Here is a 284,572-nt window from a genome sequence, read left to right on the forward strand (position 1 = left end):
AAAAAAAATGGCAGAGGCAGTTATTGGAAATCACAAGAGAGGGACCCTGTCTGGGAGCTCACTCATGAATATGCTTTCAAGTCATGAATCGTTCAAAGCTGTTGCTATGCCAAGCAGTGCTATTGCTCTTCTTCCTCTGACTGAGTGCAGTACTACAGTTTATCACGAGGCTGGCTGCAGACAAGGACACTTGCAGCATGCCTCCAAGCCCAGCTACCTGCTTCCACTACTCAGTGAGTTGTTCCGCACCATTCTGTCCTCACCACACTCCTAACTGACACTTCCCAGAGCTGTGATGATTATTCACACCTTTGATTAATTGTTCTACTCCTTCATGACAACTGGAAACTTCCAGTGAGACAGTGTGCCGAGCAGGAGCTGCCACTCTCCCTAGTGTCCAGTCGGAATTTCCCCTGCTGCAGCTTGTGTCTGCACAAGCTTTCTTGCCCGTTCACTGTGCATATCTGAGAAGAGTCTGGCTGCTTCTCCATCAACTAGCTGAAGACTGCAGCTAGATCCCCCTTTCCCTTACCTCTGCCAAGATGAACAAGCCCAGGTCCTTCAGCCTCTCCTCAAACAACGTGCTCCAGTGCCCCAACAGTCTTAGTGCCCTCCAGTGGGTTGTCCCCAGCCCTGATGCCAGGTCCATATACTCTGTCCAGGAAAATAATCCACTAAATCAGTGGAAGAACTGTGCTGATAGAAACTTCCTCTCCCCTGAGGAAGGAAAGTACTGTTTACCTGGAACAGAATTATTTTATTTATGTGCAAATAAGGGCTGTGACCTCATGGAGCTTCAGTGAGTAACACAGCTTCTCGGAGGCTGTCTGCCTTCCTCAGCCAGCTTTTGAATTTATCAGGAAATTCAAACAGGTTCAAGTAACTCTTTGGTGAAGGCGGCTGCGAAGCAGTTCCAGGTTCTGGGACAAGTTACCCTAGCAATTATAACACAGGTTTTGTATTTTGATACTGCACCAATTTCTGAGCATGTCTCTGCCTGATACAGAGAGAGGAAAGTGAGAGGGAGGGCAGGAAGCATAGACTGGGCTCTGGGCTATAGTCCTTTGCAAGTCTGAGGATAAAGCCTTGTAAAGCCAAAATACACCTTCTGTAGAGCAGCATGCCTGAAGGACTCTCCATATGCCAGCATCTAACTGTGAGGTTTGGAATGTGACAAAAACGTGGAATTCAGAGGAAAATGACTCATGTAGGAAAAGTAAGTACAGTGAGTTTCCTCTTTTTTTAAAATGTCCGTGTCTTTTATTCAGTTTTCAGTGTTAGAAGTAAGGTGACATCAAACACCAAAGAGCAGAGATAATTCCCAAACCAAAAGGAGGAACCTCACTGGGTGCATCTGCCTTCTTAGCCAAAGTAAATTTATTTGATGAGAACCCAGTGCATTTTTTTGACTCAGAGAAGAGTTGGTTGGTTAATCACAAGGATAGACCTCAGGGAGGGACACCACTGGATGCAAAACAAATAGTTGAAAACAAGTAATGGTCAAAATTAGGCTGAAAATTAGGAGGATCTAGGAGTGTTCTGACCACAGTTTAACAATGAGCAAAAGCACTTTTGAGGTACTTATTGTAGTTCTCAGGATGACATCAGCCCCTGCTGTTCTCTAGTGCGGGTTTGGCAAGGTTTACAGCAAGAAAAAGTGTTATCTCTGTTCACATGAGCAATGCATCTGACTGTGATGCATCCACAGGGAGCCACGACGCTGATGAGGAAGGAGGTATTTTTACTTGGACACCATCCAAGTAGCCTTTTTAATGTCATTTCCCTTCTCCTGAGGAGGACGAATTCAGGTGGCGGTTTCCATGCTGTCCAGAATTCACATGAACTGCTCTGTCCACTGACCTTCCCATCCACTGGGCGACACAACTTTGCCAGCAGAGACAGGTCTGTGACAGTTTCCAGCTCTTGGAGAGCTTCAACCAGGGCAGCAAAGTAATTCCAGTCTCAGAGTTTTTGTCTGGACTTGTGTGAGTAGTGCTGGAGTTCAGCATAACACAGAGGTCTTTAAGTCAACCAGAAAGAGACCAGCTTGTGCATATGCACAGTGCTGCAGAGCTCTTTATTACCGACCGCCACCCCTCCAGTCAGCTCAAACAAGTAAAAACACTCCCTAGTGTGTCTGAAAAAGTTAAATAATTAATCATCTCTCCATTCCCTGGGGAGTCACGGTAGTCTGGTAGCAGGGGAAGCAACAGCACTCTTGATCTTGAGCTAGCTCAGGCCAGAGTGGGGCTCAGAACCAAAGGTCCTAGGCTCGCTCCTAGGACTGGACAGCCAATACTCTCCTGCCCCTGCGAAGGAAAGCATCTGTTTTGTCTTTGATTGCCTTCCAGCTACACCAAGGAAGGAGACTGTTTCCCACACTGTGAAAATCTCATTTTCAGCCTCTCTTCTGCAGCAGGGGAATAAAAACCTGAGCCTTTTGAAGCTGAACACCCACGAGATGCATTTCACCACCTTAGAGCAATCAACACTCTAGCCAGTGCTGGCGAGGCATTCACTGAGATTCTGAAGAATGAGGATTAATTCTTCTTGTAACACGTCCGTGGCCTTCACCTCCACCTGGTGGTCCAGGGACCCAGGGCTCAGCTGCATCATAACCTTGGCTCAGGCTGCTGAGGAAATCATTAAGCTGTGAGAAACAGTGGTGAGAAATTCCTAGTGTCATGCGTGATAGGAAACAAAATTAGAGCGGTAGGACTGCTGAGATGGGCTCAATTTGGAAAGGAAAAATGGAGTCAGCCACGTGAAAGTCAAATAAATGGATGCAAGGAAGAAACACAGTAACAGCTGCGTTTGTGTCCCACAGCCCATGGAAAGCCCAGATCTCCCCCGAAGGATCTGCCTCAGACAGCACCAAGCAGTTGCAAATGTTATAATTTATTTAGCCTTAAACGGAATTTCAATTAAGGTTTATAATTTATTGAATAGAGACAAGCAAGCAGTGCTGGATACACGGGGGATCCTTCCACCTAACGTGCATCCCGTCATACAATACTACAGGGTTTATATTAAGTTTCTAAGTTTACACTCACTGGTCAGTGATAAGCATCCCACTTGCCGTTGGGCAGCCGTAGTTAAATTAGCCACACTTGCCACGTAGATTAGCCCGCGTGCTCTTTACGGGGGGTGGGGGGGGGCAAGTCTTTTTGGTCCTGACTTGGGTCGGTGGTCGCACTCTCCCCCTGCCGGAATTACCCTTCCCCCAGTTTCCATGCCTCAGCGCCTTCTGAGCCAAGAAGGTCCCTGCCATCACCACTGGCCGACCTGTGCCCCCCCCACCTTGGCACCCCCCTTTGTAGCAGGGTGCTTCCCCTGTTAGCAGCAAACCGCCAACCCACATTCCAACCCTCCCGACCGTTAGCGAGTCAATTGACCGGCCCTGGTTACACAAGCACCAACAGTTCCCTATTGACACGAATCAGATGAACACATTTTACACAAACATACCTGAGCTACAGTAATATACAGCTCCAGCCACTCCGGCACAGGAGTCTATAGACGGAGCATCACCACACACTTCTTGTGACTCTGTCAACTATGCCAGCACAGCTATGTTTTTTTTTCCTAGTGTTAAACTGAAAAGTAGAGCTGTTTCAAAGGCTCCTTTATCTGCAGATCTGCCTGCCTTGCTGGTGCACATTCACACTGTCCCTGGGCATGTGCACAAATTCTGCCTGTGCACTCACCATGCCAAAAAAAAAAAAAAGATAACATATCTCAAAAAAGAATAGTTGCATTATTTTTCTAAGCAGGACATTGAACACAGGATATTAAACACAACAATTATTTTGACCTTATATAGCATGAGTGAAATGAGCTACAGCTGCTGTTAGGCAAGAGAGTGTCTGGATGACCAAAGTCAGAGGGAGAAGAAAAATGGTTTTTTTTGTTTTTTTTTTTTTTTTTTTTTTTTTTTAACTATCTGAAGACCAGTTTGCACCCCAAATTATCTCTGGTTTTCCCAGTCAGCCTACGGAAAGCCACCAGACACTTCCTTTTTCTGCATGGAATTAATGTTTGTGGAAAATATCTAACATCTGTGAAGCCCTGGCATGGGAGGACAACAACTTTACAGCAAATGTTTTCCCTGTGCTACGAGGAATCTGGCTCTGCTTGTGGCACACGAGTTCCCCACTCCTGTGGAGCGACAGCAGCGTGGCAGTAGCTGCCTCGGGGGGCTGCAGACCTGGCGCCAGCTTGCACTCTCTGCTGCAAAGCTCTGTGTGGCTCCCTGAAGCTTCTCTCGCCCCAAGAGTGGAGTTTATTCCTCAGCTGGAGATACAAAAGAGCCAGCCTCGTTCCTTGCACATTGTATCACACCAAACACGTTTCCCATGACAGAAGACCCACATTGTTTGGAAGGAAAACAGACCAGGAGGCAACTTTGCTAGACTTTGGAAGACTATCTATTGTATCTACATGTCTCAGCCTCTCTCTAGAAAATTCTGGAGGCTCAAAAGATTCACCCTGAAAAGTCCCTGTTTTCCTCTCATCAAGTGAGGCTGTAGCTTTATGACTTACACAACACCCAGCCTCTTCCGGTTTAAAAACAAGTTCTAAGTCCTAAATTGCAATGGAGAATAGACAAAATGCTGCTGTTCCTGGGAGCAGCCATCTATCTGAGGTGTTGAAGTTGGGACAAAACCCTCTAATATATTTGGAGAGAGCGTGACATTTCTGCCTAGGCTGAGCTCAGGGCAGCTACAGCAGAGTTGGGCTCAGCCACAAACCTTTGGAGCGTGATGAGTCTCACCCTGTCGCACTGAGACAACCGGGGGCAGATGGCAAAGCCTGGCTATCAGCAGTAGTAAGTGTTCAAAAATCATGACATTATCTGTTTTTTGAAAATAATCCAATATGCAGATTAGCTGCCAGAGGGAAACGGAGACAGCTGGTTGGCAATGGCTAATTCAAAATCTATTTAAGGCCAAATGATACTGCAAAAGGGCTGTGACTTGAGCGTTGCTCTTTCAAGACCTTGGCTCATGTGAACTGCTTTGATAGAAATGTTTCATCTAGCGTGGACAAAGTTGCTGCTTCTCCGAAAAAAACCAGCTTTTATTTACCAGCAGCGACCAAAACCAGTTAAAAGCCAATAACTGCATCTCTCCAAGGAGCTGGAATCAACACCCTGCGTCTCTTAGCTTTGTTTGCAGCAGGTCTGCACTGCGAGAGGAGCTCCGAGCCCAGAGGAGGGCTGTCCCCGGCAGCGGTGTGGCCGAGCCCGACCAGGCTATGCTTGGCCACGGGCGCTGCCTCTGCCGCCTTCCAGGGCGTCGTCGTTGTCGCGTTATTCGTCACCAAACCACCCGACGCAGCGCGGGGCTCCGGGGCACCGCAGCCCGCCAGGGCGATGTGTCGCGGCACCGGCACAAGGCCCCGGCTGGCGGAGCGGGCTCCAGTGCGAGAACCGCCCGGGAGGAGGGGTGCAAACCGCGCTGCCCCCCGCGGCGGCGCAGCCCCCGGGCGGGCGTGTGGCGGGGGCTGCGGCCGGGGGCGCCGGCGGCAGGGGGTCCTGAGACAGCGCCGAGCCGCGCCGGGCCGAGCCGAGCCGAGCCGAGCCGAGCCGGGCCGAGCCGAGCCGAGCCGAGCCGAGCCGAGCCGGGCCGAGCCGAGCCGGGCCGAGCCGAGCCGAGCCGAGCCGAGCCGAGCCGAGCCGAGCCGAGCCGGGCCGAGCCGAGCCGGGCCGAGCCGAGCCGAGCCGGGCCGAGCCGAGCCGGGCCGAGCCGAGCCGAGCCGAGCCGAGCCGAGCCGAGCCGGGCCGAGCCGAGCCGGGCCGAGCCGAGCCGGGCCGAGCCGAGCCGAGCCGGGCCGGGCCGAGCCGAGCCGGGCCGAGCCGAGCCGAGCCGAGCCGGGCCGAGCCGAGCCGGGCCGAGCCGAGCCGGGCCGAGCCGAGCCGGGCCGAGCCGAGCCGAGCCGAGCCGGGCCGAGCCGAGCCGGGCCGAGCCGAGCCGGGCCGAGCCGAGCCGGGCCGAGCCGAGCCGAGCCGAGCCGGGCCGGGCCGGGCCGAGCCGAGCCGAGCCGAGCCGGGCCGAGCCGAGCCGAGCCGAGCCGGGCCGGGCCGAGCCGAGCCGAGCCGGGCCGAGCCGAGCCGGGCCGAGCCGAGCCGGGCCGAGCCGAGCCGAGCCGGGCCGAGCCGAGCCGAGCCGAGCCGGGCCGAGCCGGGCCGCGCCGAGCCGAGCCGAGCCGAGCCGAGCCGAGCCGAGCCGAGCCGAGCCGGGCCGCGCCGAGCCGAGCCGAGCCGAGCCGAGCCGAGCCGAGCCGGGCCGAGCCGAGCCGAGCCGAGCCGAGCCGAGCCGAGCCGGGCCGGGCCGAGCCGAGCCGAGCCGAGCCGAGCCGAGCCGGGCCGAGCCGGGCCGGGCCGAGCCGAGCCGAGCCGAGCCGAGCCGAGCCGAGCCGAGCCGAGCCGGGCCGAGCCGAGCCGGGCCGAGCCGAGCCGGGCCGGGCCGAGCCGAGCCGGGCCGGGCCGAGCCGAGCCGAGCCGAGCCGAGCCGAGCCGAGCCGACCGGGACGCGGGGCGGTGGCGCCGGCGAGCGGAGCCGGGGCCGCCGGTATTTAGGGAGGGCGCTGCCGGAGCCGGGCGAGAGCGGGATGGCGGAGCGCAGGTGAGTGCGGGGCGCTGCCGGAGCCGGGCGAGAGCGGGATGGCGGAGCGCAGGTGAGTGCGGGGCGCTGCCGGAGCCGGGATGGCGCGGAGCGCAGGTGAGTGCGGGGCGCTGCCGGAGCCGGGCGAGAGCGGGATGGCGGAGCGCAGGTGAGTGCGGGGCGCTGCCGGAGCCGGGCGAGAGCCGGGATGGCGGAGCGCAGGTGAGTGCGGGGCGCTGCCGGAGCCGGGCGAGAGCGGGATGGCGCGGAGCGCAGGTGAGTGCGGGGCGCTGCCGGAGCCGGGATGGCGCGGAGCGCAGGTGAGTGCGGGGCGCTGCCGGAGCCGGGCGAGAGCGCGATGGCGGAGCGCAGGTGAGTGCGGGGCGCTGCCGGAGCCGGGCGAGAGCGCGATGGCGGAGCGCAGGTGAGTGCGGGGCGCTGCCGGAGCCGGGCGAGAGCGGGATGGCGCGGAGCGCAGGTGAGTGCGGGGCGCTGCCGGAGCCGGGTGAGAGCGGGATGGCGCGGAGCGCAGGTGAGTGCGGGGCGCTGCCGGAGCCGGGCGAGAGCGGGATGGCGCGGAGCGCAGGTGAGTGCGGGGCGCTGCCGGAGCCGGGATGGCGCGGAGCGCAGGTGAGTGCGGGGCGCTGCCGGAGCCGGGTGAGAGCGGGATGGCGCGGAGCGCAGGTGAGTGCGGGGCGCTGCCGGAGCCGGGCGAGAGCCGGGATGGCGGAGCGCAGGTGAGTGCGGGGCGCTGCCGGAGCCGGGCGAGAGCGGGATGGCGGAGCGCAGGTGAGTGCGGGGCGCTGCCGGGCGCTGCTTCCCGCCGACGCCTGGCCCGGCCGGGCGGGGAGCGCCCGCGGGGCCCCGGGTGATGTTGGTTACCGGGGCGGGATCCCTCCGGGCCGTGCCGCGGTGCCGGTGCCGCGGCCCCGCCGGAGGGGAAGGGGCGCTGGGGGCCCCCCCGGCACTGCGGGGACAGGCCGGCGGGGCGGGAGCGGGGCGGGGGGCAGGGGATGGCGGCCGGGCCCGGCGGCGGCGGAGGACGGGACGAGCAAAGCTCCCTCGTCGGTATCGCCCCGCCGAGCGGGGCTCCGAGTGGCGTTTGTCCCGCAAGCTCATCTCGAAGGGAAGCTCTGCTCCCACAGGCGATTCGGAGTTTGAAATGGATGTCGCAGGTTCCTTCCCCCAGTTATAGGCTGATATTGGATAAATGAAGGGACCCCTTTAAACGTGTTAATTTATGTGGATTGCTCTGGGGAAAGCTTCAGGTGACCGTGGCTCTGAGATGTGTCTTGTTACGGTTGTCCCAGCATCATCCCACACCATCCTGGTTTGTGCTCCACGAGTGACCCACCTGCCTGGCTTCCTCCTCTCTTCTCCTTCAGGTGTGATGGTGACCTAATGTCACCACCATTTAGGTACTAGCACAAAGCTGGGAGCATCTGCCATAACGCTGTGCTCCTGGAGTCCTCACCCTTCCGTGCCCGTGTACCTGCCTGGATGCAAGCCGGGATTGCCAAGGCAAAGCCCACTGTTTTCTCACCGGCAGCCACTGGACTGCCACCAAGTAACGTGTTGCAGCTAATGGTGGATGTGAACCACTTTTGGGATAGGCTTTGGTGCTACAGCAAAGAGCAGGAGCCAGCCAAGCACAAGGACTGCTGGCATTGCCCTGCAATCGCGAGATGGTCCTGGTTTTTCCAGGATGCTGTGGGAAGCAATGCATGAGACTTGAACAAGGACTTTGAGGAGAATAACATTTCCCCCAAGAAACAAAGACAGTCCCTTTCTAAGTTGTGAGCCTGACATAAACCCCAACGAAGAAACTTCCTTTGCAAAACTAAGTGGCCAACTGACTTCAGAGCAGTGGGAGCAGGCTGGAGGGGCCCAGAGAAGGGCCACCAAGATGATCAAAGGACTGGGAAGCTGCCATATGAGGATAGGCTGGGAGAACTGGGTTTGTTCAGCCTTGAGAAAAGGAGGCTTAGAGGGGATCTCATCACCATGTACCAGTACTTAAGGGGTAGCTACAAAGAAGATGGAGACTCCCTTTTTACACGGAGTCCCATGGAGAGGACGAGGGGGGATGGACAGAGGTTGCTCTTGGAGAGATTCCGATTGGACACGAGAGGGAAATTTTTCACACTGAGGACAGTCACCACTGGAATAATCTCCCCTGGGAAGGGGTTGACTCGACCATGTTGGACACCTTCAAGAGTCGGATGGACAGGGTGCTGGGCCATCTTGTCTAGACTGTGCTCTGCCTAGAAAGGTTGGACTAGATGATCCCTGAGGTCCCTTCCAACCTGGGATTATGTGAATTACTTTGCCAGTAGCTGTAACTCCGTCATCGCAGGAACTGTTGTCAATGGATTGTTAAACAGATTATTCCAGGAAGCAATGGCTGGGATCTGTGAGGTTTCTCAAGACTGATTTGCTTTTGTTTTTCATGTTCTTCCCAAAGTTAAGGTGGCATCATAACAAAGGGTTTAGGCTGTACATCATGCATGCTTCTCAAAGAAGAGGTAGAATTTGAGCATGTGTGACGCAGGAACGTGTGAGTAAATGGCAGAGAATAAGGAATTTAAAAAAAAAAACAACAGACCCTCTCTGTGGTGTGAACAGTGCTGATTTGCAGTTTTCTTAGAAATCTGGGAAGTATATTCCTTAAATTGAGACATGTCAAAATCCAGGAAGATGTGAGGGGCCTGGCTACTTCCAGTGTCTAACACAGAGTAAGCACGATGGCAGTGTGTTGTCCTCACCTAAATGGGGAACAAAAAACAATGGCAAAGATAACAGCCTTCTAGCAGGGACACAGGAAGGCAATGCTGTCATTTTGGAGCCATTTGCCTGGCTAGAATTGCCCTACATACAGCTCTGAGTGGAACCATCACGGTATAAAAAGTTAGCATAAAAAATTGGTGTTTCCTGTGCCTTTTGAGTAAAGATCCACTCCCACCCCATTGGCGATGCACTCAGAGCGCACACAAGTTATGATCCATCCCCCGTGATGCCCAGAGTTGCAGTGCAGGACTTGTCGGAGATGTTCCTTCTGTCTGTCCTGTCAGCTCCCAACCTGCCCAGTACTGACCCTGTATGTGCAGAGACATTGTGCAGAGGAGAACTGACAATAGTGCGGTCTCTGAGCTCACTGAAATCGTGGTGGTTAGGGGAGTTTATTCTAAACCAGGTGAAAAATAAGAATAATCATTACTGTAAATACTGTAGTCAGAGCAGTAACTGCTGCTTCTTATTTGCCTAGGTTTCTATACCCAGAGAGCTCTTAACAGGTCATGGATGGGATGCTGCTTCATAGCGCCTTACCAATGGTCAGGAATAAAAGGAACAAGCAGTGATTGTCGGGGGACCTTGTGTGTGTATCCTACAAAGTGAGTGACAAGGCAGAGGAGTATAACAAACTTCAGAGTGCAGTGAGAGATGAGGGTACAGAATTAGTAGGGAACAACAGCCAGGGACATGTGAAAAATGCTGCTGGGTTTGGTGCAGTCATCTGTCCTGACAGCATTTTGGTAGAGTGCTCCCACCTGCCGCAATTGTGGTGAATGCCTTCCTCCTGTTCATGCTCCGAAATGGTGGGGGCTGGGGGCTCTGGTGCCCCAGTGACACCCCGTGACAGTTGCTGTAAGCAGCTGTATCATTCCTTAGCAGTCTGTGCTTGAAGGCAATACAAATTATCTTAATTCCTCTGCCCATGTGGAACACCACAATGCTCAACACAGATCTGAACTGTGATGTTCTGCAAAGCTTGCACTGTCTTGGGGTTTTGTTCATTTTGAATTGACTACGTTCACGCTGTATTGCAGCTGAAAAAAATTCTTACCTTTTGCACCATTTTACATAGGGTAGGCTTGTAGACATTTTGCTTCCCCAGAGCTGAATTGCTTATTGGAAATCACATTCCAGAAGGATTGTTTGACCTGTCCTTAAAGACTTTCTGTGACAGAGATGTCACAGTGTCCTCCGAGCAATACTTTAAGAGTTTCACTAGCCTTATCTGCAAGGTTTTCCTAATGGCTCAGTGTTCTTTGCTGCAGTTAAATCCCTCTCCTTTCAGTGATATTAGTCACAGCCATGGGGAATGGACTATTCCTTCCTGTTCTGCAGCAGGCTTTCATGCATATACAGGCTCTTGAACATCTCCTTCAGCTGTGTTCTTTCTAGCCCACACATCCCCGTTTATTCAGTTTATTCCCATATATTTGCTTTTCTGATGATTCTCACTGCTTTCCTCTTGTCTGTGTCTTCTTGGGAGCAGTGGCCAAAGCTGAACACAGGGTTCCCATGCGGCCTTGTCCAAGGTGAACAGAACAAGATCTATTTGAGGTCCCGTTCCTAGTTACACACCTGCCAAGGTCTTTGCCATTTTGCCAGGGTACGTTATCACTGACGCTGCTGACAGTGCATGTTGGTCCTGCATTATGCGGAGCTTTTACCTAGCTGGATACTCTTCATCACACAGTAGGGCAGCTGCTAATTTTTACCTGAACTAAAAAGCTTGCATTTGTTCTTAAACATGAGTTTAACCTTCTCAGTCCTGTTCCCCTGTGTGCTGGAACCCCTCCAGTGTCATTTCACTGGATGAAACTTCACTTCATACCCTGAACCATCACTGAAAGTACCGGCTACTGCGCCTCCTTGTTCCCACCACGGTACAAGTGCTGCGTGTTTCATTCGGCACGTGTGTAGGCAAATCCCTGTGTGCTCCGATACATCTCGCTGCCAGCCCAAGGTCATTCAAGCAAAAGTTGTTCCCAGTTTCTTCCTGCATTGCCTCCAGGACAGAGAGTGGGGGGAACCGGGGTGGATGACTGCTTCTTCCGAGAAGTGTAAGGCCATGTTTCTGCAAATATGGATTATGAATTTATTTACCAGGTGAGTAAGTGCTGCGTGACAGGTCAGTGTGCTGCTGTCTGAAGCTACCTCATTCTCTGTGTTGGCAATAGGGGGTATGCTCTGATTAGATGTCTGTAGTTAGGCAGATCGATCCTACCATAACAGCTTGTCTTTTTAAGGCTTGATTGTTGTTTTTTTTTTAAGTGCAAGTATTAGCACATCAACCAATGCTTTTCAAATCCCTCCATAGGCAAAGCTGTCAGATACTTTCTGGAAAAAATGCAATTCTTATTGACTTCTGGAGTGGAGAAAAGGTCAGGCAAGCAAAAATGGCTAAAGTGTGAAAGTGAAACTTGGTACGTATGGTTGACCCTGAGAAATCCTAGTGGATTGCTGTGCTCAGAGACAAAGACTCATAGGAATAGCTGAGCGCACTGAAACCAAGTTAAATAAAGCATCAGCGGGTGATCCAGAGAGCACAGTGCAGTGCTGAACTGAGCAAGGATAGTTTGGATGAGACCTGCAGAACTTTTCCAGCTTTTATCATTATAGATTCCAGCTGATTTTAAAAGTGCCAAGATTGAGCACTGAGGGCTTCTTTGAATGCACTGGGCTTTCCCAGAGCACTCAGTATGAGCCCAATTCCTATTGCTCCATTGAATGAATGCTAACATTTTGTTGACTTAAAAATAAAGGAATTAGAACATTGTTAAACACTTGGAAAAGTCCCTAAGTCTGGAAAAGGTCTAGAGGCACTCTGTAGGAAGCTGTAACAGTGTTTGCCTCTCCCTTTCAAACCGGCTCCAGTATGTCGGGATAGGTACTTGGGAGACCCTGGACTGATCTCCTGATGTCCCCCACTGCCCCCACACTCCAGGCAAGGCTGATAGGTTCCAGTTGGGCTTTTAAGTGCCATTGTCACTCCAGGCTTCCTTTGCAGGCACTGGAAAGAAAAGGGCACCACCTAAAACAGGTCTCTAAGACAGGAGGGAAAAGAAATCTCCATAGAGGGAGCCTGAGATGATTAGTCACTCTTCAGATGTCAGATGTGCCAGGTCAGGCCTTTGGCATCGGTTAGACCATCCACATCAGAGTCAACGTCAGTCTGCTCATCCCAGATCCCACCTTGCCACAGTCTGCATTGCAATCTTACGCCCCACGGTATTTCATTGGCCCTTACAATTCCACTTATTATATGACATCAAATAATAACGGGAGAGGAAACGTGAGAAAGAAAAGGTTTACTGGAGACTTTGCATTGTGCATGTTTGTCATTAGAGACTTTGTGGCTGAGGGAGCCTAGGTAACACCAGAAGGACATGCTCCAGCCCCTGCTCCCTCCAAAGAAATTATTGGTAACATGCTGTAGAGTGTGTTTTTGTAGTGTAGTATTTGCCAGCATCACTGCCCACTAAATCCCAACCTTCCTCTTTGATAAGTAATATTTAGTTATAAGGTGTAACAGCAGTTGTAGCTTGGTAGTTAGCAGCGGGTTGGATAGCTAATACATGTTGTCTGTGTATAAAGGCAAGAGAGAAAAAATATCAACACTTTCTCCCCACCTTCTACTTTTTCTTGCAAGAGGGGAGGGAAGGCATTAAACATCACCAATATTCCCTTGCCAATTATCATAGTTGCTTATTTAAAATGGCAAATGTTTTGTATAGAATTTATCATATAGTGAACTGTTCTCTATATCAAAGAAACAAAACAGGCATACCTGATTTGCTTTGAAACAGTCACAATAATCCTATTATTAGATTTAGTTGTGCTGCATGAATCATGCTGGAGTAAACATATGCAGTGTCATGTATACGTCTCTAGAAGCATGAACTCTTTTGTACCAGCTCCCCTTATAGTCAACCAAGAGAGACGCTCAGCCCTAACGGGCTCCGCTGCCTGCCAGGGCTGTCTGTCCTCTCAGCTCTGACTGAGTTTTAGAGTCTAAGTGGACTGCGATGAATCCCACCCTAACATTGTTATTTTGTGATGCACCACTGAAGTAGGGGGCAAGGACAGGTATGTTGAAAACAGTGATCATATTGCTGATTTTATAACCAGTGGAAAATCCGTAACAAACAGAACTGATACATCAGTATAGACCTAATATAAAAAAAGCAAATAGTTTTTTCTAATAAAGATTTTAGAAAATGTATGGTTCATTGTATTATGAGTAACACAATACAGTGTTATCAATCAACGGTCAATCTATACTTGCAGTATTTGAAGTCTGTCATTTCCCCATGTTGGTTGGACAACTCATTAAGTGCAACAGCACACTGAGTTCAGAAAGCCTGATGAAGGCATCTCAGGGCAAAGAAAGGTCGGGAGGGTATAATCTAGCTATGACTGGAGTGTTAGAGCTCTTTTTCATGAGAGATGTTCCAGTATTAAAAAGTTGTTTGGTGTTGATGGGAAGTACACCTGAGATCTCAAAAGCATCTTGAATAATCAGAATAACCAGTCTAGCCAGTACCACAGTGGCCGGCTACTCCCTCAACGCATGAGACATTCAGTTGCAAACTCATGCTCCTGTTGATTCAGCTCAGAGCCTGAAGAATTTTTAATCATTTATTCTACCAACACAGGTGGCTGCAAAAATCAGGAATCAGGGTCCTGTGTAAAATGTCAGGGTGGAATCAGTAAGTGAAAACTCCTCCCCAGATGCAGGGAGGTGTGAGCAGGGCTGGGCATGGGCCTAGATGTGCATGCCTACGCTGGCTGGTGCCTACAAGTGTGTGCACTACCTGCAGGCACAGAGGCAGGAGGAATTCACCCTCCACATTGCCCTGAGTAGTGGCCAAACGAGAGCCTGCACTGGGTGCAGGACCCACGCTGCCAGCCCAAAGCACACAGCCCTGGTTAGAGGCTGTGGGAGAGGGAGAGGGGGCTGAGACTGTGAGCAATACCTGTTTCCTCCTGCCAGCAAAGCTGATCCTGTGCTCTGCAAAGCTGGACCGTGCTCAGTCCTCCCTGGCTGGAGCATGAGGCAGTGGAGGGGCCGGAGCCAGAGGTGTAGGAAACGCCTCTGCCATGCACATCAGTGGGTGAGCGTAGAGGAGCAAAGAAAGACATTGCCGTAAGCACTTGCACGGCTTTACTGTGGCCTGGAGGGCTGCTGCTTCCTGCACGTGCTCCTGGCTTCTCCAAATACTGTGACATCCTTCCAGCTTGTACTTGCTTGAGTGGAAAACAAACGAGCAATTGCAGTTGCGCTCATCCCTCTCTCCCTGGGACACGGCAGCTTGTCTCAGGGCGACAGGGACACTTTTGTAGATTCCCCTTGTTTTGCTGTGAGTGTAACTTGTGTAGCCAATGTTGAAATCATGTCCTCATCATAGGAGGACGCTTCTAGATTACTCTGCTTTTGTTTTAAGCTGCTAGCTGTAAGTTCAAATGGCTCATTAGCTTGTGCATAATGGACAGCCAGTAACCAAGCTCCCATTACAGTTCTTAAACTAATCCCCTGATAACTTTTCTTCTTTGTGATGGCAATGGGCAGTCCTTTCAGTACATAGTGCAGACTAATCCGATTTTATTGTGCGAGGCGCATATGTATTTTATTTCCTGTCACGTTTATTCTTTGTGTATTTCAGGCAGCTTAATCCAACACTAGGAAGCTGGTTAGGACTATGGTTGCTTTTGCAGCATATCCAGTGCTTTATACTGATGCATGGAAACCTGCTCACATTACATTTTACAGATTCTACCGGTTTTTACTTCTACACAGACTCTACCTTTTCTATGGATCTCATTTTTCAGGGCAATTCACTATGGCATTGCCTTGTTTTTTCTCCCAGAAGCTGCATCCTCATTTGATTATGATCTATGGACTGGCAGATTTCTACAGCTTCTTCTAACTGTATTTCATGGTGTTTGAACACGGTTCTCTCCAAGCTGGACTCCACAAACATTCTTATGCTGCATGCTTGAATCAGTTGTCCCGAATATGCAAGAACTTATTCAAAAATTTGTCCCTTTTTTGAGTTCTCCTGTGAGATGTACCGTTTGAAGGTGTGATTCCTGCTAGGAGTGCCACCTGGTGTTTGCCAGCTCACACAGGGAGTAGCTTTATTACTGGTCAAGGCTTCAGCATGACAGAATATACCCATTTTATTTAGGCAAGACAGTGGATCCTACATTTAAACAAAAAATTAGAATCGGTTACAAAAAGGTGGGAGAGCAAATGGATTTTCAGTAGTTTGCTGAAATTTACCTCTGTTCTCAGCCATCCCTTTGCAATTCCCCTGGTTGTAACCCTCTAACTTCCGTGCGAACTTAAAGGAAATGTTCAACTTACTGAAAGACATTTCATCTTATTCTCTTTTTTCCTGTTCTATTCAGTGAAAGAGCAAATTCTGTATTTTCATTTCGACATACTTATTTTTGTATACCCCGTTTACCTCACTCCAATGCAGACCTGCAGGGGGGTACCACAGCATTCTCTCCGCAGCCGGGCGTTGTCAGAATCTGTTGTCAGCTGCACCATAAAATTGCTGTTTGCAAGAATCACCCTGTTCTCCAGAAATGGTAGCTGTGCTACAGAACAGACAGAAATGTGTCATGACCTTGCTTACACTCTGGCCTGAATATCTTCGGCAACCCTTGGCAGCCTCTCGCCTGGCAGGGCTGTGGCTCTGTGTCGGCAGGGCCCATGCGATGGCTCTCTGTCGTGAGGAGCTGCCAGTGCCACCAGCCCCCTGCGTGCAAGTTGACCTGCCTCGGCGCAGTTTGGCGCTTGGTTTCTCCTCCGACTTACCCAGGCTGGAGACCCTCCAGCCCTTGCTGTGTTAGTTTAACTGCAGAGATGGAATGCAAAGCACCTTCTCAAAAGAAGTAGCTGGTTTTAAGGCAGGACCCTGAACTGTGAAGCCGTCACAGTGGTTATCACCTGCATGATGATGTAGGCTTTTCACATGGAATATGTGCCTCACTTCACCTTCCAGGACCCCAAACTGAGCTTTCTCTTTGTCTGCTAAGTTAAATAGCACTGCACTGTCTAAAATTCTTTCTTCATTTAAATATTATTTCCTGTGATGAAGTTATCTTTTCTTCCTTTTGATGAACAAAAAAGAATCTCTCCAGGATATCAAGACATGATTACACACCTCCTCAACTTTCCCAGGAACCACTGAATGTGTGGACACAGGAACTAACCAACAGGTCTCTCCCTCACGCAGCCTTCAGTACTCTTGGAGGTGTATAAATGAGGGACATGGTTAGCCCAGATCACATCTAGGGTGAAGGAGGGAGGCAGTTGCAGAGGGAAGTCCTGCAGTTAGGAGGTGCCATTCTCTCTGCACTGGCTATAGAAGAGGGTCTTGCTGTGGTTGTACCATCGCTGTCCAACATTTTCACCCCAGGGTCACTCTGTGCCTCGGTTTCTCATCATCCTCACTGCATGAGTCTAAGTTTGCCCCATCCTCCCTTGACTGCTGAACCTGCGTACCACCCTGGGATGGTAGCGTGGATAAACTAAGGACTGGTTTGGCCTCCTTTGCCCCTGACTGGTCTTGTTGGAAGCCTTGCCTGCAAGCATCCAGCAGAACCCTGCAGTTTGCCCCAAAGTATGCACTGTATGTCACATGTGCTGCGCTGTGCAAGCCTCACTCTGGTAAGCTGTGACATCACCTTCAATTTATTTCAGGCACTTTGAACTGAAAAAGCACCCTCAGCCCATGGCCAAGGGCACCAGGTGAAGCGCAAGAAGAAATGGACCAGGGACAGCGCCGACGCAGCCAACTCACCTGAGAGGATCTCCATCTGGAGAAATGTGGGTGAAAAACCCACCTCGTCCTGCCTGGTGGGGGGGCCAGAGGGATGACGTGGGCTAATGCCTTCAGCACTGTAAAGATAACTACCGGCACCACAACTAATGGCCTGCGATTACCCAGGCTGTAAATTGCACACACTGAAGACAATAATCCTGTCTAGAGGTGCTAACATCGTTAGGTTCTACTCAGTACGCCTCGTGCGCTGGAGATCATGTAAACCCTGCTTAGGCAACACGTCCCACTGGGAGATTGTTCTCAGTGGAACATACTGGATGGCCTCTTCCTCCTTAGATGACTCTTTAGATGTCAGATGTGCTGGGTCAGGCCTTCTGCATCAGTTAGACCATCCAGATCTTCCTCCTTCAGGGCTCCCAGTGTTTCAGAATGTGTATGTCTATGCATTTGTGTTCTGTTTTCCTTAATATGCAGCTATATGTATGATCTTTTACTTGACTTTATTTAATGACTGCTTGAGATTTAATGTTATTTTTCTTCAGTGTGTGTAGTTTAAGAAAATGAATTTTGTTTTCTTTTCTGGTTTTTTCAACAGGAAAATAATTTACTTAACTGAAAAATTATTGGGAAAACATTAATTTTATCTAGATGGTAACTAAAATTTATTACGTCCTAATATACTAATTCTAATTGGAGTCCCATCACTAATTTTTTTTTTTTTTATATCAATGGTAGTGATCACCAACTCACAAAAATTAAGTAACAAGTCTCTAAAACAGGCATCACAGGGAAGTACATTCAAACAAACTTTAAAAAATAGATTCAGAGTCCCTGATTCCTAAGCACATATGTAAGCACGTAACTTTGTGTTCTCAGTAGTCCGTTGAATTTAGTGGTTGTTCATAGCATATGAAGTCGTATCACTAAGGAGATGCATAAGTCATTGCAATAGAGGGGCTCTAGATTTTAAGAAACTTTTATGACCATCCTGCCTGACCTTGTGCGCATCCCCAAGCAGAGCACTGCCTGCCAGTTTTGTCCACTGAGCCCGAGAGCTTCCAGCCAGATGAAGTGGATCACAGTTCTGCATAGATACTACACTGTGTTTGTCTGGAGTTTTTTAATTTTGCATATTTACAGTTCCATACATTTTACTGCAGAATGGGACATTACTGCTTGTAAGGGAAGGATTATTTTGATTAATTATTCTGCATAAGTCTATATGCCCTGGTGATAATTTAGCATACGGGGAATAAATTTTAATGTCAGCACAGTGAACACCCAGGATAAAGCTCTAAAGTAGGGAACGAAAATTCTGTCGGGTCCACATGCTTTCATCATCTGTTTTAATCTGAAACCAATTAATAACATTGACTAGCTGCCTTGCATGATTACTGACATGTCTGATAGATGCCCCCCGCCAATCAGAGTGGATAAGAGCTGCTCAATGTGCTATATGCATTTTTTGGTGAAAGAATCACAATCAAAATACTTTTTCTGTATGCACAAATGCATGATTTTATTAAATTTAAGAATATATGCTACTTAAGGTTTTGAGGACCCCAGCAGAAATCCTATAAGATGTGTCTGTTGTGGAGTTGGAAACCTGACCTGGAGTTAGTTTTGAAAACTACTTTCAGTTATGATAGCCTATTCATGGGGCAGGAAACGGCCAATGCACTCTTTCTGAGTACATGATAAATACCTGATTTGGAGCATTTTTGAAAAAAAATGGTTCTTTTCCATTGGTGATCACATCACAGGAAAACATAATTTATTTATAAAAATTAATTCAGTAACTTGGTATCTCTTGAGGCATTGTTTGGTTTCAGTAAAACTCTCTTCCAGTGTCAGGCTGTCCAGTTTACTGTTATGCCGAAGATTAATGATTTATTTGAACTCTAGACTAGTTCATTCAACTGAAAATACCATGTTTCATATCAGATTCCACCCCCCCCCCCAGTGATTGACAGCTGCTGAAAGCACTAGGACTACTAATAGGCTTGTGCATGTATAGGTGGGTGGGCGATATGCACTTTGTTTTATTTCACATTGCTGGAATTGTTCTAACGCTGAACAATGGCTGATACTTGCAAGGTATCAGAAAGGCTCAATATCACTTTTCTCAGTAACTGAAATCAATATTGGACTTGGCTTTAGTTTTTGAGTAATAACAGTCATTGTCTTTAATATTGCTTGTCAGTCTGTCTGGTGTTTTTGGTTTAGATTTTCTCCTGCGTGGGACGTGCGATCAGCTCAGTGTTCAGGTAAAGAGATTTCTTAGACTCTCAAAGTGACAGCTCTGAAGTGAGCTATTACTGAGTCAGAGAGTTAAAAGGGATGGTAAAAGTATAGGAAAAAAATCCAGAGAAGATAAAGGAAATTTCTCACAGAGAAACTAGATTAGCATCCGCGTTCACTAAAGGAATTTGGAGGGTGTTTACAAGAGGAACATTTATTTCTGGCCAAAGTAAACAACAACAAATTGGCATTATCAGACAGCACTTGGCTAAAGAGTTTGATGCATCTCAAGATCCAAAATGCAGTGGCATCAGCCTCTACTTAATACTCCCTTTGCACCTGCCAGCTGCAAGGCAGCTGCTGTGATACCAGTTTCCAAAGAGACCTGGGCAGCTGCTTATCCAAAAGCCTGATGTCTGTACCTAGCCAGTTTGCAGAAATTATAATAAACAATAGTATTACTATACACATAGTAAATATGGCGTTTTAGGGAACAGTTAAAATGCCTTTTGTAAAGGTAAGTTATGCCTCACAAATTTGTTGAAGCAATTAAGAAAAGCTGATGAGTATATGGATTGAGTGAAGACCAGCTTACACAATTACTTGGACTCTCAAGAGACTTCAAGTGATCAGGAAAGTACATGAATAGTGGGGCGATGACATCTGCTGATGAAACAAAGCTCTTCAGGGTAACGAACACACGGACCGACTGTGCAGAGTTGCAAAGAACCTTAGTTAAAAAGTGAGAGGAGGAATACTATACAGATAGATGCAAAAAGTGAGCAAACAGGAAAAAATGCAATGTTACCACTCATGGCTTTGGAATTATATTAATTGGGACTCTTCTCTGGAAATGTCAGATCAGTGCTATGTAATGATTAAAAAAGCAAAGTCCCAGGAATTATTAGGAAAGAAATCGAGAAGAGAACAGAAAACAGCATTATGCTGCAGTATAAATCTGTGGTGTGTCCACATCTTCAGCACTGTGGTTCTGGTCCCTCTGCCTCAAAAAAAGAGGTATGAGAGTTGGGAAAGTGTCAGAAAAAGGCAACAGGGTTGAGCTGCACATATGGGCCATTTTTGGAGACAGGTGACTGGATTTGATGGACTTTGGTCACTATGGTCATTCTTACGTTCAAAAGTTCTTATAAGTTGAACCTTTGCTCAGTGTCACAAAAAATGGTCATTAGGAAGAGGGTTAGCCTTCCTGCAAAAAAAAAAAGAATCCAGAAAGCAATAGTCTAGTGTGAAATATGAGACTCTTCTAGGTCCCCTTGTTGGAAAAATACACCTTAAAAGTACCTCTAAAAATAAGTTTAACTCACAGAAGGTCGATGTTTACAAAAAAATCAAACATGCAAACACAAAAAGTGTTGTTTCTTCTGTTAGGATTCAGGAACTCAAGAGAGGCTGTTTGACACCGAAGTGTTAGTGTTTCACGTAGAACATGTGATGCTCTTGCTCCACAGATTCCTAACCGAGTGACTCTCAGCTCTGCGTCTCAGATGGCATGAAACTGTACCAGTTATGACTGACAGAGGCGTTTCTCCTCGACGGCTGCGAAGAGGCTGGCCTGGCGATTATCTTCTCGGGGAGGTTCGGCATCTCTCTTTTTAGCCTTCACAGCGTGCTTCAAGGCTGTTCATGACCCATATTCAGCATCTCTTTCAAGAAAGCTTGGGCTGGCATAATGTAAGTGATATTCTGGTACTTGAGGGTGAATCTGAATGAAAGGTCTTAAGGAAGCCTGTCTTAGTGTGTTTCCTTCAGGCTTGTAAAGATTTCAGGTTACACTAAGTGAATCTAAAGAAAAGTATGGAAAGCCTGTAGACTGTATACTGTGATACCTTGACTTCCACAACTCATGTGTCGCTATTCCGGACGAAACTATTCGCTTTCTTTTTCCAGATCCCCTTAACCAGTCTATTCTTCCTCTTCTGAGGAAACCACCACTCCACAAGTCATTACAATCATTCACCATGTGCATGATCAGAAACATCTCCGTACTTGGAACATGCTGTGGAGTTTCAGCACCAATGCAATGAATTCTGGTACCCAACACCTGACTTCAGCATTTGAAGACTGAATGTTGAAGAGAAAACCTGAATGGTCTGGAGGAATAAATGAAAACAAAGCTCTGCACTTTTCAGAAAAAGGTCTTGGTTTACAAATCTGGCAGAAATCATGTTTACAGAAGGAATGCAGACAGCATTGTTTTGTACCTTGGGTATTCTACTAATAAAGTGTCCCTTATAAATATAAAAAACATGGCGTTCAGCTATTAGAGAGGATAGCTTTGTCCCAACCATAGGGACATCAATTACATGCCCAAATGTTTCTTTTTTAGCCTCTTACGCTTCAGTATTGATTTATGTAGCTTTGCAGAAGATCAGTTCAGAAAGGAGGTGTGAATAAAAGATAATGAAGAATGATTTAGTCATCTGCAAGATGAAAAGGAAAACCACCTGAATTCCCACCACTTACTGTACCCGCTTGTGTTGTCGTACACCAGAATCATGTCTGGATGATTATGTTAACATTTTGCTTTAACAATGATGCCATTGATGTGATGTGATGGAAAATCTAGCTTAGGAGAGTACCTAATCTATGGTGTAAGCTGAAGTTGTCAACAGGTTAATATTTCTTCACTGTTGGACTCCAGTATGAAAAGTTCTGTTTCAGCAAAATAGTAAGCATTTTTCTTTATCATTGCAGAAAAATTACACTGGAAAGTGAAAAGTGAAATCAGAGCAGATGACTCAGTACAACCATTCAGCAGAGCTCTCTCTCCAGAGCTCAGCAAATAGATCATTAACTTTCACTGAAACGCCACTGGCTTTGGATGAAAGGACACTATTAGGGCTGAAGATTTCACTGTCAGTCCTTCTGTCTGTTATAACTTTGGCAACGATCCTTGCAAACCTTTTTGTTGTTATTACAATTTTTCTGACTAGAAAGCTACACACACCTGCAAATTACCTCATTGGCTCCTTGGCAGTGACCGATCTTTTAGTGTCTGTCCTAGTAATGCCCATCAGTATCGCTTACACTGTCACCCACACATGGGCCTTTGGCCAAGTATTGTGTGATATCTGGTTATCATCAGACATCACATGCTGCACAGCCTCAATTCTGCACCTCTGTGTTATTGCACTGGACAGATACTGGGCTATCACAGATGCTCTGGAATATGCCAAACGCCGGACCGCTGGCCGAGCAGCGCTCATGATTGCCGTGGTCTGGATGATATCTATTAGTATTTCTGTGCCACCATTTTTCTGGAGGCAAGTGAAAGCTCATGAAGAAATTGCAAAGTGCACTGTGAACACAGATCAAATTTCCTATACAATTTATTCCACTTGTGGAGCTTTCTACATCCCGACTGTGCTCCTCCTGATATTGTACGGTAGAATTTACATAGCAGCTCGATCCAGGATTCTGAAGCCAACCTCATTATATGGGAAACGTTTTACTACTGCACACCTGATTACCGGCTCTGCTGGGTCCTCCCTCTGCTCCATTAATGCTAGCCTGCACGAAGGGCACTCCCATTCAGGTGGATCGCCAATATTTATCAATCATGTTAAAATAAAACTTGCAGACAGTGTCCTGGAAAGAAAAAGAATTTCTGCTGCAAGAGAACGGAAAGCCACCAAAACTTTAGGCATTATTCTGGGAGCTTTCATTTTCTGCTGGCTGCCTTTTTTTGTCATGTCCCTTGTCCTACCAATCTGCCAAGATGCTTGTTGGTTTCATCCCATCCTGCTGGACTTTTTTACATGGTTAGGTTACTTAAACTCATTGATCAATCCAGTAATTTATACAGCTTTTAATGAAGAATTTAAACAGGCTTTCAAAAAACTAATAAATTTCAAAAAGTGTTCATCTTGAGCCTCTCCTGTTGTGTTACTGACCCCTGTGCAATCTTGCAGCCTACCTGGAAACTGTCTGTGCTTTTATTCCTAAGGTACAGAGTGGTAGTTGCCATCTCTGCTGCTACCCTGTGCTGTGCATGTACATGGGAACTTCTTGCCAGTTTGGTACTTTCTGTCTGGAATTTTGTATCCTGTAACAGAACTTGTCCGGTCTCTGCAGTGATCATTTGTGTATATAAGATCAACACACAAAGCAAGCTTTGTAACAAGTGAAGGACTGCGAACCAGAGAGCTGGGTTTGTATGGTGAGGCGACACATATTATCCAACTCTGCCATGCCTTTGTAACCAGATGGGAGGAAAATGTGCATATTTGCAGGACATCAATATTTCTGCTGTATGTTATTAACAATTTATGTAGGCTGAGAAAGTTTCTGGAGAACAGGATCTGATGTCTACATTTTCTATGGCATGTATCCTAGCCATATGAAACGGATAAAACCTGTAACTTTTTCAGTTGTTGTGTGACACAGCCTGACTATAAGCAGCAGGGCATGGAAGGCACAGCATGTATGTAAGTTCTATGGATATTTCACGAATATGTCATCTGAAGCTATGCTTTTGGTGAACCGTAGAAAGAAGACAATTTATTTGAAATAATTTTTACACATTTTATCATGAACAGAATAGCCAGTGCAGAAATCCTACAAAATAAATAGCATGAAAATTATCGAAAAGTACCTTGACCTTATATTTCTGTTATTTAAATTTTGCATGCGCAAACTGAAACAGGAAAATACAGTTAGTGCCCGTGTGGATGACTGGGACCTCAGAAAAGAGCTGCCACTCCTTGGTGACAAGAAATGGGGAGCTAGGGAGGAGAGAATGAAGTGACGTATCAAGGAAAACTTTCTTAGTGATTAAGGTTGCTGGGGTGGATGTGACATCACCGTCTCTGGAAGTCGTTAAGAACTGGTCAGACAAACACCTGTCAGAGGTCACAACGTCAGGATGCTCCGCTGGGGCTGTGGGGAGCGGAGCAGCTCCCTTCTAACCTGCACTTCTGTCTCTGGGATTATTTCCCCCATTTGGCAGGTGAGAAGCTGTCACATGGAGCTCTTGGTTGAAGTCTTGGACAGGCCAGCACACCAAGTGGTGCATCCCAAAGTTCATTTAACTGTGTCTCTGGGCATTTTACAGCAGAAGCGTCACATCCATACTGTATATCAGCAGCATTGCATTGCTTTGAAAGAGTTATGCCATCATTCTTCTCACTGCCCTTCCATCTCTAGGCCTGCCCAAATTCATCTCCACCATCCACTGCTGTGGCCATCCCAACACACTCCACCACAGCCCAGGTCCACAACAGCTCTTCAGCCTCTCCTTTGCGTTCGCTCTCCGGTCTTGCAGCTTCTTCCTGGTGCTGGTGCCTCTGCTCAGGACTGAACCATAAAGTTATGTCCCAGACCACCCACATGCTGCAGAATCAGGCAGAGCAGCTGTGTAGGTCACAGATTTGTAGTCCTCTCTCTCACAGTACACACCAAGGGCAATTAAGGCTGCCCTGTGTGGGACACAGCTCCTCTCCCCTTCCAAGAGTGAGCTGATCTAGCTCGGTCCAGCTCAAGAGATTTTGATGGTGGCACTACCTGGCGATGTCCACAGACAGCTTCCAGAGTGTGTCCAGAGTGCCCACTGGCAGTGGTGGTTCTCCCGCCTGTGCTCACTCCTGAACTGTGCTAGCGCATTGCCTGGGGACATGCGAGCTAGCACAGGCCACAGACATATTGGGGAAGGAATGAACCATTAACTACTGTAGACAACTGAGTTCTCTACACCTGAGGCCAGGCCCTGGTACTATTTAATTTGCTGTTTTGGCATAACCTGTGTGAAGACATAGTGTATAACTTGTAGCTCCAGGCTCCCTTCTGGGCTGCCATCCCTGTGTCCTGGCCACTCCCAGCTTCTACCATTGTGGGACAGATGGGACGGCACCGCCAGTCCAGTGTCAGTCTGGTGGTAGCTGAGGCATGCAGGCATCACAAAAGGTTGGTGTAACCATCTCTGCTGGAATAATGGGATATACAGTCTCATATCAGGCCTGCAGCAGGGGACCTGTGTGACTACATGAAGTCAAAAGGATACAACTCCAGGATCCTGCACGGTCTTGTAACTCAAAGAACCATTTGTGGAGACTGGGGGAAGGTCTCCTAGCTTAACATAGGACATTGCATATTCCAGAATACTGGCATCTTCTAAAGGAAACAGAAAAACAGAAGATCCTCTGTCTGAGGAGGACATGACATTCTCACTGTAATGCCACAGCACATGCTTTTTGACCAAGAGAAAGACAGCAGCAGTATGAACTGAATAAGACATCGACCTGCTTCTGATGTTGCTGCTTGCTTCCCAGTGCCTTTGTTACTGAACCTTGATACAGCTGCAGGCTCCTAGGGGAGGTAATGGTGGTATCTTGCTGATCCTAGGAACAAGATATAGTTACACACACACAAGAAAACCCAAACCAAACAAGACTTATGTTGTTTGCTGTGTAAAGTGTTGATAATGATGTAAGACTAGCAGCTATGCAGCACTGCTGCCCACACAAGCATGCATCTCTTTCTTTTTCCTGCTTACTGTGTTTAATAATATTCCTAAACTCGGTGTGGCACCTAGCACAGCCAAGGCTCCAGCTCTGTCAGGAGCTTTTAGAAACTAATTCAGTAACTATCAGGATGCTACCATGACTCTGATGTTATAAATACTTAAAGCCTGACTACCTGGAATCAGGTAATAACAGGAGAATCTCCACTTCCACTTAAAAAAATCTAGTCTGCAGAATGAAGCAAGAAATTTTGATTTGATGGATACCACTGGCTGAGAAAACAGTGGGCTGATTTAACTCACTAAACTGGCAGAAAAGTATTCACTCTGCATTGATTTTCTGCCAGTTTAATGAACCGAACAAATGCCAGAACTGGAACAACAAAAGCAGCACAGACACAGAAGTAGGGAGGGAAGGAGACTGCATGTATCATCAGCAGCAAGCTGTAAGATCAACTTAGACACCTCATTTAAATTTACCATAGAAACAGAGCAAGTACAGAATAGCAAGAATATCTGAAGAATCAGTTCAGGGAGTTCATGAACTGGAAGATGACTCAGACAGACACTTTTAATAGCCACTGAGAAATCTGTTCTCTGAGCTTGTCTAATCCCTTTTCAACCTCATGCCTCTGGTGTTCGTGGCATCCTGGAGCCATCCACTTCTTATGTTATCAAGCTGTGCATAAACTGCATGAGCTACTTCTGTTTGTTTAGACCTACTACACCCATATGGGTCCTCTGTTGTCAGACATGCTGACAGCTGCTGTTGCTTCCCCATATTATTCATGATTTGATGAGTGTTTGTCATTTCCCCTGCCCCCATCATCTCTGGACACATCTTCCCATATTACTTACACGCTGCACCCTTGGAACTAAACAACCTGTCTATCAAGTACCATAAGAAGAGGAGGCCGCCACTTCAGTGATAGTCTTCCAGCCAAGAAAGCTTCCTTACTCCTCCTCTTTTCCTCATGTATCACATTTCCTTTCCCGGGACAGAAACTTCTAATTCTCTAATCCCACAATACTAAGCTTATTTCTCTGAGATACCTGCCCAGGCAGCTGCAGCCCTGTTGCCACAGCCACTCTATCGCCAGCTGCAGCCATGCCACTTCCACACCACCCACAGCAGGCCGGGTGTCTCCCACGCAGACCCAGAGGTCTGACATTTGTCATTCCGTTTTTCCACTCACTGTCCCTTCCTCACTCTGCAGTCCCCACAGCCTTCTACACGTGGTACACGTGATGGTGGTGCTGAGCCTGGTGGCAGAGACGGGCCCTTTGCCTAGCCCCTGCCCTAGCCCGGATCCCCCAGGTGCCCTGCCACCAGCAAAGAGCCAACACGCGGCGTGTTGTCAGGGAGCAGCAGGCACACAGCTTTCACAATGCCTTCCTTGCCCTTGCAGCCACTTCCACCAAAATCTCCGAGATGAAGCGGAGAACATGTTTTCCTCATACCTAGTGACAAAGGTGTGCCGTTATTTACATACCTACACCTCAATGCTGGGCCCAGGGTATATGTGCGTCAGCAGGTCTCCACCTTCCACAGACATTTGGATCCACGTGGAACGGGCACAGGGGTGTTATCATGGTGAGTCAACTGGACTGCACTGGGAGAGAAATGCTCGGCCACTGCATGCTCAGGATCTCTCATGGGTGACTGCTCTCTGGGGCTCGTTGGCCTAACCAGACTTGAACACCTGTATTTGGATGGAAACACATTGATTTTCTCCCAGCTGGAATACACTTATATTTAAGTTTAAACATCTTGCAAGGGTGGCTTATCCCATGGGCCCCACCTGGTGCCCACAATGGCTGCTGGAACTTCAGGCCAGGCAGATGCTATCTCTTGGCACTTAAAGCCACTGAAGATTGTGGGGCTTGCATGGTGCTCTTTCTATCCAGAAAGACAATGCTGGAATTTTCTGACCAGTGTCATCAACATTGGATACTTCCTGAACTACAGTCAGCAAGATCAAGTAGATCCCATTATGCTGACTTTGCATATGGGGTGGTCCCCCCACAGCATCTCTCAACTACTTGATCCAGACAATGAGTGTGTTCCACATCCCCTGTCTCGCTCCTGCTGTGAGCAGGTTCTGCAGGACCAATGCCACCCGAGCCACCTTCACCTCTGGCCTCATAACCAGAGGTTTTGGCCTCCAAACATCTCGATGCTCTAAACTCCTACATATTCTCCATGATATGGAGTTGGATCTTCTCTATTTGGCTGCACCCATCCATATCCAGGAGGGAATTTAGGCTTTTGATACACTTTCAGATGTTTTCACTGTGGAAACCAATGAGGACAACAGCAAGTAGCTTAAGCCTGAAGAAGGGTATAAGAATAAGCCAAACATATAACAACACTTTCCCAACATTTCTTCAGGTTCGTCTTTAGTCAGAGGAGGCATCGTTGTGATCCCCTGGCAGTCCCTCACAGAATTTTCATTCCCTTATTTGTTTCATGCTTTTCTGAAACACTTATGAACATCTGGTGCCAATATCATGCTGCAGCAATGAGTTTCACCATAAACTCTCTACAAAAAAGTAGCCACGCACAGCCCCATTCCTCTTCCAACACAGCAAGTCCAAAAAGCACATGGAAAGCACCCTAGGCTCTAATGTACGCAACTCCTGGCAAGCTTGGAGCATGTGCGTTTAGTACATGCTGAATAAAAAATTACCTTTTTCTTCCATTTCATCTTACAGTTATACCCAGCTATGCCACTGCTAGATGTATTTCAAAAGCTGGCATTACTTTAGCAAACCTCCCTCATACCAGTTTGGAAATTAGAAGTAGAATCTGTAATGCATAGAACTAAAAAACTGCTACTGCGGAGCACATGTGACATGTGCCTCCACTGCTGAACGCTGGTGCACAGGTGGAGTTTCAGAAAAGCAAAGACTTTCCCCAGTTAGAATGACTGTACACAAGACCTCCTCAGTTTGCCTAAAAGTAAGGTCTTGTTCATTCTTTATCTTTGTGTGAGCTTGGATGTTAGCCGTAAACCTAGAAAATTCACTCTGAAGTGTTGACGCTTCTTTCAGAACAAGTATATTTCAGACTGTGCTATGGGAACAGAACCAAAGAGTAATACTTTAACTCAGTATGACAGCATGTACAACACCAGAGCATCACAAGCCAAATCACCTAGCGCTTGAAGCACCTTGCTTTGGCACTGTCTGAAATAAAACAGTATTGGAAATATAATTTTAGCTAACATACCTACTGGCAAAAGGGGACAATGCATTGTGAGACTGCCACATCCAGCTGCATTTGCCGGGAGGCTGGAAGCACCCACCAGCTGCTGGCTGGATCCTGCGTTGACTCAGCTGGGCAGCTGCAGCCCCGTGCTGCACGAACGCACTGAGCCATCGCTCCTCGGTGTCTGCCGCCGTACCGCCCTCCAGGTCGGCGCCCAGGAGCCCTGGGGCTTTGCTCACAGCGAGTAACACTTTGAGCAGCTTTTCCCTGTTAGTGCTGAAAGGTGTCTTGCCTCTGATCCCACCTAAATGTCTCTGCGCTGCACGTACCAGCGGCGGAAACAACCACAGCTGGGTCCCCGCTTGATTCCAAGCCAAGCCGCAGACTCCAAGACATGACGCAGCAGGGGGCAGGCAGGGAAGGTCCTGGAAGGCAAACGCCTCAGCAGGCTCTGCCCCATTCCTCGGGAGACTCTTGCGAACGCCCCGTGTATCGGGCCGGGAGGAAGCGCCCGCGCCGGCGCCGGCCGTGCCCACCCCAGAGCCCCGGGGCGGCGGCAGCCCCCGGAGGAACCGCGGGAAGGACTCGGCGTGGAGGGCTCCCGTGCACAGACCCACCGTGAAACCAGCGGGCCTCTCCCGCACCCTGCGCCCCGTCCCGCAGCCGCCCCACGGCGCTCAGCGCCGGCGAGTGACTCGCCCCATCCCCGGTCCCCCCGTCTCCCTCCTGGGGCCCTCCACAAGGTAGCGGCCGCTCGGCGGTGCCACAAGGCTCCCCCCGCCCCTCCCGCCGAGCGCGGCCCGGCCCGATCCCCCCCAAAATGGCCGACGCTCCCTCACCGCCCTCTCCAGGGCCTAGGGAGGGCGCCGCGGCGCCGCACCGCGTCCGGGCCGGGCCCAGCAGCCCCCGCCCCGCGCCCGTTGACGTCAAGCACCGCCCGGTACCGCGTCCCTCCCCTCATTGTCAGCGCCCGCACCCGCCGTCCGAGCCCGGAGCCGCCCGCGGGCTGCGGCTGCCCAAGCCCGGGCTGCCCCGCCGGCCAGAGCGCGCCGCGGGCGGGAGGGAGGCCCGGCCGCTCCCGCTGCCCAGGTAGGCGGAGGTGGGCGATGAGGGTGCGGGCGGGGGGTGCCGCGGCCCCGCCACACCGGCGGGGCGGGGAGGAATTCGAGGCATCCGCTTTGTCTCCGCGGCCGGCAGACCGCCTTCCCTGCCCGGCCCTGCGGCGCCCGCCGGGGCCTCGGCTCCCGCTCGGAAATGGAGCCGCCGTCGGGCTCCTTCCGACGTGACCGGAACAGCCGCTTTCCTGAGCGGAGAGCGGCCCCGCTAGCGCCCGGTGCCCGCCCGGGTAGGGCTCCGTCCCTCCGGGGCTGCTGCGAGCTGCCCTGGGCAAGGTCTTAGCTGAGACTTTGGAGGCTTCCGGGCGCTCAAAGCATGGGATTTCTGGAATAATAATTTTTTTTTTTTTAATGGCTGCAGCCATATCCTCCCTTTCCTGTTGCTTAGTTTTTCTGAATTCCCCCTTCTTTCCCCAGCCTACCCACACTTATCATATAATTAATAATGTTCTCCCTTTTATATGTGAGCTCTTCTGATGTTCTGCCTTTGTTAGTCACTTTAGCTTTCCTTGGCTCCCCCGTCGTGAGGGAGTTCATTGATGGGGTGTTGCAAAACCTTTCTTTTTCTCTTCATAAAATTTCTTAGAAGTACCACATTCAGCTTTGCCAGGTGTTCCACGTGCTGGCATGCGAAGCAATTGGAATGGCAGACCTTTGGTGGTTGTCCTTGGTGACCACGCTTTCATTGCAAATCTGCATTTTTTTCTTCTTCTAATGCTACATCTGAAGCCTTTAAACCAATTAAACACAAGTTAAAGTGACCATCCCAACTAATCAGCGCATTTGAGTTAAGCGCAGTGGGATTAGATTTTAATTGGTACATAAATTCTGTTAAAATCTTCCACAAAAATCACGGGAAAGAGTGCTAGTCATCACAGTGTGCGTTGAGTTGCTTCTCATCAAGTCTCTGAGAGCCGCCAGGGCGGGTGAGCGCCTCTCTGAGCAGTACCACACAGCGATGACAGTGAAAGGGGGAAGTATTTTTACAACCCTGGAGTAGTCTCAGGCATTTAGAGTTTAGGGAAAAAATGCAGTTACCACAGTCTCTTGGCAGAGGTACACATCTCCCGGCCTGCTGGATAGTGAGGAGGGACAGAGTTCCTCAGTGTTTCTGCTCCCTCTGTGAGTACAAAACCAACAGCTATGTGCGCTGGTCAGTTAATGAAGCCCATGGCCAGCCAGCATGTTTCAGCAGGGGCAGTGTGCTCCGTGGCTGTTCCGTGTCCACGGCACTTGTAGAAGCATAATTCCTCCATTGTGTTGGCTCTGCAGCGGTAAGGATGGCAGAAAACGGTTGGCACTGCCTGCTGGGCTGAACCCCCACCCTGGGGCTCTGAGAGGCCCGAGGGAGCAGTGGTTGTGCGGGGGGCTGGGGTGCAGGACGCCTTCCGGGCTTGGGACACCCTTGCTGGGATTACACCCCGGCAGCGGGGGCTGGTCGGGGCTGCCTGTACCAGGCCAGGCACTGTGGGGAGGAGGAGGATGTGGAGGGCTGGTTGCTGTGTGTGTTTTGGATGTCTGGCTGAAAGTTCCTGCAGGCAGGAGTAAAGCTGGGGTAAGGGGGTGTGGGAGAATGGAGCAATTCAAGAGTAGGCAGGTGCCCATTAACTAACCCCTATGCCTCTGTTCTGGTTGGAGCCGCTCTTCAGCCTCAGCTTCCCCATAATCCTATAAATGCTAAAGTTTCTTCACTCCGGTGCAGGGTAATCTGACTGATTTCTACTTTCTAGGAAGTCAAAATAAGTTTTGGCAGTGCGGGCTCTTTGCTAGCCCTTTGGCATTCTCTGTGGTCTGAAAATTTGGCCCAACTGAGAATAAGTTTCTGAATTCATTTATTTAACGTGACTTAGGAAGTGTAGACAAAAATAGCTCTTGTTAAAAAACAATGCTTTCAAATGTGGCTATTACCAGAACGAGTAATGTTTGAAAGCCCGGTGTGCCTTACAATCTAGACCACATTATTTTGTTTGTTAAAAGGGGTTGGTGATTGCATCTTCGAGCATGACCTTACCATAGTATTGCACACAGGCACTGCGAGGTTATGCTTGTCCTCTGCAAAACCTTTCCTTCCCACCGAGGGCTGCGGTCGGTGAGGAACCAAATGATATGTGCCTCCTTCCTCGTGGAAGCTTTTCAGAAGTGTGGCTGGTATGACTGATCCAAGTGACAAAACAGGACAATTTTGATATAATTGTTACACTAAAATGAAGCAAATAATTCTTTTAGGAGGCCATTTGGATTGGAAGAGTCACATAATGGTGATGATTAGTAGCAGCAATATGTGTTGCACTAGCTAGTGCAAGGCAGGTCATAGGAACCCTTAAAATGTATTGGAAGGGAGAACTTTAGTTGTGGTGGTTATGACTTTGTTAGTTACGTCTTTGCTAGTCTGTTGTACAGTCTTTTTGCCTTGGGTATTGTCTGGATCTGCACATGTGAAGTAGAAAGCCTGAGTGTTCTCAAACACTTGGTGACAGCTGATGGGCAGTGTTGCTCGCCATCACTTCCTGCATCCCTGGTGCTGGTGATCTGCTTCATCCTTCCCTCTGCTTTGGGTGGGCTGCATCTTTGGAGGGCTTTGAATCATTTAATTTGATCTCCTCTCCGTAGTCACCAAGGGTGGCATTCACTTCCCTGTCCAAGCTCAGCTGTTTGCCAGGGTAACAGGGGAAGGCAGTCTTCTGTGGTGGTGACTGCAGCCACCCGCTGCACACGCTGTGGACAGTCACATCTCTCTGGATTTGAGGGTTAAAAGCTGGTGACAGAATCAGTTTGGTGGAAAACCCACAAAAAAATTGCCTTTAATTGCCCAGATTTAGGAGCCTTCAGAACCATCCTGACTCCAGAAAGGTGCTGCGATCATGCCATTGCTGTGGAGTCGGCGGGGTTGGTTCAGCAACCTGAAATTCAGAGCACTTTTTGAGATGATCAAATATACCATGTGGCATTGGATGTCAGCCACCAAAATGTGGCAGTTCAGGCCTTAATCTTTTTGTGTCTCTGGCAAAGAGAAATCTTTGTAGGTTTTGGCAGTGATGCTCCCCTGTGGAGGCCCTAATCTTGGCAGATAAGGGGTTGTAACACAGTTCAGCCCTGTGTTCTTTAACCCTCGCCCGGGTGGAGTAAGATACGCAGGTGCAACAAGCAGCCTTACCTAAGCGCACTGTCAGTATGCGCAGGAGCATAAACACCACGCACAGGCAGTTTCTGTTTCCTTCTCTGTAAAACAGAGCCAAGACTATTTCGGTGCATCAAATTTTATGTTTGCATTCCTGAACATTTGAGATTCTCACAGAAACACAATCTGGAAAGGTGAATGCACTGTTACAGTAAAGGGCTGAAAGGAAAGAGGGCATTTAGAAAACATGAGTTTTAATGTTATACTTAGCAATCAGCCTGCTACGTAGCCTTTTGCCATGAGAGCTGGATAAGCTTTGCCAATGGTGGAACCTGTTAGGATCCACACCAACACCCCAGGAATGAAATGGATCATTTATTCGCTTAGGGACAGAGTTGCCAAAATCCACAGCTGTGAAGTGGAAGGAAACATCAGCTGCTAAGTTTGTTTCTGTGTGACAGTGGGCAGATGGGAGCTGCTGCTTGCTGTTGCAGCTTGGAGGGCAAACAGGGATTTTCACATCCTCTGCAGTCACGATTTTGGGAAGCACTATGTCAGTGTAGGTAGGCACCGTAGCTGGAGGAGATGGGTTTGCCTTTCCCTTCATCCCAGCCGCTTTCTCCTCCGGGTGCCCTTTCCAGCCCTACCAGGCCGATACAAACTCCGTGCAGCTGTGGGAGCTGGTCTGGGTGAAAATTAACCATTGGCCTCCCCCCACCTGCTTTAACCCTGTCTAATTCCCAGCCTGGCTGCAGGGTTGCTTTTGTCTGGCTAGGAGAGGGGAGCGCAGGGCTAGAAGAGGTCAGGCGTGGTGCAGGGCCACCTAAAAATTACAGTAGAACTTCAGTGTGAGGATCTGGTCCAAAGTCTGTGAGGTCACTTGTGCAGTGATAGCATCCCCTGAGCCCGTTAAGCATCACTGCATGTGTGCCTGCATTTGTATCTCTGCCCACCACCTTGCTTTCGTGATGACTTTGGACGTGCTGCCTTTGCAGAGTTCCTGCTCGCACAAACATACACCGTGTTTAGAGGACTTCAGTGGAAAAGTTCCCGTATTTATTAAGTCCTAACAATTTTGGCCATGTTCGTCAGAGCTTCACTGGATTGGGCAAACATCAAATATCTTCTTCTCAAAGTAACTTCTGAGTCATATCGTCTGGGTTCTGATCAGCTATATTGAATTTGAGCCAGCAAAATGCACTGGTCTCACATGTGTAAATACTTTGTGTGAGCTGGAAACTTCTGTATTGCTGCTCCTTGGCCATCCTGAGCTGCCTCATCCCCTGTGCTGCCCTGGCCCTCGTGGAACTGGCTGTGCACAGCCCAGCATGAGTGGGCTGGCCCAGCTCTGTGGGCAGATCCCACTTTTTACAGGTGGGCTTCTGCGCGCTTCAGGGTGAAGCAGGGTGGAACTTGTGCTGCCAAGCACGGGCACTTCTTTGCCACCCCCTCGCCATCTGCCCTGGTTTGGGAGGAATGTGGTGCTTTTGCCCCTTCCAGTCACCAAGGGGAAAGTGTTAGGCTTTAACGATTTTAATCAGTGCTGCATGCACAAGCCCCTGCATGCAAACATTTATAGTTCTGAATTTACTTAGCTAATTGGTTTTTAAGTCATAGATTAAGTCATAGTTTGACCTTCTGTACAGCCCATGCCATGGTATCAAACCTCACTTAGTATCAAGTTAACTCATTAACTTAGACATTTTTGAGGCTTGCGATTTCAAATTGCAGACTTGATGGTTGGGGGGTGTGTTGGTGAATATGAATAAGATTTTTTGTCATGAAAATCCATTTTCCTTGGTTGGATTTGTGATTGCTTGGCTCAGAAGTAGCAGGACAGATTTCATTCGAACACCCTGCAAATGGCGTTGTAGCCAAGACCAGACACACCCCCCCAAGTGTGCGCCGCATGCCTCTGAAGAAGCAGAGCAGCAGGAGGATATGAGAACTGAGGCTTTCTTAGTCCTGGTAGGAATCGGCTTTGGTGGTTATATTACAAAACCCCTGAAGCTTGGGGGTCATGTGTCAGGCTGCACAGCAGGAGAGAAGAGCATCTGCTTCTGTAGGCAGGTGATGTGAGAGGGCTCCCTGACCTGTGTCACGGCAGAGCAGTCCTGCCAGGCAGCTGAGGAACGTGCCTCCTGGGCACATGCCACCTCTGCTGCAGGACAGCACCGCTCCCACTCTGGGAGCCAGCGGGCAACGTGTAGCGGGTCGTCCCATCAGCTACTGGCATCCACTCCAAGGGCACAGGAGCAGGCAACAGCTGGCACGCTGTGCTGGAAATGCAAGTGCCACCGTAGGAAAAGGTGGAGTAGGGGCGAAAGAGCGAGGACGTTGTTATGTGACGTGGTAAGACCTGTGTCCATACTTGTAATATATGTGTTGCAGGGTTCTAATAGACCTCTAAAGTGGTAGCTTCATCCTAAGCTGAAGATACGCCTTTCTACATGACTGATTACAATGAACGTAAGCCCAAGCATCTCATTAATTAGGTCAAGCACGTTTCTCTTTACCTGGAATGTTTACTTTTCATGTTTTCCTCTGTTGTTGCATGCGGTCCAGACACTTGCAGAAAGGTGAAACAGCTTAAGGCTGTGCAGCGCAGGCTTCTGGCAGCGTAGCTCTCTGCTTCCTGGTGTTGTCAGCTCTGCCACACCGTGCTGCATGCAGCACGGCGTCCTGCAGCTGGGAACGACACATTTTGCTGCAGTGCTGCACCCTTGTTACGTGTTGCAGCAGAATCTGTCAGACTTTGTTTTCACGTTCCTTCTCAAAATTGCTTTTATACGCATTATCTGGGTTTTAAGCTACAGCGCTGGCTTGTGGCTTCCCTGTTGGGTTGGTTTGAAAATCGCAGGGTATGTTTCCAAAGCCAAAAGGAGGCTGCGGAGGCTCCAAGCTTGTGCTGATCATCTGATTCCACTGCAGCACTTTCAGCTGCTTGTGCCTTTGAGGTGCCTGTGCCTCACGTGGGAGTGCAGTGGGTTACCTTAAAGGGAAAATCTGATGAAACTGCTTCAAGAACTTGTTGTTACATGTGATATCTTAGTGGAATTTACCAGAATAGAAAGGAGATTCCTGACCTGGGATCTGGAACAGAGCTGAAAAAACACTAATTCCTCAGGTAGTGTGAATCATTTGGAAATATGTCTGTTTTTACTGGAGAACAATAATTCCTGTGTGATAATAAATAACTGTTAGTATTGCGTTGTGGTGAGAATTTGAACTTGCAGCAGTCGAGAAATCCTAATGAAACTTCTCACTCCACTGTCTGTATACCATTCTGTATAGCTACTGTTTGGGATTGGTTTTAGTATTGTGGAGTGTGATTAATGTCTTAGCATAAAGCTGTCCTGTGTAACATGTGAGTGTTGATGTTTCTCTGTGAGATTTGGCTCAGATTTGATAGTATATTTGGTGAGATTTGATAGTATATTATAAACTGCCTGCATATGCTCTTAAATTCTCTGGATGTTGCTTTCAGGTAGCTTTTTGCACTGGGCAGAGCGCGGCAACAAGAAGCACGGTTTGGAATAGGGCATTTCTTTTTCTCTGAAAAGAACCGTCACAGAGGTACTATGAAGGGGAGAGTGAGTATCATCAGTGTTTTGGGAAAGCTATGAAACTGTGTTTGAAGGTGAATGCAGGCAATGCTACAGCCTGCTGTGGAGGTGGGGGACCATTTTCCTGTGGTGATTGGAAGATGAGGGTGGCTCTTTGAGTGCTTAGTCTCTGCAGAGCATAGACAGTAAACGAGCTCCTAGTAGCTGAGTGTTAAATAGCTACGGATGCAAGGCTGGCTTTAGGCACAGGCAGAGTAAAACAGCAGCTGCTGTGTGCAGAGAAACAGTTGTGCCCTGTTGACTGCCTTGATTGCCGTGTGGCACCTTGATTGCTGTGCAACACTCCTTGAGCCTGGGTCACCTTCCCTGCATCTGCCCCTAGCAGCAGTAGTGGCAAGCCTCATGCTCTAGCTTTCTTTCCCTGTCTTACAACAAAAATATGCTCCCAAGCCCTTACCCACAGATTATGTCCGTTCACTTTTTCCTCTGCTGCCTGCATTTTGAGCCTATTTGGACATCAAGGCTGTTGTTGTTCGGTGTTTTTTTTTTTTCTTTTCCCTCCTCCTTTCTTTCTTAATTTCTTCTTTAGAGATCTCTGCCGTGTGTGCCTCCAGTGACCGCTGTGACTGCCAGCACACGTGGCTGGGAGCGCTCAGCACGGTCCTTGCCTCGGAGCCTGGCTGTGCTGTGTGTGAGCTGCTGGGGCACACAGAGCACTTCTCTGCAAAAGCAGGTCTGGTGGCAATGGTCTGGACAGGGTCAGCAAAGCGCCGGTGGCATGGCGGTGACACTGTGTGGGGCTGCATGAGTAACAGCACAGGTCAAGGGAGACGGTTGTTCTCTTCTGCTCAGTGTGGGTGAGGTGGTGTCTGAAGTGTTGAGAGTTGGGTGGATCTTCCACTGGACCGGGTTGCTCAGAGCCCCGTCCAGCCTGACCTTGAACACTTTTCAGTGATGGGGCATCCACAAGTTCTCTGGGCAACCTGTTCCAGTGCCTCACCACCTTCACTGTAAAAAGTATATTCCTTATGTCCAATCTACACCTACCCTCTTTCGGTTTGAACCCGTTTCCCCTTGTCCCGTTGCTACTGGCTGTGGTAAAAAGTCTCTGTCTTTCTTATAAACCCCCTTTATATATTGAAAGGCTGCAATAAGGTCTCCCAGAGCCTTCTCCAGGCTGAACAACCCCAACTCTCTCAGCCTTTCTTCACAGGAGAGGTGTGCTAGCCCTCAGATCGTTTTTGTGGCCTCCTGTGGACCTGGGGACTCCAGAGCTGGACGCAGCACTGCAGGTAGGATCTCACCAGAGCAGAGTGGGCAGATGCCCTCCCTCCACCCACCAGCCATGCTTCTTGTGATGCAGCCCAGGATACAGTTGGCTTTCTGGGCTGCAAGTATATGTTTCTGGCTCCTGTTCAATTTTTCATCCACCAGCATCCCGAAGTCGTCCTCCGCAGGGCTTCTCTCAAGCCATTCATTCCCCAGCCTGTACTGGGGATACTGGGGATTGCCCCAATCCAGGTGCAGGAAGTTGCAACATGGTAAATTCTCACTGGATGTAAAAGAAAATGTTTTTTACCGCAAGGTTGATCTGACAGAGGAACAGGGTCCCAGGGGCCTCTTGCCGATTTTTCACAACTTGGTGCAGTCCTGAGCAACCTGCTTCGGATTTAGACACTAACCCTGCTTGTAGTGGGACCTGGATTAGGTTCTGTGACACTTGGGGTTAACTTTGTCCCCTTACTGGCAACCAAGATGAGACAGAATATGTGGATTTCCCACTCCTTCCCTCCTCTGTAGAAAGGAATAGCCTGGTGGGGGAAGTGGTGTGGTCCCATCTCAGTACAGCCAAGCCAGTCCTTCCTTCCTGTGAAACATCCTTCCTTCAGTCCAGGGAGTACAAGGGGAAAAAGAACACATAAATAACAACATGAGGGAGCAAGGTTAGCCAGCCATGCCCTAGAAGAGTGCTGGAGGGAGACCCTTTGCTGCCATTTGTGGCTTATACTCAAATTTTCACTCTCTACTTCTTAAACGTGCTGTAAGAACAGCATATGCCCTCTTGGCTCTGATCTTCCTTTAGGATGGGTGGGATTCAGATAAATTAATGCTTGGCATTGAACCTGCAGATTTCCTCATTAGTATCTTGTGAAATGCTTGCAGGAATACATGTGCTTTGAGAGCAATAGAATTTTCTGTCTTCTGTCCAGAGTACCTGTTGTCCATGGTCCATTACATACCAGTGGACTTAAAAGCAAATGCAAGCTGCCCAGTAGAACTGCCTCTTTATTAATGTAGGGTATTTAAAGATTGCTGCTTTTCTAGCAGCATGAAACTGAGAATTTGGAACAAAGTTTTCCCATGATAGTCATGAGTTGGTTGGCATCTTTAACCCTTTTGTGCCCTATGGATGTGGGCTGGTAGGAGCTGGACAAACTTTGAAGTTGGTGTATTCAGGGTATCCAGCCCTGTCTGTGGGAGAAGTACTGCTCAGCACCTTCCTGATGGAAATCTTGTCCCACGCTTCTGACCCCAGACAGCTTGTTAGCTGTGTACTGAAGGAAGCAGCCGGATGCTCTGGATGATCTTCTTCCTGGGAGGTTGTGGCTATTCTGCTGTGTCAGTGCCCACACTATTCACTTTATGCAAGCGAGTGGGGAATAACTCCAGCCCGTTTCTGGGAAGAGGGATCAGAGGCCAGACATCCCTCTGCTGTCTCTTTCTGCATTAAGGCTCAACAGTGGCCAGTCACCAGACCTTGGACATCTTAACTCATGGAGAGCATCGAGTGTTCCCTCACAGCTCTTAGCCCAGAGCAGGGCCTGTAGCGCAGTGCGCGTGGCTGGTCTCTGCCTGCCAGGGCAGTGAGACACGCTCACCTTTTTGGGCCACTTGCCCAGCTTCTGGCGCAACGCTCTATGTCCTGTTTGTGAAATGCCCATTGTCCTTTTGACATGCTCAGACTGCAGGTGAAAATATTCGGTCCATAAATTCACCAGGGGGTTTGAGTGGGCTGTTTTCAATGGCGTAACTTCCCAGTGTCATAGCACTGTCCTGTGTTTAAGTTCCCACAGCTAAAACTGTGCTCTCCAAAGGCAGCATATTCCTTAAGAGATCCAGGCTGTTACCTGTTTGTAAAAGTAATTTTATTTACTTTTTTGTTACCTGAGGGTATTTTCAGCAATATATTGAACACAAAAGACTCCTGTTAGAGTCTTCCAATCCACCCAGCTGTCTTCACTGAATAAATCACATTTAAGAGAATGACACAAGCTCCTGAATACCTCCTTTCATTTACGTTTGCACTTGCTGGTGAGCAAAAACCATATATTCTGAAGGTGCAGGGTGGGAGCTCACACAGGAAAAAAAATGCCTGTCATTATAAGGGAGTCCAAGATCACAATTAATATTTGTGGAACAGCCAGGGGACAGAGTTCCCGAGCGTTTGTGTTGGGAGGCCATGGAGGATTTGGAGATTACTTGCAGTGAGTTAGTTAGCCAGCCAGCCTTCATTTGCCTGCGCAAGTCGTCGTGAAACGCTGTACCTGAGGTCCCCTTACTTCAGATGACTTCGGGGAGAAATTGCGCAGGCTTTGGCTGCGTTGCTGCCTGTCTGTGAGTCAGTGTGTGCTGTGGGTGGGGTATCCGCCGCTCCTGTGCCGCTAATGGCAGGGCTTCCTGCTGGTGTGTCATGCCTTGTCTTGCCTGCCTGCTGTCCTGCTGGCTCCCAGCCCGTGAGGGGCTCACTTGGCTCAGCTGGCTGCTTCCCACAGAGCACCCCAAGCACCTCTGGAAGAGACTCCAAGCAGGTGATGGAGCCTTGGTTTAGTAACGGCACGCAAAGTATTGCTTTAGGGCAGAATGTGGATTTCATGGATTGCAGAAGGAGCAGATAGGAGACAGTCTCCTCCCTGCACTGAAAGGTTTGCTTTGAGCCTGCAACGATGCTGCCAGTGTTGGGGAGTCCTGTAGGCGGGCTGCATGGTGTAACCCAAGCTGGCTACCCTTCGTGCCAGAGGCATTTCAAATGGCTGTCCTCAGGAGGAATCCTGGGCTCTTCGTGCCAGCATCGTCAAGCACTGCTGTTTCCCAGCCAGCTGAGCTGAGGGATGCTGCTAGTCTCTCCCCTCTCTAACAAATGCTTGTCCAAAAGCTGCAGGGTCGCTCAGCATTTCTGGTGCTTCTGGACTCCAGCACATGTGTGAGCTGCTGCAGTCCTGCCACTGCCAGCATGCACGCACACAGTGCACTGCAGGCTCCTGTACAGACACAGCCCTGCCACTAGACATTTACAGTTCAGGTCTAAACCCTGGTTTGCTCCAGGAGCAGCAGCAGCACCTCTAATCTATTCATCTTCCCTGGCTTCCTCGGGGGCCCTTCCACAAGTCTGAATTGCTGCTAATTGCAGCCTTCGCTCAACCCCATGCATTTTGACTGCAAGCACAGGGCAGGGCAGGCTGCTGAGCATTCCTGCAGAAGCACTGCTGTCCGTATGTCCCAGTGTAGTGTCCTAAAATGGTGCCAGCAGTTTCATCTTTTGCGCCTGCACTAAGCAGGGCAAGCGTTGAATTTGCATCGGGGAAGCTGTGTCAGATGTCAGCTAGGCCAGAGCAAGGGAGAGCAGATGAGCCAAGGGAAACAGCAGCGTACCCTGAAGAGGAATCCCCCCACAGCAAGAGCAACTTTCCATAGACTTAGGGTAACACCTTTACTGATTTCGGGGATTTTGGTGATCATGTTTTTCCTCTAGCGGTGGGGCCGTTCTGTTCAGTGGGTAGATAGCAGTGCTAATGGTTTATAAAGAGGCCCTACAAGAGAGCAGTTAAAACTGGCCTTATGCTTGAATATTGAATTTTATCGAGTAATTTGTCCTAGATGTCTGCTGAGGGTTATTGAGTTAAAGGGCTATCAGTAAAGATTAATGAAAAATTAAAGTTTAGACATTTATTTAAATCTGAGTGATCATTTTTAATTCAGTTCTCATTTTACTTCCTCGTGCTGCCATGCCATCAGCCTGAGGGTCTGTGCGGTGCCTGCTGGGCCTGCTCAGAGTGAGTTCTGGGTGCAGGCCATGGGAGGAGGTGCAGTGCAGAGAGGACAGGGTGCCTTTCCCAAAACATAGCTAAAAGTTGGCCATTCGTCTAAGCTGTTCCCAAAAGGTTTTCCCTACTAGTACTAAGGAGTGCTAGAGGACACTCCTGAGCCATGGATCACTGTCATTGGTGCTGGTTTATGGTGCTATGGTTCTTGGCATGGTGTGGCCTGGACCCTCCCAGATGGCTCCCAGGGATGGCTCAGGAGTTAGCACAGGCGAGGACAGTCCCGTTTGGAGACAAAGCGGGTTTAGTAGTGCAGGGAGGTTCGTTCCATACTAGTTGGCCCTGGGGCAGAGGACAGACCTAAGGAGGGCTCATGTATTGATATAGGTATACCTTTAAGTGCTCTCTCTGGTCAGCAGGATGACAGTGCAGTCTCCAAGGGGCCATTCATCTGCCTGGCCTTAGTCAGCAAACAAGGATCAGCTGAACAATTATCTGACAGTGCTGCCCACTTTCTTTTTTACTTTTTTTATCTGTGGAGGGTGTTTGAACTGTTTTGTATCAAATGCTTTAGAAGGCTAAATTTTGGGGACACAGGTTCTGTCTAAGGAGATGGACCGTTCAAGCAGAGAGCTAAGCCAGGTTCTTTCCTCAGACCGTAGGGCTGGGTAGAATCATAGGATGGTTTGGGTTGGAAGGGACCTTTAGAAGTCCAACCCCACTGCAGTGAGCAGGGACATGTTCAACTAGATCAGGTTGCTCAGAGCCCCGTCCAGCCTGACCTTGAATATTTCCAGGGATGGGGCATCGACCACCTCTCTGGGCAACCTGGGCCAGGGTTTCATCACCCTCAATGTAAACAATTTCTTCCTTATATCTAGTCTGAATCTCCCCTCCTTTAGTTTAAAACCATCTCCCTTTGTCCTGTCACAACAGGCCTTGCTAAAGAGGTCATCCCCATCCTTCCTACAGCCCCCCTTTAAGCGCTGAGAGGCCACAATAAGGTCTCCCCGCAGCCTCCCCTTCCCCAGCTGAACACCCCCAGCTCTCCCAGCCCGGCCTCGCAGCAGAGGGGCTCCAGCCCTCGGAGCATTTCTGTGCCCCCTCTGGCCCCGCTCCAACAGCCCCGTGTCTGTCCCGTGCTGAGGAGCCCCGAGCTGGAGGCGGCGCTGCAGGGGGGTCTCACAGAGCGGGGCAGGGGGGCAGGACCCCCTCCCTCGCCCTGCTGCCCGCGCTCTGGGGATGCAGCCCCGGGCACGGCTGGGGGTCTGGGCTGCGAGTGCACGTTGCCGGCTCATGTCCAGCCTTTCGTCCACCGGTACCTCTGAGTCCTTCTCCACAGGGCTGCTCTCCATCCCCCAGCCTATACCAGGGGCTGCCCCGACCCATGTGCAGGACCTTGCACTTGGCTTTGTTGCACCTCATGAGGTTCTCCCAGGCCCCCTTCTCCAGCTTGTCCAGGTCTCTTTGGGTGACATCCCATCCTTCTGGCGTGTCAACAGCACCGCTCAGCTTGGTATCATCAGCAAACTTTCTGGGGGTGCACTCGATCCCACTGATCCCATTGATGAAGATATTAAATAGTACTGGTCCCAGTACAGACCCTGTAGGGTAGGACCTTGATGTTAGGCAGTCAGATTTTCTAGTGTAGAAGAGCTGGGTGGGATGCCAAAGGGCTGACCTGCTCACCTTGGGTTTTCAGCAGCCACTTGGCTACCTGTGATGGTGTGGCACTGTGGCTGAGCTGGGCGCTCGGTGCTGAGGTTGTGTTCCCTGCTGTGGGTGGCTGAGCCCTGCATACAGGGGGCTGTGAGAGGGACATGGGACTGAGCCAGTGAGGAGCAGCACATGTGGCTTGTGAGGAGAGCTTTGCCTCTCGGCACCGTGCAACACTGCAGTTGCATCTTCAGTGCAGCACGGAGCTGCCTGCTGTTTCTGGCCAATTCCTGGTAACATGGCGATGCCTCAGTGATCCCTTTGTGTGGGCATGTGCTCCAGAGTGCGGCCCTGTAGCCAAGCCCTGAAGACCATATTGTGTCATCAGGCCCCAAAGTCCTCACAAAAATTACTTCATCAGCTGTGTGCACAGCTGTTCTCTTAATGTGTCCAGAGCATGACTTGCCTTTTTCACAAAAGATGACCTTGTAGGTAGGTGGAAGCTCACTCTTACTGCTGTATTTGCTTTCTGCTGTGAGTCCACCCGTTCTCTGTTTAGCTGGTTCACTTGCCTGTGGTGCAGCACTTGGCCTGGGGTGAATTTTGGTTTGGGTTCTGAATTATTTTTCCCATGTGTCAGGATTATTCTGTTCTGGGCTCACTGTTGCTCTCAGCTTGGTAGCATCTCTACATTGTCTCAATCTCCTTTCCACCCCGTTACCCATGCTGCTAATGAGACTGCTCAACAGACCCAGTGGAGGGGTTGTGCTAGGAGAACATAAGAGGGGAAAGATCACTGTTTATCATGTTTCTTAAATTCTTCCCCTGACAGACATTGCTGGTGACGTTCAGAGAGATTTTGGGCTACACAGACCATTTTCTGATGTCCCATACAAGTTCTTACCATCTCTCTTTTTGATTATTGAAAAGGTTTCTCATTTTCACACTGAATTGGGACAGTTTCAGAGAGTCCTGGGCTTTCTGGCTCATTGTGGTTTCATCTAGGCATGTGTTTCCCTACTCAGTTTGTGGGAATCCACATGCGAGACAGTGTCAAAGCCTTAATAAAGTCAAGATACCTTATGTCTCCTGCTTCTTCAACTTTTCAGTGTGTACTCTTACCCAGTTTAACAAGGGTTAAAGTAGTTACCAGCACAGCTATGAATTCGGATGTCCCAGTTCTCTCTTCATTTTCACAAGCTTATGTGCTTCATGTATCAGACTCTGCCTTCAGCTTGGTTTTAGAGGTGAGAACCTTCCTAACCTGGGATCAGTGTCCTTTATCAGAGTTTAGGCTAGTTAGCAAGATTATATTTTGCTCTTGATGATGAGCAGAATCTTGTTCATTGAGGCTGGCACAAAACTACTTTAAAAAAATATGCAAATTCATTTGTTAAATAATCTGTTGACAGCTCTGTCTTGGGTTGTGACACAAGACCAGAACATTCCCTCTGTGAAATAACATATTGTTGCCTCCTTGCAGGGCTTCCACCTCTGGGCAAGTGTGGATTCAAAGCCCTCTGAAACAGCAGACACTGAACAACACAGAAGCAAGCACGGAGCTACCTGTGTCCAGCCGCAGACTGCACATTTATGGAAACATGGAATGGTTTGGGTTGGAAGGCACCTTAAAGATCATCTAGTCCAACCACCCCTCCCATGGGCAGGGACACCCTCCACTAGACCACGTTGCTCAAATCTCCATCCAGCCTGGCCTCGAACACTTCCAGGGATGGGGCACCCGCAACTTCTCTGGCCAACCTGTGCCAGTGCCTCACCACCCTCAGAGTGAAGAATTTCTTCCTTATATCTAATCTAAATCTCTTTCAGTTTAAAGTCCCTTGTCCTATCCCTACATGCCCCTGTAAAAAGTCCCTCTCCGGCTTTCTTGTAGGCCCCCTTCAGGTACTGGAAGGCCACAATAAGGTCTCCCTGTAGCCTTCTCTTCTCCAGGCTGAACAACCCCAACTCTCTCAGCATGTCTTCATAGGAGAGGTTCTCTAGCCCTCGGATCATCTTCATGGCCCTCCTCTGGATTCACTCCACCAGGTCTATGTCCTCCTTCTGTTGGGGACCCCAGAGCTGAACACAGCACTGCAGGTGGGGTCTCACCAGAGCAGAGCTGGGTCATGTTGAGCTTCTCATCAACCAGCACCCCCAAGTCCTTTTCCTCAGGGCTGGTCTCAATCCATTCTCTGTTTAGTCTGTATTTGTGCTTGGGATTGCTGTGATCCATGTGCAGGACCTTGTACTTGGCCTTGTTGAACTTCTTGAGGTTCACATGGGCCCACCTCTCCAGCCTGTCAAGGTCCTTCTGGATGGCATTGCGCATGTCAACTGCACCAGACAGCTTGGTTTCATCTGCAAACTAGCTAAGGGTACAGTCAATCCCACTCTCCATGTTGCTGACAAAGTTGTTAAACAGTGCCAGTCCCAATCCCGACCCCTGAGGAATGCCTCTCGTCACTGGTCTCCACTTGGACATCAAGCTGTTGACCGCAAGTCTTTGAGTGTGACCATCCGGCCACTTCCTTATCTAATGTGTGCTCCATCCGTCAAATCCATGTCTCTCCAATTTAGAGACAAGGATGTCGTGCGGGACACTGTGAAATGCTTTGCACAAGGTAGAGGGTGTCAGTTGCTCTTCCCTTGTCCATCAATGCTGTAACCCTGTCATAGGAGGCCACCAGATTTGTCAGGCACAATTTGTCCTTAGTGAAGCCATGCTGGCTGTCACCAATCACCTTATTTTCCATGTGCCTTAGCAGAGTTTCCAGGAGGATCTGCTCCATGATCTTGCCAGGCACAGAGGTGAGACTGACTGGCCTGTAGTTCCCTGGGTCTTCCTTTTTTCCCTTTTGAAAACAGGGGTTATGATTCCCCTTTTCCAGTCAGTGGGAACTTCACTGGACTGCCATGAGTTCTCAGATCTGATGGATAGCGGCTTAGCAACTCCATCTGCCAGTTCCCTCAGGACCCGTAGATGCATCTCATCAGGTCCCATGGACTTGTGTACCTTCAGGCTCCTTAGATGGTCTTGAACCTGATCTTCTCCTACAGTGCGTGTTCTTCATTCTCCCAGTGCCTGCCTTTGCCTTCTGTGGCGTGATCACTTGCGGCTTGAGCACTTGCCGGTGAAGACTTGAGGCAAAAAAGTCAATGAGGACCTCAGTCTTGTCCGTAGCCTGGGTAACCAGTCTTCCGTTTCCTTCTGGAGAGGGCGTGCATTTTCCCTAGTCTTCCTTTTGTCACCGATGTACATACAGAAGGTGTTCTTGATGCCGCTGGCCAGGTTTAGTTTTAAGGCTTTAGCTTTCCTAACCTATCTCTGGCTGCTCAGACAATTTCTCTGTATTCCTCCCAGGCTACTGTCCTTGCTTCTACCCTTTGTAGCCTTCCTTTTTGTGTTTGAGTTTGTCCAGGAGCTCCTTGTTCACTCATGCAGGCCTCTTGGCGTTTCTGCCTGACTTCCTTTTTGTTGGGATGCATCACTCCTGAGCGTGGAGGAGGTGATCGTTGAATATTAATCGGCTTTCTTGGGCCCCTCTTCCCTCCAGGGGTTTATCCCATGGTACTCTACCAGGCATATCCCTGAAGAGGCCGAAGTTGTCTAGCCTTGCACAGTCCTCTTGCGATAAAGCACCAAGCAGGTCACCTGTGTCACCTTGGGTATCAGCTTCAGGATCAGAGGATTTACCAGCAGACCTGGATGCTGTGTTTGCTTTGGCTTTACTTTGTAGCTCTGCCTGCCTCCAGGAGTGTGCTGAAGCCTGATGTGTAGATGAGGTGAACTCATTCTTTACCCTTACTATTAAGCCATGCTGTCGTGCAATGTGGGATTCAAGGTTTTTACATCTGGTCCAAGTCATGAAGCAGAGTAGAGGTGCTGCTTTGCCTGACCTGTCAAAGAGGGCAGAGATCTGTCAATGAAGAGCCTCTATCTGTGGTTTCCATCTCTGCCATAATCCTTGTTTCAGCCAGCTCCTGATGCAAATCTAGCAGGACAGATCTTTTCTTTCTTTTGTGATTTTAAGCTGGGCTTGACCTTCCTACCCAAGACCATTACATTTATCCTGGACCAGACCACAAGTGTATCTAGCCCCATATTTTTACAGTGGCCGAGAACAGGCCCTAGGGAAGAGAGTAGAAACAGGGAAAACATGCGGTAAGTAGCTCCTGCATGCTCTCCCAGCCTCTGGCCCCTTGTAGCACTGGCACTTACAGAGCAGGATGTGGCTTCTGTGGATTTACTAACCCTCAAAAGACATCTATGGTGTTACTTTATCTGATTGCCCCAAACCCATGGAAACTTCTGGCATCCACAGTGTCCTGTGGTGGAGTCTGACAGCTTATCTGCGTGTCACGAGGAGCAGCATCTCTCCTTGTTTGTCGTGACTGCAGAGACGGTGAACATTTGACCATATCCCTCTTCTCCAAACTATCCATAATTTTACAGATCTGTAATATTCCTCCTGAGTTATTTAATTTTCCAGGTTAAATAGTTCTCGTTTGTCAGTGTTTTTCTCTGCAGAAATCATACTTTTGAGCATCTTTGTGGCATATCTTTTCTAGCTGGCAGCAGAATAGGGCCAGAATTACAAACAGCTTAGGAGATGTAGACCTTCAGAGTTAGCCTTTGCCTCTATACCCTGAGCTCAGAGTGTCTTCAGCTGCTTTTAGTAATGCGGTGGAGGAATGCGTTGATGTCGGGTGGCAGCGAGGGCAGGTCTTGCATTGCTAGCGTCACGTGGGGGCACTAGCTTCTCCACAAAGGTGTGAGTTCAAAGTTGAAGTGCAGATCCAGGAAGCTGTCTGTAGGTAAACCCAGTTCCGCTGAAGTGCTTGTGTAGGTGGGACCTAGTAAGAGCTCTGTCACTGCTTTCCTGAAGAAATGGTCCCGGCAGCTGTGGGCAGTCGGCAGTCTCACTGATTGAGAAATGGTGCCTTCCTCTGCCTCTGCCTTCCTTGCTCCTGTGCTGCTCACTTTCACCCTTGCTCATACCTTGTACTCTTCTGTGCTGGGACGTACATTTTTCTGTCCACTATTTTTTACCTTAATGAGATTAGTTTTAGCCCAGATGAGTCCTGCATGAATGTGTGGGACAGGAGTGTGCGACTGTGTATAGGAGGGGGGAATATGCAGCTGGGAGTGAGAAGGCACCAGATCCAACTCAGCCAGCAGGCACCGCTCCCGCAGCTGCAGTGTTAGGACAGTTTGGGAATCCCTGAGCAAGCTGCAATAGACCCAGTGCTTGTTTAAATGGCTGAAGCAGAGCAAAGCGTAGGAATCTGAATTGCAGCACAAGCAAGAAAGCTTGTGTTTTCATCAGAGCACGGACCTCAGGAAAGACAACTTGTAAACCTTGTGAAAAATGGGCAGCAGAAGAAAGAGGACCTGGGGGAATCCTTGAACAAATACTATCAAAGAGTACCTCCTTGGCTAGATGAAATCAAAAAACCTGGAAAGTGCCATCTTGCTTCTTGAGTGTTATCGTGTGGTCTGAGGGCCAGAGAGCCATTGCTGTGGCCACAGATTTGTCAAATGCTGCATTATTTTGGTGGGATGTCCAAAACAATGTTGAAAATAGGCCATGGGACTAGCTGGGCAGCGGTGCATCAAAAGACCAGTCAGGGCTGCTGGGGAAGCCCAGTAGCAGTGGGTTGGGGTTCAGTGTGATGCCCTACAGCCTCTTTTGGGTGAATGGAAAACGCTACTGTGGATTTTGGAGTTGCTTCCTGGCAGAAGCAGCCAGCCTGAGACCCTGCACTTTGGGATGATTAGCAGAGCTGCTGCCTTCTTCTGAAACACAACTCAAACTGTGAGGACAGCAGCCCTGCTGGTCCCAGAGAAAAAAACTGGGGACACGCGTTAGAAAGCTAGGAGCCTGCACTGTCACGCTGAACACCGGGGATAGCTGGGACTGCGTGGGTGGAGATGAGAGGTGCATCCCATTGTTCTCTGATTGTACTGTTGAACAGCACGCTGGGAGCTGTTAGGTGGTGGTTTTCTGCTTAGTGTCCCCACATGGCTTTGCCCTGCAGACACGTTGCTGCCTTGGCCTCCAGACACTGGTGCTGGTGTGAAGTGTATCTTCCTTTTTCCAAAACTCTGCTCTGTCCCAGCTTTTGCGATCTGCTGGGAGTTTGCTGAATTGCATTTCTGTGCCACTCACACCCAGGCTGGTTGCCTGCCTGTCCTTTCATTTCTGTCCAAGGCAGAAAAGATGGTTCAGTAGCTGCAGTAGTTCAGGGCAGTCAGTAGCTATGGCAACTCCCTAAGCTGTTCTTGTGGCTATAAGAGAGCTAAAAAGCTTTCATTTTAGCACTTAGGAACTAGTTTCAGTGCTACTGGGTCCATAAGTTCGTTTTTTTGGGGAGAGCTTTTGGAGCAATCCCCATTTTCTGCAGGGTTTATAGGGATCCATGTGGAAACATCTGACTGGCAGAGCCAGGCTGTTGTCCAGGAAAGCTCACAGCAACAAAGGAGCGTTCCTGCGAAGGAGCTGGCTCAGGTGTCCTTCCGCCACTCTGTTCAGAGAGTGTCATATACCCTGTATCAGACGGGGTGCAGAGAAACATATAATGCTCCAGTTTTCATGCCAACAGGGATATATCAGTGCCCGTGTGGCTCTTGGGTATAATGCTAGGAAGAATGTGAAGGTTAAAGCTGTCTATGCCTAATGAGCAAATGATTCAGAGATGGCTATGAGTACTTAAAGCTGATCTTATCGTGTATCCTACCAGGAATGCCTTTCCCAGCTCTGTAGATGTTGCTGGATGATATATTGTGCAGTTTTATGCTTTTGGGCACGTAGCCCATTTGTAGTGTGGCACTTGTCAGATGTGCAGTGTTAGTCCTGTCTGACCTGGATAGGTGTTTGGGATGGGACAAGAGCTGAAGATGATAAGAGCTCTACTGGATAAGAGCAAAGGTTCTCCCATCTCCAGCAATGTCTAGAAATGGACTTCCAGGAAGGAGGATAGGGACAGGGGAGGCGTGCAACGATGCAGGCCAGAGGATTCTCCCAACCTCCAAGTTCTGGCTCAGAGACTTGCTGAGCTAGGGGTGGGTCCCAGTCCCTGTGTGTATGACCTTGAGGGATTTTTTTCCATGAATTTGTCTAGTTGCTGCTTTATGAACCCCCGAAGAACTTCTAGCTTCCACAGCGTCCTGCAGCAAGGAGTTCCCCAGTGTAAAACCACGTAGAGGGAGAAGCAGAGCGCTGAAGAGCGTGAGCCTAACCAGAGATGAGTGTAAGGCAACAGGACGGGAAGAGGGATTGAAAACAGCAGCAGGAATTGGAGCCATTATTACATCCCAGCCTTCAGCACAAGCATGACAGAAGGGGGTGGAGGGAATAGAGCCATGCCTGAAGGGTAAGGTTTGTGGTGGCCAGATGAAGAGGTCAGAAGAGCAAGTGTAGGAGGCAAGCTTGTTAAAAGTGATGATATGGAAGATAGGTCTGAGAAGGGCTTTTACTGTATGTTCAATATCTGGGGAAAATGGAAGTTTGAGAAGCAGAGAGAGATAGACTGATGTGATGGGGGAGAGAAGAAAAGGAACAGAGGAGAGGACACCGTAGATCAGACCAAGGTGCCCATCCTCTCGGCATCCTAGCTGCACGTGGCCAACAGCAGATGTTGGGGAGGAGCATGAGAATAGCTAATATACAGTATGATTTCCCCCCGCCCACTTCCAGGGACTTCCTAAGTCATAGGACTTTGTGTTCTTTACATTGAATAATCTTAGAAATTTTCTTCCACTAATTTTTCTAATAATTTTCTGGATCTCTATAAACTTTTGGCATGTATAATATCCTGAAAGTGGTGATTTCCATGGTTTTGCTGTTGCTCTGAACCTCCCTGTAGTCATTCCAGCTGATGCCCATCAGTTTGTGTTTTATGGACGGCAGCAAACTTCAACTTCCTCTGCTCCTCTCCTGATTTTTGTGGCTCTGCATTAGTACCTCCTCCCCACATCGGGTCTCTCTGCTTCAGGCTGGAGGGGCTGATCCTGGGCAGTCTCCTTACGTGCAGCCTTTCTGAGATGGACAAGCCAGAAGCACGCAGCACTCCAGACTGAGCAGCAGTTTTCACTCTTGGTTTACAGACCTCCTCTAATACTCTGTTTGGTTTTTGTACTGCTATTAACATTGAACCAGTGTCTTCATAAGTACTGCAGTATCCCTGAGGAGTCCAAGGCCCCTGTCCTCAAAAGGGGTAGTGCTGCAGAATTACAGAGAAAAACCAATGACAACTGGGTACAAAGTAGACAACAGTAACAGACAAAATGCTGGCCTTGTGGCAGGACAGTTGGGAAACTTCAGTTAGTTTGAGGCTCTCCTAAAGTTTGGATCCTGTGGCTTTCAGCCAGCCCGTGGGTAGTCCAGCTCCAGGCAGCACCTTGCTGCTAGCACGTGTTACAGGGGTGGGGAGAAGTGATGGTGACAGCCATGGTCCCTGGAGCCCTTGCAATGTCTTGACAGAGGTGGGAGGAAGAGGCAGAGGGGTGAAGGAGATGGAAGACCTCCATATAAATATTATAAAGGCACCATTGAGCTGGGGCTGCTTTTCCCATGCCATCTGCAGGAGGCTGCCAAGTTTGTGACTCGCTTGAGAGATGTCCGCATAGTGCTTGTGAAATCAAATGTGACGGTAAAATCTGTTTCTGAGCACAGTACAAGTAGTAGCATGGGACACTGAGTCAGAGAAGAAAAACATCTTCCTCAGCTTTTACGCCAGTGCAGAATGGGACCTTTTTCCTGTGACAGTGTGAAGAAGGTAGGAGGGTAATTCTTGAGGTCTATGATGTGATGTAGTCCCTAGCTGTCCCACCAACTCTTCTGCTTGCCTACAATACATAAAAACATGTTGCTGAATTCAAATATAAGGCAAATGTAGAGCTTGTCAAAATAGGTAACTTGTCTGCTGCATGTACAAGGCATTCTTTGATACCTGACAGATAGGAGCAGCATGCTGAGGGGCTTTGAAAGTATCGATCCATTTCTGACCAAGAGCTCCAGGGTACAGGTAACATCCCCTTGCCATGGGGTTCCCAGGGCAAGGATGCCACCAGCCTCAGGGCTGTTTGGTGCTTGTGCAGGGTAACACCATCGGGTGTTGCTGGAAGGAAGACGCTGCACAGTCACCAAACGCTCGGACCTGCTCTCAGTGAGCCTTTACTTGTGAGTCTTTCCAGTGCAAGGCAAGCAGTGATTTTGAAGGGGAGCCAGAGGAGAGCGGAGGCAGCTTTGTAGAGAAAGCAAAATCTCTGCTGTGCACAGTAAAGCATCAGTGACTGTGTCTGCTCAAACCCCAGTGCTGCTGTCGTGAACTGGGGGTGGCTTTACGCTCTGCTTTTTTCACACTGGCCCTGCCAGCTCCATGTAGAGAAATTCCTTTTTTACTGCCAGGAGCAGAGCAGCGCTGAGGAGTTTGGTGGGTGATCGGAGTGTTGGCATAGGGTCGGTGCGACTCAGTGACATGCCAGATCATCTCCAGCATCTGCAGACCCTGCTGCAGTCTCCCACGCTTGCTGTAGATGCTATTTGGTGTCTTTGTTTTAGTATCCTTGAATATTGTGGTTGCTGTGGTTATTTTTGGCTGCCGTCTCATTATTTCAGGTCTGTAGTCTAGCATTGTATTAGTCAATATTCAAACCACTTCCAGCTTGTTGAGCTTGTTCTGACTTTGAGAATTTCCTCTCTCACTAGATGCAGACATTTCTGAGACAGTTCATCCCCCAAAATACAGACATCCCTAAAAGTCACTTGGCATTTTGCCTCCATGTTCGGTGGGGCCAGGGTGGCCCTTTCCCCACCCTACGCAAGTGAAGGCAGCATCTGCATCTCTTCAGCTGCCCCAGGTGATTGTTAGGTGGCATGCAGGGCTGATGACACATAGTGGACTCCGGCTCTTATTTAGTCTGAATGTCTTGTTTTATACCCTTTTTCTTCTGGAGTATTTTTCTCCTGTTCCCACGACTGGGTATCATTGTGTGGGGTCAAGAACCAGGTGCTAGGAGGAGCTCATAAAAGGCAAAATCAAATTAAGAACTTCCCTTCCTTCGCTCTTTCATTGACTGAAGGCTCTGCCGACAGTATCCTCGTCTGCTGCAATCTGTGACACCCATGTCCTTTTTCTATATAAATGGCAGGGAAGTTTTGCTTTACAAATGAAGAATAACATGCTGGACTCCTCCCAGCCCATTCCACCCAGGGGCAGGGAAGAAAAATCCTGCTGATGCTCTCACCACATTGAGCTGTGATACAAGCATGAATCGTCAGTAGCATTACTGCATTTGAGCATGACATGTTCATGCTCCCTTGCGTACGTAAGCAACACCAGAAACCTTTAAATTAAAACTGTAGGTGTATATGCACACGGGGCAGAATCCAACAAACACACCTAACCTCTACTTCAGGTGGATGAGTGTGCATTAGAACCGGACCATGGTCGAATTGACTGCCCCCTGATCTGCCTGGCCTTCTGGGACTGCTAAAAGGAACCCCCTTGCTACCCCAGGTTTTGCTGATGTACGTCTCCAGAGCTGTCCTTACGCCTGAAGTGACTGTCAGCCTCCTAATGCAATTTGAATACGGAGTATGGAGGCGTGCGTTGCCTAAGGCTCCCTTTCCCCAGGTGTGGGCAAACACTCCCGGCATTGTGCTCAGTGCAAAAATGCAGTTCCCACGGGTATTCTGAGCAATAATTTAGCAGAAAACAGAACAGGGAGGACCTAATCTCACCCCAGCATTTGGGGAGGTGGAGGCAGTAGTACCAGGTGTTTGCCCCATCCATGAGAGCATGGACAATAGCCCCACTCTGCTCCTCCCCTGAAACTAGACCATGTGTCAGCTGAGGAATGCAAACCTCTCCGCCTATGTGGATTTGACAGTGTGGAGGACCCCAAGAGCTCCAACTACAATGGGGCAAATTTCTATTCTCTGATTAAAGCTGTGTTTGAATCTCTTGATTTTCTATTACCTGTGATGAGGGCTGTTCTCCAAGGTCTACTGGAAGCCCCTACAGCTTCAAGAGCAAAAGAAGAAATTAATAACAAGTGGCTGTAGGCCAAGGCATTAATAACTCCCATTCATCTTTAGGAATGGGTACGGCTGAAACCTAACATATATGATGTAATATTATCCTTTTGATGGCAGGTGCTGTGGAAGACCAGCAGTGCCGTCACTGGGGGCCCAGGCTTCCCCACCACAGCGAAGGATGCTGCATTATCAGTATAAAAGCACAAGCAAAAAGATAAAACCCCAAAGATTAAGTGCAAAATGTGCTCATAAGAGATAGCAGAGTCTTCTAGCACTCGACAGTCATGCATGGCAGCTGGCAGCATTTTTATCTTGGTGTAGCAGAGAGCACAGTAGGAGTGGGTGCCAACAGTTATTCCCACATGGGCACTGGGGACATCCTGAAACCCAGAGCAGTGGGTGCTTGTGGGACTCTTGCCAGCAGCCAAATCAGAGCAAGGAACATGACATGTGGTGTAAGATGCTTCTGTGCATCTGGAGAAGAACAGCATCAGGGTCCTAAGGACTTCTGGCAGAGATTATCTGTGTAGGTCTTAAGTAGTAGTCACTTAATTGCTGTTCCTGAAAGAAAATATTATTATCTCCCACTTCATAGATTGTTTCAGCTAGCACAAATGTTTCTAGCTGGAGGTTTTTTGCCTCCATGCACAGCTGTGAACTGACTGTGTTTTGTGCAGACAAGATAGCGTAGTCCCAGTGGAAGGTTATATCCAATGATGGTCCTAAAGAAATGTCTCCATAAAACTGTAGGTAATGATGACCAAAACTGAGTATGCAGAAAAAATTGAATTTAAGAACGTGAAGGGTAACTGAGTGTTATGAAAGTACTTTAGTAAATGTCCTGAATACTGAATTCTCACAGATGTTTAACAAGATGCCATGGCCAAAACCGCAGAGTCAGAAGAGCTCTGGAAGATAATTGTACTAACAGGGGAGGATGCAACTGATAATGATAAATACAAAAAAAAGTTAGAGATATACACACTTGTTGAGGAATACCAGAAAACCCAATGACAAATACATGGGGAAAAGTAGAGTCAGACTGAGTCAGTTAAACAGTGAATCCCGGTAAATTCACTGCAGTGTTTGTTAACAAGTTAATACTGTGAATTGGTTAAATTTTGCGTCACATTTCTTTTGTGAAATTGGGGTTTGACTTAATGTGCTATAATAAAGAACCTTTTAGATCGGACAAAATCTTTTCTCGTTGTAGGTATTTACTAGCCACACATTTTGCCTTGATATTTGCTTTGAATAACAAATAGTTTGTGGTTCTCCAGGCTTCCTATGTGTCTCATCAGAAAGGCATTTTTTCAAGAACTCAAATCCAAACAGATGTTATTGTAGCTCTTTGCTTAATGCAGGATTCCCCTTGTTGTTCAGGTGAAGTCAGTGATTTCTTAGAGTTTATCAGGGTAAAAAAGCACTCATGACTACTTGCCAAAAACTTTCCTCAGCTTCCTCAGCTTTTCCCAATCTTTCAGCTTCTGTTTTTGATGCATGGCGCCTGGAGAGAGGGGGGCGTCATTCCCAGGGCAGAGGACTGCCATCCAGATATCTGTGCCTGAGCCCAGATCTAGCTTCCCTTTGTCATCAGTGGGCAGAATACGATCCCTCAAAGGGTGATCCCTCTCCTCCTGTGGAAAGTCCTGCCTCCCTGGGAAGGTCAGATGAAGACACTTGAGTGTCTTTTCTAGAAGACTCAAGAGCAATGTGTAGGTGTGTCTCTTGCTCTGTGTCACTCCTTAAGCAAGGTGAGATGCGTCAGACTTGGCTGTGTAAACACACAGTCCAGTACTGCATACACTGTAATGTCATTTCTACTGTCATACTTCTACTCAGTATCTCCTGCTGATTCAGCCAAAAAGGTCTGCCTCTGAGCTGCAGCAGTACATTAGCTGCTTCTGTAGATAAGGTTTCTGTTGTGACCATTTAAGCCTTTTCAGTGTTTCCAGGATACAGTCCTTCAGAGTCTGTTCTCACTTGATCAGTGACTCAGATGGCTCTGCTTAACTGAACTGTCCTTATTATACCTGAATGGATTGAGACCAGCCCTGAGGAGAAGGACTTGGGGGTGCTGGTTGATGAGAAGCTCAACATGACCCAGCAATGTACCTCCATGGAGGGAGGTCCCACAGCCTCTCTGGGACGCTGTGCTAGTGTTTGACCACCCTCATGCTGGGGAGGGGGGTTAGTCCTAATGTCTGCTTAGAATTTTTCTTCTTGCAGCTTCTATCTTTTGCTTCTTTCACTGTGTGCCTCAGACGAGAGCCTGACTAGCTTCTCTGTTTCCTCCCATTTGGTAGCTACAGGCAGCAAAAGGACTTTGCCTTCTCTTCTTCAGGCTGAGTAAACCCAGTTCTTTCAGGGTCTCCTTGTATGCCCAGTGCTCCAGCCCATGGCCATCTTGGTGGCCTCTGCTGGACTCAGCCCAGTACATCTGTGTCTCTCTTGTACCAGACAGTCCCAGACAAAACACTGCACTCTAGATGTGGCCTCACAAGAGCCAAACAGAGGGGAAGGATCACCTTCCTCAACCTGCTGCCTGCACACTTCTGACATAGCCCAGCCTGAGGTTGGCCTTCTTAGCCAGAAGGATACTCTGCTGTTCAACTTCTCATCCTCCAGGATTCTCCAGATCCTTTTCTGTGAAGTTGCTTTCTAGCCATCATCCTTAGCCTATCCTGGTGCCACAGGAGAAGGACCTAGGCTTGTTTTTGCTGAGGCTGCTGTCCACCCCTTTCTCCAGCCTGTCAAGGTCCCTCTGAGTAGCAGCCCTGCCCTCCAGTGTATCAGCCATGCTTCCCCCCACCTCCCAGTCTAGCATCATCCTTGAACTGGCTGAGAGTGTGCTCCATCCCGTGTCATTTCTGTCATTAATAAAGATATTAAACATCATCAGCACCTGAGGGACACCACTAGTAATTCATTCATGCAATTAATTGCTGAGTTCCATTTTCTGCTTCATTTGAAGATTTGAGTGTTTCCTCCTAAATCAGGTTTTCCTCTGGGCCTCTGAGCAACCTCTGACATCCACAGAGTGAGATCAGTGACTCAGTCCCAATATCCCTCTCCTGCTCTTTATCACCCATGGGCTGTGACAGTGTAGCTGGAGGGTCTAAATCCTGACTCATGGCCCGCACTGAGCTCTTCACCCAGTATTATCCTGTGCAGACACAAAGGTATGTTATTCAGCCATGGTCCAGACACTGTAGGAAACAGCTTTAGGAGCGTGGTTTGGTGGAGCACCAAGATGGGTGGTTCACCAGCAATACTGGGTCCTTTCCTAGGAGTCTGTGCCCACAGCCCCCTTCCTTCCTGGTGAAGACTGCATTAGACCATGCCAGGTCACCTCCTAGGGCGATTGTTTCTTCTGCTGCAGAAGCCCATTGTCTTCAGGGCAAGGCCACCTCTGTGCACCCAGTTGCTCACTGAGCTTGAGCCTCTACTGGCCTCCATGGTGTGGCTTCCCCAGGGGGCTGAATGTGTGTGTATGTGTGTGGGGTGTCCTGCTCCAATCCCGGCAGCAGCTGAAGCTGCAGGAATATTTGGGATGTAGAGGAAGAGGGAGGAAAGGGAAGAGTGGCCCCTCTGCCCACCCACCTGTGGAGGTAGCATTCCATTTCCCACACCTTCCCATGAAGGGGGCATTGGGACTGGTCCCCCTACAGAGCTTGTTGGGCCACCACGGTCTCTCTGTGGTGAGGAGCCTGTCGCTTGGGAGCCAGAGCCGCCCACCCTGGCTGGCACGATGCTCACGGGCCACATAGAGCCCTCACCCCTGGGCTCTGCAGAAACAACCTGCGGGAGCTGCAGCCTGAAAAGCAGTGCTGCACACCAGCCCTGCTGCCTGCCTGTGCCATGCTCTGCCTGGTGCCAGTTTAACTATTAACTTCCTGCTCTGAGGCCTACTGGCGACAGGGCTTTGTTTCCAGAGCCCGGCCAGGTTGCTTGCTTTGGCCCTTCCTGCAACGCTCCGGTGATGTTTCCTGACGGGATCCTGCCTGGGCTCTGAACAGCCTTTCCTGTCAGCAGACAGCCGTGCAGCACAGCCGTGTCCCGCCTGGCCTTTACGGTCTGTGGGCAGAGCAAGGGAGAGTGGCCCCGGAGCAGGATGTGGTCGTGGCGGTGGGGGAGGGCAGCGGCGTGGGGCCAAGGCCAGGCATACCCCTGCGCACGGGGTGAGGTTCTTCTCCAGGTGCCTGAGACCACACAGATCAGCTGGTGATGCCCCAGAGCGAGGGAGGTGCCTCAGGAGAGGGGTCGCAGGGTGCGGGGTGTGCAGCACGAGCGCCCGCTGTGCGTGCGGGTGCCTCAGCAGTGCGGGCCCCCCTGCCTCGCAGGGAAGGAATCGCCTTCAGGCACAGGCTTTGCGTCGTGGTGCTGCAGCCTCCCTTACTGGCACTGTCTCCTCCCCATATCCTGCTCCTCGCTGCTTGGTGTTGTGAAATAGGAAACTCCTGAGTGTGTCCTCTGCAGGGAGCTCCGCAAAAATGGAGGCCAAGTCCTGCTTTAAGGCAGACAGCCTGAGCAAGGGCGTGGGTCAGAGCTGCAGTCACCCCCTTCCCTCAGGTTTGTGGTAGCCCTCGCACATGTTGGGGACATGCTTTAGGCCCAGGAGAGGATGATGCCAATGCTGAGCACCAAAGAGGGACTCCAGATTCCCCCAGCAGGCATTCTGGCCCACTCAGGTCCCTCTCACTGCCATGCACAGATAGGATATTTAAAAAACGCCCTGCCTCTGAGCGGAGCTGGGAAGAGATCTACATTTAGTGTGTCAGAGCATGCCTGTGTGTTACAATCACTGCTCATTGTCAGTGGCAGCAAGGAGAGGCATTGGCGTTCGCAACTGCTTATCTCCTGGGTGGGCAAGTGGGTGGCAGCCGAGGGCAATGACAGCTTTTGAAACACCACTGGCACCGTGTCCTTAGCATGTGACTACAGCCCAGGTGAAGATTTCTGCCCGAGCAGCCTGGGCTGCAGGAGAAATACTAGCAGCGGTGCACAGTGCTGACTGGCAGCAGCTCTCACACCCTCTGTCTGCAGGCTGGATGTGTGGGGGCTTGCCCCCTCCTCAGGGGCCACCAAATGGCTGGGGGCTGCATTTTCTAGTTTTCAGGTCTTTTATATGATTCCTGAATATCCATCTCTAAGGCATCTTCAGGAGACTGGTGCAGTGCTGAAGAGAAGTGTCTGCTGTGTGGGCATGTTGTGTACAGGGACCCGAGTCCTGCATGTGCCTGAACCTCTGCAGCCCAAGAGCTTGCACATGGGCAACTTGTACTGACTGAACACGGGGGGTGGGGGTCTGCTGGTTCTGCACGCGCTGTCTGTGCAGACCCGCAGAGGAGGGCACTTCCTTCCCCCAGCTACTGGGAACAGGCTATTTTTGGAAACCCTGTATAATCAAAATAAATGGACTGTGGCTTTTCTCTGCAGTTTCATTTCTCCTAATTTAGCACTCAGAAATGTGTTTAATTAAAAAGTTACTTATATAAATAATTATAGTCTAACTTATACAGGGAGAATATTTATATTCTGCGCTCTCACATTAATTTTAAGCATTTTTTTGTTTCAGGGTGAGATTGCCTCTGTTCAAAGAAGCGGTGACATACCAGGAATACACAAGGTGTTAAAGACCACACCGTTCACCCAGACTAAGCAAAGCTTTCACCTAGAAGGAACAAAAAATAAACATGGCAGAATTTACAGGTTACAAGGAAACCTCAAATCGGCACCTACGATTCAAATTGCAGAGTCTCAGTCGTCGCCTTGATGAACTGGAGGAAGCAACCAAAAACCTGCAGAAAGCAGAGGATGAGCTGCTCGACCTCCAGGACAAAGTTATCCAGGCAGAAGGCAGCAACTCCAGCATGCTGGCTGACATAGAAGCCCTGCGGAAAAGAGTGCTGAAGATCGAAGGCAAGGATGAAGAAATTAGGAAGGCTGAAGAGCTTTGCCGGTTAATGAAAGAAAAACTTGAAGAGGAAGAGAGCCTCACCCGAGCACTGAAATCAGAAATTGAACACCTTCAGAGGAGAATGGTGGAGCTGGAGAAGCTGGAGGAGGCCTTCGGCAGGAGCAAGAACGACTGTACACAGCTGTGTCTTAGCCTCAATGAAGAAAAGAACTTGACCAAAAAGATATCTACAGAATTAGAAATACTTAGAGTGAAAGTGAAAGAACTGGAAGTTTCTGAGGACAGGCTGGATAAAACTGAGCAGAGCTTAACGGGTGAATTAGAAAAACTGAAATCCTTAGCACTGAGCTTTATCACTGAAAGAAAACATTTTAATGAAAGAGAAAAGCAGAACGAAAAAATAATCCAGGAGCTAACACAGAAACTAGAGCAAAACAATAAACTAAACAGGGCAGATCAAACTAGAAATGCATCCAACTTGCTAGAAAGATCATCAAATAATCTCCTGGACAGAAATGATTTGAGAATTGAAGATGACTTGAGTTCTGCGTTGCCCTCTAAGGAGACCAGGAGGAAGGGAAGTGTGGATTACCTGAAACATGTGGAAAATGAAACCAGGAATAAATCAGAAAACCAAAAGAATAAAAATCAGGAAGACAATAAGGTGAAAGATCTTACCCAAGAAATTGAGAAACTTAAAACCCAGATCAAACGTTTTGAATCTTTAGAAGAAGAACTTAAAAAAATGAGAGCCAAAAACAATGACCTGCAAGACAGTTACTTGAGTGAACAGAATAAAAACAAACTCTTAACGGGTCAACTAGAAGAAATAAAAATGCAAATAAAGAAACAGAAAGATCTGGAGAATGGAGAGGTTGAAAATGAAGATACAAGCTTTTCTAGCACAGGAAAACATGACAGACCTAAATACAGAGGTATCGCAGCTGATTTGACAGCTGCCAAGCACAAGCCAAGGGAACTCTCACCACAGCAGCGCCGGGAAAGAGTAAGGAACAGAGACTTCTCTGTCAGTAACGACAGCCACGGTGGGAAACAGGTGCCCAGTCCAAGCTTAATGAACAGAAAAGCAGGAAAAGCATCTGGTGCATCTGCCCTTTCAGACACTGCTGTGACAGATACAAAAAGACTGGAAGAGAAACCTTTAGTTTCCACTTTTATTTCTGGTCAGAAGGAAGGCTGTGTCACACAGAATGAGGGGAAGAGATCAAAAGAGCAGCCCTCTGTCCTCAGCCGATACCCTCCTGCTGCCCAGGAGCAGAAATCTTGGAAAGCACCTTCCAAAACTGTTGGTGACACAGGCCTGAGATCCAAGGCTGAAAAGCCGTCTCAGGTGCTCCGTGGCAACTGCCAAAGCGGTGCTGACACACGGGATGAAAAGTCAAGCAAAGGAGAATCAGTGGCTTCTTTGTCTGAGAAGCTGAAAACGAGTCAGGCAGAAGTCAGTGACTGCTCAGGGGACACGCTGCTCACCAGGGATAATCACACCTCTTCCAACGGCACAGCTTCCATGTACAAGTATCACCTCTCCTCCTATGTGTCGGCATTGGACTCCACTGGCTCTAAAGCAGAAGCAGTGAACACTTCTGCTGCATCACACAGACAGCCCTCAGAGGGGAGGGCTAAAAGAGCAATAATCTCCCAAGAAAAAGAATTCCCAGACACATCACTCGAAAATGTGAAGCCTTCAACACTAAAAAAGCGTTCCCATTGCTCCAGGAGTCAGGAAGACATTCTGCAGATTCTGGCAGGTCTTGATAAGGAAGACATGGAGCAGTCTTCAACTTCAGCAATGGATCAGGTAAACGCTGGCTCAAAAATGGACTCCAAAACCATCCAGAGTAACCAGGAAAAAGTTAATTCAGATGAAGAATCAGGAAGAAGCAAAAAAACAACCACTCAATCAGACTTTGAGACAAGAAAGAAGGTCAGTTCCAAGCAGTTCTCTAATTCCAGGGGAATTTTTAGAGCATCACTATTTGAAAATGACAAAAACACTGTAAACGATGAAGACTCCACCAAGTGTACAAAATTGTCAGATGCCAGCACCGGAGGATTTAAATCCAGAAGGTCGTTCAGCCCGAGAGAAGCTCTGAGATCAAAAGCTGTCATTAAACCTGCAATTGTTGAAAAGGATATGAAGGCAGTCATGGGAGGGACTGTTTCTGAGGCAGAGTCAGAAAAACAAAAGTCTGTTTTTAAAATGGTAACAAATAAAATGACAAGCAGCATCACAATCTTCCCTTCTGAGCCAACAGCTCCAAGGACCAGTGCAGATACAACAGCAAAGGAAAGGCATGTTACCACCAGTAACATCAGAGTTGCTCCAAATGAGTCTTCACCAATAACAAACAATCTCCCCACACCCTTCGAGATATCAATTAATAAAAGTGCTCTGAAATTGTCTGAGACAGACAGAACTGGAGAGGCAGCACCTAGAAGTAAAGCAGAAACAATGGTCTCCAGAAGCAGCATTGTGATAAAGACTTCTGAACTCACGGAGAGGAACAGTGAGCCACCTTCGGAGACAATCAGCTGGAAGAGCCATGGCTCTTCAGAGGCAGCTTCAGCCGAAACAAAACACGTCACTGTGAGAAGTTCCTGGAGAACAAGACAAGGCTTACATTCCCTGGAGGACTCTCAAACCAAAGTGGAGAAGAGTGCAGCTTCCAGTACTGCAAATGTGTGCAGGTCCTCAGTGGACCTCTCTGAAATGGAGGGGAACAGTGGAAGAGCAAACTCCCTGGAGCAAACCTCAGCGAGGACCAGTGCCATGGCTAATTCCTGGAGTGCCCCTGAACTGGGGTCCCAAAGGACCAAAAGTAACTTAAGTGCGTCTGAACTGCTAACACGCAGAAGCCATGCAAGTGATCCTACAGTGGCTTCTGCTTGGCACCGGCCCACGCTACCTGTAAGTATCCTGTGTTAAACACTCTTGTCTCTCAGTGGATGAGGTTTTCCAGGTTGGCTGTTAGTTGTCTTACACCTTATTTCCTGAAGTGCTGCCCTCTCCCAGCTCCTGCTGTCTTCAGTGGAGCATCTCGTACGTGAAGTACCCGATTTAGACTTCTTGAAAATAGGTCCATCTGCTTGGGTCTTGTAATGCCATATGAATAACCGTATAGTAGCATTTGGTCTTGCCAAGACCAGCGAAGACGTAGACACAGCTTATGTAGGATGTGGTATGCTTCTGAGAGTGGCTTTGTGTGGCACTGTCAACCTGGAGCAGTGATGAAAAAATGATGGAAATGAGAAGATTTTAATAGGGTTGTGCCTCAGGCAGAGCTGTAGCTCTAACGGCAGCCCTAGAGATGTAGCTCCTTTTGGTAAGAGCTGCGCAGTTTCCCCATGTGAAACCAGACTCTGGTCTGGAAATGCTTCCCGGGCATCTGCTAAACAGATGAGTGGTGGCCAGTTACACAGGGCTGCTCCCTTCTTGGTCTGTGTCAATACACCTCCTGAAAAGGAGCGAGAGCCACGGGGATGGGAGCTCTTTTCCTGTTCCTTGGCTGGTACCAGTGAGGGGAGTCCCTCAAAGCAGGGCTGACACAAGCACACAGTGGGCCTGGTGAGCTATACTTGCCACCGGAGCTGCAGGCTCCAGCATATTTCAGGCAAGCTCACTGGCACCAAATGCCCCTCCAGTCTGTTCCACCACATGCTGGTTCCTGCTGCAGCTCCTGCTTCTGCTCCTAGAGCTGCTCCAGCAGCTGCTGCCACAGCCAGTCTCCAGGAGGAGCCCAGCTGAGTAATCTGCAGGGCTGGTAGCAGCGGGGACAGATTCATAACCAAATGACTCTGGCATGACAAGGATGAGTGGTGAAGATGTGAAAGGAGTTCTACATTTGCAGAACTTCTCTTCCACTTCTCTGGCAATGAGAAGCACAGTAGAATTTGCATCATTGCTTTGCTTTGCAGAGCATCTATTGCCTGATGGTACGAAGTGCAGGTTGGCCTTCCAGCTACATTTGGACACTCAGAGTACATCGTCTCCCTGGCCAGGTCACTTGTGGGTCACAGGCAGCCTGTACTTCTCTTTCATGAATCCAGGCAGAACTGACCTGACTGAGGTTGTCCTTTTGCATAATGGCAGCTTACATGCTTGGAAAATGGGAGATGCACCCCCAGGCCTCCCTTTATTCCAGGAGTTTGAACTCATAGTACCCACAACCTCAAGTCTCAGAGCTGAAGAGGTCTCCACTTGCAGCTGGGCTCGCATGTGGTCAGTCCTGGAGCCCTAAAAAGTGGACACTCACATACTTCTTCCCCATCTTCCCCCTCGCAGCCTGCCCAGCTCTGAGCGTAGCTCTGCAGCATGTTCTGCAGGTGGTCTCAAGGTCACAGTCAGATGAAATTTGCGAGCTGTGCAGCAGTGTGCCTACCACAGCGGCTGAAGCGTACCCGAGAGCAACCTGACCCCTGCATGATCATCCTGGGTACTCCTGATGAATTAGCTGGCTTCCAGCCTTGCCTGTGTCTGCAGTCACAAGCAGTCAGGCAAGCAACCGCATGGTTAGTTCACACAGGGCTGTGTGTTAGGTATCACTCTGCATCATACTTTGAAATAAAATCAACCTGACACCACATAGTCACAAGTCTGTATTCCTGATCGTAAATTAAGTGTATTTTTGGCTTGTAAATGAGGACCATGAAGTTACCCTGAAAGACTGCAGCTACATAGAGATACCAAATTTTATGTATATGGGCAGCTCAAATTATTGCATATGCCCTTTGAAAAAAAAAAAACCACAAAACCCAAATTATCTGCCTTTGAAGGATATCTCCAGGCTTATAATATGCTTCATATTACAAGGAGTCTGTTTCTGCTGGGATTTGTGTTTCAGTTAAAGATGTAGCTGTTTCTCTGGGAGAAAGCTTGGCACAGATCTAGGCTAACTTTGCACATTCAGCTTTCCTGCAAAGACATCACTGTCACCTCTTCCCAGCTCCACTGTCCAAAGTCTGAGATTGCCTTAAGAATCCTATTTGGGAAGCACGGGGTGTGTGCTGGTTTTGCCCAAATGCATCTTCCTCTCCTCTGTGAAATACGGTGTCTGACCATTTGATGCAGCACAGCAGGAGTCTCGGCCCCTGCCTCAGCCTGTCCTTCAGGACAGACCCAAATGGAACACTTGGAAATAACTCTTGCAAGGCGATGCCAAGGCACAAGGTGTAATTTCAGCCTTCTGCTTTTGTACCACTGATGTAGGCAAATGTCTCTAATGAAGCTACAGGAGGTACCAGCAGCTATCAGCAATGCTTGTGCTACACAAGCAGCAGCTCTTCGTGCTCATGGATGGATGCTGCAGCCTGAGGACCAGCTCCCTCTAGTGCTTGCAGCCAGCCTTCCTCAGCCTCCTGTAAAAGACCTGAGGAGGTGCAAGACCTCAAGCAGTCATTCTGTTGGGCCTCATGGTTCAGATAATGAAGTCGGTATTTCTCTGGTGTGATGTTTGACTGCAGAAAATTTGCAAAGCCCGACTTAGTCCAAAGGCACTGGCACGCCTGATGAATGCACTTAATTAATTTTTCTTGTGGCTGTGACATTAATACAACTGGAGCTGGGTTGTGTGCTGCATAAGTTAGGTGAAAACCTAAACGTAGGCATTTCTTCAAGTGAAGCTATGTGTACCTTCTTATGGTGGGCAGGCCTTGTGGAAAAAGTCCCCCGACAGTGTCCAGGGATGTGCTGCCTCTTGCCCCTCCTGTCCTCTGCTTTAGGGACTAATATAAAGCGCAGCCATCACCATTTCACCCTTGCTGACTCCACAGAAGCACCTGCTTAAGCAGCCAGCCACGCCACATCAGTGTTTTCATCTTTCTTTGGACCCGAGTAACTTTTTCTGAGGGTTCCAGTCTGTTCTGTGTGAATCCTGGGGCTCACAGTCTGCTCAGAGCAGCTTTCCAGGTGCTTGGCAGTGACCAGCTGTTTGTCCTATGGCGGGCCGTGGAGCGTGTCGAGCTCCGCACTGACTTGGCTCTGGTGCAGTACCAGGAGGTATTGGTCTGCATCGCCAACACGTGGGGGTGTTCAGCCTGATGGCCCTGGCTCAGCTCTTTACCTACAAAACTCTTTGAGACCAGTGTGTCTGGAGTGATAGTCATCAATTCATGCTGCTGGACAGCAGAGACAGACTGACACTGTCAGATGCTGAAGGGGATGGTGCTCCTACATGCTTGCCCAGTGGCCTCACCTCTAAAGGCAGCTACTGTATCAGAAATACAGCGGTGCCTAGCCCTTGCTAAACTGTCCAGGTCCATCGAGACGACTGCCATTCATTAAATTAAAATTATCACCTTGCTTTTATGAGCAGCCTGGCCTATCAGGGTTACCTCTGGCCCATGGTTGGTTTGAGGGTCCTGTGGCACTTGTCCCTGAGTTATGCCTGTTCACCAAGGTGCTGCTGCTGCTGCTAATGTCTCACTTCTGTGGTAGGGCTTGGATCACAAGGGTCAGGGCCAGTGTTTGCTGAATGTCACCCACAGCGGGGCCAGCTCAGGGCAGGTGTTTGCCCATCCAGATCCATCAGATGTCACCTTCTTTCTGAGAGTCTGTCAATGCCTGGTGTCCGTCTCAGAGATGCTTTTCTGCCAGGCACAGGGGCTGCTGCCTCTCCCCTCCCTGCTATCCCTTTTGCCTCAGGGCAGGGGCCAAATCTGTTCCACCAGTGCCCACAGCCCCTTCACAGGGCTGTGCCCTGCATGTTTCAGCAAACACAATGCAATCCCCAAAAACGAGCAGAACTGATAAAGCCTTCAGTAGCGCAGTGCAGCCGTTGCATTTTGCCCAGTAGTTGATTACGTTCCTGCAACTGTAAGTTCACCATTGTGATGATCTATTTTGTTTCTGGTGTTGACATGATGGCGCCTTACGGTGTGCTGGAACTTGTGGGTAAGTTGGTTTTCCAGCCAACGACAACAGCAGCAAAAGGACTGCCATATTCCCGGGGAGCTGGAGGGTGACGGGGACTCCTCACCCCCATGACTCGCAGTGGGGTGCAGCCTCAGTAAAGATACAGGTGCCCAAACCAGCCCTAAGGCAGACCGTAGGCATCTGAATCCCAGGGTATGAGCCCATGATCTCTGCAGACAGTCAAGAAAACATCAGTGAGTTTAAAAGTGCCATTTAGATGCCTGTAGCAGGAAAACAGCCTCATTGCCAAGAAAACGGGAGATTCAGGTTGCTTCCCCACCCCGATAGTTAAAACTCAGAGTTCACACTTTCAGGAAAGCACTTCAGACACTAAACTGTGGGATCATTTGCTGATAGTGCCTCATGGATGCAAGCACTCTGGGCCCAGTGAGCCACACGGGCTAAGCACAGACTTGTGCACAGTTTGCCCAGCTGAACAGAAGACTCCACACCCATAACTGGAGTTAAAATTACTGGATGGTTTTAGGAAAAAAAAAAGTGCGAAATAGTGAGTAAGTGAGGACATGCCAGAGCTGGCCTGCTGGCCCAAGTCCCTCCTTACCAAAGGGACTCAAGCCAGCACCTTGCACCACAAACCCCAAGACCAGGAACCCAGTGCTATTCCAGATCCCTTCACACTACCCAAGTCCCAACCATTTTTATTTTCCTTCGCACAGGATGAAGGCAAAGATTTTGCGCCCAGTTCCAGAAGAAAACAGTATGGCTCTTCTGAGTACCTCTCACAGGTTGACGCCCCAGGGAAAAGGCCAGCCACCAAGACGGAGCTGCAGGACCCCGGGTCCAACCCCCACGCACCACTGGGTCTCCAAATGGAGGAGCAGGTATGTGAGTTCAAGGCAAGAAGCCAGTATCTGAACTGACCTCCCAGTAACATAACTCGGAGAGCTTGTCCAAAATGAATGTAAACCTTTTAGGAGCAAGCCAGTCTTAAATCAGCACTGCCCAGAGGTGGAGTATCTACTGGGTTGCCTCGGTAAATTACTCAACTCATTTCCTATACCAGTAAAAAAGTACTACCTTATTTTTCTGTTATAAAGTTGTTTCACATCGCTTTATGGCTAAGAACATACTCTAGGGAATAAGAGGCACTGCATCTAGTCATCATCTGGCACACGTTGGACAATCAGGGATGGAAAAAAGAGACAAAATCACAGCCCCAGCTTACCTGCTTCAGCTGGCAGCTGTGCTGCTAGGGTGCTTGTCTGCTGCTCTGCCACCTAAAACCCTTCCTTTGGGACACAAAAAGTAGTGGAAAATGGCCCACGTTACAGTGACTATGACTTATTGCCTGAAATGTGAAAAAAAAATCTATTCCAGCTTCTTCAGAGGGGGCTCCCTTCAGAGGAGCTAGGGGTCCGGGCAGACCTTAATGCCTAGGTGCATAGCCATGCTTATGTCTGTACAAAAGACTTTCTGTTTCTCCTGGCATTCCCTCTTTGCCTGTGCAGCTGCCCAGAGCAAAGTGCATCTGTCCATTTGTGGACCACCCGCAGCAGGAAATAAGGTATTTCCTCAACCTCAAACCTGTCACCAGTGTATTGTACTGGACATGCACAGGAGTTGCTGAGTCTCGATGTGAGAGTAGCAGGACCGCAGTGAGGCAGAGAGCCCAACATAGTCATACCGCTTGGTGAAGTTGCACAAGAGTAAGAGCCCAGAGGGACATGGTCCCAGCTGAGCTTTGCAGGCTGGCAGTTCGAGATAGGTAATGTTCGCAGTAGAGAGTAGTGATCTGACACTGTCCCTGTTGCTGGCTGAGGAAAGGGCCAGTGCGGCAATGCTCTGTGTGGTCACTGAGAGGTGGTACCCACAGTGGCATTCATCCAGATGCAGAACCTGGTACCTGAGGTTCTGCTGTGCTTTCTTTGTCTTCACCAACTTGTCAACAGCAAATAAGAACTTGGGTAAAGTCAGGCCCCCACAACATACACACCATCATTTGGATCTTCTGTCTTGCCCAGACCTCCACAGACTGCAACAGTAGCCTGACTACCTTGCACATGGAGATGTACTCTCACGTTAGATCAGCTCCATCTCCTCTGTGTTGTCAGGTGTTGTGCATCTCGCTTGCAAGATCCCTGTGCCAGGAGTGGAAGTGGGTGCAGGGTACGCTACAGCATAAAAAAAGATAATAGGCCCTGCCTGTGTGGGGCAGGGCTGGGCCATTCGGCTTCGGGCTTACTGCACTTTAAATGCTGGCAGAGCCTCTATCTTCCAGTATGATCTTGCTGCTGCCCTCCCCTGCTCCACCATTGGGCTAGGATCCTGGTGGGCTTTGGATGGCTGCCTAAGGGCAATCACGATACTCTTCCCCAGAGCAAAAATGCTGCCAGAGGCAACTGTTGGTCCTAGCCAGTCTGTGATGCCGTGGGGTTGTCTCTTACAGGGTGCTTCCCGTGCCTGCCGGACAACATCACGGAGATGAGCTGTATTCCCTTCCACTCAGTGAACACACTGCACAGTGAAGCAAGAGGCAGGATAGTACCAAGCTCACGGGCAATTACACCTGTTTGTAACCTCTCCAGAGGCTTCAGCTAGCCTGAAACCAGTTTTTCAAATGCGATTTGCAAGGTACAGGAGCTTTACCAGTGAATTCTTTTTCTTCATTGCTGAAGAGGCAGCTGCAGAGACTTTGCTCAGGGGACTCCCGCTTCTCATCTCTGTACCTGCAATCTTAGTCTCCTCCACAGGATGATAGGTGTCTCCATATGGAAACCCTGACTGCATAGCCGCTCTGATGATGGTACTCCCTGGACGAGAGAGAACTTCTTGTTAATCACTTGCATTTAGACAAGATCCCAGAACTATCCCTGTGATTACGGTCCCCCAGCCCATGATAGCTGTCCTACACGGTTCCACAACTGAAAGCTTTCAGTTCCTAGTGAGAGTTTGCGTTCTCCTAATACACCCTTGTCAGCTTGGATAGTGGTCACCTCAGTACTTGTGTTCCCAGCACCCTCTGTCTCTAGGCAGGAAGAAGCCATTCCCCACTGGCTGCTTTACATATTAAGAAGGAAGGAGAGCAGAAAATGTTGTTTAGAAGCAGTTTCTTCCCTATTGCTGTCAGTCTCTTCAACAATCTTTGCATGACCTACTCATCACCAGCCGAGATCTTGCACGAAGAAGTCATCATCTGAGCCAAACCAACAGCAGTTCACGCAGCAGTGAACCTTCCTCCTGACTTGGACTGGGCTGATTTTTTACCTGAAACTTTATGTCCATCATGCTCTGCAAGCAACAACTCTGCTGCTCATTCTCAGCAGTTGAGCGCTAAGGGAAAAAGAAACAAGTGCTCTTCCTCACAGACAAGCAGAATGTCCTTGTCCCTTCCAAAAACAGGGTGGAGAGAGCAGGATTGCACCCTAAGCAGGCTCTGGTATGGCTGCCTTGGCAGCCTGGGGCTGTGTTCCTTTTCAGGACCGCCCCATCCACCATGTCTGGGACCCACCTATTGTCAGCGTTTGCTTCAAACACAGCGGTACGTTACCCTGTCAGTACCCACAGGCTGCCGAGTGCAGATGGCGTCGCTGAGATGGCCTTTCTGGCGGGGGAGATGCCGCCCTTGCAGCTCCAACAAGTGCTCAGGTGCTGGAGCAGCATCTGCCCTGAGCAAGGTGATCGCCTCTGGCTCGCACAGCAAGAGTTCGGCCAGCCCTTCCTTTACACCCCACCGCCCAGCTGCAGGGCTGGCCCTTGGCTTTCCTGCCCTGTACACAAACACCACTGATCTCCCCCAGTGCTTTCTTCTGCCTGTTGGAAACAGATGCTCCGCTCTGCGGAAGGACGAGGACAATGCTGCAGAAGGGAAAAGGTCCCATACCTGTTTTGGAGGTGTTGCGGGAACAGCTGCAACGCAGCAGCTGCCATGTCCGCGTTGCACCACACACTTGTTCCCACATCCCACCTGCCAGATGAGCGCGTGTGGCTACCCACACCTGCACATCCATGTGCCGTATATCCCTGGCCCTCGGAATTATATGCCTCAATTCTGAGAGGCAAATGAATCAAAAAAGCCAGAGCTGGTTGGAAAATATATAGGAAAACATTTATAGAAAAAGGATAGTGTTTCAATGACATGATTTTTTTAAAAATAATGTTTGTTTGGAGGAAGGGAAAAATTATTTTTGAAGAAAAGTGTTCCTTTTGCAATTTTTTAGATGGTGTCCCAAATTTATATTTTAACCCTTCATTTTATTCTTTTATATTCCATTACATGCCTAAGTGTCAACTTGCATAAAAAAAGAGAAAAAGATAATGCTTTTAAATTAGTACTAAGCAACAGCTCTAATAATCTTTACACTGTATTAAAATAAATTATATCAGCTGCTATCTCTTACCATTTCATGACATGGCAGTGCTAGTAGAGCATGGGTAAATTTGTCCTCAAGTATAACGGGAAAATATTTTAAAACTCAAAATCCAAACTAAAAGTGAAACGAACTGAAAGTGAACCTCCCTGTGCCCCGTGCTCATCAGGAAGCACTGAAAATGGGTGTGTTTTTTTTCCAATCTGAAACCACAATGGTTTTTTGTTTTTTTTTTTTTAACGAGCCTGTGGAATTGTAATATCCACCCTGAGCACCCTGCTTTGCTCAGAGGTTAACTGTATGGCAGGGTCACCGCCACCATGCAAAAGAAGACATTACTGAGATCGACTGCTAGAACAACATCAGCTTCCCGTGCCTCACTGTGCCGCCTTGCAAGCTTTCAGCAGCCGATACACAGAATTGCTGCCTGACCAGGAGTGCCACAGCTAAGCAGTGCTCTTGCAGGGCTGGCCTGCTTGCTAGCCTCTGCTGGCCTTGGGACGCTACAGTCTGACTCTTTGCCCCTTATTTTCTTATCAAAGAAAATATTTCCCATCAAAACTAAACATGCTGCCTCAGGTCGTCTTCCATCTGTTGCATGGGAGATGCTGCTGCAAAAACCCTGCCAAGCCAGTGCAGCTGCTCTGCAGCGAGCAGCCCAAATGCCTCCTGCAGTACCTGCTTGCTCAGCCTGGGAGTTTGCATCATGGAGGCATCTTGGCACGTACCACCCTCTTCAGACACCACAGTAGTTATTTATCTCCATTTAACATTCCCAAACCTGCTGCCAAGCAGCTCTCCAGCTGTATAACTTACACCCAGTTACAATCACACGGATGACCCGCTGCTGACCACCTCCTTGTCAGCTGCAGTTCAGCCTCCCAGAGAAGCGGCGTACCTCAAAGGGCCTCCCCCGCCCCTTGTCGCTGCTGCCCAGGACTTGCAGCTTAGTTTTACAAACAGCCGGATGGCGCATACGTGCTGAAGAGGACGAGGATCACTTTAAGCAGCAACTGTATGGCTTTCCTTCCGGTGATGAGCCCCGTCCTGCTGCAGGACAGTGGTCCATGTCCCGCAGGACACTTGGGCACCTATACACATCCACCAGCCCTCTCCTTCTCACATTCTTGGCATGGATCCAGCTTAGCATGGTGCTTCCAGAGCTCCTTCCAAGGGAACTGGTTTCAGTCCTGGCCACAAAAGCTCAGCATCTCTACGACACGACGTGCTGGGTTAACACAGGCCTCCCTGTACCTACCCCCAAAACTCTGGCTTACCCATCGGCTTTTCAACCCCACAGCTCACCCCAATAACGCAGCCCCCTGTCTGAAGTGCAAGGGAAGAACCACCCCCAGCAATAGCTCTTGCTTTTCCCCTTCTGTCAGGCAGGACCAAGTTTTTCCCTACCATAGGCAACCAGAGGGCTTCACCCTGCTGCTCGGGTGGCTCCCAGCACGCAGCAGGAGCCCCAGCTACTGGCCCACCAATGCAGCTCTTCTGGCACTGTCTGCTCTCCTCAGGTGCTTCTCACAGGTGACATCTCTCCTTTCTCCAGCTGCCTCAGTCTTCTGGTCAATATTTTACAGCACATACTTTGAACTCTTGCTCTAGACTGAGTCTTACTGCTTGTAAATAATAACACAGATGTCACTGAGTAACTGGACACTGGGTTGTTTTTACCACAACCAAGATTAAATCTGAGAACGAAAACCCTCCTTAAAATTGAAAGGGGCCATGCCCTCTAATCGTGAGTGCAATAGGAGCTGATTGTATTATTAAACTTATAGCAATGACTTAAGGAAACACAATGTGTTTTACTCAAATTGCACACTTTTTTGAACAGCTGTAAAATAGAGTATATGTGTAAATATTGCCATCACTGAAGAAGTATTTGTAATTTTAGCATATAACTGTAACAGGCTTTTCAGTGGGCTTGACGATGCCACGAGGCTGCGCATCAAGCACTTGGGTAATTCCAAAGTTGTAAATTTATTTGCTGTACAGAGGAAGTGTGTCAGTGCTCGCATCTCTCAAGGAAACGGAGATGCTGGTCCCTTCTGGAGAGCCAGCAGCCTTTCCCAGAAGGGCTGGCACCAGCCTGAGGGCCCAGCAGCTTGCTGTTTCACATAGTGGCTCCCTTTGTGTCCAGGAACACCGCTGCGGCGCACGGTGCGATGCCTCTCCAGCTGCTCAGGGAGCACGGAGGGGCGACAGCTTCGCGGCACCGCCACCAGCGCATGCATTGTCGCACTGCAGCTCACTGGACACAGATGAGGGGAGCTCCACAGTCCTCCTGCAGATGGTACCTCCAGGAAAGGAAAAGGGCAGGAAGCACAGGGCAGGGTGGCGCACCTTGGTGCTTCAAGAGACACTTGACATGAGCAATTTCCTAGCTACAGATTGAAGCAATAGTCACATTGGTGTCATCTCTAATATAGTAGACCTCATCTCTGCTGCCCTTGCACATTACTGGAGCGGTCGAAGCACTGCTCCAAGGCCAGCCTCCAGTGGACTGCTCGCTGTGTGATGGAGTATGAAGCCATTGTTTGCAGGTGCCGCTGATGGTCAGTAACCTAAGGATCCAAAGGATCGTCTTCCTAGGCTGCCCAGCATCCAGTGCAGGCTCCTGCCTTGGGGAAGCAGCACTCCAGGCTGCATGGAATGTATTTTTAAGAGAATAAATCTATTTTTTTGTATTTGCAGACATATATTTGGGCTGGGGCAGCTTAGAAGGCAAATAATGCAAGAAATCTTTTCATAATCACAGACTCATCCAAGTTAAGCAAATTTTCCAGGGTTACAGTATTGTCCATTTCCCTAAACCAAACATTGTGTCCAATAGAGCTATCAGCACTGTTTCACCCCTCAAACCCCTCCTTGTCTCAGCATGCTCAACAGAGGGAAGCCAGCTCTTTCCTCCCCAGGCTGCCCATGCAGTGGATACAGATGGTGCTCACCTCCTTTCAGTTACACAGTGCTCTTAGTCTGCATGCCAAATGTAAACACACACTTTATCTGCATGTCTCTCCTGACTCAAACACTGTCAGCTCTACAGTATATAACTAATAAAAACTCTTTTTACATATTTGTGATGTGGTATTTGTAGCTCTGGCTGAATCCCTGCACAGGATCTGTTACTCAGGTTCCGATGCCCCTCAGTGAAGTGCCGAGGCAGCTCCAGGCTGCAGCACTTAGCGCTGAGGCCAATTGCCTTATTCTTAGACTTTCGCCTGTACCCAGGCAGGTCCCATACACCCCAGGCTGCGTTTAAGGCACAGACAGGGCATACACACATGGCAGACCAAGCTGAACACAGCCACTCTCCACCTAGACTGGATGACCTGGACTTGGCATTGCTGAGCGTGGGTTGGAGGAAGGGCATTTTTACAGAGGGAAGCGAGCCACCACTTCATTAAATTTCCTTCTCTCAGCCAGTACAGACTGTACTGGAACCAAGATCCGTTGGTGTCTCCTGGGAGAAGCTGGAGGCTACAGAGGTCAGAGCAAGTGGCAAAGTCTCCTTCACAGTTCCTAACTTTTTGCAATATACAGGTACGATTAGCACCTATCATACACAGGACCAGCCCCAGCGACTACAACCACGTCATTTGGAGAGAAGCACATTGATTTGTAAGGGACCCCGGGCACTACACTTTATCTTAGACAAAGCTCTTTTCCTAGAGCTTTGAGAAGGCCCTGGGGGTGCTGGGGGGCAGCGAGGTGACCCTGAGCCAGCACCGGGCCCTTGGGGCCAAGGGGGCCAGCGGTGTCCTGGGGTGCATGGAAAGGAGTGTGGGCAGCAGGGCGAGGGAGGTTCTCCCCCTCTGCTCTGCCCAGTGAGGCCACATCTGGGGTGCTGCGTCCAGTTCTGGGCCTCCCAGTTCAAGAAAGACCGGGAACTGCTGGAGAGAATCCAGCGGAGAGCTACGCAGGTGATCAGGGGCTGGAGCATCTCCCTTGGGAGGAAAGGCTGAGAGACCTGGGCTTGTTCAGCCTGGAGAAGAGAAGGCTGAGGGGGGGTCTCATCGATGCTTATCAATATCTGAAGGGTGGGTGTCAGGGGGATGGGGCCGGGCTCTTTTCAGCGGTGCCCAACGCCAGGCCAAGGGGCCACGGGCACAAGCTGGAACACGGGAAGCTCCCCCTGAACATGAGGACAAACCCCTTCCCTGTGCGGGTGCCAGAGCAGGGGCACGGGCTGCCCAGAGAGGCTGTGGGGTCCCTTCCCTGGAGACATTCACCCCCCGCCTGGACGCGGCCCTGTGCCCCTGCTCTGGGGGTGCCTGCTCACGCAGGGGGTGGGACGGGGTGAGCTCCAGAGGGCCCTTCCAGCCCCCAAAGTCTGTGATTCCTTTCATCTGGTTTATTCTATTTGACTGCAAAACTGGGTGTATTTCCAGCTCTATTAAATAGGTTATTAGTATTGACTGACATTTTAGGAGCCATCCATAGCTGTCACTTCAGCTGCTACTCCCTGGGTAGAGCTCATTAACTAGAGGTGAAATCCTGTGAATATTCCCTCTGTAAAATATTTGTCTAAGAAAACTGGGTTTTGGCTTGCCGAGTCCCCTTTCTACCCCAGTTCACACAGGCAGCTACTGATCATTAAAGAGGTGGTCCTTCACCTCTTTAACGGTTACTGTAGCTACAACACAAATGCCACCGTGTCTGGCTACTGTCCGTAGCTTCCAAGGCTGCTTGAAGTCTCTCCCCCCCCACCACCACAAGCACATACCACAGGGTGGTTCTTTTGGTTTGTGATTCAAGGCCAGGCTCACCACTCCTACGTGGGGACACTGCAGTACGTGTAGCGGGCTAACGGCCCACCTACAGCATCGCTGCTTAGCCACTACACTTCGCTCTTTCTGAAGTCTTTTTTTACTCTTTTTTATCAGTCATATCTACTTGCTTTGGTGGGTTTAAGTAGTCCTTATGTTGCCTACAAACAAGCGTACGCTGTTGTTACTCCAGCTGCGAACCTTTCTACTTTAGTTGTTAGAGGAGCAGCATCTGGTGGCGGTATGCAGAGGGAATGTTCCAGAAGCTGTGTGGAAGGATGGACACGCTGAGCACCACTATCGGGGATTACAGCGCAGTGCCATGAGGTGCTTACAGCCAGGGACTACACTCGGGTAACTGCAATCTAAAACAAGTGGTATCCAAATAGATGGTCTCTGCAGACAGACATGTACCTAGGGCCTCTCCATGAACCCAGTAAATGCATTCAGGAGCTTCTGAAAGGCATGAACCCATAGATGGAAGAGATACTTCACCATCCAGGCTGGGTTGGCAGGCCAAGATCTCTCTGTCTTTTAAGTGTGAAGTCTAAAATCAGACAATCTACCCTTGTTCTAGTGAAATAGCCTTGAAGTTATTGGAGTGCAATGATAGTGTCTAGAAAAGAAACAGTTACAGTGAGCAGAGGTCCCTTCATGGAGAGGTGTAATTAACACTTCAATGATGGGGACCAACAATTTAATAAAACAGAGATCCCAACTTTCGGCCCAGTGAGGCAGCAGATCCCCAAGCGCAGGTTATAGCCAAAGCAGTTTCTGCAGGAGTGGAAAGCTGTGAGCTGGGTCTGGAACGTGGAAGCAGTAAATGGAAACCACCTCCACAGGTCCCTGCGGTGACTGTGTGGAACCCACACAACCAACACCTGAGGTCTGCCAGTGTGGCACATTTGGCCACATAGTAGTACAAAAGACTTGGAAGTAGGTCCTGCATTACCAGAACGCAAAGCCCTAATTAACAGAAGCAAAGGTCCTGAAATTATTTGGACACAGGGACATAATGAGTTTCTCTAGAGAAGTGTGGCTAGAGGGAGTCCAGACCACCAGTGCAGAGGAAATGCATATGGTTAGGTGAGATAAACCCCACCCTAAGTACGTATTTCAAACATTATCGTAATTTTTTTTCTGCAAAATCTTCCATGAAATGTCTTCACACACCTTTTATGTGGCAGTGCCCTGAAGCCTGCACTTACTTGTGTAACTGAGTTCACCTCCAATACGTGGAAGCAGCACAAACATGATCAGTGATTTCTGCAGCTCAACAGCACTTCTGGAAGCTTGTGAGCAAGTCACCCTGCTGCTGGTTTTTTTTCTTATTTTACAAAGCATGTACTAAACCAGACAATATTTGCATGAGAAACTACAAAAATTATTCTGAGGGTATCAGTGCAATAACAGGCGCATTAACAATATTGCTGAAGCAAGGCCAGTTGAGCTGTCAGCCCTCCTTACCGATTTACCTGGCAGGACACAGAAAGGTTGAACCTACAGTGAAAATATGTCTGCGCTATGTTTCTTTGAAGCCCGGTCACACTTCATATAACCGAAAGGCTCCAGCAGCACATCACCAGAGTGTTCAGTTGGCTGGAAATGGGGAAGAACCATGTGTGATGGAGAATCTGGCCAGCCACGCTGCTCCATATCTATGTGCACATGTAAGAACGTGACGAAGCTGCGTTCCTTTGTGTTGGATATTTTATTGCATTTCTCAGCCTTTGTGACTGATGTTTTCCAGGGACTTTCTAAACACCACATTGACTTGATGCCTATTAGCACCTGGAAGTAATGGACAGACGCCACAAGCCCTGCAGGAGCTTTCCAAACAGAAGCCAACGGACTCTGTAGAGAAGCAACATCTTTTAGCAGACAAATTGGCAAACCTGCAAAAAACTAATTTTAAGACAATATGTTCTTTACATAAGACACGTTCCATGACTGATACCACATGTAATTAAAGGGATGCTTTCACTCTCCACTGACCTTCTAGAGGTGACTTCTTGTGGGTTTTTTGGGTATTTATCCAGCCAATTCTGGTAACACCCAGAGCGTAAGGTCTGGCAGCATGCCAGTAGTTCTGTAATACCTGTGTGCTTTGGAGAAGAATGTCAGTGTAGGCATTTTCTGTAAGTTTCAATATTCCTTCCAAATAAACAAAAAATTGCACCTTCAGAAATCAGACACATTGGAAATTGCAAAACAATCATTGGTAAAAGCAGCAAACTGGAAAACAAACATGAAAACATGGCATCTAATTCTCTTTTGGTAAACATTTTTGGGACAAGCAACTCATGGAATTAGCACCACCTTTAAAAAGCACCTGAAGCACACAAAAAAATGAATTTTAGTCACGTCGCTTTATGGAGCCACTTCATGGTTTAAAGTGGCTCCAGCGTTCATTACCACAGGACCGACTCTGAGCACTGTGTTGACCATAGTACTCTCAGTGGAACTTTTTTAGAAATATAGCAGGAGACCTAGTCAGGTGAGAATATTCATAATAAAAGCAGAAATTGAAGCACCCCAGTGAAGTTGGTCCTCTATGTTTATGATCCAGTCAATTACTAAGGTAACAGAACAGGGAGAACCCATGCTTTGCTATTAATTTCCACTACAGGCAAGACCATAGCAAGTATTCTCAATTCCTTACAGAGATTGAACACAAAGACCCTGAGCTACCAGCAGTTTATTGCAGAGTAGATGCTAGCACCTGACAAAACCACAGGCATGTGGAGAACCGAGAAATACCAACCTTCCTGCAGATTCACCCCATCCAAAATCACAGTCTGACTCAGCGAATGCATCCATGGCAGGTTACTGCAGTCCTTCATTCAGAACAGGAGGACCGACTAGGGAAGAATGTTTTTCTTTCCAAAACGAGCACCAGTTTTGTTGTCACAAATGCAATTCACCTACCCATGGAGTAGAGTGAGAAATGGCAAGTCCCTGAGAACAGGTGGAAAGGTGTGCTACAGCGGGTGCAACCAGACTTGACTGCAAGGTTTTGCGACTGCACCCGGCAGCCTCAAACCTGAGATGAAGGTCATCCATGATCTGCTGAAACCTATGGGCAATCCCCACAGTAAGTCAGGGCAAGCTAACAGCAGCAAGGACAGAACAGCTGCACTGCGAGGAAGGATGGTGAGATGAAGAGGGCCTGGTGACCCATTTAGTTGCAATGCCATCTCCTCCTCCATAGGTTGCAGTGGTAGGAAGGCTACACAGGCAGCACTTAAATAGGACCAGCCATTATGGGTCAAGACCAAAGGTCCATCTAACAGACCCTGACAGGGAGCAGAGAACACTATGCTCTAAATCACATACATTGATAGTCTGGACTCGGAGTCACGATTCTGTGATTCTGTGACTTCAGGCACAGCAGGAGGCACCCCTGGGACCACAGAAGCAGCGGAGAAAGAGCTGCTAACTGCTGGGAGAGTACCTGCTCGAGGAATATCACACACTGATGGTACTGCAAAGAGCATGAGACCGCCCTGCTCCTGGACAAACAATGGAAGTTTCATGATGTGGCCTGGCAGAGCTGAGCCCCAACACTACACTGGCTCATCACCATGTGCTCAGGCCATCTTTTCCAGGTCTGCATGCTCCAGCTGCCCTTGGGGTGATAGTGCTTTCCCCCAAGCTCCCCCCTCCATCCCAGCAACTCCACAGGATACAACCAGAACAAGGGACCTTCACCCAACCACTGCTCCCCACTGCTCAGGGTGCAGCCAATGCCACAGACCACAAAAAACTGGGCCATGGAGGGCAGGAACTGCAGCACAGCAGCTCTGGGGTGTCCAGCACTTGCTGCACAGCCTTATCTGTGTCTTTGCTGAGCCTCAGACACCCCCAAGAGCTGAAAGTACTCTGAGCTGTTCACTCTCTAATACCCACTAAGGTTTATTAGCAGGGACTGGCTGAGGAATAGGTCCGGAGCCCCCAGAGATAATGGAGAGGGGAGGGTGCAGCAGGCCACAGATCATGGTCTTCATCTTCCAATGAAGACTCTGAAAGCTACGAACAGGCTACATCAAGTCACAGGGCCTTGTCCTCTCCTCCTGGCATTCCAGCTCCATTGCCCATGCCCATCACCACCATCAGCTAACACCCACCAATTCCTTGCATGCCTTCAAAATGGGTGGGAACCATCACCTCCACCTTCTTATTTCAGTCAGTCACCATAGTTTTCAGATGCCTTTTTGAAAACAGAAAACAGGACAGACTGGGCATCAGGTGAAAGATTAGCCCCACTCAGTCAAATTGATGGCAAAGTGCAAGAGGAAGTTTGGTTATATTTGAATGGCTTAAACAAATTACTGTGTGCTGTTTGGCAGAATTAGCCTGCTGAATAATCTGCTAAGTAACAAACAAAGCAGAACAAGGCAGCAGAAAATAACATTAATAGGCTGATGCAGAAGCGGCTTGTTACTTGTCTGGAAAAGACACCACTTGGCCACGTTAAGTTGAGGGCTATTTTATTTCCCAGTGGGCCAGAAGTGCTTTTCTGACTTTTTGACACTTCGCTAGAACAAGTGGGATGACAGTCCTCATGGCAAGAGACAGCACCATCACTAATCCCAACAACAATCCACCCCACAAATACAGAGACCCACAGAGGCTGGAAGCCTTGTTTCAGAACATAGCACCCCAATTCTTGGATCCTCTTCCCATCTTCAGCCAGACTAGCCAAGAGACTAGGTCAGCTGTTGGCCTGTCACACGTCTCATCCTGGAACAGGATTTCTCCAGGTAGTGGTGCTGATAGGCTTCACTGAACATAAGGCTGGAAATCCTGAGTCTCAAATTACTCTCAGTCACCCCCTGGACACCCCTCCTCCATGTCCTGCTGGACTTCCAATTCCTGCCCCACTGCAATGGCAGTTTTCTGACCAACCATCATAAAGTCTGTCTTGTCCCCTGGAAGGGACGAGGATGAGTAGCGTTGCTGAGGAGTACCCCTTTCAATAAAGAGCTCAAGTAGCAAAGTTAGAGATACAGGAAAGGTAGCACTAATTTAGACTGAAGCTTGGGAAAGAGGGTCCCCCACGGCACCAAGTCCAGCCACTTCAGATGGCCTTAGTCCTTGACGCCTCAAGGCTGTGCCGCCTCAGAGTGCTACCCCACCATGTCAAGAGTCCTCTCCTTTCCCACAGCTTCTCAGAAGGTCTGCCTATGGAGATACGCCCTCAGAGACTTCACCATCTAGTGAGAAAGCAACCAGAAAGTAACAGACATAGTCAGGAGGAAGAACAATCTCCAGCTACTAAGGAGACACAATAGTAGAAGCAACGATGCTAGAAGATGGAGAGTCTGTGGCCAAAGACAATACAGCTGTGTAAACAAGCAGGGGCTGCAAGCGTGTTTGCTATGTATTTTCTTCAGGAAGAAGTGTGGGCAATGTAATTGTGGAGAGATGAGCATGGAAGAAGAGGAGGTACCGGTCCTCTAGTGAAACAGAAGGTGCAAGGACAGAAGGCAGTTGGGACGGACTGCACACGTACAGACACTGGGTCAGAGAAAGTGAGAATAGAAAAACTAAAAACAAAACAAAACCAAAAAAACCCACACCAAACACCAAAACCAAACAGTGTGAAGAGAGACCATGGCTAGATGAGATAGAAATAAGCTGTAGAAAGAGGAGGATGAGGGAAGTTGGAAGAAATAAAAGTCTAATGCTAAATGGGGAAAGGGGGACAGGGAAAGAGGACCTAAATGTTTAAATAAGACTGCTCTGTGCAACAAAAGGAAGGCTCTATGTGCTGGATTAGTAAGAATGAAAATATTTCGAAAGGCAGCCAAATCGAAGTGGTTTTCAGAAGCAGAACAATGGCAGCTGCAACATGACCTCATCACACTAGCAGAAATCAACAGGTATACAGAGTGTCTACCTGCAGCATGCAGAACTCAAGAGATTAGGTCCCTCAGCTAACTTACTGCCTAGGCAACTCTGCTTCTACATAAACAAATAGGAATGATTTTTCTAGTTTTTAACTTAAAAATATCCAGTTTTTTCTTTTGTTGAAAGTATTTAATAGAATAGTATGCTTAGCGCACACTCAGTAATACCAGCTTTCTTTCTAAAGCGGGATGCATATGGTGTAGCAGCCAACGGACCATTTTGTCAGGGTGTGATTTGCTGTTACTGGCAGGGAAACAGTTGCACCACATTTGAGAATGCCAGATAAGAATAGAATTAGTCAAAAAATACTATTCTTCAAAACAATACAATAAAAAGCCCCAACAAAGAAGTTTACATAAATTCTACACTAAGCTACTACTCGTAGCAACCAGCTTCTAGAGGGCCTTGTGCGATTACCAAGTTGTAAATACACATACAGGTAGAAAAAAAAAACCATAAAAAACCTCCAGCTATAAGCTTGACTTTCAAAAAGTATCTGCAGAGTCAGAGAAGTCCCTGACCAGCCTGGTAGTAAAGGATTCTGTGTACACCAACGCTTCAGACTGCTGTAAGAGATTTTGTAAAAGGGCCAAGCCAAAGGTTAGGTAGGTTTTGGTAAGGGCGTTCAAACAGAAGTGTGATACAGTAACTCATGGCTGGGTCCTTCCAGCACATGCCGTTACAGACTACGTGAGTATCTTTGTCCCAGGGAGTTGACAACGGTAGCACTGTGGTCTTGCCACTCCTCTTCTGGTTCCTTCTACTTTTCTTACATGCTGGTAGCCTGTTGTGGAGGGACCCCAGGCGTAGGCTGGCGAGGCAAAGTATACATGGCCCCAAGAAATTGGTCTGCAATGCGACCGGCTTCTCTCAGTCCACTCAGTAAAGCACCATGAACAGTTGCAGGGTAGTTGCGAATTGTATGTTCTCCCGCAAAGAACAGGCGAGGAATAGGCTGGGGGTAACAGAGAACACGGTTACGGCTTGTTAACGTTCTGTCAGAATCAGCAGCAAACAAATACTTTCAGAAGAATAATCAGAAGTCCTCTAATCACACCACAGTCCCCATGAAGGTGGTGAATATGAAATAGTCTATATTAGAAACATTTTAGCCTGTCCTACAAATTACCAAGAAAATCTTTATACACAGCTTGCATTTCTCAGGAGGGTTTCATGTTTGTAATGACTGCAGTATGAGGAAGTATTTTGCAATTATTTTCCAGTATCTTTGCTTTGATACAAATAAAGCTCTACTTGAAAACCAATACTTTCAGAACCCCATAAGCAGGGGAGATTAACATCCCCAGCTGTATACTGGAAAAGCATTGAAATGTATCTACAAATCTAGAGCTGAACTGTTAAATGTGTTTAAGAATGATGGTTTCTAATCCTGGGACATGAACTCTAGCACAATACGCGAACAAAAACTTCAGCAATCCACTTCAAGTAGCAGTTTCTCTATAAGCTGAGACCTAAAACAACTACTGAGAGTGTAAAGTAGGAGAAAAATAGACTTTCGTGTATTATACTCTGCAGAGAATAATTCTATCCATAGCTACGTTTGTTAATGACTTGTATCACTAGAAAATCCTCTCTGCTAGTGCTTTCAGAATGGCTACTGCTTTCAAAGCTCCATCTTCTCAGAGTGGACTGGAAATGACGTGGGCCTTCGTTGTGTTCGCTCCCAATTTGGGAGAGACCTTTGGATTCCTGTTCCTCTCACTCTGGCCTTCACCCTCTTTTCATATCCCTACAACTCACTTAAATGGTGATGGACAACATAAATACGGAGTATGAAACTCATGTATAATGTTTAAACACAATGTATAATATAATACTCTGTTCGGACATTACAAAATTGACTTTGTGAATAAAAAAAGCTCTTATTCTAGTAAAAAAATGACAACAAACCTGGGAAGGCAGAATTCATGGATGGATTTTACAGGTTCTAATAATTCACCAGAAAACGCAAATCATCTAAACTTGTGTTTAGATATGTATGCAAATTACTTAGAAAAATCATCCTTGTTTTGAGGTTTTTCTAAAAGGAATTGAAATATCTCTCACCTGAGGAGCACCTGGAATGGCTGGCCCTGGAGTGATGGGCTGAGCCATCAAATCATAGTCATTTCCAGAAGATCCAGCTGCTACATAGGAGTACGATCCCCGGGCCCACGGGTCAGCACGCCAGCGCGACACCACCGTCTCTTTAGGCTGAGACAAGACAGGAACTTCAGTTGTTGACATAGTACAAGTTCTACAGTTAGTGCAAAATACGAAAGATGTAAATTGCAAGAATAAAAGACACAAAGCCCTTAGGCCAATGTTAATGGCGGGACTCCAAGTTCATATTCCATGACAACACATACCAAGGTACAAAACTTGTCTTTGGTGGCAATACCTTAATGCTTTCCAGTATTACCAGAACCCACTGCACATAGCTTTTGCACTAGAACTCAGACTTTGTAGTCAGCTGTACAGGCACACTGTGTACTGTTTGCTCTTTTCCTTCCCCCATTATCAACATAACAACAGTGCACACTTCCTACTCCTTTACCTTCTTTCAAGCCACAGCTTATCTGAACAGATCTTCTGATTTGACTGTGATATAGACCTATATAAGGTCTGTAACTTATCTGGGAAAATGACTGCATGAAGGGCACCTGCACCAACACCTACAGGGAAAGGCTGTGCATGTTATCTACCTGGGCTTTAGTAAAGCCTCTGACGCTGTCTCTCACAGCACCCTCCTAGAGAAGCTGGCAGCCAGTGGCTTGGACAGGTGTACTCTTCACTGGGTAAAAAACTGGCTGGATGCTGAGCCCAGAGAGCTGTGGTGATCAGAGCTAAATCCATCTGGTGGCCGGTCACAAGCCAGGTTCCCCAGGGCTCAGTGTTGGGGCTGGTTCTGTTTAGTATATTTATCGATATATACGACAAGGGGATTGAAGGCACCCTCAGTAAGTTTGCAGACGACATCAGGTTGGGCAGGAGTGTCAACATGCTTGAGGGCAGGAAGGCTCTGCAGAGGGACCTGGACAGGCTGGACCAATAGGCCAAGGTCAGTTGTGTGAGGTTTAACAAGGCCAAGTGCCGGGTCCTGCCCTTGGGTCACACCAACCCAGGCCTGGGGCAGAGGGGCTGGGAAGTGCCCGGCGGAGAAGGCCCTGGGGGTGCGGGCTGACAGCCGGCTGGGCATGAGCCAGCAGTGCCCGGGTGGCCAAGGAGGCCACCAGCCCCCGGGCTTGTGTCAGCACTGGTGTGGCCAGCAGGAGCCGGGCAGGGATGGGGCCCCTGTGCTCGGCCCTGGGGAGGCCCCACCTCGAATGCTGGGCTCAGGTTTGGGCCCCTCGGGACAAGAAGGGCCTGGAGGGGCTGGAGCGTGTCCAGAGAAGGGCAGCGGGGCTGGGGCAGGGTCTGGAGCACAAGTGTGCTGGGGGGCGGCTGAGGGGGCTGGGGGGGTTTAGCCAGGAGAAGAGGAGGCTGAGGGGAGCCCTTCTCGCTCTCTGCAGCTGCCTGAGAGGGGCTGGAGTGTGCGTGGGGTGTCAGTCTCTTCTCCAAGTAACAAGTGACAGGATGAGAGGAAACGGCCTCAAGTTGTGTCAGGGGAGGTTTAGTTTGGATATTAGGGAAAATTTCTTTCCTGAAAGAGTGGTCAGGCCCTGGCACAGGCTGCCCAGAGAGGTGAGGGAGTCACCATCCCTGGGGGTGTTAAAAACCACATAGACGTGGCATGTCAGGACATGGTTTAGGACACCTGGGAGTGTTGGGTTGACAGTTGGACTTGATGATCCTAGAGGTCTTTTCCAACCTAAATGATTCTATGATTCTATATTTTTCCAGTCCATCTGGTTTGCCAAGGTAGTGGTCATGATGAAGGATAATCCACTGAAAGATGCAACAGTGAGAGCATGACCAGGACTCAAACCAGTATCACTCTAAGACGTAACAGCAGCCAAGAGAAAATGGGATGTATTCATAACCTTGCAGACAGAACATTGAAAAGTGATGGGTGTCAAGCTTAAAATCGCCTGGACTCCATTGAAATGTGTTACTGAGTTTTAACAGGAATCATAACTTGTAAAAGTGCAACCATCAAGACAGGAGCCTCATCTTCTTGGGCCTAAAGATGTTTCATGGAATTGTTTATGCTTGAACAGACATTCCCATAAAGGAAGAGAAAGGGCCTCTATCTAGCGAGGGTGTTATCCAGAAACCATCCAGCAGGCACCATACCACATCACGGCAAGGGAAGTCTCCTGGACTCCAACACCAACAGATCTGAGACGACCTCTCTGAGGCTGGCCTCAGCTGCAGTACGTTTGATGCCTTCTGCTGAGTCTGCGGAAAGGCCAGAGGACTGGGGCCATGTGCCAAGGTATAAGGCACCACTGGGGGTTGCAGACCACACCCCCCGATGGAGCAGAGCTATTTATTTACAACCAATGCCATTTGCAAGAACTGCTTCCACATTGCCTGTTGGGAGAACAGGCCAAGTATTCAGCTAAGTCACACACACTGTCAGTTGAACAGCTATAAGACTTCTCAAATCGATGCCCTAAGTACATAAGCTTTTATTTTGAGTAATATTTAAGTATTTTCTAAACTCCCCCTTCACTAACCATTCCTTTTACACTTAGCATGCCTCAATACCCTTTGACTAGCTGCACAGGGAACTGATCCAGATGAAATATTGCCTTCAATCCCTTCCTCCCCCTTCAGTTATTTTCCAGCCAAACCAGTTTCTTTGTGGAGTTCATTGGTCAAGAGCTTTACTGTACTTTAGAGAAGGTGCAGAACATGGCAGGGAGTACCTATGCACTGCTCTCAGTAGCCATGGACAGCTCTGCTGTAACCCCAGAAATGTAAAAGATAGAATATTAACTAAAGCTCTGGAAAAGCTCAAGTCTTACTCAGACTTAGAAAATCTTTTCTCCACGCCACCCCCAACCAAACCAACCACCAAAAAAACCAAACCCCCAAAGAACCCCCCAAAAACCCCAAACAGCCCTTCCTCCCAAAAACCCCTGAACAACCAAAAGGTGGTACATACACCAAACAGCTCAATACTGCAGCCAAGCTACTGCTGTGGTACACTCTGAAATGCAGAGAAGTTACCCCAATACACTGTCTGGACTAACCTGTGGCACAGCACTGCTACCAAATATGCCTTTGAGGATGGCAAGGCACCGTCCAACGATGACATCATCACTGATATTTTCCATGATCCCTGCTGCTTCGCCTGCTACCAAGGCCAACAAAATCGGTGCTGGGGGTGGGAGGGAGGAGAGAGAAAACACAATTTAGTTATTGAAATTGAACATTTTCATCAGACAATTTGGACTCGAATAGGCATGGATCTGCAGCTAAGTTTTGAGGTTAAAAACTAAACAAACCCAACAAAAATAGTCCTGAATCTTCCACCATCATATCAAATTACCAAAAGGAAAATTAATTAATATATGCTATGGTTAGAATTATCAAAAGATCTGATGCATTAAAAATTAAATACACACATTAGGAAGTACAGCATGCAGAAGAGAAGAAAGGTTTTCTTTAGTGAAGACACCACTTGTTTGACGTCAGATTTAAGTCATCTGTGCTACATTTAAGGGACTTAATACCTTCTGAGCAATCTCATTTAGGTACAATTAACATCAGCATAGCAGTTAAGTTACCTGCATAAGTACTTTACTCATACAAAGTATTTAGATTTCTTCATTACCAGTGCACATTCACTTTAACTCATCTCAATGGGGTGGAAACTATGAACAGTAGAACGATATCCAGGAAAGCAGCAATTCTGAGAAGAATTCAGAATTCAAATGGACAGATATCACATAACTCAGCTGCCCATTTGATGCTGTGGTGAAGATTGTTCATGTGACTACAGGATTTAAAAGCAAATACATGAGGTCATTTTACCTCTGACCAGCTATGGTAGGACTAAGCATACATTTTTGGTAGTCACAAATTCAAGGAAAAGCATAGGTAAGTACTGAAGACCTACCAGAATAACCCAATGGCAAGAAACATGCATTTACAAGAAGTGACTCAGACCCAAGCACTGTTATTTAATGAAAACTCCTTCAGTTGATCTTCTTCCTCCCGGAGATATTAATAAACTCCTAAATTTAGCAAAGGAAATACTACAGCTAGAAATAGATGTCAAGCACATTGAAATGGGAAATAAAGTCCTTGTTAAAAACTTAGCTTTAACTTTTGTACAGGTTTCCAAAGTGATGAGTGACTTCCTTATATCCTGGAATATATGTGGATGATCTGATACACTTTCCCGTCAAGTTACTGCTCCGTAAAGCAAACTGGCTAAAGTTCCGTTGTGATATACAGGCTGGAAGACCCAATATATTCTGGTTAAAACCAAAAGTCTTTGAAATTCTGAAGAAGTTAGACCAGTAAGGCTGTTGTTAGTACGAAGATAATTACACTACTCAAGCTACAATTCCAACACTTCAATACACGGGACCTCTGGGACTAGAAGCAGTTTATTAAAGAAAAAAGATACAGGATTGCTCCTCTAGCTAAACTCCATTTTCTGAAAGATCAAGCCTAGTCTTTTAAACAATTGAAGGAAGAGCAAAAAAGTGGCTTCCTGTCATCCACAGGCATTGGGATTTTTTTTTTTTTTTTTTTGTAATTTCAGCAGCAAAGTTTTTCCTAGTTTGCCATCCTTGACACAGTGAGTTCCCTGAACTTATTCAGTCAACATACTACTTCTTGATGGAACAGCTACATACTCAAAATGCAGCTTCCAGTGAGTTTGTTCACGGAAACTTGTATTCAGGCAACCCCAAAATATTTTATGGAAATCCTGCCTTTCCAGGCACAAGACCCTGTTTTGTAAGCATTTATCCAGGCCTGAAAATGTTTCTATTCAGTCAGCTGGATTAGTTCAGAACAGTAACAGAAAGCCAAAACGTTGTAGCAGAACAGTGACTATTTCGCTACACAAACACCGAAGTGCCACTCAGAAAAGTTTCTTGCATGATGAGCATGTGTCACTGCTCCACAAAAAATTCTCTCCTTGAGGCAGTGATGTTTCCCAGACCTTGCTACCAAACAACAAGCAGAGGACGTGGTTTAGCCAGAGATCAGCGAGTACGCACAGAACTGTGACAAAGGGCCTCACCTTTTTCATCACATGTCTCTAGGAAAAACAGAAGAGCCAGGCAAGAAAACAGAGACTGAAATGTCACTGCACTTCCAGAAAACAGCGTTTCTGCCCTGTGCTGATGCAGTTTCTCCATCTTGAAGGATGTCCCCACAGCTACAACAGTAATCCAACAGCACAGCAGAGCACGAGGCACAGGTTTACTCAGCAGTCATCACCTGAACTAGACTTAAACCACTGGGAGGATTCATGTCTGAGCTACGACAGCTCACCAGTAGCAGTACAGACGTGTGCAGTCTTTCCATCCAAGTTTCACTCCACTCTCCTGTCTTTAAACACTTCTCAGAGACCAGCTGGCTCTGCCAACAGAAGACCTTTAAAGAACTTCCACAGAACTGATACAGCATGTGCTGTGATAATTTCAGTTTATCTGTTTCTGGATTAATAACTGTTCTCCAATCTGTTCATTTTAAATAGCGTCTGCCCAAAATGCTCTGGCTACAGAAATACAGAATATGACAGAAATAAATAACAGCTTCACAAGTTCAGTCAGGTCTGCTTCAATATTTCACAGCATAATCATGTTAACTGCTACCTAACTATCCATGAGAAATAGTAATTAGTTTTTTCAATTTCACCTGACTTTAGCATAGGAATTTATTGCATTTCTATTTTATTTCTATGTGCTCTGCCAATTTTCATGAGAAGGAAGGTTTTGCATCTAGCAGCAAAACCCTGTATATGAGAGTCTTTCCATCTAAACCAAAACCCCGACACTACTTAAGCATGCAGTAGAGCCATCTTAAAGCCACAAAAGCAGACACGAACAGCCTTGTTATCCGAGGCTCATTACTTGTATTTCTCCATTAAAGTCTTATCAACCATTTTAACAATTCACACCCTAGAAAGACATGTTCCTTGCACAGCAATTTTCTCCAGTTAAAAGAAAAACCTGGTCTGCCCACGGTAGAGTGGAAGAAAACCCACTGGCACTTTAAATAGTCATCTGCAAGAAAAGTAACTCATTTAATAGTGCTCACCTTTGCTTTTAGCATGATAAATGGCAATGAACAAAACCAGTATGCTTACTGAAAATAGCTTCTGACAACCTCTTGTGGCAGACACCAGCTGCAGATAAAACAAAACTAACGGCGAAGTCCAGCTGTAGAAAAAGGCAGAGCAATACCTTTTGCCTACTTAAGCATTTTTTAAAGAGTTCTAAATTTATCTGTCAGTCCGAGACCTGTGGTCTACAGTCATAGCCACTTTGCTGCTCAAAACAGGAAACGAGGTCATCCATTCAACAAACTGGAGACACCACAGCTTGCTTTCCTCCAGGGCACGCTGCATCTTAACCATACGGATGGGCCAGCAGCTCATCAAGCTGGAATGGTAATGCTCAGCAAGAGGAACAGAGCGATCACCAAGCCGCTAGTCTGCTCCACTGAAATCTGTGCCCCGTACTCTGTAAAAGTTCTGAAGTGCCCCCCTGAGAAATCGAAGCAGGATAACCTATGAGCACCGAGTTCTGAAAATCAGCCACGTAAGAGAACACACAAGTCAACAGCACCCCTTATACCTGAAAAAAATGTAATTTATCTTGGTTAGTTCCTAGACACTTAAGTTTGAAATTCTGGGCAGCAAAGTCACCTGTCCCTGAAAGGACTTGAGGTTGCAGATGAAAGGGGCCCATCTACAGTTATCAAATCAACGCAGATTAGGCAGACAGCCCCATGAAACAGGTCTGGCTTCAAACTGTCAGTTCAACTTGAAAAATATCCGGGAAGATGAGGTTTTCAAAACTCAGACTAGTGGATGCTAGTCCCAGTTGAATGAGAGGCTTAGTTGAAGAGGGGAAGAGCTCAAATAACGGTCTAAGTGGCCAGATAGAAACTTAATTTCAAAGAGACTTTATGAACTAGGAAATGGCTTTTAATTCAGAAATGCTGCAGAGACAAGCCACCCTTTTCTTGGAGAACCCAATACATCCTCCTGAAAAAGCAGATACTTGACTAACACTAATCTTAGGCAAACAGAACACATTATTTGTTGTATTTCTGAAGCACTATATGAATGTGTTAGATTAGTTCTTTGGGTTTTTTCTTAATGCGGCACAGTAATAATCAAAAAAGTTAAGTCTTTCAGAACACCAGTGGCAACTAAATAGATGCTTAATAGAAGCAACCAAGATAACACTCAGTAAGTCACAGGACAACTTCACCAAGATGCAAGACAATAAAGTAGTCTATAAAAATGCGTTACTACTGTAACAACAGGTAGCAATGCAATTTAACCGACGTAGCCTGGAATTCAGCATTAGTGAACCCATACTCATCCATGTTCTGCCCTAATTTTACTACAGAATTGTTTGCAATTCAGTGGTGCTCTCTGCTTCCATTTGTCTTCCTACAAATACTACCTTCTTGTATCCATATGCGAACACATAACATTTTAAAAAGCACTCTTTTCTAGATCTGAAACTACACAAATAAGACACCAGCAGAAGTGGACATGCACCACAGCTACCTTTGTACAGGTTCCAAAAGAGAAAGAGTTCTCCTCTGCTTGCAGTAGTGCTACCAACATGACCAAACAAATTGACACTTGGATCCCAGAAGACACGATCAAAACACAAAACAACCTAGAAACAAAAAGAATCAAGAGTTGGGAAGAGCACACAGGAAAAATAAAAGACGATTACACTCATTGGTGTTTATCACTGGAAAAGTCAACAAAGGAAAATCTGGCGAATATATACTGCATGTACATAATACATTAAGTGTATACCTATACTGCCTTCCATCGGTTAGTACGCTCTCTAGTTTACAAATTTACTGGTTAACAAGCTACATATTAATTCAACCTCCTTCTGAAATTTAGTTCTGAAGTTTAGTTTAAAAGTGGGAAGTAGAGAAGAGGTCCTTACAGTTCTTCAGATAATTTTCAGCATCAAAATCAAGCAAAACAGCAGTGAAAAACACACTCTTCCTCTCGTCCACCACACACATCCCATACACATTTCAGATGTATTGAACCCAGCGCAACCCCTGCTAGTTCACTGTCTGTTCACCGTTCGACTGTCTGCTGCAGTTCCCCCAACGACCAAGTCACCTTGTTAAGGTTGCCGAAACCCATACGCTGCACTGCAGAAGTTTTCCACTCGGGCAGAGGGGGCACGAACTGTACTGCTGGAGGCTGCTGTTTCAACACTCCCAAGGGAAGAGTACACAGCACAGCATCACACTTGTAAATGAAAGTCTGGCTAGTAGATCGGGTATTTACAGCTATCACTTCACAGCCTGGAAAGGGCAGAGAAAAACAATCATTTAATAGGCCAGGATGCAACAGACTGGATTAAAAATTAAAGGAACTACCATAAAAACATATCCACGGCAGAAAACATTTTGTTTCATTAAAGCTATGGAGCCAGCTTTACACTAACTGTTACTTAACTTGTAGGCAAGTCAACTTACCAGCCACATAGCTCAAGTCCAGAAAGTGTAATTTACACAACATATGAAAATGGCCTAAAGGTTCATCTAGGCCAGGGAATTATATTTAAATATATGCAAAAATAAATAGCAAGTAGAGACTGAGCCTCTTATTGTGTTGCTCTCCCAGCTGACAGTTTCCCAAGCCCAATGTTTTGAAGCACAACAAAAAGATATATTCCTTCCATTTGTTTGAGTCCATACTACATTCGTTTATACTTGTAATACCAGATCCTGCGGCACCAAGCCTTAAGCATCCCAGACTTCTTACTCCAAAACACTTCAATCAATGAAGAAACGGGAGAATGAATGTGATCTTGTGAATCAGTAAATGCAACTGCAAAGGATGATGTCAAACCAGCCACAGAAATAAGCAAAGAACATCAAAGATTAATAAATCTCTAACAGCTTCCTACGCAATTAATCACAATAAGAAATGTGTCTGTTTATCTAACCCAGAACATATAACGGGAGGGTTTTTACAAGATCAGTCTTCACATCTGCTTCTAGAAACACTGAAATATTATTTCTATGGTCATATTCCCTCAGAGCAGTTTTCCAGAGGAGGCAGTTTCATTTACCTGATGCTGTATAGCGAACCTGTCGAACTGCTGTGTTTAATTTAATATCCAACCCTTCTGCCAAAGCTACAGGCACACAGGAATATCCATTCCTCACAGTCAAGTGACTGCCTGTGAATTCAAAGTCATCATCCTAAAACGAAGATGCATAAAAAGCAGGCATTTATAATGAAATCACATAATTCAACAGAAAATACTCAGCAACTCTACACAATGGCAAAACTTTTTCAAAAACTTTTTCTCAAAGAGTGAGTTGAATAGATTTGAACCCCTTTCTGTGTATTAGTCAAGTAGTAAGCGTAGGAACTTCCAGTAGACAGTATTATCACAGATTGTTTTGGCACTACTAACAAAACACCGTCTGAAATTTCATCAGCAAATAACAATCATGTAAGAGCTCAATATGTGCATAAAAAGCAGGCAGCACTTAGGAGTTTAGAAACTGTTAACATAGAGAAGCTTCCATGAGAATGAACTTAAGCTTAAGTTTCTAGTGTATTACTCCATGAATATATTAATTAGCTACCTGGTCCCAGTGCTTCAACGAAAGTGTAGACAGGGGTGTAGCATTAGCAAATTCTAGGTTTGCAAAATGCCAGTCGAGTATCTGCCTGTCTCTTGATGACAGATAAACATCGCTAGAAAAAAAAGGAAAAAAAAGGTAATAAATTTAGTTTGCTGGAGTAGGATGTCACAAATGCATTACTTTTGAAAATGTATTCACCATCTTTTTTGTTTGAGACCCTCCTTTGTGGAGAAATAAAGAAGTTAAAAAGAACACAAGCAGATTCTGTTTCAAAGATTTGGACCTCCTTCATGAGAGCCGAGTATCAAAAAATGGCAAATTCACGTTTTCAAAGTAGAGTTCATGTAAAATATTCTAAGTGAAGCTAGAAACTTAACTTTAGAAATAAAAAACAGTTAAGGAAATAATAGCTTATGTAGCATATATAAAGACGACGACTAAAAGCCTAGTCTAATGACACAGAGCACAAAATAATAATACTTTACCAAAATAAGCAGGATCGGTATGCTACCATTATCGACTGGGATTGTAAATCTCAAAGTACCTGAGATGTGGCACTGGTTACAGTAAGGAGTTCTACTGCAATGCATCCCAGCTAAGAACCATTTTTTTAATCCGAGTCACCTCTAAACATGAGGAAGATTGGTTCTAAAAGAGAGGGAGCTTAAACTTCCTGTTTGTACCTTCCCAACGCCTTGAGTTACCAGAACTAAAAGAAAGCTTACCATAGCGTTTACAAACTCAGTGAGAAGTAGTAAAAAACCTGCCTTCCTGAGCGTTTATTTTTATAGTTTGTATCTTTACCTTGGTGGATTGGCTTCAAGTTCTTGTAACTTCTCTTCCAGCTTTCCTTGTGTTTCTGCCAATTCATCATACTCCTAATAAGATTAAAAGCTAACATTAAAATCAGCTGACATGTAAAAGGACTTGAAGGCTTCATATAGCATCACATGACCTGATCTCAAGAGAAATCAGTGGAAGATGCAGGGTTTTAGTGGAACCTAAATCAAGCTCTTTAAACGTTTAATCCAGCATTTTGCCCTCCTGCTGTTCAAATATACGGAAGTCTATGCCACACTGCAAGAAAGATTAGCATGCCAGTATTTCAAGAATGTAAGCACTTAGATCTGAAGAGCATGAAGTTCTAGTCTTCCATTCTATTACAGTCCCACTCTATTACAGTCCTGGTATTTTAAGGGTCCCTGTGGTACTAAGACCTTTTTCCATATTGCACAAAATGTTATTTCTATTCTTCTTTCTCTCTTAAGAGGCTGTAGTTAATATTGAACACAGGGTTTTCCAAAGCAGTAGCAGTCATGCAAAAGGCAAAAACATGATCTAATTCAAGCTGCTTTCAGAATTTTTTTTAAATTATTGAACATCAGTAGAACTAGGTATAAAGGCAACAACCATTTTCCTTCAAGGCAGAATAATTTGCAGTGCCCAGTAATACTGACAAGAGCACAAAGCTGTTCACTGTTGACAAAATAGAAGACCTACTACTTATGTATACACAAACACATTGAGCATCCAAATAAAGGTACATATCTTCTTTTGAACAAGTAGCTGAAAAACAGTCCTTGATTCTGTCTGACCTGGGTTAGGCAAGGTGTCTGTCACTATCATAGAAAGAAGTTTTTAAGGCTTCCATTTTAAGGCATACTTCTACATCAAGATACACACAGAGGAGGGGAGACTAACTCTGCCTGTCAAGATAGAGCTCCGTAAATGGTAATCTTTGGATAGAAAGAAGTCTCTTACCCAGGAAACCATGTTTTTTTATCTTAGAGAAAGAGCATATCTCTTCAAATACAGATTTTTTTTTTCCAGACTATGGTGAGACCCAGCAGTACTGAAGACCAAGTCTGACCTAAAATTTAGCCTTCAAAACATTAAATGCTGTCTGACATGAGCCAGCACAGATTGTTACCTAAAATTAAGCCTTCAACATGTCAACATAGTCTCCATCAGGACCCATGAAAGACAGATACCTAAAGGTACCTAATGCAGCCCTGTTATTGGTATTACAACCCAGAGTTACCATCAATCACATCCTCGAGAGTGCTGGATCGGAGTGAGGGATGTGGAAACATTTATATTGGCTAATTTTATCTGGCTGCTGAAATCCTCAGAAACCACTGACTTAGGTGCTGCATGGATGTCATCCTTCACCTTGCAAAGCGCAGTCAGATCTCTGTGTTTGCTTTTCACAAGAAACTCCGCTGTAATATCCCGAGGTGGCTTCACTTCTGATGCTTCCTTATACTGTTGATGAAGTTCTTTAATCTTCTCTTTTAAATTCACCATCTTTTTCAGGTGGAGTAGGAAAAGGGAGAAAGGAGAAAAAAAAACCAAATCAAGATGAGGGAAGGTAGATTTCATGCAAGTTACTATGTAAAATGGATATTCATCTCAAGCTATTCCATTCAGATTTCCTGGTTTTGGCAGATACTACTTATATGCAATTCTACCTCCAAGAAACCACAATAAATGCCAACAACCCCAAACCAACATGGCTTAAACCCAACATCATTGATTTCTTACAAATATGTTGCAAGGAACTTTGGATATGAGAGCTGTCCTCAGACGTTTTCAATTTGAGAAAACTTACACAGAGAAGTAAACATGTCATCTACCACAACCAAAAACATTTTAAGAAGGCCTAAAACACTGTTTCCTACACTACAAATCAGATTTTTGATAAAGACAATAAACATTTAAAAATAACTCCCCAAAGCTTCAGTCATTATCAACACCTCTAAAGGCAGCTATGACACAACACTGCTTATCAGGTCTGTCCTCTCCCTTTCTTTTCACATATTTATGTTTTACAGTCTTCCGCCTACCACTTATGTGCTCCTCCTCAAAAACAGAGATTCCTTTGACTTAACAGTGCTTCTAGGCAGATCTTAAATGAACAGATATGTTTAAGAACAGCATTAATGGCAACGTTCTGATATTTTTCCATGGAAGTTTTTGTGCATTTTGCCACTTTCTGAGGAACACAATGCTATCGTCTTTTTCTAAATGTCATCAGCTGACCTTGTTAAGAAGATCTTTCAACTCCTCCTGTGTTTTCACAATTTTTTTCCAGTGCTCGATCTGCTCATCCTTCACATGCTTCTCCTGCAATCTGGAAAAGGTAAGAAGTGAGAGTCAGTTCAGTGAAAATCCTAGTGGTACTGAGAAAGCTCATTATCACAATCTAATTAGTGTAACACAGTAAAAGCACGTCATGGGGTATTTTAGTAAATCCTCACATAGCAATTGGAAAATTAATACAAGTTTCTATAAAAAAGGGATACTTGACTAGCTAAAAAGTGAGTACCTACTATTATTAAAAGGATTATTACAGATGCCATTAGCTTTCAAGTAGCATAAGCGGGCTGTATGCATACCAATTCATACTTAGTCAATATTCCACTACCAGTTACTGCAGTAGTGATTTTCAGGAAGCTTTCAAGAAAAGATGTCTGCTCCTTTAACCATCTTTGGCATATTTTGCTTCAATAAACAAGAGACACACAAACAAGACCTCAGCAGAGACCAAACAGCTGGATCAAGTGGGAAATGCTTACCCTAGGAGCATCACAATTGTTTTAGGTGTCTTTTGGAAAATCCTCCACAAAACAGGAAAGTCTACCACGAAGAGAGAAGTCACTTACTGTATGACAACCTCCAGAGCCTGACCTAGGGAGACAGGCTTGTTATTGAGAACATTAAAATCCAGCTGATGACTGAGATAGGAGGTGGCTTCCAGCAGACGGTTAAATTCTTGCTCCACCATTTCATCTTTCTCTTTTGGAACCTAGGAGTCAAAATAACAAACTTTCTTCTTAATAACCTATTCATAAATAAAAAAGACAAATATAGATCACCAAAGTTCAAAGCCACAGAGACAAGACACTCAAGTAGTAGAGAGAAAATTTTAAAAGAAACCAGAGCAATGACATAGATTACCTCCTCTAGTGCAGTCTGAATTCACAACACCTTATAACAAACTCAAAATGCTACCATTCCCCAAATCAGATGAATAAGAAAGGCAGGGTGCAGATAAATTCTTAGAGCAGCGCTCAAAACAACAGGTATCACATGCCCTAAACTATAGCGACACTTTAAGAGTACAACAAAAAAGTAGCAGAGAATAGCCCTTGTACAAAGAAATTTAGTACCCTTAGCTCTCTCAAATGGTCAGACACCAAGGTCTGTACAACATAGTCACTTTACCAGGATGTCCGGCCAAAGAGCTACAAGAAGACCAGGCAAATCACGATGACAACTGACTTTCTTGCATGGGGAAAGCAAACCAATTTATGGGCACATGAAGATTTCCTTACTGGAAGGTACGTTCATCAAAGCTCCAGAAGCTTGCCAATGAGACGAAAGACCACTCTGAAGGTAGGATGGCTCTATGCAATCATGAAGCTTCAGAAGGCTCGGCATAGCTCAGTGAAGTAACAAGGAGACAGTAACTTATCTTTTGGAGTGGTCAGCATGACTAGAATATAGACTAGACTATTTCAGTTGGAAGGGACCTACAACAATCATCTAGTCCCACGGCCCGACCACTTCAGGGCTGGCCACAAACCTCCCCTGGCGCAGCTTTGAACCATTCCCACGCATCCCATCACTGGATCCCAGGGAGAAAAGATCAGCTCCTCCCTCTCCACTTCTCAGGAGTGATGGTATCTGACCGTCCTGAAGATATTAATTTAGATAGTGTGTGCTGCTGCCAGTGTGGAAATAGCAGTTAGGTGATGACAGCTGCATGTGCTGGAAAGAGCAAACATCACATGGTATTAACATCCGTTAATCTGTTCATCTACATTAAACAAAGGATAGAGAGAAAACACGGATGGGTGTAAAAGAAAGATCAGCATGAGGAGGAGAAAAAAGTATACACTTCAGAAAGACTGGGAAAGCTCTTGGATGATTGCTAACCAGAACAAGAGCTTGAGAGGTACTGTTAACAGTGCTAAACCTATCCCTGTGATTCTATCACATGGCTCTTCTCCAATTGTTGTTCACCCCTAACTCAAAGCACACCCTGTGTCGACAGGGAAGTTATATCAGCATCTCATTGCTCTAATTAGGATTCCTCTTCCGCTTTGCAGCTGGCTACTCTAAGCATTCATTCTTGTGTCAATGGTTATCTTCTAGCTCTGTAGATCTTTCTTGTCTGGCATTTTCCCAGACTGAAACACTGAGGTTCACAATTAATAGCCATACTTCATCTCTGAGTACACATCACAAGTATAACAAGGCAACTCTTCCAACTGCCTACACTAAGATGTTGATTCTTCCACCATCCTTGCAGTAAAATGTCTTAGAATCCTAAACTGTTCTGCAGGTAGTCTCTCCCTGGAGACTTTCTGCGTCATGAAATGGATTTTCCTTTTTCTGATGGATCTACCTTTTTGAGAGAATCTTTAAGAATGAAGATATCTCCCCCTGCCCCACAGCTGCCAAAGATTAGTGACTCACCTACTCTGCAATCAGTGCAGAGTTCTCCTTTTTTCTTATTACTGAAATTCTCCTCTCACTCAAGGTTATTATGTCTCTAAAATTACCTCATTTTTGACACTACTATATTCGATCCTATATCCACTATTTAGTTCTCAAGATCATGCATGTTTAAAACATGGTGAAAGTTTTGTGATAGTGTCAGCTCAAAGACTGGAATGTTATATGCAACAGCACTATAAAAGACACAGATTATACGATGACCAGAACATTCTAAAGATTATTCTTTTTAACTATATAGGAGGATATTTCAAACTTTCCCTATACTTACCTCCGATCTTGTCCAATGGGCTGTTTCAAGATGTAGAAGCATGCTTACATTTCTGCTCATTCATTTGTGTAAAAATCTAAAATCTACCCAAGACCTGTATCACCTTCCCTGATGGATACCGCTCGCCTTCAGAAGTACATGCTGAAACCACCTCTTTAGCCAGATCTGTACTTACGATTCTTCTATGCCACCCTCTCTAGTTAGCTGCTGCCAGTCACACTTGATAACAATTACATTACTCTGTAGCTATGTAACAATGTAACTTGTACCTATTATATTTAAAAAGATTTGGGGTTTATACTACCTAGAACATGTATTTCAGAGTTAGGAAACTCTTCTCCTGTACCAGAAAGCTTCAGCAACGCTACTGAGCACAGCAAAGCTATAAGGAAAGCTTCAAATGGCAGCTCCCCAGTGCAAACTTTTTTGTCACGTTCCAGCGATACATCCACACTGACTTAGCCTTTGCATTCCTGTACCACAAGTGAATGCTAGGATCTGCTTTAACAGCGTGGGTAGGTACTACTGTGCCCTTTCAATTTTTTTAATCATTAAAAAGGAACAGCTGGAAATGAAAAGGCATGACCTAAATGAGTTGGTTTCTAGGTCACCTCCTTACAGTCAATCCATGGAGAAGTGATTCTGTCACTGAAGAGAGGGCCCTGGGGATGAACAGGATGCTGCTGCAGCTTCTGGCTTAAGTAAAACACCTGTCTCTGTAGGCCAGACCCTGGTACACATCCTCAGTAGAAGTCTCAGTGGAAAACAGAGGACCTGCTACTACTAAGCACTGCCTTAGGACTGAACAGAGGCTCTCCAGAGCCTCAGGGCAGACTCCACTAAATGATTAGATTTCTAAGATCTTTTCTGAATGAAGAGGTATAGGATAGCTCTCCTGAAGGTTGAAAAATTAAAATTAGAGCCCCAGTTTCAAGAAACTGATGGTAATCACTTTTATCATTTAAGCTTTGTCTTCCAAGTTCCAGCTTAAGCATCTATTATTACACCACAAGTCATCTGTGAGGAATGAAGAAGCATTGCCTAAGCATGCGGAGATGGCGTTAGGAAAACCAGAAGTCAGCCAGAGTTGAAACTGAGATGCTGGACATAAAGATGGCAACATACACAGCAGTAGCAAAAAAGTAAGGATAGTGCAGGCTGCAGAGCTGCTGCTGAACCTAGAGGCAATGGATATGGAAAAAGCTAAAGCACCGAATTCCTCTTTGCCTCCCCAGTCTCTTCTCCTCTCACTGTAATCTCAACACGTTGGGGTAACTGGCTCACACACACCTCAGGAAATTCAAAGGCAAAGCCTTGAAACTGTGATGGAATACCCCCATTCATCAGGACCGGCTGAGGCCTGACTGTTGGGTGTCAGCTCTGAAGAGAAGGATGTGAGGATCCTGGTGGACAACAAATTGAAGATGGCATAACAAAATGCACAATTCCCCAGCAACGTGGAGTTAGGATGAAGAAAGGGAAGAGAAATGACATTTTGACGTCATGCTGCCTACCTTTTCACGGCTGGCATCAACACCTCGTTCAGAAGCTTGGGCAGCTGTGCAGGCAGGGAAACTTCCCAAAGACTATTCAGACCTCCTGAATCAGTAAATTTTTTGGAGGAAACCAACTCACCACAAAGAAAGGATTTGAAACTTGTAACCGATATGCAAAGGGCTTGCATCCTATATGCAAATATATCCTATATTTGGTTCCATCTTCACTTCTTCAGAGACAAGTCTTTCTTAATTATGTAACACCATGGCAAAGACTAAAATAATAACCACTTTAGAGGAGTGCTAATTGGAGGTATAAAACTGCTCAGTCTTGGGTCATCATACAGTTGTGAGCAGCAAGAGAGATTTATGCCTTCAGTGCAGAGCTTAACAATGAGGATGTAAACTCAGCATGTAACTCTTATGTACTTTGCTCTTCAGTAAAATGCAGATAGTGGAGAAAAAAAAGCATAGATAGACCAGCAGGAACAGTTAATCACTGAAAAGATACTTGTGTAGATGTGGGAAACCGTCAACACAGCAGCCAAGGCATGAAGGATATCTGAAGTAGCACCTTGACAGTGTTGTTTCAACAATCACAGTAGAAACAAGTATAACATAAGTAGCCTGACAGCTGTTTCAGGATAAGCTTTATACAGTGGGGTGAAAATCAAAGTAGTAAGATGTGAGAACATTGCAGAAATAGATAATGAGCATTTAATTTTTAGCAGTGCTAATAATCAAAGGAAAAAGTATGGCAACATTAAAAAAGGAAAAGAAAGGATTAATAAAGTAACTGCCTTGGTGGAAGTACCACCATGGAGTATATTTAGGAAAAACAAGACAGACAAAATGAGCAGTACATGTCAAAACCCACTGCTTTCAAGGTACAACCGCACCACATCTGAGCAAGCAAATTCAAATTTTCTTCCTAGAGCTTCCATGTTCATTTACTTGCTCTTTATCATATGAAGTAACACCCTTTAATGTTTAGATGGTCATGAGCTACAGGCAATAGAGAGAGATGATCACAGATAGACGCACAGATACTGAATGTCACTTAATCAAGATTATATTGGCATTTGTGGTATCTGGGTGATAGAAGACTAAAATATTGGTCATTACTCACACCACAAATTCTCTTCCTAATTATCTGTCATTATTAACTATCTAATTTGAAGCCATTTATAGCCAAACGTTCCAGAAGCTATACACGACAGACATGCTAGGAAACAAGCAGCACACAGAGAATTTAGTTATTTTCAAACCAAGGAAGAGCACTCTGGTTCATTACGGAGTTACCAACACAACACTCAACACAAGGAAGTGATAAAATTCAGTCTGGAAAACATATCCAGTTACACATATCAAGCTTTATTTGCAACAGTAAGGTGACAAATTTTGTGATGTGCCTTTTTAAAATATGACTAGTGTTATAACCTTCCTGTCGTTACACTAACAAATGCACAGATCTAAACAGGTGCTATTCCTTGCTGCAGCAACCATCTTCAAGCACAGGGAGGTGATGTTACCTGTCGTGCAAGGTTAGCCAAAGGTGCAGTAAGAACCTTTTCTGTGCTCAGGGATTCTTCCCTACCCCAGTCCTTGGCAGCATGCCGCCACACGGCCGGTGTCCATCCTGACTGGGTCTCCCAGGATAAATGGCATTTGAATGCAGTACAGGAAAGGCTACAGAGTAATCGTAAGGAATATTCCCTTTCAAACAAACAACCCATTTGCACTGGCTTCTTCTGTAAGAGCCTATCTAATGAGCAAGGGGAATTCCTGGACCACAGGATGCTGGAGCTGCATGTGCCTGAGCGGCTTAGCTGCATGTAAATGACCTAGTGTACCGTGAACAGAAAGGAGTGGGCTACAGAAAGGAAAGCTGCGTGGCCAAGTTGCAGGCATCATGGTGCTTACAGAGACAATAACAGCATGGTCTAACACTCAAAGTAGCTGAACTGTGTGTTTTATTGGGTGGTGTTAACAGAGGGAGTCTGCTCAAATTGCACAGGGATACATCCACCCCACTGTGAGATACTGAAGCATGACTCGGGCAGATACTGAAAACAGCTGGGAGAGGGGGAACATGCAGTGCAGAGGCAAGCATGTTACATACAGGACTGGCTACACAACACGGGAGCAGACTGACTGCAAGAACTCTCTACAATGCCTTGGTAGTTTTCCCTGAGTTCACTGAAATACCATATTCACTCATGTGCAGTAGGAAAAGCTGCAGGTGCCAGGTTACACCAGGTTTATGCCAAAGGTCACTCTTTCAGGCCTCTAGCAAGAGGCCCAGTGTCCTCATCTGTCTTCTTTCTGAAGTTACTCCCAGTATCACGTTTTAAGATTCAGGAGGTAGGAACACTTCCAGTCAATACATGTGTAAAATTCAGCAGTAACACAGGACCCATCATTTCTACCTCTAACAGCACTCCTTGACACTACAGCGGAAAGAAATAAAGCTAAATATGTTTGTGAATCTCAGCTCTAGAATATTATTGCTGAACTGTTGCACACATCCAACCAGCTGGCATCGGTCAGTCAATTCTTTAAAAAGCAACAGATAAGTACAACAGCCAGAATGAGCTTATTCCAGGGAAAAGGAGTAGCAGCAGCAGTAACAACAAAAGCTAGAGTGCCAGCACAGCAAACAATTGTTTCAAAGAGTGAGACTGCTCAAGAAAAACAGTAATGAATTTGGGAGAGCAAACAGGAACTTAGCTTCCACAAAACCTCTGAAATTTCAAGTCATATGGAAAGAACCAATTTTAGAAGAACAGGCACAGATATGCTGGATTATTACTGTACTGCCTAAAAATGGACACTCACTGTCATCAATCCTCTCCCTCTTCCAGGAAGCTATCTCCTGCTAGACCAACAGCCTGGTAGCATATACACTTGAGATACTATTTCTTTTTAAAAGGTTCATGAAAACAGTATCAGACTTACAGCTTGTCCGTTTGCTTCATAAAGCGGGCATTTTTGTTTGATCTTAGCCAATTCCATATTCACTTGTTTGCTGACCACAGCCATTGGATTTCCTCCTGAAAAACATTTTGTATATTTAACAGAGTACTCCTGCAGAGTTTGTCTGTAATGAAATAAAAATTCCACAGTTAAAGCTATTTCAGAGACTAAACACACTAACTCCAGTGCAAAATGCATTCCAGTGGAGCAGTGTAACACTGCCAAAGGTCTACTCTTCACAGCAACTCTTGCAACAAGGTCATGAAAAAAAACCCCAAAAAACAAAAAAAACCCCCATGCAACCTCCCCACTAACATCTTAAGGATGTTATGTAAAAAGGGCTCATTACAAAAGCAGAGTCCTAGGGTGGCAGCAGCCTTAGTATGATTGAGAGTTTATAGCTTTAAACATATCTTCAAAATGTTTGCAAACAGAGCGTTTGAAAAGCCAAGGAAAGCTCCCACAGCTGCACACCAACATCAGGAGCTTTTCAAAGTGTGGTGACATGGAGATGGAACCCAATTAGTTCAGTCCCTAAAAACCTAGTGGAACTCCAACAAGTGACACTAGTGAGTACAATCTATGAAGACGAACCATGCACACCAACTGTGCCTGGGAGATGCGTAACTGAACAGGTTAGAAAACAACCTCGGAGATTCCTTGTAGAAACAGGAGACAGGCAGAAAGCATCGACTTTAAGCATACAGAGTGACTGAACATCAAAGCCTCTCTGTAAGTAGAGCAGAGGAAAAGAACGTGCACAACAGAAAATGGCACAGAGGAGAGGCAACATGGAATTAATCCAGAAAATTAACTTTGGAAAAGTATATCATATCTAGCTTCCTAATGTTCTCTGATTCTGTGATCCAATCAAACCCAGAGCCTTAGTTCAAAATAGAGGGGGGAGTTCAGCCACCCTAATACCTTCCTGTCTTTAGAGAGGTGACTGAACCAGCAGAGCAGAGCTTTGAAGTAGGTCTATGTAAGTTCATGTTTGAAGTTCAACAGTGGACTAAAAATTTTAGTTCTTCCATGGTTTACTTCTTAACAGAGTAGCCCGTATCAACAACCGATGCCACCCCATAAACCAGCATTAAATAGGAAGAAATATGGCATGTTTGCCATTATTTTTACAACTGTTTTTGAAATCACTTAGAGAAAGGACTTTTGGGGTTTAAATCCTGACTTGAAGAAGGGCTTTCTCTTTAGAATGGCTCTGCCCTTCACTCCCTGTCCTGCCCTTTTTCTCCTGTGTAAATAAAAAAACACATAGTCCATCTCTTCGGGATCTCTCCCATCTTTTAACTTTGCTACTTATTTACTCTTATTTACTTTGCTCTTACCTACTCCACTAATCACCTCACTACATTCCTACTTCTCCATGTTCAACTTCAGCTTATACTTTGGAAGATCCAAGGGAACAAGTAAGAGAGTTACCAAGAAAATCAGTCCGTGGACCTGAGCTCAGAGGCCACTGGCACCTGGGTAAAGCAGCTTCAGAAAGACTTGCTCAGCAAATGCAGTGACCCCAGTGCAAATACCGCCTTAAAGGAACTGGGCAAAGGAACAGACACACAAAAGGGCAGCATGCCAAAGAAAAAGCAAAAAATTCCACTAAGCACAGGCAAACTGTAAAAGAGCAGAGCTACAACAGTTTGATGATGTGACAAGAACCTGTTTGACTTCAGTGACCAAGGAGAGCTATGGCACCAACAAAACCCCCAGCTTTTAGCATGGGCTGCCATCTGTTCTGCAGATTCACTGATGAAAAATCCTAACTGCCAAAGAGGCTGAATTAGAACATCTACTTTTTAACAGTTAAAAATACCCAATTATTTTGGCCACAAAAGGAACTAGCATAAGGTTTCAGATTTTTAACATCTTGTCCCACAATCTTCCTCCCTGCTCCTTTTTATTTTGAAAAACTCACCAAGTCCTGTTACCACCATTGCTCCTAGATCAGCAACATAGTTCCCTTTGCGAAAGGTAGCAACTCTTCCTCCTACTCGGTCCTTTTAAAAGCACAATATATTAAACCTCGTAACATTCGGCAATACATCTCGCAAATATAATCATGGAAACTTCTACAGAACATGGTATAAGTATTCTCTTATCCAAAGGTTCAATAAATAGAACGTACATTTGTCCAAGAACCTCTGCAAATGAACACTTGACGTCAATTAATTTGCCTAAGTTAAGGAATAAAATGTTATGTTGCATTTAAAAGAAAAAAAGATGTCTAACCTGATTTGACTAGATTTAACTATATCTACAGTAAGATCTACTGTGACTCTAAAATCAATCTTTCACTGTCCATGGGTAGCTTAAGTTATGTACTAGACTCCCTCCTCCCACTTCCTACCCCAAAATCTAATAGCTATATAGGAAATGATTCAGCTGTGCTTAAGAAAACTAAATTTAGGGTTAGAAAAACCATCAGCCAATTATTCTTATCTGTTCTCCGCAGAAGAGCCAGCTGTCGGTCAAGAAGATAACCACAAATCAACAGCCCATTTTAGAGGCAGAAAAAAAAGTTTTGATTCTTGACACATAATACTGACTTGAGGATGACACTTATTCTCCTACCACTTTAAACTTAACACAGGAAAAATAAGCCACCTGTCCTTATTCTCAGTCCAGCTAGCAGGATGATATCAGAGAGAAATACCAACTACAATTGGGCAAAGATCCCAAACAGCTACCATTCCATATAAAAATGTTTGATTTTTAGTAATTAAATCAGCAATTCAGAAGCATGTAAACTAATAGTCTAAAAGTTACAGAAAATGAGTGGAAATCACTGAATCACTGAAAACATAATGCAAGAGAACACCAGACAGCCTTAAAAAAATACAGACTACTCAAGAGAGATGCAGCTGTCTAAAGAAAAATGACTGAAAAATATCGTGCATTATTTTTAAACAGCCTCTTGCCAGGTCTACATACTGCTGTAACACAGATGCATAGAACAAAAGCCAGACTACAGCACGGATGTCTCTCTTCCAGCTTCAAAAAAAGCCCCATAAAACCAACATCAAACCAAAACAAACCAAACAAACCCCACAATACATTCAGGTGAGCAAGAGACCCCTGAACAATTTGATTGTTGTGCTCTCCTTTGCTCTAGTGGTATGGAAGCCGTGAAGCGCAGAGCCAGCAGCTCTTGCTCCCTAGCAACAAGAGCGGTAGCTGGCAAAATTCAAAGCCTGAAATATTGCTCAAATAAAAAACTTAAGCAGATTATTTTAATCTGTGCTAGAAAAGTGTCAGAAGTAAATATAGAAACAAAATGAAGTCGGGAAGTAAAACATAAGATAAATTCCAATTTAATTGGTCAATGGATTTATTATTTTAAATGACTATCAAGCTGTTCCCAATTGATTAGATAATATGAAAAAAAAACCACTTAAAAAAAGGGGGATTCCACTTAGGGCTGGACATAATGGAATAACTTATACCTGGAAGAACAATCAGCTAGTTTACACACCACAAATCGTACTCTGTATAACATTAAGGCCTCTGTTAAGCACACAGTAATAAACAAGAATTAATGTAAACTGTAAAGGTGCAAGAAAAATATCCTGCCTGACATTGTATGGCATCCAAAGAATGATTCTGTTTAGTGGGTAAGCTCTTGAAATACAGACTTGCATTCTGCTGTCTAGTGAAAAATTAGTTCCTCCTCATAAAAGGAGGGAGATTCCGCCTGTTGCTGGTCTAAGCATATGACACGAGCACCTGACTGAACAGCCCTCTCCTGAGAAAGCATCAGCCAACTCCAGTGAGAACAGGCACACTTGTTCCCTAGTGAGACACGTTTAGTACTCAGCAATACACCCTGGCTGACTGTGCCCACACACAAGCTTACCCGTCTTGGGCATGTTGCTGGGATACTCACGCAGTACTGAATGGCGTTACTGGTTAAGTTTCCATATAGAAGTAGAATAGCACAGAAATTCATACCCTGGCTTCCAGAACTGTAACATCCATTCCAAAACTCTGCAATTGGCGAGCTGCTGCCAATCCAGAGACTCCGGAACCAATAATGATCACCTTTCCGGTCTTCTTGGCTAAAGAAAGGGAAGAATAAGCTACAGGCTCTATACGTGCATTACTACATTGTAATCGGTCACGTTAAAGTTGCAATTAAGGGATACCAAGAACAAAAAGCAGCTTCCCTCTCATCGGTAGTTCTGACAGATCAAACCCTTTAACAAAACAAATAGCCACAAAAAGACAACCGATGTAATTATGTACGTAATATGGTAACAGTAAAACACTTCAAAATTTTTCTTAGCGAGAGAGTTACAAGAAACATACACCAGTAGTGCAATCTGTGACAAGGAAGGAAACAGGAGGAAAAATACTTCTGAAGGACAATTGTTTGAAGAAACTGATTCTTATTAATTACTGTGGGACAAAGCAACATAGTTTTCTTTCTTTCTGCCCCAGAAAAATAAAACCTAGACAGGACAGACAAGTTCAGCACTTGTAAAATCCAAGCATCACATAAGCACATAACAGATGTAAGTACAATATTGTGTTTGTCTTTTGTTATTCGCATGAGGAACAAGGATAACTCATTAAACAGTGTCACCCACCGAATTATCTACAGAAGATTCACATTTTCCCTCTCAGAGGGATTTACTTAAACACATGGCTTCTCCATGACAGAGTAAAAACCATTAACATCTGCGGCCAGATGGCTTTTCAGCCTTTTTTTATTTTCTCAGCACCACAACCCTAAAAAAAGGCACTCAAAAATTTGTCCTAACGAAATCACAGAACAATAGAACAAAACTCCAATTAGAAACAATTTTCAAGTTTCTTACTTGGAAGGGGCTTCACTCTCTTGTAGATACCAAAGTTGATTAGACCGTGCCGCTCCAGATAGCTGTGTACCCTGTGAACGAGCACCGTATCACCTAAAAAATGTAACGTTTTTAAATTATTCTGTATGTTCGGCAGCACGTATGTACTGCAAACGTAGTCATAAGCAAACCCATCACAGCAGCAACCCAGCAAAGTCACACTGAACATGTCCCTTTCTGCACCTGCCCTGCTGAAGAATCCATCCTGTTGAAGAAGGCTGAGGTTAAAGTCTTCTGGAAACCACTAGCTGTTTCCCATGCTGCACTGCAGCTTTGAATGCTGCCTGAAAAGCTGCACAGGACATTAAATGCTTCTATTTACTAGAGTGGAAGGACACCTTTTCTGAAACCGACTGCTGAAATCCAGATATCTTTACACAGAACCGTAATGTGGTTTACCAGTATTAAGCCAACCCATTACCGGAGCACTGAATTCTCATTTCTCTTTTCACAAACACAATAATTCACTGTTTTGCAATACTTGACAGTGTATCTGCATTCACATCAGCATTATTTTCTTTGATTACTTTATGTCTCCCCTCCACCCCTTGCCAGTTTATTGGGATCTTTCTTTTGGGATGGGTGGAATGGCATACATTTGCAAGCAGTAACTCCTTGCTCTTTTACTGCCTTCTTTCATCACGGCCAGTCTGTTCAAGTCATATGAAACTTTTTAATACCTCCCAGAAACCTTATGGTTAAGAAAATCTCACAGCTGCAAACCACCATGAAGTTATGGCAAACCTTAAAAGCTGCCTGTGAATTCACTCGTAGGAACCTTCTGTAACAACCCATATTTTACCAGCTTTTCTGAATTCTGCTAGGGATGTATTTCTTTACCAGACAAATGAACACTAACAAACCTGAAATATGAGCATACTGCAATATCCTGTGCACGAACGCTCACAGAGCTCCACTAAGAAAAGGACCCATCTGAAGTCCTCTCTTCAATCTGAGCAGCTTTTCCCCAACCAAAACTGGAAAAGAACAGCAATGGTAGGTACAGCATGGTGTTGGCAGTAAAAGACTTGACTTACTATTATAAGGTGCTTCCAATTGTTGGATAGTTGCTTCAAATGTCAACTGAATCTTTGGATTATCCAACCAGAGCTGCAGCTGTATTTAAACAAAAAAAAGACACATTATGTTAAGCAATACAAAAGAGGTGTTTCCATGTGCATGTTTGTTACCAAATACTGTTAGGAGATGGAACCCTTGAACAAGTCGAACTTTGGCAGTGCTATCCATGCTGCAGCAAACCCCACCTTCCAGTGTTCTTTAAGGTGCAATACAGTCCATTTTAAATTCCTACGCCACTTCCGATAAGGGTGCACGTGGTCCTGTGCCCCCTGCTCTGGGTGTGCCTGCTCAAGCAGGGGGTCGGATGAGATGATCTCCAGAGGTCCCTTCCACCCCCCACCAGTCTGGGATTCTGTGAAATGCATCAAGTCAGCAATCTCCTAATCACACATACAAGAAAACATACACTGAAAGAACAAAAGCTACAAAATGGAAGCACCAGAATGCTTATATGCACAGCCTTCCTTCCACCTGCATGGCAAGTGTAACGTGTGTGATGTTTTAATTGGGCGTGCAACGTCAGCCAGCACCTGACTTTTCAGCATCAAATTTCACATTATTTTTGTAAAAGCTACAAAAGTACTTGTCATCTGATGAAGTTTATCTCAGACCTTTAATCAGCCTAATCCATCTCCACTGATGTAAGACACTACCATGGACTACATTGGCCATGTTTACACAAGAAGGAACAAGAGGACAGTTACAGTTCAAAAACCAAGCAGGAAGAGCTGTCTGTGAAATATTAATTATGTCACTTCATGCTAGGAGAAAAGCATGGAATAATAGAGTCACAACTCGTTTCCCAGCAGAACTCCTACTTCATGGCATGGATGGCAAGAGTTAATAAATAACATTTTACTGTTCAGTACCTAGATCTAGGTCATACACAGCATCTCCACACCACTCTGCATTCCAGAATTAGACATTTATTTGGGTGTTTCCCTGCAATTGCACCACTGAATTTCACAGCTCCGTACAGATACAAATTCAAGTGGAAGTCATACAAGTATAATGAACAGGAAAGATTAAGAAAGACTCTCCATATCATTTGGGAGGCCATTTTGAGGCAAATTTCATCTTTAGCATAGTACTTTCTTCTATTCGTTTCCCAAGTAGTTTTTAACAATGTTCTTTCTGATCATTTCTGAGTGTGGAGCTAACCATTTCATAGTACTACATGCCATAATGGTAAGATTCCTTCTCAGCTGAAGAGTGCAAAGCCCATTGTCTGTATTTTTATAAATAATCTCTATGTATGTATATATACAATTGCTTCCATTATTCACATTAGTTTACTTTTATTTAAAATTTATTTAATCTGCTATGTTATCACCCAGTTACTCGTAAGAGTCTTCATCTTTTGTAGTCCTAATTTTACTATCAAGTAACAGTATGTGCAGCAAATGCCCATTTCTTTACAAATCCTGATTTTTAGACCCTCTACGAATACACAGAACAGTGTGGCCTTAAAAGATTTTAAAGGCTTCAAACCACAGCTGCCCTGTACTGACACAATACCTCATTTATCCTACATTCCTCCCTAGCAAATGGCGACCGAAGACCAACAATGCAGCTTTTCTAGCGCAGCCCTGCAAATACCCTTGCCAAGCATGCCTTTAAATCCCAGTCATTTATTAGTTTCAGTGGAAGGCTCTCCTGTGTTTGTAAAAGGATTACTCACTCTACATTTGGAGCAAACTGGTTTTCAAACTCTTTGGCTTGCCTTGGTCTGTTTTTGCGCATCTCGTGACTTCCCAAAAGTTACAACTTAGGTTAATTAGAGGGAGATTTCACAGGAATAGCAGAAATCTCACTCTTAGCATAAAGATATCCACTATGCATAGATTTCAAACAATTTCTTTAAGTTAAGCACTGGGTGCCACCATGGTTAATACACTGTGATGCCCCTTGATCATCTTAAGTCTGAAAAAAACCCCAAATGGTGCATACGGCTTTTTCTCTCTTAACTAGGGTAACAAAACAATTTTCAAAATATTTCTTGCTTTCCTACGTTAATCTTGCTAACACTACTTAAGTTTTCTAAAATGCTCTTTTCAAAGTAGAGGAGAATGCCCTGAACCCTGTTTGTGTGCTGAGGAACTTAAAAGCATTGTCACAATTTAAAAGCTTCATCTGCAGAACACAATGCTGCTGTGTAAGTTTTATCAAGGTTTAAACTTCAGGCACGCTTGCCTGAACTCAAATGAATGAGCTCTCCAATGGCTTATTCGAACATTGCCCCTTCTTTCTACACAAGTTGCATGGAAGTTTTGAATTGGGCAGAAATGCTACAAACATTCAGAAGCAGAGTTTCACTTCTTTTACACTTTGTTTTTATGAAAACAAAGCTGGCAAAGTAACTATTCTGATCTGAAAATAAGCCACATGACCGGCTTGATGTCTCAGTGTTACAGCAACTGAACACTAAGCAAAGTGAAAAAAAAATAAAAGGCAAGAGGTTTGCCATGTTCTAAGCAACAATTTATTTTATTGAATATTACTGAAACATTCTAGAGAGACTTCTTTAAGCTGAAATCAAGTAATAGAACATTTGCACCAGCTTTCTGTTTGTTTACTTTTTAAAAGCTGTATTAGCTGAATCATGTACTTTTGATGGTTGTTATGACCATGTTTTGGACGTTGTAAATATACTACAGATTCTTTACACTGCCTCACAGTATTGCCTCAATCAAGAACTGCTTAACACCTTCCTTAGTAGCTGAGAGCATGGCAAGATGCCAGAAACAAAACTCCACCACCCCCCCCAAAAAAATAAATAATCTACCAACAGTTAGACGTGGTAACTGACAAAAGGTCTTTGCAAGGTACAACAATGTCCTACCCTTTTTTCATCAATACTTTTACAATAAACTTACGGTGCGGTTCCTGATGTACAGAAACACCTTCTGAGTCTGCTGTGGCCCACTGATTATATCAGGGAAGCAGGCAGCTTCTTGAGATGTCATACGGTCATGTGGAAGTCTACTCTGGAAAGCTGCACCCTCCACACCTACAACAGAAAGACAAGTTGTCTACAGGCACTGCAAAAGGAACTGCTAAATAGGTATTTTGACACTACCCTTCCTAGCCAATGCATTTATCCTTGAGGCGATATGGTGGCCAATTTCATGTCATGCCTTCATTTAGTCCTTTTATTTATTTCTGCAAGACATGCAGGTTCCCCAAGTCAACAGTTCTTTGAATTACAGGTATCTTCTAGGGTTAATGAAAAAGCTGTACTACAGGGGAAAAAAAACAAACAAACAAAAAAAACCCCAAACCTGAAAAATATGGGGGGCATGGCATATATCAATATAATATATAGTGTAACATATATATAAAATATAATATCAATAAAACATAACTGCTTTAGATGCCATCTTTCATTTGTGTGGTTTCCAGTTTCTACCAGAGCATGAGTAACATTTTGGAACCCATTCAAAGCCAGACTGTCTCTAAGATACAAGCACAAGGCCTACAGTCCCCTCTCACCTGCTTTCAAGGTTTCATTTGCACTGAAATACTCAAGCTAGAGGAACCCAGCTAAACCTCTCCTTATGCATGTTTTACATTTTCACAACAGGCAGTGCAATGAAATACAAGCCTACTTGTGCTTTTCCTGTGTCCCCTCCCCAAGCCCTGCCTATTATCAACAACTACAGACTTCTGACTTTTCCTTTTAAATGCTCCACATGTAAAAGACTAACATTGAACACACACAGGAGACATCTTCTCTTGGAAAGACTTCATTCATAAAGACACCTGTAATTCTACCATTTCAAACGCTGTCAATGAAATAATCACTCTCATCTGAATGTTAAACTTTTTATGTAAAGTAATAAACTAAGCTGCATAAAGTGCTACAGCATGAGTACAAAAAGCGAATCTTGCAGGCACAGTGAGCAAAATGAAATACTCAGACGTGAAATACAGCAAGAACAATATCAATCTTGTATGTCCTAGGAAGTGACTTAAGATCAGGACAGAGGTGAGGACGTTCAATCTGGAAAGATACAAGCCAATACATCCCAAGGGGAAAAAACCCCACATGTGATGCAGTAAGATTAGGATCATTTGCTGAAACTGGAATTGTTCACAAGATTATAATAAATATCAAAGAAAATACAAGTTTGCAGCGTGTTACTCTAACCAAGACAACAGTTCGAAAGTTTGAAGTTCATGTGCAGAGGTACACACGTCACTGCACTGGGGAGAGGAATTATCTTCTTTCAGTTCTGGTGCAATCACACACCCCTTCGATTTCCAAGCATTTTCACATCCCAAAGGTGAAGAAAAAAATGTAAGCAAGGAAATGGTCATGAAGCTAACGAAATTCACTCACAAGCAAGATTAGAAGATCTAACTGTGTGATGACTCAAGGTAAAGAAAACTGCCTGTATTCATTTACAGGAATTTTGCAACAAGAGGAAATTAGTAACAGAGGCTACAGAACACTGCAAGAAAGTAAAATGAAATTAACAGGTAAAGCTGACACACCGCAATGGTTCTTGGCACTAACATTCAGCTACGGAATAGAAACCCGCAGCTCTGTTCAAACTTCAGCTTCTCCAGGAATGAACATCCCCCAGCCCTTCTGCTTAACATCGAACCAACTGTGCAAACATCTACCTATGAATGCATATGCTAAACTCTGTACAACTGTGCGTGTAAACCAAACCAAAGCCACCAATTCTCTGATACTTTATTAATGTTAACAAATCTTAATTAAGGTTCTGGATCACCAAATGTTAGCAAAAAGCTGAGCAACACAATTTTCAGGGAATGGCCAGTTAAAGATTCAAAGTGCTGAACCAGACCCCATCTTACAGGCTTATGCTAAAACAAGTGTGCCTTCTCCAGATATTCGCAAAAAAGCATTGACTTTCATGCAGCAATCAACTACCAGTAAACTCTCGAACATGTGGATTTAAGGCAACTTGCCAGTTTCTTGAAAAAGCTTTGATTTATTTCTTCAAATTGAGAAGCCAGAGAAACTGGCATTCCTAATAGCCCCGGAAAGAACTCTAAGGTGGGGGGTTTGTGTTGCTGGGTTTTTTAAGGCCACATGTCTTTTATGGCAATACTCAAACTTTAAAACTAAAATGTCAGAACAACTCGGGATGATCACTGGTATTTGGGGGAGGGAAAAAGCTACAACAGGGTTTGACACCAGAATTCAGAAATAGCCTAGCTATTATTAGCAAAGATACCATTTTATTTGGGCCAACCACGAGAAGATCTTATAAGAACTAAATGCCCTTGAATTTACTTTTGCAACTACACAGCTCAAAGTTAAATCAATTTCAGGCTGATTAATTCCCCCCCATCCCACACATTTACTGCCTGTATTTCACGAAAGCAACATGTTAAAGGGAGCACCAGTTCAGAACCACACACGCTTTCCTTGGGGCAGGCAACTCTTTAATGGCTGTAGGAACGGCTCTGCCTAGACTGGATTCTCATCCCCTCTTCACATACATTCATGCACTCACTTGCCACTTCCTGACATTCAGCATCAGCAACTAATGTGCTGAAGTTCTGGTTATCTTCTTCCCCACAGAAGAAATCTTGAGGGACGCTGCTCATTTAAAGACTTACTGAAACATATGTAGATGGAAAACACTCTGAAGGGAATTTATTTGGCTGCTGAATCAGACAATTGCTAAAACATACCCTCAGCATATATATATGTAACATGCAACATATGCAGAATTTCCAAACAGCCAATGCCTGCCTAAAAGTGAAACAGGCAGTGCGTCCTTAAGCCCACAATCTATAATAGCCAGAAATTCTGTGCAAGTGTTAAGATCCAAAACATAACTAGGCTCCTTTACTTAGAACAGCAAGGATGCACTCTCAGATTAATATCTTGAAGTTATATTTGCTTGAAAAAGAGCAACTTGGAGGTACAGAATAGATTCTGGAGCCTTCAACTCCTTTGCTTAAAACCCAAAGCCTCAATCCTCAAGTGAAAGCAAAAGCAGCAAAGTCGGAGGAAGATTTTCAGTAGCACTCCATGTACTTCAGAGTAAAGACAACAGTTCTGTGAATTAAGCAGTCAGTGCATAGTGCTAGCATCAGTGCTTAGGTCAAATGGCGAATGCAATTCACAATCTGGTCCACTGAGAAGCAGACTATGAATCTCCCCAACAGGTAAATCTCCTGGGCTAACCGCTGGCACACAGCTCAAATGCAAACCCTTTCAAAGGAAAAACAAAAACGAAGGAGCAAAAAGGTACTCCACGCTATGTTTCTTCAGTAAATTAGAAAAAAAGGTCTATTGTGCTGACGCCCAGGGCTTTCTGTGTTGTTCTAGGTGGTAGGAACCGGCTAGGCAAGAAGTATCTTTTTGCGTGATTAGACTCCTCCTCTAAACATGGAGAGGAGTGGAGGGATGAGAGATCGGCCTGAGGCATTTCAACATAGGTTAGCATCCTTTTCCACAGGTGATACAGACCTCAACTGAAATTTCAAAATACCCCTCACTTTTTTAACAGGTGGGTAAACAACTCCTGCATCTCTTACTAAGTTCTGGACAACCACACCCATGCGCACTTGCAAGCATCAATCCCTAACTTGGCGGCTCTTGCTACTAAGTGGCAAGCATCAAACGCCACCCTCACCTGATGCTTGGCCGTCTCCATACCCTCCAGAACTGTCGTCTTGAAGTCCTCCTGCTTGCCCTGTGGAAGGAAAGAGGAGAACTCAGGGACCTTACTCCATAAGTTATACCATACTGGACATAAAGGCCTGGCAGTTGGCGTTTTAGGTATTAAATTTCACCAACTAACTAAACCCATTTTCTGAGAATCCCATCTTCTGGAACCTAGGTTCAGGGCACCAAACTCTGTGGTCTTCTAAAGTGTCGTCCGTGTTACTGGAACGCTTTACATCAGACTTTATGGGAAATAAAGTAGTACACAATATGTAGCATTCCTGGTGGCTAAATACTTATGATCAACTTCATTAATGGCTAGGATTTGAATTATAAGATTACATTTCTTACTCCCAAGATCTGGTGAGTAGATACCATCAGATTCTATGGATCTCAAACTGTAATAATTCGATAATCTTGCCCTTGGTACTGCCGAGTCTCCCCATACGCAAGGGGACAGTCTGAACCATTCTGAAAAGCCTCTTACTTTCTACTCTTTTTTTTTTTTTTTTTTTGCCATAAACCCTTCCTTGAACCTTGATGATGGAACTTTTCTTGAAAGGCTCAGACCACTCTGGCTTCAGCACCCTTGATACACCAACAATGCTCTAATGCACTACGACCACCTTTGAAGTCAAGTACATGTTGATACCACTGATCCATTGATCAGCAATATGATCAATACCCAGCACTGAAAGACACCGGTCTTTCAATGTATCCAGGGCTGGAAACATGAAGAAAGGGAAAGCACTCATCTGAAGATCTGAAGAAGTCTCAAAATTACCTTAGCCTGCATTTAAGTGCTGAATAGCAGCCTTGACGGGACTACAACACAGCCAGGAACAGAGCCCCTCTAGAACAGAGACAAGGACAGCTGTGATGTCTGCAGGACAAAGCTAACAGAGGTCACCCCACGTGCTGCTAATCTTCACAGGAGATGCCAGCTCTAAATTTAGTTCGTAAGTGATGTTCTTCCACAGCCAGATGTTTGCCTGAAGTCACCTCCAGACAGCAGGAAGCCGTGGAACACTCCAGAGACAGTCGAGCGCTGTTGGGCTAGCTGCTCCTGTACCAGGGCTCCTTCAAACCAAGTGCTCCAACAGTCAGCAGCAAACTGGGTGTCCTCAAGTCCAAACAAACCCTCACTGAAACAAACGGCTGAAATCAAGGTAGTAAATGGAACATTCACTTCCTAGAGCACAACTGCTCAATATGTCATCTCCAAACAGGTAAGAGTAAGGTCTAACCTGAGGCTGAACACATGATTATTAAGATAATTTGTTACAGTTTAGGACTGGGTGGACAATTTTGCCAGAAAATAATTTGAGGCTCCTTGGGGATACATTAACTTGAAAGAATTTCACCTGAACTGCAAATTTAACCCCTAAAGCAAGACTCAGAATGTGAACCAAACATTTTCATACTTTGATAATCCGGACTAACATCTGGAATGATGCAACATTACATGTCCACAGATAAAACAGGAACTGAAACAAGAAAGACATTTTCACTCAGCTGCAGTAAGGGAGAAATAGTCAGTACTTCTGTATAATCAGTCTACCAGCAGGGAAGTTCAGAAACTCAGAAGAGACACACTGACAAATAATTGTATTTTGACAGGTCTCAGAAGTCCCAAAATCGGGATGCTATGAACTACTGCATTTGCAATAGCAAGAGAAAACTCCTCACTTCACCTACACTGTAAGTCCTGTATTTTGCTGGGAACATTACAAGACCTGCTTCCATTCTGGGTGAGACTAACACAACTCAAACAATATTTACACTCCAGCATAGGCCATTAATTTGCAGGAAAGTTACACTTGTGCCTTCATTAAGAAATTGAAAAGATGACATCAGCCTGTAGCATTCATTATCCCTGAGTTAGTATTGACAATGACTAGAGGAGACAAAATTGCTCTTGGTTTACTCACAAAAAGCAATCAATATTTTCCTCTTCTGTTATTAACAGCTAAACCATTTTCAATGGTAGGTCAAAAAAAAAAAAAGCGTTACTGCTTGCTCAGACAAAATTCTAAACGCTGCCTAGTCTGAGTACAGAAGTGTGGAGACAAGGCCTGCTGGTACAAACTACCTCTCGCTCCCATAAGAAAGTCTCGTTCCAGCTGCAAAGGAACAAAGCAGCAAGCAAACTGCTGATCCATGTGAACATCAAATTACTGCAACTGAACACAACATGTGCAGGAGCAGAATCTGCTGAAAGGCTCACGGCAACAGAATAATGGAAGATGAGCTGAACAGCAATCAGGAAGAAGGTCTACAAAGGAGTCCAATTCATACAATCATCCACTGTCTTAAAATAAAGAATAGCGGCACATGATTACCACCGAGTACTGAATTTAATTAGGAAACGGACAAATCAGATGAAAGACAGAGCACCACTGTTTGACTATTCACTTGATGCCGATCTGGATCATATTCAGTCTCACACTTCCTTGGAAAACAGCAGCTAGAATCCTAAGATTACCACAAAATAAGAATACTGACAGAACTAAAAGGACAGGGACTGATAAAGAAAAACTTCAGGAAGCTGTAAAAATGAAAATCCAATTTGGTGAGGGCAAACAAAAAAGATCCTTAGAGGAAAAAACCGAAAGAAGCAGGCTCCTTAATTTCAACAGGGGTATTGGCAAACAGGAACACAAATGTCACTCAGCACTGAAAGTGAGTTTGGAAGCTTTTTGCTATCAGACAATATTTCTCAAGTAAAATAGAGGAGAGATACTTTAAGGAAATTATCTTAATCATGAAATACTGTTATGCCTTTTAAAACTGCTCTGCAATAACGTGCAGTAAGTCTTGCAAATCCAGACTATAACAATGTGCACAGGCAGAACACCTGGAATTCCCCACAGCTGAACACATTAATGGAACCCACCCCAAGTACGTCCAGCATCTCGCTGCCACCTCAAGTGTCATACTTAACAACCCCCTTCTGCTGTAAACTGTGAGGACAGACTCAACGAAACACCAGCTACTGTCACTAGTACATTTTAAAGTTTACACAATTAGGCTTTTCAACACAAAAGGCCATAGCCTATACCATGACAGCTCTACACCTGTACTGCATTATCTATGGTTTTGCAGGCTTTAAACATACAAGGAAATTAAGGTCTGCGGTGAGAATAAATGGACAGTAATACATAAGCGAAATTTTGTATTTTGTTAAATTTTCAATATGCAATCCGCCTCTAGTATTACTGTCCTGTTTAATATTTCTTATTGAACACTTATATTTTAGCTTCAAAGAAGTGACAGAGAGAGAACACCTCTATTATAAACACTGGTTCTATATACAGCAGACTCCAGGCCTCTTCCTGCTAATGGCTGTTTGAATTATAAGTTTCAATGCACTTTAACAGCCAGCATAAGATGACCTGATGCTCTTGACACCTGTATTAATGATGACAAAGATAGAGAGATCCACCAATGTATATAGTTTCAGAAGCCTTTAAAAATGCAGCAAGACTAGCTACGGAATGACAACTGAAAATGTGTTGTCTTCCTACATCATTGCTTCATGCATATCACAGGATTTCTAGGAATGGAGAAAGGATATGGTGACCTGAAATCTACTTATTTCTAGGCAGCTAGACATAGCCTGTTTTATTTAGTCATCTAAATAAAACTAATTTTATAGTGCTTGCAGAATAACTGTTTAACAGACTACTGTATGTATCTTATCATTGCCTATCTTCCATGTTTCTTCCTTCACTGTACTTCACTGATTATGCCTCAAACTGATTTCAGTAATCATTCTTAGAGGCAGAAAATGGCATCCAAGAAATATCACAAGTGTATTAATAGTGGGTCTCAAGGATAAAACCCAAAGCCTAAGCTAAATTAAATAGTAAACTTAAGATACTTACTTAATTACACCAATTAAAATTCCATTTTTTATAGATCAGCTACAGCTAAGAGCGGGGAGGATTTTTATCACTTCAGATATTCCAGTGAAGCGTAATGAGCTACAGTATATTCCTGTATCAAGCCAGGAGCCAACAGCCGCAACTGAGGGGAGATTACAGGGGCAGGTCCTAAGAGATAAAACACAATTGTGGCTTTTAATAAATATTCTGAAACTGAAGGTAAGTATCCTCAAACTGACGTCAGTCCTATTGTCTACATTCTCAAACCTCCCAGCCAAAAATAAGCCAAGTAAGAGCAGTAGAACTGAAGACTAACAATTATTCACATCAGTGATGAACCAGTGAAAGTTCAGCTACTAGATTTCAGCTATTGCCTAAAACCAACTAGCGCACACATCATATCACATCTAAACTTTGCAAAAGCATGACTTTGTACATAGCAGAGTGATACACCATCACCAGACCTAACTAAGGGTGGTAGCTCTAAACAAAACAGAGGTAAAGAATGGATCCGGTACTGCTAATACCATAAATTTCAAGAACTGCTTCCTGAACAAGACTGACCAGAAAACTTTCCAATGTAAAGTGAAGCTTTACAACTCTGTCACAGGGAAGGAGGAAAGCACTGAAGTTTAAGCAAACAGTATTGAACCAGAACTTAAGATTAGAGTCACACTTTAAAGCCACATAAATCACTGTAGTTTAAATATGTCCTCTGGCATAGCAACCCTCCTCTGTAAGTCCAACCTCTCTTCTCTCAGAGGAGCAAGTGAACGTTGGTACGCAAGCAGGTGTGGCAGCTGAGTGCCAAAAACACTACTCTGGTCAATAAGCTTCCACAGACAAGTCAGTCAGGATCACGAGAATCTAGTATGAGAGGTTCAGCTGAGTTTGGAATTAGATCACGTATATCTATATGTCAGGCTGCTCTTCCACATTTTTTGCCTCCTTTCACATACGGGGCCAGCAAAGAAAACACTGTAGAATAGTCATTCAAAACCAGACACAGGATTCATGATGCTGCAACCTGATCCTGCTTAACTTCTGGCAATAAAACAGGTAGGTAGTGTCAGAGAAGAAGGTCTCTCTCTACTCACCAGATGGCTCCTCTGGCTCGCTTTCATTCTCTTCTTCTGCAGGAGCTGGTGGAGGTGGTGGTGGTAGTTTTTTCTCTTTCTCAGCTTTAGCATTTCTCTCTTCTTCAGAGTAATACTCATCTTCTGACAGGTTTGCAAGACTCTCATCCATCTCTCTATACTCCACCTGTAAAAAGCAGAGCAGAGGATGAACACACTGAAGATGTCTGCAAGTCTCACTACTAAAATGAACATTGCAAGCAACAAAATTGCTTACAGCTCTAAGAAAAGGCCTGAGTTACCTTGTCCAGAGTCTTATTACAGCTACCATGTTATAAACTTCAACAGCTTAGTAAGTTCCACATGTTTTTACCTCTACTAAAAAAAATCTTCAGCACCCAAGTGTCCAATAGGAACTGCCTATTCATATCAAGCCTGGTTTATGTGTATTTCTTATATCACCATTTAACCTCTCTAGTTTTCTTACCTTCCTTCATGTACCTGTCAAACTCAGGGATAACAAATTGCCGGTGTCCAGTCTATATGTCCCAACTTAAATTCATCTGTCAACATGGGTGACCAGAACTATACACAGGATTTCATCTTGCCCTGGCACAAGGGATAACATCTGCCTCCTCTCCAGGAAGGGTCACACCAGTGGCTCAACACAGACCAAAAAAACAAAACCAAAAAAATCTTTATTGCCATATATGTTTTGCTCTGTTCTCCAGTAAAAATAAATAATATTACCAGCTAAAAAGACTTGCTCCAACTTAAAGGAACATGGAAGCCCCGAGAAATCACCTAGGAGGGATATATCTCATTCTATTTAATAAAACAAGCTTTTTTCCAAAGTGAGGAAGCTTTGTGTATTCCTATTGAGTTTCCCCACCTATTGGAAAGGAAAAAAGCACTTCTCACAATATGCAGTCATGGGAAAAATCAAAAGAAAGCAGCGAGTGTATTCCAACATCCTATAGATCGGCTTCTACCTTGAGATGACAAAAGCAACTCTGCATTTCTCATCAAAAGAATGATACATCTCTCACAGTCAAAGTTCAGTCATTAAGAAAGGGCACAATTTAAAGTAGCATTGGGAAGCCCATGTATAGGAAACACTAAATTCAGTAAAACAGTAACACAACACTGTTGTCTTTCAAATATTTACATTCCACCCCGTCCAGCACATTCAGTTTTTCACGCTATTGAGCGCATGTTGCACCACCAGGATCTTTCGTGAACCTCCACCAAGTTACAAAGACCCTGTGGCACCACAAGTATAGCATCACAGGTACTCGTATCATATCACCAACACAAGCTAGTCTGCCCCAAGGCTCTCCCATCCTTGAGCTCCACAGCTTTTAGAGAACAATAAGGTCCAATAAAAAACTAAGCTTTTCCCTGGATAACCTCCTCAACCAGGTTCACACCACAAACATTCACAGAATGGCAACCCTGTGCTACCCTGAAGTGATCGTGGGGATATACCACGTGAAAAGAGATTACTGCCTTTGGCAAGCAGGTGCTGGGAACGCAAGAAAAACATCACCAAAATACAACCCGCAGATTGTGCACTCATTCCTAGTTGTTAACAGACCACTAATAAAGCAAGCAAAGCCCAGGTATTCTGCCTCTGAAGATGACAGAATCACAGAATGGTTTGGGTGGGCAGGAACCTTTCACGGCCATCTGGCCCAACCCCCTTGCCATGGGCAGGGACATCTTTCGCTTGACCAGGGTGCTCAAAGCCCCATCCAGCCTGACCTTCAACACTTCCAGTGATGGGGCATCCACAACTTCTCTGGGCAACCTGTTCCAGTGCCTCACCACCCCCATCATAAAAAATTTCTTCCTTACATCCAATCTACACCTACCCTTTTTCAGTTTAAAAGATGCACCAGACTGACCTACCCAACAGTTTCTATGTGCAAAGGACCAGCCCAGCCATCACACCCAAAGAGCAAGACGTTCAATGCCACAGCTACAGTACAACAGACAGAGCTCATAAATGTAATTTCAGCTCCATATGAAACACACTCAGCTTTGACAGGGCCAAGACCTTCTACAACAAGGTTTCCAAGAAAAACTTTCACACAAAAAAGCGCCACGTTCTCAGATGTTCAGAATCATACATGAGAATTACATACCACAGGCCCAAATTAATGGAAGCTGTTTATGGCCTTTAGATTTCATTGCTAAATCTCTCCCTTAACACAGCATTGGCTCAGCTCTCTAATGCCAACTGAGGGAAGCTGAAGAACAGTGGACTGAATGGGGCCATCACCTTTATAATCTTGCAACACCAGCTTCATTCCATGCACACTAGCCTCAGAAAAAGCTGCACCCACATACCCCCAGCAACAAAATGAACGCACTCATGAAAATGTAAGATCATGAGAACTCAGGTGCAACGCCAGGGTGTTTGGGGGTTTATTTCACTGCTCAGTATCTGACCAGGAAGGCCTACAAAGTTCATAGAATCATTAAGGTTGGAAAAGACTTCTCGGATCATCAAGTTCAACCTCCAACCCAACACCCCTGGGCATCCTAAACCCTATCTTGAAGTGCCACAGCTACACATTTTTTGAGGCCCACCAGGGACGGTAACTCCCCCACCTCCCTGGGCAGCCTGTGCCAATCCCTGACCACTCTTGCAGTACAGATATTTTCCCTCATATCCAACCCTGGCGCAGCTTTAGGCCGTTTCCTCTCGTTCCATCATTAGTGACCTGGGAGAAGACACCGACCCCTGCCTCGCGACACCCCGCGGTCAGGCAGCTGTAGAAAGGCTGTTCAAGGGCTGCTGCAGACGGCTCCCCCCAGACCCTACGAAGGCGAGCTGTGACAATGCGATGCCTTAATCAGCCCGGCGAGGTCCTCACCTCCCCGGGGCAGCGCCCGCGCACCAGCCCCGCAGGGCCGGCCAGGCTGCTCAGCCCAGCGGCCCCCAGGCGGCGGCCGCTCCCGGGAGCCTCCCCGAGCAGGGCGGACCCGGCAGTCCCGAGCGCGGCCCGCCCGAGGCCGCGGCGCCCGCCACACGCCCGCCCCGGCCGCGGCTCGGTCCGGCGGGGCCGGGCCCACCACCCGAGCCCCCCACACCTACTTTGGCCCGCTTGCGGCGGCTGGTCCTGCGACCCTCAGGGGTCTCGGCGATGCCCGTGGTCTCGACGCCGGGCGTAGGGGCGGCGCCGGGGCCCGGCGGCTCGGACAGGCCGCCCGGGGGCGAGGCCCGCGGCGGCTCTTTCTTTCGGGGAGTGCGCTCCGCGGACCCGCTGCCCTCGGCGGAGGAGCCCAGGGCTCCCGCGGCGGCGGGCGGCGGCACCGGCGCCTCAGGCCCGCCCTCGCCGCCCGCCGCCGCCTCCGCGGCCTTCTTCCCCCCCGACAGCATCGTCCCGGCCGCCCCGCACAAAGGAGGCCGCGAGCGGGCCGCCAGAACCGCCCCCTTACGTCACCTCCGGGCCGCGGGGCGCGCGCGCAGGCGGCCCGGGCCTCCCCCCCCCCCCGCGGCGGTGGGCCGCCAGCCCGGCCGGCCCCGCCTCCCGCCCCGGGGTGCGGCCCCGCCCCGCGCCCCAGCGCTCGGCGCCCACCGGCACCGCGCCGCTGCCGCCCTCGCCCTTCCCGCAGCCGCAGCGCTCCCCCCCCCGAGTTCACAAATGATAGTTTCTGTCTGGGGTGCGTTGCCGGGGGGCCCCGGGTTGCAGGCCTGGCCTTGCCGAGCTCAGGGCCAGGCGCCAAAGCCGCGTCACTTCAAGGTGAAACGGCGCCCATCAGTTCCCCTCCCCGCCGTCGAGGGTGGCTGTGCACGCATCCCTTCCCCTCTGCCTGCGCGCAGCCCTGTGGCCGTAGCCGTCCTATGCGGACATGAGGATGTCCACTTGCAGAGCCCCTTGAAATAGGCCAAGACTGGTGGCAGACATTTGTGCCCGCTTCCAAAAAGGATTCCAATTTTAGCCTTCTTCCTGTCTCCTTCCAGGGCTTGGGCTGGACTTCTCACCGTGTCCTCTCTCAAGCTTCTGCTTACACCACCAGAAACAGCTGGTGAGGCAGGGAAGGGAAAGCCAGAGCTATCAGCCTTCGGCAGGACGCTGCTGAGCTGCACCCACCAGGCCCGATGCCTGTGTGGAATGCACTGCCAGAGGGGCGTCCTCGGGATTCCCTTGCCTCAAGCAGTTAAACATTATTAGCTAAAGGTAACAAAGGCCCACTCCTGCCAATTTTCTTGCCTCTCTCCTCAAAACCAGAAGGGACGTGTGGCTGATCCCAGCAGACATACCTGTCATGGGGCTGGCTAGTGTCTGTGGCCCTGCAGACACTGTAGGAGGGTTTAGGTACCTGGGAAGGCAGCAGCTGCACAAAAAGGTTTAGGTGTGGTTTCACCCATTCTCAGGAACGCGGGAAACAACTAGAGGCTGTAGAAGGTCCGCAACACGTAGCTGACGCATTCCAGATGTCTGCAGAGTGGTGTTTGGACAGGCGGAAGGTCAACAGCACACTGACAAACGATGCAAGTGCTGAGAGGCAATGGGAGCAGACTGGAACTGGCTCTGAACCCTTGTTCCACGGTGTTGGACGATGGAATCCAGCTGGGGGAACTGCAGAGACCAACTCCAGACAGTGACAGGCAAGGAAAGGAAGCAACAGGCAACTGCCACAGCCGCGCTATCTTCGCCTATAAGCCTACGTATTTCAAGTATTTCATATTTCCATAGAAACCGGCATTTCCTTCATTATCCCACTTTACTCTCCTTTTGTTTGTGTTTAGCCAAATTTCTGAAATGTAATAAAAAATGCATTTTGTGGGTAAGTTTTACCTAATGGGTGAAACAAAAGGTTTTCTTGGAGCACATTTAACATGTTTTCCATAGATTTATACCAACCAACATCTCAAACTCAAAACCTGATGCATTTACTCTTCTGAATTGACAGATTCAAGTTAATCTTTTTATTTAAGGGCCATTTATTAAATGCAATTAACATGACAAACATAGGCTCCCCCTATTTGTAAAACTGTCTCCTAAGTCCATATCTATAGTTCGGCTTCTTATTCGCTAGGGTATAAACACACTTAGAAATAAGGCATACGAAGGGCTTCCAGCAACATCTTGTGTCTTGTTGCACCTGAGACATCATCATGCTCATCAGCTTTGTAAGTCATTTTCCCTACCATCAGAAAAGCAGATTTAAGCTAACAGTAAAGTCTCTGAGAACACTCTGACGTCTGAAACACTGAGAATTTGCTTCGACGTCTCTCTTTGTACAGAGCTGAGCAGAACTTTAATTTACTGCAAATATAAAATCTGAATTTTACATGAAGAATGTCCATTCAGTCTGGTCCAAACATCTGTATGGCACATACAAACTTATATTTAACTGTTATCTTTATTTCAACAGAAGTAACTTTGATTCCACCTTTCATCAGAAAGGTCTGAGAGAATCAGTGCAGAAGCCATTTCCACAACTATTCACCTTCTCCTTCGCTAACCTATATGAACAAACTGTCTCTTGGGTTATTTATATCAGAACAACGACAAGACGTATTTTCTAAGTGTTCCAATACTGCTCTTTCAGCTGGATTCATATCAATGGAAAACCCTTCAGAGAGTGGAGAACAAACCCCCTCAGAATGAAAGTTCAGCTCTGATACACCGTCTGAGCAACCAGACACTTCCATATATGCAAAAAACTTAGGCAAAGGACAACAGAAAGGGAGGAACTGAGGTGTGGAAAAGCTGTTATCCATTCTGCTCACAGGCAAAAGGGAAAAGAACAGAGAATTAGCAACTGCCTCTAACATGTGTGTCCTATTCTGGTTCTCCGTAACATCCTCCCACATCCCCAGCAGCACAGCGGAGAGGAGAAGGACCCTAATCCACTATACTGCTACTAAATACCAACTAGCACTCATTTTCAGGGAAGCCGTGGTACATTTCCTCAGCTGTAATGCATCCTTCTTCCCACACTTCAGAGAAAGGAGGTTTTACTAAGTAGCGTTTTCAGCTATGACAGACATGAATCAAGGAGAAAGGCCTGTACTTGCATTCAGCTTTTTAAAACACAGAATAGTGACCAGCAAGTACAAGCATTATTATACAAGAAATCAAGTCACTCAAACCTTCTTCATTATGAAGAGGGTTGAGACTGGGAAGGTTCACAGAACACTGAGAATGGGAAAATGACCAAAAGCAATGTTCAAGGCATACACAAACTGAAGAAACAGGTGCTCTGAAGTCTATCCTTTTGTTTTCCTCCCTTTACAAGGCTATACTATGATATGGATATAAAAGCCAGCGTGTGTGGGGGAAGGTCTTCACCCAGTACTTTTCCTACATTAACTTCCACAGTTTTGTTTCTGTTAAAAAAAGTCATTTATAATTTAATACCTGTTTCAGGATTCTCAGATCTGTGGTGCTGTTACCATTGCACTTAATTGGCATTATCCATTTTTAAAAAGAAATTAAAAAGCAGCTCTGAACTTTGCTTCCGAGATGGAAGTGCTGTCTCTGAACCAAGGATTCCTGTCACTCTTGCTTTGCATCTTTCAAGGCCTGAAGTCTTTCTAAAAGGGGCGGATGGGAGTAATGCCACATTGAAAAGATCCAGTCAGAAACAGGGAATCCTAAATTATCTTTGTTTAGCTTGATCAAAGCAGAGTATAGGTCTTTAGCCTTCCCAAGTTCCTTGGCAAATGCATCTGCTTGAAACTCAAACTGTCGGCTTAATACAGTCAAACAAAATGAGAGAACCTGTGGAGAGAAATATATTAAGGATTATTTTAAAATTCAGCTATCTGCAAGTTCCTTACAGTAGCAGTAAGTACTACTGCACCTCCTTCCCACAACCCACACACCACTGTGGCTGCCGAATGATCTGGCTGAGGTTTACTCGGGCCACACCTGAAACTGGGAGTCTTGCCCAGCACTACGCTTACTTACTAAAATGAGATACCAGATAGAGCCCCTAGAAACTTCAAACTTCCCCCCCCAGTCACAGTAATTATTTAAATAGGATGATACTTCAGCATCTATGTCTTAAAAACAATTTACCTCATTGTAAGGTGAAAAAATGAACTGGAAAATAATCATCAAGCCTATCAGGGTAGGCTGGGTGTCATAGAAACCAAATGCAGCGAAGAGTTCTTTTCGACCAATTAACACAGCAAACAAGAAGAAGCAGAGGAAGGAATTAATCTGGAGAAAGGAAACAACATTCTCGATTAAGACGAGTTTTTCATCCAAGTCTAAAACATGGCCTACTCATATTACAGACTTGCATAGAAATACCACTGAAAAAAACCCAAATAGATTGCTTTAGAACTAACATAGAGGGACAAACAGCTGGCATTTACCTGCTTTCTGTAGATGCATGCAGTAAAGAAACACCGTTTTCTGTCAGTGAACTAAAAACAGAAAGTCTGAGTAGTGAAGGAAGATGACAAGGCAAGACGACAAGGTAAGTGAGGAGGGAGTACAGGGTAGAATCCATCTCTTTGGATTTAAGCATAGGTTCCAAAAAGTTTAAAGCCAACACCATGTGCCATATCTCTATTTCTGGACACAACCTGTGCTTCCATCTCAGCCAGGCATCACTGTGTACAAGCACTTGTTCTTGCCTGGCTTTTCAGAGGCAAGAGGCAGGTCCGTGCCTTACCGAGTTTTCTAGAGAAGGCGATTAGGACCTTTTTGATCCATTCCAGTGGCTGTTTGGTCTTTTTAGAGTAATGTGGAAGGAGCCAGAATACTGTTTTTTATTGAAACACATGGAACAGAAAAAAGAGGGATGGCTGTGACAGAAAAAGAATCAACAGAAAAAGTAGAAGACATTGCAGAAGGATTTGTGAATTTCTGGAAGTGAAGTTAATCTACATATTACAGCAAAAATACTATCTAGAAAGTGGATCCAAAGACAAAAGTTACATGAGTTAGCAGAGTGTCAAAAGCATCGTAATAGTTGCTAGTTAATAGGGATCAACACTGACGTCAGAAGCTGGAAGGTAATTGCCTTAACGCAGAAAGTGAGGAGGACCTCACTGAAGTGTTCAGTTGCATGGATAAGAAAAATCCAATATGGAAATGGAAAAACACATGTTTTCTTAAACAAGAGCTTGATGGTGATATTTACAGCCAGAAAAGCATGTGAATAGACTTCGAAAAAGAACAGAACAGCATTCCTGGAAGGATGCACACATCTTAGAACAGACATGATCAAGTTACAGAAGGTCATAGGATGGCAGGCAAGAGAAACAAAAAAAAAGTAAAGGCTGGGAACTCAGAGAAAAGAAGGGTGAGTGACACCTAGAACAAGACAGATCTACACCAAAGCATACAGCAGACTGTTGATAGTAATTTAACAGAAGGTACATAGCTGTGCCTTGAAAATAAAGATTTGAAGTAGGTGGTTTGGGGGAGGAATTCACTTGTATGAATATGTATATTAATATACTTTGTAAAACATACATATACAATGTGTATACATTGTATTCACTTGTATGAATATGAATATACCAGAGGCATATGTATGTGTAACAGACCATCGGGCTCCTTTTCTTCAACTGCAGGTTGGGCAATTTCTAGAGGTTGCTTCAGTGTTCACCCCCATTTGGGCATGCACCAAGAATGCACAACAAAGGTATTTACCGATAATCAATGCACAAGGTATGAGAATACAGTATAAATAAGAATGCCCTCCTGTGTCAGATTTCATAATCCTCAGTCAGATCTCGCTTCTCAGCCCTCCAAGGAACAAGACTGATAGAAACTCTCAGACACAGCTTTCTCAGAGACAATGCCAAACAGCTGAAAAAATGTAGCCTGGGTGACAGGATACATCCGATCCTATCCCTGGCACAGGGGTGGAAAGAGACCTTCAGAGGGGAGATTCAAACAGACAAGGAACAAGTGTTACAGAGCAAGAAAAATGAATCCCAGCTTCAGAAGGCTGCTGAGATGGATTAAAATGGCAGCAGACACGAGTTCTTACATGCTTTCTACCAACCAGATTAAGCAAGGAGGGGACTAAAAGGCTACTGCATGTTCACTGTAGATACAGCAAAGGAAAAAAACAAACCAACTTTCTGTCGTAGAGAAGGAGGATATTGCATGAACGCACACTGACAAATCTGGAAGCAGGCATTTGGAAACAGCAATAATTACAGAATGCTCTAGGAAAACCACCAGTTTATCATAACTCACCTGGCTGATGATAATATTTTTGACAGTGTGACCTAGTTTCCAGTGACCCAGTTCATGACCAAGGACAGCCAGAACTTCTTCATTTTTACATCCTTGTTTCTTATTCTGAGGGAATAACAAAGCAGAAGTAATATCAGGTATGACTGAAAACAACTGAATAAATTTATTACTTAGTTTGGTTTTTCCTAAGTCACTTAAGTGTTCCTAGATCAGGCCATTCCCTTCCAGCTGCAGATACACACATATAATTTCTTACTGATCATTTTCAAGAAGGTACTCACAAACCCCCCATATTTCAAGTTCAAAAAGATTTCTACCATGAGGTGGTGTTCTCTTATTTCTATGCATGCAGACATGCCTATGGAAACCTGGAAGAACGCTGGAAGATTTGCCAAACTTTCTCCTACCATCTCATCATCCTGTTTCTTTACTCAAGAAAACCCATTACAATGGAAACAGACATTCAGAGCCACAGACTTTTAATGGAGAATTGAGAGCAAAGTATCTTCCTTCAACACTCAACATGTAGCCTCCCTCCCAAGGCACTACTGTTCCTTTAAAAACAAATGACAACATCCCTGTCCTCCACAACAAATGCTATGACACGCCTTAAAGCCATTATCAGGAAAGAGGGACATCTGTACCTTCAAAGGTACATTAGCAAGTCAGAAGCAAGCATGTGGGCTTCTGCTCTGAGAACATAGCTGAAGAACGTGTTGAAATAGAACAAATTATTCTCCATTATGCTTAGAGAAGGCGCTCTGAAGTTTTCAGTGCAGGCGGGCTCAAAATCCCCTCCTCTGATTCTATTGATTCCTCTCATCACCCGCTTCTGCAGTACGCCATACCAACCGTGGATTAAAAGAATTCTACCACTGACACGATTACAAGAAACAGAAGTGGAACTGAACTGTTGTCCAGTTGTACTTTGGCCTAACCAAAGGCTGTGCAAGGTCTTCTCAGGCCTTCTCAGAATTACTCCTTCAGGCTCTTCAGAAAGTATGCCATCAGTTTTAACCACCCCTACACTCTCCTGAAGCCACAAACGCTGTTCCAGCAGACTCATCACATGCAGCTGCTCATAATGCAAAGGACAATGCTTTTGACCAGGGCAGGGGAGGATGCACATGTGGAATATGTACGTGTGTGTCCCTCTTGCACCAAAATTCTTGTGTGCAGTAAGAGGCACACAAATGACACATTGATAGTGTCATGGTTTCAGCTGGGATAGAGTTAATTTTCTTCACTCTAGCTGGTATAGTGCTGTGCTTTGAAATTAGCATGGAAAAAAAAAACCTGTTGAGATAACACACAGATGTTTGGGCTGTTGCTGGGTAGCGCTGATACTAGTCAAGGACATGTCTAGCCTCCCATGCTCTGCTGGGTGCACAAGAAGCTGGGAGGGGAGGGGGCACAGCTAAGGGAGCGGATTCAAACTGACCAAAGGGATATTCCATATCATGTAACGTCATGCCCAGTATGCTACCTGGGAGGGGCTGGCCAGGGGCGGGAGGGAGGAATCGCGCTCGGGGACAGGCAGTGTCGGTTGGCGGGTGGTGAGCGGTTGTATCGTTCGTGTTTCTGCGTTTTTTTTCCTGTTTTCCCTTTCCTTCCTTTTCCCTTTTATTATATTAACATTATTGTCGTTATTATCATAATCATTTATCATCATCATTTTATTGTAATCATTAAACTGTGCTTATCTCAACCCACAAGTTCTTTTGCTCGTCCGATTCTCTTCCCCATCCCACAGGGGTGGGGGGGTGTGAGCGAGCGGCTGCATGGTGTTCAGTTGCCAGCTGAGGCTGAACCACGACAGATAGTCAAAAGCACTTCCTTCAAAGGGGAGCTGCGGTGTGGCAGTCCCAGAGAAGGAACATGAGCTAAAAACCTGGACAGGTCCCTTATTCAAACAGCTACAAGGAAGGCCTGTTTTTCACTTGCAGGGAACCAATGTTTCACTAAAGCCCCTGTGGATTTCTGCGGTCTCTTTGCTGCCCTCCGCACTACTCACACGGCCCCAGAAATTCCAATCAGCAGCTCAGGGATACTTTGGTATTGAAATCATTAGGTTTTGGGTTTTAGCATCTCATTCAGGGACTTTAAAATACGTTCAGAAAACACATGGGAATCTCTCACCGAGAAGTTAATGTAAATAACATGATGAAAAACAGAGATGAACTCACTTTGGTTTTAGACTTTGTCTCTTCATTCTCTCCACCTTCTCCTTCTGCTGCCTCTTTGTTCAATGCCGAATAATCTTCCAGTAGGGTGTCGAAGAGTACTATCCGCTTATTCTTGAAGAATCCATAGAAATAAGCATTGCTATGAGAAGAACGCTTAGAACCTGATGGAGAAAATTTACATTACAGACCACGATCTGAATAATCCCATTCACTTAAGACACAGAACAGATTCTTCCAAAGGAATTCTAAGTCCCCAAATGAATGGTAGACGAATTCAAGCAACTGAGTTTGCAGGCTAATAATTTTAAAATTATCTAAGTAATGATGACCTCATTTACTGACTCCAACAGAGAAATCATTTTTTCATCTGTAACATGGAATCACTAGGATGACTGAAAACATAAGAGCAGTCATGTGAAGATCCAATATCCAGAAGGAAAGCAATTTCTATTGCAATTACAGGTTCAGAGTAGAAAGAGCATTCTGTGCAGAACACGTGCTGCCTGGCACAGGACCTGTGACAAGTATGCTTACAATTCCTTCAGTGTGCCAGCAAAGATGATTCAAAACAGGTAAGGAGAAGACAAAGAGATAAACTACAGTTTTCTGGCAGTCCCTCAAAATTATTTTGTTTTAAATAGGTGATTTTTTACAGCTACTTTTAACTACATCAGGTGAACCATGGACTGTTTCTGGTATCAATATACTTGGAGCCAAGAAACTCACCTCTTTCCATGGAACATGGACTGTTTCAGTTGGTTAAAAAGCTGTCTAGGTCAAAGCAGATGTTAAACTTTGCCTGGTTTTTCCTATGGATAGGAGCTGTTGCAACATCAGGACTTAAGGAGGTTTCTGTGAGAGAAGAGGTGGATTGCTCTGGTTTTTGCAGCAAAATGTAAGACACCAAGTCAAAGACGTTTGCCTTCAACTCTCACTATAAACGTATGAGCTGCATCAACTCCTTAGGGCACAAAATATCCACTGTTCCATTGCAACTCAGCCCATGGTATCATCGTGGTAACCTTCAGCACCAAACCAAGACAGATCAACAGAGGAAGATGCTGGTCAGAGTACAAAGGCTCAGCATCCAGTCCCTTCTCAGTGAAGAAATCTGAGCAGGCACAGTGTAGCAATGTTCCCTTTCACCTGTGTACCATAAAAAACTTCATCCTCCACTAAGTGTTGGTAGAGAGGGAGCCTTTGTAATCTGCCTGTTACAGAATGAACCCTGAAATTAAATGACTTGGTTGCACATGTTACTAAGAAGTCAGCTCTGGAGTGGAAACAGCCAAAACAAAGTGCAGAAAAACACTGGCAAAAAGATGTTCACACATCCAGTCCCCCATGTCAGAAGGGAATGGTGCTGGCTCAACACTTTCAGGGTTATCAGGAAAGAAAATGGTACAGAAGAGTAGTACTACACTACACAGGTGCCAGAGTACCAACAGTTGGCTCACAGGACTTTCACCATGCTTAAAAGCTAGGATACAGCCAGCAATCAATATGGGAAAAACTTACCTATTCGGCAAGCCCCTGTACTAACTCTCAAGCTTGAAAAGCTTCACCTTTGCTAGGGAAGAGGGGAGTTTCTTGGCCCCAGTTATATCAGTAGTAGTAGAATCATAAAAACATAGAACGTCCTAAGCTGGAAGAGACCCACAATGACCAGCAAGTCCAACTCCTGTCCCTGCACAGGACAGTCCCAAATTCACACCGTGTCTCTGAGGGCCTTGGCCAAGCGCTTCTGGAACATCGCCAGGCTGGTGCCGTGATGCCTCCCTGGGGAGCCTGTTCCAGGGCTCCACCACCCTCAGGGGGAAGAAGCTTTTCCTAATACCCAACTTGGCTGCACTGAGGCAGAGCCATGGCTGGATTTGGCCAGCCCCAAGTTTTGAAAGCAACAGCTTCCTGGCTAGATAAAGCCTTTATTGTCCTCTTTTACAGCAAAATTCTACCATTTCAGCCTTTTATGCCACCTCATACTGCTTTCACCAAGGCAATAAAACCACCTCCGATCTTCAGAGGTGGGGAACAAAGCCAGAATAAAATTTGGGAAAGGAGCAAAATGAGTAACAGTGGAAATGTCAAACAGTAAAGTGCTCCATGAACACGGAAGTGGAGAGGCAGTGACATGGCAGCTGGCATGCTCCATATTATATTCCATGACCTAAGAAAAGAGGGTGAGAAATTACTAGAAAGTTAAAAAATTACAGTCTCAAGTAGAAGGTACGAGTCCATCCAGCCATACCATAAGAAACCATCCATGTGAACACTCTAAGAAGGAATAGGTGTTGTTAACGTACGTAACTTTTTCAACTGTTTCACTACGGACTTTGAGACAATTAATGCTAAACTGAGACTAGAAACGATAAAAAAGAAAAACAAACCAAAAAACCCCTTTTCCCTCTGGCTTAAAGTTCTAAAATTAGAATCCTGATTGCTGCTTCCATTTCTGACTCTGTTATGCATTTCCATTCCACAGAGCAAAGGCAATGCTTCCAACGAGTTGCTGAGCTGAGGCTGTACATCCAGCTTCACTTTTCTGACCCCAAAGCATAAAAAGGAAAATGTTACAGACATTGACAAGAATTACAATGGCTGATGAATATAAGCAACTGCCCTACTACAGCATCCACAATCAATTACAAAGTCTTTTTATTAAAAAAGAAATCTCACCTTCGACAACATACACCTTAGTCAATGGGAAGTCGATGCTCTTTGCCATTGTTTCAATTTGTTGCTTGAGCTCTCCCTCAGGAAGTGGAATGAATTTATCGAACAAAGGCGCAATATAGTCTGCATAGATCGTAACAAGCACCTGCAAACACATACAGATATTAAAAACAAGACATACAAATGTGTGTTCAGTACTAAAGCTGGAGCATGAATAAGTGCAAAGAGAGGGCACAATTTCAGAAAAACACACTGGATAAAGCAGAGTCCTGTACAAAGCGCGCTGTGTAGTGAGGCGCCCTATGGGTCATCCCAGCTCTGAAGACAACCACTAGGCTGCTGACAGCTCAATGGGGGTGGGGGCAGGTTAATCTACAATCTACAGTCCTCAGCAGAATTGGCGTAAGCAGTTCTTTTGCTCCGACAGTTTCCAAAGACGGCAAAGCCACTACAGCAGCTGGAAGCAGTGGTCCTGTCAGTGACAGGCTGTCACACCCACCCATCTCACCAATGCTGGAAAGCTCTGAAGTGTTTCATGATGAGCAGCAGAGCCGGCTGAACAGAAAATAGTCCCACTTTTTCAAATTCCTGCAAACTTGCAGCGCCACGGTCCAGGAGAGGCAAGAAATTCCACATCCCCTATTTTATTGCCCTTCTCCCAGTTGTATGCAGGGCTAAGGAACTGCCTGAGGCCTCTGGTCCACAATGACTAACAGCCAGTTCCCAATGCACCCGCACCTCTTCAAACTGGCAGCAGATGAGAAAGCCAGGACAGGAATAACACTGTGATGGGAAGGAAAGCTGAACTCCCCTCAAACACTGGACGTTCAAAGTTATTTTTATTTATTAATTTTAAATAAAAGGGCTGCAGAAAAGTTTAAACTCTGGTTAGCGAAAAAGGATCAGGACACAAGAGGCAAATGGGCATCAATGTTACCTTCAAAGTAATCTTGACAGTTTTTTTTACACTGAAACCAAGTACCCTGACTTTTGAAAGCATCTGCACTGTTGAAGAAGTCCAATGAAATGTAAAACCAGGGAAAGTGACTTTTCCAAAGTGACAGCAAGTGAGGGCACCAATATGAAACACCACTAGAGAATGTTATTTTCGTTACTGTAACTATTAGGACGAGGTTTTAAATCTCTGCAGATATTTTGCAGCACTTGTAGGAGGGTATTTTATAGAGCAGGAATCAGCTGCCTGTTTCAGACCACATAGTGTGTGTGGACTGATTTTAAGTTTTTATCTCTGATCTTTGTGTAATCCCTTGCTATCAGCAGGCGTAACACACTGGTAGAAGGATACAACCCTAACTATGATTAGAGAGTTATAGAATGTGATTACAACTGGAATTTTTCCCTAAACCGCACTCTAAAGGGTAAATCTAACACATCTTAAGGTTATTTGGCATGTCAAAGACTGTTCAAACCCACACTTTAAGGACTCAAACCCTGATCAACACCCTGTGAAGTGGCGGTGACATTGCAAGACACCTGAAAAGCACCAATTGTCTGGGAATGCACTTAATCCTCAGGGTGGGGGGGTGGGGAACAGAAGAGGGGGGAAAGAAAAAGAAAAGGTAAAAACCGTGAGCCACTCTCTCTTACTACATAATTTTTCAGCACAGAAGCCTGTAGCTCTAACACAACACATTTTATTTTCTAGCTTTTGTTGCGTAAGAGGTAGGCCAACCCCTGCTTTATCAGTTTCTAAAGTACTTGTAAAATCTCAGGGAAAAAATCTACATGGACAGCTCAATTGGAAGGGGCAGGCAAAGCAAAAATAAAACACTAGTTCGTTATATTGACAGAGAAAGAAATGTGGTATCAGCTGAGTATTTCAGGGTGACATTTAGTGTTAGGTATTACTCACCTGCATCTCTTCTTTCTGCTAAACTTGCTTGATAAAGACTATACAATAGACATTCAGAAAGTTATGAGATCATACAACCTTTTTTTTTTACAATATATGTTTTAAAGAAAAGATGGCAAGAATAAAAGCAGTCAGTGAAGGAAGCTAAGGAAAAAAACCTTTCACTTTTGGTGTACAAATGAAGGCAGGCCATTTCAGAAAATCCTGTACCTTCTTTTCAATCCTGAAACTATCAAATCTTTTAAAAGTTTAGCTTAATCCTTCTATGAAAAAGCAAGTCTTTAAAGGCTTTAAGACTAAAGACAAACTGTTGCAAAAAATCACCAGATTTGATTATAGTAGAAATGTTAGAATATTGTGTATTTTGAAACTTGTAACCATAGAAACCTCACCAGGTAGTTACAGTTTTGTATTAACAAACTAATAGAAACTGGATGAAACAATGAAGAATTGAATGGAGGGGTTCTGTTTGAACCCTGTAACTTTAGGAACTGTATTTATTAGTTATTATGTTTGTTAAGTCTTGTGAAACCAAGGAAACTTGCTGTAGAAACCTGTTATGCACCAGTGATGCTGCTTGGAAATCCCCTTACCCTTCCCATCTTGACTTGAATATCAAGAATTCCAATTAGTGGACATTAGTAGAGGTGACGAATGGTTATTTTGGGATATGAATATTGATGAGGTTATATGATCAAAGAAACCAATCAATGTGAAGGTTAAATTTAATAGTGAACATAGTTAAACAATTTATGTAATAGTGACTTGACAGAAAAAGTGTATAAAAACTGGTGAATTTTAATGCAAAGGTGGACCTGTGTTTGGCAGAGCTATCCCCCGTGTCCCCAGCACTGGAACAGAGAAGTGCCTGCTCAGCTACGATGTGTAGGTGAGTTTTTCCTCTTACAGATTTGAAGCAAAACTGTGAATTGGGTATCAGATAAGGAACTAGTATCTCCCGAATTTTGCAAATAATAAAGCTACACTAGAATAATCTCTAAGTATGGACTGCTTCACTCGGGTTGACAGAGCAGTAGCTCAAATGCCAAATTACGATTTAAGAGAATGATGCTGATCAAAGCTTGAAGATAAAGAACAATTCTTTGAGAAGTACCAATCAGAGTCTGCACAAAACTTTCCATAACATTCATTTCAATACACATGAACTGACGTTTGAGACCTAACCTAACGCTATGATTTTTCAGAACACGTTCAGAGACATAAAAAGGGAAGATGTCAGAGCATTCGGACGCCTGGACAACAGAAAGCAGGAGCCAGCACAACAAAACAACAGAAAACACTGTATAATTAAGCCAACAATCAACAAAAGGCTTGAAAGAACTCAAAGTAGTAATTGTAAGCTAGACCTACTACCTAAGTGGGGCACTTCTGCATCTCTACCATTGTCACAGAGTTCCTCTGAAACACATCACTGGTAACTGCGCTACGCCAGAATTAGTGGCCACACAGAAATCCACTCATCCACCCAGGCTTTACTTCAGTTACATGTTAGACATCAGTGAAGCAAAAACACAAGTAAGCAACAAGTACAATTCAGATCACAAGATCTGTATCCCATAAAAACAGGATTATGAAAAGACTTTGCAGTCTTGATTTAAACTGAGCCACAGTTCCTTCCACGTTGCCAAGTCTGAGAAAGTCAATGCAGCTGCTGGATTTTTAAGTGGGAAATCGGATTTTCCTGCATTATTGCAACGGCCTCACACACAGCGCTACAATCACATTTTTGTACAAATGTGGTCAGCCACGCCTGTGCTTTATAAAGGGAACTGACAAATTGAAAGTCCAGAAAAAGCTATAAAAGTGATCTGAATCGAGAAGCAGTGGGGAGAAGAAAGAAAAAAAAGCAAGCAACACTTAAGTCATGCAAGAGAAGCTTAAGAAAGAAAACAATTATGATTTCCCACCGAGGTATTCCTAAAAATTTTCTTGATGGTGCACTCCAGCCCAACCAGAAAGTCTGACCTTGACACACCAATTAGGGATTGATTGACCCAAATTTATTGTTAGGCTAGCGCGGCAGGCTTTATTACATTACTGTAATGTAATAATTCTTTTACTTGCTAAGGTGTTCTTTTAATCCAAAAATGAATGAATATATACCACAGTACTTCTTTAATTTCTTCCTTGGGTGAGCAATGGTTAGTATATTGAGCAAAGAGATAGTAGAGCACTATGTTGAACTAGCAAAAAAACAAATACGGACCTCAGAGCTTAGAGTAACAATAGACAATATCAAATCTTTAAGATGTACACAAAAAGATCCTTTTTAATACAAGCCCTAAAAACATCAGTTACCAACTCAGTGTAGAAAAGCAGCTATATAAGCAGAACCAGAAATGGAAGATTGCTACTCATCTCAATACAAAGCAATGCAATGGAGAATTGGTGTTCGACAGCCTGTAAGAAAAGCCCAGTGGAAACATTCTGCCTTGTCTGGCCAAGCTGCTGGCTGTTGCCCTTGTGCCCTTTCTATAAGAGAAAGGAAAACCTGTCAGCACACAGTGCTGTATTTCCAGTGTCTATTCCAAAGCTTTTTGAATGTTTATTTTTCTACTGATGAAGACAGTCCGGTATCAAATAGATAACTCATGAGATACCACATCAATGAGGACAATTATTCCTGAACAACTACACTGAGGGTGAGACACGCTGTTAAAGTTTGTAGACACTAAAATTCCCAGGAGATTTAGATTTTTCTCCATTTCCCTTCAGTTGTTTTTAAACCTCAGCACACTGAGCCATGCAAGTAAGCTAACATTTAGAAAAAACACAAACATGTTCTCATACTCACCAAGGAAACAACTAATGTGAAGAGCCAAGCATAGATGAAGAAGTAGTCTCCCCCTATTTTAATAATGTAAAGCAGAAGGGATGTCACTGGCAACAGAATACACTGAGTCACGATAAACTTCTTGATAGCATCCTTAAAAAAAAATCCCAATGTCTGTAAAGAAAGGATATCAGTGATATTTTCAGTGTAAATATGGATGTGTCACAGCAGTTAATGAACTAATCCGTTCAGTGGATGCACAGAAACAAAAAAAGACAAATCACAAAACAGCAATACCAATGTGATAAAGAAATGAATGTCAGTTAAGAGAAGGTGGAAGAATCTTTTCGCCTCCTCTCCTGGTGGCTGCAGCTCTTTACATCCACACGGACTCCAAGCCCGTGCAGATGCACTCTTCCTTAGTAAGATCTGACCCAAACCCTTATTTAGTGTTGCATATATATCCTTCTTTAAAGAAGGAAATTAAAATTTAAGCTTATCTGTCCCTTAATTCCTTTACCAATCTATATCCTAGACATTATGAGATTTTTAAAGAATAGGAAACTCTTAAAGAAATACAACTACTGTAAAATATTTTGCCTTTGAACAGTTGCCTCTGTTCGTCTTAACTCTCAGTTACCACTAAGCTGATTGTCTTAACTGGAAATATACAGAAGTCCTATTAAAGATTTTTAGATATATATATGCTATTTTACTCCAAGCTTCCACTGATGTGCAGTTACCAGTCATATAGCCATCTCAGGTTTTAAAATTAGCATAACTTTAATAGAAGCAATAGAGAATTCAAAGACCTCTGCCTGAATGAATCTGATCTAGTGACTCTGTAACATGATTAGACACCCAACTAGCTCTTTCAGGAATTGTTACTTCAGTACTTACAGCTACCTGCAAGGCACAGAAGTGAGAGGGTTATTATGTAAAGATCCTTCCCAACAAGGTCGTATTAAAAACCCCTTACTACATTAAAGATACAGAACTCCTCTGAAAAGAAAAACTTACCAGTGAAACAGATTTAAATAGAAACTTAAGGATATGGTGCAAGAATTTGGGTAGATGCCTCAGAGTTCCATGACTGTCAGAAGCACAAATCAGACAAAACTCCACAATTTTTGACTATTCTCTATGTGGACACACTCTGGTCACACTGCGACCACTCTGCTGATATATTCTTACTAAGCGACCACTACTATCAGCAGTAACACAATTGTATAAAACATGCCGACACAAAAGGAGCACTCCAGAAGATACTGTTCCTTGCCTGACTTTAATATTCCCAGGTAGCGCGGTCTACCTTCTCCAGCTAAACAGCTGTGTAACTAGAAAAGCAACACTTGTGGCTCTCATTCACACTCAGCAGTGCTCCTTTCCTGAAAACGGTACAGAGGAGCTTGAAAGAAACTCTGTGCGTCATCCTGGACAAAGGAAAAACTGCTTCTGTGTGGTCGAGACTCAAACTGGTACAAGCCAGGAGAGAGAAAACAAAGTACACAACAGCGTGTCCCTCCTTTATTACTTCCTCAACTCAGCCAGAAAAAAGGCCTGTTATACAGGTTTTTCATTTTTTAGCTTAGTAAACAGCTGAAGAAACAAGTCAGCGTAACCTAGAAGAACTCCTAACAGAAGTGTGCTGCAAGCACTGTTTCCACCAGGCTTTCACATCAACTACAATCCATTTAGCTCAGGTTTTCATTTTGTCTCTTTACTTCCAGCTCCACAGTCTAGGAGGAGTAGAGCTATAAAATCACAGAGCATCTTTCATCTTTGCCCTGCCTGTTTCCTGCTGTCTAAGGCAGATGTGACTTCAAGAGAGATCCTCATTTTCAGGAGGAGTCTATCTGAGATCATTTGAGAATCATTGCTAGAAATTCCAAAGTCTGAGCTGGTGTGAATTTGGCTCATTCACTAAAGGACCTAGCCCATCAGTCCGGAATGAAAGATGGAGATTTGTCTGTGTAAGACATTTGGTGCCTCAGACTGGATTGGAGCTGGACTCAGCCTTTAGTTCTTGGCACGAGGACCACTGAGGTGAAAAATACTTGTAAAAGACATCCTGCAGGTAGCTCAGTCAAGTGCTTAAGAATGCTCACAGGTGTCAGTGCCAAGTGTTCCTTGTCTCACGTGATTAGACAATGCTTGCACTGACAACAGCAGAGCATCCAGAGAGCACAACTCCAAGGAGAAAACATTCAGGATATAGCCAGAACCCTCCTTACCCTCCCTAAAGCATACAAAGAAACCACACAGATTCTGCAAGCTCTCAGGACAGTTTTTTAAAGAAGCCCGAGCTGCTAAGTTCAGTATTTGACCCTCTGCTTCTTCTGCACAAAGGTGGGGCCTGATCAAGTCAAGCTCTCCATCAATCAGCCACTCTGCCAGTTTGCTCTAATTTAGTGTTTTACAAATCCTGATACTGACAATCTTTGGACCTTTGTGTCCTGGACAAAAGGGCTTACAGATCTGGCCCCAGGATGGAACTTAGTCCAGGCTAAGGCAGGAGAGACAATCAATATGTAGGCCTGATACAACTCCTTGGGATTGGCATGAGTCAGCAGTGAAAGATGGCTTTTCATGCATTTTTAAGGATTCTGAATGTCAAAAGGGATGTTTAGGCTAGACCAGGGCATAAGCACATTGCAAGAATTAGGACTTGGCCAGCCCTTACAATTTTTCAGGACTACAGACCAGAAGTGATAGCCAGAGAACGAATTAAATACATCAAATACATATTTCCCCAAAGAAAAGATTGCTTGACTCATGCTCTGGAAACAGGGGGACATTCCTTCCTCCCTTGACAGATGCAGGATGTTAGCCTGCCAGAGTGCTCACTGTAAAGTCTGCAAAAGGGAAGGGGATCTCGAGGACTATGGCTTAGCATCAACCTGGGATATGAATGGCTAGGTGTGCCACCATTCTAACAAGTACTTACTTGCTGGCAAGAGAAAAAAAGTGATCCTTAGAAGTTACACATATGTTTTTAGAAGCACAAGTGTTTTTTATAAGACTAGAGAGCTAAATGGAGTATAAAAACAGTTCTGAGCTGGTCACAAGCTCAAGGCCTATGACTAACTAGAACAATCTTCAGATCTGCATCCCAGAGATTGGAGCAGGAGCCAGCCTTTGGCACAGTATCCAACTACTGGGAGCAGGTCAGGAGGCGGGGAGGGGGGAAGGAACCAAACAAGCCTTGCAAGTTTCAAGGAAAAACTGTACAGTGATAATTTTCACAGCTGGGCTTCCCTGGAAAGAAAATAGTATGCTACTAAACTGACATGAATCAAAGTTATACAGGATGTGTCAGGATCTACGCACTTCTGTTCTACAGATGATTGAGAGAGGGTGCAAACAGGATCACTGCATGTAAAGCTTTTTTTCTCACTTTCTTTCTTACCTGTTTTATAAAAAGGAATAAGAAACATCAATTTATCAATTTACCAGGAATATGAGTTTAGAAACAAACTGATTCCACTTCTTTAGGTATTTCTGCCTCTATAGAAATTGGAAGATGAAACTGGCAAATACCAGAGCATCTCTACCCTTACTAAAATGAGCCAAACAGTTTTATCCCACATCTGCTACCCATCCAAATTTCATTCTACTGTAGAAAAAAAAAGAAAAAAACCAAACTTCCTAGCAGACTTGGAACAGAAAGTACTGTAGCAACACTAGCTGGGTCCAAAAGCAGAAAACAAGTCTCATGCTCTGGCATGAAGTGACTAACGAGGTGTACCAGACTGAGGGTCCTCTCCCAAAAGGAAAATCTGGCCCCGTAAAAAACTGGTATTAAAACAGGTTAAACTAAGTTGGTGAGAGAAACTAAGAAAGCCAGGGCTGATACTGAGTACCTTACAGAAATACAAACGAAGAGCTGAATTCTGATTTAGTAAAGGCTGATACAAGAAATTAGTAAACAAAACAAAATGAGGAAAGTAATTTCTTGGTTTTGTTCCACCTGTTCAGCGTCCAGGAATCAGAGCTGCCCCTGTCAAGCCTCCAGACTTCTCAGGAAGGGCATATGAAGGGCAAAGAACAGTCCATCCAAACACAAAGAGCTGAGGTATGAAATGTTCTTTGCTCCACACTTCTCTATGCTCAGAGGCACAGGCTCACGCAGAGACATTCTGGTACGGCATGGCTACTTCTGTAACAGTCAAACTGTCACTGCACTTATTTTTATACAGTGTTAGTAGAAATGTTCCTAAAACTAATGATCTTTGGCACAGATATGGACATACCAGTCCATCTAATCAACCGCACCCACTGAATACACCTACAGTATAAGTGCTACCTACAATACCTGTTGATTGAAGCCGTGTTTCTCTTCTATGACAAACGTGTTATATAAGCTCCACGGGAGGCCAGTCACTGCACTGAAGAGTGTTGCAAGCAACAGAAATAGCAAAGACTGAACAATCTAAAAAAAAAAAAAAAAAAGAAAAAAATCTGATATTTACTGACCTGTACTAGCATTAATATTCCAGGTGTTAAAAACGCATTTTATGTCAGTGGTTTAACTGAAACTGGTTAGAAGATGAAGCTAGATAAATTCATAGAAATAACACATTTGTGATGATTAAATTACTGATCACTGGAATAGCCTACTAGGCTCAAGAAAGAACAAAATATACTGATGAAACAGATTTAAATAAAAACTAAGGATCTGGGACAAGAATTTGGATAGATGTCTCATCCACCACACAAAGACAACATGAGCAGTAGCCTCAGATTTCTTACCCTTTTTCAGTGCAGGAAGATCACATCTGGGATTAGTAAAAAAACAGCATCCAAACAAAAATCCCCCAAAAACCCAACACACTGTCTCATTTGACTCAAGTAGCTTTGAGATTTGTATATTTTTAACATACACGGCTATTTTAATTAGTAAGCTAATTTAAAAGTTACATACTGTTATCAGTTTTCAGACTCATCGAGTTCACCAGAAAACATGTAACTTTTACTATATTGTACCTGTAGCTAAATCACACTTTATATAAAAGCAAGCTTAAAAATAAAAATTATTATTACAGTATAGTTCATGGACCAAACGTTTTCACTAAAATTTGAAGACTGCTTACCTCATATTCTGGTCCAAACCCCGCACGACCAGAGATCTGACCAGACAGATTCCAAAGAAAAGGAATTCCTCCACAGAGGAGAATCATCTTGAAAACACAAACACATACCACAGAGGCAATATGAAACAGATTTTCACCTTATTCTACTGAAATGTCAGCATGGTAAGGATCCGCTAAGGGTGAGTGAGGAAAGTTTTATGATTAGGCTTTTTGTCCCCTTCTGATCACAGCAATGCATAAAGAAAGCCTGGAATATTTGGCAATGGTTCATTTTTACTTTACAGAAGTAGAGATCAGGTCAAGCTTTTTTTTATTCCGCCCCCCCCCCCCCCCCCCCCCGGGAAATACCAGCATGTTTCCAAGCCTGTACTGTTACTGTAGACTTTGCTGCTATATTGGCTTAGACATAAGGTGTATTTTTCAGATGACCTTAAAACTCATTTGCCCTATGGTTGTATAGCCTACCATCTCTAGGAAGGCCACGCAAGATTCAGCAACTTCCCTGCAACAGGACAGTCTTGCCTGCATCCCCCACCAAGAGAAATGCGTTTAGAATAAGGCTGTAATTTCACTTTCAGTATTAGTGCTGCTTCAACGATTTTAAGAAAGCTTCCTGCCCTCTTCCTTGTGCCTGCCTTGCAATGCCTCCTGCCACACAGGTTGCAAGGAGCAGGGAACGGACTACTCAGGACACACCATCATCAAAGAAATGCTTGAGACAGAGGTATTGAAGCAAGTGCTAACTGCACCTCAAGGCAGGGGCTGGTAGTGTTTGTTAAACAGCTTGACTTCCAAGTGTTTATATATAAAAATCAGTTTTCAAGCAGGCAGCCTTCAGTATGGACAGTACCTAGTTTTTCTTTGCTTATTTTTAAAAGGCTTACTCATTATAATCTAAGTGATTATATATAACCTAGGGTGTGTTTTGAGGGTCAGCAGGAGATGGCAAGGACTAAAGCAAGCTTGTTGCTCCTTTGCAGGCTACCTGTAAGTTTCAGAGCTGGAAATGCCTGAAGTACCAGTCCCTGAACAAAGATAGTGTGGGGTCCTGACCCTGGGACTGGACTAACATCAAGGGTCTGATGAAGAGGGGAATGCCAAGATGAGGCCAAGGTGAGGGGTGGAACTAGGTGAAGACTTGGTACTTAGGCCTTGCTTAGCCCCAGCTGTGCAGATTCTGGTAACAGGCCTCTGCCACACCCCACATTGCTTATCAGCTGCCAGAAAACTGCACCTAAACTTATGTCAAGAGCTGGGGCAGTTTCTAACAAAACACCCTAAGGCAAGTATTTAAACCAAATCAAGAAGCTGTCACCCACTCGCAGCTAAACACTAATCACAAGCACAACTCACGTTTGAGGGTTGTGTTGCTCTTTTAATTAGAGAAGTGTGAACATTTTTGCTGAACCATGAGGCCTGCCTTCTTCTTTCCCCTCATTTATCCACCCAAACAGCCTCTGTTCAGCTCCAAAAGTTGTAGCAGGGTGTGCTGCAGCGATTAAGACTCTGGGTACAAAGATATGTAGGGACTAGGGCTTCACACCAGATATAAAATGAGAGAGTGGGAGCAACTCATGGGAGCTCCCTCTCAGCTGGCCTGAGACCCCATTCACCTCTGACCTTGCTGGGGACTGCTGGACCACCGAATAGGTTGGATCCCCCTTCCCCCGATTTCATGTCTTTTGCTCTACCAATTTTTGCCTTATTATGTATTGAGCTTACTATATGGATTAAAGCGACTTGCTTAAGAACAGTGTAAAACTTAATAAACTGTGGTATATGGTAACCACCTGGCATCTCGTCAGTGAAGCGCATTAAAAAACAATCTGTCACGCTGCGGGTAGTATTGTGGGAACTGTGTATGACAGATAGTTATTAGCATGATGTTGATACTACTTATTAGTTAAAAAGAAACCCACATAATTAATGGCTGAAATAAATCAAAGCATGCTAGTAATTCTAACACAGCATCTCCCCTTCAATTAACTTGCTAGGTTAATGAATCGTACTCCTACCTACTAAAAGCAAAATGTTGCAAAACTCATCCAATTTCACCAACTTTGGCCGCGACAGCCTCTCACAAGTTCAGGCAGTTCCCGAGCCAATAAAGGATGCAGCTTACACTCTAAAGAAACAGCAAACCCAGACAGTAGGGGTCACCTCAGGCAGCTGCAGAGAGCGAGAAGGGCTCCCCTCAGCCTCCTCTTCTCCTGGCTAAACCCCCCCAGCCCCCTCAGCCGCCCCCCAGCACACTTGTGCTCCAGACCCTGCCCCAGCCCCGCTGCCCTTCTCTGGACACGCTCCAGCCCCTCAAGGCCCTTCTTGTCCCGAGGGGCCCAAACCTGAGCCCAGCATTCGAGGTGGGGCCTCCCCAGGGCCGAGCACAGGGGCCCCATCCCTGCCCGGCTCCTGCTGGCCACACCAGGGCTGACACAAGCCCAGGGGCTGGTGGCCTCCTTGGCCACCCGGGCACTGCTGGCTCATGCCCAGCCGGCTGCCAGCCAGCACCCCCAGGGCCTTCTCCGCCGGGCACTTCCCAGCCCCTCTGCCCCAGGCCTGGGGCGTTGCCTGGGGTTGGTGTGACCCAAGGGCAGGACCCAGCACTTAGCCTTGTTGAATCTCATACCGTTCCCCATAGGAATGAAGAATGTATAAAGAAGCTGTCTGAAATCTAACGAGCAATAATGGCCTTAATTACAACCATGCCATTACTGCAGCCTTCAGACCAGAGGTATTTTCCCTATTAGGAAATACGCTGCAGCCACGACAGCAGGAGGGTATGAAGGAAAAGGTTTGTACGTTATGTCTTTTTCTCATTAGGTTGATCACAGTCAGTGGAACAAGCAAGCAGGTTTTTTTGGAAACACAAGCTCTTCTTCAAGTCTGAAGTGAAGCCAGCAGACTTCAGTACAGCTGAAAACAAGTTCTCAAAATCCAAGAAGATGCTTATCAAGTCTAGAGGTGTGAGCAGCAGCAGATGGAAGATTAGTGAGCTGGACACTCAGTGTCTCTGCTAAGTCCATGGTACACAGCTGGAAGTTCTCAATATTTCACAAGCTATTATCTCAAAAAAATAATCACCCTAGTTCTCTATACCTATGACTTGGACTACTCCAAAGGTAACAACTACTTTACCACTCAAAATGCCCCAGCTGCTAAGTCCACTCTGAACTTTATTCCAAGCTTGTCTTATCTTCTCAGCGTATTACTGACCAGAAGCAGCTTTATATGCCTCCAGGATCATCTATTTTTTACATCAGTAACTGCAGTTGCAAAAGTGCTATTACCTAGGGTTTTCTTCTGATCTTTAAAACATACCAAAAAAGGTACCATAAGGATGTTTTCCAACTCTCAATTTTCAAAAAAAACCTCCTGTCCTGGCATGACAATGGATTGGGGGAGGGGCATGGAATTCACATTCAAGTGTAATTTTCCCTCTGCAGGAACAAAATAGAGAAACCTGAGGGTGTGCTTTCCCAGGGAGACAGGAAGATAAGCTTTAACAAGGAAAACAATTTTAAAGGACAGGAATTCTTAGCACGAGGGCAGTAGAGAAACTAGCTGTGAAGACCTTCCAAAGCTCACAGCTGGCTACGATACACTTCCCTTACATCACCCCAAGTGTGACCTCAGTGTCCAACCACAAACATAAAGTCTGCAACTTTAATATAAGATTAAGGAAACTCTACAGTCCATGGCAACACTGCATAGAAGGAAGTACCCAGCCAATGCCCAGCACCAGGAGAACTAATGTAACACAATCTACAGAACTCAGTGAAGAAACCCTGCTGCCGAGGTGACTGCGTATCAGGGATACTATATGGTTGCAGATTATTTAGCTCTAGCTAAGCAAAACTTACATTAACGGAACCATAATGAAGAAGTGAGATGTAGGAGCTACTGGACTTGCAGTACTTTGCTTCCACAAAGCTCTGCAACCTCTGCAGCAAATCTGTGAATGTGGGCAAAGCTTGGACATCTAATATCGTGCAGGCCCATTAGCCTACAACCCTCCAGGACAGCTCACTCCCAATCCCAAACTCACAAAGTTCTGGGATCCAGACTCCCAACACCACAACCCATCAAGCCCAAGTAGGAACACCAATTTCTTGTTCAGAAGATGAAAATGACTGACAATACTAGTAGAATATGGACATACAGTATCTCAGCTGACTGCTTCAAGACCTGTTTATTCAGGCCAGTGCTCAACTAATTAGCCAGGAGCTTTAACTCACATATTCCATGTTTTTTTCCTTGGCTTTTGTTCATCAGTGTCACTGCAACACAAAAAGCAGAGCACTGCAATGAATTTGCTAACAGCAGCAGCAGTCTGAGACACAACTGTTTTCCAGCTGTTTATCACCATCACAGCTGAAACAGTGGAACAACGGATAAGTTAAGATGCTTGATTTAGTAACAGGTTTTGATTGCTGTTTTGGAAGCTCCAGCATAGTCTAGGTTTTGTTGCTCGGTTGTGGAAAATAGCTGGATGCAGTAATATCTTTAACAGACCCATCAGCTGCTAAAATCACTGTGGACCTGTTACTACAGTATCAGGGACAGAACAGAAAGAAAAGGTCATGAGAGAAAGCAAAGGCTGTGCTTTTCCTACACAGGCACAATCACAAAATCCTAGAATGGTTTGGGTTGAAAGGGCCCTTTAAAGATTGTCTGGTCCAACCCCCCTCCCATGGGCAGGGGCATCTTTCATTAGATCAGGTTGCTCAGAGCCCCGTCCAGCCTGACCTTCAACACTTCCAACAATGGGGCATCCACAGCTTCTCCAGGCAAACTGTTCCAGTGCCTCACCACCCTCACCACAAAAAATTTCTTCCTTATGTCCAATCTAAACCTATCCTCTTTCAGTTTGAAACTTGTCCTGTCACTACAGGCCTTGGTAAATAGTCTCTCTCCACCTTTTTTGTAAGCCTCCTTTAAGTACAGAAAGGCCATAAGGTCTCCCCACAGCCTTTTCTTCTCCAGGCTGAACAAGCCCAACTCTCTCAGCCTGTCCTCACAGCAGAGGTGCTCCAGCCCTCTGATCATTTTTGTGGCCTCATCTGGACCTGCTCCAACAGGTCCATGTCCTTCTTGCACTGATGACACCAGAGCTGGATGCAGCACTGCAGGTGGAGTCTCACCAGAGTAGAGTAGAGGGACAGAACTACCTCCCTCACCCTGCTGGCCACTCTTCTTGTGATGCAGCCCAGGATAATGTTGGCTTTCTGGGCTGCGAGCGTACATTGCTGGCTCATCTCCAAGTTTTTGTCCACCAGTGCCCCCAACTCCTCCTCCACGGGGCTGCTCTCCATCCCTTCATCCCCCAGTACTGATACTGGGGATTGTCCTGACCCAGGTGCAACCTTGTGCTTGGCCTTGTTGAGCTTCACGATGTTTGCGTGGGCCCACTCCTCAAGCCTGCCAAGGTTGCCCTGTACAGCATCCCCTCCCCCTTGTGTATCAACTGCACCGCTGAGCTTGGTGCCATCTTGGTGAGGGTGCACTCAGTCCCACTGTGTGTGTTGTTGATGAAGGTACTGACAAGTACAGACCCTTGAGGGACACCACTGGTCTCCACTTGGACATTGAGACATTGACTCTTTGGACGCAGCCATCGAGCCAGTTCTTCATCCATCTAACAGTCCATCTGTCAAACCCAGATCTCTTCAATTTAGTGGCTAGGATGCTGTGGAGGACCATAACAATAGTAGGCCTGGGTGAAGATAAGCACAGACTGCTGATACAGGTCTTTGTTTAGCAGGACACTAAAGTCAGTGGCAAGAGATGCTCATTCCAATCATGCATATTTTCCTTAAAAAAAAAAACCAACACGGGAAGCTGCTTTGGCTAACGCTCTTGAAATCAAGATGAAGCTTCAGAACCTTTTGACTTGTACTTGCTAGGTACTACCATCTCACCCTGTCCACTAATCCACTCTGGGAGGACAGTTTCATTTTTCAAATGAAATACTGCCTCTGCAGTTGGTCAAAAACATAGAAGCTTTTCAAATTCACACAATAATCGTCTTGAGTTCTACTCAGCATACCAAAAAGCTCAACAGGAACAATCTAACAGCTGTACTGACACACATGTAGCAACATTTTTAGATGTTCATACAGAGTGAAACAATGTACAGGGTAGGTTCCATAAGAGAAATCAGGAAATGCAAAAGTTAAGAGGGGTCACAATTCCTTAGTGCTGGTTTGGCATCACAGTTACACAGCCACATGACTCACACTATTCTACAATACTATTTTAATGATCTTTTATAATTGACCTTTTTGCTTCCTTAAGTTCACCAAGTAGACGATCATAGTCTAACTATACTTTTCAATGTATACTTTGCAAGGCATTTCAGGATTCCTGTTTGACCCAGTTTTGCTACTAATGAGCAGTGCTTTTCAGCAGTAAGTCAGAAAAGGTTTCTTTTAAGACTGTTTGTATATCACACGTGTAAATACTTTGTTCCAAGTCAATGGCCCTGTTTTTTCATAGATGTGAACATGACTTGCCCAGTGTAATTGTTTAGACTTTAGAAGTATCTACTGGCACTCTTCCCGTTCTCATGGGATTTTCTTTCTACTTTCTGCTTAAATTTTACCTAAAAATAGAAGTAGTTGCATCCCTCCAAACACAGGAAAAGGTCTGTATTTATAACAATTTAAAATAATTCTAATGTTGCTTAATTATTTGGTAGTGGACACCATAACAGGTCAGCTGTGCCACTACAACATAATAATGCAATACACACTGTAGTTGTACCGGATGAGTCAGCACTGCATAGAGAAATTATGTGCTGTCTGAATAATTCCTTCTTTTTCTATGGCGAATACAGCCACAAACAAGAAACACAGAATCCCAGGCCTTCCAAATTTCAGTTTTTGACATAAGGTGCCAGAATGTCAACAGTGCAGCTGCACAGGATCACTAGGAATCTAAGTATTTCACAGTTTAAATATATGACAAGTATTGTATGAATGCTAGAGCAGCTCAGGTACTTACGGTGCCCTCGACCTCTGAGTACAGGCCTGACCAGAAGCTGAAAGTACTTTTGTCCAGCTGATACAGACGAGATTTTTCAAATGTTTCTGAATCCATGATCTGCCCTAATTCCTGTGGTACATGTGTTGTTGTTCTATACACCCGTCTCTGAAAAATTGAAAAAGAAACTTAAAGTCTACATCCAATATTTTTAAGGAGATGAATAAGATTTAAAAGTAATATGATCCCATAAGCCACCATAGAAAGCTGGAAAAAAAAACCCAAACCAACCCACAAATAACAAATATTCCTAAATTCCTGTTGCCTATCAAGTCCCAAATATAAAACTGAAGCATAATTATTATGTTACAACTGAGCTGCCTACTTATTAATTTATTTCCCATACAGTTACCATATAAAGATCACACAAACTCATTTTTCCACAGGATATGACTTACTGCACCACAATAACAACTAAGCGGAGTTTGAAACTAAACACCGGATTCTTGCATGCAAACCATGCAACTTCACCAGAAAACCTATCTATGATGTGGCTGTGTGAGGGGCTACTTCATTTTCAGTAGAGAACTCACCAGGTAGGAATTTTTAAAGACTATAAGTCCTTATTCCATCCACAGTCTAATCATGTTTCGACATATTTATCCCTTCTCAAAGGAAAAGCTCCTACCCGTTGCCACTTCGGGCTGCAGCCTCAGAGGCTGAGCTGACCTAATGGCTCACAAGAGCCTGCAGCGTTGCTTCCCACCCTCCTGGCTGCATCCTCCCCAGCTTGCTGGGTGTGCCTGGGTTGGAGTTATGTTTTTTCATAGCAGCGTGTATGGTGGTATGCGTTGCGTTTGTGGGCCAAGCGGCGTTGGCTGAACAGTGCCGAGGTTTTGCTGCTCTCTTGCCCAGCGAGCGGGCTGCGGTGGGCAAGAGGGCAGCACCACCAGGACGGCTGACCTGAGCTGACCAAAGGGATATTCCATGCTGTGTAACATTATACTCGGCAATAAAAACTGAAGTACAGGAAGAAGAAAGGGGGGGAAAGGGTTTGATTTCCAAGGTGGCTGTTGCGGGGCAGGCATTGGCCTGCTTGTTGGAGGTGGCAAGCAATTGTCTTTGCGGCACTTGTGGGGTGTCCCCCCACTTCTCTTCATTTATTAGACTGTTTTTACTTTGACTCATGAGTTTTCTCATTCTTGCTCTCTCACCTGCCCTGGGGGTGGAGGATCGAGCTGTGGGCTGACGTTACCCCACCGTGCCAGCATTTTCCAGATGCTTCTGTGAGCTCACGTCCCTCACTGATGTGACGGCAAGCGTCCCCACCACCCGCTAAAACAAACGGGGTACAGGGCCTCGGGTCATCTGGGGGGCGAGGCCGGGGCGAGACCAGCCTTGCTCCACACCGGGGCGAGCGTGAGCAGGCCCCGGAGCGGGGATGGGCCCACCGGGCAGAGCCGCCGAGAGCTCCGCCGCCGGCTCCGAGCCCCCGCACGGGGCGTACCGACAGCAAGCCCTTCTCCCTCAGACGGCCTCCAAGCCCGCCAGCGGCGGCCGAGCAAGGCCGACCCCGCGCCCCAGCCCCGCTGCCGCGGCCTGGACGGGACCAAGCCAGCCCCGGACGAGGCCGGCCCCGCGCTGCTCAGCCCCGGCCCCGCCGCCCCCCCGCGTGAGGCCGGGCCGGACCCGCACAGCCCTCGGCCCGGTGGCACCCGTCCCCGCCGGAGTCCCCGCCGACCTGCCGGTGCGCCAGGAAGGCCTCCCAGAGGTAGACGGCCCAGGAGAAGAGCAACACGGAGCAGAAGATGCGCTTCTCGACCGGCAACTCTGCCCAGAGATCGCCGGACAGCGCCATGGCCGCGCGCCGCTCCCGCGCTTCCTTCCGCCGCTGGCGCCGCCTGGCGCCCGGAGGAGCCGCGGGAGGGGCGGGGCCGGGCCATGAGGGAGGGGGCGGGGCGGGGCGGGGCCGGGCCATGAGGGAGGGGGCGGGGCGGGGCGGGGCGGGGCCATGAGGGAGGGGGCGGGGCGGGGCGGGGCGGGGCGGGGCCGGGCCATGAGGGAGGGGGCGGGGCGGGGCGGGGCCGGGCCATGAGGGAGGGGGCGGGGCGGGGCGGGGCCGGGCCATGAGGGAGGGGGCGGGGCGGGGCGGGGCCGGGCCATGAGGGAGGGGGCGGGGCGGGGCGGGGCGGGGCTGCTCCGCCGCCCCGGGGGACTCCGCCCGGAGAGGGCGGGGCGGGCAGCAGCGGGAGCGCGGGAGGCGGCCGCCCGGCTGGAGCCCCGGTGAGAGCCCCGTAGGACCCGGCCCAGGCTGGGAAGGCGGCGCGCGAGGGGGCCTGGCCCGGAGAGTCCCCGAGGTAGCCCCGGCGCCCCCTCGGCGCCCCCTCGGCGCCCCCCCGGCGCCCCCTCGGCGCCCCCTCGGCGCCCCCCCGGCGCCCCCCCGGCGCCCCCTCGGCGCCCCCTCGGCGCCCCCCCGGCGCCCCCTCGGCGCCCCCCCGGCGCCCCCCCGGCGCCCCCCCGGCGCCCCCCCGGCGCCCCCTCGGCGCCCCCTCGGCGCCCCCCCGGCGCCCCCTCGGCGCCCCGACGAGCTGGAGGCGGCGGCAGGCGAGGGGGAGGCTGCTTCTCCTTGCATAGACCCCTCTCCATGCTCAGGTGCAGGGACGGATGTCATGCAAATTCCCTCCCCTAACTATTACATCGCTCAGTCTCTGGAGCATGAAAGCGTATTAACTTTGTTAATATATACATTAGTTCACTGCAACGTGGTGAGGTAATGGGATTTTACTGGAAGCTTTGGTATTGTTCATGCTTAAGCAAAACAGACTAAAGGACAGCCCAGCCCTTGAAATAAGGGCTTTGCTTCTTGGAGTCTTAAGAGCTGTCCATGAAGGATAAAGGTTACCCCTGGACGACCCCTGAAACCCTCCCAGCATCATCTGGAGATAAGTAACTCCAGCACAACTGACTCCAGGGATGTCTGGGCCAACAGACGAGCAGCAAGAGTGCTGCAGAAATACAGTTGCTTTGTGACGTTCTACTATGATTAGTAATTGGTGCTGTGGGTGTTAGTGACTAGTCAAATCATGTTGTACTAGAACATTTGAGGGGTGTAAAAAGCCTGTGTAAAACTGCATTTGGGGTGCCCTGACTGGGCTGGGTCACCTCACGAGCATGGATAAGTATTTACCCCTGTAATTCTCTACTTTCCGTCCTGATCCCTCCTCAGGTGGCACAGGCTGGTTGCAAATTTTCACTGCACTGAGCTGTGGTGCAGAGCAAGGCACAGTTCCCGGCTCTCCAGAAACCCAACTGTAGCTGTGGTCACAACAGATTTAACTACTTCTCTGGAGGCTGGCCAGGGCTGCAAGGCTGGGGCAAAGGCTGTTGAGGGGCAGAGCATAAGCAAGGCTAGATGAACAGCAATCCTTCCCAATGGAAAGACCCTTCAGGAGTTCTGTCCTACCCGTGCAGCCATTCTGGCACTCCACCTTCCAGTCTGACTCAGCAAAAGGGGGTTGCACAGGTACCCAGAGGCAGCGGGAGACCAGGGCCTCCTCAGTGATGTGCAGTACAGGCAGGAAGGAGTTTGTCTCCACCTGACTCTAACCATGAGGACACAGCTTGACCAAGGTGGAGGGGGACACCGAGAAGATGTTTTGTAGGCCTCCCAGTACAAGAGACACATCGAGCTACTTGAGTGAGTCCAGTGAAAGGCCGTGAAGATGATGAAGGGACAGGAGCATCTTTCATATGAGGAAAGGCTGAGAGAGCTGCGACTCTTCAGCCTGCAGAAGAGAAGGCTCAGGGGAACCTTATCAATGTGTGAGAGAATGGAGCAAGGGAGCCAGACTTCTCAGCAGTGCCTGCTGGCAGGACCAGAGGCCATGGGCACAAATTAAGAAACATGAAATTCCATCTGAACACAAGAGAACGTTTTTTTTACTGTGAGAGTGGTCAAACACTGGGACAGGTTGTCCAGAGAGGTTGTGGAGATATTCCATCTGTGGAGATACTCAAAAGCCAGCTGGATGTGGTTCTAGGCAACCTGCTCTTGCAGATTCTCCCTGAGCAGCAGGTTGGGGCGAGGGAGATGGTCTCAAGAGGGCTCTGCCAGCCTATACAATATTGTGACCACATGTGAGAACGTGCGCCCGTTCTCATGGGTCTGGCAAATGAACTCCAGAGGGAAGGGCTGCCTTACTCCCTTCTGCATCAACTAAATCCATCACCACAGGGCTAACCAGATGTCCCGGTTTCAGCTGGGACAGAGTTAATTTTCTTCATCGTAACCAGTATGGGGCTGTGTTTTGGATTTGTGCTGGAAACAGTGGTGATAATGTGAAGATGTTTTAGTTGTTGCTAAGTAGTGCTCATACTAGTCAAGGAGTTTCTCAGCTTCCCGTGCTCTGCCAGGCGCACAAGGAGCTGGGAGGGGACACGGCCGGGACAGTGACCCCAACCGACCCTAGGCTGTCCCACAGCACACGGCCTCATGCCCAGCAAATGGAGCTGGGGGAGGAGGAGGAAGGGGGGACGTTGGCAGGGATGGTGTTTCCCTTCCCCAGTCACTGTTAGGCGAGATGGAGCCCTGCTGCCCTGGGGATGGCTGAGCCCCGCCTGCCCTTGGGGCTTATGTGTGCAGCTTTTGCTCTACCTGTTGAACTGTCTTTATCTCAGCCCACGAGTTTTCTCACTTTTACTCTTCTGATTCTCTCCCCCATCCCACTGGTGGGGAGTGAGCGAGTGGCTGCTTGGGGCTTGGTTGCTGGCTGGGGCTAAACCACGACACCAGATCATCGAGAAAAGCATAGCTGGAATTGTACTTCTGGGCCTGGCATCAGGGCACAGGCACTAATCAGGTTAATTAATCAGGTTTTCTCACAGTCCCAAAGATCCAGCAGGTGAACTGGTATAACCTTGGCAACCCAAAGGAGAGAGGCAGGGGAAAGGCAGAGCCATTGTACCCCTGGAGACAGCAGAGTTGGGTGACTGGAGCGCGGTGTGTGTTGCACAGCGCCCTCCACTCTGAGGCAGGTGTGCTCAAGGCTCTGGAGAAAACTCACCCCGCTGTCTGTGCTGCCTAGCAGCGCTTACCCCGTGGTGCTCCTGAGGACTGCTGGGCAGTACTGCCACCACGGAGCAACTTGTGCTAATCACAGACAAGAGGTGCACAGCAGCTCAGCTTTTCCATCTTTGCCTAGTTTTGTCTAGTTTTGCTCCTATAACTATAAACCTGGAATCCCTAATTCCACTCAGTGTTTTCTTGGGCATTATTCTGACACAAGCACATCTTGTGCTGAAATTGGTACGAAGCCTTATCCATTTCATTGGTGTGTCCAATTTCAGATCCTGTGGAATCAATATCTTTCTCATGCTGTGTTGTTTACCCCGTGCGGATCTGAAATCCTGCCCTATCTCCAACTCCACCTCCCAAATACTTTTCAGCCGGCTCCATCTGGTCATGTTAGGGAATTTTCCACCAGTCTTTGCTATTTGACAGTTTCTGCTGGTTCCTGCTGCTGCTACTCAGCAATCCTTGTCTGCATCCATTTACATCTGCCACTCTTCCCAGCACTGCACAACATGAACTCACATGCAAGAGCTGAATTACCTTTCCCAGTGTTGCTGCTTCTCTGTTCACGCTCCCTGCTGCCCTCCCTGCTCCCCGGTAAAACCAAGAGTTTCAGCAGAAGGCCTGCCTGGGTAAGCAAGGAGTTTCTTAGTGACCTAAAATGCAAACGAGTGCACTCCTGCCTGCCGCACAGCTCCTTGCTGTTGCTTCAGCATGCAGCTTGACACGTGTTCCTTTATTATGGGATGGATGCAATTCTGTGTACTGAGGCCAGTCGTCCCTGTTCTGTCCTTTCACAAGCTCACAGAGATCCCTTTCCTCACTGCTTCTAAGGGAAGATCTTCCAGAACTGCTGTAATAATTTGCAACTTTTTTTCCTGATTTCCAGTAGACTGTTCCTGTTGATTTGTTCTCTGTAAGCTCACACAGCTTCTCGGTGTTATGTGAGGGGAAGGAAGGAAAGGCACCACTCCTCACCACCCCAAGGGCCATTAGTTTTTCTTTATCCACTAGACCTTTCACCGCGGGTACTGCCGTCTGCACACAAGATTTTTCTTCAGCACAAGCTACCCAAACTGCACACAACGATGCATATAAAGCCACACTAGTACTTGTCCAGAACCTTTCTCAGCCACACTAAGACAAGGGAGGTGCAAAAATCAATACTGACTAAACTAGTATTTGACAGTTTTCCCCCTGGGATATGCTGCCATCCCTTGACTGTCTCCTAACAGCTGTTTTTTTCTCTCCTTGCAACAGTGTCATCAACTAATTCTACTAGAGTAAGCTCTGTTAAGTCCTTTTTAAAATAAAGCAGGCTTGCACAACACATGTTCCATAAAGTCATTGGTTTGGCTGCTTGCTCTGGGAATCCCCAGTGCAGAGGGACAGATACCGCTGCAGGGGAATTCCAGCAATGTGGGTTCTTTCCTTTTTAAAACCAGGGAAGAATTGAAGGTAATGGGCCCCTCCCAGCCAAGGCACCCGAGGTCGGCCCCAGAGCTGCACAGCTGTTACAGACCATCCCTGGAGATGAGCTGCCGCAGCAGTAACTTGGTGCACGACAGTGATTCGCTCCTGTGAAGGGCTGTGACAGCTTGTAGTGGAAGGAACTGGGGGAGGAGGGGGCTGGTGCAGGGCACGACCAGGCAAGTTGACGCCAGGAAGGCTGCGATTCCAGAGGCTGAGCAGTTGTTTTTTGGCAATTCCCTTCTCACTGAGTAGGCAAAGGGACTTGCACTTCTGGGTAAGGAGACGGAGCCCAAGTTTACTCTTGTTAATGAAGACAAGATGGATCATAGTGCAGGCAGAGAACAGGAGTACAGAGACCAGAGTATGGGCAAGGGGAAAGATGCTTAGCAGGCTGGGAGAGGGCGTTTGGGAAATCGGGGTAATGAGAGATGCCACCACACTTCAAGCGAACAGCAGGCCTGAGCAAGGGCATCCAGAGGGGACACAAATCTCTCACATTAACTGTAGCCCTGACAGCATTAAGAACTTGTGGCTTTGGGGTGCAGCCCTATTCCCTTGCACTGTAACGGTGGAAAGGTACTTAACTGGGTGCTGCTGGTGCTGGGCTTGTTTCCTGACATTTCAAGACATTAAATTCACAAAAGTGCTGGAGCTGGCACAAAGGAAACAGCAGGAGATCACAGCTGGGGACAGAGGAGAAGCAAGGGCTTCTCTTGGTAGCAGTGAGACATCTACTGCCACAGTCATCTCTGAGCATTCGAAGCTGACTTGTATCAGCACTTCCATCAAAAGTGGAGCACCAACCCCCTCCTCTCCCTCTCTCGCTTCCGTGCTCATGTTTACATGGTTTTGTAGTAAGGACCGAAGAATTCATCAGTTAGAATACTTTAAGCCTTTCTTGTCGTGGTTTTTGCCTAACCCAGTTCATCTGAAGGTAAGCAGGTCCCCTCCTTTCTGAACCAGAATAAACCAAAAATGTTTTGGTTTGGAAATATGAATTTACAGAGCCCTACAAGGAATTAAATATTTATTTAGAGTCAAAACACTCTTCATATATGTTGTCTGTAAAGTGAGACAGCAGAGGTGCTGCTGGAATCCACAGAGCTTGCCACAGCAGTTCTGGGGACACACGTCCCATGCAGAGCACAACAAACGTGCAACTCGAGAGGTGCAGTGAGGGGTGTTTGTGAATCCTCCTTTTTAGCCAGTTGAGATAGCACTTCAGTATCAGTCAATCATCTCCTCTCTACCAGTCTGAAGTAGAACAGAACATGTCTGTGGAATTTTTAATCACCAACTTCTAATAAAATAACGCCAACTTAGTTTTCTCATTTTCTATCAGTTACCATTTGTAGCTCTTTAGTAGAATGACCTGTCAAATAAATTAAAAACCAGCCTTATCTTTTCTGCAAGCTGTTATTTCCTCCCCAAAGAAATACTATCCGTGCCAACCACCACGGAAGACAAGGCAGTGCTCCCCTTCGTGAGCTGTGCTACGGGCAGTCACTTTTCTCCTTTCCTAGAGGAAGCTGTAGCAATCCATCGAAGCCAGCCAAGCCAGATCCCTCCCCAGCACCGCACTGCATCCTGGCAAACGCCTCACCTACTTCCTTCCCTGTAACCGTAACTCTTAAGACATTTTCAAGGAAGAGCAACAGCTCTCCTATCCCTCCCCCACCCCTCCAAACTCATGCGGGCACAGGGAACACCTCTGGGGGAGAACTGCTGAGCGGGCCAGGAGAGCAGAGGGGCTCAAAGGCACCTGCCGCAAACTTCAGGGGAGCGGGAGACCAGGTCCAGCACATGACAGGGTCAGCAAAAGGCAAGGTGGTTTCACTTAAGCCTCCCCTCCTCTCTGCCAAACCCATGCCCAGATTCTTGACAAGACATGCTTCGACTTAACTGGAAATCGAACTTCCCTCAAATAATTCACTCCAGCCAAGATGCAGAATTTGTGAAATACAGCATCACAAGGCTTTATCAGCATCAGAAAATTCAAAGATCTTGCATGAACAAAGACAGCCAGAAAACATCAGACAAGTAAAACCACAGCACTAACCTGCTGGCCCTGCCGAGAGTCCTGCCAGCAGTACAGAAGTCGGCCTAGAATGCCTCTCTGTAATGGTATTTACAGTTTTGTACTACCCCTGGGAACACAGCAGGGCAGCCCACCACCTTGGGGAAATTAGGCACGCACAACTGACAAACATGTTGGTTTCCTAGAAAAGCCACACACCTGAAGACAACAATTTAAAAGAATAGAAACAACACACTATGATCACGAAGCACCTACATTTTCTCAGGTATCTGCTGTTTACAGCAAGAGTCCTTTTTTAGGAAGTCAACACGATGGTGTTCCTTTACTGTGGAACAACATGTTTCTCCTCTACATCTGAAAGCAAGAAGCTGGAAATGTTACATCTTCACTATAAGACAAGTTCTGGTAGCAAATGGAAGGAAAAATGATGGCCTACGCGATGACATGAAAACAGAAATAGTAGAAACTCTTAACTTCAGCCTTTACCCTTTTGTGGCTTCCTGCCCCGATACCCACCCGTGGTAGGCGATTAGAAACACCAGTTAAACAAGCCCAAGAAGAAATCAGCATCAGGCTGTGGATTCAAGTGGGATAGGTTTGATGGTGTCACATCTATTACCTTGCTGAGGCGGCAGTGCATTTTACAGATGACAAAGAAGCGGGGTTCAAAGACTAAAACGCGCTGTCAGCATCTGACACGGGTAAGACGTTATTTCTACAGTGAGGCAGTAGCTGATGGACCAGCACGACATTGGCATCTTTCAACAGAAACACAAATACCACTTGAAGCTGCGATATTAAAGGCCCCAGTAGTGCACAGGGTGCGCGTCACCAGAGGCAAACGCCTCTGTGATGCTCATGTACGGCCACTGAGGAAACCACTCACCACTTTCTAAATACAAGTCTTGGACTGAATAATATCGCAGGACCTGTCTCCACACAACAGACAGCAGCGATGTCTGTATCTCAGGCTTGTCCTCCATTATATTCAGGCCTACAGAAATAGCAGTGATTTAAGTTACCAGCAGTATGAAATACTTCAGGGAAGCAATTTGTAAAAGCTTGCCCTGTGTATAGTGGCGGCAGTTTACATGCACACAGTAACTCGTATTTGGTAAGAGCAGAATACGTCTGAGGAATTAAAAGTTTCACACACAGCTGTTCTGTGGGATTACGGAACCACAATTCATGCTTTGCAGAATATGCAAACTTGTTTATATAACAAGTAGCAGGATTAATTTTTTTAAAAGGAAGGCTGAACATGGAAGAACATTAATACACAGCTTAAACGCAGTAGGATTGTATAAAGGTAATTTTGTATTGTTTTGTAGAGCTCTTTGGTGGCAAGTTCACAGCAGAGCTTGTATGGACAGTACACAAGAAGTGCAAACTCATTCAAAGTCTCGTTTTAAAAACCCCGTAATTTGGGAGCTTGACAGGAGGAGGCAGGCTGCGCTCCAAAGGGAGAGGCAAGGCTGCACTACTGTGTATTTTAATTTGTTCGTCACGCTAAAGGACACATGGTACCTCCAAAGGACCTGCATTTTGCATCGCTGGTTTTGACTGAATTATAAGTGAACCTGCTCCTACGTTCATGCCAGAACAGGCAGAGTTTTTATCTTTTACACAGAGAAATTTCACCCATGCCAGGCAGAAACTCTTTTGCTCCTTATTTCTGGACAACTTCTGTGGTCCCAGAATCTTTTAAATTCTAAAAAAAAATTAATTCATGAACTCTGCGGTGTTGTTCACTGGGATCTGTGACCATGGCTTCCTACAGAGCAGGACGTTACCAGTGCTGACTCCAACAGGCAACAAGAGAAAACAAAGAAAACTTGAAGAAAGTTTAAGTACAATCAAACTTGATTATCGGTCAGGTGTAAAAAGAAAGAAGGAAACTGTGACTGGGGCATTGAAGTGAAATCTTATCCAGCTTTGGGTTCTAATATGTGCAAAATACAGCTCGGGCACTGTGGGGAGCGCGGGGTCGGGGAAGCTCAGAGCTGCAATTGGAGCAGTACCATTTGTGGCATTTCTAAAAACAGTAATACCCCTGTTCTCCAAGAACCTCAAGTATTCATCAGAGGAAGGTCTGGTGAATGACATGTGAATGAAGTCTGAAAGAATAAATGCAAACCTCTCTGAAGTGCTTGTGTGTATCGGTACAAAGACCAAACTGAACTGTTACGCCAGTTAGACAGATTTCCGTCTGCCAGCAACTGTCAACTTACCCGATAAAGATGAAAAGCAAAAAGTCTGTGTTCAAATGCCGTCAGGTTTGCAAAGACACTGTAACTATTCCAAAACTACTGTAAAACCCCCCCTCAACTGTAAAATTACATTATTTGCAACATACTACCTTAAATACCCCATTTACCTAAAGCTGCACCTACATCATAAAGGAGCACATTGGAAATAAACCCCATTTTTAATTTTTTCATTTTCTTCTGGTTTCTGACTTGTGTAAACATGTGGGAGCGTTACCTTTCAAATGTCTTATAAAAACTGAGCTGTCCCCAGGTCACTCAAGCCACCTTCAGGCCCCTGCACCAAGCAGATTTCCATCAGCGGCTGCTCATGGCTGGAGGTGGCAGTCGGCATCCGACACGGTGCAACTGCCCCAGGAACACACAGTTTTGTTACCTTCGCAGAGGACTCAGCTGGCCTAAGGAGTCATCACAAAACTGCCTCCTACCTTTTCAGTTTCTTTTCCTATTTTGAGATCCTGAAGATTCAAGTATGTTTGAATGTGACACAAACTTGACATTAAAAGGTAGATTTTTTTTTTTTTTTTTTTAAGAGAGACAGAAATCACTCTGGAACACATTTTGGCTACTTCAGGTGTCTGACCCTGTTGCAGTATTTAACCTTTTGACCCTAACCTACCTCCATGTTTAAAAGCTAGTGAGAAGATTCATGCACCATATTCCTTTCATTACAAGAAGCTTACAGTCTAGAGAAAGGAAATGACAGGAAAAGATATGCAATAAACTACACTACTGCTTGGTGTACGACTGTTAATCTAACTTTTATTTTACGGATGCCCAAGTAACTTTTGTAAGTGTGGTACAGAGATGCCATTTCTGCCTAGTTTTGGTCATTACACAGTTCTCCAGATAGTGTTTTAGACAGCCTTCTTCATTCCTGCACCCAGCATGATCTATTTTAAACACATGGTCTATTTTAAACAACATTTCCCCAAGTTTTCTCCATTTCCTTTCCACTGCTACCTTTCAGATCCCAGTATAAAACCCAAGCCCTCAGTCAGCAAGAAGCTGTGATTGCTGCTTGCTCATTAGCAGCCTCGCAGAGACTGGGAAACACCACTCCCAGGGGAAACAGATTCTGGGCCTCACGAAGCATCCAGAAGTACGGCAAAAAACAAGACATGGAAGAACAAGAAACAGATCTTAAAATGTTAGATTGCTCTTCTGGTGAGTCTTCCAGTGAGGTTTTATTCATTATCGAGAAAGCTAACCAGGCAACCCAAAACGTGCACCGGTACTTTCATGTGACAAAACTCTCTTGGAAGTCTGGCAACGCTCTTCACACGCTTTTGTACCACACGCTCTCAGAAGCACCTTCTTCCTTTAAAGGGAAAGGTAACTAGGACTTTCTCATCCCTAAGTGGCAAGTGCTTTCTGCCTGTACTGATTATAATTCTTTCAAGTCTGAAAAAAGCACAGAGAATATTATAAAATAAAATGTAATACTTTACTTTTTTGCATCTATACTGCTTCTTCAGTCCGATAAATTATCTACAAATGCATAAAACTTAAGCAACATTGTCCAATGCACTCACAATAGTCCCAAATTCAATTACAAGTAAACCACATTAAAGATTTACTGTACCGTAAACAAATGGGTGAAAAACTGTAATTTATTGAAACTCATAACTCAAAAAATATAAGATGCTGTAGTGTACAATATGTTACACAAAGCACCCTAGGGTGCACATTCAAGTCAAGTAATAACTCCATCGCCCCCCAAACCCTGGTACCCTAGTACTTGTTCCATATACAATCATGCACATTTAACTCTTCAAGAGGAAGCCCCCAGTATTCTGATGTGTTAAATAGCACCAAAATCAGCGTAGTCCATTGAAAAAAATGGGGAGCTAAATTAACTTGGCCAATACTTTTGACAGATATTATACATTCATGGAATTAAACAGTCTAAACTAACCTAAACAGTGTGTACTGTAACAATTACTGTTCTAACTTGAAGTTCTCCCCATATAGCAGTAGCAGAGGCAATCTGCTCTAAGCAAAACTACTTACGTACTTCCTACACAAAGCTCATCTCCCTTTTTCGTTGGAAATAAGTCAATGAGGGGTGTGGAAAACTTGGATCTTTCAAGAACAACTACTGGTCTTAAGTAATGAAGCTGTTTTAAGGCAAGGTCTCCACAGTCCGTTAGTGCCTTGTCCAAGATCGCCCTCAAATTTTCTAAGGAAGGGGCAGATGACGATTCTGACAACAAGGGCTGGATTTCTGATAGCTGCTCATGATTATTTTGGGTTATGATTACATTTTTGTCATTTACGAAGTTGTTTACTGGTGTATCACCTTGACTGTCTCCCTCCTTTTGCAAGGTTTTATCTACTGGCAACTGCTCAGGAGACTCCCATTCTACTACCTCATCAAAATCATCATCATCATCATCGTCTTTTCCCTCACTCTCCTGAATAAATTTTAAAAATGAAGACTCAAATCCCATTGGTTTATATGTCTTTAAATCAAATGGTTTGGACACTGGAGGCTTCTGAAATTTGTCTTTTGTAGCACAAAGTACATTTCTTTTTGTGTTTTGATTAACTGTGCTATGTTGACATCCTTCTAGGTCTTTCTCTCTTGGCAACTCTAACTGTAAACTGGGGAAATAAGAGCTATTCTCTCTTTCACTATTTTCAGAAAAATCTTCGGTTTTACACGTAACTGCCTGCCTGATGTTACGCTCTTCACAACAGGTGTTCTTTGAACCGTGGTTATATTTTAAAGTGCCTGAATACATGAAGGCACTCGCATCGAAACTCACACTACTCGGTGGACATTGTTTTTGGTCTTCATTGCTTATGTCTTGAGGATCACAGTCAGTATTTGGAACAAGAGGTTTTTCACTTTCTTGCACATGCTCAGGGTTAGTGGACTTCTCCTCTTTAACTTCTACAGCTTTTTTATCCAAGTCCAAAGCTGTTTCGGAGCAGGACTGTTTTTCAATCATTATGCCACATTTAACACAAACAACAAGTTTCTGAATCCGCTGCTCTATGTACATATTGGTCATCTGATGTGTGCGCTTATAGTGCCTCACTATACTGCTTTCCAGTTTGACAACAGACAAACATCCCTGAACCATGCAGGGGTACTGCGTCTGGTTAGACTTCTCTTCGCACATTTGTAGGGCTTCCTCCTTTGTTTTGAAATTCATCAAATGCTTTTCTCTACTTTTGCTAATCCTTTTAGATTTTTCTTTTACCTGCTTCCCATTCTGCTTGCTTATGTCAAAGCTGCCTTTCAAATAACTTTGTTCATTTTTATCTTTATCTTGATTATCTTCCTCCTCTTTCTGATTTCCAAAGAGACTATCATAATATTCACTATGCCGGAAATAGACGTGTTGAGAGTAGTGACTGTAATTTGTGAAAATTCGATCACAGCCATTAAGGTCACAATGGATTTCAAAATCTTTGTTTACTTTTTCTTCATTGGCATGTTCCTCTATTAGGTGCTGTTTAAGCTTATTAAAGGTATAAAATACAGCAGGGCAGTGGGCTTGGTTACATGCAAATCTTGCAGATTCAGCTTCAGAGAGCAGTTTTTGATCCTCTAAGTGTTCATTGTGGAAGTCACTACAATGCTTAGCAAGAGCTTTAGAACATAGAAAACGCTTACCACACTCTTTGTATTTGCATGCAAATATTTTTTTACATTTGACAAGTTCTCTTTTTGTTCTTGCTTTGTCTTTTTCTAAGCAGAGCTGTTCCTTATTGTACTGGTGAACAGTTCTATAATGGCGAATCAAACCTTTCTGGTTGGTAAACGCCGAGTTGCAACTTTTATGTATACAATGAAATGGTTTGTGGTACTTATGCAATATATAACATAAATTCCCTTTAGCAACTGTTCTTTTGCTTCCTCTTCCCTGTCTTGCTTCCAATTCTTCCCTATGACTGTCCAGAGAAGCTATGTTAGACGTTTTTCTTGTTACATTGTTGTCTGCCTCTTCACTGGACTCCAAATCTGTCTCAGAACTGCACTCCTCCTTTTTAGGATGACACAGCTGTTCGGACTGGGCTGAATGTTCAATGAATTCAACATTGGTTGCACAGACAGGTGTTGGAACAGTGCTATTTTTATGCATGTCATCTGTACATAAACCTGCATGATCAAATTTGTCATTAGAACATACCTTGTGAGCCACCCTCTCACAGCCGATTTGATGTTTGTTTCTATAGTGAATTCGAAGGTGTGTTTTTCTTGTAAATGATCTTTGGCAAATATGACACTTAAACGGCGAGTAGCGATGCTGGAACATATTTAACTGAAGAACCATTTCCTTTGAATAGTTATGCTTTTTAACATAATGCATCAAGAGAGCTTCTCTGGTCACAAACTCACATGTACATCCTTGACATTCACAGAAAAATGGTTTAGCTGCCAGCTGAGTAAGGTACTGGCTGGGTAAATTATCTTGTTGCTCTTGAAGCTGAAATTTTGAGGTAGTTTCATCTACTGACTCAGGGCACTTGGCATCCCTAGATGAATAGGACTGTAAGGAGCCCAAAAAAGGCTTGTGTCTTGAAGAATTCTGAATGTTAGAATTTTTTAAGCTGAGATGTTTCAAGCCTAGCATTAGTTCCAGCATGTTATCTTCAATATTTGATTCTTTAGAACTGTCATAAAAAGATGTTTCTGGAGAAGAAGGGCAAGTTTCTTCCTTCAGGCCATTGTTTCCTTTAGTATCTACAGTACCATACAAGCTTTCTGGAGAGTCAGCATTTGTATCTGAATTATGACCTAACTCTGTACTAATGTCTGTGGGGGATTTACTGTCCTGAGCATCACTCAACAGGTCGAGAAAGTCTTTAGTTTTCATCTCCATATTTTTTTTACCTTTAAAGTTATATGGATGGGCCCTACGAAGGTGTTTTTGCATACTTCTGGAATTTTTGTGTGTGGAACAGCAGCCTTCAAAACCACAGGAAAGTTTTTTTTCATCAAAGCAAACAGCCACACTGGAACACTGTTGTTTCACATCTGCTGGGTGGAAGACTTCTTCCTGGGACATGAGAAAACCTGGAACTGACTGACTGTGAGCCATTGTTTCAATCAGTAGAGGAGACACCTGGCCTTGGTTTACTGCAGCATGTGTGCTGTGGTCCCCACAATGAAGACTGCAGTTACTTTCACTGTCTAGATCCTCACTGTCAGAGAGCGCTTCTTCCTTAATTTGTGGAATTTCCTGAGAGCCTGAGGGATCCAAGGTGTCATTCAGACTGGAACTTTCAGATTGTTCAAGCAGCTGAGACTCTGGAAGGTAACTGCATTTGTCTTTTGAAAGCGACTCTTCAAGTTTTAGTGTTTGCTTCACTTCCCCATTTGACACTTCAATATTATGCACTGCAAGGTGATTCTGAAATTCAGTTTTTGAATAATAAAACTTTTTGCAACCAAAGAAGTTGCAGGTGTATGATGCATCTCTGAAGTGCTGTGCCTCATGATGGTAAAGTTGCCCTAAGTCACTGAAAACAATATTACAGCCATTTAGCTCACATTTATAACGCAGATCATCATGTGTTTGTTTGTGATTGAGAAGCTCATTAACTGACCCAAATCTAGCATAACAATCCATCGACACACACATGTACGGCTGAGGCCCACAGTGCACGCGTTCATGCTCCCGCAAATGAAAGGACGTCATGAAGTGCCGGCGACAGAAAGCACACTTCTCTCTCCTGTTTTTCATATCCAGGTAGTGTTTTGCGTTCTCATCGTTGTTCTGATGTTCAGCTTTCAGATGTACGCTTAAATATTTAAACTGTTTAAATACTCTAGAACAATCCGTTCCGGGACATGGATAGATGTCTCTGTCTTGTAGCTGGCAGTTTTCCAGTTGGCTGAACGTGACATACTCGTGTGTGTCATTTTCAAAGCTTTCGGGCAGCTGTGGCTGATGTGACTTTTCCTGAAGCGCTGGGGGTGGGCTGCTGGAAGCTGTTGTTTTTTGCGGTGATCTCTCTTTTTTCAGTATTATTTTCTTTTTAGGTCTGTGTGTTCTACTAGGCGGCATTTTAACATGTTCCATTACATGTGGTACAAAAAATTCCTTTCTCTTGAACTTTTTTGTACACACCGGACATGTATAAACACCATCTTCCATATGCATCTTAGAATGATGCAGTATTCTAGCCTCTATGCACTCCCTTTTGCAGAGCACACAAAAAAATTTGTACTGAAGCCATCTCTGGTATCTTTCTGAAGAACCAATTGGTTTTTTCACCCTTGATTTTTCTTTAGGGTGGTTCATTGTGTCTTTTCCATCACAATATTTGTGTTCTTTTGTCTCATCATAGTCACTAAAGAAAGTTTCTAACATGTCAGTTTCATTGATTGACATATTACAACTTGCATCATCCTCGGAATCAGAAGCTACTTTCCCTAACAGTTTAAGGCAATGTCGCTTTAGAGTCTTCCAGTCCCAAAATTCAGGATCAAATGGCCAATATGCTTTTAAAGCTAACAGCAGCTCGCAACGGAGCGAATTTGGAACCAGTGCATTTTCTTCATCAAATTTTTGATCTGGTTGCATATAGAGCTCTTCCAACACATTAAATCCACTCAGAGTCGGCTCAAGTAAAAATTCCGTGAGCTGACAAGCTCTTCTAACTTCAAGGTCTTCTGGTAAAAGGCATGCAATTGTTTTACATACTGAAGTCTTCATTTCATCGCTTCCATTTGACCTGATCTGAAGGGCTCTCACACATAACAAAACAGACACAGCAAGTCCTGCCTCTTCTGCCTGTTTAAAACAAACAAAACAAAGAACAAAGAGCCACAAAACAAATGTTACTTTTCTTTGATAAGTACATTCTCTCCAGAACTGTTCTGTGAAAAGAACCGTGCAATGAGCGCATCCAATAGACTACAGCCCATTCAGAACGTATTCAGGCGTCTGAGTATTAAGTGTCCGAGTCACTGAGCATACTCTAAAAATTTGTATCTTATTTTAGGTGAGAAACATCTACTTTCCAAGCAAGGGGAGCTGTTTCACATTTAGTGCACTCTGTGGAGGGGTCACAGAGTTTAAGCATTAGATGTTGCAAAACATCTTTCTAACTCCTCTCTCTCTTCATTGTGTGACTCTCGATCATAACTAAGTCAGATGTCTAAAAGAGAATGGTGCAAGCCTTCCATATACATTCCCCCCGCATCATCCACAGAGGATATTAATTCAGAACATGCAATACTGTGTAATAAGCAAATTAATGTAAATTCACACCCTGAAACAAAATAACCTTCAACAGCACAAGCTGTACAGTAGCAGAAATGATTCCTGATGAAGGTAACGGGCATTTCACTTCCAAACATTTTCTGAGGCATCTATGCAACTTTGAGGTGCTGCTCAACAGTATCGGGAAGATACCTGCAAATATTATTCATGTTCTGATTTAAAAAAATAATATATTCCAAATTCTACATGGAGAAAATGGAAAGTTACCTTCTTCCAAAAGCACACTTTTCAGTGTAAAGAATCTGAATGCATGAAGTACCTATTTAGTCATTATTAATAAAGATAAGTAACAGTCGAGATATTTATGAATAGTGTAGAGAGATGACATGTGGCTAACACAACCATGTCCAGACCAGCTCAGACGGTAAAGATCCAAGAGAACTAAGAACAAGTTCAAAGAATTAGCAAGCTCTCATACCTACCATGCACTGCCTATTGGAAGTCACGTAGTACTTCTTTAATTCAATAACAGTGTTAATTTGCTACATAGCAATAAAAAAATAGCTACTTCCCCAGGAGAAAAAATGTTAATATGGGTTAGCAGGAACAACAGGAAGAACCAGTACATAGTCAACAATGTATTATGCTTTATATAAAGTGCACATTCATGCACGCTTTAAAAGTAGAAATAGGCTAACTTTAGAGAAACTAGGAGCAAACATCTGTCTGGGCAATCACTACCGGAATTCACCAGTGCCAAATCAGAGTTCCGGACTCTCCTCTATGATCTGTCAAAAGGAGAACCATGTAACGTTTCTGATCTCTACTTTGACTCTAAAACAGGGCTCTGATACTTGCTCTTCTCTTATGAACTCACACTTGATAACTCATTTGGTTCACAGGATTAACTCTAGTCAGTGAAAGAGACTGCCAGGCAAACAAACCTGAAGCTGGAGAGAGATTTAACTGAAAAAAGCAACCTTGTCTGTTTTATCCATAATCCATTTGATGCCTTAACTCATGTCCATATAAGAATGCAGAAACATGAGCAAATTTGGAAGGGTACTGTTAATTGAAACATTAATAAAACTGAAGTTCATGAGGCAAATTCTACTCTACATGTGCAAAACTATGCTGTTTTTCAGGAAAAAAATATATTAAGTCTTTTGGAAATGGTGCCATTCTTAGGGGAAAATCCCATCTGTTTAAGGTCCATGATCCATGTAACACTGTTACTAAAACAGTTAAAATCGTGTTATTATCAGCTAGCTTATTTTTCCCCCATTAAAGTGTGCCTGGTTCACTTTCATTCATTAATTGCCCTTCAAAAACCTACTCATACAGTGACGACACACAGGAAATTTCAGTCTAACCAATTCCTAGAGTCTGAGTAACGGCCAAAGGAAGACAGAAACATCCTATTAGAGCAACTACCCAGATTAACCATAGCTATTCCTTCTGCTCTGCTTATGAAGACCATGCTCTGTTTGCCTCCTGGGTACATGGATCAGTTAAAGTCTTTCCGTTACTCCTCAAACATAGATTATGAGTTTATAAGAATTGCTGTTAAGCATCTCCTGAACATTTTTGGAAATTTCTGAAGACAGACATCAGAATAAAAGGTAGAAGTCCAGGTGTGATTGTATCACATGTTTTGAGGAAAAGGTGTTTTCTTAGAACACAAAAATATGAGACATTTCAGCCAAGTCTCCATCTCTTAGAGATGAAGCGCAGAAAATTGTTGCTGTGCCTCACTTCTAAACAGGCATCAGATCAAAACACAGCTATGCTTTGTTTGCAAAATGCTGTAATATGTATTTTCAGAGTAACAAAATAAACATTCCACACTGACTGAAGGTCACTTCAATGTGTCAAGCTGACACAAAACTACAGTTGCAGGCATTTTTCAGAGATTTTATTAGTAAGTTATTAGGCACTTAATCAGAAAGTATGAATAATGAAATAAGCTATATTTCATATCAGTTTAGTAGCGTTATTAGGAAAACAATAAATTCACGTAAACAGTTCTGGCTGTGTCCGAAGACTCTGGACTGCAGCTTACTTACTTCAGATTGTATGACTCTTATCAAGAAAAATAAATGCTGTAGTGTCTTGGCAATGATGCCAAACTGACGACATCTCTCCAAAAAGGAATCTAAAGAAGGATCTATTCTTCTCTGTAATTTGCTCCAGAAAAGTGTCAGTTCCCTACAAAGAGGGGAAAGCAGAATGTAAGAGCATTGCACATGTACACAGTTCGTCCACAGTCTACACACTTTAGTTCAGCGTTGACACTGCAACAATTTAAGTGTTACTAAAAAAGAGCACACACTTCAATTGGGTCTCCATCTCTGAGAGGTGCTGATAAGAACTGTCAACTGTGCCTTACTCCTAAACAAGCATCAGAGCAAAACACGGTATATCCCGTTATTTAGTGGGGAAAGACACTGGCAGTGGGATTCATCTCCCTTAATGCAGGTGTCTATAGCTGCACAGACTTCCTTTCTAGTCAAGAAACGCACACCCCCCCCCTTACAGAGCCTTAACTTCTCACGCAGAAACGTAAAATAGGTAAGATGAACCCTAATGTAAAGCAGCCACTTCTCTCCCACTAGGCAAGTAGCTTAGATGTTGACACCTGCACTCAAATTATGTCACTGCCACTCAGTGCCTTAAAAGATTCCTCTGACAGAACTCACTTTGTACAGTGTTACACAAGGGATATGTAAGCTGAGGGCTTTGCTTGCTGGCTTTGAGCAGCTATCTGCTTTGCTGCTGGAACCATGTGAGCACAGAGCTGGTCTGTTAAGCAATTTATTATAACCAAGGCAAAACAGCCACTGAATGATGCAATCTGTCACTCTGTGTTGCTTTGCCATCACAATGAGTGCCACTGAAACCGAAACGCAGAAGAGGTAGGATGTGTATCTTTTACACCACTTGAAAAAAAGTTTTTCTTCTATTCCTTTTGTAGAACACACTTCACCTTTGCTAACCTGCCACTCTGTGCATCAAATTATATCCACAGGTTTCTAGAAGCAAGGTCAGTCATAGCCTCAAGAACCAAAACTCGAGAAAACACACCTAGGCAAACTTTACACTGATTATTGGCAAGGTTCTTCCTTTGAATTACTACAATCCTACTGTTGCACAAAAAAGGACAATACTTACTGGTAACAGATTGGGGGGTGTGTGTGTGTTTCTTTGGTGGTTTTTGTTTGTTTTGTTTAAAGGCCTAGAAATGCAGTTAGCTGCCTTTCATAGTCAGGAAGAGACAGCTGAGAAGCCAGACAGGCCTACAAGAAACTAATGTACAGGCAGTAAAATTTAAGCTGTTTTAATATCAGCAACTTCTTCTACTGCTTTGGCCCCAAGAAGCTGACAAAATGTAAAATGTAATTGAACATCAGGATGACTAACATGGAAGAACTGTATGAAGGGAAGCTTACACAAGGAAGGCACAGAGTATTTATATATTCATATATATTCATATATACATATATCTGTACACATAGTATTACAAAAAAATGTTAACTCAGCATTGCCACAACAAAAACAAAATAAACTTCAGAAACAGTTTATCAAGACACCAGCCATTTTGTATATCTATTCAGTACGTTTACATAGTTGGAAGAATAGTGAGAGAAGAGCTTCACTCTGGATAATTCCTTATTCTTAAAGAGTTTTTGGCAGAGCAAAAAGCTTTCAGTGTTTGCTCTGTCCTCTTCCTCATCCCACCCCTTCTTTCTGCAAAGCTAAAGTATGCTGTTGAAAGGAGTCCTCAAGGACGGTGACGCAAAAGTGTTCTTCAGCTAATCTTCTCACACATGGCAAGGCAAGAAAGGACAACTATCAGTATTCGGGCAATTTTCCATTTCAAAACTGATGTAATGCAGTGCAGAGAACAGAAAGAACTCCAGACAGACAGATATCTAGTAATACTTAGAAGTACAAAAAACTTATTAGCATATCAGACCAAAGAGAAGTTGTTTGAAGCTGTGCTTAGCTACAGTTCATACTTAATGCCACTTGTGTTAATGCTAAAGATTGCATTATTTTATGGATTGATGAAATGCCTGACTCCCTGGAGACTAAGGGAATCAGCTAGCTCAGAACTACTGCCCGGACCAGCACTACTTCTTAGATAAAGTTCCAAGCAGATGCCTCCAGTCTTAAAAATAGCATTATACATTGTTTTATTATCAGCAACAATCATTGCAAAATCTTCCAATTTTGGTGAGGAATTACATATACAAACTGAAGTTTGCTTTCATCTTCAGCTGTGAAATGAAACTTCACACTAACAGCACTAATTCACATACATACATGGTTTACTTATCTTCTGTTAGAGGTACAGACTTGAGGGTACAGGATGAACTGAGCTAATGAAATAGCTTAACCTCTCCAAATATGCAATAATAATAAGAGTTTTTTGCTGGGTTGGAAAGCTAGCCCTGTGCCATCAGGGAGATGCTAGAGCAGTGTAGACGGGAGAGAAGGGAGGTAGATTTTCACTTTCTAGAATGAGAGTGATGTTACAGTTGATCAGATTTAACAGCTACAACTTCCAGAAGCACCAGTGTAGCACTCCTTCACTGGTACTTGTCTGATCACATGGTGAACTAATTAAGCATTAAACTGTAGAAAGCTATACACAGTTTTGCCTGGGTAGATGAATGTGCTCACTACAGGTCAGGTGGGCCCTGAGCCAGAACAGCAGGCAAGGCAGACTTATGCAGCTAGGATGACAATATGGCAAGAATTTATCTTCTGCTTTTTGGCAGCAGCAAATTATTAGGACTGGCTTAACCGTGAGTATGGCACCAAAGCTCCATCTTTGTCCCCTGTGTTAAGACACTCACAAAATCACAGAATGGCGGGGACTGGAAGGACCCCCCGGAGCTCACCCCGTCCCACCCCTGCGTGAGCAGGCACCCCCAGAGCAGGGGCACAGGGCCGCGGCCAGGCGGGGGGTGAATGTCTCCAGGGAAGGGACCCCACAGCCTCTCTGGGCAGCCTGTGCCCCTGCTCTGGCACCCGCACAGGGAAGGGGTTTGTCCTCATGTTCAGGGGGAGCTTCCCGTGTCCCAGCTTGTGCCCGTGGCCCCTTGGCCTGGCGTTGGGCACCACGGAAAAGAGTCTGGCCCCATCCTCCTGCTCTGGCACCCGCCCTTCAGATATTGATAAGCATCGATGAGATCCCCCCTCAGCCTTCTCTTCTCCAGGCTGAACAAGCCCAGGTCTCTCAGCCTTTCCTCACAAGGGAGATGCTCCAGCCCCGATCACCTCCGTAGCTCTCCGCTGGACTCTCTCCAGCAGTTCCCTGCCCTTCTTGAACTGGGGGGCCCAGAACTGGACGCAGTACCCCAGATGTGGCCTCACTGGGGCAGAGCAGAGGGGGAGGAGAACCTCCCTCGCCCTGCTGCCCACACTCCTTTCCGTGCCCCCCAGGACACCGCTGGCCCCCTTGGCCCCAAGGGCCCGGTGCTGGCTCAGGGTCACCTCGCTGCCCCCCAGCACCCCCAGGGCCTCTCAGCAGAGCCGCTCTCCAGCAGGTCCCCCCCAGCCTGTGCTGGTGCGGGGGGCTGTTCCTCCCCAGGGGCAGGACCCTGCACTGGCTCCTGTTGAATTCCCTGAGGCTCCCCTGGGCCCAGCTCTCCAGCCTGCCCAGCCCTCGCTGGGTGCCAGCACAGCCCTCCGGCACATCAGCCGCTCCTCCTGGCTTGGGATCACCAGCAAACTTGCTGAGGGGACGCTCTGCCCCTTCGCCCAGGGCGTTGATGAATATGTTGACCAGGACTGGACCCAGCACAGACCCCTGGGGAACACCACTAGTTACGGGCCTCCAGCCAGACCCTGTGTCCTTGATCATGACCCTCTGAGCTCTGCTGTTCAGCCAGTTCTCTGTCCACCTCACTGTCCACTCATCTAATGCACATCTCCTAAGCTTGCCTGTGAAGATGTGATGGGAGACAGTGTCAAATGCCTTAGTGAAGTCAAGATAGACAACATCCACTGCTCTCCCTTCATTGGTCCAGCCAGTCACAGAAGGCTATCAGGTTGGTCAAGTACGGTCTCCCCTTGGTGAACCCATTTTGACTATTTCTGATAACCTTCTTGTCCTCTACATGCCTGGCCATGACCTCCAGGATGAATTGCTTCATCACCTTTCACTGCCCTATAGTTTCCCAGGTCCTCCTTCTTGCCCTTTTTGGAGACTGGAGTGACATTTGCTTTCCTCCAGACCTTGGGCACCTCTCCTGTCCTTCACGACCTTTCAAAGATTATGGAGAGTGGCTCAGCAAGAACATCCGCCATCCACACTAATCAAGTCTCAAAAGCATCCTCACTTTGACCTGCCGTTCACAGCTGTCAACAGGTCTTTTCCTTTGTCTAAACCTGAATACCTTCAATGTGGATCACTTATTCTGGTTCACTCTGACACTGCATAAAGCACAATATGGAGCAGAATAATGGGAGTGGGTGGGTGGCTGGCAGCAAGCAGGACTGCACTGGGCAACATTGCTTGCTTACAGTGTCTGTTAAAGGCCAGCCAGGGGCTAGCAGAAAGTGTTTCATCAATGTACCACTACTCTAAAAATCAAGAAGAACATGATCCAGAAAATTCTGCAGGAGACAATTTTATTTAGGGGTACTACAGATGAGTGGAGCGTTTCCAAGTATGTATGCTGGGGCTTGTCTGTTGAAGCAAATCCGTAACAGCACAAAGGGAAGCCCACCTGCAAACACCACTGTACCAGAGGGTCTCTGCTGTTCTTGCTCCCTGCTCTCCTCTCAAGACCTTTAGTAAGTGTTTTAGTCACCACTCAGTTCTGGTCTATCAAATTACATAATGCGCTAGAAGTACACTATGAAAATTGATTAAAGCTTAAATTGTTTATTGACTTGAAACACCATTATGCAGGCTTATGACTAAATAAATACAATAAAAACTTACATTTTATGATTAACAATCAAAATCCAAAAGGTGCTAATGACACTGCTAGAAAAATTTTGAGTCCAAGTCATCGGTAGATCATTACAGCAAAAAATAACCTTTCAACTATAATCCTGTCTTTTTGAACCAGACAGGACCTTCTTTGAAGTGAATTAAGCAATTGCTGCTCCTTAAAACCAGCAGTTGGTCAGAGAGGAGTATGTGTCAGTTTAGGTATTCAATTTAACAAAGTATTTTAAGTGCACGTTTATGTCTATACAACAGCTAGCAAGCAAATTCTAGCATGCGATTCCTCCACATTAGTTTTAGTTGTAGGATTAGGCTAAACATGCACATTGCAGCGAGTCCATCTTAATATTTCCTGTCCTTCCAGCCAACTCTGACATTTGTCATGCTTTCATGCTTTTGACTGAGCTCAATTTACTAATGTACAGAATGCAGTGTTACCATATCTCTTTTCCAGGGTACTGATTCAAATCAGCTCTGCAATGACTTCACTGATCACTACAGTTTGGATGGAGCAGAGGCCTCCTCATTTTTGTGAGCCATAATATCCACTACATCTGTAATGTGCAGTCTCACGCCTCATCAATCAAGCTGGCTGATCTGGCAAAAGTAATCCCCCAAATTAAAAGCTTTATATGGTACCACCCACTTGAATTCATATACCTTGTAGCTAAATAATCACTAGATCTGCATCTGCCACAACAAAAGTAGGTGGAGGTCAATAAATAAAGGCCACTCCAAACAGCAGTTCACCATTAGACCAGCAAGGGGGACTTAGATGTACAGCCTCAATGTAAGAAAGTAATCTGATGGTCAAGGAGTATTACACCGGTTTCACAAAACAGGAGTCCATCAGGTGGTGAACTTGTTCCAGCATCCTGGAAGCTTTGCTCTTCAGTGGGTACAGACTGCATCAGTTTTGTGCAGTTCTGCTCTAAGGGAGTGCTATGCACAGTACTAGAATTTGAATTTATACACCTATACAATTTCAGTGTTAGACAGAAGACTTCATTTTCCTGTCTCGTCCCTGGGGAAGGCAGCTGGAACTTGAGGAGTTTGTCCAGGCGGTAGCAGAGGGGACAACTGTGGCATGCATGGACACAGCAGCACAGTTTAAGCCAGCACCTTTCATTTGAATAACCACTAACAACAGGGTAGACAAAGTGACATGACTTCAGCATGAGTGACACAAACCTGCGAATACCTTCTATAAGTAGGAACGTATTTGTGCTAACGTTTGCTTCTTCAAGCCTTCGCTGCTTGTCACCTAGGCTAGCCAATTTTAAAGCTGATGTGGAAGCACCTACTCATGTTACAGCCACACCATGTTTTGTGTAGACTTAGCCTTAGGCAGGCCCCAACATGGGCCACACTGGCATGGAGGTAAGAAATCGGCAGCTCTAACTGATCTCCTCTGACTCATTAGTCAGGACAAAATGTAGGTTAGAGTTACAGGACCTGAAAGTTTCATTCAATTTCTAACTAGTTCCATTTCAGACTTCAATGGTGGGTAGGTTTTTTTGCTTGCAGTACATTGTCACAAAAAAGATGTTATTCTGTAACAGTAAATGCTGTATTACTGAAGTCTGTTCTCCAGGCCCAAGAGTTTAAAAGTCTCAGCTACACATGAAGCCCAACTCTCTTCATCTGCACCCTAGGGATACAACTCTCAGATAGAACTGCTTAGCAAGTCTTCTTGGACAACAGCAAATCATTTAGTGTTCCCTGAAAGAATGTTAGTAATGGGGGTTTTTTGTTTGTTTGGTTGGTTTTTCTTTAAAAAGATATCATGGGATGAACTTCAGCCTCATACCTCTTTGGACATGGCTCTAATCTAATCTCTAATGACATATTTCAGTAGTGGAAAAACAGTCAATCTCTAGAACTTAAGTGTGGTGGACTATCCCCTCCTGAGTCTTCAACAAGTTCATTTCTCTCTGCAAGGTACACTTTTGTTCAAAAAGACGTTTCTGGCCTGAAACAGAAGCAGTATGTAAATACTTCTGGCCTTTTTGTACAGATGATTGGACCAGGCTAAACTATCAATCATCCTGCTGGCACAAGTACTATGAAAACTTTTCTAAATGGCTTTAAAAAGTGGAGTGAGTAAATAAATGCCACAGCTCACTGAATCCAAATTCTCAAGATATACTTGAGATGTCTGGTAATGTAAAGTTTTATCCAGATCTGCATTTAAACAGGAGAAAACTAGACATTTAGCCATGCCTTGAAAGCTAAAACTACAAATCCACCTTGTAAGGGGCAGAAAACAGCTCCCCTGCTTTGGCTCTACCAGTTTGCCACTGCTGAAGCAGAGATGCAAAGAGTTTTGTATCTCCAGCCCGTTAAGAGGGCAGAGACGTTTTATAGTCACAATTTGGCCAAGATCTAATACTAAAATTCTCAATAGACATTACAAAAATATAAAAAGGCTCTCTGGGGGGTGGGGGGAAGTTAAAGGGTGCTGCCTCTGCACATTCCTACTGCTTGGATCTCTGTGGAATACGTGAAAATAGGCAATAAACTCTCATGGGTCTATGTATTCAAGAGGGAAGAACTGAATTACAACATACTTTGTGGAACCACAAAGCTTAGGGGTTTAATATCAACCCAGACAGCACTGATCCAGCACCACTTACAGAGCTACTGCATTGTTGAAGCATTATTGCTAATGCCAACAATACAAGTGCTGTTTCATTTTTAAATGACTTAAACATTACTTTTGTCTAAGTGCTCTACTACTATAGCAAGGTAAGTCCTTCTTTATTTTGTCACAAGTTATCTAGAAAGTACTTCAGTCTGACATACTTCTTAAGTTAAAGATATATCCACTTTCTCTACATATTTTTGTACTATATTATCTCAATTCTCTTGCATTGAAGCCAGTGAGGAACAGTTAGGAGTAGCAGCAATACTTATTACTTACCAAGAGCAATACACATTTGCTGTTTGAAGCTGATGAGTAAGGTATGTTGTACAAAGAATAAATGCAGTGTTTTCTTGTCCCTCAGATTCCAGATTACATATAATGTCCAGTACTTCTTTGCAATCTACCTTTGCAATCTTAAAGAAAAAAAAGAAAATTAAAAGAAATGGCACTTTATTCTCAGCACATTTACAAAAGAAGTGCATGTTTACTGTCTCAAATGAAATGGTCTCAAAAACAGATGAACAAAACTTTATGTCTCCTTTTAATACCCCAGGTTCATATCACACCTTTCAGCTAAGAGTGCCATAAGAAGTTCACATAACTTAATTCTGATCCCTTCTCAATATTAGTTTTTCTCTGGGAACATCTTCCACTTTGGGCAGCCCAGCAAAATACTTACATACAGGCAATGGTCTGTTTAAAACTTCCCATTCCTTCTCTGCGCTTGGGGGCACCACTGTTTTCCTTCTGAAAATTAAACCCCAGGTCCAAAAGGTCAAGAGATGTGAAAAAGCCAGTCTCTTGTCCTCTTTGTCCACGAGTGCTGCTTCTGAACAACCATGCTCCAAAGCATGATGTTAAAACCAGAAGTGTTTAGAGGAGAGACAAATCCCATGGAAGTTCTGGATAGCCTACTTAAAGGTAGTACCCATCTGTGTATCAAAACCGGGCATGAGCTCAGTTATAAGCCAAGTATTTTAGACTGCAAACAGCAATTATGAAGTGCCTTTTCTATTAAGACAACATTACTTTTAATACATTTTTTCCACAGGATATATTCCACTTCACAGGATAGGCTCTACTCAAGCAACGTCTACTTTAATCAGCTGTTGCTAGTATAAACAATTCAAACCTCTTGTTAATCATGAAAAATAATGATATAGAAAAAACAAAGGGAAGTTAAAATATTGCAAACTAATTTTCACAGACATCTCATTCAGCAGGAGGAGCAGAAGCAGGTATACTACCCCAGTTTTCCATACAGCCTTGACACTGGAGCTCACTGAGCAATGTCAACACTTTCTAGGGTCCACTGACTTTTGGTGTTCACGTTGAGACCCATGACTGACCTTTTACAGAAGTCATTTTCAGAGCAATTCACAAGCTCCAAGTGCTTGCAGATGTGTCCATTTTGCATTTGAAAAAGGGGAAAGCGTAGCAGATTATTTTGGTCAGGGGTTTTGTCACTGACATTTCTGGCAAGAGAGAAACCTCGAGAACTGATTTAAGTGACAATGCTTTCTAACTAAGGGGACAGACATCGTTGCTTTTTGCATGCCAAAGATAATAAGCACTTTACAACATCTGCATATCAAGTGCCACCTGCATCAGGCTGTCAAATACGGAAAAGCAACCCCATACCAATGGCCACATGAAAGAATTTCTAAGGTGTTCATCACTGCACAGGAGCAAACACAGCTGTTCTAGCTTACAGATTAAAAAAAAAGGATACTGCTGCATACCATGTCCCTCCAACATCCTTTGCCAGCAGTACCTTCCTTATCTTCTATTGTACCTTCAGTACTTACAGGCTTTCAGCTCCTGTGCAAAGTCTAGCTGAATACATGTCTGATACCTAGGCAACTCCAGTCTCCTCACAGTGTTCTACCACCTCTCTCCACCCAGTTATTCCTTTTCTTTACACATTACACCTTCCACCAGCATATTGTATAAAGCCAATTAGGAAAACAAAGCCAAGTGACCTAAACTTTTGTCTTTGATAATTTCCACAATTACACACTGCCATCTCCTCAGTACTGCAGCAAACATTCTTAACTAACGTGAGGCTGCCTGCAGTGGTTTGATACAAGCCTCATCATCCAGGTCTTGGTTTTTAGAAAACCAAGAGTTGTCAGTGCATGTAAATATGGGATACGCTTCCTCTACAAATCTGAAGACGACATGGCAGCCTATCTATGATCTACTTGGCCAGGCAACACTTGACAGAGACCATGCTCAGCTTCCGAGTTCCATTAAAGGAACAGTCACTGAACAACACTACCACTGTTTTAAAAACTACTAACTTAAAACCTACTTACTGGTGTTTCTTAGGCTACAGAATGATATAACCCACATCTTTAATAGCCATCACTGAGACGCACACTGTAACAAGACCTGGAACTTCTGTGGTGTGCTGGAGCAGCAGGAACACCAGCGCTAGCAACAGGCGTGTCTGTGGTGCCTGGAGCAGCTGCAGTCACACAGCTCACTGGACTTGCTCCTTCTCACACAGTAACTGGATTCTTTTGGGCCAAGCTCAATCATATTCAGGACATTAACTCCTGAGTAAGCAAAAAAGGTAATTTATTTTAAATTCCTGTTTATTTCAAACTTTGTCAATGATCCATCTCATTTCAGACCTTGGGTCTGTTTTTTTTTTTTTAGGTGGTGGGGTGGTGGTTTTTTTGCGTTTGGTTTGGTTTTGTGGGGTTTTGTTGGGAGGTTGTGGTTTGGTTTCTTTAATAACATGTAAGACAAAAAGTCCAAATGCACAGCTTGAAACCATCCAACATTATCCAGTCAGTCACTTAAGTGACAAACCAGACACTCACTAAATGAAAGTGCCTTTATTGAACCTGGAGTACTGACCAGTGCTTCTGTTATTCTGTTAGAAACGCAACAAGACCAACACCTGAGAAAGTTCAGAGACTACACAGTGAACAGTACTAGGATATTTTAAATTAGAATTGTTGAAAAATGCCGACATCCTCCCCACGTCCTGTTAACAGGAGGGATACCAGTTTACTCCTCAAAGTTATTCCATGAAACATACAACCGTGTAAGATTTATCTTGTCTTTGTCTTCCATGTCATTTTAGTTTGAAGAAAAAGGTTTAACATTACAAAGATATTTCACTTCTTGTGTCATCAAAAAAGTTTCCTACTACTAACCTAAGCCTTCTACAAGTTTTTTAGTAAGACATCACGTTAATACTTCTTAAAAAGGGGTAACCAACCTGCTTATCTAGGGAGACTTACCCTCCTTTCAGGAACTAGAGATACACCATGAACCAACTCAAAGCAATTTAGTTTCAGCTCAGAAACTGTAAAATCCCCCTAGCTGAATTGGGACAACATTCTCTTGAGTCTGTAAATGCCAGCTACTCTTTTGCAGCACATTACCTTACTTATATTAAATAATGCTGCTACAGCTGCAAGAATTTGGGAGCTGCTGCCTCAAAATTTAATAAAAGAACATACTTTATATCAAAAGTATTTCATTAAGCATAGACAGTGCGCAGGGCAAGGAATACTTATGTTAAGTTCTAGTAATCTCTCAATCAAACTGGAAATTACAGAGGGAAGAGAACATTAGGTTTAACTTGACAATGGAAACAACACAGTAACTAAGAATATTTTTGCAAGCAAACTCGTGATAAGCAACTATACTTGCCTAGTATTTTAACAAGCTTCATTGTCTTTCCCTCTTGCTCTTTTAAGCATACAGTCCAAGAACAATTTCTTGTTCTGTAGCCAGTGTCTGGAGAGGTTCTCCAAAAGATCACTGTTCTTAAGCTTCTGGGTTGAATTTTTTATGAATGGGATAATGGGCATTTCTTTAAATTCAGATTTCCTCAAGTGCTTTACTCTCAGATTTTTGAGTGGTCTTTCCCAAAGAAAGTCCACACTAAAGGGAAAAAAAACCCTCAATCAACTTTGATAAGAGATGGCTGGCTATATGGAGCTTAAATGCAACCTAGCAAACAATCACACTGACATTCTACGGAGATGACCAGTTACGACTAAAACAATCAATCTGTCTTTAATTTGAACTGGTTGTTTCATCTGAAAACCCTGTTATATTGCTACATGTGTCTGGCACTTGCCTTGCAGAGAAAGCCATCTTAGATGATGGAACATTTGGGGGTTCATGCTTTTGCAATAGTGAAGAGTATCATTAACTACTTGTTTTCTACTGTGTAGGCCAACCTCTTTAATTAGCTTTTTAATTGGTTTGATAAATTGGCAAATTCAAGCCAAACATTGGAATCCATGAGCCAGACAGTAATTCCTAGTTCTGTTACTTTCTATGTTTTTCAGAGCAGCCTGAAGTTCTTCTGAACAAATAATCACAGCCATATTTGTTACATGTGTGCCTTAGGGTCGATTCAAGGTACCAGATATGCAAGGGACAACTTGATATATAGTGTATATATACACACACACACACGAGTTATAACCATATATACACACATATATATGTATGTACGTATTCGTACGTACGCATACACACACAGTGTCACTGCCTACAGATGTAGACAGAAGTTGTTTACCAGCCTTAACTTTTAGGAGCTCAGCAATTTAACTTCCACGTCTGACCTAGCCATTCCAATCACTTCCAGTTCCTGGAAAGGAATGACCATACATTGCCTAGTCTTCCAAGACAAATGCTTTCTCTCCAATCCTCCCCAAGCTATCTTCACTCATATTCACCCTTTTTTTCTTAGCTAAGCCCTGTTGCTCCATCTACCCCATCCCACTCTAAACTTCAAATCTCACTTAATCCTTGTTTCTCATATTATAGTTAATTTCCTCTTTCCCTCACTGGCTTTTCAGTCGTTGACACCTCTCATTCTCCAACAGCTGCCATTCTTTCAGCTCTTCATCTTTCATCTTGCTTACATCTCTTTTCCCCACTTGTCATTAGACCTGATAACTTTCTACCTGGGAAAGACGATAGGTAACATGAAGATACAACACAATTCTTGCCTTCTGAAAATAATGGTAGAAATAAAAGTGTTTTAGAAGTCTCAGATTTCAGCAATTCCGTAAAGAGTGCCAACTACACAGTACCTGTGACCAAGCATGCAAAGAAACATTACATGCAAATTCTCATATTGCCAATTATTTACATCAACTTTCTGGCATTGTAACACCACTGACTTTACACTTTATAGTGTTGGCTACAAGTCCAGTTAAGTCAACAAACGACACTGTTTTGAGATACTGCTTTGATGCCTAGTGGCTTCATTTTCCCAAAAAAGGTTTAATTAAGCGATTACCATAATTTGATTCAATTAATCAATCCGTGTTCTAGCTTTTATACTTGACTGGCAAGTAAAGACCTTTCTGAGTATCTAAGTAAAATAGATACAGCTACACTTCGCAACTCTTAAATGGAACTAAAAACTGAACACAATTTAATGTAATTCTATGCCATTCATCATTAGTAGTCAATCCAATCAAAGAGCATGTTGCAAGTTACCCATATATCCCCAATGCCTCCAGTATGCAGATTGTGTCTGCAGTGCACTGTTGAATGCATTCATTGCTCCTACAGTACAGAAAACTGAGGGGAATCTGGCTCAGACTGAAGAGCCTGTCTGGTAGTACACCTATCCAAATATTTATTTTTTTTGAAAGAAGTATTTTTAAAGGAATACTTTTAAAATAGTTTACATGTACAACACGAACACTCCAAACAAGCCTGCCACTCACTCAGAAAGTACAGACATCAGAGCTGCTTTTTTTTAATATGTGATGCTTCCCCCAGTTTCACAGAGATTTACTCAAAAATCTTGAAGTATCACATTTAAAACTTCACTAAACTTATACAATTCTAGCCCAAACAGTGAGATTGATAAAATAACGTGTGAGATCAAGAGGCAACAGAGGCAAGAGTTGCTTGACTGCTGTAACGACTGCAATGCGTAAACGCAAATCATTACTGTTACTGTGAGAGGAAGACTGCTAAAAAAAAGAGTAGAGTTCAGGAGCAACAACTCTAAAGGGATTTTTGGTTGGTTGGTTTCCCCTCCCCCGCCGTTGTTGTAAACTTTTCTTTCCTAGGTCAGAACCACTAGAAGAGAAGTAACTGCTCTAATGCTAGTATTTGAGTCAGAAAAGACAGTTTTCCTATTATATTTTGCTTACAAGGGGAAGTGAAGTTATGAGCTTTATTTTAAGCTTTCAAACACATCTAACCTCTAATGCAAGCATATAGTGCTTACTTATCTACACCAGCAGTTAATACAAATGTTCTTCCCTACTGCAGTCTGCAATAGATCATTTCTCTTTTGGAACTCCACTGCAACACTTTCACTCTTCAGCTTCAGTTCTTAGCATCGCAGAAATAAATTCTAAAATATTTGATAAATATACATTAAAAAGGGACTATGAATTACTAACCTCCTTAATGGAGTCTTCATTAGGCAGCATAGAACACACACATGCGATGTAGGCTTGGCGAAAAGATGAAACATTTGCAATTTCTGGAGAATCTGCGCACAATTTTGACAAGAAAGTAGCTTGTGGGATGCAGTTTGACTTCATCAAATGTTTTATTCGCATCTGCAGAAAGGAAGGCCCTTCTCGTGTAATCAATTTATTAGCTAGGAAAAGAAAAAAGCCTTTGAGAATACACCAATTTACAGCTGACACTTAACTGAAATTGTCTCACTGCATTCACACTTCATTTTATTACAAACTTGTATAAGTATGGTCAGCCTTCTTAGGAAACTCTAGGTGTGATAAAAAGTGACAGCAATAAATGGAATATTTTCTCCCAGACAAATTCTTCAGACCAACTGTGTAGCAAGAGAATGCTGACTATAGGAAACAGACTCCACACCCCTCCCCCCCAGGATAGCATCCATTAGCACAATAAGGAAATGTGCCACAGCAGTGGCTAAAGGACACTGATCAGACCATACAGTGTTTTGAACAAGATACCAGTAGTTTAGCTGAGATTCAAAGTCTTCAACTTTTAATTATAGCTTCATATTCCAAGGAACCAAAAACTTTTCAAACAAAGCATTACATGCTTTTGAACTGGAGATTTTTCCACCCAGGTTGTTAAACCCCCACATAATGCCAAAATATATAAAACGAAGTTAAAGGTGAAAATGTTATCTTTCTGGTACTTTGGAAGAACTGTGTTTAAGACATGCTAGGCTTATGCTCTAGATCAACCAAATACAACTAATCATTATGAGACTTGATGAACTAATGCCTTGGTAAAAATATAACTTCAGATTATTTTTGTAAGTAGTTAGCAAAATTTACTTAATATGATCAAAAACCTCACAGACGTAGTTTGATTTTCTTCCCAGTTATTCTTCACTGAATCACAGAATACCTCAAGTTGGAAGGGACCCATAGGATCGTTGAGTCCAACGCCCTGCTCCTCGTACCTAAAACTAAACATATGACTAAGTGCATCGTCCAGATGCTCCCTGAACTCTGGCAGGCTTCATGCCCTGGGGAGCCTGTTCCAGGACCAATCACCCTCTCAATGAAGAACCTTTTCCTAATGCCCAACCTGAACTTCCTCTGATGCAGCTTCATTCCATTTCCTCACACCCTATCGCTGGTCACCAGAGAGGATATCAGCACCCCTCTCTCGAGGAAGGCGTAGACTGCGATGAGGGCACCCCTCAGCCTGCTCTTCTCCAGGCAGAATGAACCAAGTGACCTCAGCTGCTCCTCCTAAGTCCTGCCCTAGAGAGCCTTCACCATCTTGGTCACCTTCCTATGGAGACACTCTGATAGCCTGATGTCCTTCATACATTGAGGCGCCCAACACTGCCCACAGCACTTCAGGAGAGGCCCCACCAGGGCAGTGCAGCGCGGGACAATCCCCTCCCTCGACCAGCTAGCGAAGCTGTGCTTGATGCACCCCAGGACATGGTTGGCCCCTTTGGCTGCCACGGCACACTGTTGACTCAGTCAACTTGCCATCAACTGAAACCCCCTACCTCTTTCCACAGGGCTGCTCTCCAGTCTCCTGTCCCCCAGTCTGTACGTTTAACCACGACTATCCCCTTTCCAGGTGGAGAATCTGGCACTTATTCTTGTTAATATTCATACGGTTGGCAATTGCCCAGCTCTCCAGTCTGTCCAGATCTTTCTGTAAGGCCTCTCTACCCTCGAGGGAGTCCACAGTTCCTCCTGACATAGTGTAATGTACATCAATTCCTGCACCCAGATCATTTATAATAAACATTAAAGAACACTGGCCCTAAAATTGAGCCCTGGGGAACCCCACTGGTGACGGGCCGCCAGCCTGATGTAACCTCATTTACTGTAACTCTTTGAGCCCAACCCATCGGCTAATGACTCACCCAATGTAATAGGACTTGTCTACCTGTATGCTGGACATTTTATCCAGACAGATACTGTACGAACATTAAAAGCTTTGCTAAAATACGTGTACTTTGCCGTAGCTGACAAAATAGTATGCTTCAAGACAGCTATGGTGCTATTTCCAGCTTAACATAAACATCTACAACAGAAAGGCTTGCTACTAGTCCCCAGATTTGTACATATTTCAAAAGACCCTTGAAAATTAAGAAAGAGGAGTCAATACATTCTTATACTGCATGCAATAATACACAAAAACCAAGGAACAAACTTCGATGATATGTAGAAGAGATTATGGAAATGCCTGAGACATTCTGATCAAACACATATTAGAACCAGTGTTCTGCAGCAGCTGTAGTCAACCAGCTACCTGTAAAGCCTGCAACAGACTCTGGATTAGCCAAAAAAAGTTTGCTTCAGAATAACAAGTTATTGGAAGAGACACTGCATAAAAATATTTTCACTGTCTTAGTATCTTATTATTACTATATGAGGTGGGTAGCTAAGAAACCAATAGTATATACATTTCTGAAAGAGAGGATTGTACAGAATACAAAACAAGAGAATTCCCATGCTCTCTGCACTTAAATTATTGTCCAAACAGAATAAGAATATGTTCTAACAGACACTATGCTAGTTGGAAGAAGGCTCACAATGTGTACCGAAACAAAAAAAATCATTTCAGGGGCCAAGTACATACTACATGCTTGAGTGAGGCTTACTAGTATTCTGCAGAAGTTTCCTTAGTGGCCCATTAGAGGTCATTTTAAGACTCAAGTCTATGGTGCTGGTTTCCATTTTTCACAGGAAAAGCCTCTGAGCAGTAAACTCTTGACATAGCTGACGCTGACACTTCCCATTAAAGTAACTTCAACAGAGAAGGTAAAAAAGCTGACTGACCAAGAGATAGTCTGCAAGATCTCCAGTTGCTAGGAAACAAATCTCCTCTCTTAAAAATTGCATCTGTATATGACACTGTGCTTGAAAATTTAGCAAGGAAGACTAACAGTGCTTCAATATTCATCCTGTTTGATGTAAGAGACTGCTACCACAACAAGGTGGCCGAGAGATCACTGTTAAGGAAGAACTCCAAGAAGGCTTACTTCCTCAATATCAGAACAAAGTCATCAATCCAGGTGAAGCACACTATTCATGGGCATGTCAGTAACAGTTTTTAGTGCCCACAAGCACTCGAAGTGGCTCTGCAGCTCTTGGCTCAGAGAATAATTAATATTTTTTTCAGGTCCATGAGAAGACTAAAAGAAATACTAGGAAAAAATAAGATACTTTATTTATCTGCTCGAAGAATAACTTAGATTCCTCCTGTTCATTACACAACTAGAAACACACTTCGCAATTGCCCAAATTAAGTTTTTACTGACATGTCAGAGCCAGCTAGTCACAACATAGGAAGTGTTTTAAGAGTACCTGCAGTCAGCCAGACAAATTCAGTGTTTTCAGGTTAACAGCCACACTGTTATCTTTAAGCATGGATGAGAGAACCTTGCTAATGAAATACAGGAGATGGCCTCACTGCTGGTATGGACAAGATGCAATCTTTGGGAGCATCCAGTAAGCATGTGCACCCCCTCCTCCCCCAAGGGTGGAAGGTCTGTGCCCCTTGATCGACTCCTCCACACCTAAGTGAGTGTGTACTGAACCCTGCAAAGGAGGCAAATGTCAAATTGAGGTCCTGTGGCATGCAGATGTAAGCGATGAAGGCAGGAGCAAAAGTCAGGTATCTGACCAGTGATTTATTTCTATCTTAGCACTTAGTTTTCCTCTGAAGTGTCTATTCTTTCCCAGCAACCTGCTGGCAACAGCCTCATTCTCCCGGAAAAGGGAACAAAAACTCATTTTGCTGCCTATTCCTCAGAAGAGCTGTTTTCCCCTTAGATAACCTAAGTTTGTACTCAGTCCTGAATCTGTTTCCAAACATGTCCATGAACATATTTTCTGATTCTTTCTCTTCCTAGATCTCCTGCTGTCGTCTGTTCTGTCCCAGTGTTCTACCAAGCATCTCAAGACCAAACCAGCTTGCTATAAAAAGAAAACAACAAAAAAAATCAATGCAAAGACACTCTGCAACCCTTCAGAGTAGTAAAGGGTCAGTGCAGTTTCAAACTCAGCACATACCTGAAGTGCTCTCTTATTTGAGGACCAAAATGTAAGGCTAAGATAGTCCCCTCTTACCCAAAACACTTGCAGCATAAGATGAATTTAAGTTATACAAGACTGTGAATACAGCCTTTATAAAGCATGGATGGCACTAAGGCATGAAAAGACTCTGCAGTCACTATGAGAAACATTCAAAAGAAATAGCATCTTGGGTGAGCATTTCCACTATAAGTACCTCTGGAAGAGGACACAATGTGCTAAAGTGCAGGAAAGCACGTTGAGTATGGACAAACGACACTGATGTCCATATTTTACAATAGCAGTGAGGTCGAGAGTTCTCCCAGCTTTCCTAAAAATCAGCTCATGTCATTAGAGACATACCAAGATGTTGGTATTCATCTGCTGCACACAGCAACAAGCTCACCCTAACATCTTTGTTCTTCCTGAATACTATTTATTAAGCAAAAAAAAATATATCTTGAAATTAAGAGTATTAAAACTAGCTTCCTTAGGCATAGAAGAATGTCAGAACAGCATCTATAATGTTCACTTTGGGATGCTCATATCCTTCGGTCCTGTAAAAGGCATAAGCAGCAATGTTTTTTACTGTGGTCCTTTCACCAATCAAATATTCATGCCCAAAACAATCATCTTGAGCCAGCTGACAGTACAAACCAGCAACAACCACCCTAGACACCGGGCAGTTTAATTTATTAACAGCCATAGAAGCAGCAGGCAGAACCTAAGCTGCTAAGAAACTTGCTGGAACAAATTTGGTAAGGCATATTTACAGTTGATGTCTGTTCCTTTCCAGGGTCAGTGCATTAAAAAAAATTCTAAAAATTAAGAACTCTAATCAAGAGAGATAAGAACATGTCACATTTCCAGTATCTTCGATTCAAGTAAGCATCTCATGATCATTGACCAGAACTACCAGTTCACAAAGCAAAGCTCCAGCTAGGCACACTGAGCTGCTCTCACATCTGGCCAACCGGTGGACCACAACAGCAAAAACTAGAAATGCTTTTCAGACACATACCACAAAAAGCCAAAACACATTAAATACAAGCTTATCAAAGAAACTAAGTTTTAGATGACTGAAATAGCTTCCATTTACAACACTTCAGAAGACACTCTGTGGAACAGTTGCACTGAAGGATAAAACGGCAGTTTGACTAAAAGAGCTGAAAAACCATTGTGCTAGAGCTCTTCCTGCAGCCCTTACTCAATATGCCTGCAGCAGAACTGGCATCCCTGCTGTCACCTGCAGAAAGTTCATTTTGATTCCTGCTACTTCTATCAAATGGAGCCTGGTAGTCAAAAGAGAACATCACACATATCGAAGAAGTGACACAAGCAAAAGAAGGAAGACAAAGCTGGTGCGGTGGGTTGAACCTGGCTGGACACCAGGTGCCCACCAAAGCCGCTCTATCACTGCCGCCCTCAGCTGGGCAGGAGAGAGAAAATGTAACGAAGGCTCATGGGTTGAGATAAGGACAGGGGCTCACCAATTACTGTCACAGGCAAAACAGACCTGACTTGGGGAAATTAGTTTAATTTATTACCAATCAAATCAGAATAGGATAATAGGAAATAAAACCAAATCTTAAAAAACCCCACCTTCCCCCGGGCTTAACTTCACTCCTAATTTTCTCTACCTCTCCTCCCCCAGCACAGCACAGGGGAGGAGAACGGGGTTTGTGGCTGGTTCATCACATGTTTTTTCTGCTGCTCCTTCCTCTGCAGGGGACAGACGCCTCACACTCCTCCCCTGCTCCAGTGTGGGCTCCCTCCCACAGGAGACAGCTCTCTACAAACTTCTCCAACATGATTCCTTCCCACGGGCTGCAGTTCTTCACAAACTGCTCCAGCGCGGGTCCCCCACGGGGTGCAGTCCTTCCGGAATAGGCTGCTCCAGCGCAGGTCCCCACGGGGTCACAGCTCCTGCCAGCAAACCTGCTCCAGCACAGGCTCCTCTCTGCACAGGGCCACAACTCCTGCCAGGAGCCTGCTCCAGCATGGGCTGCCCACAGGGTCACAGCCTCCTTTGGGCACATCCACCTGCTCCAGCGTGGGGTCTCCCAGGGCTGCAGTGGATAGCTGCTCCACCATAACCTCCAGGGGCTGCAGGGGGATAGCTGCTCCACCGCTAACCTCCAGGGGCTGCAGGGGGATAGCTGCTCCACCGCTAACCTCCAGGGGCTGCAGGGGGATATCTGCTCCACCGCTAACCTCCAGGGGCTGCAGGGGGATAGCTGCTCCACTGCTAACCTCCAGGGGCTACAGGTGGATAGCTGCTCCACCGCTAACCTCCAGGGGCTGCAGGGGGATAGCTGCTCCACTGCTAACCTCCAGGGGCTGCATGGGGATACCTGCTCCACCATAACCTCCAGGGGCTGCAGGGGGATACCTGCCCCACTGCTAACCTCCAGGGGCTGCATGGGGATACCTGCTCCACCATAACCTCCAGGGGCTGCAGGGGGATACCTGCCCCACTGCTAACCTCCAGGGGCTGCATGGGGATACCTGCCCCACTGCTAACCTCCAGGGGCTGCATGGGGATACCTGCTCCACCATAACCTCCACGGGCTGCAGGGGGATACCCGCTCTACCGCTAACCTCCACGGGCTGCAGGGGCACAGCCTGCCTCACCACGGTCTTCAGCACAGGCTGCAGGGGAATCTCTGCTCCAGCGCCTTGAGCACATCCTCCTCCTCTTTCACTGACCTTGCTGTCTGCAGGGCTCTTTCTCTCCAGTCTCACTCCTCTCTCTGGCTGCTGCTGCAGAGGGTTGTGGTTTTTTTCCCCCTTCTTAACTATGTTACCCCAGCGGCACTACCACCGCTGCTGATGGGCTTGGGCTTGGCCAGTGGTGGGTCTGTCTTGGAGCTGGCTGGCATTGGCTCCATTGGACCTGGGGGAAGCTTCTAGCAGCTTCTCACAGAAGCCAGCCCTGTAGCTCCCCACTACCAAAACCTTGCCACGCAGACCCAATACATCTGGTATGTAATCAATGATTTATGATCTACTATTACATCTGCAAGCATTTACTTGATGTGATTCTTTGGGTAAAAAAGGGACTAAGTTAATCCAGTAGAGATCCAGAGATAGTTGCTGAATTCCAGACCCAACCATGTCCTACACAAGGCCAAGAGTAATTCCAGCTACCCAGACAGACTTTCTGTAAACCAAATGATATTACAGCAGCATCTGGCTTCCTGGTGGAAAGAAGAGAATGAACAAAGAAATAAGTAAAACACAACCAACAAGATTTTACTAATTATAACACATGGTATGATATAGCTTCATGGATCAGTTGGTATTTCAGCAATAACTTCTGTAGTCATTGAATTACACTTGTCTGATGATGTCAAGAAGATAAACCTGTTACATGAGCACCACAATTTAGGGGTCAAAAAATTTTCCATGCCATAATTTGTTGGCGTAGAGAGCTGGATTTCTTTACGTTTTCGTTTTGCCTTGCACCAAAGTGTAGGGTATACAAATCTGGCACGTTCACCTTGCCTTCTGAGAAAAGAGTAAACTTTACATATGCCTTCAATCTTCTCTCTTCCTGTAACATTTTGGAGTTGTGACTCACAGTGCCTCACGATACGCGTTATTTTGACTTCTTTGAAATGTTATTGAATAGCTGGGAACAATTACAGGAGACAGAATCCTGTGTCCTATGTAGTCTTTCCCAGCCTTACATTCTCTCCTACAATCTCCTGCAAGTCTTCAATACCTTTTCAAAATGCTCTTATAGTCACCCAAGAGACTAATTAGAACAAAACCAACCAAATAGAAACCCCTCTATCCTCTGTAAGCTCACAGAATTATTTAACTACTGAAGCATTACTTATGTATTTATATATAATTGTATAAATTATATGTATAACGTATTATAGTATTCATATAGTGTGTGTGTATATATATTTGTATAGTATTTGTAGCTACTAAATATCCCCATTCCCCCTCTCGCTATTTTCCTATTTCCATTACTAGTAATGCTACTACTTCGATTTACCACTTTCACAGTATTTCCTGCAAACTAGAACAGCAGGAACAGGAGAGCACTCTCACGTGGTGCTCTTGTCTTTCTACATGTTGGCAGATACCACAGAAGCTCTGCTATGACCTACTGTTCCCTGAATTGTCAACTGAAAGCACTCAACCAGTATCTAAAACATGTTGATTGATGACACATTCAGATAGCTTGGAAAGCTTGTAGAAAGGTCTTTTAGATATGTCTAAGCAGTTATGTTGCATGCCAGCAGGCCACAAGGATCACTTTTCTCAGTTTATCTGCTCTTCAATACTCTCAAAGCAAGCAAAATCCAAACCAGACCAAGGTTTCCCAGACTGCCACAAGAGCAAGACACTTGGTAAGAAGCAGCATTTTAGGCCAATATTTGGCTTCTTAGAACTGCCCTTTATTTAAAATGTCTACCTCTTTACCTTATGATTTACTTGAGAAACCATCCTTTCACAGACTGGTCTAACAAGGGACTCTGAAGTCACATTCAGACTGTTTAAGCATGCCTGTGACTCCTCCAGACTATGTGAGAATGCACTTTTGCAGTTACAAAATTTCCAGAAGAGCTCCAATGAATGTCCTGTTGCCTCTGCTTCCATCAAATGGAAGAAACACCAGTGCAGTCAACTCTTCTGGGCATGTATTCAGATCTAGCTAAACAGACAAATATGTACTAAATAAAGAACATGAAGAAATCAATTCAGCATGGTCAGAGATGTGTCAGTCAATCGGTCTGCCAGCAGAAACTTCCACCCAAATTAAAAGCTGAAGGACTGAACAAACTAGTTCTATCTACTACTGCTGAAGTTAAGAGGTAGTCTGCACTATGTCAAGGTCCTCCAGCACATGAATGAAGAAGTGTAGCTGCATTTAGTAATAGAGCCATTGATAAAACCAGTCACTTGCGTAAGAAGCAAATTAATCTATAAGGGAGTCCACACAGATACATATGAGGAAATTGCTCCTACTGGAATTCACAGCAGTCCTCCAGAACAGCTCTTGGCTTGCCACAGGTAAAGGGAGTTTGTAAAGCTCACTGTTAGCCCTCGCTGGTATAGCACTCTCCAAGTAATGGATTCTTCAATAACTGAAGGTTTTCAGTAATATGGACCAATTTTGAAATGCAACTCCTTCTGAGTAGTTGAGCTAAGAGCCACAATCATGCACCTGGATGGCTTAACAATACTATAAATGAAAGGCTCCGAGACAGGACGTTAGTATGCAACGCAGCTCTCAAGACACGTTGGAGATGGGATTAAATGCTGTTTGGAGTTCAAATGTTTCTGCCATACTACCAAATACCTGAAGTGAAGGCTAGCAAAGAACGCAGTCCACCATGGCTGCTTCTTTTCAATGCTTTCTAGCACAGGGAAGCAACATATCCTCTCACTAACTTTAATAAATAAATAAGAAACACATTAAGAAGTACTAACTTAACACAACTCAAGGAGAGGCTACCCAAACCCAGAAAGAAGGATTCTGCTATGGAAGAAAGTTTTACTTTAAAGGAGCACAAAAAGGGATTTTATTTTTAAGATAATATTTTAAGCTCTTTTTCCCCTGCTATATTGTTTTTAACTTTCTATTACCACTGAGGGAAACTGCAGTCTCGTGTACTGTTAATGGAACAGTTGAAGCAAATACCTACAAGTCCCTATTAGTGCCACTGATAGAAAAAAAAATTCAGTGAGCAAAAGAACAGAGTTTAAGAGAAGACATTCAAAAAGTATATACAGTGACACTAAAAACTCCTTTTCCTCACCTCTCAAGATTTTCTGATACAAGATCTTATTTCCATAGTCTAAACACAACAAGCTTCCAGCCCAGAGCTTAATAAAAGTAAACCTCCACACTCACGTTATCCCTCCACATGCATCTTTTATGCCTCACAAAGGCATGGGCATACAAAGTTCCTCCCTGTGAAGCATTCAGGAAAACATTTAAAAGGACAGAGTTAAAAACCAAAACCACCCTGGGGGGCAAAATTTCTGTATTTTTATGATGGAAAAAGAAATAATTCCTTTTAAAAAACAGAGTTTCAAAATATTCAAAGCAATGGATAGTACAGCTGAAGCAGAGATCCATTAGCAAGGACACATTATTCAGAGTGCCAGTGAGACAGTTCATCATAAATATTGTTTAGCAACATACGAATCCTACTGCACAATACAATTTACAATACAACCCTCTTCTGACTGGTTCCCCACCAAAACTGCACCAAGTAATTTCTTAATAACCACATATAATCTATAAAACCACATTCTTACCTTCCTCCATTTCTACTGGCTGCTGGGATAGAATTTTAAGAAGAACTGGATTTTTCCATACTCCTTCCCTTGTGACATCCACCAATATTTGGAGGTTGTTATTCCCAAATTCCAGTAAAGCATCATGTGAATCCTACAAAATGTAAAAAAAAAAAGTCATTAATAGCCTTTGCTAACGCTTAAACCAATGTAATTTTACAATATCTGTCCTAATAGTTGACTGTATTCTAATAATTTCACACCATTCTTCTAAGTCATTTCTGGTTTGGCATGCTTGCATTGGGATTTTAACAGTACAACATCCTTTCACTTCTCTCATCCTACAGCAAAACTCCCCAATTTCAAAGTACTGGAAGTTAACTGAAATGGCTTAACTCAAAAAGCCTACTCTGCAGTTGTAACTCTTCTGCAACTTCTATGTTTCTTCATGTACATGTGTACATATAAATAAAATTACAGAACTTGTATACAAGACAAAGTATGATTTTGTATCAAAGCATTTAGTGCCATTTAAGGATCCAGAATGAAGACTAAATAGTTTTCAAAATGAATAACAAAATGCCGAGAGTAAAAAATTTTATGTTTAGTGTTAACACTAGTAAGATGAGCCAGTCAATTAACTTCTCTGAGAATTATTAAAGCCATCACTCCCTAGTCTGAGGAGAGCAACATGGGGATGGAACATCCTTAAGAGAGGCCAGCGGAGAGCTACGGAGGTGATCAGGGGCTGGAGCATCTCCCTTGTGAGGAAAGGCTGAGAGACCTGGGCTTGTTCAGCCTGGAGAAGAGAAGGCTGAGGGGGGATCTCATCGATGCTTACCAATATCTGAAGGGCGGGTGTCAGGGGGATGGGGCCGGGCTCTTTTCAGTGGTGCCCAACGCCAGGCCGAGGGGCCACGGGCACAAGCTGGAACACGGGAAGCTCCCCCTGAACATGAGGACAAACCCCTTCCCTGTGCGGGTGCCAGAGCAGGGGCACAGGCTGCCCAGAGAGGCTGTGGGGTCCCTTCCCTGGAGACATTCACACCCCGCCTGGATGCGGTCCTGTGCCCCCTGCTCTGGGTGTGCCTGCTCACGCAGGGGGTGGGATGGGATGGTCTCCAGAGGGTCCTTCCAGCCCCAACATTATGTGATTCTGGGATTAAGCTACGTAAGAAGCAGTGCAATGGCAGAAGCTCAGAAAGGACTCTCATCTACCAAAAGGGTGAGGTGGGGTCATATGACAATGCAGGTTTCCTGGTGGTCCGAGAGGCAAGAAGTCTCAGGGAACTTAAGAGAAAGAGCACCATATACACAACAGAGACTGGTGTACAATGCTTGCAACCCAGACCAAACTGGATCATGAATAATTTCCTTTATTAAGATGAAAACATCCTTCTACTGGATATAGGTACATTATTTCCTTAGAAACTAATCCATATCCAGAGCATTTACTCTAAGATCCAGGGATTTCTGATCCTGACAGTTTTGATGCTGTGAAGGCTGACCCAGACTGAACAGGTCTCCAGCTGAAGTTCATCCACCAAACCCCTACACACAGCACAATAGTCAGAGTGATGAAGGTCCTACCACCACTTTTACTTCTGGAAATCTGAGGAGTGAAGGGGGGTGGGGAAGAGACATTACACATGGAAAGAAGTCTAGAGTCTAGTGCAGAAGGAAAGCAACTGGAAACAGATTCCAGCACTTAATGTCCCTAGCAGGAAAACCAGTCTAGGGCAACTTGCACTGAAAGAATTTAATCATCACTCACACAGAATTTTCTAATGCTGACAAATCGAACCCAACTAACTGTAGGCAATTTGTGGCTACATGTTCAGTAGAAACACTTCTCACATCAGTCACAACACATCTTAAGAATTAGTTTGATACGTGACAATGTCCCCTAGTTCTAGTGAGCTGCGTTTTAAGTTGGCAGTACTTTAACACTAATATTAACCTCAGGTTTGCTTTTGATAGCCTCTGTTGTATATTCTGTATAAACTGGAATCAATTCCATGTTCTGAATTATCAGAATTAAATGGGGCTAATGCTATGACCACTGGGAATCCCACAGTAATCAAAATAGCCTCATATCATGGGCTGTCAAAAGACAGCAATAAACTGCATTCCACATTGCAACTTACAAGGTGCGTTTTTCAAGTTTCTGAGTTATCTCCTATCACCAACTGAATCTGCTATGTAAATACCCAACCTTCCCATTAACCTTTCACAGTAAAAGGCATCTTTGCATTTAATGATTAGATGCTGTTTAATAAATTAGATATTGCTGTTCAAGATCAGATATCAGATGCTAATTTCAGACCAACTTTGCTGTTTAGATATAACTATCTATTTCCTTTCTAATACTGCAGCAAACGGAATTCCACAGATCCCTGCGCAGGAGAACTTGGATTTATCTCTCGGGTAAAGCATCTACGCACTAAGGAGTGAAGCTTTATTCCCAGCAAAACATTCATGAGGGGAAAATTACATTCTTGCAATGAAGGTTTCATTTACATTTATCCATAGCTGTCATTACTTAATAGTCTCAAAAGTTTCTTAACAGACTCCTCTCAAATAATTATGAAACCATACTATCAGACCTGCTACTTAGTAAATCCCAAATTAAAGTGAAGTACAGCTAACACAGAGTTATTCCCTCCTCACTTCCCGATTACTTATTATCTGCTCCAAGGATACCACAGCACACTTGTGTACTACAAGGAGTAAACATGAGTATTACTTCACCACTGAAGTCTGTGTTCAGTGGGAAGTTTATACGGATCCGTTCATCCCCTGGGTAGTCAGTCAGTCTCTAGAATATTAAACTAAGTGTATGGGGCTCCTCAAGGAGTCTATGCTTCTGGGTGACTTTGGGGCATTCTTTCACTAAACTGAGATCACAGACAAGTTTAGAAGAAAATCATTCCCAGCAAGTAACTAAGTGAAGATTCCAACAATCAAAAGGGGACCACAGAAAGATGTGTATACTCCTACAAAGCTCATTACAGCAACCACCTTCCTGCTTGCTCGTCTAGCACACAATGAATTGTGAAGTTTTAGACCAAGAACATGGCATGAACAAGAACTGGGTGGTATCCTGCAATGCAGGTGTTAACTATCTGTAGGTCATCTTGTCACAAGAAGCACAAGGGAGTCAAGGAATTGTGTACATTTCCATGTAAGCTGTTAAGATAGTACAAAATGTATTCCTGATACCAGAAACTGGTATTAGTGTACTCCACAGCTAGGCTAATCTTCTTCCTACACTAGTCATGACATTAAAGTAACACAATGTCCTGACTAACCTCTAAATAAACAGGATTTCGAGATAGGAAAGGAGGAAGGAAACAAAGCAAGTTATCAGTCATCACTGTTAAAATCCTGTCTAAGCATTCACCACCTTTGGCTGCTAATCTGACTTCTTGTCTCACAAGGTTTGGTGCTTGACAGGGACTTGGATCTGGGACATTGCAGAGAAGCTGCCAAGGCTTGTTCTCAGACTATCACCACTCGCTGCTCACACACCTGGACACCAATCACACTGCACATCAGGAGTAAATACAAGGCTCTGGGGCCAAGCTGAAGGACATGAGCATCCTTCTGGCTTTCTTCACTTTGCTGAGGAAAATATAAGACTGAAAGCAAAAGGAAGGCCAAGTAAAGTGTGAGAACAGCTCAACAGGACAGGGCATCAAGTAACAGAGGACACTGAAGAGGCTAAGGTACTCAGTAACTTTGCCTCATGTTCTACTGTTCAGGTCTGCACTCTGACCTTCCTGGTCCCCATGACCAGTGGCAGAGTTGTGGGTGGGGAATGGGCACGAAGCAGCACAACGGATGAGATGTTAAGGCAATCATGTTAGCATCCACGTTACCAAACAGAAGCCAGCAGTGTCAGTGGAGATCATAGATGTCACTGCAAGACCAGAACTAGCTCTGAAAGGTCATGGCATTGGGGGAAGGTTCCTGGTGACTGGAAGAAACTAACATGCCCATTTTCAAGAGCAAAGGCAAGATACCCTGGGGAACTACAGGCCAGTCAGCATAACTTGTCCCCAGAAAGACTATGGGGCAAATTCTCCTGGAAACCACATCCAGGCACCTGAAGAACAGAAACGAGACTGGGAACAGCCAGGATTTGCCAAGTACAAGTCACATTTTATCAACCTGACTACCTTCTGTGATGTGATAACAGCCTACAGATGACATCAGAACAGTCAGACTTAGCAAGACTTCTGACAGTCTCCCATAGTATCTTCAAAACCAAATTGTTAAAATAGGGAAAGTGGACTATAACACAGGTGGAAAAATCAGCTAAACTGCCAGGCTCAGAAGGCTTGTGACCAAACCGTACAAAAACCAACTAGCAGCTGTCTCCTAGTAGCACTTCTGAGGGGTCAACACTGAGGTGATACTTTTAACATCTTTATTAATTGAATAATGGGACAAAGTACGTTCTCAGCAGTCCACAGCTCCTACAGAACTTGGAGAGGAGCTGACACTGGAGGGCAGGGCTGCCATTCAGAGACATTTTACAGCCTGCAGAACATTGCTGACAGGGACTCACTGAAGTTCAACATGGGCAAATGCAAAGCGTGGCACCTGGCACAACCCCAAGTGTCAGCAGAGGCTGGTGACCAGCTGGCTAGGTTCCAGCTTGGCACAACAGGCCTCTAGGGTCTATAATTTATGTATATGTCAGCAGCGAGCCCTTACTGCAAACAAAGGAAACTATGCTGAACAGTTTAAAACAGAGGAGGTCCTGGTTCACAAACCAGGAGGTTGGTGAAGCGTTTATTCCCCACTGTTTGGTATTTCTGAGTCTCCACTGGAGTACAACACTCAGCTTGTGGCTGTCCGGTACAACTCATTTGCCACAGTGGAGCTAGTTGAGCAAAGGCCACCAGAGATCCTATACAATCTTAGGAAGAGGGTGAAGAAGGAAATTTTAGAGCTGTCTATCTTTGCTATACTCCCCAGTAGGCAGCTGGAGCTAGACTCTTCTGTCTAATGAGTCAATAGACAGGTCACATAAAGAGAAATTCTGTAAAGTGTGCATGGCAGAAGTATATCAATGTTTAAATACCGTCACTTTGAAAGGGCTACCCAAAGTTTGTGCAATCTGCATTCTTAGAGACACTTAAAACTTGGTGGGACAGGACGCTAAGGAACCTGATTCAAGATAGCCACTACTCTGAGTGTAGAAGTGGATCAGATAACTTGAGCTACTTTCCAGCTCCAGCCACCTCATGACTCTTTGACACTATACACCTTCAAAACACTGCATATGCTATGCATTTACTAGACATACTGAAAGCACACTTAGTGGGAGTCAGTGCTTCTGCCCTACACTAGTTCTTCTCCAACTGCAAGAACAAAACCAAACTAGCATCAGGAATGAAAAAGCACATATTAAGAGTTTGTTCCAAATGCAGAACTATAGTGCAGACTTCCACCTTCTAAGGAGCACCAAAGTTAAAAGCTTCATAGCTGAATGCAACAATCGAGTAGTTTTGATAACTTGAATCATCTTGTCTTCCTTAGCAGTCCCCAGTATTTTCTGCAATTATTGCCTCAATGTTGATTTTTAGATAACTGCTGTAACTGTGTTCCAACTCTTAGCTCCTACCATACTTGCTAAGTAAAATAAATTCTAAAGATTAAGCTACTTCTAAAAATGATTACAAAGAAAACTAGCAAGTGAGCTATAGGTGAGATGACCTAAAAAATCCATTGTTGATATCAGTATAAGAGTTGGTGCTAATTTGCAGAAACAAAGATAGCCAAGTATGATGATTACAATGATTGATTTCAGGCCTTGAGCCTGAAATGTTACTCTCAAGGTCAAAGGAAAAAAAAGAAAATTTGGAGTATCACAGCTGCACCCTGACAATGCAATTGACTTTACATGTTCTTAACACCATTGCGAAACTAATACACGAGCAACAACACACAAAGGTTTCAGGCCATATTTAAGCATTTGAAAACATCACTTAAGCAATCCTTACGCTCACACAGCTGTTCCTTCTCTCAAGTCTATCCTTCCTGTGCAAGCTGGATCAGGAAACCGAATTCAGCAGAAAGAGCCTCAGGGGAGAGAGGTTTTTTTTTGTTCTGTTTTTAAAAATCAAAGCATGATCAGATCCCAACTCTACACGCCGCTAGATGGCATGCCAGCAGAATCACGCAGGTGAATGACAGACTTAATGCTTACGTCAGTCCTGCTGTCAAAAGATGCTCAAGTTATAGCCTCAGGACAGCTTTAAAAATGTCACTGGAAAACAAATTGATCTAAATTTATGTCTGTGAAGTATGTGACCACAGTCCAGAGTTTCTGTAAGTGGCAGTTATGATCATACAGGAAGTCTACATATATCATTTTATACTCAGATTTGGGTGATTAAGATAACATTTACAGGTGTGCAGGTAGAAGGGATACTGTATCTTACCCACAAGATAAATACAGGCCATTTTGACAACCTCTACTTTTGACCACTCTTAACTGTACAGAACCATGCATTAAGTCTTTTCAGTACAGTAGGCTGCCAGAACACCCATTGTGCATTCCTCTCCCGTATACCAACATTACAGCTTTAATCTGTATCAGTCTCAAGTGTAGATGAGGTCATAGATCAGGTCAGAGACTAAGTCCAAAAAACCATCAGTGTTTAACAGCCTATGACTTCGAATTTCACCTGGAAGACTGAACTCAATGAGCTTTACTGAGCTACAGCACTCTCTGAAGGCATTCAGCACGTGTTGTCTCGGAAAGAGGTGGAACTGACCAGCAAAGCCCTTCCAACCAGTTTGTATCAAATAAAGGCAAGAAGTGTCAGCTTCCTCTCAGTTACAACTTGTAAGAGGAGAAAGGATACCATGCCTTTCAAACAGCATATATTCCTGAAGAAGAAAACCAGCCATATCAGAAGAGCTTTGATAATCAGCCTACATTTCCTTTGAGGGTATCATTTATACCTTCAGGTTCTTCACAAAGAGCTTCAACAAAGCATTAATAAATCAATAAAAATTTAACAGTTTTGCTGCAAGTCTTGAGAATTTATGCCATTTCCTGGCATCATTTGAATAAAAGCATGTAACTCAGACACTCCCAAGTCTTATTGTTGAGAAATAATTTAACAAACATGAGACAAAGAATCACCTCTGAAATTACCAGTGCTCTGTTGTACAATGTACTGCAGTCCTGCAGAGACGTAGCTTTAGGAAGCCACAGAGAGCTCTCAGCACATATTACATATAGCGGTGTCACCCAAATACCCGCCCCAGCAACCCTAAGATATTTACAGTGAAGAAGACTGAACTACAAACAGGATTTTCAGTTCTGCACAGTTCTGAAAGGCAAAGAACAGGAAACACCAACTCCGGGTTGTATGAACTCACCCTCTCTATTGACAGGACAGGGTTATACCCATCCTGGCCCCGGCAAGGTACCAAAGACCAAACAAACAGATTTTGCACATTACACTAGCTGAGATTCCTTGCCTCTTAGTGACGCTTATCCCAAGTCCCTCTGCTACCAAGTTGCACGTTCTGAGGGGCTAGAAGCCACTGCCTCAGAGAAAGACAGAACAGATCACTTACGTGCTGCCACCGCCAGAACAATATAGCTGACAAAAAAAAAAAAAATCATCTAACTTGGACAAGGGTGAGGTAACACTGCTGTCCCTCAGATTAGACTTTCTGCAATCCAGACATCCAATGTAAATTATATCTTCCCAACAGCAACTCCTCCCTGATCTGAGGGCTTCAGGATGCAGTACAGAGCTAGCAGACCCCAGTTCAGTTGTGAGGATAACTCACATTTCAGCACCTTTGTATTAAGGGGTGATTGAAAGAAGAACCTTAGAAGGTGAGAAAGAAGGGGCCTAAAAGTCAACAGATTTGCTGAGTCAGTACTGTGTTTGAGATTCAAGGTATCAATACTGAAATACCAGATATGAACTTCACCAACGTATGTAGCATCAGTAAATAACTACTGACAACACACTCCACTTCTATTCTAGATGCTTAGTTGAACCTTTCATTATTGGACTTACCAAAGAATATAAGGCTAATATTAGTGGAAATATTTACAAAAATTTATTACGAATACTTCAAAAGTCTTTGAAGAAATCTAATTAAAAATTTAAGTATATAGACCTCATTAAGTTAGGACACCATAAACAGGTCCCAAGGAGAGGGGCATGAAGCACTGCATTCTAGATGAAGCCAGGATGGGATAATATACTAACAGCCTATCAATAAAGTTAAAAAGAAAATACAATCCTTAGAACAGTTTACTGAAAATACCAGGATTTTTCAGTCCTGGCAATTTATGCGATCAGCAACTACTACAGTGTCAGAAAAGTTTTTGTTTCATGCTCATCCTCAATATACAACTTTTCTAAAGAAAGCATTCATGCTCTTTGTAAGGCTTGAAGGGAACCCTGTTCCACAGTCCATATTCAATCCCCGTGATAATATATCTCTACTCCCACTAAAGACATCTTTGTTGGACTCCTCAACCGGTCAGATTACATCCAAACCCACAGTACCTCTCCACTGAGTTCCTCCCCCAGGTTAATTGAGTTTGTCTGTATCGAGGGCCCTGTCATAATTCTGCCCCAGTCCTTTCACTCCTATTTCACAGCATTTCCCCACCCATGCCTGGATCCTTCTGCCTGCTGCCGCTGTCTAAAATCCACGCTGAGACTCTTGCCATACAATCTCACATCTTGTTTTCATTTCACACAGGATGCCTTTGGTCTCGCTTAGAGATAAGGAAAACCGGACTCATGGGGACTGCGGAGCATAACTACTGTTATTTAGGATGAAAGAAAAAACAGGTTCAGACACCAAATAAAGCATTTGATAGCATTTTCTATACAAGCCGGACATCAGTGACACTCCACTTTTCAGCTTTTGAACAGACCCTACACCTAGCTGCTTTGAAATGCAAGCCCTTACTCTTCACTCCTGGGATGGCAATTTACTTTAAGTTTCACTGACTCAATACCTGCGCAGACTGTTACAGAGCAACAATTACTGCAGGCAGAACTGAAGGAAATACCTCTATCCCACATTTGCTGCAACAGCAGTTACATTTGGAATTATATTCCTCAACAGCCACACTCACCCCTTTTGTTAGGAAAGGAATAAGCACATTCACATCTGCCAATCTGTGGCATGTGTTAACACATAATTTTGCAGCGCTTCACTACTGGATTTGCCTGGAGATCAGCACATTAACATGGTTACAGGCTTTAAACCTGCAAGTCCTCACATGAGAGCCTACAAGTGGTTCCTGTTTGAAGGTCTATATTGCCCACTGTATGACTGCATACTCCTTCTCCGTTACTCTCTTCTCTGATGAAGAGTGAGCTTCTACTGTATTGCAGTGCAGGGTACAAATGTTCTCATTCTCCTGTTTCTAGAGGGCTACTTCAAAATCTCATTAGAAGCACGTTTGTAAAAGTCCATAAACCTCTTCAGCAAGGTTTCAGAGTACTACTGTGTTTAATAAGCTTTCCCAAAATCTTTTACTATCTGAACTATGGGAAGCATTAGGCGAGTATTAAACCTGGAGGCCACAGTTTCAAAAAACATCAGTACAAAAACCAAGTATATTACTACCCCTGGCAGCAGCACATCATGAATTTCCCTTAGTTCTGTAAGTTGACAACAGAGATCTGGGCTTGTGTCACCCTTCTACCCCTGGAATTTAATAGTTTCCCTCCAACATATTCAGCCTGAATAAATTCATCTCATCTGACTAAAAATTTACACTCTATTGACAGAAGTATCAAAGCTCGATCACCCGATTCAGAAACCCAGAAACACACATGCTTGTTACATCATAGAAATTATTTTCCTTGGCAACAAGAATTCTCCTTGCAGATTCCTTGAGTTAAAAGCTAGTAATTCGTACAACTTTATACCTCTGCTATAATGGGGGAAAAGCCTGTACATGCCCTTCCATACTCTGAGAGAACACCTTGTTTCAGGTCTAGGACATCTCAGTTACAAACTTCTTATATGAGCTTATCATAACGCTAAAACACATAAAACTTAGGGGAGACCTTATCACCATGTTCCAGTATTTAAAGGGTGTCTACAAAGAAGATGGAGACTCTCTTTTTACAAGGCGTAATAAGCAAAAGACAAGGGGTAACGGGTACAAGTTACTCTTGGGGAGATTCTGATTGGACACAAGGAAAATTTTTCACAATGAGAACAATCAGCCATTGGAATAATCTTCCCACGGAAGTGGTGGATTCCCCAACACTGGACACTTTTAAGATTTGCCTGGACAGGATGCTGGGCCATCTTGTCTAGACTGTGTTTTTGCTGAGAAAGGTTGGACCATGTGATCCTTGAGATCCCTTCCAATCTGGTATTCTAGGTTGGAACTCCACCGCTCCACACTCCAACACTCCTCTTTATCCTGCAACGACTGGATTAGTGAATTTAAGAGCTACCTTGGAAACAGCAAATTTCAACTTCTTCCATCAGCCATAATGCAAAAGATGAACCTGTGGCTGACCAACCTTATTTGTGGTATCCCACAAATGAATGGGTTGGGAGCACAGACCTAGCCTCTGCAACACCATGGCTAATAGCTACAGACTATGGGTAATAAATGGCATAGCTGAGTATTGTCAAAATAAATAGACTTGGTTCTTGAGTGCCGCAATGTCCACTGTGATCTGCTGTAGTCACTAAGGGAGTCAAAGGACTTACATACAGCACTTAAAATAAAGGACCACTAAGACCATAGGATTTGAACTGTACCTACCACACTTCTTTCTACTACCAAGTACATGCCACACCCAACTGTTTTTAGAGTTGCCATGATAATAAGTATTCCATGGTATTTCAGGAAAAGGAGGTCTGTCCACACCTGAAGTCACCAGTCATAGGCCACCTCTGACCCTTCTACTACTAGCAGGACTACAAAGCTCTACTAGTCTTGTTTCTCTCAGTTTGAATTGCCAGGTTTATTCATCTTCAGTCTACTGAGGAGATTCTGCACCTTCAATTTCCCTGACTGTAGGTGAAACACAAGTACAAGCTCCTTCAGAACCTCTACAACTGTATTATCTTCAGAGCTATGCAGCAGCAGCCACCAAGCCTCAGGGACTACGGAAATCCCCAGTCATAGGGGTATTAAGGTCTTGTGATAAGGTCTGCACAAGGACAGCTGCAAGGTCTAAGTTCACTTCCTTCCAACTACTTCCTGCCAAAGGCTTCACTTCAGTAACTTTAACCAATACTAGCTTCCAACTTAATCAGTCACAGTTAAAGCCAGAACAGGCAATAGCAGCAACAGATCAGTCCCTGGTCCTGGAAGGGTCTATTAGTATAAACACAGCAAGACTACCACTCCTGTCTTTCAACTCCATGAGTCCTTCCAGACAGCTAGGCACTATCTCCAGACTAAAACCTTGAAAACATCTCTTCCTCCTACATAGTCTACAGTAGCCATCTTCATCTTCATCATTGGGGAGATTCCGATTGGACACAAGAGGAAAATTTTTCACAGTGAGGACAGTCAACCATTGGAATAATCTCCCCAGGGAAGTAGTTGACTCGACCATGTTGGACACCTTCAAGAGTTGGATGGCCAGGGTGGTGGGCCATCTTGTCTAGACTGCACTCTTCCTAGAAAGGTTGGACTGGATGATCCCTGAGGTCCCTCCCAACCTGTGATTCTGTGATCTGAGTGTACAAATAGTAGTATTACGAGCTTGCTTCAGCACCACCTCAGAAGAAACACTTCCAGGAACCACTTGGACTAAAGACCTGTCCAACCATTTTCATCCCTCTCCAATCAGGTATAGACACTAACTTGCCACTCAGATCTCCACAAAAGCTTTTTTCGTCATCTTCAAAGTAAGCTTCAGAGCTGTTACATCACTCCATCTCAGTCTTTCTCTCACACAAATCATTAGACAGATCTAGATTTGCTACAGTTCTCTTGCTGCAGCTGTCATTGATTGTATAGCCATAAATCTGCTGTCGGGCCTACAGCTCCCAATACTGTTGTTGCAGTTAGTATTTTGCTGCTCAGAAATTCTTGCTGCCTAGGTAACAGCAGTGCAGGACAGGTAGAATTCAGGGGAAGGGTAGAAGAAGAGGAGCACAACTGCAGCCTTTTTTAATATTAAAAAAAATATGTAAATTGGAAAAAAGAAATTCAGAACACTTACCTGTATGGACTGATGGAATCCTAACCACACCTCATGCGGCAATTCACTTTCAGGAACTGAAAGCAGTAGCTCAAAACAACTCCTGGAAAAGCAAGAGGCAAGTAAACAAGCTACCTGAACACATTCTGTTGTTATGTTGAATAACATTTGTGGCACATATTACTTAGCATTCAGATAAGAAATGACAATAACATTGAAACATGTTTGCACAAATCAATTAAAGGCCAGAAACAGCCTCAGAATCAGGCACGAGTCATCATATGGAAAGGGTGTTCCTTTTTACTATGCACAATCTTGCTAGGATAAGATTGCAGCTACTCCTATAATCCAAGACAGCCTGTTCAATGTGGCTCAGGAATGCTACATTACAGAATCCCTGCTCTTCCCTCTCACAGAGGAATCCTAGTATCCATTCTGAATAAAACTCATTTGACCATGGCATGGTCTCTTTGCCGAGACTGAAAATGAAAGCCAGCTTTACCTAACTTAGAGTTTCAGTGCTGACATGTCAGCTTGACAGCAGATAACACATGCATTGGCACAGAAATGGACCCACAGAGTATATTCCTAGAAACACTCTACGAGTCTTTGATAGCATGGGGTGCAAACTGCAATAAGTTCAGGAGGTTACCAAATCAAAAAAATCCCACCCACATTGATATGCACATCAAAGATGCTCATATTAAAGTCAGAGTTAAACAGATCGGACTGTAAAATTCCTAGTTCATTAATCCAGGGTGCTGCTGTATCCGAACAATGTAAGTGTACATCCCCTTATTTCTTCACTAAGCCAAGCTTCTGCTTAGAAATAGGACACCAGTCACCTAGTCTTGATTTTATATCCAGGAAAGTTTGTTACATCCCATTTTCAACTGTGTCAATGGTTAATGTTAGTATGAGTCAGCCCCACCACAGTGGCACGTGAACTTCTTCTGTGCATCAGGTTTTCCAAATGAAAATTCATGAAAGTGGGAAGGGTTCAGAAAGCTTTAACATCTCTGAAGTATCCAGACACCTACATATTCCATACATAAGTTCAGATACCAAAAACAGAAGCGGGGGGGAACAAGACCTACTTGACATTCCCTCATTTAGACCATCAGGTCAATGCTATCCCTTTTCAGAAACAAAAAGGACACAACTATATGTATTTAGCACATCCATCTCATTTCAAGGAAAAGTCTTGGAAAACAAGAATCACTTTTCTAGGAGACAAAGCAATGGCAGGACTACTGCCTATAGTGTTCTCAAATAGGGGCTATCTAACCTCGTACGGGACATATGGGTTTCCTAAACCCCAACTACTGCACAGAACTGTTTTGCCTAATCAAACAAAATGAATTAACTATGACATTCTGTCTAGAGATTCACAAGATTTTCACATAGCAAAAATGTTTTCATGAATCATGATAATATAAGGAAAGAAAACTGGTGTAAGATTCCACACATAATATAGGCACTGAATAATTGCTATAAGTTATACCTACATGGTTAGATAGTTCCAACTCGTGCTATTTTTTATTCAAAACCTCCACCCCCAAATATTAAATAGAAGAATAACAGGACAACACATTCTTACAATAGACAGAAGAGCTGAGCTTGGGAAAGGGGAAAAGGAAGAGACTACCATAAAGCAAACCTGAGTTTCAAAACTGCCTAGTACCCAAATAGAATGACTTTCCCTTACCCCTGACTTTTGACAAATACATTGAAGAGTTACCAGCAAAACGCTATGCCTAATCAGTTTTTAGCCAGATTCAGCAGACAGATATATATAAACAAGACCAAATGGACAAATACTGAATTAACTGGCTATCCTTTTCACATTTCAGAAGTTTGCCTTCACTGCCCAATCCTGTTCCTTTAAATAGAGGTTTAGACCTGCAAAAGCTCTGAACACTTCTATTGGACAGGCAGAAAATACGATAGACTTCATCACTGTCATTCAGTATTCACATCATCAGGCAGTAGAATCTCAATCATTACTATGCCCATAAAAAAGTGGGCAACAGCATTGCTAGATATTCCAACTATCATAGGTCTCAGGACTCTTCTCTTGTACTCAAGCTTGGCAGTACAAGTTACTCCACCAGTGCAGATGTCTAGACCCACATAGTGGCTACTAGACTATCAAAAACAACCTTACAAAGGCTCACAGCAGCCAAGCTTTATTTTAACATAAGCAAAAAAAACCCCAAACAAAACAAAAACCCAACCAAAAACATCACTACGTGTGTGTCCAATTTTCATGCGTGTCATACCCAGACTATTTTCACCAAATAAAACATTTGCAAACTTCACGGTCAACGTGCTTTTGAAAAGTCTTTTGATGCACACCTCATTTTCAGACTTAAAGTCAACCAATCCTATCTACTTCCACTCTTAATTCCCGGAAATACTTTTTCATATATGTGATATTGGTTATATAAAATATCGGGTTTAAACAAAACAGCAAAGCAAGGTTTTACAAATAATTTTTCTGTACTTAACCCTGAAGGTGTTACTTAGACAGTGAAAAAAATCTGAAATTAGATTTCCAAAGCACTGCATATACAGAGTGAGGTGACAGTCTGTGAAGACAAGAGGGCTGAATTTATGCCTCAAGAGTTATTGTCTGTTGTAGTAACACAGGACTGAGCTGAAACAAGAACCCAAAATTCTTTTGTTGTGAGTCCTTAAGCCTTCCTCAGGATCCCAACACCAAGGAATCTAGTTTGGAAATCACTCCATGAGAAATCTGGAGCTCCGCGTGCATAGCCACCATGTAAAACAACTTACAGTACAACCACAAAAGTAATGTCCAGGATTGTCCAATCACGATTTCCTTGCCAGAAAAATAATCAGAATTCTAAGCCAATTGCTTAAGTTTTTGTTATAAGAATTGACTCAAACACACAGCTGCATGAAGATTAGCCAGCCCTCCCTACAGGCAAGGGGCGGGAATGGTCATTTAGCTTAATTCTTCCTTTTGGTCCTTATTAAACAATACTGAAAAACTTACCTCTATCCCTGAGAGCCCATTTCCTTCTTTATTGTAATGCCTAAATGGAATTTAGCTATCATGCCTAAGACCACAAATCAAAACACCAGGATCACTTAATGAAGCCAAGCCTTTCCACCCCATTCTCCCAGTGCCACCACAATACCTGCCTACACAAAACTCAATGCCAAACTTTAATCACAATTTTTGCAAATAAACTGACAGGTGCTTGAATGCTGCCATTATTAAAAAAACCACTCATCTCAAACACTCAATCTGAAAATATCTTTTAGGAAAAAGTCTCCTAGATTTTGATTTCTTTATTTTGGAAGGACTAACTCTAGGCAAAAATCAACACATTATTCGCATACAATTACTCTGAAATCACTTTATTCTTCATTCACTATTATTTTAAGACAGAAATTTTTAAAAAAGTGTATTTTAAAAGCTTTCAGAACTGTGTTAATATTTAGATTGTATTAGAAAACTTTTCTTATCCTAAGCTTCTTGGAGTTAAAAAGATGACTAATTATACATCAGATGATCAGCAGGAATAGTTCACCTGTTGTCAGGAATTATCCTGCATTTGTTAAGAGTTGAGTTAGCTCTTAAAGACAGACAACAGAACGGTAAATGCGAGTTAGTGAATCAAATTACGACAGTTTATTAGGTTGAAAAATGCTTTGTTAGATAGACAAAGCAGCAAACCACCACATGTGCCTCCTCACGGAGGTGTTACGGAGAGCAGGCACACTCTTCCTGGAAGCAACCTGTGTTAGACTCAGTAGGCATAACCATTAGGTGAGATACAGCTCAAGAGGTTTGAGGTAGACTGGTCTTATCGATTGAATCCAGTTTTGCTACTCAGACCAGATGTCATCCAGATCTCCTTTCTCTTTTTATGGTTGAAAAAAAGCATATAAACACCTCCTTCAAAGATACAGACATGGTAAACTCCCTTTCAGAACAGTGCCATCACATCAAACAGGAAAAAATAGAAAGCAGTCAAATATTAGCTACTGGCAAACACAATGAGAACGAGGTACACCTCTTTCTACTTTTTTAACTTCACTCTATTAATCATAGGACCATATAAACCATTTTCAGATGGAAGTAAAATTTTCATACTGATGGTAACATGAATGGCACCTTCCCCTCCTCAGAAAAAAAGCACTCACAGGAGCTCACGTGAATAATCAGCTTCAAAGGCCTTCTAAGATTCACAAGGAGAGCCAGCTAGGCCAATCTCGGTGAAAGACACCTTTGATATGACTAATTCTTTATTAATTATTCTACAGAGGCAATACCTTTGGAATAGTAATATTGCAGGGTGAGGGGAATGTGTTGTGCCTCGTGGCTGTGGAAACAAGCAGTCTGAGTTCTACTTGACCAAAGCAGATACGTCACTTCATGGCCAGGACCAGGAAGAACTTTCCTGTTCCCCAGAGTCACTTACCAAATCTATAAACTACAAGAGCAACCACTCCAAGCTTTCCTTTTATTTCCTAAAGTTAAACAGTGGACCAACAAGGTCATGCACCATATGAGCATCATGTTTCTTATGGGGTGCATAGTCTCTACATCATGTCAGATTTACTGTGAAAATTGGCCCGGTCAGGTGCCAGGGAAAGGGACAGTCTCCTGAGTTTTGCTGTTACTGGCTTGCCCTGCAGAGAATGATGTCAGGAGGAGGAAGTTCTTTCCCCCTTCTCCAGGAGGGATGTTGGAAGGGGAGGAGGATTTCAATAGTAAGTAGAGCACTTTTGCTTTAAAACAGGAAGCTTGCTCCTTTCGTTTCTCCTCAGGCTTCAAGTCTGAAAATACATAGTGTATGACAGCTGTGGGTAACCTAGTTGTCTCCCTGAAAATCACAGTCACATGGGAACAGTATGCTGTCATGTCCCTAAGTAGGTAATAGTCTTCCTCCCTCATGGAATGGAATTTTTATCTTTAATTCCCTGATCAAACTTCTCTCTCCCTCCCTTGGAAACTCTTATGTAAAAGAAAAACCTGGGAGAGCTCAGTTAGGTATGCCATTTACCTCACCCTATCTGCAACCTCACTCATTGTCTTTCTCATTCTTTAGATTCCTCTGAAACATAACCATAACAAGAACAGAGAAGATTCAGCAAACGAACCTCTCTACTGTCCTCCACCACAAAGTTTTCTGAGTATGCAATCAACAGCAAACAACCTCCAGCAGAAGCAGAATATTCTGGTTTTTTCTCAACAAGAGAAAAGCAATTTTGATAAGCAATTTTGAGACAGAATTGGGATTCCTGCCCCAAAGTATATAACAGTGGCAAATATATAGAAAGTACTCCAGGTATAGATGACCTGCATACAAAGACAGTGAAAGACAGACTTTAAGTGATGCGAGTAGGAAACAGCAGAATACACAAGCTAATCAATGATAATATGATGAATGTGAGAAAACTCTATCCATAAAGGGACAGTCTGCACAACCAATTAAGATATTTTGCCAACAATATATACATTATGTACCAGGTAAGTGTTTTAGCAGTTTAAGTCTTCAGGTTTCCATATTAAGACAGACAGACTTTTCCTGCTTTTACGCGTTTTCCCTTCTTGACAGAAGGTTTAAAAAAAAAAGTAATTCTTAGTTCACATATTTCTCATAACTCCAGAGAAAGAACTTCAAGGCATCACAGGGAGATATCTGGTTCTGAGCTGTTGATTTATCTTGCAAGTTAGTACATTACAAAAAAAAGCATCTGACTAAGGAGTTCATTGCAAAATCTTTCTGGTAAAGAAGGCTTTGTGGTCTGAAGTCAAGTAAGCAAGCTACTGATAACGAGAAACAGCCCACTGAAAAACTGCCACAGAACTACTTTTATTCTATGGTGACCTTTATGTTCAAGGTTCTAGATCTTAGGTGTCCCCCCCCTTGAATGAAACCTACCAACATGGAATGACCAGCAGATCAGGTTATCATCTCAGGCTAGGGGTAATAACTGATTATACTCCAATGTATGTTAAAGCCCTCAGGCACATTCTTCGATTACAAATAGCTGCTTTGCACTTAAAACAGACTTTGAGAAGCTACAAGTTATTCCAAATTAGCTGATGGACTGTAAAAGAGTTCTCTCTTGTTCGAAGAATTGCTGTGCTTTAAGTCATGTCTACAGTCACTTGTCAAAGAGTTCAGGTTGAATTACTCTCTCTTGTTTTGCTACTCTATTGCAACAGCCCACAGGTACAACTTCGATTGCCATAAATATAAAACAGCTTATCCTTTGCAGAAAGGGGCATGCTCAGAACTACCTTGCATTAGGGGTGAGAGGACACACGGAAAGCAGCAACTGCAGAGCAAGTGATACAGGTTTATTACACCATGCACGAAGGTCTAACATTAAAGCTTCTGTTTAATGAGGACCACACTAAGCTTTTTCTACAGAAAATAATAATAATTTTCAGAATGTTTAAGAACTAACAGAACCCTCCTAATACTTGTACAATTATCCAAATACAGAAGAACAAAGCCTTACCACTTGTTCACATTAATTAACAAAATGCTCAAGTACATTTTTGTAGTATGATTAAAAAAACACTAGACATTTACTAGATAATAATAAATCCTAAATACAGTTGTCAAATTAAGTGTTACACTATTTCAACAACTTGCCCTTTCATTTAAAGTACAGTTAGTTTTGTTTTGTTTTTTTAATATTAATTTACCAACTTAAAACTTACAGCACTAGCCTGCCAAGTACCAAAAGAACATCTTCACATTCTGTAGTCAAGTAGGGTCGTGCATTAGCAAAGCTTTGGATGGAGATTCGATATACTTCCAAAAAAGGTAAAATATGTTCCGATGCACCCCGACTGCCAGCATACTGAAGTAGTGTCTGAAAGAAAATGAGTTCTCATTAGAAGTTCTCATAACACACTTTTGTCTAAAAACCAAATATCAATATGCAATGTCAAGCATATACAGTAGAAGAGTTCTGGAAGTGAGAAGTTTTTACTCTGAAGGAGAAGTTCTCCCTTTTATTAAAAAATATTTTCATTTATTTTATTATTTTGATAAAGTTATCAGAATTGCATCTAATTTGCTACCCAGTAGAAATCACAGAAATGTGAACTGTTAAGTCAAAAATTCAGGGAGAAGTTCTGCACTTAGCTTCTTTTGTAACACCACTATGGAGGCAGAACCACATATGTAACACTGGAATCTTTAGTACTAGTGAGAATGCAGAAAAATAGGCAAGAAGGTCAAGATTGAGAACATTATTACAGCTGCAGTATTTTAAAGATGCATGCATTACCCACAGAGCAAACACAAAGCCATCAGAAGGGGATACAAGACCCAGATCAGACCATTACGTAGTCATTTTTCAAATGCAGAATTACCCTAGATTTTACTACTTGACCATAGCAATCCTACATTATCCAGGCACAGTACTGAAGAAGCAATGTAAAACCCGGCAAGCTTTAAGAGAAATCAAAATAAGTTTCATAAATCAGCACAGGGATGACAGTAGTATCTCCTAACCATTTTAAAACTTCACTGCACTACTGTGTTCTTTTCCTAGAGGTTATAAATACTGAGAGCAAGCAGGGCACTGAGCTAAGGACACCTTAGCTTTACTGACTGCATGCTTCACAATATCCTTTCTCTGCACACAGGCACTCCCACAACTCCAGACCAGTTATGCTTGTGTTCCTACCAGTTACAATCCCTCTCTCACACTGCACCCTCCCTAAACCAAACCAGGTACCAATCTTGATTAAGGCCAGCTGCCAAGAAAACAAACAACAACAACAAAAAAACCCTGTGCTCTGCGGAGCCCTTGAGGCCAAGACAGTATGGAAAAAAAGTCAGAGCGCCTCACCTTATAATGCAATACAAGCCAAATTGTCCCAAGAGGATGATCAAGTCATATCAGGCCTCAAATCACTTCAAGTTGGGACTCTGACACAGCTAATTTATTTTAACACCTTAAACACACACATGATCATATCAGATTATGGCTAAGGACACTACTGAACAGGACCCACAATGAGCTTACTAAAACCAAGTGCAGTTTATAATGTGCTATTATAAGTTTACAAGTACCATTATAATGGCCAGAAACTTCTAAGACTATTCTGTGGACTATCTGGTGTTATGTCAGCGATATATACAATACCAGTCCTAGGGTAAAAAAAAAAAAATGCAGACACCCAGTAGACTGGCACAATCATGTGTGATATTTAAGGGGGAAAAAAAAATAGTACCATCTAAGAATCAGCAAAAATCAAGACCATTTTGTAGATTATTCTCCCGGAACTCAGTAGCAGTACTATAACTGCTAGGCGAATGGAAGTTACAAACCTACCCCAAAACCTACACAATATTAATAAAGACATAGAAGGGGTCGGGGAAAGGAAGGGAAGACCGGAAGTTTACAGAAAGCATTCTTAAACACAGCACAAAGATCATGAGCAGAAGCAATGAATGACAACTAACCAGTCTAAGTGCTTCTCTAACAAATCTGTTAACTCAAATTATATATGGCATTAGAGGCATTCAATTACATTCAAAGGCTGTCATGGTGTAATCCCTGGAGATACTCAATTGATGACTATCGTAAAGTCATCTGTTTAGTAAACCCAGCAGTAACGCCATTATTCAGTGATTACAGAAATAGAAGATCAAACATACAGATCTCTGCACTTTTCTAAAAACACATCCATTAAAACCAGTCCATATTAAAAGCCAAATTTAGTAATCAATTTTTTTGACACTCAGATCATAAACTATTTGGTCTGTGTAAACCATAGAAAATGGTAGAATATTTCCTAAGATTAAATAAATTTACTAGAAAACACCACACCCTCTCCTGAGTGCAATCCTAGCACTGAGATCAAAGCCTTCAGCTGATATTAGCAATTCATTGAGTAGCCATTTATCAGAAACTTCTCCCCAGATAGAGATTCTAGGCAAGAGACTTATTAATAGCTTAAACTTCAAAGATATGTATTCTTGAATATTATTACGCTATTAGTATTAGCATACTGACAAATAAGCAAGATGCAATAACTGAGCCCTTCTGTTACTTCACAAGCAACATACATGTAAGTTTTAGTAGTCCACTACAGGCTTTTCCTGGCGGTCTATATACAAGATAATAGTAGACAATTTTTAACTTGTCAGAAATTATGTAACCTAGATGCTTAACAGTCAAGTAACAATTTTATAGTCTATTCACCTGAAGAGAGTACTCAAACATTTTAAGCCAGGTTAACACACATCCACTTACACTTTATCCTATCCTCTTTCCTTTGACTACAATAACACATCTAATTGGTGAGTGGGATGAGAAGAGCAGAGGCCGCACACATTCACCTAGGATGGATGGTCTACAGACCAGCCTAGGTCCTCAACACTGTATAGATTCTTGTGTCCTGCAAAGCTGGAATACCTGCCAAACTGCATTTCTTATGAAGCATCAACTTTTTGCTCAGAACCAATTCAAACATGTCCAAGTTGCCTGACCTGTTATTAAAGCTTTAAGTCTCTGTTTAGAGAAAATAATCTACCTCTTCTTAAACACACCTGATTGCAACCGACAGTCCTCAGCTCTGTCACCTTTAATAATATCAGAAAGCCAAGAGGTGCTGGGTATTGGCAGATGGGATGCTCTGATGTCCTACCACCTCTGCTTCACCGGTAACTGATCTTCATATTTACAATAGCGCAGCCTCAAACACAGACACACCCCATTCATTCTGGCTGGCTGTCTGGGTATGCGCTGAGCTCCCCACCAGACATGCTTTTCCTAAGGTGAATGGGAAAAGCATTCATGCTTGCACAATACAAAGTTGCAGAGTTGAGCAACTGTTTAGGCTTCAAGAGTTTCTTTGTTGTGTTATCCTGGACACCAGGCACATTCTGCTGTAGCTTAATAAGCTCATGACAAGATGCCAGCAGTACCTTCCAAGCCATTAATATAAAATAAAGTTGAGCTCCTTAAGTTTCACTTAGGGGCAGACCTTAAGTTATTTTTAAGTTTTATCACTCAAAGTCTGTGCAACGCTCACAAACATCCCCAGTCAGAAGGAGAAACCAACATGTAAAATAACATCCTAACCACTGTGGTTTGACTGCATGATGACATCACAGATTCACACTCTGTTGAGGTTGCTGCCTGACAGACTCATGATTTCATGTTTTCCACTGTACCTCTTAGTGTATAGCCATGACAATCAGAAATGTACCAAACTGATGGCAACCCAAGACAGATCTTTTTCATTTTTATCTGTATGATCCATCACAGTGTTCTAAAATGAGATTAGGTATTTGTGGTGTTCCTGAATGGTAAAGAGGGCTACAATTTTTGTGGGACAGAGTTTGGGGGCTTTGTTTGGTTGGTAACAGAACTGTCTCCCATCAAACTCCATTGATCCAAGTTCCTCTAAAGCTTCATATGCACCAAACTAATCTGGGCGACTGGACCTCTATGTATACTGATAATCTAGACAACCTCCACTAAGTGTTAGCTGAATATTTGCATCAATGTTCTGATACAGTGAATGCCACTGGCAACAATTTTAGCAAAACCTGAAACACGGAGAGAACCACGTGCATTATACCTGGCTCTGTGTAAATGCAAGGTCACATATCTTAACAGTATTGTTAATTTGGGACATACATAGCGGTACGCAGCAGCAGCATTCTGCAGCTTGAGAAGCAAGAGTTTTGAAACCTAACAAATAAACTGCTTCTGTTGTTTCGGTAAACGGTGAGATAAACATCCTCCCAGAACGGTATGGCAAAGTACACAACCTGTGGATGCAAAACGGAAGACCGTGAAGGATAATATCACTTATCTGTAACACACCAGTAGGATTTTTTTGTCTCATGGCATCCGATTTTGCCATTCACCATTCAAATACAGTGGCTGTATCAGCTGAGGTGTGGTTAGACTAGCTTGTAAAACAGATTTTTTTTTTAAATTTATTTTAGAAACCATAATCTCTTCAGATTCAACGGGGACAGTTCTCCAACCCAGCAACCTATCAGCGATTACTCAGCCTTAGAGCTCACAGTAAATGATGCTGTGGGGAAAGCAAAAACGAATTAACCACTGGAATAGTTTATTTAAGAGTAAGTTATCTTCATCACTGCGATTTTAATAAAGTTTAGCTCTTCTTCTGGAAGTTAGAGGCTCGAGTCAAAAACTGCAGATCCTTAGCCTGCACTGCCTTAAGCAAGTATTTGGACAAGATCACCGGACCGCTGCCCGTTCAGTGACTTCGGCGAACTGCAGGCTTTCACAAACCAGCAAGCACTGCTTATCCCACGGAGTGTCTCAATCGAGGCGGAGCACGTAGTTCTGACCCCGAGAGCGGTAAAGAACAGGTAAGCGGAGCTCTAGGAAATAAGCCAAGCCCGCACTAAGGGAACGCGGTGCGGCCGCCTGCCCCGGAGAACCCCCAGCGGCTGCCGGCTGGCCGGGCCCGAGGCCTGCCGGAGTCCAAGCCAAGCGGCTGTCCCGGAGCGGCGGCCCGGCCCCGGGCTGGCAGCGGGGCGCCCACGGCGGCGTCACTCGGGCCGGGCGCGTACATCCGCGTTCGGCAGCGCCGCGCGGTGCCGCCAAACGCGCCGCGGCAGTTCCGGAGAAGCGAGCGGAGCGCCCGGAGCGTGAGCTCCCGGCCCCGGAAGCCGCGGACGCGCACCGCCGCGGGGGAGGCCCGGCCCCGGCGCCATCCCCATCCCGCCGCTCGGCCCCGGCCCACCCCGCGCCGCGGCCCGCCCCCGCCCGGCCCCACCTGGCAGAAGCCGCGGCAGTAGGCGCGGGACGAAGCCTCCGACACCTCCTGCTCGCGCAGCTCCGTCTGCAGCTGCCAGAGGCGGGCCCGAAGCGCCGCCACCAGCCGCTGCATCTCGGGCCGCGGAGCCGCCTCGGCCTCGGCGTCCGCCATCTGCACCCGGCCCCACTGCGCGTAGGCAGGAATCACGTGACCCGCAGCCGCTGACCTCATCGTCCCGGGACGGCGTCACGTGTGTGCATCATGTGACGCAGCGCGCCCGTCGCTGTCCGCGCGACCAGCCGTCTGGAGCAGTGGGCGGGTGCCTCCTGGCGCGTGGCGTCACGTAACGCGACGGGAGTCGCCGGAAGAGCGCGCGCGGGTCTCCTGTAGGGGGAAGGGGGCGGCGGGGGCGCAGCCGCCGGGTGCCGCCGGGTGCCGCCGCGCGCCCACCCTGCCTCGTGGGTCCCCCGCCTCGCGGGGCCGCGCGCGTCGCGCTGGTGCCCCCGGGGCGGCCGCGGAGTCGGCTTCGGCTCGGGCGGGGGCGTCGTGCAGGGGCGGCGGCCATCACAGAACCCGCACCGACGGGGACCTGGGTGCCATAAAGGTAGTCGCGGAGCAGAATTACCTGAAAGATAGTCACAGAATCCCAGACTGGCGGGGGCTGGAAGGACCCTCTGGAGATCGGCCCGTCCCACCCCTGCGTGAGCAGGCACCCCCAGAGCAGGGGCACAGGGCCGCGTCCAGGCGGGGGGTGAATGTCTCCAGGGAAGGGACCCCACAGCCTCTCTGGGCAGCCTGTGCCCCTGCTCTGGCACCCGCACAGGGAAGGGGTTTGTCCTCATGTTCAGGGGGAGCTTCCCGTGTCCCAGCTTGTGCCCGTGGCCCCTTGGCCTGGCGTTGGGCACCACGGAAAAGAGTACGGCCCCGTCCTCCTGACACCCGGTCAAACCGGGTGTCCTCCTGACAAACCCAGGTCTCTCAGCCTTTCCTCCCAAGGGAGATGCTCCAGCCCCTGATCACCTGCGTAGCTCTCCGCTGGATTCTCTCCAGCAGTTCCCGGTCTTTCTTGAACTGGGAGGCCCAGAACTGGACGCAGCACCCCAGATGTGGCCTCACTGGGGCAGAGCAGAGGGGGAGGAGAACCTCCCTCGCCCTGCTGCCCACACTCCTTTCCCTGCCCCCCAGGGCACCGCTGGCCCCCTTGGCCCCAAGGGCCCGGTGCTGGCTCAGGGTCACCTCGCTGCCCCCCAGCACCCCCAGGGCCTCTCAGCAGAGCCGCTCTCCAGCAGGTCCCCCCCAGCCTGTGCTGGTGCGGGGGGTTGTTCCTCCCCAGGGGCAGGACCCTGCACTGGCTCCTGTTGAATTCCCTGAGGTTCCCCTGGGCCCAGCTCTCCAGCCTGCCCAGCTCTTGCTGGATGCCAGCACAGCCCTCTGGCGTAATCAGCCACTCATGCCGGAATAGTCTTCTTGTTAACTTAGACTATGTTTATTTTAATGTCTTGTTTAAAAGCACATTGTTGAAAGCAGAATATTTGTGAATTGAGGGAAGCCCTGGTTGACAAGTTGACCCACCAGGGTAAAAAACCAGGAAAGCAAGCCCAGCAGTAGAGGTTGTGAAACCTCTCAGGAAGCCATCAGTGCCAGTAAGGCTTGTTTTTACCACATCTAACTGCAAAGAGGATCCCTGAAGTCCACCCTGATTTAGAGGTTGAAATGGAACACAGTTGCCTGGAGCTCCCAGGCCAGAAATCCGCTTACAGGTAGGTATTTTGGCATCCTTCATTTGTCTTGCTTAGGAAGGAGGGGAGTGAAGTCCCTTCTTTCTGCAGGAAAAAAAACCTCAACAATTGAAAACCAACAAACAAAATATTTTTCTTTGGTTTAGTCTGGGTAGCTTTTTTGATTTAGCTTCCACTTTTGATTTGAGAATTTAGGTCAGGGAGACCCCTGGGTTGTTTATTAGCATGTGCTTGGGTTTCTACCCTGCAGTGAGATGGGAATCCCACTTTTTCGTTTTCATACTCTGCCTAATTGGGCATGAACAGTGGGAGGGAAACATGTCTCTGTCCAACTGGTAAGAATTACCTGCTTTTTCCACCTCAGTCACTGCAAGGTAAATGAGACACGGAGAGGAGTGGAGAAGTCAGGAAGACCTGGGATGAACTGACATGGAACCATTTGGGAAGCTTTCACTAGTTGCAAGTAAGTTGTATGATTTCAGGTCGTAGCTTTGTGGTACAAAGGAAGTGAAGTGCTTAACATTTGGAGAGGTAGGTGAAAACTAAGAGATGTGTTAGGAGTGACAAAACTACCCTCCTGCAGATTTAAAGCCAAAGGGGGCCTTAATAGGTGTCCTGGGAAGAAGAGATGTAAAACAAGCCTGGAGCTCCCAGGCCGCAGATCCGCTCAGGGCTTTTGCAAGTCCTACTTTTCTCCTACAAGTTAAATAGTTCTGTACTTTTCCTGTTTGGAGAGGGTGTCTGCTAGATACCAGTCTGGATTGCATGGTAGGGTGAACAACAGTCTTTAAGTATGAGAAATCTACTGCTGGCAGTGTGTGTGTGTGTAGTGTGCTATTGTTCCCCCTTCAGAATGGACCCTTCCCCCTTTCCAAAATCTGGGAAAGTCCCCTCCTTGCACAAGACATTATATGGGGTCGTGGATCTAAGGGAAAACTTTAACTGTGAGGACAGCCAAGCAGTTGAGTAAGGTGCCAAAAAAGCTTGTGCAGTCTCTGCTCTGAGCGGTGTCCAAGACTGGGTAAAGCTCTGAGCAACCTCACCTGACCTCATAGCTGATCCTGGTTTGAGCAGGAAGTTGGACTAGAAACCTTCTGGAGTCCCTTCCAACTGGAAAGTATTCTGTCATTCTACTGATATTTTTTTACTATGGCACAGAGTCCTGAGCTGGGAGCACAAGAAGGTGAGTGCATGGCCAGAGAAGTTGTCCTCCTTCACTCTGAGCTTGCTGTGTCCTGCTGCCCTTCCTCTCAGCTGGAAGGGGCAAGAGGCATCTACCAGGTCAGCGCTGTCAATGCCAACACCTCTTTTGACAGTGGGGGGGAGGCCAGAACAGACTCTTCCTGGCAGATCCACGACGTCAACAAACAGCAACCAGATCAGTTGGTAGAGCTGGCTGGCTTGTGACAGCCCCTAAGGTCCCTGCGGAATGTTAGTCCTTGGTTTCTCTCTCACACCATGCTCAGGAGAGAACCACAGCAGCCTTCCAGGCACACTTGACCTGGTACATCTGACTCTGTTAACTGTAGGCCACCATAGCCTGCTACCAAGCTCTCCGTGTGCCGCCAGCTCGCCTGCCCATCACCCCCGGACGCTGCAGGTGAGTGGCCAACTGTGTGATGCTGCAGGACATCCGTTACGTGGAGTGGCTCCAGTAAAGAGGCAACCTGAGAGCCAGTACATATGACTTTGAGCCTTACCTGTCTCCCAGCCATTATTAGGAAAGGAGGGAGGAGGACAGATCTTTGTAGAAAGGCCTCTTTTCCATCCCTCCTCTCTGCTGTTTTTAACCTTCTCCCCCTCCCTGGTTCTTGATTCTGCTCTCCTGTTGAAGTGAGGCTGGGGCAGCAGGAGGCCTCTGCATTTCATCCTCCAGCAGCAGGACAGAACGCTGGACACGCAGAAGGAAAAAGTGGGGATCTGAGTACACCTGGAGGCGAATAGCAGACATTGCAGGGAGGGCAGTGGAGGATGACAGTGGAGTGTTTATATCCGTATATATAACAGAGATAAATGCATTTTATGTGTTTCTACACCTTCATACGTGTATGTTAGTTATACATGTTTAAATGCATACATATATATGGATAGATAAAACATATGTTTATACTTACATATGTGTAAGAGAGCCATTTAAGTAGTTGGAAGATAAACCTTTCCCTTTACCCTGGAGAAACATTAAAGGCCATAAGGGGCAGGACATTGTCCTTAGCCCATGTTCCATCCCACAGTGGGTACCTGGGATTTAACAACTCCTTGTGAGTCATTGCCAACTGAAGTCCAACCTCCTTGTTTATAAGCACTTCTAATAATACAGCTACATATATATACACATAAAAAGGTATAAAAAGTTTCATTGGCAGTTGTGTTTTTAATGAAAGGTAATGGAATTAACTGTAAATTTTAAACATTCACTGGAAGAAAATTATATAAAATGTTGCTTCATTGGCCACCTTTTCCACAAGTCTGCCACAGAAGCTTTAACAGGTCTGGGGGGAGTGTGCATTGAAGGGGGAGCGGGGCAAAGGGTGAATACTGTCAGTCAAATCAAGAGACACCACTCAACCCTTGCTCATCCAAAGGAGACAGTCATCTATGAGTTTAACCAAGAGGCCCAACCAACCTCCCTCCCTGCTCCTGCTCTGCTAAAAGCAGTCTAATCATATGTGTTTTACTGGCACAAGGTCGTGGCAAGAAAACCCTGTATGAATTTATAGACTTTTTAGAATTACGCTTACTTTAACTTCAGGCTGTTATGCCACAACTAGAATTTCAGTTCTCTGCTTCTGTCATCAGTTTTGGATATTTAGCGTCAAAAAGATTTTAGAGAAGTCGTCTGTGGTCAAGTGGGGAGAAAACATATGCGCGCACTCACTTACGCACAGAGTACCACATCTATGAAGGAAGTCTGTCAAAATCAGGAGTGTGCATTGCCAGAGGAGTACAGCTGAAGAGCTGAAGAGTCAGGAATCTATGCAGTGCAGGGAGCTACTGTCAGGGTTGGACATTCCTGTAGGTATCTAGTAACACCAATGGCCTGCTGCTGGAAAGTCGCCTAAATCATCTCTCCCAGGCAGGAAAAGCCAAAGGATAAAATACCATTTGTTTGAGTGATGTTTCCATTTTAGATTGCTTTCTGCCTTTTTTACCATTTCTTTCTTTCATCTGTTCCTTTCTTCTGTATCTGCAGGCACAAAAGCTCAGAAGTTTCTTTGCTGCTCCTGCCAACAATGGTGGCATGTTCCCTGGAGAGCCACAGAAATACAACAGCATGCAGTATGAGTCTCAGATTTTTATTTTCTTTTTCCCCTGAGGTGTGACTAGTTCTCATTCTCGCTTTGATCTTCTCTTTGAGTCTTTCTGTCAGGAGTGTTTTGCCCTCAAGGCACAACTGAAAGGCCCTTCTACTTTGACCAGTGTGCTCAACGATCAGTAGTCTAAAAAGAAATTGCACTTTTTCTATCCCATAAAAGCCTGCAGGTAATATTTGTAGTATAAACAATGCCCAAAGAAAGCAGTCTAATGTGTTTCATGAGACCATGGGCGTGAAATTCTTGGTACTCGTGTCCCTCCCCTGTACCCACTCTAACAGGTCCATGTCTGTCTTATACTGGGGACCCAAGAACTGGACACAGTGCTTCAGCTGGGATCTCACCAGAGCAGAGCAGAGGGGGAGAATCACCTCCTTCTACCTGCTGGCCACACTTCTTTTGACGCAGCACAGGATAATGTTGGCTTTCTGGGCTGCAAGTGCATATTGCCAGCTCATATCCAGTTTTTCATCACTCAGTACCCCCAAGTCCTCTGCAGGTCATCCCCCAGCCTGTACTCATACTGGGGATTGCCCTGACCGAGGTGCAACCTTGCACTTGGCCTTGTTGAGCGTCACGAGGTTTGCGTGGGCCCACTCCCCAAGCCTGCTAAGGTTGCCCTGGACGGCATCCCTTCTCCCTTGTGTATCAACTGCACCACTGAGCTTGGTGCCATCTGCAAACTTGCTGAGGGTGCACTCAGTCCCACTAGCTATGTCACTGATGAGGTATTAAATAATATTGGTACCAGTACAGAGCATTGAGGGACATCACTCATCACTATTTGGATGTTGAGCCATTGACTAACTGTTTGGACACAGCCATTTGGCCAGTTCCTTATCTACCTAACAGTTAATCCATCAAACCTGTCTCTCTCCAATTTCGTGGCAAGAATGTTATGTGGGACCATACCAAAGGCCTTACAGAAGTGTAGGTAGATGACGTCCATAGCTCTTCACTTGTCCATTGATGCAGTCACTGTCATAGAAGGCCACCAGATTAGCCAGGTATGATTTGCCCTTGGTAATGTCATGTTAACTGTCTCCAGTCCCCTCCCTGTCTTCCGTATGTTTCAACACATCTTCCAGGAGGATCTGTTCCATCATCTTAGCAGATGTGGAGGTGAGGCTGCCTGGTTGATAGTTCCCAGTTCATTTCTACTGATTTTGAAAATGGGAGCGATTTTTTTTTTCCCAGTCACTGGGGACTTCACCTCGCTGCCACAGATTTTCACATACAATGGAGTGTAGCCTGGCAACTACCCCAGCTAATTCCCTCAGGGCTCTAGGATGCATCTCATCAGGTCCCATGGATTTGTCTTTGTTCACATTCCTCAGGTGGTCTCAAACCTGATCTTCACTTACAATGCTTTTCCCCCAGTCCCTGACTTGGGGTTCAGGGGCTTGAGAGATGTGGGAAGAGAAATTACTGTTGAAAACTGAGGCGAAAACATTGTTGAGTACCTCAGCCTTCTCCGTGTCACTTATCGCTAGTTCTCCTGTCTTATTTACTGGCGGGGGGAGGTGTTAAATTTTTTTTAATCTTCCTTTTCTGACCAATGTACCTGTGGAAACCCTTCTTATTGGGTCTGCGTGGCAAGGTTTTGGTAGTGGGGAGCTACAGGGCTGGCTTCTGTGAGAAGCTGCTAGAAGCTTCCCCCAGGTCCAATGGAGCCAATGCCAGCCAGCTCCAAGACAGACCCACCGCTGGCCAAGCCCAAGCCCATCAGCAGCGGTGGTAGTGCCGCTGGGGTAACATAGTTAAGAAGGGGGAAAAAAACCACAACCCTCTGCAGCAGCAGCCGGAGAGAGGAGTGAGACTGGAGAGAAAGAGCCCTGCAGACAGCAAGGTCAGTGAAAGAGAAGGAGGATGTGCTCAAGGCGCTGGAGCAGAGATTCCCCTGCAGCCTGTGCTGAAGACCGTGGTGAGGCAGGCTGTGCCCCTGCAGCCCGTGGAGGTTAGCGGTGGAGCGGGTATCCCCCTGCAGCCCGTGGAGGTTAGCAGTGGAGCAGCTATCCCCCTGCAGCCCCTGGAGGTTAGCAGTGGGGCAGGTATCCCCCTGCAGCCCGTGGAGGTTAGCAGTGGGGCAGGTATCCCCCTGCAGCCCGTGGAGGTTAGCGGTGGAGCAGCTATCCCCCTGCAGCCCCTGGAGGTTAGCAGTGGGGCAGGTATCCCCCTGCAGCCCGTGGAGGTTAGCAGTGGAGCAGGTATCCCCCTGCAGCCCCTGGAGGTTATGGTGGAGCAGGTATCCCCCTGCAGCCCCTGGAGGTTAGCAGTGGAGCAGCTATCCCCCTGCAGCCCCTGGAGGTTATGGTGGAGCAGCTATCCCCCTGCAGCCCCTGGAGGTTATGGTGGAGCAGCTATCCCCCTGCAGCCCCTGGAGGTTAGCGGTGGAGCAGCTATCCCCCTGCAGCCCCTGGAGGTTATGGTGGAGCAGGTATCCCCCTGCAGCCCCTGGAGGTTAGCAGTGGAGCAGCTATCCCCCTGCAGCCCCTGGAGGTTAGCGGTGGAGCAGCTATCCCCCTGCAGCCCCTGGAGGTTAGCGGTGGAGCAGGTATCCCCCTGCAGCCCCTGGAGGTTATGGTGGAGCAGCTATCCCCCTGCAGCCCCTGGAGGTTAGCGGTGGAGCAGGTATCCCCCTGCAGCCCCTGGAGGTTAGCGGTGGAGCAGCTATCCCCCTGCAGCCCCTGGAGATTATGGTGGAGCAGCTATCCCCCTGCAGCCCCTGGAGGTTAGCGGTGGAGCAGCTATCCCCTTGCAGCCCCTGGAGGTTATGGTGGAGCAGCTATCCACTGCAGCCCTGGGAGACCCCACGCTGGAGCAGGTGGATGTGCCCAAAGGAGGCTGTGACCCTGTGGGCAGCCCGTGCTGGAGCAGGCTCCTGGCAGGAGTTGTGGCCCTGTGCAGAGAGGAGCCTGTGCTGGAGCAGGTTTGCTGGCAGGAGCTGTGACCCTGCGGGGACCTGCGCTGGAGCAGTTTGTGAAGAACTGCAGCCCGTGGGAAGGAATCATGTTGGAGAAGTTCGTGGAGGGCTGTGTCCTGTGGGAGGGAGCCCACACTGGAGCAGGGGAGGAGTGTGAGGCGTCTGTCCCCTGCAGAGGAAGGAGCAGCAGAAACTACCCCCATGCAGGGGGAGGAGGTAGAGAAAAACAGGAGTGGATTTAAACCCAGGAGGAAAGGAGGGGTCGGGGGAAGGTGTTTTGGTTTTATTTCTTATTATCCTATTCTGATTTGATTGGTAATAAATTAAACTAATTTCCCAAGTCGAGTCTGTTTTATCCATGATGGTAATCAGCAAATGATCTCTTTCTGTCCTTATCTCAACCCATGAGCCTTTCGTTATAGTTTCTCTCTCCTGCACAGCTGAGGAGGGCAGTGATAGAGTGGCTTTGGTGGGCGCCTGGTATCCAGCCAGGGTCAACCCACCACAGTTCCTGGCATCTAGCCAGGGTCAACCCACCACAGTTCTTCACATACCTCACCATGTACCACTCCAGCTGTGCCTTAGTTTTCCTGATCCCCTTCCTACACATCTGGGCACTGTCCCTACATTCTTGCCGGAATACATGCCCCTGGTTCCACTGCCTGTGCATTTCCTTCTTACACTTTCATTTGTCCAGGACATCCTTTCTCAGCCATGCTGAACTGCCTTGCTACCCTGATTTCTTATAGCTGGGAATCAAGAGCTCTTGCACTTAAAGAAAAATGTCCTTAAAGACCTGCCAGCTCTGTTCAGCTCCTTTATCCGAGAGCAGTTTCCCAGGAGTCCCATTCCCAGTTAAACAACCGCAGGTTTCTCTCCTACTATTCAGGGTCCTGACTGTACTCTTCACCTGGCCCCTGTCCCTCAGGACTGTGATTTCCACTAGAGCATAATCACTGCAGCCCAGGACAGCACTGCTCTTGACATTTCTAATTAGTTCATCCATGTTGGTAAGCAACAGGTGCTTATCCTTTGGCTGGGCTGTCTATAACCTGGTGTTGTGGTTTAGCCCCAGTCATCAACTAAATACCACGCAGCCACTCACGGGTTGAGGTAAGAACAGTTTAATAATTTAAACAGTAATAACAACAATAACAGTAATAGTAATATAATGAAAAAGGAAATAATGAGAGAGAGAGAAAAAAAGAGATGAACCCTCGGGAGGAGGACAAAACAAAAATCCAAACAACAAGTGATGCAAACGCTCACCACCCACTGAATGACGCTGTTGGTCTCTGACCCACGATTGCCCCCCCTGGCCAGCTCCCCCCAGTTAATATACTGAGCATGACATCACATGATATGGAATATCCCTTTGGCCAGTTTGAATCCGCTGTCTTAGCTGTGCCCCCTCCCCTCCTGGCTTCTTGTGCACCCAGCAGAGCATGGGAATCTAAAAAAGGCCTTGACTAGTGTAAGCACTGCCATCAACAACTAAAACATTGGTGTGTTATCAACATTATTTTCATACTAAGTCCAAAGCACAGCACTGTGCCAGCTGCAGTGAAGAAAAGTAACTCTATCCCAGCTAAAAACATGATACCTAGATTAAATTATCCTCAACGCGTTGCAAGAGTCTCCTGGACTACTTACAGCTTAGCATGCTGCTTTTCTAGTAGGTGTCAGGGTGATTGAAGACCCTGAGCAGGGTCAGAGCCTGCGAGTGTGATGCTTCCTGTAGTTGAAGTAATAATGCTTTGTCAGCAGGCTCTCCTTGATGGGGTGGCCTGGAGTAAAGACCATCCATGAGGTTTCCTTTGTTGGCTTGGTATGTACCTGTACAACGTACCTGTCCAGCTCTCAGGCATCCTTCACAAACAGGGTATGCCATCTGGAGTCAGCCTTCAAGTGTTTTCCTGCCCTGTGGAACTGCTGAGACATGGTGGTGATCTGAAAGGGGCCACGGGCACAAGCTGGAACACGGGAAGTTCCACCTGAACATGAGGAAAACTCAATTCCTGTGTGGGTGCCAGAGCAGGGGCACAGGCTGCCCAGAGAGGCTGTGGAGTCCCTTCCCTGGAGACATTCACACCCCGCCTGGACACAGTCCTGTGCCCCTGCTCTGGGTGTGCCTGCTCTGGCAGGGGGTTGGACAAGATGATCTCCAGAGGGCCCTTCCAACCCCCACCATTCCGTGACTCTGCGAAAGCACAGAAGGAGATCAGTTCTTAGGGGTATGGGATGAGTTTGTTGTCTATTTTGTGCTCACAAACTGTGTGCCTCCTTCTGCCGTGGGAGAATTAGATGGTGCGTTATCAATAACTCTCTATCTACAAATACAAAGCACAACATTGTGGGGGCTGTTAACTGGAGAAAGTTAACTCCATCCCAGCCAGGGTCAATATAGTCTCCACCCCTTATTCCATACCATTTGCATAATGTTCAGGTCCCATGTAATTTAATATGTTTATGTATCTTCTAACCATCCCAACTCTTTACGGAAATCCCTTCTTACCAACACTTACAACTTACACATGCTGAAACCATCTTTATACCCAACGTACAGATTTATACATTTTCATTAACCACTACCCCCTGTCCCTTAACAGATAGATATTTTTGTCCCATTCCATGGGCTTCTTACAGTCCTCCAAATGTTTTTAAGAACAGGCTATGACTTGGGCCCCATTTGTCAAGATGGGTGCTCAGGACAGGAGAAGCAGCATGTTTGATTGTTGGATGCCAACACCAGCTTGGTTTGGGCCATCGTTGCACTTGCCTGGTCCCTTGCAAAGCTCACTCTTCATTGGTTCAGGTCATTCCTGTTACATTAATTTCTACAACATACAACTCACATCACAGGTTATTTTTCCCCCAAGGTTAAATCTCCTTGAGGCACACACCATGTCTCCCCATCCTTTCACATTACACACCGACTACACCCAGGTCCTTGAGCGAAGACAATCCCACAAATGGGTTTGCCTTTTCCCATGGAAGGAGCCATCCTCACTGCCTTTCCCAGCCACTTCCCTATGTGCACTACGGGGACCTTATCTCCTCCCACAGTATGTAGGGGTTTTGTCTGGGCAGGACCAGGATGGTCAGCAGATCCTCTGGTGTTAACTAGCCAGTGGCTTCCACAAAATTTGTATCCTAGTGTTTCCATGCCCCACTGCCCAGCATAGTCTTTAATAGTACATTATATCTATCAACCCTTCCAGAGGCTTGTGGGTGATAGGGGATGTGATACACCCAGTTAATGCTGTGTTTCTTGGCCCATGAATTTATGAGGTTATTTTGAAAATGAGTCCCACTGTCTGATTGAATTCTTTCTGGGCTACCATGTCACCACAGAATTTGCCTTTCAAGGCCTAAGATGGTGTTTTGGGTAGTGGCATGTTTCTAGCTAACTGGTGGTTGTTTCTACCATGGTGAGTGTGTAGTGCTTGCCTTGGTGTGTTTGTGGCAGTGGTCCAATACAGTCAATTTGCCAGGCCTCACCATATCAAAAACCCAGCCACCACCCTTTGTTCCAGGGAGATTTTACTCATGTGGCTTGTTTGATTGTGGCACATATTTCACATTCATGAGTGAGCTGTGTGATGGCCTCCATGGTCAGGTGTACACCTTGATCGTGAGCCCATCCATGTCCTGATGTTTCATGGGCCTATCGAGCTACCAATAGCTCAGCCTTACACTTCCAGTTCAGGCCTACCTGAGCTACTTCAATTCTGACAGTGTTGTCTAGCTGTTAATTTCTTCAATGCTCTTCAGTGGCACGACTTTTGGGCATGTGAGCATCTAGATGACGTACCTTTAGAGCCATGTTTTCTATTTGGGCAGTGATGACTTGCTACAATGCAGCAGCCCAGATGGATTTACCTCTGCACTGCCAATTGGTCTTCTTCCACTGCTGTAGCCACCCCCAAAAGGCATTAGCCACCATCTATGAGTCAGTACTGGCCACTTTTCTCATTCAGCAACCTCTAGGGCTAGTTGGATGGCTTTCACTTCTGCAAACTGACTTGACTCAACTTCTCCTTCAGTGGCTTTAATGACTTGTTGTGTGGGACTCTGCACAGTAGCTTTCCACTTCCAATAGTTTCCTACAACACAACAGAATCCATCAGCAAACAGAGCATAGTGCCTTCCATCTTCTGATAACTCATTATATGGTGGTGCCATTTGGGCACAAGCCAGGTCCTCAGGCAATGTTCCAAAATCTCTGCATTCTGGTCAGTCTATGATCTCTTTGAGGATTCCTGGGCAGTTGAGTTTCCCCAGTCTAACCCATTGCATGGATCGATGCTACCCTCTTGCTTCATGTAGCACTGGCTGCATGATGTGTAGCGGGGATGTTTCCTTTGACCATTCAGTGTAGCATGGGCAATCGCAATGGCAAGAGAAGAAATGCTTCTGTACTGACAACTTCTGAAGTGGCTCAAACCCCCTCATATGCTACTAGTATTTTTTCTTAGGGTGTAGTGGTACTTCCTTCTCCCTAGTAGTCAGCCTTGGGTTTCTCCTGATGTTTTCTGCCAGAGGCTTCAGGTCGGACCACGCTCCCCAACTGCAGTGTAGAGTACATTTTGCACATCTGGTCCTGTCCAGACAGGCCCAAGAGCTACCACACAAGCTATCTCCTGTTTGATATCCTCAAAGGCTTGTTATTGATCAAGGTCCCACTCAAATCTTCTTTTGGGTTATTTGACAGAGAGGGCTCACAGGCTGAATATAACCTGGAATATGCATTCTTCAGAATCCCACAAGGCCCAGGATTGTTTGTGTTTCTTTCTTGTTAGCTGGTGGAGACATAGCTGCTATATTGTTGATCATATCCATAGGAACATAATGTCATTCATCCTGCCATTTTATTCCCAAGAACTGAATCTCCTCTGCTGGTCCCTTGACCTTGCTTCTTTTTATGGCTAAAGCAGCTTTCAGAAGAATCTGAATTACTCCTTTTCCCTTCTGAAACACTTCTGCTTTGTTGCCCCACATGATAGTGTCATCGATGTATTGTAGATATTAAGGGACATGACCCTGTTCCAGTGCAGTTTGGATTAATGCATGACAAAATGTAGGACTGTGCTTCCACCCCAGGTCAGTCTGTTCCGAGGGTGGATCCGGGCCGGGTTTGACCCCCAGTCCATTCCGGGGGACGATCCGGTCCGGGTTTTCCCTGCCAGTCCATTCCGGGGGCGGATCCGGTCTGGGTTTTCCCTGCCAGTCCATTCTGGGGGCGGATCCAGCCCTGGTTTTCACCGCCAGTCCATTCTGGGGGCGGATCCTTTCCAGGTTCTTATTGCCAGTCCATTCCAGGGTCGAATCCGGTCTGGGTTTTCCCTGCCAGTCCATTCCAGGGGCGGATGCGGTCCGGGTTTTCCCCGCCACTCCAGTCCGTGGGCGGATCCTGTCCGGGTTTTTACCGCCAGTCCATTCTGGTGGTGGATCCGGTCTGGGTTTTCTTGCCCACACCATTCCGGGGCCGGATCCGGTCTGCGTTTTCCCCGCCAGTCGATTCCGGAGGCGGATCCGGTCTGGGTTTTTCCTGCCACTCCATTCCAGGGACGGATCCGCTCTGGTTTTATACCGGGGGTGGATCCGGTCTGATTTTTTCCCGCCAGTCCATTCCCCGGGCGGATCCGGTCCGTTTTTTTCCTGCTACTCCATTCCGGGTGTAGATCCGGTCTGGGTTTTCCCTGCCAGTCCATTCCGGGGCCGGATCCGGTCCAGGTTTTTCCTCGCTACTCCATTCCGGGTGTAGATCTGGTCAGGGATTTTCCACGGCAGTCTATTCCGGGGATGGATCCGGTCCGGGTTTTCCCCGCCACTCCATTCTGGGGGCGGATCCGGTCTGGGTTTTTCCCGCCAGTCCATTCTGGTGGGCGGATCCTTTCCAGGTTCTTATCGCCAGTCCATTCCGGGGTCAAATCTGGTCTGGGTTTTCTCTGCCAGTCCATTCCGTGGGAGGATCCAGCCCTGGTTTTCCTCGCCAGACCATTCTGGGGCGGATGCGGTCCGGTTTTTCCCCGCCACTCCATTCCGGAGGTGGAAGCGTTCCGGGTTTTCCTCAGCAGTCCATTCCAGCGCCGGATCCGGTCCGGGTTTTCCGTGGCAGTCAATTCCAGGGCTGGATCCTGTCCGGGTTTTCTTGGCCACACCATTCCGGGGGCCGGATCCGGTCCGGATTTTCCGTGACGGTTCATTCTGGGGGCCGGATCTGGTCCGGGTTTTCTGCGGCTGTCCATTCCGGGGGCTGGATCCAGTGCGGGTTTTCTTGCCCACACCATTCCGGGGGCCGGACCCGGTCCGGGTTTCCTGCGGCAGTCCATTCCGGGCACGGATCCAGTCCGGGCTTTCTACGGCAGTGCATTCCAGGGGCCGGATCCAGTCCGGGTTTTCCGTGGCGGTCCATACCATGGACTGGATCTGGTCCATGTTTTCCACAGCAGTCCATTCCGGGGGCCGGATCCGGTCTGGGTTTTCAGCGGCAGTCCATTGTGGGGGCTGGATCTGGTCCGGGTTTTCTGTGGCGGCCCATTCCGGGGGCCAGATCCGGTCCGGGTTTCCAGCTGCAGTCCATTCCGGGCATGGATCCAGTCCGGGTTTTCTTGGCCACACCATTCCGGGGACCAGATCCGGTCCGGGTTTTCCACGGCAGTCCATTCTGGGGGCCGGATGCGGTCCGTGTTTTCCACGGCAGTCCATTCCGTGGACTGGATCCGGTGCGGGTTTTCCACAGCAGTCCATTCCGGGGGCCGGATCTGGTCCGGGTTTTCTTGCCCACACCATTCTGGGGCCGGATCCGGTCCGCGTTTTCCCCGCCAGTCGATTCCGGAGGCGGATCCGGTCTGGGTTTTTCCTGCCACTCCATTCCAGGGATGGATCCGCTCCGGTTTTATACCGGGGGTGGATCCAGTCTGGTTTATTCCCACCAGTCCATTCCCCGGGCAGATCCGGTCCGTTTTTTTCCTGCTACTCCATTCCGGGTGTAGATCCGGTCTGGGTTTTCCCTGCCAGTCCATTCCGGGGCCGGATCCGGTCTGGGGTTTTCCTCGCCAGTCCATTCCGGGGGTGGATCTGGTCCGGGTGGTTCCTGCCAGTCCATTCTGGGGACGGATATTGTCCGGGTTTTACCGCCAGTCCATTCCGGGGGCCGGTTCCGGTCCGGGTTTTCTTGGCCACACCATTAAGGGGACCGGATCCGGTCCGGTTTTTGCGGCGGCGGCCCATTCCGGGGGACCGGATCCGGTCCTGATTTTTGTGCGGCGGCGCATTCCGTTGGCCGGATCCGGTCCGGTTTTTGCGTGACGGCGCATTGCGCGGACGGATCCGGTCCGTTTTTTGCGCGGCGGCGCGTCCCGCGGGCCGGATCCGGTCCGGTTTTTGCGCGGCAGCGCATTGCGCGGACGGATCCGGTCCGGTTTTTGCGCGGCGGTGCCTCCGCCGGGCCAGATGCGGTCCGTTTTTTGCGCGGCGGCGCGTTCCGCGGGCTGGATACGGTCCGGTTTTTGTGCGGCGGCCCATTCCGTGGGCCGGATCCAGTCCGGTTTTTGCACGGCGGCGCATTCCGTTGGCTGGATCTGGTCTGGTTTTTGCGCGACGGCGCATTGTACGGGCCGGATCCGGTCCGGTTTTTGTGCGGCAGCGCCTCCCGCGGGCCGGATCCGGTCCGGGTTTTGCGCGGCGGCGCGTTCTGTGGGCCGGATCTGGTCCGGTTTTTGCGCGGCGGCGAGTTCCGCGGGCCGGATCCGGTCCGTTTTTTGCGCGGCGGCGCATTCCGCGGGCCGGATCCGGTCCGGTTTTTGCGCGGCGGCGCGTTCCGCGGGCCGGATCCGGTCCGGTTTTTGCGTGGTGGCACGTTCCGCGGGCCGGATCCGGTTTGATTTTTGCGCGGCGGCGCGTTCCTTGGGCTGGATCCGGTCCGGTTTTTGCGTGGCGGCACATTGCGCGGGCCGGATCCGGTCCTGGTTTTTTGCGTGGCGGCCCGTTCCGCGGGTCGGCTCCGGTCCGGTTTTTGCGCGGAGGCGCGTTCCACGGGCTGGATCTGGTCCGGTTTTTGCGCGGCGGCGCGTTCCGTGGGCCGGATCCGGTCCGTTTTTTCCGCGGCGGCGCATTGCGCGGGCCTGATCCAGTCCGGTTTTTGCGCGGCGGGGCGTTTCGCGGGCCAGATCCGGTCCTGGTTTTTGCGCGGCGGCCCATTCCGTTGGCTGGATCCAGTCCGGTTTTTGCGTGACGGCGCATTGCACGGGCCGGATCCGGTCCGGTTTTTGCGCGGCAGCGCCTCCCGCGGGCCGGATCCGGTCCGGTTTTTGCGCGGCGGCAGCTCCCGCAGGCCGGATCCGGTCCGGTTTTTCCGCGGCGGTGCGTTCCGCGGGCTGGATACGGTCCGGTTTTTGCGCGGCAGCGCCTCCCGCGGGCCGGATCCGGTCCGGTTTTTGCGTGACGGCGCATTGCATGGGCCGGATCCGGTCCGGTTTTTGCGCGGCGGCGCGTTCTGCAGGCCTGATGCAGTCCGGGTTTTGCGTGGCGGGGCGTTCCGCGGGCCGGATCCGGTCCGGTGTTTGCGCAGCGGCGCGTTCCGCGGGCCGGATCCGGTCCGGTTTTTGCGCGGCGGCGCGTTCTGCAGGCCTGATGCAGTCCGGGTTTTGCGTGGCGGGGCGTTCCGCGGGCCGGATCCGGTCCTGGTTTTTGCGCGGCGGCGCATGCCGTTGTCCGGATCCGGTCCGGTTTTTGCGCGGCAGCGCATTCCACGAGCCGGATCGGGTCCGGTTTTTGCGCGGCGGCGCGTTCCGCGGGCCGGATCCGGTCCGGTTTTTGCGCGGCGGCGCGTTCCGCGGGCCGGATCCAGTTTGATTTTTGCGCGGCGGCCCGTTCCGCGGGCCGGATCCGGTCCGGTTTTTGCACGGCGGCGCATTGCGTGGGCCAGATCCGGTCCGGTTTTTCCGCGGCGGCGCGATCCGCGGGCTGGATACCGTCCGGTTTTTGCGCGGCGGGGCGTTCCGCGGGCCGGATCCGGTCCTGGTTTTTGTGCGGCGGCGCATTCCGTTGGCCGTATCCGGTCCAGTTTTTGCGTGACGGCGCATTGCACGGGCCGGATCTGGTCCGGTTTTTGCGCGGCAGCGCATTGCGCGGACGGATCCTGTCCGGTTTTTGCGCGGCGGTGCGTCCCGCGGGCCGGATCCTGTCCGGTTTTTGCGCGGCGGCGCATTGCGCCGGCCATTTCCGGTCCGGTTTTTGCGCGGCGGCATGTTCTGCGGGCCTGATCCAGTCCGGTTTTTGCGCGGCGGGGCGTTCCGCGGGCCGGATCCGGTCCTGGTTTTTGTGCGGCGGCGCATTCCGTTGGCCGGATCCGGTCCGGTTTTTGCATGACGGCGCATTGCACGGGCTAGATCCGGTCCGGTTTTTGCACGGCGGCGCGTTCCGCGGGCCGGATTCGGTCCGGTTTTTGCGCGGCGGCGCGTTCCGCGGGCCGGATCCGGTCCGGTGTTTGCGCAGCGGCGCGTTCCAAGGACCAGATCCGGTCCGGTTTTTGCGCGGCGGCGCGTTCCGCGGGCCAGATCCGGTCCGGTTTTTGGGCGGCGGCGCGTTCCGCGGGCCGGATCCGGTCCGGTTTTTGCGCGGCGGCACGTTCCGCGGGCCAGATCCGGTCCGTTTTTTGCGCGGCGGCGCGTTCCGCGGGCCGGATCCGGTCCGGTTTTTCCACGGTGGCGCGTTCCGCGGGCCGGATCCGGTCCGGTTTTTGCACGGCGGCGCGTTCCGCGGGCCGGATCCGGTCCGGTTTTTGCACGGCGGCGCGTTCCGCGGGCCGGATCCGGTCCGGTTTTTGCGTGACGGCACATTGCGCGGGCCGGATCCGGTCCGGTTTCTGCGCAGTGGCGCGTTCTGCGGGCCGGATCCGGTTTGATTTTTGCGCGGCGGCGCGTCCCGCGGGCCGGATCCGGTCCGATTTTGCGCGGCGGCCCGTTCCGCGGGCCGGATCCGGTCTGCTTTTTGCGCAGCGGCGCGTTCCGCGGGCCGGCTCCGTTCCGGTTTTTCCGCGGCGGCACGTTCCGCGGGCCGGATCCCGTCCGGTTTTTGCGTGGCGGCGCGTCGCGCGGGCCGGATCCGGTCCGGTTTTTGCGAGGCGGTGCGTTCCGCGGGCCGGATCCGGTCTGTTTTTAGCGTGGCGGCCTGTTCCGTGGGCCGGATCCGGTCCGTTTTTTCCGCGGCGGCGCGTCCCGCGGGCCGGATCCGGTCCGGTTTTTGCGTGATGGCGCATTGCACGGTCCGGATCCGGTCCGGTTTTTGCGCGGCGGCACCTCCCGCGGGCCTGATCCGGTCCGGTTTTTGCGCGGCGGCGCCTCCCGCGGGCCTGATCCGGTCCGGTTTTTGCGCGGCGGCCCGTTCCGCGGGCCGGATCCGGTCCGGTGTTTGCGCAGCGGCGCGTTCCAAGGACCAGATCCGGTCCGGTTTTTGCGCGGCGGCGAGTTCCGCGGGCCGGATCTGGTCCGTTTTTTGCGCGGCGGCCCATTCCGCGGGCCGGATCCGGTCAGGTTTTTGTGCGGCAGCGCCTCCCACGGGCTGGATCTGGTCCGGTTTTTGCGCGGCAACGCCTCCCACGGGCCGGATCCGGCCCGGTTTTTGCGCGGCGGCGCGTTCTGCGGGCCGGATCCGGTCCGGTTTTTGCACTGCGGCGCATTGCGCGGGCCGGATCCGGTCCGGTTTTTGTGCGGCGGCACCTCCCGCGGGCCGGATCCGGTCCGGTTTTTGCGCAGCGGCGCGTTCCGCGGGCCGGATCCGGTCCGGTTTTTGCGCGGCGGCCCGTTCCGCGGGCCGGATCCGGTCCGGTTTTTGCACGGCGGCGCGTTCCGCGGGCCGGATCCGGTCCAGGTTTGCGCAGCGGCACATTGCGCGGGCCGGATCCGGTCCGGTTTTTGCGCGGTGGCACGTTCCGCGGGCCGGATCCGGTTTGATTTTTGCACGGCGGCGTGTTCCTTGGGCCGGATCCGGTCCGGTTTTTGCACGGCGGCGCGTTCCGCAGACCGGATCCGGTCCGTTTTTTGCGGGGCGGCCCGTTCCGCGGGCCGGCTCCGGTCTGGTTTTTGCGCGGCGGCGCGTTCCACGGGCTGGATCTGGTCCGGTTTTTGCGCGGCGGGGCGTTCCGCGGGCCGGATCCGGTCCTGGTTTTTGCGCGGCGGCGCATTCCGTTGGCCGGATCCGGTTCGGTTTTTGCATGACGGCGCATTGCACGGGCTAGATCCGGTCCGGTTTTTGCACGGCGGCGCGTTCCGCGGGCCGGATCCGGTCCGGTTTCTGCGCAGTGGCGCGTTCTGCGGGCCGGATCCGGTTTGATTTTTGCGCGGCGGCGCGTCCCGCGGGCCGGATCCGGTCCGATTTTGCGCGGCGGCCCGTTCCGCGGGCCGGATCCGGTCTGCTTTTTGCGCAGCGGCGCGTTCCGCGCGCCGGCTCCGTTCCGGTTTTTCCGCGGCGGCACGTTCCGCGGGCCGGATCCCGTCCGGTTTTTGCGTGGCGGCGCGTCGCGCGGGCTGGATACGGTCCGGTTTTTGCGCGGCGGCACATTGCGCGGGCCGGATCCCGTCCGGTTTTTGCGAGGCGGTGCGTTCCGCGGGCCGGATCCGGTCTGTTTTTAGCGTGGCGGCCTGTTCCGTGGGCCGGATCCGGTCCGTTTTTTCCGCGGCGGCGCGTCCCGCGGGCCGGATCCGGTCCGGTTTTTGCGTGATGGCGCATTGCACGGTCCGGATCCGGTCCGGTTTTTGCGCGGCGGCACCTCCCGCGGGCCTGATCCGGTCCGGTTTTTGCGCGGCGGCGCCTCCCGCGGGCCTGATCCGGTCCGGTTTTTGCGCGGCGGCGCGTTCCGCGGGCCGGATCCGGTCCGGTGTTTGCGCAGCGGCGCGTTCCAAGGACCAGATCCGGTCCGGTTTTCGCGCGGCGGCGAGTTCCGCGGGCCGGATCTGGTCCGTTTTTTGCGCGGCGGCCCATTCCGCGGGCCGGATCCGGTCAGGTTTTTGTGCGGCAGCGCCTCCCACGGGCTGGATCTGGTCCGGTTTTTGCGCGGCGGCAGCTCCCGCAGGCCGGATCCGGTCCGGTTTTTGCGCGGCGGCGCGTTCCGCCGGCCGGATCCGGTCCGGTTTTTGCGCGGCGGCCCGTTCCGCGGGCCGGATCCGGTCCGGTTTTTGCACGGCGGCGCGTTCCGCGGGCCGGATCCGGTCCAGGTTTGCGCAGCGGCACATTGCGCGGGCCGGATCCGGTCCGGTTTTTGCGCGGTGGCACGTTCCGCGGGCCGGATCCGGTTTGATTTTTGCACGGCGGCGTGTTCCTTGGGCCGGATCCGGTCCGGTTTTTGCACGGCGGCGCGTTCCGCAGACCGGATCCGGTCCGTTTTTTGCGGGGCGGCCCGTTCCGCGGGCCGGCTCCGGTCTGGTTTTTGCGCGGCGGCGCGTTCCACGGGCTGGATCTGGTCCGGTTTTTGCGCGGCGGCGCATTGCGTGGGCCGGATCCGGTCCGGTGTTTGCGGGGCGGCCCGTTCCGCGGGCCGGCTCCGGTCTGGTTTTTGCGCGGCGGCGCGTTCCACGGGCCGGATCCGGTCCGTTTTTTGCGCGGCAGCCCGTTCCGTGGGCCGGATCCGGTCCGTTTTTTGCGCGGCGGTGCATTCCGCGAGCCGGATCCGGTCCGGTTTCACGCGGCGGCCCGTTCCGCGGGCCGGATCCGGTCCGGTTTTTGCGCGGCGGCGCGTCCCGCGGGCCGGATCCGGTCCGGTTTTTGCGCGGTGGCGGATTGCGCGAGCCGGATCCGGTCCGGTTTTTGCGCGGCGGCGCGTTCCGCAGGCCGGATCCGGTCCGGTTTTTGCGCGGCGGCGCATCCCGCGGGCCGGATCTGGTCCGTTTTTTGCGCGGCGGTACATTGCGCGGGCCGGATCCTGTCCGTTTTCTGCGCGGCGGCCTGTACCGCAGGCCGGATCCGGTCCGGTTTTTCCGCGGCGGTGCGTTCCGCGGACTGGATACGGTCCGGTTTTTGCGCGGCAGCGCCTCCCGCGGGCTGGATCCGGTCCGGTTTTTGCGCGGCGGCGCATTGCGCGGGCCGGATCTGGTCCGGTTTTGCGCGGCGGCGCGTTCCGCGAGCCGGATCTGGTCCGTTTTTTGCGCGGCGGCGCGTTCCGCGGGCCGGATCCTGTCCGTTTTTTGCGCGGCGGCGAGTTCCGCGGGCCAGATCCGGTCTGGTTTTTGCGTGACGGTGCATTGCACGGGCCGGATCCGGTCCGGTTTTTTGTGCGGCGGCGCGTCCCGCGGGCCGGATCCGGTCCGGTTTTTGCGTGACGGCACATTGCACGGGCCGGATCCGGTCCGGTTTTTGCGCGGCGGCCCGTTCCGCGGGCCGGATCTGGTCCGGTTTTTGCGCGGCGGCGAGTTCCGCGGGCCGGATCCGGTCCGTTTTTTGCGCGGCGGCGCATTCCGCGGGCCGGATCCGGTCCGGTTTTTGCGCGGCGGTGCGTTCCGCGGACCGGATCCGGTCCGGTTTTTGCGCGGCGGCGCGTTCCGCGGGCCGGATCCGGTCCGGTTTTTGCGTGGTGGCACGTTCCGCGGGCCGGATCCGGTTTGATTTTTGCGCGGCGGCGCGTTCCTTGGGCTGCATCCGGTCCGGTTTTTGTGTGGCGGCACATTGCGCGGGCTGGATCCGGTCCTGGTTTTTTGCGTGGCGGCCCGTTCCGCGGGTCGGCTCCGGTCCGGTTTTTGCGCGGAGGCGCGTTCCACGGGCTGGATCTGGTCCGGTTTTTGCGCGGCGGCGCATTGCGCGGTCCTGATCCAGTCCAGTTTTTGCGCGGCGGCCCGTTCCGTGGGCCGGATCCGGTCCGTTTTTTCCGCGGCGGCGCATTGCGCGGGCCTGATCCAGTCCGGTTTTTGCGCGGCGGGGCGTTTCGCGGGCCAGATCCGGTCCTGGTTTTTGCACGGCGGCGCATTCCGCGGGCCGGATCTGGTCCGGTTTTTGCGCGGCAGCGCCTCCCGCGGGCCGGATCCGGTCCGGTTTTTGCGCGGCGGCAGCTCCCGCAGGCCGGATCCGGTCCGGTTTTTCCGCGGCGGTGCGTTCCGCGGGCTGGATACGGTCCGGTTTTTGCACGGCAGCGCCTCCCGCGGGCCAGGTCCGGTCCGGTTTTTGCGTGGCGGGGCGTTCCGCGGGCCGGATCTGGTCCGGTGTTTGCGCAGCGGCGCGTTCCGCGGGCCGGATCCGGTCCGGTTTTTGCGCGGCGGCGCGTTCTGCAGGCCTGATGCAGTCCGGGTTTTGCGTGGCGGGGCGTTCCGCGGGCCGGATCCGGTCCTGGTTTTTGCGCGGCGGCGCATGCCGTTGTCCGGATCCGGTCCGGTTTTTGCGCGGCGGCGAGTTCCGCGGGCCGGATCCGGTCCGGTGTTTGCGCAGCGGCGCGTTCCAAGGACCAGATCCGGTCCGTTTTTTGCGCGGCAGCGCATTCCACGAGCCGGATCCGGTCCGGTTTTTGCGCGGCGGCGCGTTCCGCGGGCCGGATCCGGTCCGGTTTTTGCGCGGCGGCGCGTTCCGCGGGCCGGATCCAGTTTGATTTTTGCGCGGCGGCCCGTTCCGCGGGCCGGATCCGGTCCGGTTTTTGCACGGCGGCGCATTGCGTGGGCCAGATCTGGTCCGGTTTTTCCGCGGCGGCGCGATCCGCGGGCTGGATACCGTCCGGTTTTTGTGCGGCGGCGCGTTCCGCGGGCTGGATACGGTCCGGTTTTGCGCGGCGGCGCATTGCGCGGGCCTGATCCAGTCCGGTTTTTGCGCGGCGGGGCGTTCCGCGGGCCGGATCCGGTCCTGGTTTTTGCGCGGCGGCGCATTCCGTTGGCCGGATCCGGTCCGGTTTTTGCGCGGCGGCACCTCCCGCGGGCCGGCTCCGGTCCGGTTTTTGCGCAGCGGCGCGTTCCAAGGACCAGATCCGGTCCGGTTTTTCCGCGGCGGTGCGTTCCGCGGGCTGGATACGGTCCGGTTTTTGCGCGGCAGCGCCTCCCGCGGGCCGGATCCGGTCCGGTTTTTGCGCGGCGGCGCGTTCCGCGGGCCGGATCCTGTCCGGTTTTTGCGCGGCGGTGCATTGCGCGGCCGGATCCGGTCCGGTTTTTGCGCGGCGGCGCATTCCGCGGGCCGGATCCGGTCCGGTTTTTGCGCGGCGGTGCGTTCGGCGGGCTGGATCCTGTCCGTTTTTTGCGCGGCGGCGAGTTCCGCGGGCCGGATCCGGTCCGGTTTTTGCACGGCGGTGCATTGCGCGGCCGGATCTGGTCCGGTTTTTGCGTGACGGCGCATTGCACGGGCCGGATCCGGTCCGGTTTTTGCGCGGCGGCGCGTTCTGCAGGCCTGATGCAGTCCGGGTTTTGCGTGGCGGGGCGTTCCGCGGGCCGGATCCGGTCCGGTGTTTGCGCAGCGGCGCGTTCCGCGGGCCGGATCCGGTCCGGTTTTTGCGCAGCGGCGCGTTCTGCAGGCCTGATGCAGTCCGGGTTTTGCGTGGCGGGGCGTTCCGCGGGCCGGATCCGGTCCTGGTTTTTGCGCGGCGGCGCATGCCGTTGTCCGGATCCGGTCCGGTTTTTGCGCGGCGGCGAGTTCCGCGGGCCGGATCCGGTCCGGTGTTTGCGCAGCGGCGCGTTCCAAGGACCAGATCCGGCCCGTTTTTTGCGCGGCGGCGCGTTCCACGAGCCGGATCCGGCCCGTTTTTCCCGCGGCGGCGCATTCCACGAGCCGGATCCGGTCCGGTTTTTGCGCGGCGGCACATTGCGCGGGCCGGATGCGGTCCGGTTTTTGCGCGGCGGCGTGTTCCGCGGGCCGGATCCGGTCCGGTTTTTGCACGGCGGCGCATTGCGTGGGCCAGATCCGGTCCGGTTTTTCCGCGGCGGCGCGTTCCGCGGGCTGGATACCGTCCGGTTTTTGCGCGGCGGCGCGTTCCGCGGGCTGGATACGGTCCGGTTTTTGCGCGGCGGCGCATTGCGCGGGCCTGATCCAGTCCGGTTTTTGCGCGGCGGGGCGTTCCGCGGGCCGGATCCGGTCCTGGTTTTTGTGCGGCGGCGCATTCCGTTGGCCGTATCCGGTCCAGTTTTTGCGTGACGGCGCATTGCACGGGCCGGATCTGGTCCGGTTTTTGTGCGGCAGCGCATTGCGCGGACGGATCCTGTCCGGTTTTTGCGCGGCGGTGCGTCCCGCGGGCCGGATCCTGTCCGGTTTTTGCGCGGCGGCGCATTGCGCCGGCCATTTCCGGTCCGGTTTTTGCGCGGCGGCGTGTTCTGCGGGCCTGATCCAGTCCGGTTTTTGCGCGGCGGGGCGTTCCGCGGGCCGGATCCGGTCCTGGTTTTTGTGCGGTGGCGCATTCCGTTGGCCGGATCCGGTCCGGTTTTTGCATGACGGCGCATTGCACGGGCTAGATCCGGTCCGGTTTTTGCACGGCGGCGCGTTCCGCGGGCCGGATCCGGTCCGGTTTTTGCGCGGCGGCGCGTTCCGCGGGCCGGATCCGGTCCGTTTTTTGCGCGGCGGCGCGTTCCGCGGGCCGGATCCGGTCCGGTTTTTCCACGGTGGCGCGTTCCGCGGGCTGGATACGGTCCGGTTTTGCACGGCGGCCCGTTCTGCGGGCCGGATCCGGTCCGGTTTTTGCACGGCGGCGCGTTCCGCGGGCCGGATCCGGTCCGGATTTGCGCGGCGGCACATTGCGCGGGCCGGATCCGGTCCGGTTTCTGCGCAGTGGCGCGTTCTGCGGGCCGGATCCGGTTTGATTTTTGCGCGGCGGCGCGTCCCGCGGGCCGGATCCGGTCCGATTTTGCGCGGTGGCGCGTTCCTTGGGCCGGATCCGGTCCGGTGTTTGCGCGGCGGCACATTGCGCGGGCCGGTTCCTGTCCGGTTTTGCGCGGCGGCCCGTTCCGCGGGCCGGATCCGGTCTGCTTTTTGCGCAGCGGCGCGTTCCGCGGGCCGGCTCCGTTCCGGTTTTTCCGCGGCGGCACGTTCCGCGGGCCGGATCCTGTCCGGTTTTTGCGTGGCGGCGCCTTCCGCGGGCTGGATACGGTCCGGTTTTTGCGCGGCGGCGCATTGCGCGGGCCTGATACAGTCCGGTTTTTGCGCGGCGGTGCGTTCCGCGGGCCATTTCCAGTCCGGTTTTTGCGCGGCGGCGCGTTCCGCGGGCCTGATCTAGTCCGGTTTTTGCGCGGCGGGGCGATCCGCGGTCCTAAACCGGTCCTGGCTTTTGCGCGGCGGCGCATGCCGTTGTCAAGATCCGGTCCGGTTTTTGCGTGGCGGCGCGTTCCGCGGGCCGGATCCTGTCCGGTTTTTGCGCGGCGGCGCGTTTCGTGGGCCGGATCCGGTGCGGTTTTTGCGCGGCGGCACCTCCCGCGGGCCGGCTCCGGTCCGGTTTTTGCGCAGCGGCGCGTTCCAAGGACCAGATCCGGTCCGGTTTTTCCGCGGCGGTGCGTTCCGCGGGCTGGATACGGTCCGGTTTTTGCGCGGCAGCGCCTCCCGCGGGCCGGATCCGGTCCGGTTTTTGCGCGGCGGCGCGTTCCGCGGGCTGGATCCTGTCCGGTTTTTGCGCGGCGGCGAGTTCCGCGGGCCGGATCCGGTCCGGTTTTTGCACGGCGGCCCATTCCGCGGGCCGGATCCGGTCCGGTTTTTGCGCGGCGGCGCATTGCGCGGGCCGGATCCGGTCCGTTTTTTGTGTGACGGCGCATTGCACGGGCCGGATCCGGTCCGGTTTTTGCGCGGCGGCGCGTTCTGCAGGCCTGATGCAGTCCGGGTTTTGCGTGGCGGGGCGTTCCGCGGGCCGGATCCGGTCCGGTGTTTGCGCAGCGGCGCGTTCCGCGGGCCGGATCCGGTCCGGTTTTTGCGCGGCGGCGCGTTCTGCAGGCCTGATGCAGTCCGAGTTTTGCGTGGCGGGGCGTTCCGCGGGCCGGATCCGGTCCTGGTTTTTGCGCGGCGGCGCATGCCGTTGTCCGGATCCGGTCCGGTTTTTGCGCGGCGGCGCATTCCACGAGCCGGATCCGGTCCGGTTTTTGCGCGGCGGCGCGTTCCGCGGGCCGGATGCGGTCCGGTTTTTGCGCGGCGGCGCGTTCCGCGGGCCGGATCCAGTTTGATTTTTGCGCGGCGGCCCGTTCCGCGGGCCGGATCCGGTCCGGTTTTTGCACGGCGGCGCATTGCGTGGGCCAGATCCGGTCCGGTTTTTCCGCGGCGGCGCGTTCCGCGGGCTGGATACCGTCCGGTTTTTGCGCGGCGGCGCGTTCCGCGGGCTGGATACGGTCCGGTTTTTGCGCGGCGGCGCATTGCGCGGGCCTGATCCAGTCCGGTTTTTGTGCGGCGGGGCGTTCCGCGGGCCGGATCCGGTCCTGTTTTTTGTGCGGCGGCGCATTCCGTTGGCCGTATCCGGTCCAGTTTTTGCGTGACGGCGCATTGCACGGGCCGGATCTGGTCCGGTTTTTGCGCGGCAGCGCATTGCGCGGACGGATCCTGTCCGGTTTTTGCGCGGTGGTGCGTCCCGCGGGCCGGATCCTGTCCGGTTTTTGAGCGGCGGCGCATTGCGCCGGCCATTTCCGGTCCGGTTTTTGCGCGGCGGCGTGTTCTGCGGGCTTGATCCAGTCCGGTTTTTGCGCGGCGGGGCGTTCCGCGGGCCGGATCCGGTCCTGGTTTTTGCGCGGCGGCGCATTCCGTTGGCCGGATCCGGTCCGGTTTTTGCATGACGGCGCATTGCACGGGCTAGATCCGGTCCGGTTTTTGCACGGCGGCGCGTTCCGCGGGCCGGATCCGGTCCGGTTTTTGCGCGGCGGCGCGTTCCGCGGGCCGGATCCGGTCCGTTTTTTGCGCGGCGGCGCGTTCCGCGGGCCGGATCCGGTCCGGTTTTTCCACGGTGGCGCGTTCCGCGGGCTGGATACGGTCCGGTTTTGCACGGCGGCCCGTTCCGCGGGCCGGATCCGGTCCGGTTTTTGCGCAGCGGCGCGTTCCGCGGGCCGGATCCGGTCCGGATTTGCGCAGCGGCACATTGCGCGGGCCGGATCCGGTCCGGTTTCTGCGCAGTGGCGCGTTCTGCGGGCCGGATCCGGTTTGATTTTTGCGCGGCGGCGCGTCCCGCGGGCCGGATCCGGTCCGATTTTGCGCGGTGGCGCGTTCCGCGGGCCGGATCCGGTTTGATTTTTGCGCGGCGGCGCGTTCCTTGGGCCGGATCCGGTCCGGTTTTTGCGCGGCGGCACATTGCGGGGGGCCGGTTCCGGTCCGGTTTTGCGCGGCGGCGCGTTCCGCGGGCCGGCTCAGTTCCGGTTTTTCCGCGGCGGCACGTTCCGCGGGCCGGATCCGGTCCGGTTTTTGCGTGGCGGCGCGTCCCGCGGTCTGGATACGGTCCGGTTTTTGCGCGGCGGCACATTGCGCGGGCCGGATCCCGTCCGGTTTTTGCGAGGCGGTGCGTTCCGCGGGCCGGATCCGGTCTGGTTTTTGCGTGGCGGCCTGGTCCGTGGGCCGGATCCGGTCCGTTTTTTCCGCGGCGGCGCGTCCCGCGGGCCGGATCCGGTCCGGTTTTTGCGTTATGGCGCATTGCACGGTCCGGATCCGGTCCGGTTTTTGCGCGGCGGCACCTCCCGCGGGCCTGATCCGGTCCGGTTTTTGCGCGGCGGCACCTCCCGCGAGCCGGATCCGGTCCGGTTTTTGCGCGGCGGCCCGTTCCGCGGGCCGGATCCGGTCCGGTGTTTGCGCAGCGGCGCGTTCCAAGGACCAGATCCGGTCCGGTTTTTGCGCGGCGGCGCGTTCCGCGGGCCGGATCTGGTCCGTTTTTTGCGCGGCGGCCCATTCCGCGGCCCGGATCCGGTCAGGTTTTTGTGCGGCAGCGCCTCCCACGGGCTGGATCTGTTCCGGTTTTTGCGCGGCGGCGCCTCCCACGGGCCGGATCCGGCCCGGTTTTTGCGCGGCGGCGCGTTCCGCGGGCCGGATCCGGTCCGGTTTTTGCACTGCGGCGCATTGCGCGGGCCGGATCCGGTCCGGTTTTTGCGCGGCGGCGCGTCCCGCGGGCCGGATCCGGTCCGGTTTTGCGCGGCGGCCCGTTCCGCGGGCCGGATCCGGTCCGGTTTTTGCACGGCGGCGCGTTCCGCGGGCCGGATCCGGTCCAGGTTTGCGCAGCGGCACATTGCGCGGGCCGGATCCGGTCCGGTTTTTGCACGGTGGCACGTTCCGCGGGCCGGATCCGGTTTGATTTTTGCACGGCGGCGTGTTCCTTGGGCCGGATCCGGTCCGGTTTTTGCGCGGCGGCGCGTTCTGCGGACCGGATCCGGCCCGTTTTTTGCGCGGCGGCCTGTTCCGTGGGCCGGATCCGGTCCGTTTTTTGCGCGGCAGCCCGTTCCGTGGGCCGGATCCGGTCCGTTTTTTGCGCGGCGGCGCATTCCGCGAGCCGGATCCGGTCCGGTTTTTGCGCGGCGGCGCGTTCCGCGGGCCGGATCCGGTCCGGTTTTTGCACGGCGGCGCATTGTGTGGGCAGGATCCGGTCCGGTTTCGCGCGGCAGCGCGTTCCGCGGGCCGGATCCGGTCCGGTTTTTGCACGGCGGTGGATTGCGCGAGCCGGATCCGGTCCGGTTTTTGCGCGGCGGTGGATTGCGCGAGCCGGATCCGGTCCGGTTTTTGCGCGGCGGCGCGTTCCGCGGGCCGGATCCGGTCCGGTTTTTGCGCGGCGGCGCATCCCGCGGGCCGGATCCGGTCCGTTTTTTGCGCGGCGGTACATTGCGCGGGCCGGATCCTGTCCGTTTTCTGCGCGGCGGCCTGTTCCGCAGGCCGGATCCGGTCCGGTTTTTCCGCGGCGGTGCGTTCCGCGGACTGGATACTGTCCGGTTTTTGCGCGGCAGCGCCTCCCGCGGGCCGGATCCGGTCCGGTTTTTGCGCGGCGGCGCATTGCGCGGGCCGGATCTGGTCCGGTTTTGCGCGGCGGCGCGTTCCGCGAGCCGGATCCGGTCCGTTTTTTGCGCGGCGGCGCGTCCCGCGGGCCGGATCCGGTCCGGTTTTTGCGTGACGGCACATTGCACGGGCCGGATCCGGTCCGTTTTTTGCGCGGCGGCGCGTCCCGCGGGCCGGATCCGGTCCGGTTTTTGCGTGGCGGCACATTGCACGGGCCGGATCCGGTCCGTTTTTTGCGCGGCGGCGCGTCCCGCGGGCCGGATCCGGTCCGTTTTTTGCGCGGCGGCGCGTTTGGCGGGCCATTTCCGGTCCGGTTTTTGCGCGGCGGCGCGTTCCGCGGGCCTGATCTAGTCCGGTTTTTGCGCGGCGGGGCGATCCGCGGTCCGAATCCGGTCCTGGTTTTTGCGCGGCGGCGCATGCCGTTGTCAAGATCCGGTCCGGTTTTTGCGTGGCGGTGCGTTCCGCGGGCCGGATCCTGTCCGGTTTTTGCGCGGCGGCGCGTTTCGTGGGCCGGATCCGGTGCGGTTTTTGCGCGGCGGCACCTCCCGCGGGCCGGCTCCGGTCCGGTTTTTGCGCAGCGGCGCGTTCCAAGGACCAGATCCGGTCCGGTTTTTCCGCGGCGGTGCGTTCCGCGGGCTGGATACGGTCCGGTTTTTGCGCGGCAGCGCCTCCCGCGGGCCGGATCCGGTCCGGTTTTTGCGCGGCGGCACGTTCCGCGGGCCGGATCCTGTCCGGTTTTTGCGCGGCGGTGCATTGCGTGGCCGGATCCGGTCCGGTTTTTGCGCGGCGGCGCGTTCCGCGAGCCGGATCTGGTCCGGTTTTTGCGCGGCGGTGCGTTCGGCGGGCTGGATCCTGTCCGTTTTTTGCGCGGCGGCGAGTTCCGCGGGCCGGATCCGGTCCGGTTTTTGCACGGCGGCCCATTCCGCGGGCCGGATCCGGTCCGGTTTTTGCGCGGCGGCGCATTGCGCGGGCCGGATCCGGTCCGGTTTTTGTGCGGCGGCGCGTTCCGCGGGCCGGATCCGGTCCGGTTTTGCTCGGCGGCCCATTCTATGGGCCGGATCCGGTCCGGTTTTTGCGCGGCGGCGCATTCCGTGGGACGGATCCGGTCCGGTTTTTGCGCGGCAGCGCGTTCCGCGGGCCGGATCCGGTCCGGTGTTTCCGCAGCGGCGCGTTCCGTGGGACGGATCCGGTCCGGTTTTTGCGCGGCGGCGCGTTCCGCGGGCTGGATCCGGTCCGGTTTTTGCGCGGCGGCGCGTTCCTTGGGCCGGATCCGGTCCGGTTTTTGCACGGCGGCGCGATCCGCAGGCCAGATCCGGTCCGTTTTTTGCGCGGCGGCGCATTCCGCGGGCCGGATCCGGTCCGGTTTTTGTGCGGTGGCGCGTTCCGCGGGCCAGATCCGGTCCGGTTTTTGCACGGCGGGGCGTTCCGCGGGCCGGATCCTGTTCGGATTTGCGCAGCGGCACATTGCGCGGGCAGGATCCGGTCCGGTTTTTGCGCGGCGGCACATTGCGCGGGCCGGATCCGGTCCGTTTTTTGCGCGGCAGCGCATTGCGCGGGCCGCATCCGGTCCGGTTTTTGCGCGGCGGCGCGTTCAGCGGCCCGATCCGGTTTGATTTTTGCGCGGCGGCGCATCCCGCGGGCCGGATACGGTCCGGTTTTTGCGCGGCGGTACATTGCGCGGGCCGGATCCGGTCCGTTTTTTGCGCGGCGGCCTGTTCCGCGGGCCGGCTCCGTTCCGGTTTTTGCGCGGCGGCGCGTTCCACGGGCTGGATCTGTTCCGTTTTTTGCGCGGCTGCGCGTTCCGCGGGCCGAATCCGCTCCGGTTTTTGCGCGGCGGTGCGTTCCGCGGACCGGATCCGGTCCGTTTTTTGCGCGGCGGCCTGTTCCGTGGGCCGGATCCGGTCCGTTTTTTGCGCGGCGGCGCATTCCGTGGGCCGGATCCGGTCCGGTTTTTGCGCAGCGGCCCATTCCGGGGGGCCGGACCCAGTCCGGTTTTGCGCGGCGGCCCGTTCCGCGGGCCGGATCCGGTCTGCTTTTTGCGCGGCGGCGCGTTCCGCGGGCCGGATCCGGTCCGGTTTTTGCGTGGCGGCGCGTCCCGCGGGCTGGATACGGTCCGGTTTTTGCGCGGCGGCACATTGCGCGGGCCGGATCCCGTCCGGTTTTTGCGAGGCGGTGCGTTCCGCGGGCCGGATCCGGTCTGGTTTTTGCGTGGCGGCCTGGTCCGTGGGCCGGATCCGGTCCGTTTTTTCCGCGGCGGTGCGTCCCGCGGGCCGGATCCGGTCCGGTTTTTGCGCGGCGGCGCATTGCACGGTCCGGATCCGGTCCGGTTTTTGCGCGGCGGCACCTCCCGCGGGCCTGATCCGGTCCGGTTTTTGCGCGGCGGCACCTCCCGCGAGCCGGATCCGCTCCGGTTTTTGCGCGGCGGCGCGTTCCGCGGGCCGGATCCGGTCCGGTGTTTGCGCAGCGGCGCGTTCCAAGGACCAGATCCGGTCCGGTTTTTGCACGGCGGCGCGTTCCGCGGGCCGGATCTGGTCCGTTTTTTGCGCGGCGGCCCATTCCGCGGGCCGGATCCGGTCCGGTTTTTGTGCGGCAGCGCCTCCCACGGGCTGGATCTGGTTCGGTTTTTGCGCGGCGGCGCCTCCCACGGGCCGGATCCGGCCCGGTTTTTGCGCGGCGGCGCGTTCCGCGGGCCGGATCCGGTCCGGTTTTTGCACTGCGGCGCATTGCGCGGGCCGGATCCGGTCCGGTTTTTGTGCGGCGGCACCTCCCGCGGGCCGCATCCGGTCCGGTTTTTGCGCAGCGGCGCGTCCCGCGGGCCGGATCCGGTCCGGTTTTGCGCGGCGGCCCGTTCCGCGGGCCGGATCCGGTCCGGTTTTTGCACGGCGGCGCGTTCCGCGGGCCGGATCCGGTCCAGGTTTGCGCAGCGGCACATTGCGCGGGCCGGATCCGGTCCGGTTTTTGCGCGGTGGCACGTTCCGCGGGCCGGATCCGGTTTGATTTTTGCACGGCGGCGTGTTCCTTGGGCCGGATCCGGTCCGGTTTTTGCACGGCGGCGCGTTCCGCAGACCGGATCCGGTCCGTTTTTTGCGGGGCGGCCCGTTCCGCGGGTCGGCTCCGGTCTGGTTTTTGCGCGGCGGCGCGTTCCACGGGCTGGATCTGGTCCGGTTTTTGCGCGGCGGCGCATTCCGCGGGCCGGATCCGGTCCGGGGTTTGCGCGGCGGCGCGTTCTGCGGACCGGATCCGGCCCGTTTTTTGCGCGGCGGCCTGTTCCGTGGGCCGGATCCGGTCCGGTTTTTGCGCGGTGGCACGTTCCGTGGGCCGGATCCGGTCCGTTTTTTGCGCGGCGGCGCATTCCGCGAGCCGGATCCGGTCCGGTTTTTGCGCAGCGGCGCGTTCCGCGGGCCGGATCCGGTCCGGTTTTTGCGCGGCTGCGCGTCCCGCGGGCCGGATCCGGTCCGGTTTTTGCGCGGCGGTGGATTGCGCGAGCCGGATCCGGTCCGGTTTTTGCGCGGCGGCGCGTTCCGCGGGCCGGATCCGGTCCGGTTTTTGCGCGGCGGCGCATCCCGCGGGCCGGATCTGGTCCGGTTTTTGCGCGGCGGTACATTGCGCGGGCCGGCTCCTGTCCGTTTTCTGCACGGCGGCCTGTTCCACAGGCCGGATCCGGTCCGGTTTTTCCGCGGCGGTGCGTTCCGCGGACTGGATCCGGTCCGGTTTTTGCGCGGCGGCGCATTGCGCGGGCCGGATCTGGTCCGGTTTTGCGCGGCGGCGCGTTCCGCGAGCCGGATCCGGTCCGTTTTTTGCGCGGCGGCGCATTACGCGGGCCGGATCCGGTCCGGTTTTTGCGTGACGGCACATTGCACGGGCCGGATCCGGTCCGTTTTTTGCGCGGCGGCGCGTCCCGCGGGCCGGATCCGGTCCGGTTTTTGCGTGGCGGCACATTGCACGGGCCGGATCCGGTCCGTTTTTTGCGCGGCGGCGCGTCCCGCGGGCTGGATCCGGTCCGGTTTTTGCGTGGCGGCACATTGCGCGGGCCGGATCCGGTCCGTTTTTTGCGCGGCGGCGCGTTCCGCGGGCCATTTCCGGTCCGATTTTTGCGCGGCGGCGCGTTCCGCGGGCCTGATCTAGTCCGGTTTTTGCGCGGCGGGGCGATCCGCGGTCCGAATCCGGTCCTGGTTTTTGCGCGGTGGCGCATGCCGTTGTCAAGATCCGGTCCGGTTTTTGCGTGGCGGTGCGTTCCGCGGGCCGGATCCTGTCCGGTTTTTGCGCGGCGGCGCGTTTCGTGGGCCGGATCCGGTGCGGTTTTTGCGCGGCGGCACCTCCCGCGGGCCGGCTCCGGTCCGGTTTTTGCGCAGCGGCGCGTTCCAAGGACCAGATCCGGTCCGGTTTTTCCGCGGCGGTGCGTTCCGCGGGCTGGATACGGTCCGGTTTTTGTGCGGCAGCGCCTCCCGCGGGCCGGATCCGGTCCGGTTTTTGCGCGGCGGCGCGTTCCGCGGGCCGGATCCTGTCCGGTTTTTGCGCGGCGGTGCATTGCGTGGCCGGATCCGGTCCGGTTTTTGCGCGGCGGCGCGTTCCGCGAGCCGGATCTGGTCCGGTTTTTGCGCGGCGGTGCGTTCGGCGGGCCGGATCCTGTCCGTTTTTTGCGCGGCGGCGAGTTCCGCGGGCCGGATCCGGTCCGGTTTTTGCACGGCGGCCCATTCCGCGGGCCGGATCCGGTCCGGTTTTTGCGCGGCGGCGCATTGCGCGGGCCGGATCCGGTCCGGTTTTTGTGCGGCGGCGCGTTCCGCGGGCCGGATCCGGTCCGGTTTTGCTCGGCGGCCCATTCTATGGGCCGGATCCGGTCCGGTTTTTGCGCGGCGGCGCATTCCGTGGGACGGATCCGGTCTGGTTTTTGCGCGGCAGCGCGTTCCGCGGGCCGGATCCGGTCCGGTGTTTCCGCAGCGGCACGTTCCGTGGGCCGGATCCGGTCCGGTTTTTGCGCGGCGGCGCGTTCCGCGGGCCGGATCCGGTCCGGTTTTTGCGCGGCGGCGCGTTCCGCGGGCCGGATCCGGTCCGGTTTTTGCACGGCGGCGCGATCCGCGGGCCAGATCCGGTCCGTTTTTTGCGCGGCGGCGCGTTCCGCGGGCCGGATCCGGTCCGCTTTTTGCGCGGCGGCGCATTCCGCGGGCCGCATCCGGTCCGGTTTTTGTGCGGTGGCGCGTTCCGCGGGCCAGATCCGGTCCGGTTTTTGCACGGCGGCGGGTTCCGCGGGCCGGATCCTGTTCGGATTTGCGCAGCGGCACATTGCGCGGGCAGGATCCGGTCCGGTTTTTGCGCGGCAGCACATTGCGCGGGCCGGATCCGGTCCGTTTTTTGCGCGGCAGCGCGTCCCGCGGGCCGGATCCGGTCCGTTTTTTGCACGGCGGCGCATTGCGCGGGCCGCATCCGGTCCGGTTTTTGCGCGGCGGCGCGTTCCGCGGCCGGATCCGGTTTGATTTTTGCGCGGCGGCGCATCCCGCGGGCCGGATCCGGTCCGGTTTTTGCGCGGCGGTACATTGCGCGGGCCGGATCCGGTCCGTTTTTTGCGCGGCGGCCTGTTCCGCGGGCCGGCTCCGTTCCGGTTTTTGCGCGGCGGCGCGTTCCACGGGCTGGATCTGGTCCGTTTTTTGCGCGGCGGCGCGTTCCGCGGGCCGAATCCGGTCCGGTTTTTGCGCGGCGGTGCGTTCCGCGGACCGGATCCGGTCCTTTTTTTGCGCGGCGGCCTGTTCCGTGGGCCGGATCCGGTCCGTTTTTTGCGCGGCGGCCCGTACCGTGGGCCGGATCCGGTCCGTTTTTTCCGCGGCGGCGCATTGCGCGGGCCGGATCCGGTCCGGTTTTTGCGCGGCGGCGCGTTCCGCGGGCCGGATCCGGTCCGGTGTTTGCGCAGCGGCGCGTTCCAAGGACCAGATCCGGTCCGGTTTTTGCGCGGCGGCGCGTTCCGTGGGCTGGATCCGGTCCGGTTTTTGTGCGGCGGCAGCTCCCGCAGGCCGGATCCGGTCAGGTTTTTGCGCGGCGGCGCGTTCCGCGGGCCGGATCTGGTCCAGTGTTTGCGCAGCGGCGCGTTCCAAGGACCAGATCCGGTCCGGTTTTTGCGCGGCGGCGCATTGCGCGGGCCGGATCTGGTCCGGTGTTTGCACGGCGGCCCATTCCGTGGGCCGGATCCGGTCCGGTTTTTGCGCGGCGGCGCATTCCGCGGGCCGGATCCGGTCCGGTTTTTGCGTGACGGCCCATTCCGCGGGCCGGATCCCGTCCGGTTTTTGCGCGGCGGCGCATCCCGCGGGCCGAATCTGGTCCGGTTTTTGCGCGGCGGCGCCTCCCGCGGGCCGGATCCGGTCTGGTTTTTGCTCGGCGGCGCATTGCGCGGGCCGGATACGGTCCGGTTTTTGCGCGGCGGCGCGTTCAGCGAGCCGGATCTGGTCCGTTTTTTGCGCCGCGGCGCGTTCCGTGGGCCGGATCCGGTCCGGTTTTTCCGCAGCGGCGCGTCCCGCGGGCCGGATCCGGTCCGGTTTTTGCGTGGCGGCGCATAGCGCGGGCCGGATCCGGTACGGTTTTTGCGCGGCGGCGCATTACGCGGGCCGGATCTGGTCCGGTTTTTGCGCGGCGGGGCATTCCGCGGGCCGGATCCTGTCCGTTTTTTGCGTGGCGGCGAGTTCAGCGGGCCGGATCCGGTCCGGTTTGTGCACGGCGGCCCATTCCGCGGGCCGGATCCGGTCCGGTTTTGCACGGCGGCCCATTCCGTGGGCCGGATCCGGTCCGGTTTTTGCACGGCGGCGCATTCCGCGGGCCGGATCCAGTCCGGTTTTTGCGTGACGGCCCATTCCGGGGGGCCGGATCCGGTCCGGTTTTTGCGCGGCGGCGCAATGCGCAGGCCAGATCTGGTCCGGTTTTTGCGCGGCGGCGCATTGCGCGGGCCGGATCCGGTCCGGTTTTTGCGCGGCAGCGCCTCCCGCGGGCCGGATCCGGTCCGGTTTTTGCGCGGCGGCAGCTCCCGCAGGCCGGATCCGGTCCGGTTTTTGCGCGGCGGCGCAATGCGCGGGCCGGATCTGGTCCGGTTTTTGCGCGGCGGCGCATTGCGCGGGCCGGATCCGGTCTGGTTTTTGCGCGGCGGCGCGTTTCGCGAGCCGGATCCGGTCCGGTTTTTGCGCGGCAGCGCCTCCCGCGGGCTGGATCCGGTCCGTTTTTTGCGCAGCGGCGCATTGCGCGGGCCGGATCCGGTCCGGTTTTTGCGCGGCGGCGCGTTCCGCGGGCCGGATCCGGTCCGGTGTTTGCGCAGCGGCACGTTCCAAGGACCAGATCCGGTCCGGTTTTTGCGCGGCGGCGCGTTCCGCGGGCCGGATCCGGTCCGGTTTTGCGCGGCGGCCCGTTCCGTGGGCCGGATCCGGTCCTTTTTTTCCGCGGCGGCGCATTGCGCGGGCCTGATCCAGTCCGGTTTTTGCGCGGCGGCGCATTCCGTTGGCTGGATCCGGTCCGGTTTTTGCGTGACGGCGCATTGCACGGGCTGGATCCGGTCCGGTTTTTGCGCGGCGGCAGCTCCCGCAGGCTGGATCCGGTCCGCTTTTTGCGCGGCGGCGCGTTCCGCGGGCCGGATCCGGTCCGGTTTTTGCGTGGCGGCACGTTCCGCGGGTCGGCTCCGGTCCGGTTTTTGCGCGGAGGCGCGTTCCACGGGCTGGATCTGGTCAGGTTTTTGCGCGGCGGCGCATGCCGCGGGCCGGATCCTGTCCATTTTTTGCGTGGCGGCCCGTTCCGCGGGTCGGCTCGGGTCCGGTTTTTGCGCGGAGGCGCGTTCCGCGGGCCGGATCCGGTCCGGTTTTTGCGTGGCGGCACATTGCGCGGGCCGCATCCGGTCCGTTTTTTGCGGGGCGGCCCGTTCCGCGGGCCGGATCCGGTCCAGTTTTTGCGCGGCGGCATCGCATAGCGCGGGCCGGATCCGGTACGGTTTTTGCGCGGCGGCGCATTACGCGGGCCGGATCTGGTCCGGTTTTTGCGCGGCGGGGCATTCCGCGGGCCGGATCCTGTCCGGTTTTTGCGTGGCGGCGAGTTCAGCGGGCCGGATCCGGTCCGGTTTGTGCACGGCGGCCCATTCCGCGGGCCGGATCCGGTCCGGTTTTGCACGGCGGCCCATTCCGTGGGCCGGATCCGGTCCGGTTTTTGCACGGCGGCGCATTCCGTGGGCCGGATCCGGTCCGGTTTTTGCGTGACGGCCCATTCCGGGGGGCCGGATCCGGTCCGTTTTTTGCGCGGCGGCGCAATGCGCAGGCCAGATCTGGTCCGGTTTTTGCGCGGCGGCGCATTGCGCGGGCCGGGTCCGGTCCGGTTTTTGCGCGGCAGCGCCTCCCGCGGGCCGGATCCGGTCCGGTTTTTGCGCGGCGGCAGCTCCCGCAGGCCTGATCCGGTCCGGTTTTTGCGCGGTGGCACGTTCCGCGGGCCGGATCTGGTCCGGTTTTTGCGCGGCGGGGCATTCCGCGGGCCGGATCCTGTCCGTTTTTTGCGTGGCGGCGAGTTCAGCGGGCCGGATCCGGTCCGGTTTGTGCACGGCGGCCCATTCCGCGGGCCGGATCCGGTCCGGTTTTGCACGGCGGCCCATTCCGTGGGCCGGATCCGGTCCGTTTTTTGCGCGGCGGCGCAATGCGCAGGCCAGATCTGGTCCGGTTTTTGCGCGGCGGCGCATTGCGCGGGCCGGGTCCGGTCCGGTTTTTGCGCGGCAGCGCCTCCCGCGGGCCGGATCCGGTCCGGTTTTTGCGCGGCGGCAGCTCCCGCAGGCCTGATCCGGTCCGGTTTTTGCGCGGTGGCACGTTCCGCGGGCCGGATCCGGTTTGATTTTTGCACGGCGGCGCGTTCCTTGGGCCGGTTCCGGTCCGGTTTTTGCGCGGCGGCGCATTGCGCGGGCCGGATCCGGTCTGGTTTTTGCGCGGCGGCGCGTTTCGCGAGCCGGATCCGGTCCGGTTTTTGCGTGGCAGCGCCTCCCGCGGGCTGGATCTGGTCCGGTTTTTGCGCAGCGGCGCATTGCGCGGGCCGGATCCGGTCCGGTTTTTGCGCGGCGGCGCGTTCCGCGGGCCGGATCCGGTCCGGTGTTTGCGCAGCGGCACGTTCCAAGGACCAGATTCGGTCCGGTTTTTGCGCGGCGGCGCGTTCCGCGGGCCGGATCCGGTCCGGTTTTGCGCGGCGGCCCGTTCCGTGGGCCGGATCCGGTCCTTTTTTTCCGCGGCGGCGCATTGCGCGGGCCTGATCTAGTCCGGTTTTTGCGCGGCGGCGCATTCCGTTGGCTGGATCCGGTCCGTTTTTTGCGTGACGGCGCATTGCACGGGCTGGATCCGGTCCGGTTTTTTGCGCGGCGGCAGCTCCCGCAGGCCGGATCCGGTTCGCTTTTTGCGCGGCGGCGCGTTCCGCGGGCCGGATCCGGTCCGGTTTTTCCGCGGCGGTACGTTCCGCGGGTCGGATCCGCTCCGCTTTTTGCGCGGCGGCGCGTCCCGCGGGCCGGATCCGGTCCGGTTTTGCGCGGCGGTGCGTTCCGCGAGCCGGATCTGGTCTGTTTTTTGCGCGGCGGCGCGTTCCGCGGGCCGGATCCGGTCCGGTTTTTGCGTGACGGCGCATTGCACGGGCCAGATCCGGTCCGTCTTTTGCGCGGCGGCGCGTCCCGCGGGCCGGATCCGGTCCGGTTTTTGCGTGACGGCTCATTGCACGGGCTGGATCCGGTCCGGTTTTTGCGCGGCGGCGCGTTCTGCAGGCCTGATGCAGTCCGGGTTTTGCGCGGCGGGGCGTTCCGTGGGACGGATCCCGTCCGGTTTTTGCGCGGCGGCGCATCCCGCGGGCCGAATCCGGTCCGGTTTTTGCGCGGCGGCGCATTCCACGAGCCGGATCCGCTCCGGTGTTTGCGCGGCGGCCCCGATGCGGTCCGGTTTTTGCGCGGCGGCCCGTTCCGCGGGCCGGATCCGCTCCGGTTTTTGCGCGGCGGCCCGTTCCGCGGGCCTGATCCGGTCCGGTTTTCGCGCGGCGGCCCCGATCCAGTCCGGTTTTTGCGCGGCGGCCCTGAGCCGGTCCAGTTTTTGCGCGGCGGCCCGTTCCGCGGGCCGGATCCGCTCCGGTTTTTGCGCGGCGGCCCCGAGCCGCTCCGGTTTTTGCGTGGCGGCCCCTTCCGCGGGCCGGATCCGCTCCGGTTTTTGCGCGGCGGCCCCGATCCTGTCCGGTTTTTGCGCGGCGGCCCCTTCTGCGGGCCGGATCCGCTCCGGTTTTTGCGCGGCGGCCCCTTCCACGGGCCGGATCCGCTCCGGTTTTTGCGCGGCGGCCCCGATCCTGTCCGGTTTTTGCGCGGCGGCCCGTTCCGCGGGCCAGATCCGCTCCGGTGTTTGCGCGGCGGCCCGTTCTGCGGGCCGGATCCGCTCCGGTTTTTGCGCGGCGGCCCCGATCCGGTCCTGTTTTTGCGCAGCGGCCCGTTCCGCGGGCCGGATCCGCTCCGGTTTTTGCGCGGCGGCCCCGATGCGGTCCGGTTTTTGCGCGGCGGCCCGTTCCGCGGGCCCGATCCAGTCCGGTTTTTGCGCAGCGGCCCGTTCCGTGGCCCGGATCCGGTCCAGTTCTTGCACGGCGGCCCCGATCCGGTCCGGTTTTTGTGCGGCGGCCCGTTCCGCGGGCCGGATCCGGTCTGCTTTTTGCACGGCGGCCCCGATCCGGTCCGGTTTTTGCGTGGCGGCCCGTTCCGCGGGCCAGATCCGCTCCGGTTTTTGCGCGGCGGCCCCGATCCGCTCCGGTTTTTGCGCGGCGGCCCCGAGCCGGTCCGGTTTTTGCGCGGCGGCCCGTTCCGCGGGCCGGATCCGGTCCGGTTTTTGCGCGGCTGCGCGTCCCGCGGGCCGGATCCGGTCCGGTTTTTGCGCGGCGGTGGATTGCGCGAGCCGGATCCGGTCCGGTTTTTGCGCGGCGGCGCGTTCCGCGGGCCGGATCCGGTCCGGTTTTTGCGCGGCGGCGCATCCCGCGGGCCGGATCTGGTCCGTTTTTGCGCGGCGGCGCGTTCCGCGAGCCGGATCCGGTCCGTTTTTTGCGCGGCGGCGCATTACGCGGGCCGGATCCGGTCCGGTTTTTGCGTGACGGCACATTGCACGGGCCGGATCCTGTCCGTTTTTTGCGCGGCGGCGCGTCCCGCGGGCCGGATCCGGTCCGGTTTTTGCGTGGCGGCACATTGCACGGGCCGGATCCGGTCCGTTTTTTGCGCGGCGGCGCGTCCCGCGGGCCGGATCCGGTCCGTTTTTTGCGCGGCGGCGCGTTCCGCGGGCCATTTCCGGTCCGATTTTTGCGCGGCGGCGCGTTCCGCGGGCCTGATCTAGTCCGGTTTTTGCGCGGCGGGGCGATCCGCGGTCCGAATCCGGTCCTGGTTTTTGCGCGGCGGCGCATGCCGTTGTCAAGATCCGGTCCGGTTTTTGCGTGGCGGTGCGTTCCGCGGGCCGGATCCTGTCCGGTTTTTGCGCGGCGGCGCGTTTCGTGGGCCGGATCCGGTGCGGTTTTTGCGCGGCGGCACCTCCCGCGGGCCGGCTCCGGTCCGGTTTTTGCGCAGCGGCGCGTTCCAAGGACCAGATCCGGTCCGGTTTTTCCGCGGCGGTGCGTTCCGCGGGCTGGATACGGTCCGGTTTTTGCGCGGCAGCGCCTCCCGCGGGCCGGATCCGGTCCGGTTTTTGCGCGGCGGCGCGTTCCGCGGGCCGGATCCTGTCCGGTTTTTGCGCGGCGGTGCATTGCGTGGCCGGATCCGGTCCGGTTTTTGCGCGGCGGCGCGTTCCGCGAGCCGGATCTGGTCCGGTTTTTGCGCGGCGGTGCGTTCGGCGGGCCGGATCCTGTCCGTTTTTTGCGCGGCGGCGAGTTCCGCGGGCCGGATCCGGTCCGGTTTTTGCACGGCGGCCCATTCCGCGGGCCGGATCCGGTCCGGTTTTTGCGCGGCGGCGCATTGCGCGGGCCGGATCCGGTCCGGTTTTTGTGCGGCGGCGCGTTCCGCGGGCCGGATCCGGTCCGGTTTTGCTCGGCGGCCCATTCTATGGGCCGGATCCGGTCCGGTTTTTGCGCGGCGGCGCATTCCGTGGGACGGATCCGGTCTGGTTTTTGCGCGGCAGCGCGTTCCGCGGGCCGGATCCGGTCCGGTGTTTCCGCAGCGGCACGTTCCGTGGGCCGGATCCGGTCCGGTTTTTGCGCGGCGGCGCGTTCCGCGGGCCGGATCCGGTCCGGTTTTTGCGCGGCGGCGCGTTCCGCGGGCCGGATCCGGTCCGGTTTTTGCACGGCGGCGCGATCCGCGGGCCAGATCCGGTCCGTTTTTTGCGCGGCGGCGCGTTCCGCGGCCCGGATCCGGTCCGCTTTTTGCGCGGCGGCGCATTCCGCGGGCCGGATCCGGTCCGGTTTTTGTGCGGTGGCGCGTTCCGCGGGCCAGATCCGGTCCGGTTTTTGCACGGCGGCGGGTTCCGCGGGCCGGATCCTGTTCGGATTTGCGCAGCGGCACATTGCGCGGGCAGGATCCGGTCCGGTTTTTGCGCGGCAGCACATTGCGCGGGCCGGATCCGGTCCGTTTTTTGCGCGGCAGCGCGTCCCGCGGGCCGGATCCGGTCCGTTTTTTGCACGGCGGCGCATTGCGCGGGCCGCATCCGGTCCGGTTTTTGCGCGGCGGCGCGTTCCGCGGCCGGATCCGGTTTGATTTTTGCGCGGCGGCGCATCCCGCGGGCCGGATCCGGTCCGGTTTTTGCGCGGCGGTACATTGCGTGGGCCGGATCCGGTCCGTTTTTTGCGCGGCGGCCTGTTCCGCGGGCCGGCTCCGTTCCGGTTTTTGCGCGGCGGCGCGTTCCACGGGCTGGATCTGGTCCGTTTTTTGCGCGGCGGCGCGTTCCGCGGGCCGAATCCGGTCCGGTTTTTGCGCGGCGGTGCGTTCCGCGGACCGGATCCGGTCCTTTTTTTGCGCGGCGGCCTGTTCCGTGGGCCGGATCCGGTCCGTTTTTTGCGCGGCGGCCCGTACCGTGGGCCGGATCCGGTCCGTTTTTTCCGCGGCGGCGCATTGCGCGGGCCGGATCCGGTCCGGTTTTTGCGCGGCGGCGCGTTCCGCGGGCCGGATCCGGTCCGGTGTTTGCGCAGCGGCGCGTTCCAAGGACCAGATCCGGTCCGGTTTTTGCGCGGCGGCGCGTTCCGTGGGCTGGATCCGGTCCGGTTTTTGTGCGGCGGCAGCTCCCGCAGGCCGGATCCGGTCAGGTTTTTGCGCGGCGGCGCGTTCCGCGGGCCGGATCTGGTCCAGTGTTTGCGCAGCGGCGCGTTCCAAGGACCAGATCCGGTCCGGTTTTTGCGCGGCGGCGCATTGCGCGGGCCGGATCTGGTCCGGTGTTTGCACGGCGGCCCATTCCGTGGGCCGGATCCGGTCCGGTTTTTGCGCGGCGGCGCATTCCGCGGGCCGGATCCGGTCCGGTTTTTGCGTGACGGCCCATTCCGCGGGCCGGATCCCGTCCGGTTTTTGCGCGGCGGCGCATCCCGCGGGCCGAATCTGGTCCGGTTTTTGCGCAGCGGCGCCTCCCGCGGGCCGGATCCGGTCTGGTTTTTGCTCGGCGGCGCATTGCGCGGGCCGGATACGGTCCGGTTTTTGCGCGGCGGCGCGTTCAGCGAGCCGGATCTGGTCCGTTTTTTGCGCCGCGGCGCGTTCCGTGGGCCGGATCCGGTCCGGTTTTTCCGCAGCGGCGCGTCCCGCGGGCCGGATCCGGTCCGGTTTTTGCGTGGCGGCGCATAGCGCGGGCCGGATCCGGTACGGTTTTTGCGCGGCGGCGCATTACGCGGGCCGGATCTGGTCCGGTTTTTGCGCGGCGGGGCATTCCGCGGGCCGGATCCTGTCCGTTTTTTGCGTGGCGGCGAGTTCAGCGGGCCGGATCCGGTCCGGTTTGTGCACGGCGGCCCATTCCGCGGGCCGGATCCGGTCCGGTTTTGCACGGCGGCCCATTCCGTGGGCCGGATCCGGTCCGGTTTTTGCACGGCGGCGCATTCCGCGGGCCGGATCCAGTCCGGTTTTTGCGTGACGGCCCATTCCGGGGGGCCGGATCCGGTCCGGTTTTTGCGCGGCGGCGCAATGCGCAGGCCAGATCTGGTCCGGTTTTTGCGCGGCGGCGCATTGCGCGGGCCGGATCCGGTCCGGTTTTTGCGCGGCAGCGCCTCCCGCGGGCCGGATCCGGTCCGGTTTTTGCGCGGCGGCAGCTCCCGCAGGCCGGATCCGGTCCGGTTTTTGCGCGGCGGCGCAATGCGCGGGCCGGATCTGGTCCGGTTTTTGCGCGGCGGCGCATTGCGCGGGCCGGATCCGGTCTGGTTTTTGCGCGGCGGCGCGTTTCGCGAGCCGGATCCGGTCCGGTTTTTGCGCGGCAGCGCCTCCCGCGGGCTGGATCCGGTCCGTTTTTTGCGCAGCGGCGCATTGCGCGGGCCGGATCCGGTCCGGTTTTTGCGCGGCGGCGCGTTCCGCGGGCCGGATCCGGTCCGGTGTTTGCGCAGCGGCACGTTCCAAGGACCAGATCCGGTCCGGTTTTTGCGCGGCGGCGCGTTCCGCGGGCCGGATCCGGTCCGGTTTTGCGCGGCGGCCCGTTCCGTGGGCCGGATCCGGTCCTTTTTTTCCGCGGCGGCGCATTGCGCGGGCCTGATCCAGTCCGGTTTTTGCGCGGCGGCGCATTCCGTTGGCTGGATCCGGTCCGGTTTTTGCGTGACGGCGCATTGCACGGGCTGGATCCGGTCCGGTTTTTGCGCGGCGGCAGCTCCCGCAGGCTGGATCCGGTCCGCTTTTTGCGCGGCGGCGCGTTCCGCGGGCCGGATCCGGTCCGGTTTTTGCGTGGCGGCACGTTCCGCGGGTCGGCTCCGGTCCGGTTTTTGCGCGGAGGCGCGTTCCACGGGCTGGATCTGGTCAGGTTTTTGCGCGGCGGCGCATGCCGCGGGCCGGATCCTGTCCATTTTTTGCGTGGCGGCCCGTTCCGTGGGTCGGCTCGGGTCCGGTTTTTGCGCGGAGGCGCGTTCCGCGGGCCGGATCCGGTCCGGTTTTTGCGTGGCGGCACATTGCGCGGGCCGCATCCGGTCCGTTTTTTGCGGGGCGGCCCGTTCCGCGGGCCGGATCCGGTCCAGTTTTTGCGCGGCATCGCATAGCGCGGGCCGGATCCGGTACGGTTTTTGCGCGGCGGCGCATTACGCGGGCCGGATCTGGTCCGGTTTTTGCGCGGCGGGGCATTCCGCGGGCCGGATCCTGTCCGTTTTTTGCGTGGCGGCGAGTTCAGCGGGCCGGATCCGGTCCGGTTTGTGCACGGCGGCCCATTCCGCGGGCCGGATCCGGTCCGGTTTTGCACGGCGGCCCATTCCGTGGGCCGGATCCGGTCCGGTTTTTGCACGGCGGCGCATTCCGTGGGCCGGATCCGGTCCGGTTTTTGCGTGACGGCCCATTCCGGGGGGCCGGATCCGGTCCGTTTTTTGCGCGGCGGCGCAATGCGCAGGCCAGATCTGGTCCGGTTTTTGCGCGGCGGCGCATTGCGCGGGCCGGGTCCGGTCCGGTTTTTGCGCGGCAGCGCCTCCCGCGGGCCGGATCCGGTCCGGTTTTTGCGCGGCGGCAGCTCCCGCAGGCCTGATCCGGTCCGGTTTTTGCGCGGTGGCACGTTCCGCGGGCCGGATCTGGTCCGGTTTTTGCGCGGCGGGGCATTCCGCGGGCCGGATCCTGTCCGTTTTTTGCGTGGCGGCGAGTTCAGCGGGCCGGATCCGGTCCGGTTTGTGCACGGCGGCCCATTCCGCGGGCCGGATCCGGTCCGGTTTTGCACGGCGGCCCATTCCGTGGGCCGGATCCGGTCCGGTTTTTGCACGGCGGCGCATTCCGTGGGCCGGATCCGGTCCGGTTTTTGCGTGACGGCCCATTCCGGGGGGCCGGATCCGGTCCGTTTTTTGCGCGGCGGCGCAATGCGCAGGCCAGATCTGGTCCGGTTTTTGCGCGGCGGCGCATTGCGCGGGCCGGGTCCGGTCCGGTTTTTGCGCGGCAGCGCCTCCCGCGGGCCGGATCCGGTCCGGTTTTTGCGCGGCGGCAGCTCCCGCAGGCCTGATCCGGTCCGGTTTTTGCGCGGTGGCACGTTCCGCGGGCCGGATCCGGTTTGATTTTTGCACGGCGGCGCGTTCCTTGGGCCGGTTCCGGTCCGGTTTTTGCGCGGCGGCGCAATGCGCGGGCCGGATCTGGTCCGGTTTTTGCGCGGCGGCGCATTGCGCGGGCCGGATCCGGTCTGGTTTTTGCGCGGCGGCGCGTTTCGCGAGCCGGATCCGGTCCGGTTTTTGCGTGGCAGCGCCTCCCGCGGGCTGGATCTGGTCCGGTTTTTGCGCAGCGGCGCATTGCGCGGGCCGGATCCGGTCCGGTTTTTGCGCGGCGGCGCGTTCCGCGGGCCGGATCCGGTCCGGTGTTTGCGCAGCGGCACGTTCCAAGGACCAGATTCGGTCCGGTTTTTGCGCGGCGGCGCGTTCCGCGGGCCGGATCCGGTCCGGTTTTGCGCGGCGGCCCGTTCCGTGGGCCGGATCCGGTCCTTTTTTTCCGCGGCGGCGCATTGCGCGGGCCTGATCTAGTCCGGTTTTTGCGCGGCGGCGCATTCCGTTGGCTGGATCCGGTCCGGTTTTTGCGTGACGGCGCATTGCACGGGCTGGATCCGGTCCGGTTTTTGCGCGGCGGCAGCTCCCGCAGGCCGGATCCGGTTCGCTTTTTGCGCGGCGGCGCGTTCCGCGGGCCGGATCCGGTCCGGTTTTTCCGCGGCGGTACGTTCCGCGGGTCGGATCCGCTCCGCTTTTTGCGCGGCGGCGCGTCCCGCGGGCCGGATCCGGTCCGGTTTTGCGCGGCGGCGCGTTCCGCGAGCCGGATCTGGTCTGTTTTTTGCGCGGCGGCGCGTTCCGCGGGCCGGATCCGGTCCGGTTTTTGCGTGACGGCGCATTGCACGGGCCAGATCCGGTCCGTTTTTTGCGCGGCGGCGCATTACGCGGGCCGGATCCGGTCCGGTTTTTGCACGGCGCATTGCACGGGCCGGATATGGTCCGTCTTTTGCGCGGCGGCGCGTCCCGCGGGCCGGATCCGGTCCGGTTTTTGCGTGACGGCTCATTGCACGGGCTGGATCCGGTCCGGTTTTTGCGCGGCGGCGCGTTCTGCAGGCCTGATGCAGTCCGGGTTTTGCGCGGCGGGGCGTTCCGTGGGACGGATCCCGTCCGGTTTTTGCGCGGCGGCGCATCCCGCGGGCCGAATCCGGTCCGGTTTTTGCGCGGCGGCGCATTCCACGAGCCGGATCCGCTCCGGTGTTTGCGCGGCGGCCCCGATGCGGTCCGGTTTTTGCGCGGCGGCCCGTTCCGCGGGCCGGATCCGCTCCGGTTTTTGCGCGGCGGCCCGTTCCGCGGGCCTGATACGGTCCGGTTTTCGCGCGGCGGCCCCGATCCAGTCCGGTTTTTGCGCGGCGGCCCTGAGCCGGTCCGGTTTTTGCGCGGCGGCCCGTTCCGCGGGCCGGATCCGCTCCGGTTTTTGCGCGGCGGCCCCGAGCCGCTCCGGTTTTTGCGTGGCGGCCCCTTCCGTGGGCCGGATCCGCTCCGGTTTTTGCGCGGCGGCCCCGATCCTGTCCGGTTTTTGCGCGGCGGCCCCTTCTGCGGGCCGGATCCGCTCCGGTTTTTGCGCGGCGGCCCCTTCCACGGGCCGGATCCGCTCCGGTTTTTGCGCGGCGGCCCCGATCCTGTCCGGTTTTTGCGCGGCGGCCCGTTCCGCGGGCCAGATCCGCTCCGGTGTTTGCGCGGCGGCCCGTTCTGCGGGCCGGATCCGCTCCGGTTTTTGCGCGGCGGCCCCGATCCGGTCCTGTTTTTGCGCAGCGGCCCGTTCCGCGGGCCGGATCCGCTCCGGTTTTTGCGCGGCGGCCCCGATGCGGTCCGGTTTTTGCGCGGCGGCCCGTTCCGCGGGCCCGATCCAGTCCGGTTTTTGCGCAGCGGCCCGTTCCGTGGCCCGGATCTGGTCCGGTTCTTGCACGGCGGCCCCGATCCGGTCCGGTTTTTGTGCGGCGGCCCGTTCCGCGGGCCGGATCCGGTCTGCTTTTTGCACGGCGGCCCCGATCCGGTCCGGTTTTTGCGTGGCGGCCCGTTCCGCGGGCCAGATCCGCTCCGGTTTTTGCGCGGCGGCCCCGATCCGCTCCGGTTTTTGCGCGGCGGCCCCGAGCCGGTCCGGTTTTTGCGCGGCGGCCCGTTCCGCGGGCCGGATCCGGTCCGGTTTTTGCGCGGCTGCGCGTCCCGCGGGCCGGATCCGGTCCGGTTTTTGCGCGGCGGTGGATTGCGCGAGCCGGATCCGGTCCGGTTTTTGCGCGGCGGCGCGTTCCGCGGGCCGGATCCGGTCCGGTTTTTGCGCGGCGGCGCATCCCGCGGGCCGGATCTGGTCCGTTTTTGCGCGGCGGCGCGTTCCGCGAGCCGGATCCGGTCCGTTTTTTGCGCGGCGGCGCATTACGCGGGCCGGATTCGGTCCGGTTTTTGCGTGACGGCACATTGCACGGGCCGGATCCTGTCCGTTTTTTGCGCGGCGGCGCGTCCCGCGGGCCGGATCCGGTCCGGTTTTTGCGTGGCGGCACATTGCACGGGCCGGATCCGGTCCGTTTTTTGCGCGGCGGCGCGTCCCGCGGGCCGGATCCGGTCCGTTTTTTGCGCGGCGGCGCGTTCCGCGGGCCATTTCCGGTCCGATTTTTGCGCGGCGGCGCGTTCCGCGGGCCTGATCTAGTCCGGTTTTTGCGCGGCGGGGCGATCCGCGGTCCGAATCCGGTCCTGGTTTTTGCGCGGCGGCGCATGCCGTTGTCAAGATCCGGTCCGGTTTTTGCGTGGCGGTGCGTTCCGCGGGCCGGATCCTGTCTGGTTTTTCCGCGGCGGCGCGTTTCGTGGGCCGGATCCGGTGCGGTTTTTGCGCGGCGGCACCTCCCGCGGGCCGGCTCCGGTCCGGTTTTTGCGCAGCGGCGCGTTCCAAGGACCAGATCCGGTCCGGTTTTTCCGCGGCGGTGCGTTCCGCGGGCTGGATACGGTCCGGTTTTTGCGCGGCAGCGCCTCCCGCGGGCCGAATCCGGTCCGGTTTTTGCGCGGCGGCGCGTTCCGCGGGCCGGATCCTGTCCGGTTTTTGCGCGGCGGTGCATTGCGTGGCCGGATCCGGTCCGGTTTTTGCGCGGCGGCGCGTTCCGCGAGCCGGATCTGGTCCGGTTTTTGCGCGGCGGTGCGTTCGGCGGGCCGGATCCGGTCCGTTTTTTGCGCGGCGGCGAGTTCCGCGGGCCGGATCCGGTCCGGTTTTTGCACGGCGGCCCATTCCGCGGGCCGGATCCGGTCCGGTTTTTGCGCGGCGGCGCATTGCGCGGGCCGGATCCGGTCCGGTTTTTGTGCGGCGGCGCGTTCCGCGGGCCGGATCCGGTCCGGTTTTGCTCGGCGGCCCATTCTATGGGCCGGATCCGGTCCGGTTTTTGCGCGGCGGCGCATTCCGTGGGACGGATCCGGTCTGGTTTTTGCGCGGCAGCGCGTTCCGCGGGCCGGATCCGGTCCGGTGTTTCCGCAGCGGCACGTTCCGTGGGCCGGATCCGGTCCGGTTTTTGCGCGGCGGCGCGTTCCGCGGGCCGGATCCGGTCCGGTTTTTGCGCGGCGGCGCGTTCCGCGGGCCGGATCCGGTCCGGTTTTTGCACGGCGGCGCGATCCGCGGGCCAGATCCGGTCCGTTTTTTGCGCGGCGGCGCGTTCCGCGGCCCGGATCCGGTCCGCTTTTTGCGCGGCGGCGCATTCCGCGGGCCGGATCCGGTCCGGTTTTTGTGCGGTGGCGCGTTCCGCGGGCCAGATCCGGTCCGGTTTTTGCACGGCGGCGGGTTCCGCGGGCCGGATCCTGTTCGGATTTGCGCAGCGGCACATTGCGCGGGCAGGATCCGGTCCGGTTTTTGCGCGGCGGCACATTGCGCGGGCCGGATCCGGTCCGTTTTTTGCGCGGCAGCGCGTCCCGCGGGCCGGATCCGGTCCGGTTTTTGCACGGCGGCGCATTGCGCGGGCCGGATCCGGTCCGGTTTTTGCGCGGCGGCGCGTTCCGCGGCCCGATCCGGTTTGATTTTTGCGCGGCGGCGCATCCCGCGGGCCGGATCCGGTCCGGTTTTTGCGCGGCGGTACATTGCGCGGGCCGGATCCGGTCCGTTTTTTGCGCGGCGGCCTGTTCCGCGGGCCGGCTCCGTTCCGGTTTTTGCGCGGCGGCGCGTTCCACGGGCTGGATCTGGTCCGTTTTTTGCGCGGCGGCGCGTTCCGCGGGCCGAATCCGGTCCGGTTTTTGCGCGGCGGTGCGTTCCGCGGACCGGATCCGGTCCTTTTTTTGCGCGGCGGCCTGTTCCGTGGGCCGGATCCGGTCCGTTTTTTGCGCGGCGGCCCGTACCGTGGGCCGGATCCGGTCCGTTTTTTCCGCGGCGGCGCATTGCGCGGGCCGGATCCGGTCCGGTTTTTGCGCGGCGGCGCGTTCCGCGGGCCGGATCCGGTCCGGTGTTTGCGCAGCGGCGCGTTCCAAGGACCAGATCCGGTCCGGTTTTTGCGCGGCGGCGCGTTCCGTGGGCTGGATCCGGTCCGGTTTTTGTGCGGCGGCAGCTCCCGCAGGCCGGATCCGGTCAGGTTTTTGCGCGGCGGCGCGTTCCGCGGGCCGGATCTGGTCCAGTGTTTGCGCAGCGGCGCGTTCCAAGTACCAGATCCGGTCCGGTTTTTGCGCGGCGGCGCATTGCGCGGGCCGGATCTGGTCCGGTGTTTGCACGGCGGCCCATTCCGTGGGCCGGATCCGGTCCGGTTTTTGCGCGGCGGCGCATTCCGCGGGCCGGATCCGGTCCGGTTTTTGCGTGACGGCCCATTCCGCGGGCCGGATCCCGTCCGGTTTTTGCGCGGCGGCGCATCCCGCGGGCCGAATCTGGTCCGGTTTTTGCGCGGCGGCGCCTCCCGCGGGCCGGATCCGGTCTGGTTTTTGCTCGGCGGCGCATTGCGCGGGCCGGATACGGTCCGGTTTTTGCGCGGCGGCGCGTTCAGCGAGCCGGATCTGGTCCGTTTTTTGCGCCGCGGCGCGTTCCGTGGGCCGGATCCGGTCCGGTTTTTCCGCGGCGGCGCGTCCCGCGGGCCGGATCCGGTCCGGTTTTTGCGTGGCGGCGCATAGCGCGGGCCGGATCCGGTACGGTTTTTGCGCGGCGGCGCATTACGCGGGCCGGATCTGGTCCGGTTTTTGCGCGGCGGGGCATTCCGCGGGCCGGATCCTGTCCGTTTTTTGCGTGGCGGCGAGTTCAGCGGGCCGGATCCGGTCCGGTTTGTGCACGGCGGCCCATTCCGCGGGCCGGATCCGGTCCGGTTTTGCACGGCGGCCCATTCCGTGGGCCGGATCCGGTCCGGTTTTTGCACGGCGGCGCATTCCGCGGGCCGGATCCAGTCCGGTTTTTGCGTGACGGCCCATTCCGGGGGGCCGGATCCGGTCCGGTTTTTGCGCGGCGGCGCAATGCGCAGGCCAGATCTGGTCCGGTTTTTGCGCGGCGGCGCATTGCGCGGGCCGGATCCGGTCCGGTTTTTGCGCGGCAGCGCCTCCCGCGGGCCGGATCCGGTCCGGTTTTTGCGCGGCGGCGCATCCCGCGGGCCGGATCCGGTCCGGTTTTTGCGCGGCGGTACATTGCGCGGGCCGGATCCGGTCCGTTTTTTGCGCGGCGGCCTGTTCCGCGGGCCGGCTCCGTTCCGGTTTTTGCGCGGCGGCGCGTTCCACGGGCTGGATCTGGTCCGTTTTTTGCGCGGCGGCGCGTTCCGCGGGCCGAATCCGGTCCGGTTTTTGCGCGGCGGTGCGTTCCGCGGACCGGATCCGGTCCTTTTTTTGCGCGGCGGCCTGTTCCGTGGGCCGGATCCGGTCCGTTTTTTGCGCGGCGGCCCGTACCGTGGGCCGGATCCGGTCCGTTTTTTCCGCGGCGGCGCATTGCGCGGGCCGGATCCGGTCCGGTTTTTGCGCGGCGGCGCGTTCCGCGGGCCGGATCCGGTCCGGTGTTTGCGCAGCGGCGCGTTCCAAGGACCAGATCCGGTCCGGTTTTTGCGCGGCGGCGCGTTCCGTGGGCTGGATCCGGTCCGGTTTTTGTGCGGCGGCAGCTCCCGCAGGCCGGATCCGGTCAGGTTTTTGCGCGGCGGCGCGTTCCGCGGGCCGGATCTGGTCCAGTGTTTGCGCAGCGGCGCGTTCCAAGGACCAGATCCGGTCCGGTTTTTGCGCGGCGGCGCATTGCGCGGGCCGGATCTGGTCCGGTGTTTGCACGGCGGCCCATTCCGTGGGCCGGATCCGGTCCGGTTTTTGCGCGGCGGCGCATTCCGCGGGCCGGATCCGGTCCGGTTTTTGCGTGACGGCCCATTCCGCGGGCCGGATCCCGTCCGGTTTTTGCGCGGCGGCGCATCCCGCGGGCCGAATCTGGTCCGGTTTTTGCGCGGCGGCGCCTCCCGCGGGCCGGATCCGGTCTGGTTTTTGCTCGGCGGCGCATTGCGCGGGCCGGATACGGTCCGGTTTTTGCGCGGCGGCGCGTTCAGCGAGCCGGATCTGGTCCGTTTTTTGCGCCGCGGCGCGTTCCGTGGGCCGGATCCGGTCCGGTTTTTCCGCAGCGGCGCGTCCCGCGGGCCGGATCCGGTCCGGTTTTTGCGTGGCGGCGCATAGCGCGGGCCGGATCCGGTACGGTTTTTGCGCGGCGGCGCATTACGCGGGCCGGATCTGGTCCGGTTTTTGCGCGGCGGGGCATTCCGCGGGCCGGATCCTGTCCGTTTTTTGCGTGGCGGCGAGTTCAGCGGGCCGGATCCGGTCCGGTTTGTGCACGGCGGCCCATTCCGCGGGCCGGATCCGGTCCGGTTTTGCACGGCGGCCCATTCCGTGGGCCGGATCCGGTCCGGTTTTTGCACGGCGGCGCATTCCGCGGGCCGGATCCAGTCCGGTTTTTGCGTGACGGCCCATTCCGGGGGGCCGGATCCGGTCCGGTTTTTGCGCGGCGGCGCAATGCGCAGGCCAGATCTGGTCCGGTTTTTGCGCGGCGGCGCATTGCGCGGGCCGGATCCGGTCCGGTTTTTGCGCGGCAGCGCCTCCCGCGGGCCGGATCCGGTCCGGTTTTTGCGCGGCGGCAGCTCCCGCAGGCCGGATCCGGTCCGGTTTTTGCGCGGCGGCGCAATGCGCGGGCCGGATCTGGTCCGGTTTTTGCGCGGCGGCGCATTGCGCGGGCCGGATCCGGTCTGGTTTTTGCGCGGCGGCGCGTTTCGCGAGCCGGATCCGGTCTTGTTTTTGCGCGGCAGCGCCTCCCGCGGGCTGGATCCGGTCCGTTTTTTGCGCAGCGGCGCATTGCGCGGGCCGGATCCGGTCCGGTTTTTGCGCGGCGGCGCGTTCCGCGGGCCGGATCCGGTCCGGTGTTTGCGCAGCGGCACGTTCCAAGGACCAGATCCGGTCCGGTTTTTGCGCGGCGGCGCGTTCCGCGGGCCGGATCCGGTCCGGTTTTGCGCGGCGGCCCGTTCCGTGGGCCGGATCCGGTCCTTTTTTTCCGCGGCGGCGCATTGCGCGGGCCTGATCCGGTCCGGTTTTTGCGCGGCGGCGCATTCCGTTGGCTGGATCCGGTCCGGTTTTTGCGTGACGGCGCATTGCACGGGCTGGATCCGGTCCGGTTTTTGCGCGGCGGCAGCTCCCGCAGGCCGGATCCGGTCCGGTTTTTGCGCGGCGGCGCGTTCCGCGGGCCGGATCCGGTCCGGTTTTTGCGTGGCGGCACGTTCCGCGGGTCGGCTCCGGTCCGGTTTTTGCGCGGAGGCGCGTTCCACGGGCTGGATCTGGTCAGGTTTTTGCGCGGCGGCGCATGCCGCGGGCCGGATCCTGTCCATTTTTTGCGTGGCGGCCCGTTCCGCGGGTCGGCTCGGGTCCGGTTTTTGCGCGGAGGCGCGTTCCGCGGGCCGGATCCGGTCCGGTTTTTGCGTGGCGGCACATTGCGCGGGCCGCATCCGGTCCGTTTTTTGCGGGGCGGCCCGTTCCGCGGGCCGGATCCGGTCCAGTTTTTGCGCGGCATCGCATAGCGCGGGCCGGATCCGGTACGGTTTTTGCGCGGCGGCGCATTACGCGGGCCGGATCTGGTCCGGTTTTTGCGCGGCGGGGCATTCCGCGGGCCGGATCCTGTCCGTTTTTTGCGTGGCGGCGAGTTCAGCGGGCCGGATCCGGTCCGGTTTGTGCACGGCGGCCCATTCCGCGGGCCGGATCCGGTCCGGTTTTGCACGGCGGCCCATTCCGTGGGCCGGATCCGGTCCGGTTTTTGCACGGCGGCGCATTCCGTGGGCCGGATCCGGTCCGGTTTTTGCGTGACGGCCCATTCCGGGGGGCCGGATCCGGTCCGTTTTTTGCGCGGCGGCGCAATGCGCAGGCCAGATCTGGTCCGGTTTTTGCGCGGCGGCGCATTGCGCGGGCCGGGTCCGGTCCGGTTTTTGCGCGGCAGCGCCTCCCGCGGGCCGGATCCGGTCCGGTTTTTGCGCGGCGGCAGCTCCCGCAGGCCTGATCCGGTCCGGTTTTTGCGCGGTGGCACGTTCCGCGGGCCGGATCTGGTCCGGTTTTTGCGCGGCGGGGCATTCCGCGGGCCGGATCCTGTCCGTTTTTTGCGTGGCGGCGAGTTCAGCGGGCCGGATCCGGTCCGGTTTGTGCACGGCGGCCCATTCCGCGGGCCGGATCCGGTCCGGTTTTGCACGGCGGCCCATTCCGTGGGCCGGATCCGGTCCGGTTTTTGCACGGCGGCGCATTCCGTGGGCCGGATCCGGTCCGGTTTTTGCGTGACGGCCCATTCCGGGGGGCCGGATCCGGTCCGTTTTTTGCGCGGCGGCGCAATGCGCAGGCCAGATCTGGTCCGGTTTTTGCGCGGCGGCGCATTGCGCGGGCCGGGTCCGGTCCGGTTTTTGCGCGGCAGTGCCTCCCGCGGGCCGGATCCGGTCCGGTTTTTGCGCGGCGGCAGCTCCCGCAGGCCTGATCCGGTCCGGTTTTTGCGCGGTGGCACGTTCCGCGGGCCGGATCCGGTTTGATTTTTGCACGGCGGCGCGTTCCTTGGGCCGGTTCCGGTCCGGTTTTTGCGCGGCGGCGCAATGCGCGGGCCGGATCTGGTCCGGTTTTTGCGCGGCGGCGCGTTTCGCGAGCCGGATCCGGTCCGGTTTTTGCGCGGCGGCGCGTTTCGCGAGCCGGATCCGGTCCGGTTTTTGCGCGGCAGCGCCTCCCGCGGGCTGGATCTGGTCCGGTTTTTGCGCAGCGGCGCATTGCGCGGGCCGGATCCGGTCCGGTTTTTGCGCGGCGGCGCGTTCCGCGGGCCGGATCCGGTCCGGTGTTTGCGCAGCGGCACGTTCCAAGGACCAGATTCGGTCCGGTTTTTGCGCGGCGGCGCGTTCCGCGGGCCGGATCCGGTCCGGTTTTGCGCGGCGGCCCGTTCCGTGGGCCGGATCCGGTCCTTTTTTTCCGCGGCGGCGCATTGCGCGGGCCTGATCTAGTCCGGTTTTTGCGCGGCGGCGCATTCCGTTGGCTGGATCCGGTCCGGTTTTTGCGTGACGGCGCATTGCACGGGCTGGATCCGGTCCGGTTTTTGCGCGGCGGCAGCTCCCGCAGGCCGGATCCGGTTCGCTTTTTGCGCGGCGGCGCGTTCCGCGGGCCGGATCCGGTCCGGTTTTTCCGCGGCGGTACGTTCCGCGGGTCGGATCCGCTCCGCTTTTTGCGCGGCGGCGAGTTCCGCGGGCCGGATCCGGTCCGGTTTTTGCACGGCGGCCCATTCCGCGGGCCGGATCCGGTCCGGTTTTTGCGTGGCGGCGCATTGCGCGGGCCGGATCCGGTCCGGTTTTTGTGCGGCGGCGCGTTCCGCGGGCCGGATCCGGTCCGGTTTTGCTCGGCGGCCCATTCTATGGGCCGGATCCGGTCCGGTTTTTGCGCGGCGGCGCATTCCGTGGGACGGATCCGGTCTGGTTTTTGCGCGGCAGCGCGTTCCGCGGGCCGGATCCGGTCCGGTGTTTCCGCAGCGGCACGTTCCGTGGGCCGGATCCGGTCCGGTTTTTGCGCGGCGGCGCGTTCCGCGGGCCGGATCCTGTCCGTTTTTTGCGCGGCGGCGAGTTCCGCGGGCCGGATCCGGTCCGGTTTATGCACGGCGGCCCATTCCGCGGGCCGGATCCGGTCCGGTTTTTGCGCGGCGGCGCATTGCGCGGGCCGGATCCGGTCCGGTTTTTGTTCGGCGGCGCGTTCCGCGGGCCGGATCCGGTCCGGTTGTGCTCGGCGGCCCATTCTATGGGCCGGATCCGGTCCGGTTTTTGCGCGGCGGCGCATTCCGTGGGACGGATCCGGTCTGGTTTTTGCGCGGCAGCGCGTTCCGCGGGCCGGATCCGGTCCGGTGTTTCCGCAGCGGCACGTTCCGTGGGCCGGATCCGGTCCGGTTTTTGCGCGGCGGCGCGTTCCGCGGGCCGGATCCGGTCCGGTTTTTGCGCGGCGGCGCGTTCCGCGGGCCGGATCCGGTCCGGTTTTTGCACGGCGGCGCGATCCGCGGGCCAGATCCGGTCCGTTTTTTGCGCGGCGGCGCGTTCCGCGGCCCGGATCCGGTCCGCTTTTTGCGCGGCGGCGCATTCCGCGGGCCGGATCCGGTCCGGTTTTTGTGCGGTGGCGCGTTCCGCGGGCCAGATCCGGTCCGGTTTTTGCACGGCGGCGGGTTCCGCGGGCCGGATCCTGTTCGGATTTGCGCAGCGGCACATTGCGCGGGCAGGATCCGGTCCGGTTTTTGCGCGGCGGCACATTGCGCGGGCCGGATCCGGTCCGTTTTTTGCGCGGCAGCGCGTCCCGCGGGCCGGATCCGGTCCGGTTTTTGCACGGCGGCGCATTGCGCGGGCCGGATCCGGTCCGGTTTTTGCGCGGCGGCGCGTTCCGCGGCCCGATCCGGTTTGATTTTTGCGCGGCGGCGCATCCCGCGGGCCGGATCCGGTCCGGTTTTTGCGCGGCGGTACATTGCGCGGGCCGGATCCGGTCCGTTTTTTGCGCGGCGGCCTGTTCCGCGGGCCGGCTCCGTTCCGGTTTTTGCGCGGCGGCGCGTTCCACGGGCTGGATCTGGTCCGTTTTTTGCGCGGCGGCGCGTTCCGCGGGCCGAATCCGGTCCGGTTTTTGCGCGGCGGTGCGTTCCGCGGACCGGATCCGGTCCTTTTTTTGCGCGGCGGCCTGTTCCGTGGGCCGGATCCGGTCCGTTTTTTGCGCGGCGGCCCGTACCGTGGGCCGGATCCGGTCCGTTTTTTCCGCGGCGGCGCATTGCGCGGGCCGGATCCGGTCCGGTTTTTGCGCGGCGGCGCGTTCCGCGGGCCGGATCCGGTCCGGTGTTTGCGCAGCGGCGCGTTCCAAGGACCAGATCCGGTCCGGTTTTTGCGCGGCGGCGCGTTCCGTGGGCTGGATCCGGTCCGGTTTTTGTGCGGCGGCAGCTCCCGCAGGCCGGATCCGGTCAGGTTTTTGCGCGGCGGCGCGTTCCGCGGGCCGGATCTGGTCCAGTGTTTGCGCAGCGGCGCGTTCCAAGGACCAGATCCGGTCCGGTTTTTGCGCGGCGGCGCATTGCGCGGGCCGGATCTGGTCCGGTGTTTGCACGGCGGCCCATTCCGTGGGCCGGATCCGGTCCGGTTTTTGCGCGGCGGCGCATTCCGCGGGCCGGATCCGGTCCGGTTTTTGCGTGACGGCCCATTCCGCGGGCCGGATCCCGTCCGGTTTTTGCGCGGCGGCGCATCCCGCGGGCCGAATCTGGTCCGGTTTTTGCGCGGCGGCGCCTCCCGCGGGCCGGATCCGGTCTGGTTTTTGCTCGGCGGCGCATTGCGCGGGCCGGATACGGTCCGGTTTTTGCGCGGCGGCGCGTTCAGCGAGCCGGATCTGGTCCGTTTTTTGCGCCGCGGCGCGTTCCGTGGGCCGGATCCGGTCCGGTTTTTCCGCAGCGGCGCGTCCCGCGGGCCGGATCCGGTCCGGTTTTTGCGTGGCGGCGCATAGCGCGGGCCGGATCCGGTACGGTTTTTGCGCGGCGGCGCATTACGCGGGCCGGATCTGGTCCGGTTTTTGCGCGGCGGGGCATTCCGCGGGCCGGATCCTGTCCGTTTTTTGCGTGGCGGCGAGTTCAGCGGGCCGGATCCGGTCCGGTTTGTGCACGGCGGCCCATTCCGCGGGCCGGATCCGGTCCGGTTTTGCACGGCGGCCCATTCCGTGGGCCGGATCCGGTCCGGTTTTTGCACGGCGGCGCATTCCGCGGGCCGGATCCAGTCCGGTTTTTGCGTGACGGCCCATTCCGGGGGGCCGGATCCGGTCCGGTTTTTGCGCGGCGGCGCAATGCGCAGGCCAGATCTGGTCCGGTTTTTGCGCGGCGGCGCATTGCGCGGGCCGGATCCGGTCCGGTTTTTGCGCGGCAGCGCCTCCCGCGGGCCGGATCCGGTCCGGTTTTTGCGCGGCGGCGCATCCCGCGGGCCGGATCCGGTCCGGTTTTTGCGCGGCGGTACATTGCGCGGGCCGGATCCGGTCCGTTTTTTGCGCGGCGGCCTGTTCCGCGGGCCGGCTCCGTTCCGGTTTTTGCGCGGCGGCGCGTTCCACGGGCTGGATCTGGTCCGTTTTTTGCGCGGCGGCGCGTTCCGCGGGCCGAATCCGGTCCGGTTTTTGCGCGGCGGTGCGTTCCGCGGACCGGATCCGGTCCTTTTTTTGCGCGGCGGCCTGTTCCGTGGGCCGGATCCGGTCCGTTTTTTGCGCGGCGGCCCGTACCGTGGGCCGGATCCGGTCCGTTTTTTCCGCGGCGGCGCATTGCGCGGGCCGGATCCGGTCCGGTTTTTGCGCGGCGGCGCGTTCCGCGGGCCGGATCCGGTCCGGTGTTTGCGCAGCGGCGCGTTCCAAGGACCAGATCCGGTCCGGTTTTTGCGCGGCGGCGCGTTCCGTGGGCTGGATCCGGTCCGGTTTTTGTGCGGCGGCAGCTCCCGCAGGCCGGATCCGGTCAGGTTTTTGCGCGGCGGCGCGTTCCGCGGGCCGGATCTGGTCCAGTGTTTGCGCAGCGGCGCGTTCCAAGGACCAGATCCGGTCCGGTTTTTGCGCGGCGGCGCATTGCGCGGGCCGGATCTGGTCCGGTGTTTGCACGGCGGCCCATTCCGTGGGCCGGATCCGGTCCGGTTTTTGCGCGGCGGCGCATTCCGCGGGCCGGATCCGGTCCGGTTTTTGCGTGACGGCCCATTCCGCGGGCCGGATCCCGTCCGGTTTTTGCGCGGCGGCGCATCCCGCGGGCCGAATCTGGTCCGGTTTTTGCGCGGCGGCGCCTCCCGCGGGCCGGATCCGGTCTGGTTTTTGCTCGGCGGCGCATTGCGCGGGCCGGATACGGTCCGGTTTTTGCGCGGCGGCGCGTTCAGCGAGCCGGATCTGGTCCGTTTTTTGCGCCGCGGCGCGTTCCGTGGGCCGGATCCGGTCCGGTTTTTCCGCAGCGGCGCGTCCCGCGGGCCGGATCCGGTCCGGTTTTTGCGTGGCGGCGCATAGCGCGGGCCGGATCCGGTACGGTTTTTGCGCGGCGGCGCATTACGCGGGCCGGATCTGGTCCGGTTTTTGCGCGGCGGGGCATTCCGCGGGCCGGATCCTGTCCGTTTTTTGCGTGGCGGCGAGTTCAGCGGGCCGGATCCGGTCCGGTTTGTGCACGGCGGCCCATTCCGCGGGCCGGATCCGGTCCGGTTTTGCACGGCGGCCCATTCCGTGGGCCGGATCCGGTCCGGTTTTTGCACGGCGGCGCATTCCGCGGGCCGGATCCAGTCCGGTTTTTGCGTGACGGCCCATTCCGGGGGGCCGGATCCGGTCCGGTTTTTGCGCGGCGGCGCAATGCGCAGGCCAGATCTGGTCCGGTTTTTGCGCGGCGGCGCATTGCGCGGGCCGGATCCGGTCCGGTTTTTGCGCGGCAGCGCCTCCCGCGGGCCGGATCCGGTCCGGTTTTTGCGCGGCGGCAGCTCCCGCAGGCCGGATCCGGTCCGGTTTTTGCGCGGCGGCGCAATGCGCGGGCCGGATCTGGTCCGGTTTTTGCGCGGCGGCGCATTGCGCGGGCCGGATCCGGTCTGGTTTTTGCGCGGCGGCGCGTTTCGCGAGCCGGATCCGGTCTTGTTTTTGCGCGGCAGCGCCTCCCGCGGGCTGGATCCGGTCCGTTTTTTGCGCAGCGGCGCATTGCGCGGGCCGGATCCGGTCCGGTTTTTGCGCGGCGGCGCGTTCCGCGGGCCGGATCCGGTCCGGTGTTTGCGCAGCGGCACGTTCCAAGGACCAGATCCGGTCCGGTTTTTGCGCGGCGGCGCGTTCCGCGGGCCGGATCCGGTCCGGTTTTGCGCGGCGGCCCGTTCCGTGGGCCGGATCCGGTCCTTTTTTTCCGCGGCGGCGCATTGCGCGGGCCTGATCCGGTCCGGTTTTTGCGCGGCGGCGCATTCCGTTGGCTGGATCCGGTCCGGTTTTTGCGTGACGGCGCATTGCACGGGCTGGATCCGGTCCGGTTTTTGCGCGGCGGCAGCTCCCGCAGGCCGGATCCGGTCCGGTTTTTGCGCGGCGGCGCGTTCCGCGGGCCGGATCCGGTCCGGTTTTTGCGTGGCGGCACGTTCCGCGGGTCGGCTCCGGTCCGGTTTTTGCGCGGAGGCGCGTTCCACGGGCTGGATCTGGTCAGGTTTTTGCGCGGCGGCGCATGCCGCGGGCCGGATCCTGTCCATTTTTTGCGTGGCGGCCCGTTCCGCGGGTCGGCTCGGGTCCGGTTTTTGCGCGGAGGCGCGTTCCGCGGGCCGGATCCGGTCCGGTTTTTGCGTGGCGGCACATTGCGCGGGCCGCATCCGGTCCGTTTTTTGCGGGGCGGCCCGTTCCGCGGGCCGGATCCGGTCCAGTTTTTGCGCGGCATCGCATAGCGCGGGCCGGATCCGGTACGGTTTTTGCGCGGCGGCGCATTACGCGGGCCGGATCTGGTCCGGTTTTTGCGCGGCGGGGCATTCCGCGGGCCGGATCCTGTCCGTTTTTTGCGTGGCGGCGAGTTCAGCGGGCCGGATCCGGTCCGGTTTGTGCACGGCGGCCCATTCCGCGGGCCGGATCCGGTCCGGTTTTGCACGGCGGCCCATTCCGTGGGCCGGATCCGGTCCGGTTTTTGCACGGCGGCGCATTCCGTGGGCCGGATCCGGTCCGGTTTTTGCGTGACGGCCCATTCCGGGGGGCCGGATCCGGTCCGTTTTTTGCGCGGCGGCGCAATGCGCAGGCCAGATCTGGTCCGGTTTTTGCGCGGCGGCGCATTGCGCGGGCCGGGTCCGGTCCGGTTTTTGCGCGGCAGCGCCTCCCGCGGGCCGGATCCGGTCCGGTTTTTGCGCGGCGGCAGCTCCCGCAGGCCTGATCCGGTCCGGTTTTTGCGCGGTGGCACGTTCCGCGGGCCGGATCTGGTCCGGTTTTTGCGCGGCGGGGCATTCCGCGGGCCGGATCCTGTCCGTTTTTTGCGTGGCGGCGAGTTCAGCGGGCCGGATCCGGTCCGGTTTGTGCACGGCGGCCCATTCCGCGGGCCGGATCCGGTCCGGTTTTGCACGGCGGCCCATTCCGTGGGCCGGATCCGGTCCGGTTTTTGCACGGCGGCGCATTCCGTGGGCCGGATCCGGTCCGGTTTTTGCGTGACGGCCCATTCCGGGGGGCCGGATCCGGTCCGTTTTTTGCGCGGCGGCGCAATGCGCAGGCCAGATCTGGTCCGGTTTTTGCGCGGCGGCGCATTGCGCGGGCCGGGTCCGGTCCGGTTTTTGCGCGGCAGTGCCTCCCGCGGGCCGGATCCGGTCCGGTTTTTGCGCGGCGGCAGCTCCCGCAGGCCTGATCCGGTCCGGTTTTTGCGCGGTGGCACGTTCCGCGGGCCGGATCCGGTTTGATTTTTGCACGGCGGCGCGTTCCTTGGGCCGGTTCCGGTCCGGTTTTTGCGCGGCGGCGCAATGCGCGGGCCGGATCTGGTCCGGTTTTTGCGCGGCGGCGCGTTTCGCGAGCCGGATCCGGTCCGGTTTTTGCGCGGCGGCGCGTTTCGCGAGCCGGATCCGGTCCGGTTTTTGCGCGGCAGCGCCTCCCGCGGGCTGGATCTGGTCCGGTTTTTGCGCAGCGGCGCATTGCGCGGGCCGGATCCGGTCCGGTTTTTGCGCGGCGGCGCGTTCCGCGGGCCGGATCCGGTCCGGTGTTTGCGCAGCGGCACGTTCCAAGGACCAGATTCGGTCCGGTTTTTGCGCGGCGGCGCGTTCCGCGGGCCGGATCCGGTCCGGTTTTGCGCGGCGGCCCGTTCCGTGGGCCGGATCCGGTCCTTTTTTTCCGCGGCGGCGCATTGCGCGGGCCTGATCTAGTCCGGTTTTTGCGCGGCGGCGCATTCCGTTGGCTGGATCCGGTCCGGTTTTTGCGTGACGGCGCATTGCACGGGCTGGATCCGGTCCGGTTTTTGCGCGGCGGCAGCTCCCGCAGGCCGGATCCGGTTCGCTTTTTGCGCGGCGGCGCGTTCCGCGGGCCGGATCCGGTCCGGTTTTTCCGCGGCGGTACGTTCCGCGGGTCGGATCCGCTCCGCTTTTTGCGCGGCGGCGAGTTCCGCGGGCCGGATCCGGTCCGGTTTTTGCACGGCGGCCCATTCCGCGGGCCGGATCCGGTCCGGTTTTTGCGTGGCGGCGCATTGCGCGGGCCGGATCCGGTCCGGTTTTTGTGCGGCGGCGCGTTCCGCGGGCCGGATCCGGTCCGGTTTTGCTCGGCGGCCCATTCTATGGGCCGGATCCGGTCCGGTTTTTGCGCGGCGGCGCATTCCGTGGGACGGATCCGGTCTGGTTTTTGCGCGGCAGCGCGTTCCGCGGGCCGGATCCGGTCCGGTGTTTCCGCAGCGGCACGTTCCGTGGGCCGGATCCGGTCCGGTTTTTGCGCGGCGGCGCGTTCCGCGGGCCGGATCCTGTCCGTTTTTTGCGCGGCGGCGAGTTCCGCGGGCCGGATCCGGTCCGGTTTATGCACGGCGGCCCATTCCGCGGGCCGGATCCGGTCCGGTTTTTGCGCGGCGGCGCATTGCGCGGGCCGGATCCGGTCCGGTTTTTGTTCGGCGGCGCGTTCCGCGGGCCGGATCCGGTCCGGTTGTGCTCGGCGGCCCATTCTATGGGCCGGATCCGGTCCGGTTTTTGCGCGGCGGCGCATTCCGTGGGACGGATCCGGTCTGGTTTTTGCGCGGCAGCGCGTTCCGCGGGCCGGATCCGGTCCGGTGTTTCCGCAGCGGCACGTTCCGTGGGCCGGATCCGGTCCGGTTTTTGCGCGGCGGCGCGTTCCGCGGGCCGGATCCGGTCCGGTTTTTGCGCGGCGGCGCGTTCCGCGGGCCGGATCCGGTCCGGTTTTTGCACGGCGGCGCGATCCGCGGGCCAGATCCGGTCCGTTTTTTGCGCGGCGGCGCGTTCCGCGGCCCGGATCCGGTCCGCTTTTTGCGCGGCGGCGCATTCCGCGGGCCGGATCCGGTCCGGTTTTTGTGCGGTGGCGCGTTCCGCGGGCCAGATCCGGTCCGGTTTTTGCACGGCGGCGGGTTCCGCGGGCCGGATCCTGTTCGGATTTGCGCAGCGGCACATTGCGCGGGCAGGATCCGGTCCGGTTTTTGCGCGGCGGCACATTGCGCGGGCCGGATCCGGTCCGTTTTTTGCGCGGCAGCGCGTCCCGCGGGCCGGATCCGGTCCGGTTTTTGCACGGCGGCGCATTGCGCGGGCCGGATCCGGTCCGGTTTTTGCGCGGCGGCGCGTTCCGCGGCCCGATCCGGTTTGATTTTTGCGCGGCGGCGCATCCCGCGGGCCGGATCCGGTCCGGTTTTTGCGCGGCGGTACATTGCGCGGGCCGGATCCGGTCCGTTTTTTGCGCGGCGGCCTGTTCCGCGGGCCGGCTCCGTTCCGGTTTTTGCGCGGCGGCGCGTTCCACGGGCTGGATCTGGTCCGTTTTTTGCGCGGCGGCGCGTTCCGCGGGCCGAATCCGGTCCGGTTTTTGCGCGGCGGTGCGTTCCGCGGACCGGATCCGGTCCTTTTTTTGCGCGGCGGCCTGTTCCGTGGGCCGGATCCGGTCCGTTTTTTGCGCGGCGGCCCGTACCGTGGGCCGGATCCGGTCCGTTTTTTCCGCGGCGGCGCATTGCGCGGGCCGGATCCGGTCCGGTTTTTGCGCGGCGGCGCGTTCCGCGGGCCGGATCCGGTCCGGTGTTTGCGCAGCGGCGCGTTCCAAGGACCAGATCCGGTCCGGTTTTTGCGCGGCGGCGCGTTCCGTGGGCTGGATCCGGTCCGGTTTTTGTGCGGCGGCAGCTCCCGCAGGCCGGATCCGGTCAGGTTTTTGCGCGGCGGCGCGTTCCGCGGGCCGGATCTGGTCCAGTGTTTGCGCAGCGGCGCGTTCCAAGGACCAGATCCGGTCCGGTTTTTGCGCGGCGGCGCATTGCGCGGGCCGGATCTGGTCCGGTGTTTGCACGGCGGCCCATTCCGTGGGCCGGATCCGG

General features: G+C 49.7%; 5 protein-coding genes and 2 long non-coding RNA genes across 17 annotated transcripts; 3 read left to right on the forward strand and 4 right to left on the reverse strand.

Annotated features, from left to right (window-relative positions):
* Nucleotides 1-22,090: 22,090 nt before the first annotated feature.
* Nucleotides 22,091-23,323, forward strand: HTR1D (5-hydroxytryptamine receptor 1D). The gene has a single exon (XM_009511230.2). It carries the CDS (start codon nucleotides 22,187-22,189, stop codon nucleotides 23,321-23,323), a length of 1,137 nt encoding a protein of 378 aa, XP_009509525.1. The 5' UTR covers nucleotides 22,091-22,186.
* A 602-nt stretch (nucleotides 23,324-23,925) lies between these two features.
* On the reverse strand, nucleotides 23,926-30,026 carry LOC135316726 (uncharacterized). Of its 3 annotated transcripts, none has more exons than XR_010375987.1 (4): nucleotides 29,961-30,026; nucleotides 29,143-29,546; nucleotides 27,404-27,613; nucleotides 23,926-25,788 (listed from the first exon to the last, which is right to left on the reverse strand). It is a non-coding gene; the product is annotated as an uncharacterized LOC135316726 (long non-coding RNA). The 3 variants fall into 3 exon arrangements; XR_010375988.1 differs by lacking the exon at nucleotides 29,961-30,026 and having other exon boundaries at nucleotides 23,926-25,561; nucleotides 25,690-25,788; nucleotides 29,143-29,933; XR_010375986.1 differs by lacking the exon at nucleotides 29,961-30,026 and having other exon boundaries at nucleotides 29,143-29,931.
* A 31-nt stretch (nucleotides 30,027-30,057) lies between these two features.
* On the forward strand, nucleotides 30,058-74,924 carry LUZP1 (leucine zipper protein 1). Its single transcript, XM_064471120.1, has 4 exons — nucleotides 30,058-30,210; nucleotides 60,239-63,509; nucleotides 68,189-68,353; nucleotides 69,919-74,924. The coding sequence occupies exons 2-4, from the start codon at nucleotides 60,357-60,359 to the stop codon at nucleotides 69,955-69,957; spliced, it is 3,357 nt and encodes a 1,118-aa protein (XP_064327190.1). The 5' UTR covers nucleotides 30,058-30,210; nucleotides 60,239-60,356; the 3' UTR covers nucleotides 69,958-74,924.
* Nucleotides 74,925-78,309: 3,385 nt separating this feature from the next.
* Nucleotides 78,310-125,537, reverse strand: KDM1A (lysine demethylase 1A). Of its 2 annotated transcripts, XM_064471121.1 has the most exons (20): nucleotides 125,199-125,537; nucleotides 122,117-122,282; nucleotides 117,101-117,160; nucleotides 113,354-113,487; nucleotides 110,435-110,513; nucleotides 109,359-109,451; nucleotides 108,490-108,596; nucleotides 106,457-106,538; nucleotides 104,509-104,603; nucleotides 97,926-98,068; nucleotides 97,303-97,393; nucleotides 96,433-96,567; nucleotides 95,065-95,138; nucleotides 94,261-94,372; nucleotides 93,735-93,867; nucleotides 92,774-92,961; nucleotides 92,189-92,303; nucleotides 87,672-87,799; nucleotides 84,598-84,744; nucleotides 78,310-83,485 (listed from the first exon to the last, which is right to left on the reverse strand). In XM_064471121.1, the coding sequence occupies exons 1-20, from the start codon at nucleotides 125,481-125,483 to the stop codon at nucleotides 83,300-83,302; spliced, it is 2,553 nt and encodes an 850-aa protein (XP_064327191.1). In that variant the 5' UTR covers nucleotides 125,484-125,537; the 3' UTR covers nucleotides 78,310-83,299. The 2 variants fall into 2 exon arrangements, with proteins under 2 accessions (XP_064327191.1, XP_064327192.1); XM_064471122.1 differs by lacking the exon at nucleotides 117,101-117,160 and having other exon boundaries at nucleotides 125,199-125,536.
* Nucleotides 125,538-127,022: 1,485 nt separating this feature from the next.
* ZMPSTE24 (zinc metallopeptidase STE24) lies at nucleotides 127,023-154,791 on the reverse strand. Of its 3 annotated transcripts, XM_064471573.1 has the most exons (10): nucleotides 154,625-154,791; nucleotides 152,905-153,051; nucleotides 145,903-145,989; nucleotides 145,125-145,241; nucleotides 140,831-140,983; nucleotides 136,146-136,287; nucleotides 133,470-133,630; nucleotides 131,284-131,388; nucleotides 129,139-129,282; nucleotides 127,023-128,838 (listed from the first exon to the last, which is right to left on the reverse strand). In XM_064471573.1, exons 1-10 carry the CDS (start codon nucleotides 154,739-154,741, stop codon nucleotides 128,614-128,616), a joined length of 1,398 nt encoding a protein of 465 aa, XP_064327643.1. In that variant the 5' UTR covers nucleotides 154,742-154,791; the 3' UTR covers nucleotides 127,023-128,613. The 3 variants fall into 3 exon arrangements, with proteins under 3 accessions (XP_064327643.1, XP_064327645.1, XP_064327646.1); XM_064471575.1 differs by lacking the exon at nucleotides 145,125-145,241; XM_064471576.1 differs by lacking the exon at nucleotides 140,831-140,983.
* Nucleotides 154,792-165,327: 10,536 nt separating this feature from the next.
* On the reverse strand, nucleotides 165,328-221,493 carry RLF (RLF zinc finger). 3 transcript variants are annotated; one of them, XM_064471440.1, is made up of 9 exons: nucleotides 221,264-221,393; nucleotides 220,085-220,277; nucleotides 216,200-216,354; nucleotides 209,506-209,587; nucleotides 197,315-197,447; nucleotides 186,941-187,143; nucleotides 180,810-180,946; nucleotides 172,986-173,127; nucleotides 165,328-170,487 (listed from the first exon to the last, which is right to left on the reverse strand). In XM_064471440.1, the coding sequence occupies exons 2-9, from the start codon at nucleotides 220,244-220,246 to the stop codon at nucleotides 165,742-165,744; spliced, it is 5,760 nt and encodes a 1,919-aa protein (XP_064327510.1). In that variant the 5' UTR covers nucleotides 220,247-220,277; nucleotides 221,264-221,393; the 3' UTR covers nucleotides 165,328-165,741. The 3 variants fall into 3 exon arrangements, with proteins under 3 accessions (XP_064327510.1, XP_064327509.1, XP_064327511.1); XM_064471439.1 differs by lacking the exon at nucleotides 220,085-220,277 and having other exon boundaries at nucleotides 221,264-221,491; XM_064471441.1 differs by lacking the exons at nucleotides 165,328-170,487; nucleotides 220,085-220,277 and adding an exon at nucleotides 181,213-181,280 and having other exon boundaries at nucleotides 172,988-173,127; nucleotides 221,264-221,493.
* Nucleotides 221,494-221,543: 50 nt separating this feature from the next.
* On the forward strand, nucleotides 221,544-229,550 carry LOC135316792 (uncharacterized). Of its 4 annotated transcripts, none has more exons than XR_010376038.1 (4): nucleotides 221,544-223,005; nucleotides 223,349-223,447; nucleotides 224,143-228,794; nucleotides 229,103-229,550. It is a non-coding gene; the product is annotated as an uncharacterized LOC135316792 (long non-coding RNA). The 4 variants fall into 4 exon arrangements; XR_010376037.1 differs by having other exon boundaries at nucleotides 221,544-221,849; nucleotides 222,756-223,005; nucleotides 223,349-228,794; XR_010376035.1 differs by having other exon boundaries at nucleotides 223,349-228,794.
* Nucleotides 229,551-284,572: the final 55,022 nt, after the last annotated feature.

The sequence above is a fragment of the Phalacrocorax carbo genome, chromosome 22 (genome assembly GCF_963921805.1).
Source record: "Phalacrocorax carbo chromosome 22, bPhaCar2.1, whole genome shotgun sequence".
Lineage (NCBI taxonomy): Eukaryota > Metazoa > Chordata > Aves > Suliformes > Phalacrocoracidae > Phalacrocorax > Phalacrocorax carbo.

Bases quoted from the DNA above. Each gene is read 5' to 3' on its own strand.
- HTR1D (XM_009511230.2), top strand. From the start codon at position 22,187: ATGACTCAGTACAACCATTCAGCAGAGCTCTCTCTCCAGAGCTCAGCA.
- LUZP1 (XM_064471120.1), top strand. From the start codon at position 60,357: ATGGCAGAATTTACAGGTTACAAGGAAACCTCAAATCGGCACCTACGA. The intron at 63,510-68,188 runs GTAAGTATCCTG...TCCTTCGCACAG, and splicing joins GGCACCGGCCCACGCTACCT to GATGAAGGCAAAGATTTTGC. The intron at 68,354-69,918 runs GTATGTGAGTTC...TGTCTCTTACAG, and splicing joins GTCTCCAAATGGAGGAGCAG to GGTGCTTCCCGTGCCTGCCG.
- KDM1A (XM_064471121.1), bottom strand. From the start codon at position 125,483: ATGCTGTCGGGGGGGAAGAAGGCCGCGGAGGCGGCGGCGGGCGGCGAG. The intron at 110,514-113,353 runs GTAAGTTTATTG...GTTTAAATACAG, and splicing joins TGTACATCAGGAACCGCACC to CTGCAGCTCTGGTTGGATAA. The intron at 106,539-108,489 runs GTATGAATTTCT...TGCTTTTAAAAG, and splicing joins TTACAGTTCTGGAAGCCAGG to GACCGAGTAGGAGGAAGAGT.
- ZMPSTE24 (XM_064471573.1), bottom strand. From the start codon at position 154,741: ATGGCGCTGTCCGGCGATCTCTGGGCAGAGTTGCCGGTCGAGAAGCGC. The intron at 153,052-154,624 runs GTCGGCGGGGAC...TCAATTTTTCAG, and splicing joins CCTTCCTGGCGCACCGGCAG to AGACGGGTGTATAGAACAAC. The intron at 128,839-129,138 runs GTAAATTGTTTT...TTCTCTCCACAG, and splicing joins TTTTTTCACCTTACAATGAG to GTTCTCTCATTTTGTTTGAC.
- RLF (XM_064471439.1), bottom strand. From the start codon at position 221,476: ATGAGGTCAGCGGCTGCGGGTCACGTGATTCCTGCCTACGCGCAGTGG. The intron at 180,947-186,940 runs GTTAGTAATTCA...TTTTTCTTTAAG, and splicing joins ATGAAGACTCCATTAAGGAG to ATTGCAAAGGTAGATTGCAA. The intron at 173,128-180,809 runs GTAAGTAATAAG...CCCTCTTTGTAG, and splicing joins GCAAATGTGTATTGCTCTTG to GGAACTGACACTTTTCTGGA.